This window comes from Centropristis striata, chromosome 5, assembly GCF_030273125.1.
Source record: "Centropristis striata isolate RG_2023a ecotype Rhode Island chromosome 5, C.striata_1.0, whole genome shotgun sequence".
Lineage (NCBI taxonomy): Eukaryota > Metazoa > Chordata > Actinopteri > Perciformes > Serranidae > Centropristis > Centropristis striata.
Window position 1 is genome coordinate 17,156,042 of NC_081521.1, and position 243,992 is coordinate 17,400,033.

At 40.2% G+C, this 243,992-nt stretch overlaps 2 protein-coding genes and 4 non-coding genes across 8 annotated transcripts; 1 reads left to right on the top strand and 5 right to left on the bottom strand.

The window, feature by feature from the left end:
• Window positions 1-40,678: 40,678 nt before the first annotated feature.
• Window positions 40,679-160,283, bottom strand: LOC131971234 (nucleolar protein 4-like). The gene is made up of 6 exons (XM_059332561.1): window positions 159,840-160,283; window positions 112,082-112,234; window positions 106,692-106,803; window positions 96,485-96,591; window positions 45,075-45,228; window positions 40,679-40,883 (listed from the first exon to the last, which is right to left on the bottom strand). The coding sequence occupies exons 1-6, from the start codon at window positions 160,281-160,283 to the stop codon at window positions 40,798-40,800; spliced, it is 1,056 nt and encodes a 351-aa protein (XP_059188544.1). The 3' UTR covers window positions 40,679-40,797.
• trnaf-gaa (transfer RNA phenylalanine (anticodon GAA)) lies at window positions 156,270-156,342 on the top strand. The gene has a single exon. It is a non-coding gene; the product is annotated as a tRNA-Phe (tRNA).
• Window positions 160,284-174,385: 14,102 nt separating the features above from the next.
• trnaf-gaa (transfer RNA phenylalanine (anticodon GAA)) lies at window positions 174,386-174,458 on the bottom strand. The gene has a single exon. It is a non-coding gene; the product is annotated as a tRNA-Phe (tRNA).
• A 9,018-nt stretch (window positions 174,459-183,476) lies between these two features.
• trnaf-gaa (transfer RNA phenylalanine (anticodon GAA)) lies at window positions 183,477-183,549 on the bottom strand. The gene has a single exon. It is a non-coding gene; the product is annotated as a tRNA-Phe (tRNA).
• A 5,382-nt stretch (window positions 183,550-188,931) lies between these two features.
• trnaf-gaa (transfer RNA phenylalanine (anticodon GAA)) lies at window positions 188,932-189,004 on the bottom strand. Its single transcript has one exon. It is a non-coding gene; the product is annotated as a tRNA-Phe (tRNA).
• Window positions 189,005-191,207: 2,203 nt separating this feature from the next.
• Window positions 191,208-197,972, bottom strand: LOC131972165 (uncharacterized). Of its 3 annotated transcripts, none has more exons than XR_009394440.1 (2): window positions 191,657-197,972; window positions 191,208-191,348 (listed from the first exon to the last, which is right to left on the bottom strand). XR_009394440.1 is itself a non-coding variant. In XM_059333945.1 (2 exons), exon 2 carries the CDS (start codon window positions 197,002-197,004, stop codon window positions 191,857-191,859), a length of 5,148 nt encoding a protein of 1,715 aa, XP_059189928.1. In that variant the 5' UTR covers window positions 197,005-197,544; window positions 197,853-197,909; the 3' UTR covers window positions 191,208-191,856. The 3 variants fall into 3 exon arrangements, 2 of the variants coding, with proteins under 2 accessions (XP_059189928.1, XP_059189929.1); XM_059333945.1 differs by having other exon boundaries at window positions 191,208-197,544; window positions 197,853-197,909; XM_059333946.1 differs by lacking the exon at window positions 191,208-191,348 and having other exon boundaries at window positions 193,351-193,488; window positions 195,351-197,972.
• Between the last annotated feature and the right edge of the window lie 46,020 nt (window positions 197,973-243,992).

Genomic DNA, 243,992 nt, shown 5'->3' on the forward strand with positions numbered 1-243,992 from the left:
AAATGGAAGTTTCATAGATTATACCTCACTATCGTGCCGGCAGGATTGAAACTTGTGTTTTCTTTAAAAGATCGGCAAAAATATCCTGTTTATCTTAGAAAGAAATAGGCTTTATCGTCAAAATTTGAACTTTCTGACAGTCCTTAAATGGATCATAGCTCACTGAAGTTCCTGTTAGAAAAAGTAACCAAAAAGAAGCTTAAATTAACTTTTGCTCAGCTGCTGGTCCACGGAAACTTTTTCTTGAGGAACTGCAGTGTTAATTCATGAGCAAATAAATTTTGAAGATACTCATGAGAAAAGCTTGATGAAAACACCAAAATTCGATAAAACTTTCAGGCAATGTGCATAAAAGTTTTTATGCTCTCTTGAGGTGTTTTGTCTTTTTATAAAAATAGTTAATGCTCTAAACAGGAGATGGAATAAGTTTCTGAATACATTCTGAAACATTTAATCACATGACTGATCAGCTGTTTCTCCTGACATAAAAGAACTATTAGAAGTTTAATCTAATTCTCTGATCAGCAACCTCTTTTTGTTGTTGTTTTCTCTCTTCTCCTCCTCCTGTTAACTGAAGGATTGATTAGCCTACAGCAACACATTGCACTGCCACCAGCTGACCAAAGTGTGATTATGCAGCTTTGTTTATTCGCTGAACCAGCTGATGGAAACTCACTAATTTACATTTTCTTTATTGCCACATTTCAAAATATCGCTTTGACTTTAATGGAAAAGCTGCTACTGACTGCACACAAAGATGGAACTGATGGAAACAGTAAGGTTTGCTGTCCAGACACAGGGTAAGATGTGGATGTTATCTGCCCTCAGCCTTATAAAACCACCAGTAGAACAAACATAACTCTCTGCAGGTTCACCACTTTAGTGCCCACAACAGGTTTCTCCTCATTCACACTAGAATCAGCCAGTGTAGCTGCAGTTAAAAGATGTCGAGGCACTTGAAGTTGTTTGACAGATGATCAGAAATGACTGACCGAGAAAACTTTCCTGGATATTTCTTATCTGACCCAGCCTGTTACTGACTCACCCTTTTAATGCAAAAACTTTCACGCAACACATCTTTAAATCTGTCTAAAAGCAGTTTGATCTATAGGTGAAGGGGAAAAAAAAATTCACACTTTCCCTTTCAGTCTGTCAGCAGACGGTGAGTCAACACGCTGACTGAAATTTACTGAAACAGTTAAAGAGAAATTCTCCTGTTGGAAAAATAAAAGTATCACAAAAAGCCTCACAGACAGACTGTGTGAGTCGATAGGCTGTCAGACACTTTTGGCGACTAACCTGCCTTTGTGCTTATGTGTGTGTATGTGTGTGTGTGTGTGTGTGTGTGTGTGTGTGTGTGTGTGTGTGTGGGAGGCAGACAGGCTCCTCAGTATTAAGGCAGAGCAGAAGGTCCACAGAGCAGAATAGGAGGATGGTACAGTCAGCAGAGCAGCAACAAAGACACTGCTGTCACAGCCTGGTACTGCTTACACACCAGCAGTAACATGGGCCACATTGTAACACACTCAATAACTAAAATCACACACACACACACACACACACACACACCAGTGTTCAACCAGTTTCCTTTTTGATTTTACAGATTAAAGCCCAAAATTATTCATCGCCTCAGGATTGCATATAGAGGAAACACAGCATCAATACATTAGATTCTTTGTTTCTGATCAGCACATTGCTTTATTTAGGGGACATCTGTCTCTACATACTACTATTGTGATTTAGCACCAGTATTATGAACCATAAATCAGCACATTTAGCTGAATTAGATTTCCATAATTTTTTTTCATTTATTGGTACATTGCTTTCAAGCCTTTTTGGGGACCTATGTCTATACATACTACTATTGTGTTTTAGCACTTGTTCTACTCATCCATGACTCAGTACTTATAGACAGCTGACTCAATTCCCATAATTTTTTCTCTGTTTCTGAATGGTGCATTGCTCTTAAGCTGCTTTTGGCACCATGACTCAGCACTTTCTGTTTCTGATTTCCGGTAATTTGCTCTCAAATGTTCATGGGACCTCTGTCTCTACATACCACTTTTGTGTTTTGGCATCTGTTCTGCTCAACCATGACTCAGCACTTTTAAACCTCTGATTTATTTAACATATATATATTTTTTTTCTCTGTTTCTGACTGATGTTTTGCTCTTGATCTGTTTTTGGGACCTCTGACTCTACTCAGACTCTGACTCATACTACAATTGTGCTTTATCACCAGTTCTACTCAGCACTTGTTCTACCACTTCATTTTTATCTTACCCTTTTAAACTACCATTACAGTGTAGCATTAGCTCTTTAACTTACTTTAAATTATTCCACATTTTTCATGCACCATTGGTATTATTCAACTTTTCGTTACATTCATATTAATTCTGCAGAATCTCACTTTTCATTTATTGCATTCTGTTATCATTATTAAATGTGGATACAAAACAGATATCCACTTGAGGTGACAAACGTTTTCTCAGCAGGTGATAAAATGATATCTACTGTATTTAAACGTGTGCTGGCAGCTTTCCAGACTAATGCTGAACATGTGGATGTGTATCAATACGGTGACTCAATTACACAAACCCAATGAGCCACATGTTCTGCTACACATCAGGGCGAAAGGGAAGCCCACGCCAGTTTTTTAGGCGATGATGAAATTCATCATCTCAGGTGAAGGAGGATAATGACGTGAGATAACAGCTGTCAGGCTGTAATCCAGAGTCAGCGCTCTGTGCAGCAGCAGATTCGGGCAGTCAGTCAACGAGCTAATAGGATGGGATGAGCACAACGCTAGCCCACCGCCATGCCAACACAACACAATGCAGCGCACACCCACACACACACACACACACACACTGCCCGCAGGACACACACACACACACTACACTGCTTGTTTTCTCCTCTGTCATCTCTCTCTCTCTCTCACACACACACACAAACCACTCTCCATCCCTCCGTGCCCTTTCACCCACTTCTCTCTCTAATTCACTGCTGTCCATCATCCTCGTGGCTCGGGGCGAGCGGGCTGACGTGGCTCCAGAGGCTGATGGACGACACTGCGCCTCGGATGGCAAGCGGGTCCGGATCACTCGCTCCCAGGACAGTGTTTCCCTCTAATCTAAAATATCTTCAGCTGGGTGTTTTTCTGACTATAATGGACAGTGAAAATCATTTGCAGGCCGGGAAACTACCAGCAGCCACGTGCTCCAACACTCGCACTGATCTGACAGCTTTACTTAACACTCTGGCGGGTACAAAAAAAGGCAAAAGGCATGGAAGGAAGAATATCAAAAACTTTTTTTTCAAATACTGCAAGATTTTATAGAAAACTACATTTGTTTACTTATAATGTTCTTCATACATCCCTGCAGTTCTCTATGTTTATAGTGAGTAACTAATAATTGAAAAATTAGAAAAAAACAAAAACATAAAGTAGATAATAATAATAATAATAATAATAATAATAATAATAATAATAATGTTGGAAAAGAGAGAAAACATGGGAAAGAATGTAAGAGTAGATTAGAATATTTAGAATAAATATATTTTTGGTGTTATTTAACACATAGATGGTGTAAAAAAAGCGAACAAAGCCTCTGAAAGAGTCTGAAAAGTGAAGCCAAACCTGTAGTCTTTCTAATGGCCAGCAGGGGGCGAATCCACTGGTTGCTTAATGAAGTCTGGTTGCATATAAGTCTATGAGAAAGTGAACCTACTTTTCACTAGATTTCTGACCTCGGTGAACATTCTCATAATGTCTCTAATGTTTTTTTGTTTTTTTTAAAGATGATTTTTTTTGGCATTTTAATGCTTTATTAGACAGAGACAGATAGAAAGGGGGAGACAGAGGGGAAGACATGCAGCAAAGGGACCTCAGGCCGGATTCGAACCTGGGTCCACTGCAGCAAGCACACGGCCTTCATGGTAAGCGCTCTACCAGTGTGAGCCACCGGGACGCCACTCAATCATTAGTTTCAAGTCTTCGTCAATACAGCATGATGTTTATTTCGTAAATTATTGACCCATTTAGAGTCAAATAGCTGATAAAGCAGGGGATAATGTTAGGGTTAGGCTTAGTAATGTTGTTTTTTCTCTTAAATTGTCACCTATCTTCACATAAGGCATGAAAGATTTCGGTTTCTGCTGTTATAGATTGTAACTGTGCAGTGAGGTCTCATAATTACCATATTTAAAATCACTTTAAGCACTTTTAACATCACACTTTGGCATTCCTTACATGCCAAAAGTCAGTGAATTAGAGGGTAAAATTACTGTGCAAATAAACAGTTCAAAATTCCTTCATTTTTGATATGATGGAAGAGCAGAAAAGAAAAGAGAAGGGGGCGGACAAGGAGAGACAATCGAGGAGAAAAGAGCTTCAGACGTCTGAATAGATGTTAATGTTTAAAGATTTAAAAAAAGGTTTTTAACGGCCTGATGAGAAGAATAATGATAGAAAGACGAGACAGATATATATTAATGGAGAGGAGGAACAGTACACAAGAGAAATGGAGGAGGAGGGAGAGAGAGGAGAGGAGAGGGGGAGGAGGGGGAGGAGGGAGAGAGGAGGGAGAGGAGAGGAGAGGAGAGGAGAGGAGAGGAGAGGAGAGGAGAGGAGGAGGAGGAAGAGAGATAAGGAGGAGTGAGTAGAGGACGAGGAGGGAGAGAGGAGGAAGAGAGGAGAGGAGAGGAGGAGGGAGAGAGGAGGTGGGAGAGAAAGAGATGAGGACAAGGAGGAGAAGGAGGAGGAGGAGGAAGAGGAGAAATGAGAGGAGGGACAGAATGAGTTGGCCTGTTTACTCTCATTTGCTCTAAAATTATTGCGCTGATTTCAGCCTCGTCAACAGAACACATATGTAAATGTGTAAAGAGCAAAGCCTGTAATTATCCACATTAACAGCATCCATTTTCAGCAATTATGATAATGATTATGGTGCATGTTCACAGCTCCATTTGTTATTTAAATGTTTCCCCGCGGTTCTGAATACTGTCCTGTTTCCTCACAGTCATTCAGAGCAGAGGAGTCAGGAAACTGGAAGATCACATCACATCACACACACACACACACACACACACACCATGCAGATTATTTATTTACATATTATGTAATTATTATTCTCCCTCCCTTATTAACACCACCTATTTGTTTGTACATTTTACTCCTTGACAAAAAATGTATATAAAAAATGTAATATATATATATTACTGTGATAACTTGAAATAAATTATTATTTTATTTCTTAATAATTGTCATGTTATATATTTTGTCCTGATATTTAATTACACTAACCAAAGTCACAGAATTTTTGGGGTATAATTATTAATATAATTATTTTTCTTCTTCTTTTGCCACACTGTTTGTACCTGTACGTAACTACTAGTGTTTTGTTGCTGCACACACAAAAAAAAAAAATTAACTTATACATTTTTTGAGTACAATTTGCCTTTAAACAACTTTAAGCAACTCACAGTTTACTAAAAAAAAATAAAAAAATAAAAAAAATGTAAAGGTATTTAATGCACATTAGATTAAACGTATGTTTGGCTTTCTTACATGCATTACTTCTCATGTGCAATTTTATAAGGGCCACGGGACAATCGCACCGAGCACTGGTATACAGCAATAGCTGTAGGGACCACTATTGTTATACTGTGGACTGTGGTTTGATCGGGATCGGTGTGCTATTACTTTTCTCTACAGAATATACAAATTTTTTGCCCAAACTGCCCAAAATTTTGCATTGAAATGAATGGGATGGCCGGAAAAAAATTAGCGAAAAAGAACAATAATTGGAGAAATTTAAAGGTCTACTTCTCCGGCATAATTTCACCTAGGGACTCCATTTAAACTTGAAACAGTAGACACAAGTACAAGTATAGTTGTGTATCGGTGTATTAATCCACGTTTCGATAGGTCATATAGTTTTTTATCAATCCCTGTTCAATGACTATGATCATTTTTGGAGAAATTCTGAGATTATAATGGGTGTGTATTGCACGGAATGTTCGTGTCACAGTGTGTGATATCATCGCTCAGAGTGTAGAGGGAGAGAAAAAATTGTCAAAAAATAAATTTGAAAACTGCGCTCCAGGCCGCAAATTCCACTCTACAGAAATAATTTATACATAGAAACGGAGGAATCCTGATAAAACTGTCAGAGTTATAGTTTTGGGCGTAGGACGCACAAATGCACCACCAACACGCACCAACAGCCTCATTGGCTCCCATATTAAAAACGCAGGAAGATTTCTGAAGAAGGGAGATGTAACAGTTTTTTTAGATCGCTCTAACAAAGCTATTTTTTCATTTTTCTTTAAAAAAAACATATGTAGACGTTAAGGAAGAACAAAAAATCTAGAAAATAATCAAGAAAAATCTAGAAAAGCTCTGGATCTCTAAATCTCTAGGGTTTTTTAATATCACTTTCTAGAGTTTTCTAGATCCTTCTCTAAATTTTTCTCAAGCTTTTCTAGATACTTCTAGACATTTTTCAATTTGTTTCCTAGTTTTTCCTAGAGCTTTTCTAGATTTTTCTTGATTATTTTCTAGATTTTTCTTGATCTTTCTCTAGATTTTTAAAACATTTCTTGATATTTCTAGATCTTTTTCTGGATTTTCTAGATTTTTTTCAAGAATCTAGAAATGCTTTAGAAAAATCTAGAGAAAGATTAAGAAAATCTAGAAAATAATCTAGAAATATCTAGAAAGATTTCGAAAAATAAAAAAGGATCTAGAAAAATCCATAAAAAGATCTAGAAATGCTTTCGAAAACTCTAGAAAAGGGTTAAGAAAAATCTAGAATAGATTTAAAAAAATTAAAAGGATCTAGAAAAATCTAGAAAATGATCTAGAAATGCTCTTGTAGAAACTAGGAAAAAAATCCAAAAAAATATTTTTTTTAAATTTAGAATATGATCTAGAAAACAAATATCTAGAAAATCCAGAAAAAGATCTAGAAATATCTAGAAATGCTTTAGAAAAATCTAGAGAAAGATTAAGAAAATCTAGAACATAATCTAGAAATATCTAGAAAGATTTCGAAAAATTAAAAGGATCTAGAAAAATCTAGAAAATGATCTAGAAATGCTCTTGTAAAAACTAGGGGGAAAATCTAGAAAATGATCTAGAAATGCTCTTGTAAAAACTAGGGGGAAAATCCAGAAAAGATTTAAAAAAGAAATCTAGAATATGATCTAGAAAACAAATATCTAGAAAATCCATAAAAAGATCTAGAAATATCTAGAAATGCTTTCGAAAACTCTAGAAAAGGGTTAAGAAAAATTTAGAATAGATTTCAAAAAATTAAAAGGATCTAGAAAAATCTAGAAAATGATCTAGAAATGCTCCTGTAGAAACTAGGAAAAAAATCCAGAAAAATATTTTTTTTAAATCTAGAATATGATCTAGAAAACAAATATCTAGAAAATCCAGAAAAAGATCTAGAAATATCTAGAAATGCTTCAAATCTAGAGTAGTAAAAATCTAGAGAAGGATTAAGAAAAATCTAGAAAATAATCAATTTTCTTGATTTAGAAATCTAGAAAAGCTCTAGATCTCTAGATTTTTTTTCAATATCACCTTCTAGGTTGTTCTAGATCCTTCTCTTAATTTTTCTAAAGCTTTTCTAGATATTTCTAGACTTTTTTCTCAATTTGTTTCCTAGTTTTTCCTAGTATGTTCGTGTCACAGTGTGTGACATCATCGCAAAAGTGTAGAGGGAGAGAAAGAATTGTCCAAAAATTTTTTTGAAAACTGCGCTCAAGGGTGCAAATTCCACTCTACAGAAATAATGTATACATAGAAACGTAGGAAAATTTGTCTTCTCACTCACAATCCTCTTGTCAAGCTGTCAGAGTTATAGTTTGGGCACAGGACGCACAGACGCGCCACCAACACACACAAACAGCCTCATTGGCTCCCATATTAAAAACGCAGGAAGATTTCTGAAAAAGGGAGATGTAACAGTTTTTTTAGATCGCTCTAACAAAGCTATTTTTTCATTTTTCTTTAAAAAAAAACCCATATGTAGACGTTCAGGAAAAACCCAGGACGCTCAAAGTGAAGTCGGATCAATGATAGGTAATGATAGGTCTGTTTGAGGCCAGAAATTGTAGTCTGTCCACCTCTGTCCCGGAACATTCGGCATCTCATCATAGTGGACACACACCTGCAGTAGCCCCCGTGGCCCTTTCAGAATACTACAGTGTAAAATACTACACTATATTACAATATATATTACAACATTTTTGTTATTTCTATTTTTTTTTCACTTTATATTTTACTGTATTTTATTGCACTTTTGGAGCAACCTGGCACAAGAATTTCCTCCTTGATAAATAAAGTTCTGTCTTGTTTTATCTTGTCTCATGTAAAGTTACTGGTGAGCACAGTTCAGAGGACAGTAACAAACTTTATTCTGTGTTGAAGCCAAACACACTGAGCATCACCAGAGTCCAGCTGACACTTTGCCAAAACTTCCCAGCTCCTCTGCGCTGACAGACAGACAGACAGACAGACAGTAAAGATGTCTGAGCTCTATCAGCTGATCAGAAAACGGTCCTGCCCAGAATACACACAGAGAGGAAAAAACGGAAAAGCAGAGAGTTGCATGTGTGTGAACGCCGCAGGGACTGATTCATTATGTCACTCATTATCAGCAGCAGAGTTAATCCTGCTGATGGCAATCTCAAGCTGAACAGATCAATCTCACTGTTTAATGAGATGTAATCCTCTCCGCCAATTCCCTCCTGTCACTCATAGAAACTGAAACCACACACACACACACACACACACATTCATACCCCTTGAATTTGCCCCCCAATATTCTCTTAACAAACCTCTGAGGCCGTTACAGAACAGCTGTATTTGTACTGAGATTAGATTACAGGTTGACTCTATTTAGTCAATAGGTCAACATTCATCATTCAGCAGTCATCAGGCAACTTCTGAGGGCAATTGATTGCACTCAGAGAAAAGGTGGCTGAATACTTTCGCAAATCGCACTTTTGAGTTTCTTATTTTTATGCCACTTTGTGTTGGTCTTTCACATAAAATATATTTATGTTTGTGGTCGTAATGTGACAAAACGTGGACATTTCACGGGGTATTTTATTGCATTTTTGCAGCAACCTGGCGCAAGAATTTCATCCAGTATTATCCAGTTCTGTCTTATTTTATCTTGTCTTATTTAAATTAAGTTCAACGTCACTGGTGAGGACAGATCAGACGACAGTTACAAACTATATTCTGTATTAAAGCGGCCAAATAAAAAATGAACATGATGTGCGACGTGAAAACACACTTCTGAGTCTCCGTCTAAATGTGGGCCTTAGTTTTAGTTTTTGTCGTATCCCTGTGTTAATTGTTTGCTACGCTTCACTCTGTTTTTGTTTTGTTTTTAAGAGTATTTGGCTGCATATCTTCCCAATTTTGTCTTCACTCGTTCTGTGATCACTGTAGTGCACAATAAAAAAAAAATACATTTTAGATGTAAATGCTGGATGCTGCAGAACCTTACTGTCACCTCTCAGGTGGTTTTTATTTATATTAGACAGGACAGGTTAGGTTTAGCAGTTAGCAGCTGATCTTAGTAGATATCCCTGCAAGACATAAACGTCTTTAACATGACATCAGCACGCTCACTTTTTCAAATTCTGTCCATTATGTGAGTTCATTTTTAGAATGTTTCAAACTAAATATCTGGCCAAATCTTACAAAATCCACCTTTAAAGGGAAATGCTCATTCTCAGCTGTGAGTGTGAGGTGTGTGGAGACTAGGGCTGGGCAATATATCGATATAAAAGATATATCGATATATTTTTAAATGTGATATCGAATAAGACCATATTGCATATATCGATATAATTATTATTTGTTTCTCTCTTCATGTATAAATGCTGCCCTTACTAGGGTTTGCCATTTTTAGTAATTTTGTAATGTTCGTCATTCTTTTCTCATATAAATACACTGTAAAAAAATCTGCTAAATTTACAGCAGCTGTGGTTGCCAGAACGTCATTGTAAAAAATACAGTGGGTTTTCTATTGTAAATTTAAATGTAAAAATCATTTGTTTTCTACAGATTAAAAGTTTTGCACTATTCCTTGATTTACGGTAATTACAAGCGTCTACTATGGTGATATCACATTGTTAATTTTACACCCTATTTCTGATGCAATGTGACAGTGTTTTACTGTCACAGAAAAAGATTGGCCTATTTTATTTCATAGGCCATTTTTATTTAAGATATTTTTCATTTAAATGTTCACTTTATAGAGCTTTGATGAATAAAAAAGGTACTCCTGTTGTTATACAGTATTTATGTTCACTTAAATAAACGGTTTCAATAAATCTATTTGTGAAATGTCATATTTGACTTTGACTGAACATTTGCTCTCATTTTGCAAAAAAAATATTGGGATATATATTGTATATTGATATTCAGCCTAAATATATCGGGTTATGACTTTTGGTCCATATCACCCAGCCCTAGTGGAGACACTGATCAGCCCTTTGATACGTATTTAGACATCAACTTGCTGAGTATTGTGTCTCATGACATCTCCAGTCGTGGTTAGAGTTTAAATGTCTTATTTTATTTTCAGACAGCTCCACACTGATTTTACTGTTACAATCTATTGTTATTGTTATTAGAAAGCCGAGGAAACAACAGGAAAGAGATTAAAGACCCCAGAGATTGTGGAACACATGGCGGAACCAGTTTATGAACCGTGTACGGTATAATCTAAATAATGTCATGCCCACGAGATAAAATAAACAAAAGATTCTCATTCTGTAGCAGAATATTCTCTGCTACTGTAGTGAGGCGTCGACTCTTAGCAGAGGAGGAAGATACATAATATAAGATGGACACACACACACACACACACACACAGACACACAGGCACACAGACACACACACACACACACACACACACACACAGAGAGAGAGAGAGAGAGAGAGCCACTTTCCCTGCTCTGATTGGAGTCAATTAATATTGCATCATGTGGCAGCAGAGGGAGAAGACAGTGGGGGAAATACTGGAGCCAACACTGAGACCCAGCAGCTGTCTGTTCACCTTAACACACTGCAGATCTGCACAGACATGTTAACATGAAAACACTCATGTGATGCAGCTTGTAGAGATATGAGACGTTTGGATGCAGAAAAGGAAATAAATCAACTTTCCGAATTTCTAAAATATCCACAAACAACAACAATGTATGAAGCCGTTCAAGCACTAGACTTAGTTCAAGAATTAGACTAGACATAAAACAAACTGCTACAAACACACACACACACACACACACACACACACACACTTGATAATAAACAAAATCATTATCAAGAAAACCATCGAAAATGTCTAGATATTAGCTCTTAAATTAAACTCCTATCAGCTGTTTTTGTTATCATTATATATGTCCAAACAAATGTACCTTTAGTTGTACCAGGCATTAAAATGAACATGAATTGAAAAAAACAAGGGTGTTCTAAAAGTTTTTACATGACTGTAGGTGAGGCTGAAAAAAATACACCAACATGGCATGGTAAACATTTTTAAGTGGTAAATAAAGACAGAATGAAAAGGAGTCAGAAACAGACTAAATATCCAAAGAAAAAGGATCAAATTTGCTGCTACAAAAAAGTAGAAACCTGCTCTGCAGATGAACTGCTGTGTTCAGTTCTCAGGTTTTATGATTGTGGATTCATCAGTTGTTTTTTCAAAAAGGATAAAAAATGTAAACAGATTGTTGCTTTGTAACCCCAGAGAGACTCTGGTGACCTCGGTGCTTCAGAATCTCACAAAGCTCTCAGAAGAAAATCCATCAGAAACACACGAGTTACAACTCTCACATCTCCCAGCAAGGACAGATGAGAACAGTGATTACAAAGGGCTCATTGTTGAGTCAAGACCATATCTGGTCAGTGTGGAAGTAATTATCTTGCATTACAGAAGTTTCATTAAGCATTGATGTAAACTGGCTGTGCAGCCTGACGTATGGAATATCAAGAGGAGAGCATGAAAAGAGCCGCAGGGACAATGTGAGAGGAGGAATATAATTGGAACAGAGTGGGTCTGTGCCTCTCTCCAAAAAAAAACAACCAAGTGAATTATTGAGCTACATGAAAGCCAATTAGAGAAGGAGCAAGAGAAAACAAAGACTCCCAAACCACGTCATAGTCTTCCTCCGTCAGGATCCCGCTGCACATTAAAGCTGCAGCTCGCTCTCTGGCCCACATCCCCCTCACCTCTACATCAATCTTTCAAGGCTAACCCCAAAAATATGGAGCAAAGCTAATTTAGCGTGAGTCAACACACACACACACACACACACACACACACACACACACACACACACACACACACACACACACACACACACACCCTTCCTGGTGCAGGAGAAGAAACAGTGTTTTTCTGTGTTTCTCTCAATGTTTCTACAAAACACAAGCCTGTGGGGTAACAAACTAAACACAAACAGGAAGCAGCCAGTCTCACTGAAGTGCAGCTTTGAGGTTATTTTATTCTGTTTATGTTACTTGATAGTTCTACTACGTTTCTGCAAGAAATATTGTACTTTTTCCTGCACTACGATCAGTGGCGGTTCCACACAGGGGACTACAGGAGGATATATATATATATAAATCATTCTCACTGTCGTGCACTTTCAAAACAAAAAATACGTAATTGTGCACAAAAATGAGAAATGTCATTGTCGTACAAAAATAATTCTGAAGCCCTCCAGCAGGGGGCTGGGTTTATAGAAGATAGACATGAAAAAGAACTTTAAACTAATGATCATAAACTCATTATGGGAATGGGACTGGTTACTGAGATCAGGAATCAAGTCAGAAGTAGACTCATATTTCAATGGACTTAAATACAGACAGACTTCTTTCTGAAGCCGGTGGTGTTGCCACCTGCTGACCATTGCATAGAATGCAGGTTAAAGACACTTCTAGTTTTTTATATTTGGTTGAAGTTTGTGGTCGTTGCAACAGAAAACAGAAACCTCATTAATTGTTGGACGAAGACACAAACTCCAGACTTCTGTACAATCATTTGTCCACATTATGTTATTAAATCATGCTGTGGAAGAACAACTTTGGTTTCCTTCTGCTTTGAGGATGGTCAAAGAAACAAACTACCAGTGCTGCCATTAGTTCCTGTCAGATGCCGTTTCAAACCTCAATATTTACGCCTCTGTGATGTTTCGCCTGCAATCTGAACGTGCCAGAGCAGTGATGGGTGGACCAAGTGATCTCTGTAGGCTCTGTACCGCCTTCAGAGGTAGAAACAGAGGCGTTAAACTGGTGAGACTGTTCAAGGGCGGGATCAAAGTCGCCCAGGTGTAAAATACGTGACATATCATCAGAAACATGCCTCTCACTGACAGTAATCAAATCAGATCAAAATGTTTGTTGTAAACAAACTAATGTCGCTTACTGTACAAAAACTGCAAACACATACTGTACTGTACTGCATTCTCAGGACATCATACAGATGCAGATCCTGAGAGTCAGAATTGAACTGGGAAAAAATGGTTTTAAATTTTCTGCCCTGTCTACCTGGAACGATGTGCAGAAGGACTAGAAATTGACACATCTTGTAACTCTGGAGGAATTCAAGTCAAATTTAAAAGACAGAGAAATAAGCTTTCGTGATTGCACAGTGTAATCATGTAATTCAACTCTTTTTTTTCTTGTAGTGTGTGATTGTATTTTATTTGTGTCTTGTGTGTTTGGCGTAACCATTTTGCTTTTGTGCTGCCGTCCTAGCCAGATCACTCTTTGAAAAGAGGTTTTAAATCTCAATGAGTCTTTTTTACCTGGTTAAATAAAGGATATTGATTTTGCTACTGTGCTGCACTGCTGCTGCTCTGTCACTCCCGTCTCCTACCGCTTCGTTCAGTGATGCCGGCTGTGATGTAAACGAATGGCAACATTACGCCATTGTGGTATCAGTATGAATGTCCTGAGGCGAAATAAAGCGTGACAATTTTGCGGAAACCCAGTCTGAAAGCGGCTAATGTTTCTGTTGAGGACGTCTTTAAAAAGTGTCTCTGAGCGAGACAGCTGCCTCGTCACTGCGTTGCATACAGAGCGAGCTACTCCACACTCAAAAGATGGAGGGTGCATTTATAATTTCACCATTTTCATACTTTATGAATCCTCCTGAACCCAAAACCTGTCGACTAGAAGTGATTTTTAGTTCAGACTTTCACTATTAAGACCAATTCTTCCCTTTCTCTTGACAGCATGCAGTAATTAATAAAAAAAGCTGACTGTAAATATTAATAGTGGAAATAATCTCTGTGATCCCAGCTCCACATCTTCTTACCTCGAAGTCAACAACAACTGCCACTGAACATGTCCCGTACATGTGCAACAGCGACATTTTCTCACATTAAATATTTACGGTTTAATAAGAAAATGACATCCATACTCATGCATGTTTATGTGTGTGTGTGTTCAATGAAAACACATGCAGCCTTTAAAGGAATCAGCATGATGCATAACACACAGTATGCAGAGCAGCATTTCCCCCCCCGGTCATGTTTCCACGCTGTAATATTCTGTTAATGTGTCTGTGTGTGCAAAGTAAACAGTTCCATGTTTGAGGCCTCGGGACGCTTCACATGACATGAGTGCCGTGCGTCACTGTTTCGCACAGATAGAAACAGGGAGTGAGTCTGATATTATGAGATCTCAGGTTGTATCAGGTCCAGAAAACATCTCAATGATCACATTGGGAAGTTTGTATGTTTGAGCTGTGATGGGTTTGAAGCACCATTCAGCTGGTTTTTAGATTAAAGTAACAAGTAAAGTTACCCTCTGCTGCTTCTTCTTTTTTTTCTTCTTTTACCCATTAACAAGTTTTCCTTTTATCTGTATTGATCCTCTGAGGATAGATAGTATCCCATATGGACTGTAAATCTCCTGAGGCTAGTTATCTCATCTATCTCTATCACATCTATCTCTACCTCATCTAGCTCTACCTCTATCTCGTCTACCCCTATTTCATCCCCCTCCATCTAGTCTACCTCATTAACCTCTATCTCGTCTACCTCTATCACGTCTACTTCTACATCAACCTCATCTACCTCTACCTCATCGAGCTCTAGCTCGTCCACCTCTACATCTACCTCATCTACCTCTTTCTCGTCTACCTTTATATCTACCTCATTTACATATACCTCTATCTAATCGACCTCATCTACCTCTATCTCATCTATCTCTACATCTACCTAATCTACCTCTTTCTTGTCTACCTCATCTACCTCTACATCTACCTCTATCTCGTCTACCCCTTACTCATCTACCGCTACATCTACATCTATCTCCAACTCTGTCTCGCCTACCTCTATCTTAATCCAATCTACGTCTTTCTTGTCTACCTCTACCTCATGTATCTGCATCTCATCTACCTCTACATCTACCTCCATCTCATCTATCTGTTTCTCATCTACCTCTACCTCTATATTGTCCACCTCTACTACTTTACTCCCAGAGTAAACTCCCTGGGAAAATAAAAATATACCAATAAAAATGTTTTCATGTGTTGCACAGACATCAGCACAGGTTTTTGATGTAAGCTGTTTTTTAATTTGCCAGAATGTGTCAAAATGCATAAATGCCGACATATATTAAAACTGCTTTAAGCTCGCACACCAGACCAAACCGGAAACCAACCCGACTCTCTGGATATCTCTCTGCTTCCAACACACACACACACACACACACACACACACACACACACACACACACACACACACAGAGTTCCTGGTGTGCAGGGCTGCAGTTTGGCTAAAGTAGGTCATGAGGGCAGGGTTGACCATTACAGCCTCTGACAGTAGCAAGCAGCTTACCTCACTCCCTATTAATAGACACACACACACACACACACACACCAACGTCAAGCCGTCGTCATGGACGACATCACGCTGACACATACCTTTACTGTATGTGTGCGTGAGAAAGAAAATAATATATTCAAAATACGTTTTTCTAAGAAAGTAGATTAAAGTAGCTTGAAATCTTGTGCTTCATATTTTCTTATTTTTGGGCTGACGCTCCACCAACCTTCTGCAACAGCTTTAGGAAATAGGAGAGTAGTAGAGGTCAGAAAGAAGAGGAGGAGGACGACCGAGAGTGCGCATGTTTGGTTCACTTATTGTGAAAGAACATTTCAACACAAAAGCTACATTCAGCGACATCTCTCCCTCCCTCCCTGCCTCCCTTTCCATCTATAATCCATTTTTTTTCAAGGTTGCACAGGAGCAGAAGAAGAAGAAGAAGAAGAAGAAGAAGAGAGAGGACAGAGTGAGAGGAGAGAGAAAACCAGAAACGAGGAGAGAGAGAGAGAGAGAGAGAGAGAGAGCTGAAGGGAAGCGAAAAAAAATGATGAGAGGGATGGAGCGGGAAGAGGAGAGAGGTGGGAAATGAGAATGAAACAGATGGAGGAAACAAGGAGAGGCTGTAAAAAAAATGAAGGAGGAGGGGTAGAAAAAGAAGGAGAACACATGAGGAAGGGCGAGGCAGAGTAAATGAGAAGGGAGAGAGTGGGTGAAAGAGAGGAGGAGGAGGAGGAGTGGAGGCAGAAGATGACGAGGGCAGAGGGAGCCGGAGCAGGAGAAGCAGAAAGAATGCGAGCGCTGCGGGAGGACCGAGTGTTTAACACGCCGGAGAGAAATCATGTGCTCCCTCCTACCCTAAATATGTCAGGAAAACCCCCCGAACTGCTCCGTTACACTCAGTCAGCCTGCATAATGCATCTGTTTCTTACCCAGCACTGAACATCAGTGCAGCACGGCTTTAAAGAAGAGTTAAATCATTGGAATGGGTTGGAACATCTGCTGACAGCTGCACGGACTCTGTTCCTCATCTCTCAACAACACAAACACACAGAGCAAAGAGATTCCACTGAAATTCATTTGGATAGAGATTTAGTTATAGTAGTAGTTAAACATGTTACCAGTTTACTGGTGAAAATATCTGCTGCAGAAATATCCAAAACATGAAGAGAACAGCATAATTTTTTATATTTTAGAGGCTATCAACTACTGCTTTATTTAACCCTCTAAAGCCAAAGTAAATGTTTGTTTTCTTTAAAAGACTGACAAAAATGCACCGTAAAAAAAGGCATCATCATCAGAATTTGAACTTTCCTACAGTGCATGAACAGATCAAAGGTTACGAAAGTTTCTGTTAGAAGAAAAGCGAGAAAAACGAAGCTTAAAATTGGTACACTTAAAAGTGTTGAATTTATGACCATTTTATTTACATTAAAGTCATTATTTCCCTGTTTTAATTAACATTTTCATTTTATCCTCAGCTAAGAAGCTCTATAAATGAATTATTGATCATGTTCCTGCACTGATTTGATGATTGAATTATCCCAGCTGATGGTAGTTTTCAGGTACATGTGATAAATAATGTTACAGCTGCTATAAATAGACACAAACGAGCTCAGACGCTGCCGGAGAACCTCAACGAAATCTGTAGAAACTGCACTTCTTCTTCTCCTCACTGAGGCCTGGAAGTGACAGAGCAGATAAAAGTATTTATTCAAGGCCAACAGGCTCCTTCAGTGATTTATAAAACAGTATAATTGGCTTTATGATTAAAGAATTCTTATGCACATTCCTGGTTTTGTCTTCGTGGTGGATCTAGAGAGTTTTATGCATTAAAAAAGGACATCATCACTGTAAAGCAGCTGAGAGTGGCTGCAAACTGCTGCTGAGGTTTTATCAGATATCTGTGAACATGGAGATGATCCAGCAGGAGAATATTGTCTCAAATATTGACACAAGTCTGCATGACAGTGCCGTGTTTTATTGAAATGTGTGTGCGTACAGTATAAATAGACACACTTTTGTCTGCAAGCAGTGTGCAACTACAGACGGGTGTCACTGTGTGTGTGCAACTATAATACAGGCAGTTGTGTGTGTGCATGACTACAGTAAATGTGTTTGTATGTCTCAGACATAATGGTGTGTGTGTGTGTAGAGAATATAACAACCAGTCAAGGCTTTTAGCTGCAAAAAAAAGGAACTGTAGCTCAAGACACGGCAAGCCCCGCCCCGTCTGCATCACTTCATCCATCGCTCCATCCTCGCCAACCATCCCCACTTTCCCACCTCCTCTCTCTCTCTCTCTGTCTCTCTCTCTCCTCACCCACACACTCATGCTCTCTCTCTTTCTCTTTCTCCCCCTCGTCTCTCACACTTTCTTCTTCTCTTTCTTTCATTCTTCACTTCTGCAGCGAGTGAGGGATTCAGAGCTGGTCTCATTGTTTTCCTCCTCCTCACATCCCAGAGCTCAGCCTCATGTCACAGTGTGTGTGTGTGTGTGTGTGTGTGTGTGTGTGTGTGTGTGTGTGTGTGTACTTCAACATATTACCAAAACAGTTTACTGGTGCAAATATCTGCTGCAGAAGAACCAAAACATGAAGAGCACAGTGTCAATTTTTATGTTTTAGAGGCATCAACTGCTGCTTTATTTAACCCTCTGAACCCCACAAACAGCCAAATAATGATTAGACCACCCTTTAATAACCAAAGTCATTATCACGAAAATCACGGAAAATGTCTAGATATCAGCTCTTAAATGAAACTCTTATCAGCTATTTTTGTTGTTATCATTATATTTGTCCTAACAAATGTACCTTTAGTTGTACCAGGCATTAAAATGAACAGGACATTGAAGAAAACAAGGGATTAATAGCTTTTTCCATGACTGTATATGTTTGTTTTCTTTAGCAGGTCGACAAAAATACACTGTGTAAAAACAGGCATTATCAACAGAATTTGAACTTTCCAATAGTCCTTGAACGGATCGAGGGTTACGAAAGTTTCTATTAGAAAAAGTAACCAAAAGAAAGCTTAAAATTGTGATTTATGTAACAACTAGACCTGTTTTACAATCCACAAAGACATGTAAACATCTACAGAATGCTACTAACCCTCTGAAACCACCGACTCGCTGATGGGATTGAAATGTATGTTTACTTTAAAAGAAAAAAACTAATTTTGACATTATATGGTTGACATTTTCAGACAGTCCTTGAATGGATCAAAGGTTAGGAAAGTTTCTGTTAGAAAAAGCAACAAAGCTCAAAATTGTGATATTTCAAATTATAAAAGAAAAAATATATCAGACATTTTTGAGTTGCTCCCACTCTCAAAGCTGCAGGACTTTTATAATTGATATATTTGATATCTTTCAGTGAACACACAAGGCCACAGTGAGTCTCTTTCTGTAACGTTTCTCAGTTTTCCCCGTGACTCCTGACCCTGCTGAGGACGTCTCAGCGCGCAGGTTGTGAGAGACAGTTTGTGTCTTTAAAGCTCTCAGATGGAGCTGCTCTGGTCCCTGACCTGCAGATAAAAACACTCACACTGCTTTACTGAGCTTTAATTTAATTAACCTGCTGAAATGAAAGTTAACATCCCTGCAAAGGTCCACATTAATCACCACCACCATCATCATCAAATTCACACACATGTGCAACCATGTGAGTACCGCACACGCATGAACTCACAGAAGTCAGACACACTGATGGGTTGGTGGGTCTATATATAAATATATAAATATTATCTTCATATATTCTGAGTGAATCGCCCGGCACGATTATGTGAATCCAACCAAAGCGATCATCGCTCTGCAGCTCAGAGGAAGGAGCTGACATTTGACGAATCGTCTGTGAGATCACTGAGCCATCGAGAGACAGAAACTCTGCTAACAGAAGCTCCAAAAGTTTAACACTTTGTTTAGGTTCAATGTCTCGTAACCTGACAGAAGAATAATAATGTTTTATTAGACGCCAACACCGACCTCCTGGTGCAGAGGGACGTCACAGTTCTCTGTCAGAGAGGTAATGAGCGATAAAAATACAAAGATAGTTAAACGGCTGCAGGATGCACTGAACAGGTTAAGTGGCAGCAGTTTGGCTTCCTTTTTATGCGGAGAGTCACATCTGGCAGAATCACAAGCTTTGTCAAGTATCTGTCACTAACCGAGCACGCCGCAACTACACCCAGTGAGAAAAATAAGTGAGAAGGTTCATTCTATCCTTGTTTTTTGAGTTTTACTTTAACAAAAACAGGAAATGTGCATTGCGTAGATTAGACTGCAGCTCAGAAATAAAAAGGATTATTTCATTTGATGAAGAAAACATAGGAGAAAATATATTTAAGAGATTTTTGTCTGAGAAACTAATAATCAGTGATGATTACAATTGATAATCACTCATAATTTGTCCTCAATCTCATTTTGTTTACAAAATCGTGAGAAAATCATCTCATTAAATTATAAGCATGAGTTCAGTGCGTCGTTACATCCCTCAAAAGACACTCAACTGTCTCTGCAAATGCTTTAAAAGCTGCAAAAGGTGGAATCAGTTTGTGAAGGTCTAAGTTTCATGATGAGTCTCCCACCCGCTGATGTGTCTGTGTGGCCCTAACACAGAGCAACAATCAGCAGGCGGCACGCCCAGATGGAGCTCAGCCAGAGTTATTTTGTTGCAGCTGCATTCAGACGCCGAAAGGGTCAAAATACACATCACAAGCTCAAGGTGACCTCTTCATATTCCTTGTTTTGTCAGATTAAAAGTCCCAAATAAACCCCAAAAGATTCATGATGATCTTAAACTAATAAAGCAGCAAATCCTCATGTTTAAGAAACAGAAAGCAGTAAAATAACTGGTTAGCGCACTAAATCTGTCTGTTTATTCACTATCAATTGTTTGTCGGTTCTTGAATGGATCATAAGTTGATGAAAGTTTCAGTTAGCAGAAGTGACCAAAACTTGTGTTAAAATGTTGATATTTGTGTCGGAATCTCTTTATTCTACATGTGTCATTTAAAATAAAGCAGTTGCACTAACCAGATCCTGTTAAAAACATTAAATTCTGCTCCTCAGAGACACTGTGAAGACATGATTGATTCTGCACGGTCACGTGACAAATATTCACTGAAAATCTGACTCAGATGGTTGACCGTCCAAAAAGATTCAGTTTAATATGATCAAAACAGAGAAAAGCAGGAAATCTGAATATTTGAGAGCCTGAAAATTGAATTTTCTGCCACTTTTTCTTGCAAAAACATGTTAACAATTAATGAACTGTGCCATTTAAAAAATTGTACCATTATAGAGTTTATATAGATTTTATATATTGCAGTGAAAAACAAGGCTGCAGTGGGTAAAATGTGAAAAGAAACGTCTCGTTGGGGTTCAGAGGGTTAATACAGAACTCCAGAGAAAATAAATAAGTGAATGAGGACAGAGAGATACTGGAATAAAGAAAAAACTGAGAATGATGCAGCATGAATCTTCCCCAGCTGGCTGATGCTCTGACATGTGATCTGTCTCTGTACGGCTCAGACTCTCTGCAACACGGAGACCAGAACCTGCTGCTTCTGATTGCACATCAGTATTTAAATCAAAGGTTTATCAGCAGCGGTGGGTGTATTCCTCTGACATCTCCCCCCGTTTCTTCCCCGTTCATCATCATTCTGTTTATGTTTCTGCTGCGTCTCCCTCCCACAATCACGCTCTCTTGCTCTCATCATGCTGCCTGCAGGTTGAGATCTGCGCTTTATGATTCCTTTAAAACACAACTACAGTGGACAGAAGATGAGTGGTGAGGTTAGACACTCTTTACAGCAAATCCTTTATTCAATCTTTTTAAGTTTTCGGTATGGTACCTAAAAAAAACAGTGTCATCACGGCTGTGTGACAGTCGTTTCCCCTCCTGACTCTCTGCTGCAGCAGGAAACTGTCTGCTCATCACTGAGAGGCTGCAAGCACATATCTACTCAACAAATGCCTTGTTCTGCATGTGCAATGCACTGAATGTTACCAGAACTTGTTGTTGCTCTGTTACAGGTGACACAATGCGGTACTAACTTTTACAAGATGTACAGTATTTTCATATTTAAGAAGGGGGTTTGTCGTTCCTCTCTAATGAGAAAACTTAGAACATTAGGACATTTAAGTTTCAACTGCAGTGCTCGTTTAACCCTCTAAACCCCAAAAAGTGTCCAAACTTGTGTTTAAATGTTGATATTTGTGTCAGAATCTCTTTATTCTACATGTGTCATTTAAAATAAAGTGTTTGCACTAACCAGATCCTGTTAAAAGCATTAAATTCTGCTCCTCAGAGACACTGTGAAGACATGATTGATTCTGCTGAGACCAACGGTCACGTGACAAATATTCACTGAAAATCTGTTTACACAGAGCAGAGAGGAGAGGACAGGAGAGGCTGTTTACACAGAGCACAGAGGAGAGGACAGGACAGGAGAGGCTGTTTACACAGAGCAGAGAGGAGAGGACAGGACAGGAGAGGCTGTTTACACAGAGCAGAGAGGAGAGGACAGGAGAGGCTGTTTACACAGAGCAGAGAGGAGAGGACGGGAGAGGCTGGAAACAGGACAATACTTCAATATGTACTGTTGTTGTTGAAGGTGAACCCAATGAATAAAATGATAACTCTATATATAATATAATCTGTTATTTATACATGTACGGACTCACAGACACAGAAGTATCTTTCAACTACGTTCTTTATTCGGTTTTCATTGTTCATATCAGAGAAAAAAAAATCCTATTATCTAAAGAAAACTGGAGAGTTTGTGAAACTGAAGTCATAGTGATGCAGGACTGAGACACAAGGACACACACACAAGGACACACACACACACACACACACACACACTTCAATACTTATGTACTTAAGTACAATATGTGGAGACACAATGTTTTGTTTCTAACTTATCTCTTGTCATTCTGCACAAAGACATGTTTGAATTGTTCTGATTGTGCTGATTGAGCTGCAGGACTTACAGAGTTATAGAGATTTTATATATTGCAGAGAAATACAAGGACACAGAGAGTAAACAGTACAAATAGCAGCAAAAAAAAAAAAGAATTGTGCTTTTCTTTCAAAAATAAGGACATTTCTAAGTGAGCCCAAACTTTTGAATTTATTAGAGCCAAAAAAATCCCCTGAAAGGTCTCGTTTGGGTTCAGAGGTTCACTCTCTCCATCATGTTTCTCTGATCTCTCCATCTCCACCCTTTTATGCTGGTCACATCTCTCCATCTCTTCTTCTCCATCACTCCTCTGCCTGCAGCTCCTCATTTTGAGAATCTGATGGCTCAAATTTCCTCTTTCCATTCGTCTTATCACTTCGTCTCACACCTCCTCCCCCCCCCCCCCCCCGGTCCACCCATCCACTCCATCTCTCCTCCACGTCTCTGACTTATCTCTTTTCAGTCATTTACACACTCACACACCACACACACTTTGTGTGTGTGGTGTGTGAGTGTGTGTGAGAGAGAGAGAGAGAGAGAGAGAGAGTGTGCACATGCTGCAGCTTGCGGCTGTGTCTGTGGCCTTGAGAGGTGAAAGACAATGCTGGGAGCCCTTCCCTCTCTCTCTTCCTCCCCCTCACACACACACACACACACACACACATACACACGAGACACACACAGACCCAGACTACAGAGCTGCTCTCCTCCTCGACCTCGCTCCCTGCACCACTCCCACACACACACACACACACACACACACACACACACACACACACACACACACACACACACCTCCCCCTCAGCACCAGAAACACACACGCACTATATATGTTCAACTTATTGAACTGTCTCTGTATCACTTCCCCCTCCTCCCCTCCCCTCTCCTCCAAGGAGTCCTGTCTCTCCTCCTAACTCCCCCCAGGAGCCCTATTTCTGCTCCCAACACCCTAATTCTTCCCTCGTCTCCCTCTGAAGGTCTGAATCAGCTCTCATGTTTCCTCCACAGTCCAGTCTCCACCTCTAACCACCACCAGGCCCCGCCTCCGCTCACACATCAGCTGATGGGTTTTATCTGTTTGTCCCCAAACTCCACCACAAACTTTTATTCATTCTCCCAATATGTCAGATTTATCCCTGATGTCCTATAAGCTCATCTGCTCTCTCTCTCTTTATATTATAAATGTACACTACAGCTCAAAAGTTTGGGGTCGCCCAGAAAAAGTTTATATTGTTTCCCATGAAAACAAACTGTTTAATTCATGAAATTAATGACAGAATGAATCAAAACTATGGTAAAGACATTGACAAGGGCAGAAATAATAGTTTTAACCTGTACAAATCTCCAACTTTAGATCCTCAGCCAGTCTGAGGAAGGATCAGTAGAAGGATTTTGTACTTTTATTCCTTTTTTTCCAAAATATCTTATCTGAGTAAAATAAAAAATATATATATTACCATTTTATTATTAATAATAATAATAATAATAATAATAATAATAATAATAATAATAATGATGATAATAATAATGCATTCAATTTATATGGTATTTAATGATCAATCAGCCTTTCAACACTATAAACGTGGATTAAAACAATGTGCGATTGGAACACAGGACAATATATATAAGTTTTTCATAAGAAAATCAGCCTTTTTTTTTCATTTTAAAGAATCATGCTTTTCTTTCAAAAATAAGGACATTTCTAAGTGACCCCAAACTTTTGAGTGGTAGTGTATATTTATATATATATATATATATATCCATAGTGTATCTCTATACGAAAGAGTCTCACATCTCATCTGTTTCAGAAACTCCATATTTTTACTATTTTTGACATCAATATCTTTCAAATATGTGTTTTTGTTCATAAGATCCATGTAGATAAAAAGAATATTGCATTCTTACTCAACTTGTCAATCTGCTGATCTTATGTCGTCATATTACTTTCTGTATGTTAGTTTTGTACATTTTAACATTATTCATTAAAGCCTGACAGATATATCAGTTGACTGATATTATTGGCAGATATTGTCCTAATTTTATCTGTGTAAATTCTGTCTGATATGTGACGTTATGAAAACGTTTTTTACACAATACATAATGCAGAAAATGTTGCTTGGTGTGATTCAGAAATTATGTTAGCTATTCATTTTTTCTTATTATTATTTATAATTAGTCAGCAATTGACTGAAACCAAACAGTAATGGTTTTTAATTAGCTATTTATTTTATTTGTATTTATTCTTTATTTTCTCAGTTATCATTTATAGAATTTGCTGAGAGTGTAACATTGTTTGTATAATAATATTAAATATTATTTAATCCATTTATATTTGAGAAAGTAGCTCTCCCTGCCTCTCCCTGCACTGTACATTAAGTTATTTTTGTTATATTTGTCTTTTTAAATTGTGCATAATAATACTACAGTAAAACAATCCCACAGGTGATAAAAGTATCAATAATAATAAAATGTTTGCATGAATTCAAACCCTGCAGCAGATTATCAGCAGCTTCACAGAGCCGGATGTGAATACCTGCACATGGTCACGCCGCTCTCACCGCGGAGTGAAGGAGATGTTTCCTTGACAACCGTGCAGAGGTGATGGAGTACATTGTACAGAATAATATAAGACTTTATATACTGTATGTTTTCTATCCTTGTAGCCACAGGACATTAACTCTGCTGCTGCTGGATCGATACGGTCAATGCTGCAGGAAACACACACACACACACACACACAAAAGTAAAAGTGCTCATTATGTAGAATGAACCCACTCAGATTGTTTTACCTATCAAAGATATATTTTTGAATTATTATTATTATTATTGTTATTTTTATTGATGCACATAAGTAAGCAGCGTTTCCTGCTAATAATAATGATAGTAATTAAAATAATAATACATTCAATTTATATATCGCTTTTCTAGACGCTTGACATTAAAAAATATGTAAAAGTAATGGAGAAATTCCATAATGTCACAAGGACACAATTACCCTAAAATAATGATTCATTATTCAGTCTAAATTATGTTTTTTGCTGATATTTACATTTAAATTTAAACCCACTCACTGTATGTTCACAGTGTGGTTCTGGCAACCACAGCTGCCTGTATTTTACCTTAAATTAAACTTTTTTCCCCCTTTTTTTTAACATTATACTTAACTGACAAATTTAAACTGATCATGTTTTTCATGTTAAATCTCAACCTGAAAAGTAACTAAAGCTTTCAGCTAAATGTAGTGGAGTAAAAAGTATAAAGCTAAATAAAATGGAAATACTCAAGTAAAGACCTTAAAATTCTACTTAAGTACAGTACAGTACTTGAGTAAATGTATTTAGTAAAATTCCACTTCTGCCTTTACTCCAGTAAAAGTACTACTTATTTGGTGTAAAATTACTCCACTACAGTAAAAGCACTGAATTCAAAACATATACAAGTAAAGAAGTATCAGCATCAAAATGTACTTAAAGTATCAAAAGTACTAGTTAAGTAGATTGTTTAATATATTCCAAATATATTACTGGATTATTTGTATGGATTAATTTATGTAAGCAGCGTTTTTTCTCAAGGTAGGGCTCATTTTAACCACTTAATATACTGTTAGGAGGTTAAATTAAAAAAAGAAGGTAAAATCACTATAAATTAAAAATGTTGTAATTTTAAATCATGACCTGAAGAGTAAAGCTGTCAGCTAAATGTAGTGGAGTAAAAGGTATAAAATTACTAAGATGGAAATACTCAAGTAAGTACCTCAAAATTGTACTTAAGTACAGTACTTTGTTAGATTCCACCACTGGTTTTATATAAAAGGTAAATCGAGGAATAAACAAATAAAAAACAGGAACTTTCCTTTACTTGGTGTAAGAAATCTTAAATGAAGAACCTAAACGATGTGAGGAAGGTTAAAGGTAGACTCAGAAGCTCTTCAGATACAAAGTGTTGGACTGGAGCCATAAAAACGTCAGTTTTCAGAGACGAGACGGAGGAGGGTGGAGTGTTTTTATTTTTTCTAACATCGGAGGCGAGCGAGCGAGCTGCCTTTAGCGAGTTTTAAAGCAGCAGACTGTGTCAGTTCAACAGTCTGAGAGCTCAATGGAGGATTTGGAGACACAGCGCTGCATTTACATCCACCCACACACACACGCACGCACACACACACACACACACACACACACACACACACTTCTCCATCTGCCGTCTAGAAGCATATTTTGTGAAACTTTCTGACCTCGCGGTGGAGCTTGACTGGTGGTCGGCTCACCTCGGGTCTCTACCGACCAGCTAGTCTCACTGTCTGTTTTTCTTTTCACAGTCGCGAGACGAACACATAAAATATTCAGAAAAGATCATCGTGATGGATCTAAAGCTCCTCCAAATAATCAAAAATACATAATTAGGCATTCATGGAATTCATGTATTACTTTTAGTCTGAATAATAAAACAGCTTCTTGACACGTTAACAGCTTTAATGCCTCAGAGACAAGATAATTTACACACACACACGCACACACACACACACACACACACACACACACACAGGTCCAAGGTCTCGGGGTGCTGGTACCTCCTTCCTATCTGCTGACAGACGAGGCTGTTCATAAAACTGTGTGTGTGTGTGTGTTGAGGTTAAATAGCAACTACTGGTCCAGTCTTGTTTTCAACTCAAACACAGACAGTCAGAACAGGTTGTTTCCTGTTCATCCTGCCGTGTGGACTTTATTTACTCATTGTTCCATCATGGGTCCAGTTTTACCTTCACCCCATTTTGAGAAAAATATGTCAAAGCTGCAAAACTATTACGAGCATGTGCTGAGGAATGCCATGAGATGCTGCTGAAAGCTGTACGAAAATTAGGAAGCAGACTTTTGAAGTGAACTGAAATTCATGTTTCCATAAAAAAGTCGCCAAAAAACACTGTTTATGGTTGAAATAAACTGTAAAAAACAGATATTATCATTGAAAATTTGAACTTTACAGCAGTCCTTGAGCTGATCATCAGTCAAGAAAGTGATCAAAACTTGTGTTAAATGTTGATATTTCTGTCAGAATATCTGTGTCATTTAAAATAAAGCGTTTGAACTAACCAGATCCTGTTCAAAGCATTAAATTCTGCTCCTCAGAGACACTGTGAAGACATGATTGATTCTGCTGAGACCAACGGTCACTTGACAAATATTCACTGAAAATCTGTTTACGCAGTGCCGAGAGGAGAGGACAGGAGAGGCTGTTTACACAGAGCAGAGAGGAGAGGACAGGAGAGGACAGGAGAGTCTGTTTACACAGAGCAGAGAGGAGAGGACAGGAGAGGCTGGAAACATGAAAAAACTTCAATATGTACAATATGTGGAGCAAACTGTTTTTTTTTTTTACAACATTCATCATTGATTAACCGATTCATCAATAATAATAAAAAATGTGATTGTTGCTTTCACATTTGGGATAAAATATTGCACCATAATTCAGACAGTAGGCAGCCTAAAGTACAGTGGAGAATAAACTTGAGAATAAAAGTCAGCTGTGTGGACTTTAAGTGCAGACGAAGATCCAGTTTAATGAATATCTTACAATAATAAAAAATAAAAAGCTACTGGAGCTTTAGAACAATGAGATCCTCTCTGACTTCTTGTTCTGAGCCTTTAAATGTTTACATTTCTAAGCAGATGATATTTTTTTAATGAGTCTCCTGTTGTGGGTCTTCACCCTGATTAAATCACAGCTGTGGGGAGTTTCGCTTTCTCTTATTAGTCTATTTGTTTATTCGCTCTGTGCTCCCAGCGTGTTCTCCTCCTTCACAGCACTTTGTTTCCATCTTTCTCTTCTGTTCTGCTTTTTGCTCCTCTGTTCTAAATCTGGTTCATTGTCACTGATGAATCATAAAAAGTCTGATCTTTCTTGTTTCCATCTCTCAGATATCCTTCTCCTTCTCTCTGTTCTTTCCATTTAAACTTTAGTTTGATAAGAGAGAGACTAAAGGACGTCCTGCACAAAGCTGCAGCATCAAGACAAGAAAACACACAATTTATTATCTTCACCTCCTTTATCTGCAACTCTGAAGTCTCAATTTGTTTGTTGTTGTTGTTTGGAAGCAGGAGGTTCAGTGTTTATGTCTCACAGAGCAGAGTTCACAACTGGAAGAGATCGAGGCAATCTGTTTCAGGGTTTTTTTTCTCTTTCTACATTCTCCTCTCTGTGTCCTTGTATTTCACTGCAATATATAAAATCCCTATAAATCTGTTAGTCCTGCAGCTCTATGGAATCAGCACAATCAGAACAACTCAAACATGTCTTTGTGCAGAATAACAAGAGTCATGAAAGTTAGAAACAAAACATTGTGTCTCCACATATTGTACATTGTCTTTGTGCAGAATAACAGTTAAAATGACAGAAATCAGAAAAATGAATTATGTTCTGAAAATTGAATAAAAAAACTGAATTTTTATATAATCATTTCGAAGTGTCACTAATGTAAAAAAAAGAAAAAAAAACAGTTTTCTTCAGATATTGTACATATTGAAGTATTGTCATGTTTCCAGCCTCTCCTGTCCTCTCCTCTCTGCTCTGTGTTAACAGATTTTCAGCGAATATTTCTGATGTGACCGTTGGTCTCAGCAGTGTCACAGTGTCTCTGAGGAGCAGAATTGAATGTTTTTAACAGGATGTGGTTCGTGCAAACGCTTTATTTTAAATGACACATGTGGAATAAAGAGATTCTGACACAAATATCAACATTTTAACATTAGTTTCCGTCACTTCTTCTAACTGACACTTTCATTAAACCTATGAACCGTTCAAGGACTGTCGGAAAGTTCAAATTCCACCGATAATGCCTGTTTTTACAGTTTCTTTCTAGGGCTACACGGTGGTGTAGTGGTTAGCGCTCTCGCCTCACAGCTAGAGGGTCGCCGGTTCGCCTCCCGCCTGCGGCTCTTCTGTGTGGAGTTTGCATGTTCTCCCCGTGTCAGCGTGGGTTCTCACCGGGTACTCCGGCTTCCTCCCACAGTCCAAAAACATGCACTTAGTTTCAATTGGGGACTCTAAATTGCCCATAGGTTTGAATGAGAGTGTGATTGTCTGTCTCTATGTGTCAGCCCTGCGATAGTCTGGCGTCCTGTCCAGGGTGTACCCCACCTCTCGCCCAATGACAGCTGGGATAGGCTCCAGCCCCCCGCGACCCGATTGCGGTTAATGGTAATGAATGAATGAATGAATGAATGGTTCGTGCAAACGCTTTATTTTAAATGACACATGTGGAATAAAGAGATTCTGACACAAATATCAACATTTTAACATTAGTTTCCGTCACTTCTTCTAACTGACACTTTCATTAAACCTATGAACCGTTCAAGGACTGTCGGAAAGTTCAAATTCCACCGATAATGCCTGTTTTTACAGTTTCTTTCTACAATAAACGGTGTAATTAAGTTGGAGTTCAGAGGGTTAAAGTTCACTTTAGAGAAGCTTTGATTTGCTTTTTTCTCTCATAGTGTGTAACAAAAGGGAGCACAGGACAATAGTGTTTTTTTGCTCATGAAAGTATAAAAAGTGACATTTGCCCCGGCCGTTTGATCTCACATTCATGTGAGTTAAGTGGAAAAAGTATGTAAAGACATCAGTCCAAAGTAGGCTGGAGATGATCATGCAGTGAATCAGTCAGAGATGTGATGGGACGCGGCGTGTTCCTGAAAGCAGATCGCCGTCGCTGGTTCGCAGAGACGGAAGGAGAAACAGCAGCAAACAAAAGACCAAACAGAGAGAGAGAGAGAGAAGAGGGCAGGGTGGAGGAGGAGGAGGGACGCCCGGAGGAGGACGAGATGAGACAGATGTTAGAGAGATGAGAGGGGTGGAGGCTCTAACCCTCCCGTCCAAACTGTCCAGATGTTTAAGCTTCCAGCCTCCATCACTCCATCCATCCATCTCCACCCAACACATCCCTCCATCCCAAACACCTCCTCCCTCCTTTTTCTCACTCTTCCATATGAGACAGAAGGTTAAAACTCACACACACATTGTATATATATACACACAAACACAGACACAAGCTAAAGCCACGAGCCCTGAAATAATCATCTTCACTGCTGTTAACCCCCCCTCACACACACACACACACACACAGGATAAACTCCTGCACTCCATCCTGTCAACATGTCGACGTACATCAAACACACAAACGTTCACACACACACACACACACACACACACACACACACACACACACACACACACACACGCAGATTTATGAAGGATTAACATCCACTTATGCCACAGTTTACATACTGTAGCTACCCCTCAGACACACACACACACACACACACACACACACACACACACACCACTTATTTACACACACAAATACACACATTCATACACACACACACACACACACACACAGTAGTCATCTGTTGGTTCTAGGAGCATCAGTAGATAAATCCTCCTCCAACAATATTAGCTGTATACATCTAGTAACACAGTGTGATGCTTTTAATGTGGCGGTACACGTCCAGCAGGAGGTTCTCATCTCTCAAAAGCTTAACTCTGCTCAAATCTGAAAAATAAATAAATAAGGCTATGAGAATCAATTTTTCTTAACGTGAAAGGTCAGTTTTGACCTTTTGTAAAGCCTGGCCGCAGGTTATGAATCACACAGAATGTCAGCTGTCAATCACACAGAGGAAAATCAGTAAAACCTCAGAGGAAGAAACGGATCAGATGTGATCAGAGTCACCTCAGAGGGAAACTGTTGGAGAAACTCACACATTTTCATTTCTGTGGTGGGAATCTGGTTTAAAGAGTTCTGCTGCTAGATGCATTTTCTTTTAAAAAAAAGATAAAATATAACTTTTACACATTAACCCTCTGAACCCCAATCTGCCGGTGGGTTTAAAGGTATGTTTTCTGCGCTGTTAATCATGGAAAGAAACTGTAAAACAGGCAATGTTGGAGTTTGACCTTCCTGACAATCACGTCTGACAAAAAGTTTCCGTTAGAAAATATAATCAAAACCAAGCTTAAAATAGTGATATTTCACTATTGTGACATATCAAACGTGCCAAATAAAGCGTTTGCACTAACCAGATCCTGTTAAAAACATTATATTCTGCTCCTCAGAGACACTGTGAAGACATGATTGATTCTGACGTGACGAATATTGACTGAAAATCAGACTCAGATGTTGTTGATGGTCCAAAGAAATTCAGTTTAAAATGATATAAAACAGAGAAAAGCAGGAAATCTGCATATCTGAGAGCCTGAAAACTGAACTTTCTACCACTTTTTCTTGCAAAAAGACTTTAAAAATTAGTGAACCATCAAAACAATCAATCAACTACAAACTTGATTTTCCATTGAGCCAATTTAGAACCAAAACCTGCCCATTTATCCTACAGGGTGGAGCCTGGATTAATGGCTGAATATCGCCATAAATACGATTCTGAAACTCTGACATGTCTGTTGAGAATCAGGTAAACATGGATCCTCACATCAGCCTAAGTCTGTCAATGAACGTTATAAAACCTGTTAATTTAATGGATATTTTATTATCAATATTCTGTCTTGATTTGTTCAGAGTGAATGAGAATATTTTCCATCCCTGTCATTCCTCACACACACACGCATGCACGCACACACACACACTCGCTGCACAAGCTCAGGGTTTATTCTCTTTATTTATAATCAATATGACTTAATTGCATCCTAATGGAAGCTCAGAGCTTCTTTGTGTGCAGTGAACAGGCTGCGTGTGTGTGTGTGTGTGTGTGTGTGTGTGTGTGTGTGTGTGTGTGTGTTAGAGCCCTGCAAACACACACAACACTGATCCTTCTGTGTTCCCAGTGTTATCAGAGTGAGGTGGTCCCTCAGGTGTGTCTCTTTATTTTACTGCACTAACTTGAAAAGACACTAAACGTGTGTGTGTGTGTGTGTGTGTGTGTGTGTGTGTGTGTGTGTGTGTGTGTGTGTGTGTGTGTGAGAGAGTGAGTGCCCGCGCGCGAGCACGGTATTTTATGTCCGTGAGTAGGGGGCCGGCTGATAACGACGGGTACAAATTTCAGATTGGGACATATTTTATTGAGGCAACCTTTGGCCATCCCCAACCCTCCGAACCATAAAACAATAAGAGAGGGAACAGTGACACTCCCAAGGTCTGAAAACCCCCGACCACACACACACACACACACACACCAACAGACACCTTGAACCTCTCAGGGTTTGTTGGACTGGGTGGGGTGGGTGGGTGGGGAGAGAGGGTGAAGGATGTCGTGACATTCTGAAAATGAAAAACAAGAACTAGAGTCTTCACAGTAACCTTTAACCTTTTGTTTTGATTGTTTCAAACACATTAAGAAAGCAACAAATTCCACGGATTAACTCTTGACACGGTGCACCTGTTAACTGAAAACCATCCAGGTGAGCAGCTCAGGAAGCTGCTGAGAGAATCTAAAATATAAAACATATTCTGGTTTGTTTCACACTATATATCTACAGTCATGGAAAAATGATTAGACCACCTTTGGTCCATTTTCCATGGTTTTCTTGATAATAACCAAAATCATTATCAAGAAAACCATGGAAATGTCTAGATAGCTCTTAAATTAAACTCTTATTAGCTATTTTTGTTATTATCATTATATTTGTCCAAACAAATGTACCTTTAGTTGTACCAGCCATTAAAATGAACAAGAAATTGAAGAAAACTAGGGTGGTCTAATCATTTTTCCATGACTGTATCTATCCATTCATCCATCCATCCATCCATCCAACCAACCAACCAACCAACCAACCAACCAACCAGTCTATCTATCTATCTATCTATCTATCTATCTATCTATACATACATACTATTTCTGTTCACTACATAATTCCATATGTGATCTTTCATAGTTTTGATATCTTCAGTATTGATCTAAAATGTAGAAAATATTGAATGGGAAGGCGTGTCCGAACTTTAAACTGGTGCTGTGTAACAACCTGCTCCGTCAACTGTGATCAAAACTACTTTTCCCAGAATGAACAGAGAAAGAGAACCTGAACTTGTTGTCTTCAGGCTCAGAGAGTAAAAGTGATCGGAGGTTGTTGAGGAAACTTCAAGTGCTGCCACAAAACACGCAGTGACACAACAGACCGGTTGGTTCAGTGATTCAGTGTCGGTGGAGTTTAACTAACGCTGCGTGCTGATCGGAGAACTCCTCCACTTTACTCAGTTCAGTCACACACTCCTGTAAAAGACTCACAGCTCCAGACCTCATTACAGCCAGGCAGGAGGCTGCTGCACTCTGCTCACAGTCAACCGGCTAATTGCACATACACACACACACACACTTACAAACACACACACACACACACACACACACACACACACACACACACACACACAAACAACTTGCAGAATCTGAAAGATACACAACAAACACACACACAGGAGCACACACACAAACACACACCAACACACACAGACAATCCAACATAAATATGTCAACAGGTTGTGTTCAGTCACAGCAGGTGTTCACTCCTGTCAGCAAAACTAATTGTTTGGCTAGTTATCAGGCTGTGTGTGTGTGTGTGTGTGTGTGTGTGTGTGTGTGTGTTGAGGAGCACTATAGTGTGTTTGTAATATTAATTGCAAAGCTTCTTATTTGAGTTTGAGTCTTGGAGGGGGGCTGTAAATAATTAAGCAGCTACTGTACCCCGCTCAGTGGAGAGCATCTCACACACTCTCTCACACATTCTCACACTCACACACACACACACACACACACACACACACACACACACACACACACGTGCTGAGGGATCATATATAAACAGACAATGGTCATTTATATGCAGCTAGATGAGATGCAGCCTCATGTTAAAACATGTTACACATGCAGGCACACACAACATAATGAATGTGCATATGTTAAAACACACACACACACACACACGTATAACTAACACGATGCACAGAGCATACAAATAAAGCCACAACCAGAAAAAATTAAATCAAAGAGAAATGTCACATGTTAATACTGCAGTGCATTTTTAATGCTGTTTCCATTAAGTTACCTGCTGGTAGACACCACAACGACCTCAAACTGTGTGTGTGTGTGTGTGTGTGTGTGTGTGTGTGTGTGTGCATGTGCCTGTTAGAGAAACAATGCTTCAGGTGTTAACATGAGAAGTATTAATAATAAGACACACTGACACACTGTAATGTAAAGTTCAGTATCATGCAAACACTTTTATTCAAACAGTTTTCTTCACTCTTGTGTCTTTCAGGGGTCACTGTTCTACAAATCCATAATTTGGTGCCATTGTAAGACTATAAACTCTTAATTTGTGAATCTTTCTTCTTGTTTAATTGAATTTCCCCTCAGGGGTAAATAAAGTAATTTTTTTTTCAAAATTTGATTTGATTCAAACCACAAGCATTTCACACTGTGTCCTTGTATTTCTCTGCAATATATACAATCTATATAAATCCATAAGTCCTACAGCTCTATGGAATCAGCACAATCATGGCTAGAAGTGGGAAGAGGCAGGTAGAATCAACTTCTCTGAGAGAATCAACCCCTCTCAGAGGCGGGATGGGTGACAAGCGTTAACGGTGACAACAATTTCAAATTGTATATGGGTCATCTTATTGGTTGTACTCAAAGCAATACGATTTACGCAAAATCACAGTAATGATATTAACAAGTACATCCACAAATGCACAGTTGTGGTCTTGACCGGTTCTTGAAATAAAATCCTGAGTTCGCTTTGTCTCAGACCGAGACAAGGCCGAATAAAAATGCAGTCGATTCCGAGACGAGACCTTCTAAAAGTGGTGTTGAGACTGGTCTCGAGACCAAGACCAATCTTGAGTACTACAACACTGATATACACAACAGGAACATGGTTCTGACTCATCAACTGGCCACTTCAGCAGAATCGTTTCATGCGGATTTCATGCAGATACTAAATGCAGACATGGCTCCCCTGCCCCCCTGATTTAAAGGTAGGTGTATTTTTTAATTAAAAGGAAACCAAAGAATAGTTGTGCTCTGGTTTGAGCATCAGACTGAGCTTATCCTGGTCTCAGTCTGCTGGCCTCCATTCAGTTTCCCCGTGATGGAGCGAGAGGATGATTTAATCCAACGCTCCCTCCTCTCCTCTCTTTCTAATTCACCCTGACCTCCATTCCTCCATCCATCCTGCAGTTCAGACCTCCTCGCTGGCTGCTGCCCCTCGTCCCCTCATCCCATCCCCTCCTCAACACATACACACACACATACGGCGCTCTGCTTTGGGAGGCAGGGGTGAGGGGTGGGGGTGGGGGGGTGAGCTGGGTGAGGATGATGAAGGGTGGAGGAGGGGGATCAAAGTCATCCTGTCGTTTGTTTCCCATTGCCCTACTTTCCTCTGCTGCACTGCTTCAACACATTAGACCATGTGGGCCACTGGCCTACAGCACCGACGTACATATACAGTATACACACATGCATGCACGTGTGTGTGTGTGTGTGTGTGTGTGTGTGTGTGTGTATGACCGATAAATATTTCTAGATGTGCAGCTTCCTCGTCTGGGCATGTGTGTGTGCACCACCATGATGAGGTGCATGCATGGATGTATGGATGTGTGTGTGTGGTGGTGGCTGTGTCCCTGAGGGGGGAATGCTGCATGCAGGGTGTTAAACTCTATCTCTCTCTCTGTTTTGCTGCCTGTTCATCTATCGGCCTCTCCGCCCATCTGCACTCCTGTTTTTTTCGAATGTTTAGCCTTTAATACAACACTTTTGTCTCTCTGCTTCTAAAATTGAAAAATAAATATTACAAATAAAGATATTAATGGTTAAAACAGCTCCTAATTTGCAAGTGAAGTTAATCCAAAAAGGGCTGTGAATTGATTATTACTTGTACCTTAACCTCGTTTGCACAAATATCCAAAAACAGGAGGCGGAAATAACACATTGTAATGCTTGAGAAAAACTGTGTTTTTTTTTCTTAAACTGCATGTTAGTAAGAGGTCACATGACCGCTCAATCACCATGAAACATAAAAAAAATAGCCTGTCACTTATTTCAAAGGTGGTCAGGGGGATATTTAAAATAAAAATTAAAGACCCTGGGGTTTTCGTCCTAGGCCTTCCCTCTAGGGACTTGCATCTCACTTTGTCACATTATAAGCTCCTTGATAAACTCCCTCTAGTTGCTCCAAAGTGTATATTAAAAAACTGGATCAAAACCCTTCCACCTAGTATCACCCTTTCTGTTTATGTGTTTTGTATTGTTAATGTGTTTAAAAACAATAAAGTGTGTTGCAAATGAATTGCCCCCTTGGAGAAGCATGTTGTTGGTAATTCGAAGTTTCAGGGCTCAAAGAGTTGATCTCGAGCAAATAGTGTTTAAACCCTCTAAACCCCACAAAATGGCCGCCAAAAATACACCATTTATCGTAGAAAGAATCTGTAAAAACAGGCATTATTGTCAGAATTTGAACTTTCCAGCAGTCCTTGAACGAATCATCGGTTAAGAAGGTTTCAGGTACACAATGTCACCAAAAATAAGCTTAAAATTGGGAAATTTCTAAACTTACGTCTTACATTTGTTATTTAAAGTTCCCTTTTCTGGACGGGCATTGGAAGTTAGCAGTAGCTATAAATGCTGTGATACATTGCATTTGGCAATTGTTGTGCGATTTTCTATATATACAATATCTGTCCCTATCAAACAAACATGAAACTAAATGAAAATCTATATTGTTTATAAAAGATACTGGTTTGAGGATGTGTAGACAGAATCAGAGGACCCAGTAAAGAGCCCTGAGGAACGCCTCATAATGATAAACTTTCTGAAACTGAGATGTATTCCTGATTATTCTGCTCTCAGTAGAATATTTAATCAGATCATGATGAAGGATATGGATAAAATGAAACAGTAGGTGTTGATGTTCTTTTCTTCTGCCGAGTTAATTCATTGATTCACACTGACTGTGTACATCTGTGATCCCCGTTTTATTTGGGATTAGCTGTGTGCAAGTCTCAGTATTCCAGATAATACCAGCAGATCCCACATATTTTATTCATTTTCTCTGTAATAGAGATGATCCGGCTTATTGTAAATGGGACGCAATTTATACAATCTGCCGGCTGCTAAATAAAGATAATGATATGCATCTTAAGAGGAGGGAAAATTAAGTGCCGACATGGATGAAAGGATGAAAAATTTACCTAAAGCTTCAGAAAAGTACATTTCTGTATAAGCTTGCACAAAGAGGGATTTTAGAGAGCTGCATGTGATCCGCACACACACCCTGAGAATACAGACAGCGGTGCTTTTTAAATGATAGATGGATGGAGACAGAGGGGGGGCAGGCAGGATGGATGTCAGGAAGAGAGTCCACTAATCTGTTTGACCCACTGTCTGTTTCACTCTCCCTCCATCTCGCCTTGTCACTCCTTCATCAGGAAGAAGGAGGGAAACAAGTTTTTCCTGGAACATCTGTAATATCAGCGGTCGCAGACGCTGTCAAGCTCAGTGTGTTGGCAGATCAATATATCGGCCTGTCTATCACCCGCCATTTTGTCCTCCTCGTCTGTCTCCTTCCTCGTTGACGTCATCCTCGTCCTACCTCTCGTCCTTTCTCCACCCCCCACCCCCCCATCCTCTCAACTCCCTCTCTTCAGTTTATCCCCTGTGGAGAGGACCTGTAATGTCAGCTCCGTCTCCTGACAAGCCCTCTCCATCACTACTCCCGTTTCCCTGCAGAACGAGAGGCTCCAGGAGAAGAAGGACCGCTCTGCAGTGCAGCAGACAGGGGGGTCAGAGCACAGAGGGGATCTGGTGTGGATGTGGAGCCTCAGGGAGAGGAGGGGGGGGGGGGTTGAGAGCCAGTAGACGGGCCACTTCTATAGAGCGTGAGCCGGAGTGATGTGGAGAGGCGTGGAGTGCACACTCACACACACTCTCTCACACATGCACATGCGGCCCTCTCAGACAGCTAAAGAATATAAGTGTCATGAAACGAGTCTATTGCAAGTGCAAGCAGATCCTGTGACCCAGCTCGCCTGCCGGCCACTCCGACTTCTCTCCAAGGTTGCATCCTGTAGCGTTCGCTGGGTAAATTCACAGTGACAGCTCGAGTCAAGGTTAGCCCGGCCGCACTGGTTCAACACCAGCACTTCATCCTGCACCTGTCCCATGAAAACCACTTATCTTCCAGAGGAAGGGCGTGCAGGAGTCAAGACGACAACAGTCCTTTTACCAAAGATGCTACAAAGGTGGTTTCTTACTTGGGCTACAAAATCCGGGAATTCAAATTCAAAGTTGGAACCATTCCATGACAATAAACAGGGAACTTAAATATAGTTTATAGTCATAATATATATTGAAGGATAATTTTGACTAAATCAACCAGATTTCAAGCAAGTACACTTGAATATCTGACATTCCTCGGTCACATGCGCACAGCACACTGCTGACTGCAGGTTCTACTTACAAATAAATCTGTTGAACTGTTTTAATTGTATTATTTTAGCATGGATGTCTGCTTACAACAAAACAAAATGTTCATATTTATGTTTGTATACTAAACAGTTTGTTTAAATCACCCCCAATTTCCTGTTAATTCCCATAAATTCCCATACATTTTCATAACTTCCATGAAAAGTTTTCGATTTGGAATAATTTTTTAAAATACGGCAGCTTAACTACCCATGGAAAGTTTCTTTGCAATTTCTTACTGATGAGCCAATAACAAAATTCTGCTTATTAACTGCAGTAAATTATATTCTCTAATTCAACATTTTTTTCTGTGAAAGGATGATTAACAAGCATCTTCAGTTTTACCAACTCAAGCCAAGGAGGTCACGAGAAATTATATTTTGGTATCAAGTCGATGCCTAGTACGTGGAGTTCACGGTTGAATTTCAACCTGCATGCACGGTTTTGCAGCCTGACCTTTTATAAAACAGCACAGCTAATTTAGGTTACGAGAGCAACAAGATATCGGAAAAAGGAGAGCAACTGCCAGCGAAATGAGGGTTATGTATGTAACTAAAATTCTATGAATTCTAGATGGGATCTCTGGTGGTCAGAAGGAATAAAATGGGATGTGTTGGTTGGTTTTTGTGTTATTTACCATCAAATTAGGTATCAAGAATGATGAATGTCACGTTTATTGGTTAACTACTACTTTTCTGGTATTGTGAAATTCCAAACGCACATTCATCCAGCTTCAAGTTGTGTACAGAGGCTGGTATAAAACAGAAACAGAACAGACATATTTTTCCATTAAACATTTCATTTCACATCTCATTTCACGTACAGATTCAGATGTGTTAATTGGTAGCATGCGGACACATTAATTTCATCATGCAAGAGCGATACTTTTCCAGTCATTTAAAAGTAAAAGTGTCAGATAATTTAGTTTTCTTCCAGTCTGCAGGTGGATGTCTGGCTCTCAGTGGGTGACAGGTTTCTGATGTAGTTTTCTTTCCCCAGACAGCCAGTAATCTGCTGCTCATCACACTGTGAGGCCACTTCTCAGGCTCTTTTATGCAACTCTGAACACCAATATTCTCCCCGGACTCTTCAGCTGGCCGTGAGCCACAAAGTTTTCAAACTGCCAGTCTGAACGTCACACGGTAAGAGCTTTTCACTTCAGCCGTCACTGTTAAGTTGAGTGGAGCGGAGAAGAAAAGCGAGGTGGCGGTCAGAAGCTCTTAAAAGTGATTTAGTAGCCGCTCTCCGAGCTGGACATGGGCGTGTGTGCCGACCATCTGCTCTGCTGAAATTAGCTGCCTACTTCAGTTAAATGCCCTGACAGCTTGCTGGTTAGGAAAACACCCACCTGATATTAACTCTGGGTCTTTCAACCGCAAGCTCTTTGGCTGCGTGTTCAAACGGGAGGCTGCTGCTGCTGTGAGCGCCCCACAGCGCTGAGAGTTTAGTGGCTTCCAGCGCTGCGAGAACACAGCAAGAGAAGTTAAATATATTTAATTTCTACTTTAAAGAGCGCAGCACTACAGACAGCTTTTTGAAAAGTCTCTTAGCAACAGCAGGAGCCGTGAGCAGAACCGCTCTGCTCTCTGAGAGAAAGGAGAGAAATAAACACACAAACATTATAAATGAATGGAACAAAGCCAGTTATCACAATCATTTGTTTCTGGACATTAACCCTCTGAACCACAACGAGCTGTTTCAGGGCGTTTTTTCCTCTTTTTACACTGTGTCCTTGAATTTCACTGCAATATCTAAAATCTATAGAAATATTTAAGTCCTGCACAGAACACAGAAATCAGAAAAATAAAGAAAAAAAGTTGAATATCTGATCATTTTTTTAAAAAAATGGAATAAAATGGAATTTATATGAATGTTGTAAAACCATTTTCCTCTCCTCTCTGCTCTGTGTAAATAGTCTCTCCTGTCCTCTCCTCTCTGCTCTGTGTAAACAGTCTCTCCTGTCCTCTCCCCTCTGCTCTGTGTAAACAGTCTCTCCTGTCCTCCCCTCTCTGCTCTGTGTAACAGCCTCTCCTGTCCTCTCCTCTCTGCTCTGTGTAAACACTCTCTCCTGTCCTCTCCTCTCTGCTCTGTGTAAACAGCCTCTTCTGTCCTCTCCTCTCTGCTCTGTGTAAACAGATTTTCAGTGAATATTTGTCACATGTTTTCACAGTTTCTCTGAGGAGCAGAATTTAATTTTAACAGGATCTGGTTAGTGTGCAAATGCTTTATTTTAAATGACACATGGGGAATAAAGAGATTCTGACACAGAAATCAACATTTTAACACAAGTTTTGGTCACTTCTTCTGACTGAAACTTGTTTGAAAGTTCAAATTTTGACAATAATGTCTGTTTTTACAGTTTTTTTCTACGGCAAATGGTAAATTTTTGCCATCATTTAAAGAAAACACATGCTTTAGGTTCAGAGGAATAGCCTTGTATGATTTCTTTTGCACAATCCCACAAACACATTTCAGGAGAATGTTCTCCCCTCCTGTCTCACAGATTGATCTCTCTCTCTTCTCTCTGGTTGTTTCATATATTACTAGCCCTGGTGTACATTAGAGGAATCAGAGAATGAGCTGCTGCTGCTGTTTCTTTGGATCGGAGTCTAATTGAGCAGTGAAGGCTCTTCCCCTCTGCCTCTCAGCTCCTCTGAGTGTTGTGGCATTTTGACGCCTACGACCCTCTTCTGGTTCCATATGAGGTGCAGAGAGCTCAGTGACCTTTTACTGACAAGGCCTCATACCTCTGCACCTCCTGTCGCCACACACACACACACACACACACACACACACACACACACACACACACACACACACACACACACACACACACACACAGAACTCCCTCCCTCCACCTTCCCATGATGCCACCTTCGTCTCCAAACATCTCATATCCTGCCAGTTTCTCTATTTCAACCTCCTTTATAGCTTTTCTCCTCATCACTCTGTTCCTGATTTTCCATTTAGCTTCTCTGAAAGCAGCAAACATAAGTTATTTTTAAATGTAATTATATATTAAATGTATTTATTTATCATGGGTTGTTTATTGGTTATTGTATGTTTATCATAACTGTATCATCAATTGGTTTTTTTTGATGACAAAAAGAAAGTGTCACATAAAAAACGCCACAGAATTTAATTTGGAGCACTAAATAATGGTGACAAAATAAAATAATGAAAATAAGGAGTTGAGCTCCTGATTTCCCTTCTTCCTCCTCCTCCTCCTCCTCCTCCTCCTTCCTTCACTCATCCCTTCTTCTTCTCTTTATTTTGTCATCCGGCAGAGAAACAGCGTCAACCCCACTTACATCAAGACATGAACACACACTGTCTTGTTTCTCTACATTATTGTGTTTGCACAGTCGCAGCTTAAAGGAGCTACAGAACAACAAGCACACAGTCAGTGTTCAGTACAGTAGATTGAGATATGCACAATCAAGGTCACACACACACACACACACAGCCCACTTGTTACAGTAGCAGGTAATTGCTGTATCCTTGTAGCATTATGAAACAATACGGCTGTCTACAAAGTGAGCGCTTCTCGCCACAGGAAGCCTTTCAGAGAGAGAGAGAGAGGAGAAATAATGTGTGTGTGTGTGTGTGTGTGTGTGTGTGTGCGTGTGCGCGCGTGTGTGTGTGTGTGTGTGTGTGTGCGTGTGTGTCGGGAGAAGGCAGAGATGAGAGGAACTGGCAGGTGAGAAACAAAGAAATGTGGGAGGATAGAGACAGAAACAGATGAAGGTAGAGGAGGCGACATATCGGTCTGTCATCATTTGTTTCATGATGTTTTTGGCACAGAAGTTATTGCGATATTATTATAATTAAACTTGATGCATCACTTATTGAGCTTTAGTATGTTTGTAAGGATGTATAAGACTTTAAAAATGTCCCTTTTGTCCAGTTTTCGGGTTGATCTGGTTGTCTGTCAGCTGAACACATTTGTTTAGTTATTTGTGACACGTTAGTTGAACTTTTCACCTCGTTCCGAACACATAAGCAAGTAAACACATCAATGCACATGCAGCGTTGACCGTAACATCAATATTCAAATGTCAATAATGCAACAAAAATATTAAAAGTTTATTTATTTTGAGGTGCATGTTTTGCTGTTTGCTGTCCCTGTTTGTTATTTGTTAAAAAAGTTGCTGCAGCAGGCAAAGGCCAAGAAATGCTCTGCAACCATTAGTGTCATCTTTTTTTAAGATAATTTTTGGCATTTTTACTTCATTGACAGTGACAGAGAGAATGCAACGGGGAGACATGCAGCAAAGGGACCATGGGCTGGATTTGAACCCAGGTTCGCTGCAGCAAGGACTCAGCATTAGTGGTTTGTGCTCTACCAGTACTCCACCGGGACGCCCAGTGTTGAGCAGCTAAAAAAATTGCACCTGATTGAATGTGCATAAAAAACTCAACAATCTGCTGCTTGCACTGTATGTCTGTGAGGAAGCCCCATATAGACTTCCCTCCAAACTGTATAAAATATAACGGTGAGTTTTAAAAATAGTACAAACATACGGTCCGCAGTTGTAAAAAAAGGCTGCCGTTTCAGTGGATTTATGTTGTAAAACCACTGACCTAGGTTTAGGGCAAAAAACTCCTGGTTATTCATTATAAAAGACAGTTTAAACAGTAAATAAATGTACGTAAATGCCGGAAATAATGTAGTTACAAAGATCGCGTGACTACCGCAATTTACATAAAAAACGTAAGTTACGTTCAAAAATGTGATTCACGTAAGTTAAAAATGGTTTACTTTTGTTTTCACACAGGACGTGAACCCCGCTCTCCTGGGTGAAAGTCTGCTGCTTGTTCGAGCACTACTACGTCAGCAAGTTGGCGGCGAGCGTATTACAGCAAACGGTGAAATTTGTAAACATAGCTTGTTTTTCGCTGCCTGTACACACGACCTATACTGACGTTTTGACAGGAGGACAGGGTGCTCAAAATGTTGCAATTTTCAAAGAATGTTGTATTAAGTCGCAGTGAAACTGAGAGAATAAAAGCACAACAGAAAGCAATCGGAGACAGACAGTTTACAGACCACAGATCTAATGAAAGCGTATACTGTCCGTCATCAAAGCAGTTCTTGCAAAGACACAACACAGCTGCTGCAAAATGTCTTTAAAAAATGCAACATGCACCACCAATCACAGTAGTTACATATAATTATTGTTCATCACTTAGATTATAACTGTGACATTCATGCACACACATGATGACTTTCTCATATGTTGGAGCTGTGGCGGCCACACAGACACCATGTGGACACAACGAGAGATGTGATTGGTTAAACCTAGCTTCTTGTGTTCTCAGGGTCAGTAATCTGCTGCTTTTCACTAACAAACACCTCACACAGACACACACAGCTACACTGCAGCTCCGCACAATCACAGCCAATAATAAAAGAACAGAAACTCTGCAGCTGCACAAGTTTGAACTCTGTATCACACAGGAAATGACAAAAACAGAGAATGTAATTAAAGTGTGACTTCACTTCACACTGAACTCTAAATCAGAACTCTCTCCTTCTGTGTGTCTCATGTTTTCTTACATCATCTCATCTGAACTTCCAAAAAGCTCCAAAATGGGCTGATTCCAGCTTCAGATCCGACCCACAGAAAAGTCAGTGACCAGAACTAAAGCCGCTGATGTTCAGATATTCACTCCATTATGAGTTTAAAGGATCTCCAAAAACAGAAGCAGATTTCCCCTCTTTGCTCCTGAAGAACAGTGTTTTCTGTCAGAAGCAGTAGCGTGTGAGATCTTACCGTCGTCCTCCTTGCCGTGTGCGTTCTGCGGGCTGTGTCGCATCCTCTCGGCTCGGCTCGGCGGGCTCAGGTCAGACGCTGCTCCCAGATCAGCTGCTAGCCATGTGGGCTCGCTCATCTCGGCCTCCTCCTCGCTGCTCAATGAACTGTCATCCTGTCAGAGAGGAGAGGAGACAGCAGCGTCACTAATATGGTAAAATAATGACACAAGCTACATTTGTACAGATCCAGAGAACAGACTCAACGAAGCCATCGTGACATCACCTATCAGACATTTGTTTCAAAACTTTGGCGTCAGAGGTGTCCAAATCTGGACAAGAGAGCACGGAATGGTCACTGATAACAAGATCTGTCACGATAATTACTATATTGACTTATCGTTCGATATATAAAAATAGACACGATTTTTTTTCTGGACTCTATATATTGTTTTTTACATGCCTGACTTTTTGTGTTTTTTATCTTGTGTTTAAAATAATGCTGCAAATGTACAGTCAGTACGAATTGCCAATAATAAAACTAAAAACTATAAACTATATTTATATGTTATTTTAATAATAAAATAATATAATACATAATTATCTCATTGCAATGTTTTGTTAACAGAGCCTGAAGGTATATTTTACTAGCTTTGGTTGTAGTTTATTTATGTTTTATTTATATAGGATATTTTAATATTTCTTTTCCACATCTCAATTCCAAAGTTTAATATTCTCAAGGTTTAACAATGAATTGCTGTGGAAAAGGATGTACTTATCATGCTCTAATATCGTAATAAAACTAAAACAACATCGATACAACGATACTATCGTTTATCGTGATAGTTTTTGGGAAAATATATCGTCCTACAAAATGTGTTATCGTGACAGGCCTACTGATTTTTGAGACCGATTTTAGACAAAAACATTTAACCGATTATTAATAAATTTTTGAGCTAGAACGAAAACAGACCTTTTTTATGTGGATTTTGCACCGAAATTACCCTGCAAAGCTACTAAGAAGGCTTCGTTTTTCCAACAAATAACTTTATTATAACACAATTATGCATGATACAATGTATGGAATAGTCAACCAATTCTAGAAATGACAACTGAGAAAATATAGAATAAATAGGAATAAAATAATTAGTTCTATGTGTATTAGTGTATTTTCAGTGTTGGCAAATTACTGAAAGTTTAAAAAAATATAACAAAGAAAGAATTGTGCTAAGACTATATCACTCCAAGCATTGTTCTCTGTAATATTTATTGTGAATAAAAACGTTTTCGTACCAGCAATCTCGGACAATATGCACAAATATAATTATAACAAAAATAGCTGATAAGAGTTTAATTTAAGAGCTGATATCTAGACATTTTCCATGGTTTTCTTCTTTCAGAATCAGTCAGTTATTTAGGTTAAGAGCACAAGTTGTGAGAGGAAGAAGACTAAAGAAAGCCAACAGGTTACGTTATCACCATTCACACACTGCAGAGTCTGTTTCTGTGTTTTTTTTCCATTCACAAATATTTCTTTGAATTCTGAGTTCTTTCTTATACAACATGTAGAGTTTGAAAGCAGCGAGCAAGGACACACCAGACAACAAGTCTTCAAGGTTTCCTGCAAGAAAGAGTCCCTTCCTCTCCTCTGAGCAGAGCTTCTGTCTACAGGATCGATGCAGAAACAAGTCAACAACACAGAAACTAACAATCACCTGGAACATTCTGCTGCTCGAGACACACACACAGAGCAGCGAGAATGTTTCCACGTATCAACACGAGGGAAGAGGAAATAAAGGCGCTGTGTGAGAGGAATTCCTAGAGAAGGAGGGGAAACTGAACCAACACAACTCTTTTTCATGAATGAAGCCGTTTGGAGCCGTTTTTAATCTCTCTCTTCTCCACTTTGTCGGAGTCGGAGCATCTGTGGGAGCAGCCGTGACAGCTGCTCCGCCGGTTTAACCCAAACATCAGAGGAAACACGAAGCACAGACAAATCAAACACAACACGCTGCTCCGCGAGCAGCACCTGCAGCCTCGCTGCAGCAGCATCACACACTCTCACATACACATTCACACGCACACACACACACACACACACACACACACAGACTCCTCTGTTCACAACGTACAGCTCCCCCGACGAGAAACAAGATTTTGTGTCAGAGACTCGCTACCAAAAGCGGAGCATCAAAGTGTCGTTAAGTAGATTTAAGTGCTGTTAGATCGGCTGACTGACGGAAGGTTTACTGCTCTACAGTTCACACTGAGCATGAATTTTAGATGAGATTTGATGTTTCCGCTGCACAGTGCTGCTCAAATAAACTCACTTCAGGTACTTTTCACTACTGTTTTTTTTTTTTTTGTGGATATTAGTTGCAGCTTTCTCAGCACAACATCATCTTCACCAAGCCGCTCTGTGGATCCTTCCATCAGCACCCAAACAGAGGAACGTCTGCACTTCACACTGTGTATAGCATGCAGGATTGTTTTAAACAATGCGATTTTTGCGCATTCGTGATTCATTTGCAGACTGGACTCTGAGGGGTTAACATCTCCTGCTCTGACTGCAGCTGGGAGAGACTGCTTCGGGAGGACTGGGCCGCTTGTGAGTGGTTTGGGACGGCGCTACTCGTGAAGAAGAGTAGGAACAAGTCTCCAAAATTCTCCAATAATACCAGAAAAGGTCGCTAGATTTGTTGCTAGTCGCTTTAAAAAATGTTTTTTAAAGTTGCTAAGTTGGTAGCATTGCTTGCTGCATCTGTTGTCACATTAACTCCGTTGGTTAGCCGCAACTAAAGTACCTGTATGGAAACAGAGGCCAAGGGGAACTAACTAGTGGGCGGAGCCAAAACACTCTACACTTTACAAAAAGTACCCAGAAAGTACTCAGTCGAAACACGCCTAATGCTTCAAAAGTTACTCTGACAAGACAGAAGTTCTGATCAAATACCTCAAAACAAACACACACACTCACTGCTGACACACACATGACTCGGAGCTATGACACACTAAACTGCTCACTGTTGCTCTAAAAACTCTCAAATAAAAAGACACACTGTTTACAGAAGGGTGAAGAGCTGCAGTTTCTGCTGTGATGGAGCAGAGTTTCTCATCTTGAAGGAGCAGAGTTTGAGACTAGGGGAGGTCGTCAGGTTCATGAGAGGTTGAGGTGTGGAGGTGGTGGAGGGTAGATAAAGCCTAATCTTTTCTCCTCAACGTCCAGCTTTAACATAAGAAGCTTTTTCTAGGTATGCAGAGTAACAACAGTGAGTTGGGTTATTTAACCACAGAAACTGTTATATTTTTAACATGCAGATAATTTAAATTTAAAGGTAGAAATCTCTTAAATGCTCCTTTATTTTGTGTCACATTCGTTGATGTGCAGTTTATGTGTTTTACCAACACAGTGTAACAGGAGACATCCATAAACATATATATTAAATTTTCTAATGTATCTCTTCTCGTCAAGCACCATAACCGGCCAGAATACTTGGATGTTTCTCTTTAAATCAACAAACACACTTTCCTCGGTACCCTATCTCTGTCACTGCACAGTTAATTAAAACAAGAACTGCTGCTGGGGATTCCTCGACCTTCCTTTAAAGAAAAAAAGGAGTGGATTGTGTACACAGAGCTGCAGCAGTGAGTCTGTGTGGCAGCACTGACCCATATCTGTCCGTTAGAGGCTTCTCAGAGGAGGAGTCTCCCCGGGCTCGTCACTCTGAATTAGCCTCCTCACTGCAGCATCAGTGGAGCTGCACACAGAGCCGTGTCACTGACGACCTGCTCCGGCATCAGCACGTCCAAAGTGCTTCATTTGTTCTTTATAGCACACATCAAACACCAGAATGAGCTGAGAAGAGACGTGCATGAACTGCTTTGATGCCATCGTCCACTGAGCCCAACATCGTCATTTTAGGATTATGATTTAAATGTATGTTTTCCTTAAGTAATCGCCAAAAATACACCGTTTATCGTAGAAAGAAACTGTAAAAACAGGCACAATCGTCAGAATCTGAACTTTCCCACAGTCCATGAATGGATCTTCAGTTAAGAAAGTTTCCATTATAAAAAGTGACCAAAACTTGTGTTAAAATGTTGATATTTCTTTCATTAAATTCTGCTCCTCAGAGACACTGTGAAGACATGATTGATTCTGCTGAGACCAACGTGACTTATATTTACTGGAAATTTGTTTACACAGAGCTAAAAGGAGAGGACAGAAGAGGCAGTTTACACAGAGCAGAGAGGAGAGGACAGGAGAGGCAGTTTACACAGAGCAGAGAGGAGAGGACAGAAGAGGCAGTTTTTTTCACATAGCAGAGAGGAGAGGCCAGTAAAGGCTGGAGACATGACAATACTTCAATATGTAGGATATGTGGAGAAAACTGGTTTTGGTGATATTAATTTTGCTTGGTAACTTTTTGTCTTTTTTTATATTTTTAGATCTTTTTTGTTATTTTGAGTCTTTTTTATCTTTTCTTTTTTGGTAATTTTGTGTTTTTGTGTTTTTTGTTGTTGTTGTTTTTTACATTTGTGTTTATAAAAGTGAAAATGTGTTTATATATAAATTCCATTTTTTAGAAAATAATTTATCAGAGAAATTCAACTTGCATTTTTCTTTTTTTCTGATTTCTGTCAATCTAACTGTGTTATTCTGCACAGAGACATGTTTGGGTTGTTCTGATTGTGCCAATTCCATAGAGCTGCAGGACTTATAGAGTTATAGAGATTTTATATATGTTGCGGTGAAACACAAGGACACAGAGAGGAGAATGTAAAAAGAGCAGAAAACGCCCTGAAACAGCTCGTTGGGGTTCTTGTCAGCTGATTTGTCGAGGAACTGAAGCTGCTGGAGGCAGAGCGACTGACTCATTGCTTCAAGAAACTCTAGGAGGGGAAAAAAAGGGAACGACTGGAGATTTCCAGGCTCACATTCCAGGCGTGATACAGATATGCAAGATTGTGAGCGATCCTGTGAACTTGAGCTCGGCATCTTAATCAGCTCCGAGACTATTCTGAGCCGTTAATTCACCGCAGCCGAGCACAAGAATCAACTCTGACAAATGATCAAATGAGACCTTATTTTAATCTACTCTTAATTCATTTTCAATTACTATCACCACCAGCTCACATTAGCTCGTTTTCAATTACTGCATGATCTCAACGCGGTAATCACGGGTCGTCTGCGTCTCTTTGTGGCCACGCTGCTGCAGGACTGAAGAACAGAGGGACGTATCTGAGGCTCAATCTGTCTGATTTCACTCTGCAGAAAGACTGGTAGAGGATGAGCGCAGATGAAGTCATGAAGAGGTTGTTCCTCTTCAACACCACTTTTCTTTTCTCACATAATTCACTGCCACCACAATCCATCAGGTCTTTTTCTTTTTACCATCGACTCTCTGCATTATGAAGTGCTTCTTCTGTCACATTGTAGTGAAGTAATTTCTGATTTAAATGGAAAAAAAAGTACAAAAAAACCCCGTCACAACTTGAACCTCATAGAAAAATTATGACAATAGCTGCCAACTAAATGTATTCATTTCAAAATTAATCATTATTTTTGTGATTTAGAGTGACAACATTTGGAAAAAATGTCTAGTTTCAATTATTTTGACTGATAATGCGATATGAATCAGGAGTTCTCATAAATGTGTGAGTTGTTGTGCCTTGAAATGTGAGTTTTTTTCCATAAATTTGTGAAAAAAGAAATTATTAATTTATGAAGAAAAATTGTGTAACTTTTTAAAATCATAAATGTCAGTATTTCTGCTGGTAAATGTCAGCAAAAAAGGGGGGAAAAAGTGTCAGCTCTTTCCCTCACAGATTCTGTCCAATAGACAAAATCTGCAGAGGTGGAAGAGACCAAAGACTTTGTGTTTTTAAAGATTTACGTCTTCAGAAGGAGCTTGGAGCAGAAAGCCACAGAAGGATTGAACATGTACGGTTTGATGTCTTACAATAACTAATGTTATCCTACAAAATATGAAACACAGGACGGTTGGTTTATAAACCCCTTGCAAACGTGATTATTGCAACACAATAATAAGGGACCTGTGTTGTTTTAAACACGTTATTAATATTGTCAAATGGTTTTGACCACTTAGGCAAAAAAAACAGAGTCAGGCTTGAAAACCACCAACAACAGGAAACAAACAGCTGTTAGTGGACCTACGTGGCTTTTTTTATCAGCAGACAAAACTTCATTAGATACCTACAAATGTTCCTTATGAATCACGGCAAAACTGTTCAAGAGAACAGCCTTCTGTAGTTTGTTTTGACTCCATCCCACATAGCTTTAATTATATTTGTGTTTTTAAAGATTCACATCTTCAGTAGGAACCAGTGGGTTGGAGGTAAAAGTCACAGACGGACCGGGGAAGTTATCTGTTAGTTTAAGTGTTTTCATTGAATATATTGACAATAGAAAACATATAGAATAGAAAGTGTAGTATAATACTACTGGCCAGATATCAGATTTCCTCCTCAAACCCAAAAACAAACAACAAAAGAGTATTAAACTAAAATATTTTGCATTCTGAAACATCTTATTGTCTGTAAAACTGCTCTGAGGCAGACAGACGTCCCTCCACTGTCCCTCCTCCTCTGATACATTCTCCCACAGTCAGCTAAAATCTTCTCAGTGTGTGTGTGTGTGTGTGTGTTGTTTATTAATGGCCTCAGTAATGAGCTGTTCTAATCTGCATACAGATGAACAGCAGCGTTCCTGCCTGATAAATTAACACATAAACAGGGTTTGGAGTGATCACACAAACTGAATAACACACACACACACACACACACACACACACACACACACACACACACACACACACACTCCCTCTCTCTTTCTCTCTCTTTCTCTCTGTCTATATACACAGTTTATATTTATACATGTTTGTCTGTATCATAAGAGAATCAATTAGACGACAGACAGTGAACCGTTTTACCAAGTTTTAAGTTGATAAAACCACCAAATTTCAACATCCAGCAGTTACAGAGCCGAATAAGTCCAACATCCTCTCTCTTTCAGCTCTGTTTTTGATCACCAGCAGCTCCTGAGGGAAGTATCTGTCTTTTTCTCTGCTAAATGCTCCTCTACGTCCACCAGCTGATCTCTAACTGTATGATGCGGAGCAGGGAGTACTTCGGCTTTGTACAGCTTTTTCTCTGGAAACAACTCAATAAGATCTAAAATATAAAATATATTCTGGTTTGTTTAACACTTTTTTGTTTACTATATGATTACATATGTGTTCTTTCATTGTTTTGATGTCTTTAATATTAATCTAAAGTGTAGAAAATATAATAAAAATAAAGAAAAAACATTGAATGAAAAGGTGCAGAACCACTGTGTGTAGGTTGTTCATTTAAAAAAAGAGACAAAAAAATATCATCTTATAACATCTTTTTTTACACTCAAAATTATGTGACATGCATCAAAAACTAGTAATTAAACTGTTTTAATTGACAACGTTGTAAAAACAATGAAACATTAATTAAGAAATAAACTATAAGAAGGATTTCTTGTCGTTAGAGCTGGTTTCTGATACGTATTACTTTCTAAAGATGTCTTAATATTTCAGTGAATCAGGCCCTCTTAATGAAACTCCAGAGAAACTGTTTCTGTTTCTCCTCCAGGAGGAGTGTGTTGCGCTCACCACAAAGACTGACAGTGATGATGATGATGATGAAGACTGTGGTGAAGATTATGAGAGGTGCAAAGCAGTAAAGTGCTCCCAAGATGAATAATTAACAGCCTCTTTTCTCTATTTTTACCATAGTGAAGGTGAGAGAAAGGAGCAGCTAGTGTTTCAACTTTCATCAGAGGAACAATGAGGAGGAGGAGGAGGAGGAGCAGCAGGAGGAGGACGACCAGGAGGACCAGGAGGCGGAGGAGGTGGACATTGAGCAGGAGGAGGAGGAGGAAGGAGGTGAGAGAGGGGAGCAGCTAATATTTCAACTCATCAGGAGAACAAACGAGGTGGAGAGGTGGAGGAGGAGCAAGAGGAAGATCTGGAGGAGGAGGAGGAGGAGGAGGGTGAGGAGGAGGAGGGGGGGAGGAGAACGAGGAGGAGGACAAGGAAGAGGAGGAGGAGGAGGAGAATGAGGAGGAGCAGGAGGACAAGGAAGAGGAGGAGGAGGAGGAAGATCAGGAGGAGTAGGAGGAGGAGGACGAGGCAGGAGTTTAGATAGAGGAACAGTTAGTGTTTCAACTGTCACCAGAATTACAAAGAAGGATGTCTGGAGATCAGACACTGAGGAGGAGGAGGAGGAGGAGGAGGAGGAGGAGGAGGAGGAGGAGGAGGAGGAGGAGGAGGAGGTGATGATGATTTTGGGATAAACCCCTTCATCTCTGGTTTTTCCTCTCAGGCTGGGAGAGAAGATGATGAATGGGAACAAGGGAGGAGCTGTGAGCAGGGTGGAGGAGGATAATGAAGAGGAGGAGGAGGAGGAGCAGGAGGTGAGAGACTGGACGGAGCAGATGGAGAAGGAAGCGGAACGAGGAGACAAAGACGGGACTAGAAGTTGCAGCAACTATTTATCCATTGATCTTTGAGCAGCTCTTGTGCTTGCCTGGTCACTGGGTTTCATGCTCTTTAATGACTCAGATTGTTGTCTTATTGTAGTTTTATTGGCTGTTGTGATAATAAATGCACAACAGTGTATGTTCATTTTCCCCCTGAACACAAATATGTGCATGGTTTTTTGTTTTTGATGTACAAAATCATTACAATTTAATATTTTCTGTCCACAAACATGCTGCAGACGTTCACAGAAGCTCAGTTAGAAACATTACATGCAGGCTGTTCTTCAATCTCTCAGAAGAGCAGAACAGGATCTGGTTGTGATGCTGCTCAACTAATCAGGTTAGCCACCGGACAGACGGAAGGAAATCTCTCTCTCTCTCTCTGTCCATTCACACCTTTTCTCCTCCATCACCTCCTCTTCAACCACTTCCTTCCTCCCACTTCTTCTTCTTCTTCTTCTTCTTCTTCTTCTTCTCTCTGTAAACTCCCATGCTCCCTTTGTTCCCCTCCTCCTCCTCCTTCCTCTCCTCCCCCATCACCTCCTCTGTTTGCTAATTCATCCTGTGATGTTGAAGACAATGGGAGGGAGGAGAGAGCTGCACACACAAAACCTCATTTAAAAAAGAGAAGAACCCAGATCCAACAAGAATATTACACCAAAAAAAATAGCAACATTTCCTTCCAGAAAACTAAAAACTGTCTTCAGGTCTTTCTGTCCGTCTATCGGACTAAATATCGGAACATTTCTCCATAAGTAAGAACGGTTCCTTGCTGACTTATAAAAAGAGTCTCATCCACCTGCACCGAGTCAGAGCTTCAAACTTAGCTGAAATGCTTCTTCTGTAAAAAGTAATAATCCTCCAGCCAGGAGCCAGCGGAGGCTGCAAGCCTCTCTGCTGACACAGATTATATTCTGAGATATGATGTTTCACTAGAAGCTCAAAGTAACAACCAGCCGAGCGTGATTATGAGGAGGAGAAACGCAGTAAAGGAAGCTGATGTTTAAACACAGTGCAGGTTCAACTTAGATTAACTTTACTCAACTCTCAGGAGTCAGATAGAGGTGTGTTTAGTAATTTATTTTTATTCTTTTTACATTGATTGTTCAATAAAATGTGCAACAGAAGTGAAAAATCAGCTTCTGATGGTTCAAGGTGATGACTTGTGTTGTTTTGTCCAACCAACAGTAAAAAAATAATCATATTTACCTATCTGCCCATTATTTTCTTGATGAATTGATTAATAGTTTTGTCAATAAATGGCAGAAAAGTGAGCCCAGAGTGTCATCATCACACCATTTTCAGTTTATTATTATGGATGAAAATGTAAGTTAACATTCTGTTTTTTCAAAATAAAACTTTGTTTTAAAAAAGCATAACGTTTCCAAATACTTACCATCATAATAAATACATTTTTAAATTTACTTAATAATAATAAATAAATAAAAACTTTATTATTGTTGTACATATAATAATAATAATAATAATAATAAATATATATAATTAAACAATTTTTTAAAAACAGATATTAACTGTATATTATCTGCCAGACTTTTTACTATTTTTTATTTTGTTTTGTTTTGTTGTACAGTGAACCTTAAAGCCCTTTGTGAGTTGTGATTCTGGGTTATATGAATAAAGATAAATTGAACTGAGTGTTGTTATACTGACCTTTCATCTCTCTACTCTCTCATGAGGTTTTCTATTAGTTTTTGGAGACTTTAAACACATGCATTAAACAAAATAAAACGACACTGTGATGACGATGAAGATGATCTGTTGCTTTGGTATGAACACAGTTTGTTGTGTTTATGTTTTGGGATGTAAATCTGCTCTCCGTCTGTTTCAGCGTCACATGAATATCATTAATAAAATCAATTAAGGTGATCGTTGAGCACCAGTCGTCGGGGGGTTGCCGTTCTTTGTTCTCTTTGTTTTACAGCCGGTGGAGGTGCAGAGCAGAGCCGGACCCTGAAGCCTCGCTGGAGCTGGAGCTGTCAAATTGGCATCCTTCCACCTCCTCCGTCCCCCCTCCCCCACCCGTCACTCTCCCTCACCACCACACCTCCTCATTTATCTCCCTTTATTCCTGCCCCCCTCCCCCCTCCATCCCTCCACCCTGCCAACTCCATCCCTGTCTTCTTCTTCTTCATCTGCTGCCCTCTGTCTCTCCTCCATCAGCCTCCCCTCCTCCTCCCAGCTCCTCCCCCACGCTGCCTGCTCCCAGCAGCTCCACCCTCCAGCTCTCTGCAGCACTCACAGGGTTTAATTCTGCACTCATCACCAGTCTCTCTCTCTCTCTCTCTCTCTCTCTCTCTCTCTCTCTCTCTCTCTCTCTCTCTCTCTCTACCTCTCTTTCTCTTTCTTTGACATGCCCGGTCTCTCAATCATGTTTGTGGGTTTCCATGGAAATCCTCCAGGTTGGATGTCCATAATAATGATGATTTGGTGGATTTCTGACTCCTTAAATAGATGGAGACGGGTGGAGACGGGATTTCTGGTCACCATCATCATCACCATCAAACTCTCCCTCTGTGATGGGCCGTAATTGGGCCAGCTGCACTGCTCCAATACTTAAAAGTTTTTATTTTAAACTTTAAAACATGCCTGGAATCTTATATCCAACTGCTGACTCTGTCTACATTGTATATAATGTTCCTAGTTTTTTAAATTTTATTTATAACAACATAAATAGCTGATAAGAGTGTAATTTAAGAGCTGATATCTAGACATTTTCCATGGTTTTCTTGATAATGATTTTGGTTATTATCAAGAAAACCATGGAAAATGTCTAGATATCAGCTCTTAAATTAAGCTCTTATCAGCTGTTTTTGTTGTTATCATTATATTTGTCCAAACAAATGTACCTTTAGTTGTACCGGGCATTAAAATGAACAAGAAATTAGAGAAGACAAGGGTGGTCTAATAATATTTTCCACAACTGTATGTCAAACATCCTGGGTGATTCGCTTCGCCTGGAAAACATCAAGGAATAGAACAAGTGAGTCAAATAAAATTAAAATAGTTCATTGATGATGCATTCTTGATTCTCCCTCAACTACTGTTTTTTGACTGATGGAAGAAGACAGAAGCTGAGAGCAGACGAGCAGCTCTCTAAGCTATCTTAATGCTGAACAGAGCCAGGAAGGCAAAAAAAAGCCCAAATATCGTAATGTTGCTTTAAGAGAACCTTAACACGGTTACAGCCTCATTACAGCTGATAAAAGAAAAGCAGGAAACTGGTGAAGCTGCTCCTAAACTCACCATCTCTTGTGTGTTATTTATAGGATTCATGGACAGATAGAGTCGATGAAAAGCCTCTTCTGTCTGATGTTCACTCAAACTGTTTATTCATGTTATTCATCTCTCTGTTTATTAGGCCATTGTGGGCAATATTGCAAATCAATGAGCAGAGCTGCTTTATTGCTACATGGGATCTGTATGATTTTTTTTATGTGGTAGGCATTTTTATTTTATCCATCAACAGTTTCTCCATCGGTTTCCCTCAAACTTTACAATAGCACAATAAAAAAGCGGCATAATATGTGACAGAGGATTTCTCCTTTTTATCGCCCACTCCGAACAAACAAACAAATCATTTATATTCACACCTTCAAGGCGTCCAATTAACCACGCCTACATGTCTATAGATAGTGGGAGGAAACAATGAGAACACGCACGAAGCACCTCGGTGGATTTGAGTCATCTGCACACGTCACGGTGAAATCAGTTTGGGACATGCAAATGACTGCCACAACATATAAAGGCTTCAACAAACATTCTTTTCTTGATGAATTGATTAATATTTTTGTCAAAAAATGGCAGCAAAGTGAGCCAAAGGTGCATCTTCACATGGTGTGTCAGCCCAAAAATCCGAAGTTCTTCAGTTGAAAGAAGTATGAAAATTTAAAATGTTTTTTATTAATTTTAAAATTTTTGTCAACTTTCTTTTTTCTAAATAAAATTTTGAATTGAAAATAATGAAATTGTTTAAAAAGCAGCATAATGTTTCCAAATAAATCATAATAAAGTAAAAAACAAAAACAACTTTATTATTAATAATAAATAAATAGAAACTTTAATATTGTTCTACATACATATATATATATATATATATATATATATATATATTAAGATATTAACTATAAACATTTTTTTTTTTTTTACCGTTTTTTAACTTTTTATTTATTTATTTTTTACAGTGCACCTTAAAGCCTGTGCATTCACACCTGTGAGGTGTCCAATTAACCACACCTACATGTCTATAGATAGTGGGAGGAAACAATGAGAACACGCACGAAGCACCTCACTGGATTTGAGTCATCTGCACACGTCACGGTGAAATCAGTTTATGTGACGTTGCCGACAATTATCTCGGGTCAGCAGCGTCGCTGCCCGCTGAGAGCAGCAGGGGACATGCAAATGACTGCCACAACATATAAAGGCTGCAACAAACAAGCCAATGACATGATTAAAAACACACATCAAGCATCAATCTGACCTGCACTTGATATCACTGCGGGAAAAATTTCAGGCACTGACTGACAGTCCAACAACAACAACAACGTCTTATTTCTGATTGCATCCATCTCTCACAGAGATCGATGAGGGCTGGAGGGGAGAGGAGAGGATCATTTCTGAACCCAGAGAGAGAGAGAGAGAGAGAGAGAGAGAGAGAGAGAGGTGAAGATATTGATAAGAGGCCAGCATGCTGGACACACACACACACACACACACACAGGCTGCAAGGATTAACAGGCCGAGGAGCTCCACTGCAGAATATTGATCGCTGAGAGAACCAGCCATGAGGAGGAGGTGTGTGTGTCTGATAGAGGGTGGGGGGTATCACCACTAAAACACACACATGTACACTGATAATACGAGATGCTGCACCAGTGGCAGCGTGCAGACAAAAGGCTCGGAGACAGACGGAGAACTGAAAGAAAGACTAAAAGAAATGCAGACAGACAGCTATAAAGACTGGTTGTCTGTGTGTCTGTAGGCTTGTCACGGTAATTACTATATCGACTTATTGTATATGAAAATGGAAAAAAAAAATTCTGGACTCAATATATTGTCGTTTACATGCGTGACTTTTTGTGCTTTTTTGTGTTTAAAGTAAAGCTGCAAATGTTTGCAATGACAGGCAGTACAAATTGCCAAAAAACATTTCCCAAGAAGCCATTCCAGCTGTTTATATGTTATTTATAATATAAAATAATATAATACATAATGATAATCTCATTGCAATGTTTTGTTAACAGAGCCTGAAAGTCTAATTTATTTGTTTTGGTTGTAGTTTATTTATTTATGTTTTATTTATCTCTGATATTTTATTATTTATTTTCCACATTTCATTTCCAATGTTTAATATTCTCGAGATTCAAAAATGCATTGCTGTGGAAAAGGATGAACTAATTATTACACTACATGTCATTTAGCAGCTTACAATAAGTGCATTCAACCTGACGGTAGACTTAGACCACAGGAATGAAGTAAGTACATAACTTTAAGAGCCAACTGTAATCGCTACAGAGTACGGAGTGCTATATGTTAAAGAAGAAAAGAAGAGAAGAAGAGAAAAGAAGAAGAGCATTTTATATATATATATATATATATATATATATATATATATATATGCTCTAATATGGTTATGAAACTAAAACGACATTGATACACGATATCATGATACATCGTGATAGTTTCTGGGAAAATATATCGTCCTAAAAAGTGTCTGTCTGTCTGTCTGTCTGTCTGTCTGGCCTACAGGTTATAAAAAGCCTGGTACAGCATATGCAGTGCAGAGGAGACGGCCGGCCACAATCGATAGGCTGCCACTGACCTTCAGTGAGAGGAGAGGAGAGGAGAGGAGAGGAGAGGAGAGGAGAGGAGAGGAGAGGAGACACGGATGTTTCCTGTCTCGCTGCTCCGCTTCCTGTTTCGACCCATCTTTATCCCTTGTGTCTCTGTGTTTCCACCACGGATGTATAAAGAGATACTGATACAGTGTTGGAGGCGGGGCTCTGTTCACTCCCTGAGAGCTGCTCAGTGGTATTCAAAGGCAGTTAGGTTAAAGAAATCCCTGTTTCTGATTAAAAGAAAACATCTGAAAAGGGTTCATATTCGGTTAAGTTTCAGCAAAGATGGAACCACTGATGGTGAAACGTGTCCAGCCTTCCAACATTGATGTATAAAACCAGAACTGGATACAGTGTTGGCTCTGTTCATTCCTATGAAAGCTGCTCAGTGTCATTTTGAGACAGTAAGATGAAAGAAATCCCTGTTTCTATTATAATACCATTTAAAAATTGGGTTGAATTAGACCCCATAAACAGGAAGGTTAAGCAAAGATCGAACCACTAATGGCACTCTGTTCATTCCTATGAAAGTTGCTCAGTGGTGCACAAAGCCAAAAAAGATCGGCTTCTGTGCATAGAAATTACAGATCTTCTGCTGCTTTTCTGCATCTATTATTCCAGTAGAGCAGCACACTAAAGACTTCCAGTTAAGCTATTCTTAATGTGGATAAAATTATTTTTATCTTGCAGCTCTTCTAGACTTTCTAAATGTTATCTGCCTGATGTGAAAGGTTTAGTTGGTAGTAATGAATCTTCAGAGAAATTATCACCTGAATCTGCAGATTCTGTCCACTTCGTGGAGCTTTATAGTGAGTTAAAATCCACTGTAAACTCCCTGCTCAGCATCAAACTGCACACAGACACAATTAGAGACAAGCTGGTGAAGACAGAGGAGCATTTAGCAGCTAAAGAGACAGATATTTCCCTCAGGAGCTGGTGGAGACCAAACATAGAGCTAAAAGAGAACGAATACTCGACAAATTAAGCTTACGGCTATGACAGTGAGACGAGTCATTTCTCAGGTTGCAACGTTCTGATTTACAGACATTTCTTCACAGATGGAAGAAGAACTTTTTGACTTTTTTTGTCAAATCAGCATCAACAGCTGTACATTTACCATGTCGAATAAAAGAGAAACAGAAGTGATGTCATGTCAGTTATTCAACCTGCTGCTGACACACACACACACACACACACACATACACACACACACACACACACACACACACACACACACACACACACACACACACACACACACACACACACACACACACACACACACACACACACACACACACACACACACACACTGAGACAAAGTGTTATTGAGCTTGATTGCTTCATCTCACCAAACAAAGGGCCGGGTGCAATCTCTCTGAATTCAGAGGCACTTTATAGCAATTCAGCTCTTCAAAGTGTGATCCATACAATCTGAGTCCTGCTTCGATCCTGTCTGCATTGCTGCTGTTAAGAGCTCATAGCTGAGCAGTTTTATATCTCTGCATCTCCCACAGATCGCTCAACAACCGTCACAGGAGACGGATGCTGCAAACAATATCAACCAAAGACAAACTACAGGCTAAACTCAGATTGTTTCTTTGGGTGTTCAATCAGGAGAGGGGTTTGTGATTAATCTCCGTTTGTAATAAAGCAGCAACTTCTCCAAGACTTCAGTTAGTGTTTGAACAAACCACAACTAAATCACTCACTCCAGATCAGATTAAACCAGGCGGCAACCTCTTGGGCTGAGCAGGGAGGCAAACCAGGAAGTGCCTTAAGGTGCATTGTACCGAAATTTACAGCAGGGGGGCGCTGACGGCGGCTGCAGAAGCATTTTGGTCCATTCATTTTCAACTTTTTTTTTTCTCCTATTTTTAGGCTTTTATTTTGTATAGAATAAACAATGTTTACACCTTTTCTTTTATTATTGAACAATTGAAAATACAAACTCTCCATTAGGATAATAAGAGTAATGATACAAATAAAAAATTGTGTACAATACAAGTGCAAAAAAAGGGGTTACTAGATTCAAGAAACAAAAAGACACATTATCAGGCATTTAGTACAAAAAAACAGAGCAGCAAAACAATAAAATAAAAATAAGTTATAATTCAGAACATCAGGAGACGACCAAAGTCCAGACTTAATTTAATGGCATATTTGCTTTTTATCTTTTTAAGGGATAAGAAAAATAATTTAAATGAATTAATAAAACCAGAGAAGGAAGGTTTACAATTTCTTCACTTTGCACAATGAATACGATATTTACCAAAAAATATGATTATGTTCATGGGGTCTGAAATTTTGGTCCATTCATTTCTATACACAATGAGAAAACTTCCCACTTAATTATTACCTCAGAAATGTTTTTTAGGACAACACTACGGTCTCAATCGCTAGTAAAAAATCTTCTTCAAGACAATTTGATGTTAATAGTGTAAATCTCCATTTGGAAGAAAATAGAAGATAACGTGTCAATAAAGTTATATATAACGTTATATATATATATATATATATATATATATATATATATATATATATATATATATATATATAAAGGATGTTTAGCAGTTTGGTCTCATAACTTTGACCCTTTCACTGTATTTTCACTTAATGACAGTTTATTTGAACATTTTGTTCAGTAAAAATGTCTTGTTCAGCATTTGGTTGGACTAACAGACACTCCAAGGAGCTGCTGGTCAGTTTTCTGAGGTAAGTAACATACATTTTGTTTTTGTTTATTGCCAAAACTAACATCCCAGTTAATGCTAACATGAATCAGGTTGAGGTGTAGAGAGGCGTGTAGTCAGTGATCAGATCCCTCTCGCTCCTCCACAGTCCAAATATGGTCTGCTTCCCGTATCGGAAACAAGACGGCCACACAAGATGGTGACAGTGAAACGCTGAACTCAATGCCTCATACGGGCCACAAACCAACGGGTGACATCACGGTGACTACGTCCATTATTTATACAGTCTATGGATTAAACTCAAAACGCTCAGATGATCCAGGACTTCTTCAACATTGAGAAGGACGCAAAACAGCTCCAGCAATTTTCGATCAATAAATAATGAATGTCTCATCGTAAATTAAATCTTAACTCCAAAAGCCACAGAACATCTTATCTGTCCGGACTACAAGGAAGTGCAGGCCAGGAATACAACCACAGACAGCTGGGCACCGCTGCTGCTGCACACATAAACAGCCCTGCTCTTCTTCTGTGGTTTACAATAATCTGAATACAACCCACCGAGTGTGTGTGTGTGTGTGTGTGTGTGTGTGTGTGTGTGTGTGTGTGTGTGTGTGTGTGTGTGGTCAGTGCAGAGGAGCCAGGAACAAAATGACCCGGAGGAAAGAAAGCGGATCCATAAATGTCATGGCCCTGAGTCTAATCCTGAAACTGAGACAGGGAGAGAGGATAGAGATGTAACAGGCAGAAACACAGAGCGAGAGAGGCAGAGAGAGATAGAGAGAGAGAGAGAGAGAGAGAGAGAGAGAGAGAGAGGATTCAGAACCATGACAGCAGACGTATGTTACTTCCATGATTGTATAAAGTAGGGATGGGCGTTTGGAAGGAACCTACCAACTCAATTATCTATAACGTTAACGATCAATTAATCCATAAATCGTCATGTTTTTCTACATACTCCAGTATGCATAAAAACATGCACACATGGGCAAAATAAAAGATTTATAAACAGTACTATACAAAAGCCTGGTTTCATAATGGATGCTTTTATTTTTGAAAGGATGAAAAGAGACTTCCTGTCGATCTTAAAACTAAATCAACTGAGATTAAACTGTAAAGAAAACTTTAAGGAGTTCAGTGTTTTATGTTTTAGTCCCCTAAGAGGCATGAGGTTAGTTTTCACAGTAATCTTCATATTTAAATGTGTTTTGTGTTTAGCCCTCTGGGACCATTCGGGACATTTTCAGCCAAATTTATCTTTTTTTCACTTTTGTTTTGGCAATCATTTTGGCTGTGATACTGAAAATGGCTTGCTTTTTGGAAGTAGGTTTTTTTCTTGATATATTTTGGATTTCAAATTTCCTTTTTTCTAATAGCTCTATAATACCCTGGTACAAAATTACGACCCTTAAGGCCCTTAAGGCTGAAAATGTCCACAAAAATTTCATAGATTAATATTTTTTTCTACTTTTTTTCCTGCATAAACATCTTGGCATTTTAATCATTTAAATGTCAGTTTAATTACATGATGTCACTGTTTTTCAAATAACAATCAAAAAATTGAGTTATTTTCCATGTTTTTTTTTGTCTTGGGCATTTGTTTTATAAAAAAACATCAGTGACACCAAGCAATGAAATTGGCATTTAAAGGGTTATTTAGGAGGTTTATGCAGGAAAAAAGTAGAAAAAAATATGAATCTGTAAAGTTTTATGGCATTTTTTTGGAAGTGGACATTTTCAGTCCTAAGGGCCTGAAAGGGTAGTAAATTAAAGTGATCCCAGAGATTTAAATAAGTTTTGCATCAAATTGAACTCAGTAATTCATGCTAGCAAGATTTGATACAGTAAGCTAGTTTTGCTCAAATAAATCCTCTTGCATTTCTGTGTGTTTTATAATTGTTATTGCAGCTTTCAGTTTGCAAACTGTAGCTTTTATGGGCTTATATTTGTCTCATTAATATCTGTAAACGCACAGAGGGTGAACAAACAGTCCTTGATTTGCACACGTGTTTTGCGATCCACAAATACAAATTTCTAATTTGTAAATTATATATTTGCATATTCCCCCACTTTATCAAATCGGCGCTCTTCCTGGAGGCTAGGTTATTTCCCTGTAGCCTCCTTTTGAATAGCAATAAAATAATAATAAATAACAATTTTAAACTGTTTTCACCATCAGTCTAACACCAGTTCTGGCTCAGACCTCAGAATCTGTATTTACCACGTCTTTGCCCTTTTTTTGGGGGGCAAAAAAGGGGCGGGGCAAGACAAAAGGAGAAAGCACCAGGATGTGCTGCTATCATCTGTGCAAAGGTAGAGACTGAGCGAGCGAGCGAGGCAGAGAGAGAGAGAGAGAGAGAGGATTGCTGCTCTATTCATCTCCAAACAGACTGAAACTGACCTTGTCTTGATATTAGATAAGCATTGTGTGTGTGTGTGTATGTGTGTGTGTGTGTGTGTGTGTGTGTGTGTGTGTGTGGCATCCTATCCATGTGCGAGTGCATACACAGACAGTGTGTGAGCCTGTTGTGATATCTGCTGTTCTGCTGTATGAATCAATAATAACTGAAGGTTGAGGATGATTTCCTGTTCAAGTAGCAAGACAGAAAACGTCTCTCACATGTTCTCAGTTCAGCTGACGAGACTCACAACAAACAGATGAAAATAGTTCACAAAAAAAGTATCTCATTTTTTTTCTTCACCAATTTCGAATGTTTTCAGCCCATTTATCAGCTGTTATCGGTTATTATCAGCCTCATACAAACAGGTAAGTAGGTCACATATAGACTGCGCCACCTACTATACAGTATGTGCACGACATTAAATGGCTGGTCACAGTTTTGTTCGGTTTAGGCACCACAACTACGTGGAAAAAGAAGGCTTGTGGGAGCGAGGTGGATACCTGGTTAGATTTATGACAATAGAAACTACATGGTTACACTGCAAAAAAGGTGTGTCTACAAGATAAAAACACTAAATCTGAGGGAAATTATCTTGCTGCATGGACAGATAATTTCACTTGACAATATTACTTAAATTAAGATTGTTAAATCTAGACATAAGCACGTTGAACGCTTAAAATAGGAAATTAACTCTTAAAACAAGATAAATTATCTAACACTTCTAAACCTAAGGGTTAGGGTTAGAAACAAATAATTTGCAGTGTACGACACGTTTAGTTAAATGAATAAAAGTGACTTCCCTTCACTTCCGCCTTCGCTCCTGTAATAATTATTACAGCCACTAGAGGTCAGAGCGGCCTTCTGAAACTACTAGAAGGTTTCTAACTCCTATTCAATCACATTATAGCATGCAAACTGTTTTTTTTAAACAGCTAATTTTGCACAAATACTCATTTACAACAGAGGTCAAGTGCAAAACCACATTAATATGTCAGGTTGAAATAGCAAAATATTATATTTACAGTGCATAACAAATTTATTAGACCACCTGTCATAAAAACAAGAAAATAAATATATTTTAGAAATATTTCAAAAGCTTGTTTAAAAAATAAAATGTTCTTGTTATTTATTTGGTAAATAACAAAGTGAATTCACCTTTTTATATCCAGATCTGAGCCGGAAATTAATCGGAAATTAATCAATATAACATTGATAATAACAACTAAAACTAATTTTTCTGTTCAGGAATGCAAGTAAATAACTATAATTTGACATCTTAATTTAGAAATAATAATGTGCTTTACTATTTTTACAGTGTTCCGTATATAAAACTTCTAACACAGTTTTAATACAAAAATAACAGAGAATGCCCAGCAATGTGATTTCCCGTTGATGGCAGTTCACTGATCATCAGAAACCAGATTTAAAAAAACTTTGTATATATGATTTGATATATGGAGATAAAAAGGCCCAGACCCGGGGACATGGAGTTATAAATACACATCTCTGTCCTTCTCTTCCTCTTTCTGCTTATTAGAGTGAAATCAAATATCCACTTCAAGTCACCAAAATCTAATTTTACAGGTCAAAGAGCTCATGAGTATGTCAGAGAGCTCTTCTGCTCGACGTGTACCAGGTTCCACTGTCACACTGAGATCATGTTCTCTGAAAAAAAACATCCATCCATTTACTATTGAAACATCAAGGATCACACACTGCTGAAAGGCTCAGACGCAGCAGGCGAGAGTTCAAAGAGTCAAAGGTTGCAATGTTTCCTGATTCTATCTGCTGTTTCTGGATGAATATTCCTGCTGCATTTATGTGTTGCATTTTACTGCTGTGGATGTTTGAACTCCTTTATATCCTGTTGGATAGTTTAACCTGCAGTGATGCATCAGATTCTATAAGGTCATCATATCTTTGTCGCATGGCTGTCCTGTGAGAACCAAAAAAAGTTATTCAGAGATTACTTTTACAGCTGATCTAACAGGGTTTTTAGGAGTTTATTTATCTTAAGAAGAACACTGGACACACTCACAGTGGACAAATCATCTCTAGTTCAAAACTTACAACCAAACCAAGCAGCAGCAGCTAATGAAGTGCTGGGGGTAATGCTTTTAATGTGTGTTAGTGCTTGTGATTTCCAGATTTCATGTGCGATTCCAGTGCTTTACAAACTATTGGCCCAAGTCTGACTGTTTTTCAGCAAAGTATGAATGGCTGGATGATTTCAGCTCCTCCATCCTCTTCTTGCTGATTTTGAGTTCACACATGGCTGAGCCTGAGCTGCTCGTCTTTCCCCGCCAAAATCTACAAATCAGAAGCATAAACATCCTTTTTCTTGCTGAAAAACCGGGTCACTTCTACACAAGATCACCAACTACCAAGCAGTGTGCAACATTACGCTGCATATCGAACATACAACAACAAATACTGGATGTTGTAGAGATTGTCTTTTATATCCATAGATATCAAAAATACCGGTCAAATAAAACATAAATACTGGACAAACTCGTTAATTCTGCCCTCGATCAAATTTAATGCATGCTCTTCTGCAACTTCACACATTTGTAGACATTTTTAGACCTTAAATAATATAATAAAAACAAACTTTTTGTGACTTCCCTTTCACTTCCGCCTTTGCCCCTGTAATAATTATTACAGCCACTAGAGGTCACACTGGCAAAAACTAAATGCAATACGTTTTAAGAATTAAAAAGGGATCCTGGGTAATTTGAAAAGTAACTAAAGCTGTTAGATAAATGTAGTGCAGTAAAAGGTAATATATTTACCTCTGAAATGCAGTGAACTTCAGGAAGAAATATGCATAAATTGTATATATAGTGTGCAGTTTAATACTTGAATAAATGTACTTTGTTACATCACATTACTGGAGCATTGATACTTAGTGTTGATATTTTGGCTTTAATGTTGCATCACATCGCAGAGAATCAAAACCTGAGAACTCATTCATCTCATAGCCTGTGGCTGTGTGTGTGTGTGTGTGTGTATGTGTGTCTGTGTGTGTGTGTGTGTGTAGCTGCAGGCTATGAACATGGCATCTCTCCACGGAGCTCATTTGGTCAGATCCAAGCTGCTCTGAGAGTGAACTCTGGTTTTTACACATCTGATATTTTCACAGGTGGAACTCCCCCAATGTCCAGCACCCCTAACACACCCTAACACACCCTAACACACACACACACACACAGGTTGTTTGTGGTGTGCTGGTGGATGCCGCCCAAATCCAGCATCGTGAGCCAAGTCTGTGTGTGTGTGCAGGTTAGTTTGCTTCACGGCATCAACAACAAGATGAAAAGCTGCAGAGAGAAAACACCGAACCTCAAGATGCTGCTGATCACTTCCAGGCAACAGTTGTGTGTTGGAGAGCTGGTGAGGAGAAGCACAAAAGATCTGGCTGCTGAGAGCGCAGTTGCTGCCGCAGCTGAAGCCAAATGTGGCAGCGGCTCTTTTTGTTCGCAAACAATGAGCCAAAAACTGAGAAAATCTGGAGAAGAGCCAACAGGAGACAAAGCCAACACACTGGAACAAAAGGCTTCTTTAAATACTTGGTGTGTTTATACTCTGAATTAATCATCTCTGACTGCAGAAATGATAGGTTACATTTATCCTATTAGCAGGGAAAATGTATTGAGCACAAATATCTCCGGTTCCAACTTCTCAAAAATACAGATTTGCTGCTTTTTGCATTATTGTAAACGATATATATGAGCCACTGATATCTGCACTTTTCACTATTTTCAGGCCCCATATAGAGAAAAATGATGAATTGCCAGACTAGAGTTAGAAGAACAATGGTGGTGTTCAGCTGACTGGCTGCTCGTCTGACTCTGCGGCTGCTCGGCTGCCTGTTTTTCCATCTGGTTGACAGGATGACACATGCTCAAGTGTTATGTTGCACACACAAAAAAAGAGTGAAAACCAAGAATGAGTGACAATGAACACAGCACTGCCTGGAGTTTATGCAGACTGGAGACACGGAAATCAGACACTGCTTTCCATATAACACAGCTCCAATATTTATACATGCAGGGATTTTTTTTCCTTATGCAGTGAAGCACCAACATCGCTCTATAACCAAGATATCAACATGACATCACTGCAGCAGAGAGGAAATCAAACGATGTATTTCTGTAGTCCAACCCAGAAGCTGTGCTGCAGAATCAGACTCTGCAGGACTTTCTTTGCACAAACTGTGTAATCAATTATAAGCGCGATCATCTGTAATTCCCCACCTGCCAGATTAATGCAGATTTTAAAAAGATTTTCTACAACAGTAAAGTCTTTGAACTGTGATCTAAACATCAACTAGACAGTATGTGTGTAGTTAAGTCAGTGCTGAGTGATATTAAGACTGATATGAAGAGTTAATTTGCAAAAACAGATAAAAGTCGCTCTTGAATTTGAATTTTTAAAAATGAAATTAGCTTTAGATATAAAACAGAATTATTATATATATTTACAAAAGCAAAAGCTTTCCAGTTTGAGCGTGGGATATCTCGTCTCTAGGGAGTTTGATGTTTTTCAAAGCGTCCCAACTTTTGTGGAATCAGGGTATTTACATGCCGCTTCCGCAACTAAAAGAACTAAAATAAACTAAGAAGACAGTCTGTGTGTGTGTGTGTGTGTGTGTGTGTGTGTGTGTGTGTGTGTGTGTGTGTGTAAAGGGGTCAGGGTTCCAATGACCTTTATCGCCCATCTGTTAAATCCACCTCCAACCTGGTGAGTGTCTGTCTGTCTCTGTGTGCGTGTGTGTGTGTGTGTGTGTGCACCTGGGTCGACAACATATTCTGAATTATCACCATGGAAACTGAACTTTCACAGTACAGTAGTACAGTATAATCCACACAGCGCTGAGGTCACTTCTTGTGTTTCTCCTCAGAGTTACAGTGGCTGAACTGAACCAAACACAAACCACACACACATTTTTCATCAGATGAGGTATCAAAAAACGACTTGAAATGGTGAAATTGTCAGCAGCAAATATTTCACATCCAAACTATTCATACCAGTGAAGTGGATTTGCAACAGTTGTGAAGTTTATTCAATAAAATGTTTGAAGATTTTACGACTGTACGAGTGTCTGCAGTCTGACAAACTGCTTAGTTTGCACTCAGGAAATCTGTCTGGGGCTTTTATTGTGAAAGGTCAGAATAGAAGGAGTGGATCTGGTGGAAGTTTACTGTAAACACACAACACGATTGCTGTTGTTGTTATTCCCTGTGCGAAAGCAGTATAAAAGGACGGATAAATAAGTAAATAAATAAAATATGTTGCATTTCCACCAGGTTATATTCACGTTCTGTGTAAAAAATATGTTAACCTGTGAATTAATTGCAGTTCATAACCTACAATGACCCTCACAGAAATAAAACACTTAAATGTAACTGAAACTTAAAACCATTTGTTTAATGTAAGAACATGTAAAAAGTCTCCCTTTTAACAAATAAAATGATTGTTTAATACTGTAGATATATCGTTATATCGCTGCAACAAAAAATAAAATAATCCAACATGTAAACAAGAAGCGTTTCACTGTTTTTGCCAAAGCTTTAATATTACTGAATCGAGTGCTGGTTTCTGTAAATGCATATACTCCATATATATGCATTTCCTTCTAAATTCAGTTTGTGTCTGAGCTGGACGGCTAATGTTAATGTGGTGCTTATTAAAATTAAAAATAAATTGCAAACTGTGTAGTACGAAGATAATTATGCTCCACTGAGTTATATTTTCCTCATCACATGACTCCATATGAAGAAAAAAGCTTCTGATACCGTCGACAGCACTGAGAGTGAACACTGCGCAGCTCTGATTCAACACTGCAGAACAGTGAGGAGATTTAAACTCTCAGAACTTTAAACTGGACGACAACTATAACTAAGAACAGCAGAAACTGAGGAGCTGCACCGTCAGACGAACTGAGTTCATTCCAACACTGCTGAGCTTCTCAGGTAATCATTGACTCACAAAGTGGGACAAGGGAGTGGGAGCTGCTGTAAAGTGTTAAATCAACACTGACACTCCAAATATAACAAAGGTTCCTGCAGGTTTATTCATATAAATGCCAGCGTGGGGTTCAGAGTACACAGAGACAACTCTTTCTCCGCTCCATCATCAGTCAGTCAGTCGTTCACTCAGGAATCCGTCAGTCAGCCAGAGAACGAATCAGTCGATCCGTCCCAGCAACCAGCAGGGCCATGGATACCACAGATTAGTGGAGTGTCCAACACTCTGAGCCACATTTAATCCAGTCAGTCACAAATCTGCCCCAAGCATGACGATTAACCCCTTTCCCCCACAGGAAGCAATCGGAGGGAAACACTGCGTGGATTAGAGGAGCAGAGGTCGCTGCCGGAGCAGCTTCACCCTACAAACAGATCAGCTGCTGGGCCGCTGCCAGCCGGCTGCACCTGACCACTACTGAGACCAGGACACACAGGCCGACCAGAGACAGGCTGAGAGTTATTCTGAAACATTCAGTAATCAACAGACTCACTGCTGCTACTTAGTTACTGGAGTTTCTTTACCCTCTGAAACCCAATGAGCTGTGTCAGGGCATTTCTCTCCTGTCACATAATACTGACCGTGATTTAGTTTTTCACTGATATATATATGAAAAATGCACAAAAAATATAAAAGTCCTGCATCTCTATGGAATCAGCACAATCATGGGTAGAAGTGAGAACAACTCAAACATATCTTTGTGCAGAATAACACAGTTAGAATGACAGAAATCAGAAAAAAAGAAAAATAAGTATTTTAATTTTTTTTTTAATAAAATGGAATTTATATATAAATTGTGGGCACTTTCCAAGTGCCCACAAGTGTCATGAATCTTTTTTAAAAGTTGTTTTCTCCACATATTGAAGTATTGTCATGTTTCCAGCCTCTCCCGTCCTCTCCTCTCTGCTCTGTGTAAACAGCCTCTCCTGTCCTCTCTTCTCTGCTCTGTGTAAACAGCCTCTCCTGTCCTCTCCTCTCTGCTCTGTGTAAACAGATTTTCAGTGAATATTTGTCACGTGACCGTTGGTCTCAGCAGAATCAATCATGTCTTCACAGTGTCTCTGAGGAGCAGAATTTAATGTTTTTAACAGGATCTGGTTAGTGCAAACGCTTTATTTTAAATGACACATGGAGAATAAAGAGATTCTGAAACAAATTTCAACATTTTGACAAGTTTTGGTCACTTTTTATACAGCAGCTTTCATAGCTGATGATCCGTTCAAGGACCGTCAGAAAGTTCAAACTCCAATGGCGGTTTTTACAGTTTCTCTATGTGATTAACTGTGTATTTTTGAGATTAAACTGATCTAAATGCAGAATTAAGATGTCCCGATCTCTGAACCTATTGGTTCTCAGTCTGATTTATTTTCCAGATTCTATGCCTGGCAGCGATCAGTCCTCCTCTGATTGAGTTGTCCGTCTCTACAGCCAGACTCTCTGATGACCGGGACCAGCGATTAGTTTACACTGCTAGGAGTCTGAGAGGAGAGAGGAGCTTGTCTACAGGAGAGGACCTGGAGGGGCCGAAGGCTTCAGGGAGCAGAGGAGCAGCCGAGCTCAGCTGCAGCTGTATTACAGAGCTGATCTCTGCAGGGACGCTCTGGTTCCAGTGGCTGAGCACTGAGCACACACAGCAGCATGGCCGCCGGCAGCACGAGTCCGCCCGCCGCAGACAGCCGAGGTAATTACATGGAAACGCTTCCTGCGTAATCCACTATAGAATAACACACATAATGCTTTATGATTGACACTTTCATCCTAAGAATGTTATAATATGACGACTTTAGCTCGGGTTATCTGGGGAGGTCAACTCTGAACGGTTTTAAAGGCTTTGGAAACCTTTTCTCTCTGAACAAGGGCTGGGGGATATGGACCAAATGTCATATCCCCATATAATCAGGCTGAATATTGACATACGATATATATCCTGATATTTTTAACACAAATTGAGAGCAAATGTTCAAAGTCAAAGCCAAATATGACATGTCACATGTAGTTTTATTGAAACCGTTTATTTAAGTGAACATCAATACTGTATGACAACAGGATTACCTTTTTTCAAATCAAAGCTCCATAAAGTGCACATTTAAATAAAAAACATCTTAAATAATGAAATAAAATAGCCAGTTTCTGTCTGTCTGTCAGCAGCATTACAAGTCCACTTTAATAAGAACCCTTTAAATGTAGTAGCCTATCTGAATCAAAGAGTGAATAAATGCACTTTGGTTAAACTCTTGCCATTCAAAGTCCTTTTGGGGGCTATGGGCAGTGGATGTTTAGGGGGAGATAGCAGGACAACAATAAATGCCACATAGAAGTGGTGAAATCATCTGAAAGCTGATATGCAGCTTGTTGTTCTGGTCGAGAATATCTAATAAAAATGACATAAGTTATTATTTTTGGGGTGTATTAGGGTTCATTGCCTCAACGTTAAACTATGTCCCATAAGTTGTTGTAGCAATTTTGAGGTTGATACCATTTGTTACAAACATTTGGTGCTGAATTTTATTCATATCAAGAATAAAAAAAAATTTTTTAAAACAGCTGGCGGGCCATCTGAATGGCAAGTATTTAACATGGCAGGATGAGGTTTGTGCTCTTCCAACTGTTTACAGACGTCTGTGCACAGAGAAGGATTTTAAAACATTTAAATCAGAATATGATGGAAGCCTTGGGGCTCTTTCATCTAGTTTCCAGGTAAATAAAATCCAATCAAACCCCACAAACAAAAAATTTTTTAGGGTTTGAAACCAAGTTTTAAGAGGATTTAAAGCCTCTTTCTACCCACCAAAATACTAGAGCAGAGGCCCTGTGATACGTTTTTATCCTGATACTTGAGTCACGATTCGATAATTTTGCAATTTTAAGCATTGTGCGATATGGTGAGTATTGATACAATATATTGAGATTTAACTGTTTAACTGCTTTTTGTGTCGACAAAATTAAATTCAATCAAGAATTGTTTTGTCCAGTCAGATAAAATTCTCAGTGTATTCATCTCACTTCAGCCTTTTTTATTCAACCACAATGAAGCCTGATTTCCACCGGGCGCGTTACTGCAGCGTAACGTCAGCGTCGCGTATGACGTTGCAAATAGGTAACACTCTAATCAATGAGAGCATTTCCACCGGGCGCGTAGCGTAACGTTACTGCAGCGTCGCGTCAGAGTCTCTACGCGAGCATTAGGTAGGACTTCTATTTCTCCGCGAGACGCTGCCAAATCGCGTGAATCTCAACAGAGCAGATCACACCAGACAGGAAGTCCGACTCAGAATCAGCGTAAAACACTTCCGCCCCTTTCAAAATAAAACACAATACGCAGTTCATGCAGCCTAAAACTACTTCACATCAACATTATGTTATGACCGGGGCACCAGATCGGCAATCAATCAATCAAAGGGTCTCAGAGGATCGGCGACACGGAAGACAAGAGACTGATTGTTGAAGTGGAACATCATACAATCATTTATGACATATTATATTGTTTTTATAAGGATAGATGGTCAGATCAACATATCTTTCACCTCAGAGAAGCAAAGTAAGTTGGTTTGTGTTTGTTGTTGTTTACTTTATACACACAGTTTATCCATAGACTGTATAAATAGAGTTTAAAGTTTATCACGGGATCTTGCGGTCTCCCGTATGGTCAGGATTATCGCGTGATCTCGTTATCTCGCGTGTATACGGCCGGCTCGCTAAACTGACGTGCTGCTGCTGTAACGCGCCCGGTGTGAATTGACAGACGCAGCAAAAACGCTGTGGAGACGTGCTGCTGCTGTAACGCGTCCGGTGGAAATCCCCAGTGAGAGTCAAACCCACAGACTGACCAACAAAGTATTCAGTCAAACTGAACTGAACTGATATCAAACATGTATGGACGACAACAACTGCAGCATTTTATCAAACTTTCACAAACAGCACTGCTAACTGCTAAAAATGTTTCGGAATCAAACAGAGGAAAAGACAAATTTTATTCTATTTCAACAACTTCCATGATATGATGACATGATATCCTGACGCAAAATTTAATTTTGACTTTTTTTTCTAATAATTCTACCTTTTTTCTGGTAATCTATATCTTTTTTTCTCGTAATTTATTTTTAAAAAATCTGGTAATTTATACTTTTTTCTTTGGATTTTTACTTTTTTTCTGGTAATTCTATTTTTTTTCTGGTAATAACATTTTTTCTGGTAATTTATACTTTTTTCTTTGGATTTTGAGTTTTTTGTCTTGTCTTGGTTAAAAAAAAGCCCAAAACTTTAGCCGAACTTTGCAGTGTTATTTCCATAACTTCCCGACACGATATCCGTACGTACGTAATATGATACCAGGATCTCCAGTATATTCTTAACAGTGAGCCCTCTACGGCCTAAAAAATACTTTAAAAAATGACGTCTGCCAGCTGTCAGAACGCTAAATATTGTTACTTGGTGGCCATGAATCGATATATCACCACACAAAATATCGCGATACGGGGCGTTCCCGGTGGCAAACCTGGTCGAGCGCATACCACAGAGGCCCAGTCCTCGTAAGCGGGCAGCCCGGGTTCGAATCCGGCTCGGAGCCCTTTCCCGCATGTCTTCCCCTCTGTCTCCCCCTTTCACTCTCAATATCTCTCTCTCTCAATAAAGCTACAAAATGCCCAAAAAAATATCTTTAAAATTTTTTTTTTTTAAATATCGCGATACGATGCTGTATCGATTTTTTCACACATTTTCACAGCACAGATTATACTCCAAACCAAACCAAACAACTGAACTGTCCTCCTGCACCTTCAGGTACCGTTCAGCTTTTCTGCTAAATAATTCCATCTAAAGTCTTGTTGCTTTCTCTTTTTAGGGAATTATTTCCAAATTTAGCCAGAGATTTTATTACTTTGTGACGTAGCTACAACCCTAATCACCTTAAGTACAGAATGAGATGTTGTCTTGTCTGATTTAGAATCACAGTGTCATCTGAAGACCCTTCAGAGAACTTAAACATGTTCCTGCTAAAAACTGAAGTGAATCTCTCTCACGTCCTTGACAGAGAGCTGCTGAATGAGTTTATCCTCAGAGAGTTTTGCTGCGAACTGTGAAAAGACTTTAACCCTACGAACGCTGAAACAAAACCCTTTCAACTCCATCACCCACGTCTACCTGAAGGTTCAGGTTTTTTGTTGAGCTTCTAATAAACAAATAAGATGAAAACTGCAGGAGAAGAAAAGAAGACAAACTGTGCAGGCGAAATAAAGAAACAGCAGGGAGCTTTGAAGACATGCTTAACTAAGGGGGAGAGAAAATATTAAATACACATACCAACAACAGAGAGAAACAAATAGAGGGCTTTGATCCTTTAGATTTTATTCACAATGCATCAGTGTGAGGAGGTGACCTGAGTGAGGCTCTGCAGGCTGATGTGGGAGAAATTAGATCTGAAACTGGAGAAATATTTTACATTTCTGAGAGCTGCCCGGCTCATATCAACCTAAAAACGTGTTAACACTCACAGTGTTGAGCTCGACCTCTCCTTGCTTTATGGCGAGGGGTTGTAAAGGTTCAGCGAGTTCAGGGAGTCACTCACTGCCTCAGGCCAAACCAATCAAACACTGAGTTTGCACACAGCAGGCTGAGCTCATCAAGCACGGAGCACGAGTGAGCCGCCTGCAGTCAGACAACACCAAGACACCGAACACTCCGCCATCACAACCACAACCTGCCACACACAAGAGTAACTGCAGAGAGCACATTTGTGTCATTAAAAACCAAAACTTTAAAGCAAGACACTCCAACATTAAGATAATGTCATCCAATCAACAGTCACATCCTACAGGTGGAAATTTATGATCTACTCTACTTAATATGCTTTCTTTCCTGCCAAAATGGCACCAAAACAGCCCAAATTCCCAACACTGCAACCATGTAGTGGTTGGGAAAACTTTGGGAAACTTTACATGGAAAAAATTATTAGACCACCCTTTTTCTTCTCGTCGCAACTAAAACTGCTCTCCATAAGGCTTAGATACCTTAAAGGGTACTGACCGAATTGTGACCAGGTACAGATTCATGTTAAATCCATTTGTGCCTAATTTCGGTTCCTGAGAGCGTTTGGTTGAGAGAGTAATTGTTTTTTTTACAGCACATTAATTGGATGGTCGGGGGGAAGATGCTGAAAATTCTCCACTATGTTTGTTGTCATTTATGGTCACTCCAATGTCTGTCCTGTCCTCTTCCACAATCATGCACAAGCCAGACTACATTGCTTAATCTCCGTTCAAATGTGAACAATAACCAACCCTCCACCTGGTCCAATGGCCCTTCCTGCATGTTGTATATGGGGGGCAACGCACCCTATTACAGCAGTAACTTTCTGTTGATTGCAAAGATCTACGACAAACAGTTCTTGAGTTTGTTCACTGCATGTGACTCTGTTTATGCTTCTTTTTGTTTTGCATGTTTGCATGAACAGAAAATCAGCTTATCTTTGGCTCACTACCAACACTTCCACTAAAACCCTGTGCAAGTATTTGAATCCTTTTGGAAGTGATGCAGATTTCAGTAATAGGCCACTCCCACTGCCACGCCTTATTTCAGCCAATTAGCCAAACACACACAACTTCATAACACATTTTAGCATCAAAACTGTGCAAAAACTGTGGCTGCTAGAGTGTCAGGGAAATGTTTGTGGATGGACGGAGCAGACAACCCACAAAGCATCTATCAGCACTGCAGCTTTGGCTTGTAACAGTGGAAGCTGCAGCCTGCAGCGACACATGCACGCTGCACCGGCTGGCTGGGAGGATCTTAAGGAGCCAGTACAATGTGACATCTAGAGAATAAGAACTAGAGAAAAGAAACAATCCGTCAGAGCAGAACATAGGACAATTATATTGTCCTTTAGTCCCACTTTAACCCTTTACACTGATGTTACACTTCAAATGTGGCCAATAAATCACTTTCCAGGCTCAGATGTTTAACCTGATCATCAGTCAAAGCTCCACCTCAGAAGGTTTTGAACCAAAGCAGACTATGGAGACTATTCTGTATTTTTTGGTTACATAAAAACAAAAATCAAGCTCCATTCAACACTGTGCTGCTCAGCTCTAGTATAATCACCAGCTAAAGGAGCTCAGGTGAATCAGTGAGTCATCTGCAGGGGAGTAAAATATAAACTTCTGATCCTGAGTCTCTATCGGCCCTCACACTGGAGGTTTAGCTTCTACTGTGTTAACTTCTTTTCCATGGAAACCAATGGTAAAAAAAAAAAAGGGTAAACAGAGATATATGATCTGGTGTCACACGTCTGTTTGATGTTTTTGGGATCTTCCAAAACCCATAAACAGTATTTTTTTAACAACACAAAGCCATATGAAGAAGGAGAAATGTGTTTTTCTGTGTGAGAGCAGATGAAAGGTGGTGGAACATGACATCCATACATTCAGAGATAAGTATAGTCGAGTCTGACAGAACGTCTCATTTATCCCTCTGCGATGTGCGTCAGCGTGGACTAATGTCATCACATTAGTCATGACTGTCCCTCCGACAAGAATTCCTGCACATTTAATGGTCCTCGCACGTCCACTGATTCTGCTTGTGACCATCATATACTTCACACCGTCACATGGAGACGTCGACATGTGGATTTAAAATGGATATCACACAAATCACGTAGTTAAAATGCAACAATGCACGGCTGCAGGGCGAGCTCGACGGGCTCATTGTTGGAGGCAGATTGAAGTGCTCTCCGTGCTCGAGCTGAGGCAGGCGAGAGACAGGCAGCATGAATGGTGATCACTTTATGAGAAATACAGATGACTGGTGGAGAAGAATGTACGGAGCGTGTGATGACAAAAGTGACAGAAACTGACAGGAGGAAATAAAAATGTAAAGATCCATCCAAAGAGAGAGAGAGAGAGAGAGAGAGAGTTCAGAGGGCAGAGAGACACAGAGAGAGTGTTGAAAGTAGAGGTGTAAATCCCTAGAGGCCCCACAATATGATTTTATCCCGATACTTCAGTCACGATGCAATATTATTATGATTTTAAGCATTTTGCGATATGGTGAGTATTGATACAATATATTGTGATTTGTTTTTCAAATGTTTTGTCCAATCAGAGAAAATTCTCATTATTTCTCCACAGTGAGAGTCAAACCCACAGACTGACCAACAAAGTATTCAGTCAAACTGAACTGATATCAAACATGTATGGACGACAACAACTGCAGCATTTTATCAAACTTTCACAAACAACAAGCTTCACTGCTAAAATGTTTCAGAACGATAAATATCAAAACTTGGGGGTAATGAATTGATATAATATTGCCACGCAAAATATCACGATACTGTGCTGTATCGATTTTTTCCCACCTCTACTGACTTTCCTGAATGTATTTAGTGATTCTGACATTATTAAAGCACTCAGCATCAAGTGTCAAACATCATTTTATTCAGGAGAACCTTACATTTTACTCTAATTTACTCAAACAGAACCTAAGGAATGATGTTATTTCTTTTAAGAAAATTGTAGTTAGCTGTTTTAGACTTCCTAACCTTTCCTTAGCAAGTTATTCTCACAGTATAATTAATTACAGTATTTTCAGGCGTTTCTCCAATGAAGAACAGGTGCTGCAGGTATCAGCGTGACTCCGCTGCTCCCTCGGCTAACGACTCCTTCTAAAGAATCAGCTCTAACGTTTCCTCGCCTCTCTGCAGACTTTTACACGATTTCTATTGTGCTATATTGTGCAAAACTGTGATGTTCATGTCTCATGTTTTCCGCAAGCAAGAACTCCTTTTCTTGTGTCCAGTATATTCAAATTACCCAAAAAAATAATGTATACATCCAGGCATCTATTCCACCAACAGAGACACAGGGAGTGGGACTAAACCTCCACAATCATTGCCAATAGAAACTGCATTGGTTTTCCTAACAGATCAATGCTGCAGAACCAAGTTAACCCCTGAATCGCCAAACGAGACGAAGTCAAAAGCTGAAAATGAGTGCTTCAACCTCTCTGAGGTCCGGCAGTCTGAGACTCCAGAAATAGAGGGACCCGAGCCATCAGGAGGAGAGGAAGAGGATGAAGGGGAAAGGGGATTAGTCCGGTCTCCTGCAGAGCACATGGCCAGGTCAGAGAAAACTGGAGTTATTTTGGAGCCGAGCAGAGAGGAGCTAAGCAGGCCCTCACACAGGGATTTATCCAGGAGAGGCTCTTCTCGTCCTCCTGTTCTCTGGCAGCAGGCGGAGAGGAGGGAGGGGAACTTAACCCCTCGCAACCCAGACCAGAGCAGAAAACCTTCCTCAAGAAGAGGCTGAAGATGCACACTGCTATGGCACCAAAACAATACAACATCAATTGATTTGCAATCTATTTTCTCAAAACAATAAACATTTTTTTTCCTCAATGTGCAAAGTGATATATTTGAAACTCCACCCCTAAACCAAAAGACTTGTCATTTATAATATTATAAATATTATAAAACTACAGTCACAACAGAAATAAAGCTCCAGACTGTCATACAAAGGTTTGAACGAGCTGATTGTTGCAAGTTTTACTTAAAAAAATGACTTAAAAAACAATTAACTAAAAGCAAACTCAACCTACCACTTTGATCTGGCTTTAAATTCAGATTTATCTATTTAAGTGTTAAGCATGTTTTTGTTTTGTTTCTTTTCTTTTTTTTATTGTTTTATTACATTTTTAGTCTGGCCTTGACTTGAGCTTTATTTCTTTATATTCTTTTTCTTATTTTTTTACATGTTTATCTGGATTTAACTTGAGCTTAATGTATTTATTTATCCGTCTTTTTATTGATGTATTTTAGTCTGTTTCACTTCTTGATATATGTTGCTGCTTTGGGTGTTTCCTCATTGTAAATTGATGAGATTTTCTGATCGTTTGATGTTTTCTCTGATTTTATTGTATTATTTAATGTGTTGTCATTGAGTTGTTGTTGTTTTTTTCAAAAGGCATACATTGCATTGTGTGTGAATGGTGTGCAGGGGCTGTTGTAAAATTATAGTGTCCAAAAATAAGAAACGCTTTAGAATAGCACATTGATCATGGTTATAGTATTGTGCAAATTCATTTTTCTCACATTTTATTGGTGGGAAAGTTCTGCATAAATAAATCCTAACTGGTTGTTTTCTATTATTTTAGTTATATCAGTCAATCAAAGACAAGAGTTTCACTAAAATGACCAAAATCTGACAGAAATCATATCCTGGACACTGACGTAAAAACTAAAAATGTGACTTCTGCAGCATAACTGAAAGGACGCGAAGTGTCAAGGGAAACTGAAAAGGTGTTTTGGTGAAAATTTAACAAGAATTTGACCAAATCTAAACCTGAGCAAACATCAAAACTGCACAGTACCACAGTAAAGACATGCAATGTGCCTTGATTTGACCTTGAAAACAGAGTATTATATCTGTCTCTGGTGCAGGAGGTGGAGCTCTCTGCTTCATCTCAGGAGCTGAACAGCTTCTGGTGCTGGTGTGAAAATTAATTTGGATATTAAAATCAGATTTTCTGCACCTTAAACTGATTCATAACTTTAAAAAAATCCTGTCACCAGAAAGCTAGATTCTTCTTCTGACAGTGATGAAGTATAAACTGAGTTTATTAAAACAACTTTGTTCAGACTGACAGTTTCCTGGGAGACACTGAGATGCCATGGAAACGTGTGCTGTGTCCACAGAGCTCAGAGAGTTGTCCTTCAGCTGGAGGAGCTCGGCTCAAAAGCCTCTCCGACAGAAAGCCCCTGCCCCGGCTGAAGGGCCCTCGTGCAATGCACTGGATTCTTCTCAGCTGCCAGACTCCAGCCCTGACCTCTGACCTGCAGCAAGCCATCACACACCTTCAGCCTTGTGAGAAAAAGACTCTTCAACAGCTTCTCTTGCAGCAGGACGAGTCCAACTGTGCTGCTGCTGCTGCTGCTGCTGCTGCAGCCTCATCAGCTTCTGTTCTGATGCTTTCAGCACAGCTGGGACCCATAAAAACTGCAGCATCAAACCAGCAACAATACAGACAAAGATGCATGTTTAGCAGCAGGGAGTCAGGGCTGTGATCAATGAATAATACCACAAATATCATCTTTACACTGGTTCTACTGTGTAATCACATTAACATGCTGACATATTCCTGTTTTCTGCAACTTTAAGTTAATTATTCGAGTATTCAGGAGGCTCATTTTTTATTCTAGAGATGTTTAGGTCATTATTGGACAAAAATATTCACACATATGCTTCTTTAACATCAACACTACAGCGGGCATCACCTAATGGGGGACCAGGTCCTGGACCCGTGACCACAGATCACTAAACAATGTTCTTCGCGTGCAGCCGATCCAGCTAATACTGCAACACGTCACTCCACTGAACCAATCGTTTAGTTGGTGAGAGACAACACTGTAACAGAGAGGACAGCATGAATCACTGACCTGTGATCAGATCCACTCACAGCTGTACCAACTTCATTAAAAACAAATCAAACTGTTCCAGCTTCACCAGCGAGCACCAACACAAACTGCATTCAAGCCAAGAATCAATCTAAGAAAATCTCTGTTCACACTTTTCTAAAAAAGAGGCACTTTTTATTTATTTTACTCTGAAAATGGTTTTGTTTCCTTTTTTGAGTAGCACTGTCCTAAAGAACAACTAAAGAACTTCTTTGTCAACAAAAACTTAGATTAAGATTTTGTCGACTAATTGATTCGTTGATTTAACGTCAGAGCTGTAGAGTTTGTTTAGCTTCGCCACAAAGAATTGTGCAAAATCACCATTTTAACTCAAGTTTACCAGAGATGTGTTCATACTTTTCTTAGAATCAAGTCATCTTTAAGCTTTACAAAATGAATTAAAAAATGACTCATAGACTGAAGCTGATCTGGTTTTGGTCTTAGTTGACTAAAGGACTAAAAGGTGGCAGGCCCAGCTTCAGCTTCAACTCTGTTTATCGTCTCTGCAGATGATCCAGAACGCGGAGAGACGTCTGGTTTTCAACCCAGGAGAGCACGTGTCACTCCGTCCCTCATCTCTCTGGACTGGCTCCCGGTCACAGCAGCATCAAATTCAAAGCCTTGTCTCTTGCCTACAAAATAGCAACGGGCACAGCCCCTTCTTATCTTTGTTCAGGTCCACAAACCCTCCCATCCACTACGCTCTTCTAGTGAAAGACGCCTGGCTCCTCCACCACTGAAGGCCTCTGTGTCTCAAACCAGACTCTTCTCCTCTGTAGTGCCCCGGTGGTGGAACGAACTTCCAAACTCCATCCGTTCTTGAGTCCTTATCAGTCTTTAAGAAGAGACTGAAGACCAACTCTTTACTGAACACCTTCACTCTTGATCTACACTGATGACAACGACAAGTATCGCACTAACCGCTCAGCGACCTAAAAGCACTTGTGTCCTGATGGACTCAAACTTAACCCACGGCACTTACTCTTGCTATGTTTCTTGACTTCATCCTTGCTTGTGTTGTATTAACTCTCATTTGTGCGTTGCTTTGGATAAAAGTGTCTGCTAAATGACATTGTAGAATTGTGGAAAAATGTACAGATTATTGAAACCTTTAAAATCCCCAAAACCACGAAAGCAAACATACAGTTTGTACACAGCGACGGGATCGTCTCCTTTCAAATTTTAAAAGATTTAATGTTTTTAAACAAGTGATTGTGTCAAGGAAACACCAGATAATGTTGGAAATCGCAGAGTAGTATATTAGAATCCAAGCAAGCATTCCTAAACTTGAACAGATAAACGGCTAAAAATCAACATTTTCCAAACTTTGCATGAACCATGTTGACAATAAATGTCAGAATGCGTGTTGATCATTTTATTTGATGGACGTATGAGCAGGCTGCAGGATGCATTCAGACATCTTGAGCTTCAGACTTTTGCTGGGAAGAGATTTCAGTAACTGATCTCTTTTTTTTTAAATCAAATCCCCCTGCACTGGATGTGAGGAGAGCATGGGCCAGAATCATTCATTGCAAAGTTATAAATCAAATTTTAAACAATTAATGCAATGCAAAAAAAACCAAATCTGTTAAATAATGTGTGTGTTGGTGCGGGGCTGTGCTGCCCTCCACCTCCACGCGCCATAATGCTCCATTCTCATGAGAGGCCACTGTATCCATGCTTGGCACGCGCCACCGATTGTTCCTCGCTGTGTGCGGGTGCTTGGTCATTCCGCATCACCCACCCACTCTCTCTCTCTCACACACACACACAAATACACACACTCACACACACTGGAGAATACGTAAACACACGCACAAGCTCATCACTCACTCATGCACAGACATCCACAAGACGCGCGCGCGCACGCACGCACGCACGGGCAGCACCAGAACAATGTGCGCCTGTCAGGGGGCACGCGGGCCTCCTGCACCGTGCATTACAGCAGGAACACGGCCATGAATGATAATGATAATCATAGTTGTCGCAGGACGGAGCGGCGGCCTGCAGGAGCCGCACAATGACCGACCCGAGTGTGCGGGGCTCGAACGCGCTGCGGGGCGGCGTGCCCGAGCAGAGCAGAGGAGGAGAGAGCGATGACAACAACACAACACAAGTTGGTGCCGCGCTCCAGCCGGAGACTCACACATTACAAAGTGCCTCTAAAGCACAAACCTGCTCTATTGCTCGCTGAGTGACCGGAGCCAGTCAGCGGCGGCGCGGCGTGATGAGCCCGCAGAGAGCAGAGCAGCTCTGCGGCTCAGCAGCCTGCACGGAAACACTACCGGATACTATCAAATAATAAAAACACGCAATAAATTAATAAAATATATATATTTTTAAAAACGCCTTCTTACCTTCACTTCTGCAAGATTACAAACATGAAGCCGCGCTGTCCCACAGTCTGCTGCTGTCTGCTGGAAGTGCTTATTCATTCGCCTCCGGATTTTAATTATTTTTTTATTTATCTTTTCCTTTAGTGTTTATTAGAAACGGACAATATAAGCTGCTGGATGTACGGAGGGAGGGAGTGAGAGCACACAACAGGACCCTCAAGACTCTCTGTGGCGACCGGAGGGGGCGGGGCCACCGCTGCTGACATCACAGAGAGAGAGAGAGAGAGAGAGAGAGAGAGAGAGAGAGAGAGAGAGAGAGAGAGAGAGAGAGAGAGAGAGAGAGTGTACTACACACCCAGATGCCAGTTTATTAGGTACACCTCGTTAAAACCAATGCAGTCAATAAGTCCTGTGTTATATTGTAACATTAATAGACACTAATAACACTAAAAGGGCCACTCTGATTGTAGGCGACAACTTGTATTATAATTTTCAGTGTTATTATTGTTTTATAGGTTCTTATTCTTATTTTTACATCTTTGTGCTTATTCCTTGTGCTAATTAAGCTGCAAAAGTGCCTGAAACCTGCATTCTATCCAACATCCAGCAGGGGGAGACTCCACTGGCTGTTAAAAGAGGTCAGATTGCATAGAAATCTATGAGAAAATGAGTCTATAAAGACTGCCCTGCACACTGAGAGGTCCGTTTATTAGACACACCTTGTTAAAACTGATTCAATTTCTGAATTCAATAAGTCCTGTGCTATATTGTAGCATTAATAGACACTAATAAAACTGATTAAAGTGGTTAAAGTGCCACTTTGATTGTAGGCAACAACTTGCCTTGTCATTTTCAGTGTTATTGTTGTTTAATAGGTTCTTATTCTTATTTTACATCTTTATGTATCTGCTAATTAAGCTGCAACTCAGGGTCTGAGAAGTAAAGAAGCGCCTTAAACCTGAATTTATTTATTTATTTATTTGATCTAACGTCCAGCAGGGGGGGACTCCACTGGCTGAAAGTCTATGAGAAAATATTAGTAGGTTCAATATATTTATAGCCTTTCCACCTTCTAGCTTAGTGTTTTAATATTTATACTAATAAAACTTTAATAATTTAATTTAATAATAAACATAGAGCTCAAAGTCCAAAATTGTGACTTAAGGTGTAAATTTACTATCCAGGTCTTAAAAGTGAAGCATGTTAACTTCCTTAAATCTGCATTATTTCTAATGTCTAGCAGGGGGTGAAACAATAAGTAAGATTGCATAGAAGTCTATGAGAAAATGACCCTACTTCTCACTTGATTTGTGACCTCAGTACATTCTCATAATGAGTTTATGGTCTCAAGTGTTAGTTTCAAGTTTTCCTCATTATTGAGGAAAACTCAATATAACTCAATATAACTCAGCATGACGTTTGTTAAGTAAATTATGGTTCATTTAGAGTGAACCACATGCACTAATGCTTCAGGGCGTGGCTAACATGTGACTGACATCATATCCACACTTTTGTCCACTTCTGGCTCCAAAAAAACAAGATTGTGACGGATAAAACATCCAACAAGGGCAGGCTGGAGGACAGTTCAACACTTTACTAACTGAACATTATAATCTGCATAAATGGAGGACTTATTGTACTGTTTTATTACACTGCACTAGTAGCTACTGCCATATAAATCAGTAATATAATTTAATGATCTTTTATCGGCCCATTTTAGTCTAAGTGATGGTCTTACATTGAAAAAATGTTTTAAAATATGGAAACAAAACATTTTCTAAGCCACCTTTTGGAATTTCTATTCAACATTTTCCTCATGTACTTCAATAATTTCATGTTTTTGAGTTGGAATATCTTAATTTGAGGGCTTTCCAAGCAGATATTATATATATTGATGTATGTGATTGTTGATTTCTGCCAGTGAACCTGTGAATATTTGTCTAATAAACTGGCGACTGTGCTGTGTAATTTATCTAAAACAATAGAAGTTGAAATGGATGGATCCATCTTCTCTCCTCTCTTCTGTTTTCTTTCATCAGAGCAGATTTCATTATAACCCACAACACAAGTCAGTCAAGCTGGATGGTTTCAATTCACAAACTTAATTGTTAATTAAATACCAGCAGTCCTCAATTAGACCCATCAGTTTGGATCATTTCTAATTCTTCTCTTTCAAATTTTCAGTGGCCTTGCAAAGAAAAATCAAACATATTTCATATATGTAACTACTTGAGGAAAAATGAATCAAAAGTTACAGATATTAATGACACAGATACTTCAGATACTGTACAGTATGAACTCTTGAATTTGACAGTTTGCTGTAAAACCATTGAACTATTCTCAGTTCGACTGGACGATTACAAAAAACTGAAAAATGTTTTTTAAAAAAAGTTTTTTTGACCACCAATCGGCACATAAAATGGCAAAATCAGCATCTCATTCCCTACATACTGCTTTTAACAAGACAAGAAGCATTTTTTAAAGGGATAATGCAATAAGTCTATTGTGAGGGAAATCTTGAAAACAAACTACAGGGTGTTTTTGAGTTCTGACAGATGTTGTTGTGTTTCTAAATGTTACATTTGAAGATTGCAAAGAGGATTCATTGGTGCCACAAAAATTTGTGGCACCAATGAAATTTAAATATAAAAAATCACTGACAAGAAACTAAGTCCCAAACACCCAGCTGTGACTTCCAATGAGAAAATAATCATCTTATATATACATTCAATATATTAAAAACACGTCCTGGTGCTGCTTCAATATATTTCTTGGACAAACACAGATGGGATGTTTCATTTCTTTTGCACACTGACCTTTACTCTGGATCTCCTTTATACAAAACACACAGCAGCCACTACCCATACTGCTGAAGCTGTGTGTGTGTGTGTGTGTGTGTGGGGGTGTGTGTGTGTGTGGTTGTGTGTGTGTGTGTGTGTGTGTGTGCGTGTGTGTGTGTGTGTGCGTGTGTGTGTGTGTGTGTGCAGCATGTGCCTACTCATATATATCCATGACAAACCTGCCCTCTATAGGCAGAGGGAGTTACTGCGGGGTGATTACCCATGCATGCCCATGCACCCAGCAGAGAGCTGAGGGAGCTGATAAGGATCCTTATCGCTTCCTGTAACACAGAAAACTCTGAATAGACCGCGCGGCCCGAGAGGAAAAGCTGAAAAATGTCTTAAAGAGCCGTATAACAACCGGGTTCAACTTTCAGGGGAAAGTTTGAGCTGTCATACTGCAGAAAGTGCAAATGAGTGAGTTTATTTGTATTCCTGAAAGTCTATTTGAGTCAGTTAAATAGATTTCCATCTTCTCTAAATAAGCCTTCTTTCAAATATTGTAGTGTAATTTTACATGTTTTAAGATTCATAACAATAAAATGTATTTATATGGAATATATAATACTAAAAACAATCTACTTTCCAGGCCTGAAATGTGAAGCCGATGTGGAAGTGTTTTAAATCTGCAGTCTTTCTAACAGCCAGCAGGGGGCGACTCCATTGAAAGTCTTATTGTATAGAAGTCTATGAAGAAATTATCCTACTTCTCATTTGATTTCTGACCTCAGTAATCATTCTCATAATGAGTTTTTGGTCTCAATCGTTAGTTTAGAGTCTTCTTCAAAACAGCATGATGTTTTATTAAGTAAATTATGGTCCATTTAGAGTCAAATAGATGATAAAACATGGGAGGACTTCAGGCAGGGCTAACGTATAATTGTCAAGTTGCTGTCAAAGAGCAGCGTATGGGTCACTCTCTCTCTCTCTAGACCAGGATCATGGGGGTCATAACACACAATATGTTTTCAGATCATAAAAGTTAACTAACAATTTGGTCAGACACAGATCACACTTATACGCATCACTAAGGACCAACATGGCATGGTAAACATTTCTTTAAAATGGTATATACAGGCAGAATGAAAGGACAAAATTTGCATCCCAATTAATATCACAATTAAGGTGAAATATTCCCCTTTTCCACCAAGGCAGTTAGCTGGTCAGCTGGTGCCTGATTTCAAACCAGTTTTTGGTGTTTGGACTGCCAAGAACTAGCTCTCTGCAGGAAAACTGGTTTGTTTTGTGCCTTGCACCCCAGCCAGTCCACCTGTAGTCCTTGTCTTGCCTTTTGCTCTTCTTAAGTTCTTATTTTCTGCCTTGATACAAGTGATTTTTTGTTTGTAACATTTTCATAGATTTGTTAAGTTTCATAGCCCTAGTTAGCCTCCATTGAAGTGAATTTTGTTTCTAGGATAAATTTTCAAAGATTCTAGCTGAGCCTCCAGTTTTATTTTGTTCATTGTTCGTTTTTCTTCCCTTTGGAGTGTTTTTATTTTTCAGGTCATAGCCTTTTGTTTTCCTCCTTGTGGAGCAATGTTTGTTGATTTATTTTTTCCTGGTTTTAGCTTTTTCTTCCCTCCCTTTTCGGAGTGGTTCTTTGTTTTTTAGTAGTTTTTCTTCCGTTTTGGTTTTTGCCTTTCCCCTTAGTTTTCTAAGACAACTTCCAAAGCCAGTTTGGTTTCACTCTGTCGGAGGCTAAAGAAATCAATAAAGTCTGCCTGAACTGTGATTCCCCTGCGTCTGAGTCCTGTTTGAGTCCAGGTCTGACAAAAAATGTGTATCATTCATTTGATTTGATTTATTTAACTGCAGTGTGGCTCACAACAAAGTCTTACATTATCATCTAACATCAAATGAACGTAATCTCTGTCCACATCGATCAAGACGAGCAGCACAGATGTCTTTAGATGCCAGCGTAGGCTCACAAAGCCAGGAGCAACATCTGTAGAGCCAAGATGTAGTCCAACATTGTTATTATACTTGTGGAGAGAGCAGAGACGTACACAGTGACGTAATGACGTGGCTCTCTAGACTGTGGAAAAGCAAACAGGTAGGTCAGGAGAAGGTTTGTAAGTTGATCCAACTGAGAACCAGAACCAAAACCAGAACTAGGTTTGCATTGGTGAAAAAGAGGAAATACAGATGCACTTGCAGACCAAGCTCACAATAGCTGGTAACTTAGCATATTCCTCCACAGCTCCAGGATGGAGACAGCAAAAAAAAAAGCCAAACTTAAGGCTTCAAAACTTGTTCGTTGCTGTTTTGTCTATTAGCAGTCTTTTTAAGTCTCTTTGTAGTTTTATGTCTCTTAGTAAAAGTATCTTAATAGTTGTTATGTGTCTCTGTATATTATTATTTTTTATTTTTTTGGTTGTTTTGTGTCTATTTTGGCTGTTTTGTATCACTTTATAGTTGTTTTGTGTCTATTTTTTGTATTTTTTGTTGCTTTATATCTCTTTGTAGTTGTGTGTCTCTTAGTTATCATCTCTTCATAGCTGTTTTGTGCCTCTTTGTAGTCTTTTTGTTGTTTTGTGTCTTTTTTTTGTCATTTTATGTCCTTTTTGTGTCTCTTCATAGTACTTTGGGTTATTGGGGGTTGTTTTATGTCTATTTTGGCTGTTTTGTATCTCTTTGTAGTTGTTTTGTGTGTTTAAGGCTTCAAAACTGTAATCAACAAAGCGATGGGTGGCATCAGGTTGATAACATCCACTTCTTTAACAGCCTCTCAGTTTAACTCCTATATAAAAGCAATTTTAGCGAAAGATTTGAGTCCTGTTTCCTCAGAGGGACGTGGAGAAAAGCTGAGAGCGACTCGAGCCTCTCTGTGCTTCACATATGCTGTGCCATGCACTTAGACAGCATCAGGGGGATTTTTCTTTCAGGGCTGTTTCCATGGAGTCTCTACTTTCCTGGACAGTATTCACAGGAGAGAGCGGGGCAGATGGTGAGAGGATGAGATGTGATAAAGGTCATGCCCCTGGTGCAAACCAACACTGAGGGCTTCCAGAGCCAGCGCCACTTTATGTGTGAGCTCTGAGTCGACTAAAAGCTCCACAGCAGATGTGTTCAGTGTTTCCAGAATAACGTGATCGCACCTTATCAGTATTGTCAGAGGATTATCAGCAGGGAGGGAGACTAACGAGATCATTTAGCAGGGTATTGTTCAGGATCTAAAAGTTTAATTTGCTCTAAAATCAGCTACTTTCAGGAACTTCTGACCAGTGGCCATAAGGTATTTTAAGTGACGTGAGAAATTTACACACATTTAACATAATCATTTTCCAATTACCATTATTACCTCCGCCAAGAAAGATTAAAAACTCGACCCTACATGTCCACTATTTCCTGTTTTGCCACTACAATATTGTACGTATGTTCTGCAAAAAAGTTTTTTCCATACATAATTCCTTGAAAACTGCCCTGAATATATCAACATTTTCCTCTTTCCAGTACATCACAAGTCTCTTTATGGTTATTTTGTATCATCTATATCTCAGTCTTTTAAGTCTCTTTTGTTGTTGTTTTGTATCTCTTTGTAGTTGTGTGTCTCTTAGTAATTGTCTCTTCATAGCTGTGTTGTGCCTCTTTGTATTTTTTTAAATGTCTTTCCGTGTCTGTAATTTGTTTCTGTCTATTTTTGGCTGTTTTGTATCTCTTTATAGTTATTTTATGTCTCTTTTTAGTATTTTTTGTTGTTTTGTATCTCTTTGTAGTTGTGTGTCTCTTAGTTATCATCTTTTCATAGCTGTTTTGTGTCTCTTTGTGGTCTTTTTTGTTTCTTTTCTTAGTTGTTTTGTGTCTCTTTTAAGTCATTTTATGTTTTTTGTGCCTCTTTGTTGTTTTGCATCTCTTTTGTGTCTCTGAATGGTCTTTTCATGGTCATTCATTGGTCATTCTGCACCTCTTCTTGGTCAATACTTGTGTCTTTGAAAGACAAGGTTCAAGGGTTCTTTATTAGTCCCTGAAGGTAAATTTGTTTTGCAGACATGCAGAAATGCAGCAATCCAAACCATACATTGTCTGTAAGCATCAGAACAATCACTCCCCAGCAGCATCAAAACAACACGACAAACAGCAGACTCAAAGGGAAAGTAGAGCCAGAAGAAATAGCTAAAAGAGGCCAAAGTGCCTAAAATCTAGCAGATGATTCTCATCATCTGATGGAATGTTTGTTAAATTGTGTTATTACTGCAGGTACGAAACTATTTCTGTAGAAACAAACACTCTGTTTGGTTAGAAAAGATGATTAAAAGCTGAAACACTCAGTTAAAGGCTGTGCGTTAGCTGCCCACATGTGTTCATGTGTTTCTATGGAAACTACCTGCCAGGTGGAGCTGTTAGTGTGTGAGGCCTCGAGGTCGTTTCAGCGGTAACCTTTTCTCTCTAACGCCCCCGACATCCTGACACCTCGGAAAAGTCTGAATTATTACACAAATGTTTAATAAAGTTTAGATAAACAGAGAGTCTGCAGATCAGACTGAATCCTGTTCTGTTTCACTTGATTTTTACCTGATAAAAGTCTGAGTTGTGGGACCTTGTAGAGGTTTGAACAAGAAAAACACCATTCAGTCTCTTGCATTCTGTTAGCCTGCAAACAAAAGCTTTTGGTCACTTCTTCCCCCGAAGAGCCTTTTCTCTCAAAATATATGATTTCTTTTTTCTTTCTGCTGCAGCACTCTTTTAGTAATTATAATAGACCAACCCCCAACCTATCTCCCCTCTACACACACACACACACACACACACGCACACACACACACACACACACACACACACACACACCCCTCCTCCAAAAAAATAATGAAATGTCTTTCCTCCGGAGGTAGCTGAAATAATGGGCAGAGAGCGGGAGAGGGGGAGACCATAAACGATAATGAACCACCTCATTCTCCTTTTTTAATTCCTTCTCTGATTCCTCCCCCCTCCCCTCCCCTTCCTCCTCCCCCTCGCATCCCGCTTCACCTACAAATTTTCTCATTTTTATTTTCACCCTGGCCGAGCACACCACCACCACCTCCACCTCCTCCTCTTCCTCCTCTCCATCTTCCTCCTTCCCTCAGTAGCCAGACAGAGCCACCGCCCTGCAATCGCTCTCTCTTTCCCTCCCCCCCCCCTCTCGTCTCCTCTCACTCCTCACCCGTTTCTACATTGTCTGCAGCACACTCCCCTACCACCCCCCACCCCTGCCAGGAAGCATCCTGGGTAATTTCCTCCTCTTATTGAATTGGGACGGGGGGTGGATGGAGGGAAAGATAAAGGGATGGGCAGATGAACGGAGGCTTGGGATGTGCGCTAATGGAGCCGGTGGAGGATTCACACATCACAAATATGCAGCACATCCTCCTCTCCTCTCCTCTTCTTCTTCTGTGCTTCCTCTGGCTCATGTTCTCTCTTCAGTGAAAGTACAGATGCCTTTCTCTCTTTTCTCTCCCTCCTCTCCTCATTCACTCACTCGCTCTCATAACAACAAGCAGACAAAAGACTCAGACCTTCTTTTCACACAATGCCGTGCTATTGAACTATCCTGCTCTCTGTCTGCCTCACACACACACACTGAACCTAATGCTCCCTCATGTCCTATGTTATTTCTATAGGTGAGTGAGTCATTGTTCCTCTATTCCTGTCTGTACTTTTGCTCCTCTGGGCCGAACACTGTAATCTTTCTGCAGCGGTCTCATCTTCTTCATCTCACACACACACACACACACACACACACACACACACACACACACACACTCTATACTGTTTGCTGAAACTTCACGTTATAGGACTGACGACACAGTCTGGTCTGACAAACACACATCACTTCTGAGTGGAGATGCTTTTTCCTCTACATCACAACTAGGGCTGTGCCATATCGTATCATTCAAGATAATAACGGTTCATTTTTTATATGATAAAAAAAATGCATATCATGATAATGCCAACATTCCGATTTGATGTAGTGACGTTAAATAAAATTATAAAAATGTTTAATCACGTTTTTTTTACATTAAATCTTGATGTGAAATGTAACTAAAAGCTGGCAGCAAAATGTAGTGAATATTTGCCTTTAAAATGTTGTGTGGTAGAACTATAAAGTTACATAAATGGTTAAGTAGATGTACCTCAAAATTGTACTTAAGTTCAATACTTTGAATAACAGTCCACCACTGACATTTACAGTATTATTTTTTTTATTATTTTCTAATACTTCCATTCTGCAGAGTCAAGAGTACTTTTTTTGTATTTGGCAACTTTTGAGAATTGCACACAACAATTTAAATTTATGATGTAATTTTCTTTTGTTGTGCAATTTCTATTTATTGGTTCTCGAACATAATTTCTAAAATAATCACATTTTATATATATATTTCAGTATTTTATCATATCGTCAAGAATATTGTTATTAGAAAAAATACCCTAAAATATCGTGATATTGTTTTCGGGGCATATTGCCCACCCCTAATCACAACACACACAGACCTTGTGGTGTGGGTTTTATTTTTTTATTTTGCTTCTTTTTTGCCCTTTGCAGACTGTGTTTCTGCAAAAGTCTGGCTAGAGTGCTGTGTGAGGAGACTGTAGTGTACAGAGTAGTGCGTGTACAATAAGCAGTGAGAAAAAGTAACCAAAACGAAGCCTAAAATTATGATATTTCTGTCAGAATCACCTTTCACACACTATTCCACACATCTCATTTAAAACATGTCCAAAAAGAAAGTGTTTGGAATCACCACATCCAGTCATCATGTCAGTGTGAACCAATTAGAACGGCTCTGACATCGTGTCACCAAACACACCACTACAACTGTTAGAAAATAACACACAGTCACTGAGGGGGCTGCAGGTGTGACAACGTGTGTTGTGTGTGTGCGTCTGTGTGTGTGTGTGTGTGTGTGTGCGTGTGTGTGCATGAGTGTGTGTTAGACAGACAGACAGACAGACAGACAGACAGACAGACAGGCAGATATATTGGCATTCCAGTGTAAATTGGCACTTCAGTGTCTCTCTCTCTCCTCAGCTAATTAACTCGACGCTCAGGGCCCCGGCTTAATTGGAACGAGCTCAACCCTCTGTTCGCCCACCCGTTATCTACACACACACACACACACACACACACACACACACACACACAGGGAATATGACTGACAGCAAGTGTGTGGTACTGATAGTCACAGTGGTACAGGGTGGAATGGTGGTAACGGGAATATACCAATCACCGAACACACACACACACACACACACAAACATTCATTCAGAATTTTTTATTCCAGTTCTTCCCAGTTATCTCTTCTGTTTACATATAATTTAGTTAGTGCTGCAAAATTGGCAACTATTTTGATAATTGATCAATCGGTCTAAGTATCTGTGATTCGAGCTTCTAAAACATTTTTGTTCTGGTTTATTTACTATGACAGTAAAATAGAGAGTATTAGGACATTTGAGGATTTGGCTTTGAGTGATATTTTTCGCCATTTAATGACTTTTTATAGATCAAACAATGAACCGATTACTGTAGAAGATGATCGACAGATTAATGGACAATGACAGTAATTGCTACTTGCAGCACTGACTGTTTATATTTAGCTAATTAAGTCATTGTTTAGGTTATTAATCAAACAACATTCAAAGCACATTGAATATTTTGGGGTCTTGGGCTCTAAGATTTTCACATTTATGGAATTTTATAGGCTAAATGTTTAATTTATTCATCTATAAAACAACTGAAAATAAACTGATAATAAATGGTGAGTGTCTGACTCAGAAACCTTTATTTTGTACCCATCAGGAACCTTTTTGATTAAAAGAAATGAAAAAAATGTTGAATTCTATGTAAAAATACAGATAATACATGTAATTTAGTTAGAGCTGCAAACATGAATCGAAATGAATTGGCAACTATTTTGATAATCGATCAATCGGTCTGAGTATCTCTGATTCCAGCTTCTAAAACATTTTTGTTCTGGTTTATTTACAATGAGAGCATTAGGACATTTGAGTGTTTGGCTTTGAGTGATATTTTTCACCATTTTATGAGATTTTTTAAGATCAAACTACGGACCGATTACTGTAGAAGATTTATGGACAATGACAATGACAGATTAATGGACAATGACAGCAATCGTTACTTGCAGCACTGACTGTATATTTTGCTAATTAAGTCATTGTTTAGGTCATTTATCAAACAACGATCTTTGTACTAGAGGTGTGAATCAGTGTATCGACCGCACGATAAGACTTTATCCTGATACTTGAGTCACAATACAATATTATTGCAATTTTAACTGCATTTTGTGTCAACAAAATTAAATTCAATCAAGAATTGTTTTGTCCAATCAGAGAAAATTCTCAGTGTATTCATCTCACTTGAGAGTCAAACCCACAGACTGATCAACAAAGTATTCAGTCGAACTGAACTGAACTGATATTAAACATGTATGGATGACAACAACTGCAGCATTTTATCAAACTTTCACCATGAAACGTAAAAAAAGTCAAACTTTGCAGTGTTATTTCGACAACTTCCTGACACGATATTGTGCCTATAGATTCCTTACATCTTGTAGTTTCATATGGTACCAGGATCTCCAGTATATTCCAAATAGTGAGCCTGCTACGACCTCCAAAAAAAAAAAAACTGATAAAAAAGTGATACTATGCTTCATCGATTTTTTTCTCCACCTCTACATTGCACATTTGGGCTCTGAGATTTTCACATTTCTGGAATTTTACTGGCTAAATACTCCATTTTATCATCCACTAAAACAAATGGAAATAAACTGATAATGAACAGGTGCTAAGTGACTTAGAAACCTTTATTCTGTATCCATCAGAAACCTTTTTGATTATGAGAAATGAAAAAAATGTTTTTCCTCCAGATCTCCCTCCTTTTCTAAAGATTTGTTCCCATTATTTGTTCACATCTTTGCAAACCAGCATGAAAGAGATAAATATATATCCAGAGCAGAGAATAATGCACAAACAACAGGCTTAATAAGGAGAAATGGTTTTGGTCCATTGACCTCTGCAACTGTCAGACTCAAACACTCACATTTTTTCTCATTACAGTGTTTTAATTGCAAGACGGTGTGTGGGAGTTTTCCTTCCAGCGAGGCATTAGTGGGCCTCCTCCTACTCAACACTCCTGTACAGAGAACCTGCTGCTCTGTCAACATTTACTGTACCGTCCACACACACACACACACACACACACACACACACACACACACACACACACACACACACACACACACACACACCGTCTGACAGCGTAGACAGAAACAGCACCACATCAGATTGGCTCGTTAGTTAACGTACCTTGTTGTTGCCCATACACTGCAGCTTCATGTGCTTCATGTAGGTGGTGGTCAGAGGCATGTTGTAGTCAATCACCTCCAACACCAGAGAGCTCGGTCTGTCGTTCTCTGGAGGAGGAGAGGAGAGGAGAGGAGAGGAGAGGAGAGGAAACAAAAGAAGAGGAAACAAAAGGAGAGAAAAAAAGAGGAGAGGAAACAAGAGGAAACAGGAGAGGAAACGAGAGGAAACAAGAGGAGAGGAAACAAAAAAGGGAGGAGAGGAAACAAAAAGGGAGGAGAGGAAACAAAAAAGGAGGAGAGGAAACAAGAGGAGAGGAAACAAAAAAGGAGGAGAGGACAGGAAACAAAAGGAGAGGAAATGAGAGGAGAGGAAACAAAAAGGGAGAAGAGGAAACAAGAGGGGAGGAAACAAGAGGAGAGGAGAGGACACAAAGATTAGAAGAACCATTGAGAAATGAGAAGAGGAGTTGAGGGGCAAGGCGGAAAGGAGGAAAGGAAATAGGGAAACCTCAGAGGAGATGAGAAAACAAGAGGAGGATAGGAGGAGATGAGGAGGAAGACAGGAGAAAAACACAGTAAAACCATGAGGAGGAAAGGGGTTAGGAAAGGAAAGGAGAGGCATGTAGGAAACAAGGAAAGGAAAAGAGGAAACCAGAGAAGAAGTAGATGGGAGGAGAGAAGAGGAGAAAGTATTAGCAGATGACACGGTGTGTTTCTTGCTTGTTTGATCATGAATGCATCATTAACTGGCTGACCCTGGATATTTACTGGTATCTGACTTGTTGACTTCCATCGGCCTTTCGATAAAATTGACAAAATAACATTTACTGACGCCAGCAGCCGATGTTGATCTGTTGTGTTGCATTGGTTTTGCTCTGAATAAAATGTTGTTGCTTATTTGTGGTCAGACAAAGTGATAAACACAGAAAACGCATTTTGGAATTTTTTATTCAAGCTTAAAAATTCACTATTATCTGTGTATATATATTTCCCATCTAAAACCTGGTTTCCAAAATCCCAAATCAGTCAGGCCTTCAGTCAGTCCAATAAAACTCTCTTAAAATGTTTATTTATAAGCAGTGACAAAAAGTGCTGATTGCAACTGTGACATCACATCTGCCAACAACAAAACGTCCCTGAAATTGTATTATTTTTTGCTTTGCTTTTAATTCCACCAGGACACAAAGGACATAATAATGTGATGTAGTCTGTAACTAACAACAGGCTGTTCCTCATGGTGTCCTGACACATATCGAACACTAGAGGACACTGCACACACACACACACACACACACACACACACACAGGTAATTCTTGTTTTTTCTACATCAAGTTCAAATGTCATAAAAGGGTATATTATTTTTATGACAAATATTAACTATTAAATAGAAGTTGAAATCTATAAATTTATATAAGATCAGATCAGACTTTATTTATCCCTCCTAGGGGAAATTTAGTCGTCACAGCAGCTCCAGATACAGACAGGACTAAGATATAAAAACAGAATAAAGAATACAAATTAGACATATACATACATAATAAACAAACATTATATACACCTTATATACATACAATACTTACAAGGCAGGGTTTTGTTGGGAGTATTTTGTAAACCAGATATTGCACATTAGAACTTTATCCCACTGTTAAATAGGTTGTTGAAAAGAATCAATAGGACTTAATTGCTTATTGGTTTTTAATCTTAAATTACAATACATTTTATGTAAAAAAAAAAATACAGATAATACACATCATATTGCTGAATGTAAAATAAAGACATCTCTCTGTTTTTTACAGTAAAACTTTAAATGTGATTTAAAAAACAATCGGCAGCTCAGATTTGTATTCACTGTGCACAAAAATAAGACAGAACTATTTGGAAAAAATATGTAATTGTGATTATTTTGACTGATATTGCAAATGTGATATGACTCATTTATGCGTCAAACTCATTTAACTGACTGTCTGCTCAGATTTATCGCACACCTCTCTTGTTTCTTCACTTAATTACAAGAACTTAGGGTTGCAGCCACTGTGTGAAAGGTAATTTATAAATAAATATTATCATAAATAAAAGCACAGAACAAACCCCAGTATCTCTACTGCTTCTACCTCAAGATATCTGAATGAAAATTGTTCTACATTTACACAAGTACAAGTCTCCTATTTACAGACCCACTGCTGCAATAAAATGTGTTATTATGTCCTACTGTGTGTGGATATTTGTGCATCCTAGGGTCCCTAAACAGTCTGTGAGCTGCAGAAATCGGGTCTGACTGGAAAGCAGAGACTCTTATGGATTCAATGAGCAACAATGGTCATTTTTAAAGAGCTCCATTGACCTCAAGGTATCTAAATTAAAATAGGTTATTTGGGTTCCCACAACTCCCATCTTTACAGACATGCCCAATTTATGCTGATTTCATGCAGATATATTCTAAAAATGTGAATATTTGTGCGTCCTGAGGTGCCAGAACAGTCTGTGAGTTGCATAAATTGGGAGAGACAACAAGACTAAACTATGTGTGTGAACCCTGGATGCTTGTCTCTGTTTCATATGATACTTTATTTAAATATCTGGGCTGTTTCTAGACATGCAGAGAACCCATGCAGTGTTTCTGCTACAGAAAAATGTGATATTGTGTCCTCTTGAATATGAATATTCCTGTATCCTGGGGTCCCTAAACAGTCTGTCAGCTGCATAAATGGGGTCTGACTGGAAAGCTGAGACTCTTGTGGATTCAATGAGCCCAATGTTCTTCATGTGTGATGATGTTAGTTAGTGAAACTTGAGCTCAGTGTATAAAATGAGCTGCTGTGACAATCTACGATAATCACAGCCTTGTGAAACTTTACAACCACAAACTAGAGACCTAGAGCATTCAGAGGATGGATTCACAATAAGGGGCTTTCTCAGCAGCAACACAACCCAAGTGCAGGTTAATAAAGGAAGACTGAGACTCTGATTTAGCTGCAATTTTGTTGCAAAAGGTTTTTTTTCTACATAAAAAAAAGAAAGAAAACTCTTCAGTTAACCAACAACCCAACTCCCACATGCATGCGCACACACACACACACACACACACACACAGTGGGCCTGCTGCCTGTGTCAATTAAACATGGCTCTGGTCCACGCTGATTAATTGCATTTAATAATTCACAGCTGAACTTTAGTGGGAGTCACTTCAGCGTAGCGATAAAGGGCTGAGGTTGTGTGTGTGTGTGTGTGTGTGTGTCTGTGTGTGTTGGGGAGAGAGGCCGAACCCCCGCAGGGAGGGAAGGCAATTAGCTGATCTCTCTCTGTGAGTGGCATCCAGTGAAGGCACAACACACACACACACACACACACACACACACTGAGCTGAGGTGTGTGCATGTGCATGCAGGCGTGTGTGTGTGTGTGTCTCTGTGCTCAGCTTATTTCATCCTCTAATTACATAACTTGTATTCTGTCCGGTGGAATCGTTGTATCTACATCTTTCTTTTTGTAATTTGACTTTTTTTAATCATCGCTCTGATTCACATTCAATTTCACACCAACAACAAAATTCAAAAGCTCTTCTTCTCTTTATTTTAATCAACAGCTTTTACATTTTCCACGCAGGAACTCGTCTCCATGTGATGAGCAGTGTCGAGCTGTTTTTCTGGATTTTAAATAAAGGTAAATGTTACGATTTTAATTCCTGACATTGAAAGCAACCTTTCCCCCTCATCTCCTCCATCCCCCCTTTCCCTCTCACTCTCATTTCATATTTCTGTCTATATTTTTACCCTGATATTCAGATTTCCTCCCCTCCTCCCAGCAGCGCCGGCTCTTTCCCCCGACTCTGTGGAAAATGAGCTCGTTTCCTGGGCCATTTTCTTTGTTTAAAGCCATTAATTAGGCTAATTGAGGAGAGAGACAGGACACTCCAGTGACTCCTCGGTTTAATGAGCGACGAGGAGGAAAAAAAGGAAAGGAAGGGGTTGGGGGAGGAAGTGGAGTGAGTGTGGGAAGGATGGAGGGGAAAGGGAGGACGGGGACGGGACAGGAAGCTTGGAGCGGCGCAGAGGGGGACAACCAGAGAAGAAAAGCTGGGAGCAGGAGGGAGGGTGGGAAGCTCAGTGGGACGGATAGACGAGGAGAGAGATGGACGAGCTGGAGGGGGATGGAAGGATGGGCAGCAGAAGAGGAAGAGGAGGGTGGAGGCCTTCAGGGTGCCAGGAGTTATAGAATATATAAAATCATGGAAAAAATGATAGCAGCATCTCGTCTGTGAGTTCTCCAAACTTTCACATATTTTCTGTTGAATAACTGAATAGTAGAGGTGGGAATCAGCATGATACGATTTTTTATCCCGATACTTTAGTCATGATATCATATTATTGTGATTTTAAGCATTTTGTGAAAGGGTGGGTATTGATAAAATATATTGAGATTTAAATGTTTAACCTTCTGAAGACTAGGGTTATTTTCTCAATTCGATACTTTCAGAAATTCACCTTTTAAGTGTACTTGCATATAACATAATACTCAAGATTTTGATATTGAAATGTGCAGAACAATAACTCAGTTTTCTGTTAAGTGAAGCCAAATGTGTCCTAGAGCAATGTGTAAAGACATTTGGCCCAAATGCTATCTATTGGTTAGTTTCTCAGAAAATGGCGACAGACACCACGGTCCACCAATGATGCACGTGATCTCGGGATAAAAGGGATGCGGAGATTCTGGCGATTCCGGCAATATTTAAATGACATTTCTACACTGCGTTATCGCCGAGATATTGATAGAGACAGTGACAAGGCATTGTTTTGACATGTCCGCGCGGCCGTCGACTTCAGCGGGTTAACTGCTTTTTGTGTCCACAAAATGTATTTCAATCAAGAATTGTTTTGTCCAATAACATAAAATTCTCAGTGTATTCATCTCACTTCAGTCTTTTTATTTCCCCACAATGAGAGTCAAACCCACAGACTGACCAACAAAGTATTCAGTCACACTGAACTGAACTGATATCAAACATGTAGGGACAACAACATTGCTACTTTGTGGCCATGAATCAATATAATATTGCGACTATGCTGTCTCAGTTTTTTCCCCCACCTCTACTGAACAGCATCGTTAAATTTCACGTTTCTTTCTACACATAAGATAAATGTGTCAGTATATTCTCTACAAGTCTGGTAGTTCTTTAAAACCTGATCGGAAAGTTATCACAATATTAAACAAGTGTTTATGATCCTATTAGTATGTGTGAGCAGGTTGTTATCAGTAGATTCAAGTGGCCGATCGCTGTTTTGTCACATTTCACTTTAAGGTTTGTTCTATTTCGGGATCGACAAGGCTGAATATTTGTTCGGTTTATGCTACAAAACTACTTCTCTAAGGTTAGGGCCAACAGCGTCCTGGTTAGGCTTAATATAACATATTTTAAAAAGTCAAATAAATGCACGGAAATCCCAGAAATTAAGCATTTACCATCTTACAACATTCACTCAAACTCAACACAATTATAACTATGGGCCAGTTTAAAACTATGATAACCAATAACTCTGCCTTTCACTGCAACTGATTTTAATGTTTTTCAAGTGTTTTGTCTCTTGTTTGTTCTTTCATTATGTCTTCTCTGTGCTCTCGACATCACGGGAAGGGTTGCCCTCAATCATTCCTCAAGAAATAAACAAAGGATAAATTAAAAGTTTTTGTGAGTAGAGGCCTTCTCTACCTTCCTGGTCGCTCGCTGTTTTGTTACATTTCACTCTCAGGTTCGTTCTGTTTCTGCACCAACAAGGTTGAAGTTTTGTTCGGTTTACGCTACAAAACTATCGATTGAGTCTTGATTTTGATTCAGTTAACATAAAGCGTGTGAGCTGAACTGAAAAAAGCAGGGGTGTCAAATTTATGTTGAATTTGCTTATGAGAAGGAGGCCCTTTTTGATCACTGGTGTATGTCTAGCAAGGTGAAGGATTTTGAGCAACTTAAGCTGTTGGTCCGAATGGGGGACTTTAAAAATTGTCTTCCTGAGAAAGTGTCAAATTGTTTGAGTGAACATAAGGTTTGTGATGTCTCTAAAGCTGCTGTTCTTGTTGATGAGTATGTGCTCACTCACAGGGCTGTTATGTGGATCATACATGTCAGTAAAAACACTTTTGGGAGCCTTTGGTGGGGGTCAAAACATAATTTGGTGCCAAAAGTTAAAAAGTTATTCAGGAAGAAAAGTGACGCTCTGAAGTTAAGGGATTCCAGCTGCCCTAACAGCAGTTCATTTGTTTTACGTTCCCATACTTCATTGTTCATAATAACTACGATCACAAGAGGGCGCTGCCAAACAACACACGTTGATATAGCAGCTGATAATGACCTGCTCTGCCTGCTAGGAGGTTAGTAAACTGTAATTGAGATGAGGAAGAAAAACAAACAGAGCCTCCTGTTCATGCCATCTTTCTTTCCTCACTTTCCTTTTTCTTCTCCTACAAACAATCAGTGACCAGAGCCGACTGTGGCCAAGAGCGCAGGACACAACACAACATTTAGGAGAGTCATCTGGTGGAGTCAGGACCTCAGTGTTTCCTCTGATGGAAGGAAAAACCTACCAGCTCCGATACTACTCACACATTTGACAGTGACACAAGCAGAGCGTTTTCTCCACATTCTTTAGTTCACATCTCCCCGTTTACATTGATGAAACTTAACATCTAAAACCAGCGATCACTAGTTCTATCTTAAATTGTCTCCTTGGTCAGATCCTGTGAAGACACAGAGGCTGCTCATCAACATGATTGACATGTGAGGTGACCAATTGAGCATGAGGGAGGCGGGGCTTATAATCTGCCTTACATTTTACGGAGAAACGACGCAGATCTCAGCTTTATAAACAGAAACAGAACATCCTTCATCCAGAACTGCCTTTTCGTGTGAGAAAACTTCCACATAAATTACAGAATTATTAATATTAAAACTGACAAGATGATGATCGTGCAAATCAGTGTAATTCAAATTCAAATTTTCTGTTCAAATGATCTGAATGAAATCTTCTCTCTACTTTTATTTGTGTTTCTTTTTCTTTAAATGTTGATTATTTTCCAGCAAGGAGGGGGAGGAGGAGGAGGTGCAGAGAGAGGAGAGTCAGGGGAGGGATGAAAGAAGGGGAGACCGACTCTAATTGAAAGAAACTGCAGAGAAAGATGGCAAACAGGAGCGAGTGATGACAAAAAGAATGGGCTGAAAGCAGAAGAAGAGTGAGAGACGGCGGATTCTTTGAGCTTTCATGTTTTAATAGAGATGCAGAGAAAGAAAAACAGGCGGTTTATGTTCTTCTTCGCCACCATCCGACTTAAATTTCATGCCGGTTCAGAGCTTCCAATTCAGATGAATTGAGATGGATATAAGTGAATGAAGAAACAAGAACCAGCAGTAAAAATACTGACTTACAGTGATTTAATTCTTTGTTTATGTGTGTGAAAGAGATACATCTAATTATACATCTATTTTTCCTTTTAAACAAACCCAGTGGTGAAGGACTACAATTGTAAAGATACAATAATTACAGCATATATGGTAAAGATAGTCAAATAATCTAAAATAATGAGTCAATGCTTTTATCTGCTCTCTGCCTCTGATGGAGAAAAGTTGTTCATAGGTGCGTTTTGACTGTAGTCGAATACCCAGAATGAGGCGGGTGTCACTCGCCGAAACGCCCCTAATTTGAATATGGGCCGTCCCTAGTGGCTGTTTGACTGGACTTTTTTTGGCCCTGTCAAAGAGCAGGGACATTTTTCTCCCCTGGAAATAGCCTGGTTGTTGATTGGATAGAATGCTAAGCAGGATAAGACGTCGTACTCGACACCACAATAACACGCGTCCTTTGTAAAAGCCGGCAAAGTAGCAATTCGTCGCAAGCAACAAGGAGCCTGTTAGCACTGTGCTACTGTGCACCTCGTTCCAGACGCCGGACTGCATTATGAAAGGGCAGAAAATAACTTTGCCTTCACAGGATCACTAATAACGCCCTAAGATGAAAAGCCGGCACAGATCTTTCCAGCAATATAGTGGGACATTTGTGGGACCGAACTATGAATGGGGCTCAACAGTGAGCTCTGTAGCAGTACAGTGTGTATGTGCTGCAGCAGCATGTGTTCACTTAGCGACCTCCGTTTGTTTACAACAAGCAGCGGACACTCTGTGGACAGTTAGCATGCTGGTTTGTTTACAATAAACGGTGGACACTTTGTGTACAGTTAGCATGCCGGTTTGTTTACAATAAGCGGCAGAGGCTGTGCACAGTTAGCAGCGGCCACAGCTGTTGTGCTGCTGTTACATTAGCTTTGCTCCTTCCATCTCGTCTCCTGCCTTATTGTTTACATTTGGCGTGTCTCCCGCATAGACATATATATATGTATATATGTCTGTGGTCTACTGTGTAAAATCAGTCACATATGTGACCTCACGGTCGAAACTGTTGCTAAGCGATTTTGCGACGATCGAAATCCATACGTCACCTTCAGAGTCTCGTAAATCCCTCTGGGGCCTTTATTTGTAATGGAGACATGCCGAGTGAGCAGAGTGGCCATTTGAGAGGGCGTGGCCTGAAACTTTCCCAGCGGCCACTTTTTACCCTAATGGAAACGTGCCTATTGTGGTTAGAATTCCTTCTGGCTGCTTAATAAAGATTCAAATGTTGATGTTTGATGGTAACAGTTTATCACTGCCAGACTCTCACTGACAGTCCTGCACATACTTTACAATAAATATTTTGTTTTTGGCCATTAAGAAGAATTAAACACAGCAGAAACTGAAACATACACAGAGTCTTCTTCCATGTGGAGCCTACGTTACCCACAATGAAACTCTCTCTGGGATTGACCAGGTCACTTTACTTTATTTGGTTTATTTGCGCTATCTCTGTTTAAATCCGACCACATTAGGCCTTCTGTATTTTTTTGATATTATATATGTCATATACCACTTATATATTTAAATATATTTATTAATTGGTGTTCATACTAATACATGCAACAACCTATTTAACCTAAAAATCGATTTTAAGATTCTTTTACTGGTTTATAAATCTCTTAGTGGGCTTAGTCCAGCCTATTTATCTGATTTACTTTTATCCTATGAACCCTCGAGGACCCTCAAGTCTTCTGGGAGTGGCCTTTTAATAATACCAAAAGTTAGAATGAAAACCCACTGTGAGGCGTCGTTTCCTCACTGTGGTCCATGTTTGTGGAACAGCCTCCCTGAACACTGAGGGCATCAGAGACGCTTCAGATTTTTAAGAGCAAACTTAAGACTTTGAACCATTTTTAAATATTTTTCTGCTCATGCATCTAAGTGTTACAACATCTTATCTTTTATTTATTTATTTGATATTATTTATTTGTCTATTTCTATTTTCTATTTTCATTGTTTTTATCTAGCTTTATTACTTTTTATTGCTATTATTATTATTATTATTATTATTTACTTTTGTTCTTATTTTATTTTATTCTACCTGACTTTATTTTTATTTATTTTATCTAGTTAATTTCTAAGCTGCCTCCAGTGTTTCCTCACTGCTCCACGTTGAGATGGCACTTCCTCAGTTTGCGCTTTGCTTATAATGGGATGGAGGGTGTTTGCTTGTTTCTATGTTTTATTTCATTTTATTTTTCCTTTTTTTATTTTTTATGTGAAGCACTTTGTGTTAAGTTTCTTTTGTATGCAAAGTGCTATACAAATTAAGTTTGATTGATAACCTATTTAACCTGCTAAAATCTATTTTCTCCAATGTGCAATATCTGTACTTTCAGGAAACAAACAAACACAAAAAATTTATATTACAAATAAATGCCAAACAGCATAAATGTATGTACATAATGTATATAGGATGTATGTATACGTCTTATTTTTATATTCTTTATTCTTTTCTTATATCTATGTGTCTGTATCTTGAGCTGCTGTGACGACTAAATTTCACCCCTGCAGTATAAATAAAGTCTGATCTTATCTTATCTTATTTAAAAGATATATTGTCAATTAAATACACGTTGTTCTTGTTTTTGTCATTATATCTAAAATATGGAGCTAATGAAAGAGCTCCGGCTTGTTGCATATCTCACTAAATAACGAATGCATTTCACACTTAAACAAATAAAATGTCAGAGAGTAAATCAGGTGCATCTTGTAGTAAATGCCTCTGTGAAGAATAAACCTCATGGCTGGGTGTTTGCTGCAGAGTGCTGGTACCTTTGTAGTCTTGGCCCGCAGTGCTGATGTGCATCCTCTTCTGACACTCTCCGCAGCTCATCAGGAAGCGTGTCACCGCCTCTCTGGGCAGGAAGGCGTACGTCTCCGCTATCTGAGACACACGAGAGAAACTGGTTCAGACTTTCTGAAAGCTCTGAACACACAGAGAGTTCTGAACAGAAGCTCAAAGCTGACAGAGCTGCAAACTTTATCATCTATTCTCACCTTTCAGTCTCCACCAGTCTTAATCATTAAATCTGCATTCATTACTGAATCATTACCAGCAACTCAAAGTCACATTTTAAATACAAAGTAATGAAAGCACGAGTTTATTTCTGAACAGCTTGTACCAAAACTACTGAATTATTATCTGCAGAGACAGACTTATTATTTTCTCTCTCCGGTTCTGGTTCTTTGTAGAGTACGTGTTATTGAGGAGTTTGCTAATGTTTGTTATATTTCTTACATTTGAATTTATGACAGAAAGTTTTCACTCGAGAGTCAAAGTCAAAGTATTATGAACAAAACAACTTGCTGTTATAATCTAATGTTTAAAGTATGTCTGGGTGAATACTTGATTCTGATTGGCTGCAGGAAGTCCAATAATTCCTGATAACGGACACCAACTGAGTGCTGCAGTTCCTATTCAGGATTATTATGTTTAAATTAAACAGAAGAGGATTTAAGCAAAAGTTTCCACAATGCAATCATAATGTAGATCTGAGAGGGATTAAAATTTTAACATCTGCAAGTAAAATAACTTTCCAAAAGGAAAAGTTTGAGGTTTGCAAATTTTCACGTGTAAACAGAACACAATAATGCACTGAAAGCAACAAAACAGCAACATAGGGGAGCTTAATCACACAGACAAGAATTAAAAAGAAATGGAAAAAAAAAATACATATATATATACATATATATATATATAAATAAATATATATACATATAATATATATAAATATATATACATAATATATATATATATATATATATATATATATATATATATATATAAATATATATACATATAATATATATATATATATATATATATATATATATGTGGCTGAATAAAAGAAAACAAAAGAGAAATAACACATCTATTGATACATTTTCTTATAGGTCAACCGAATCAGATGATATAATCCCTGTTACATCTCTGAGAAATGTCTGAAAATCATTATATTGATGTAAGGACTGTGGCGGGGCTGGACAGAGAGCTCGTCTTGTTAAACAAACTATCAAAGTAAATTTTATGTTTTTTTACTGACTTGAATGTTGCGAGAGGAGCTGAGTGGACATGAAACGAGGTTTGGTGTCGAACAAATTGTCACAAGACAACATAAAGGTTCTAAAATTTTAAACTTGCTTTCCAGGAAGCCAATAATCACCATTAGTGGCCCAGTGCTGATGTGGAGGGAGGGGAGGGCTCATGGTCAATCACTGTCAGAACTAGAAGTGTCGTCATATATATATATATATATATATATATATATATATATATATATATTATATACAGTTGAAACCAGAAGTTTACATACACTATATAACACATATGCTTTTTTTCTCACTGTCTGACATGAAATCAGACAATCACTTTTCCTGTTTTAGGTCCGTTAGGATTACCAAAATTATTTCTATTTGCTAAATTCCAGAATAATGAGAGAAGGATTTTTTTAGACAATTTTTTATTACTTTCTTCAAAGTCAGAAGTTTACATACACTAACATTATTATGCCTTGAAACAATTTGGGAAAGCCCAGATGATGCTGTCATGTCTTTGGGAGCTTCTGATAGGTTCATTGACAACATTAGAATTAATTCGAGACACACCTGTGGATGTATTTTATGGCACACCTGAAACACACTGCTTCTTTGTGTGACATCATGGGAAAGTCAAAAGAAATCAACAAAAATATCAGAAAGATAATTGTGGACTTGCACAAGTCTGGTTCATCCTTGGGTGCAATTTCCAGATGCCTGAAGGTGCCACATTCATCTGTTCAAATAATTATACCCAAGTATAAACACCATGGGAATGTCCAGCCATCATACCGCTCAGGAAGGAGACGGGTTCTTTGTCTCAGAGATGAACGTGCTTTGGTCCAAAATGTGCATATCAACCCAAGAACAAAAGCAAAAGACCTTGTGAAGATGCTGGCTGAAGCTGGTAAGAGTGTGTCATTATCCACAGTGAAACGAGTACTGTACCAACATGGGCTGAATGGCCACTCTGCCAGGAAGAAGCCATTACTCCAAAAGAAACATAAAAATTACAGATTACAGTTTGCAAATGCACACAGGGACAAAGACCTTAATTTTTGGTCTGACAAAACTGTAATCTGTCTTTTTTATGTTTCTTTTGGAGTAATGGCTTCTTCCTGGCAGAGTGGCCTTTCAGCCCATGTTGGTACAGTACTCGTTTCACTCTGGATAATAACAGCTTACCAGCTTCAGCCAGCATCTTCACAAGGTCTTTTGCTTTTGTTCTTGGGTTGATATGCACATTTTGGACCAAAGCACGTTCATCTCTGGGACACAGAGCCCGTCTCCTTCCTGAGCGCTATGATGGCTGGACATTCCCATGGTGTTCATACTTGGGTATAATTATTTGAACAGATGAATGTGGAACCTTCAGGCATCTGGAAATTGCACCCAAGGATGAACCAGACTTGTGCAAGTCCACAATTCTCTTCCTGGTATCTTGATTGATTTCTTTTGACTTTCCCATGATGTTACACAAAGAAGCAGTGTGTTTCAGGTGTGCCATAAAATACATCCACAGGTGTGTCTCGAATTAACTCAAATGTTGTCAATAAACCAGAATCAAGAATCAGGAGCTTCCAAAGACATGACAGCATCATCTGGGCTTTCCCAAATTGTTTCAAGGCATAATAATGTTAGTGTATGTAAACTTCTGACTTTGAAGAAAGTAATAAAAAATTGTCTAAAAAAATCCTTCTCTCATTATTTTGGCATTTAGCAAATAGAAATAATTTTGGTAATCCTAACTGACCTAAAACAGGAAAAGTGATTGTCTGATTTCATGTCAGACAGTGAGAAAAAAAGCATATGTGTCTTTTTATATAGTGTATGTAAACTTCTGGTTTCAACTGTAATATATATATATATATATATATATATATATATATATATATAGGTTTTCATGCTCCTCCAGGTGTCCAACTCTTCATTCAAGTCACGTTTTCTACATTTGACCAAATACACAGGCTGCCATTACCTTTTAGTCTAAAAGTGTTTAACGATGTTTGTTTTGTTTTTTTAAACAGTCGGTGCACTCAGAGAGGAGATGAGCTCGATAAACTAGTGTTTTAATGTTTGTTTGCATAAATCAAACATTTATTCTGGAGGAGAGAGAGAGGCACAAAGACACAAAAGAGGAGAGGAGGAAGGGTGGAAAAGAGCCGGCGTGGGTGGATGGGGGGTTGCTCTGCAGCGTGTGTGTGTGTGTGTGTGCGTGTGTGTGTGTGTAGAAAGGAGGGGGTAAAGCAAAGGCAAATGTCACTCACAGCCTTTGGTGGCACTCAGACCTGAAGCTATGTGGCGTTAGTAAACTGCTGCTGGCTTAACTGGATGTGACGTCTTTCATCGTTATATATATATATATACACATGTACATATATATATACATACATACATACATACATACATACATATATATATAAAACTGACTCAGTGTTTATAAAGAAGGCAGATAAACAGAAGATAAAGAGGAAGGACAGTTAAGGTAAGAGAGGTAAAGACGAACAAAAACAGACAGACAGACAGACAGACAGACAGACAGACAGACAGAATGTTAGACTGTGATTAAAAGACGTTGTGGAGAAAGAAGGCGAATAAGAGTGAGTGTTGACAAAGAGAAGCACGAGAACAGTCGGAGCCTTCATGTTTTAATGCAGCTGCAGGAGAAGAAAAACAGCCAGAGACAGAGAGGAGAATTTATATTTTTCCTTTTGTGAGAATAACACCAGGAAAGTACTGACTAAATGTAGCTGTTTCTACACAGCTTGAATCATTAGTTCTTTCATCTCATCTATATCTATGTGTCTGTATCTTCAGCTGCTGTGACTGAACTAAATTCCCCCACTGTGGGATAAATAAACTCATATCTCATCTTTTTTAACGGTGAGACCTTCATTTGTTCAACTATAACTCTAAAACAAGCAATTAATGACCTTTAATATTAATAATTCTGCCAAAGTTTGCAGTGAGTTAAGATGCTCATCTGTGTCTTATTTACCTTCAAACAATGAAAAACAGTCTGCACTTACAGCAAAAATCTAAAATAATCTAATAACTGTCTCAGCTGTCAATCTGTGGAGGCTGCACTTCCTCCATCTCACCAGAAGAGAGCAGTGTTTCCAGCTGAGAGAGCAGAGAGACTCACCAGCTCAGATCTTACAATACAGAAATACAGAAATAAATAAAATCTGTGTCTCCACAGGATAAATAAATAGGCTATGTGAAACCTGGTTTTATGTTAAATATTATATGATGTTTAGGATAAAATCAGCATTACTGGCTGGTAAATTAATGTAGTCCTAATTTAGGAAAGTAAGATGGCATTGGAGGAAATAAATTGACAAAAAAACTAAAGAAAATAGTCAGATGCATTCAAATTGCATCTTATAAATTAAAAATCAATAATAAATGAATTAACTTATCATCTCTCTGCTATTATTATATCAAATTAAACTTCTACATTTTTATTTTTCAATATATATATATTTTTAAATAATATTGAGGATTTTCTTTTTAAATAAAGCAGCGAACATTTTTATCTCAACGGATTAATCTGCTGATAATTTTCTCAAATAATGAATTATTTTTATTTCATTTGAAAACCAAGTTCGTCAAAAGTTTATTGTAACGTTAAACAAATACTCATAAAAGAGAAGTCAGTTATTAACATATATTTAATATAATTACATTTCATATTTTTCCTTTTTCTAGAGCATTTAGAATGAATTTATGAATAAAATGACAAAGTGACTTAATGATCCAAACAGACGATGTAAAAGTAGAAACTGACTGGATGTTTCTGAAAGTTTCAGTGTGAAACTGAAACCGTCCATCTGTTTCTTTTCTCTTTTTTCCGACAGACGGTAAAAGGGGAATGAAGCCCAAAAGAAGAGGAAGAATAAAAACAGAGAGAGAGAGAGAGAGAGAGAGATAAAAAGAGAGAGGACAGTTTGTTGAGCAACAGACAACACAATTAATGAAAGAGAACAGAGTGTGCCGGGGAGAGGTTGCACACAGAGAATAAAGACGAGGAAGAACCGTTTCATATTTAGATTCAAAACAAAGTAGAAAGTTTCTGACACAAACTATAACCTCCCGATTATTATAAAATTTGTCGGGGTTCTTACAGCTTTGTAGGTCTTCTTCTGGCCGGCGTGTTTGGGGGCTTTGCCGGGGTCGCTGCTGATCTCCACGTGCATGGCGTAGATGATGTCGAAGAAATCCTCGACCACCGCCACGCGCTTCAGAGACGGGTCCACGCCGGAGACCCCGTCCACACACTGAACACACAGAGAGAGAGAGAGAGAGAGAGAGAGAGAAAGATCCCACTTAATTCACAGCTACATGTTGGAGACATAAACCAAAATATGGAGAGTTTGGATGACAGTTCATCTTGAAGAACTTCCAAACCTCTTGAACTACTATCCAACCCTCTGACCCCCACCATCCCGCCGGGATTGAAACAAAGATTTTCATTTGGTAATCACCAAAAACACACCATTTATCGCAGAAAGAAACTGTAAAAACAGCTGTTATTGTCAAAATTTTAACTTTCTGACAGTCCTTGAGTGGACCATGTGTGATGAACGATTCTGTGAGAAAAAGTGACCAAAACGTGTAATAAAATGTTGATATTTGTGTCAGAATCTCTTTATTCAGATCGTGTTAAAAACATTAAATTCTGCTCCTCAGAGACACTGTGAAGACATGATTGATTCTGCTGAGACCAACGGTCACGTGACAAATATTCACTGAAAATCTGTTTACACAGAGCTGAGAGGAGAGGACAGCAGTGGCTGTGTACAAAGAGCAAAGAGGAGAGGACAGGAGAGGCTGTTTACAAAGAGCAGAGAGGAGAGGACAGAAGAGGCTGTTTACACAGAGCAGAGAGGAGAGGACAGGTGTTGTTTCAGATCAGCTCTAAATGTTTTGGGACCAGACTCACTCATTCACTCAATGCTGCTGACAAACATGATGTCCTTGGAGAAGGGAACAAAATTTGGCTAAAAGCTACAAACAAAAAAAAAAACAAATAAAAAAGTATCAGCTCCTCACATCCTGATCCGTCTCTTCGTGGTGATTGATGCTCTTCAGACTCTTTACTTCACCACGAGCAGGAAATGAAAACAAGGACGTTCGGTATAAATGCAATCTCTGTGACTGACTCACAGCTCCTCTCTACTACCAACAGCACTGAAGAGTTCTGTTTAACTTATGAGTCATGATTATGAAGTGGCTGTGACAGAGAAATTTCCTGGATTAATATATGAAGATGGTTTTAACAGCTGCATGATTACAGATATAGATATATTCACTTACTGTCATTATCATTACTATCATTATTCCCATCGATTACAGGAATTAAAACATTATGCTGCTTTTATTTAAATCTGAAGCCTTTTGTCACATATTTAGGCTGCATCCTTTCTGACCATTAACTCTTTACCTCGTGTATGTATTTTTCATTCGACAGCAAGACAAATGTTCTCACAGGCTCGTTAATGACAGATTTGAGAAGTTTTTTGAGTTTCCTTATGATTATTAATCAGGACTGAACTCATGGGAGGCTCGTTCACATTAATAGGCATCCTGAATTGTCTGCAGCCAATAATATAACTAGATTATTACTTTTACAGGTATATAACAACCAATAATTAGAATTAAATTAGTAATTAGAGAAATTATGGGCCGATACCAATACTGATGTTTAAAATAACTATTTGTCTGACAGCCAATGTTGTTACTGTTTTTTTTGTTTTTTGTTTTTGTTCATTTGTTTTCCTGTGCAGGGGAACCAAAGACCTTTTTATTATCATTATAAAAACACTATACTATTACACTAGGTTTGCATGAGCCATACAAATGTATGAAATAACCTTTTTTAAGACCTTTAACCTTTCTTATCATGAAAAATATTGTTTTTTTATTTTTGAAAAATAACTACCTTTACCGACTGAACCGCAACAAGATGTTTCAGGGTTGTTGTTTTTGCCCTTTTTACATTTTACTTACTGTTGTATTTCACTGCAATATATCTATAAAATATAAATAATCTATAATCTATATAAAATCAAGATTTTAATGAAAGTTGGTGGAATGAGTGAGCATGGCCCAAGGAAGAACACAACAAATTTTGGAGCTGATCTGAAAACCGGGCAGATTTGTCTTTATATTTATTAAAATGGAAAGAAAGGGGCATTTGTGCTGCCTTCATGTGTTGTTGGTATAATTAGAAAAATGAGTTACTGAGTGGGAAAATACACAGAACAACCTGTAAGTTGGAACAAACTTGGAAAATCTGTAAAAAAAAAAAAAAAAGTTTAACTCTTTGAACCCCAACAAGCTGTTTTTTTGCTTGTTTTTAAATTCTCCTCTCTGTGTCCTCGTGTTTCTCTGCAATATATAAAATCTCTATAAATCTAGAAGTCCTGCATCTCTATGGAATCAGCACAATCATGGCTAGAAGTGAAAGTCTTTGTGCAGAATAACACAATAAACAAACAGCATAATACAAATATTTTGGGGGAGGATGGTGCTGTGTAACAAACCGGTGTGCAGCCTGTGACATTACATCATTAATGGAGTGAAATTCACGTCGGAGTGGTCTTTACAAACAAGCCTGTTATTTATCAGCTGAAAATACTCACAACATAATGAAATGTTTCCAACATGCCAATTTCCTCTGATGTTTAATGGGCTGAAATAAATCCACAGTGTATAATTAGACTGAAATGACTGAGAGGCCTGAGTTAGACAAAGACTTCTTCACCTCAGGAGGGTTAACCAAACTTTTCTCATACACACACACACACACACACACACACACACAGGACAAACCAACCAACCGGCTTCACAGGGACCGGAGAAATGTGTGTGTGTGTGTGTGTGTGTGTGTGTGTGCGTGTAAAATAGAGAGGAGAGAAGATGAAGGAGGGAGAAGAGAGAAGAAGACTAGAAGGGATGGATGGAGGGGAGGCTCGTTACCTGCTGGATAACAACAGGTGATGCATCACACACGCACACGCACACACACACACACACACACACCTGCCCTGTGAGGTCAGCTCTTATTGGTTACCATGGTAGTAGCAGGATCTAACATGTGATGGAAGTGTGTGTGAGTGTGCGTGTGTGTGTGTGTGTGTGTGTGCGTGTGTGTGTGGGTCTTTATATGCTTCTGTATGTGTGATAGACAGTATTTTGTGTGTCTGTCTGTGTGTGTTGAGAGCATATTCTCTGCAACAGGTTGTGCGTGTGTGTATAGAGTTCACGGTCACTCACAAGAAAAGAATTTGTCATGCAATTAGGTGGTAAAATCTGTCTCTGTGGTTACAGGCGGAGAAGAAGAAAAGGACAAGGACGTTATGTTGGTCTGTTGGTCTGCAGCGTTATGAATAAAACCTAACGGCCTGATGATCATGAAACTTGGTTAATGAGTGTGTGTGATCCAAGGAGGAACACAATGTTTTTTGCAGCCGATTTGGATATTTTTTTTCCCACTTATTAATATTGCAAGACAAGGCATTGTGCTGCGTTCATGTGTTGTTGGAATAGTCAGAAAAATTACTGCAGTTTTTCTAAAAAATATATTTCTTAGGCCGGTGATTTTCTTCAACCGATAACTGATGTTACAGAACGAAATTCACAAATATTCTGATTAAATTACATTTTTTTACACATTTATTTTGCTTGAACATGGAAGCACATTTCAGATCAGAATCATATTTTATTGACCCCTGAGGGGAAATTGCTTTTGTGACAGTTACAAACAACTAAGTATATTAATTAGTTGTTGTTTTTAATGCGCGTTATACTAAAAATACAACACAAAAATGTGTATTTTATGTTGTTGTTGTATGTTTAGTATATCAATTCAACAAGTCTTAAGTACAAATTATTATGTAGAGTAGAAATAAAATAGAAAACTGGAAATAATTATGAGTGAGGGTCCAAGGAACAACACAATATATTTTGGAGCTGATCTGAAACACGGTTGGATATTTTTTCCCCCATTTATTAATATTGCAAGATAGGGTCATGTGTTGTTGGAAAATTCAGAAAAATTTGTTCATGACTGGAAAAAAAGGACTATTGTTGGTGAGAATTCCCTATAGTGGGGCGGATTAGCTGAACAATCGTTCACTTTGTGATAAAAGCATGAAATTTGGTAGATGTGTTGGTGAATATGTTTCAAACAAATCTGTATATTAGGCCATCGCAAATTCGCCCCCTAGTGGCCATAGCAGTCATTTTCTTCGTTAAAATTACAAAAAATATTTAAATTATTTCTTAAAATATTTTAAAAATGTAAACTAAATATACAAATGTAATTTAAAAAATGTAAATACACATATTAAATTAACAAAAATCCAGTTAGACACTCTTTCAGTTATTTTTCCTGCCCCACCACATTCGGGCTAGCCATCGAGCTAGCTAGCAAATGAGCTAGCTAGCATTTGCTTCCTGGGACAAGCAGTGCAGTGGACTGTCCATCAAGGTATGTCTAAATATTTTATTTCACCTGTTATAATTATGAATAAAATATGCTATGAACATCATAAAGGCTAAAGAGAAAAACAATCATCATGGGCCTTGGCGGAAAAGTAAATTAGCAAGATAGCAAAAATAGGTACTTAAGCTAGCTAGTTAGCTTGGAACATGTATCAGTGGCTGTTGGGTGTGAAAGCTTAATGAGACACTGTTAAATTATGTCCTGTGGAATGTGGACATCCCTCTCTGCACACACACACACACACACACACACACACACACTATATGTAATATGTCTCCTTTGCCCATGTGGTTCTTTTTTTCTTTTTTTTAAAATGTATTTTATAACTCCATCACAGTTAGTCAGGCGGCTTAGGACCAGATTTGAGAAGAAAGGGGACACGCCGGACAAAAGCACCAACATTTTTCCACATGCTCTCTATCACCAAAGGTTTCAACTTTTGGTAGGAGCCACTTCATCAAGATTGCAGATAGGAGACGGTAGCCATATAAGCCATAAGTCTATGAGAACCAATATATCTTCCAAGCCACTTAGAAGGTCAATCTTGGTGTCAAAATATACATTTTCTGGGTCAAAGAATCATTTAAAGCTATTGAGAATATCACTGGATGACTCACTGTAAATAATTTGTTGATCAAGATCTGACATGAGATGAAAGCGTACCCTTGATTTTTTTTGAGCAGTGTACATGGCAGCTAATCCGCACTCTCCCGTGAACATTGATTCCAAACAGTTTCAACTCAGGATTCCCTGCTGCAGCACTTGACGCGAGTTGCCCAGTCTGAGTGAAAATGAATATATCTGTTTGATCAAATAATCATCTAGTGATATTCTCAATAGCTTTAAATGATTCCTGGACCCAGAAAATGTATATTTTGACACCAAGATTGACCTTCTAAGTGGCTTGGAAGATATAGCATTTCTCATAGACTTCATATGGCTGCCATCACCGCAATCTTGATGAAGTGGCTCCTACTAAAAATTGAAACCTATAATGATAGAGAGTATGTGGAAAAAAATGTGGTGCTCTTGTCCGGCGTGTCCCCTTTATTTGGCTAAGTCGCCTGACTAAGTCACACACCTCAGTACAAGGATTTTGCCAGAAAGAGTAACCTGCTACAAGTAACCCTAGTAGAATTTTTAAAATGTAGGATTTTTTTCTCTGTCTAAATGTGTTTTGTTTTTATTGTTGCAGGTCATACAATATTGAAAATTATTTTTTCTTTTTAAGGAGCAACAGAAGAATACAAGCCAAAGAGGAGGCCGTAGCCTGTGAATGGGAATATCAAGACCTAATAAAATGTTATACAAAGTTAATGTTCTTTTCTATTAGACTGTAATAAAGCTTTTGTCACTTTAACATGTCTCTAAATTATATTTGTGGTGCTGAAAACATGAAACAGCAGCTGTAGGGTAGGCAAAGCATTCCTCGCCAGTAACCACCGGCGGCCATTTTTAAAAATGGCCGCTTTTAAATGGCCATTTTTAAAAATGTCCGCCACAGCCATCAGAATTTTTTTTTGCGATGGCCCAATATCCAGATTCATTACACATGTATTCAGCAATGAGTGTACCAAATTTGATGCTTTTATCACAAAATGAACGATTGTTCAGCTAATCCGCCCCACTACACAAGGGATGCACATTTTTGGGGGGTGCTACCCACACGTTTAGCCCCGTTGCTCATTCCATGAATGCACGATCCTTACAAGCTGTACCTCGTTGTAAAGGTGACTAACCAGGCTTTCCAACAATATACAATTCATCACCAATTGGTATTATTAAAAGGGCAGTTTTTATTCATCATTGATTTATTCGTATAACAAATGCCTGCCACGGCCACTAGGGGGCGCTTTTGAGGTGGCCCAATATCCAGATTTGTTTGAAACATATTCACCAACACATCTACCAAATTTCATGCTTTTATCACAAAGTGAACGATTGTTGTAAAATATTGAGCTAATCCGCCCCACTACTAAAGGTTTTTTAATAAATGATCTCCTGTTGATATAGAACTATTGATTGTTGTCATACATGTGCAGACACACAGCTGCTGCAGGAGTGTGTGTGTGTGTGTGTGTGTGTGTGTGTGTGTCCATGGCTGCCTGCAACAATATTTCAGCTCCATGTCACATGACACAACCTGTTATATCTGTGGAGTGTGTTAAACATCCAGCCGACAGCAAGCAGGACACCTGTCTGCCTGAGAATGGGTGTGTGTGTGTGTGTGTGTGTGTGTGTGTGTGTGTGTGTGTGTTCGTTCTAGCGTGCGTGCGTGTGTACGTGCGTGCGTGCGTGTGTGCCCTCTTATTATACTGAAGCAGTGTTCCCAGTGCGGCCTTTACCAGATGTAGAGCATCTAATGAAGAGCCAATGAACTACAGCCACACACAGACACACACACACACACACACACACACACAAACACACAGAGACAGACAGACACACACACACACACACACATGCACAGACACTCTTGCACATCCATACATACACACAATCAGGACACTATTTCTTGACCCACCACCTCTCTCTCCCTCCCCCTCCTCTGTCTCGGGGTGCAGGTACTGTAATAGGCGTTGCTATGGTTACCAGCTGCAGCTTACCACAGAGGGGATGTTTCTAATGTGTCCCCCTCCCTCACCACCACCACCACCACCCACCCCCCACCATCCCCAATGCCATTACAACTGCCAGGCAGAGGAGGAGGAGGAGGAGGAGGAGGAGGAAGAAGAAGAGGAGGAGGAGGGTGTGAAAGAGGAAAGACAAAGAGAGAGTTGGACTGTAATCAGCTGGGAGAATGAGGGAGAGGAAAGGATGGCGAAGGAGAGGTGGAGGAGGAGAGGTGGAGGAGAAGATGAAGGAGGAGAGGATGAGAAGGAGAGGTGGAACAGGAGAGGTGGAGGAAGATAGGATGGAGGAGGAAAGGTGGAGGAGGAGAGGATGGAGGAGGAGAAGACGAGAGGATGGAGGAGGAGAGGTGGAAGTGGAGAGGATGGAGGAGGAGGAGAAGAGAAGATGAAGGAGCAGAGGTGGAGGAGGAGAAGTGGAGGAGGAGAAGTCAAGGAGGAGAGGTGGAGAAGGAGAGGATGGAGGAGGAGAGGTGGAGAAGGAGAGGTGGGAGAAGGAGAGGTAGAGGAGGAGGAGGAGGAGAGGATGGAGGAGGAGAGGTGGAGGAGGAGAGGTGGAGGAGAGGTAGACGAGGAGAGGTGGAGGAGGAGAGGGTGGAGGAGGAAAGGAGGATGTAGGAGGAGAGGTGGATGAGGAGAAGAAGAGAGGATGGAGGAGAGGAGGAGAGGTGGAGGAAGATAGCATGGAGGAGGAAGGTGGAGGAGGAGAGGATGGAGGAGGAGAGGATGAAGGAGGAGAGGATGAAGGAGGAGAGGTGGAGAAGGAGAGGTGGGAGAAGAAGAGGTGGGAGAAGGAGAGGTGGAGGAGGAGAGGGGAGAAGGACAGGTGGAGGAGGAGAGATGGAGGAGGAGAGGTGGAGGAGAGGTAGAGGAGGAGAGGTGGAGGAGGAGAGGATGGAGGAGGAGAGGTGGAGGAGGAGAGGATGTAGGAGGAGAGGTGGAGGAGGAGAAGAAGAGAGGATGGAGGAGGAGAGGTGGAGGAGGAGAAGTGGAGGAGGAGAGGTGGAGGAGGAGAAGTGGAGGATGAGAGGTGGAGAAGGAGAAGTGGAGGATGAGAAGTCGAGGAGGAGAGGTGGAGGAAGATAGCATGGAGGAGGAAGGTGGAGGAGGAGAGGATGGAGGAGGAGAGATGGAGGAGGAGAGGATGAAGGAGGAGAGGTGAAGGAGGAGAGGTGGAGAAGGAGAGGTGGGAGAAGAAGAGGTGGGAGAAGGAGAGGTGGAGGAGGAGAGGGGAGAAGGACAGGTGGAGGAGGAAAGATGGAGGAGGAGAGGTGGAGGAGAGGTAGAGGAGGAGAGGTGGAGGAGGAGAGGATGGAGGAGGAGAGGTGGAGGAGGAGAGGATGTAGGAGGAGAGGTGGAGGAGGAGAAGAAGAGAGGATGGAGGAGGAGAGGTGGAGGAGGAGAAGTGGAGGAGGAGAGGTCGAGGAGGAGAAGTGGAGGATGAGAAGTGGAGGTGGAGAGGATGGAGGAGGAGAGGTCAAGGAGGAGAAGTCGAGGAGGAGAGGTGGAGGAAGATAGGATGGAGGAGGAAAGGTGGAGGAGGAGAGGTGGAGGAGAGGATGGAGGAGGAGAGATGGAGGAGGAGAGGTGGAGGAGAGGTAGAGGAGGAGAGGTGGAGGAGGAGAGGATGTAGGAGGAGAGATGGAGGAGGAGAGGTGGAGGAGAGGTAGAGGAGGAGAGGTGGAGGAGGAGAGGATGGAGGAGTAGAAGAAGAGAGGATGGAGGAGGAGAGGTGGAGGAGGAGAAGTGGAGGAGGAGAGGTCGAGGAGGAGAAGTGGAGGATGAGAAGTGGAGGTGGAGAGGATGGAGGAGGAGAGGTTGAGGAGGAGAAGTCAAGGAGGAGAGGTGGAGGAAGATAGGATGGAGGAGGAAAGGTGGAGGAGAGGATGGAGGAGGAGAGATGGAGGAGGAGAGGTGAAGGAGGAGAGGTGGAGAGGGAGAGGTGGGAGAAGGAGAGGTGGAGGAGGAGAGGTGGAGGAGGAGAGGATGGAGGAGGAGAAGATGGAGGAGGAGAGGATGGAGGAGGAGAGGTGGAGGAGAAGATGGAGGAGGAGAGGTGGAGGAGGAGAAGTCGAGGAGGAGAGGTGGAAGAGGAGAGGATGTAGGAGGAGAGGTGGAGGAGGAGAGGATGGAATAGAAGAGGTGGAGGTGGTGAGGATGGAGGAGGGGAGGTGGAGGAGAGGTAGAGGAGGAGAGGTGGAAGAGGAGAGGATGTAGGAGGAGAGGTGGAGGAGGAGAGGATGGAATAGAAGAGGTGGAGGTGGTGAGGATGGAGGAGGGGAGGTGGAGGATACTCTCCCCTCAGAGGAGACAAAGGAGAACCCAGGAGGAGCTGATGGAGGCAGGTGAAGCTCCTCTCATCATAAAAATGTCAGTATGATTATTAAAACTGTGGTTCAGAATAACTTACAAGTGTATTAATGTTATTAATTAATAGACATTTTCCATGGTTTTCTTGATAATAACCAAGATCATGATCAAGAAAACCATGGAAAATGTCTAGATATCAGCTCTCAAATTAAACTATTATCAGCTATTTTTGTTGATATCATTATATTTGTCCAAAGAAATGTACCTTTATTTGTACCAGGTATTAAAACGAACAAGAAATTGAAGAAAAAAACGGTGGTTTAATCACTATTTCCATGACTGTACATTCAAACCACAAAAACAATATAAAGCATGTATGTTTCCAGTAAACCAACAATTTATTAACTTTATGCAAAAGGCAATTTTTTCACAAGATAACTCAGTGTTTCTGTGCATGCACGCACATATGTAAGTCGCCTTCAAAATAAAAGCACTGTGGTTTTTTTTATTTCTCATTTCCTGGTAACCTCGCGCAGGCCAGACAGGGACTGCCAACAGGGATGTGGCTGCCTAATGCCCATGTCTGCTCTAAAACGTAGATATGAGGCATATTTTGCTGCCTGTACAAACTCCCTGTATTGTCGTTTTTTGAGGGGAGACCAGTCTCTGCAAAACAAGCCCACAAAGTGCTCTAACAGCTCACAGCTCATAGTGAAATTTAACAGCTTCTTGTTCAGTCACACAGACTAGTTTCAGAGAGTTCCGTGACAGAATCACTAACTTTCAATAATAAAAACAGGAACAAAGAGTAAGGACACATCTATCATTAATAACTGCCTCTGAGTTCAAACACAGAGTTAATAAGAAGTGAACCCAGAAGCAGACATCCGTCCATCTCCACAAAAATTATGGATTTTCAGCAGAGAAAAGAGTTGAGCGGCGCCACAGGTGATGTCAAGGCCTGTCGTACGCTGTTTGGTTTGGTTGCCACGGTAACAGGTGATTCACTCGCTGGACACAAAACTTTTTTTTTTTTTAGACATGTTTCTATTTCTCCTGCATGAATGAAACAGCAGTGAATAACAGGGTGAAAGTGTCATTCAGCCGTCTCATGTCTCTGTCCTTCTGCTTTCTCATTAATGCAGAATAAAGTCAGATCCTCACTGGACACATGTTCTGGAAGTGTTTTTACATCTCACAGATCAAACAGATTCTGTTCTGTTGAATGTGTCGATACACACTGAGGCCATGAGACATCACATAATGATTTCAGCGCGTATCTGATCCACCAACCAGCATTTGTTTTACTGAAAAATCTTACTTTTTTTCACATAGCGCCTCCTGCTCCCTCCGACTGCCATCAGACAGGCTGCGAGCGAGTTCAGCAACAAAACACAAAATAAAGTTCATTTTTATGGATTAAATTGATGTTGAATTTGTCCTGTTTTGGGTTGAGTCTAAGAGCCTATTGTCTTTACTTCTGACGATAATTATACAAAAACATAACTGTAAACAACAAGCATATCTGTCTGAATCATTTCCTGTCTCTAAACACATGCTGCTTTCAAAATAAGAGCGCATTGAAGCATTAACAGAATTTACAAGAAGAAGAACCTGATGCCTAGTTCTGTGTTTTTTTGGAAACGTATCTAATGTGTCATGTCTCTTAAAGGGAATTTGGTGTTATAATTTGAACTCACTGTGTAGGTTGTTTCCTTTCAGGTTTCCAGTCTAATGTGTGTTTGTATTAATTATTGAAGGTGGCTGATCAGGCTGATTATAAAGACCTGAACATCGGTAGGCTTGTCACAATAACACATTTTTTAGGACGATATATTTTCCCAGAAACTATCACGATGATATTGTGGAGTACATCCTTTTCCACAGCAATTCATTTTTAAATCTCAAGATTATTAAACATTGGAATTGAAATGTGGAAAATATATATAAAAAAATCCTCTATGAATAAAACATGAATAAATTAACTACAATCAAAACAAATACAATTCTCTCGGCTCTGTTAATAGAGATAAATATTATGAATTATATATAAATAAAAAATAAATAAATGAATAAAATGTCCCAATTCTTACTGCCTGTCAAACATTTACAGTATTACTTAAATAGTACAAAAAGTCAGCGTTATAATGCGTCAACTATAAGAGAGGCGTGGCTCCTTAAAGAGGCAGGACAGTCAGTGCTGCACAGTAGCACAGTCAGTGCTAACAGGCTTACAGTTAGCACTGTAGCAGTACAGTGTGTATGTGCTGCAGCAGCATGTGTTCACTTAGCGACGTCCGTTTGATTACGACAAGCAGCGGACACTCTGCACATTTAGCATGCTGGTTAATTTACTATCAGCAGCGGACAATTTGTGTACAGTTGGCATGCCGGTTCGTTTACAATAAGCGGCTGTGCTCAGTTATCGACGGCGGCTTCGGCTGCTTAGCTGAACAGTGAAATCTGAAATTCCCACTCTGGCTTCGGCACCAATTCCATATACTCCACCAAACTTTCTGGAGTTGTGCAGCTGTCGGGAAACTTAACTTTGAGTAACACACTCACTATCGTTCAGCTGGCTGCCGTCCACACTGTATGTGTGTGTGTGTGTGTGTGTGTGTGTGTGTGAGCCGTGCGTCCCACAGAGAGCAGGCTGAGGAGAGGCAGCTTAGGCAGCAACAGGAGAGGGACAGAAGCAGCGCGACTGGTGAAAATGTTGATGGCTTATGCAAACAACAATTATCGAGTCCACAAAAACTATTGCGTCCATTTTTATATATCGAACGATAAGTCGATATAGTAATTATTGTGACAGGCCTAAACATCAGTCCCTTTCTTCATTCGCAGTCTACACCACTGCACATCATACATTTAATTGATTTATGAGGCAGAACAACACATAGACAACAACATGTTCAGCGTTTCTTATGGACATTAGTATCATTGTTTTCTTAAAGCTATATATATATATATATATATATATATATATCCTCCCGCTGTGACCCAGGACCTCAGACATTATACTGCTGCTTCCTCTCTGTGATGTGTGTTTCCAGTGTGCCAGGCCAGCAGTGCCCTTTCCCTCTCCCTGGCACATCACACTGGGCCACCGTACCGCACAGCTCCAGGACACACACACACACACACACACAGACACACAAAGACCTGAGAGGACATGTTCGTCCTCCACTGTCTGCTCCATGCTCGTTGTCCCTGATACCGGGACCCAATGTGACGTACACGCACAATATATCCAGCAATAAAAACCTCCACATGCGAAAAAAAAAAGTGTGCACAAATATACACAGATTCAATTACACACATGCACACTGATACAGAGCATCTCACACACACACACACACACACAAACACATACACACAAACACACACACACACACACACACACACACACAGTGGAGCTGAGGTTGTAGGGCACATCACTGGCCCGGGACCGGAGCTTATGTGACAGCATGCGCACACACACACATCTATGTGGGCCACGGGCGGGGGGGCAGTGTGTGTGTGTGTGTTGAGGGGACACCTTAAGGCACAGCAGACAGGACAGCACAACATGCGACCAACACACACACACACACACACACACACACACACACAGCAACCCCCCACTTCCTACTGGCCGAGCAGAAGGGTCAAAGTCAGAGAGAGAGAGGTGCGAGGGCAGAGCTGCCCGTCTGCAGGACACACTCGAGTGAACACACAAATAAACACAGTAAACACACACACACACACACACACAGAGGCCTGTATGTGCATGTGATGAGGCTGCAGGCTCTGCACACACACACATGTCCGTCCTGTGCAGCAGCCATGAAAAAGACTTGTACACTCAAACACTGCAAACGTGGCCATTGTTAGGCGTTTTTCCCGACTGGAGCCCCACTGAGACTCGTTTTGTTTTATTTGTATTTTTATCTGTTGTTATCGTTGCCCTTGTTTCTTACTTCCTTATTTATTTTTTTATTGCTATGTAAAGCACTTCGTATACAATGTATTATTATTATTTAATATTATTATTATTATTTTATTTGGCCTTTCATTCATAAAATTATATTTTTATCCTCTCTCTCTCTATCTCTCTCAGTCTGAAGGTGTTTCCCACACGTTTTATTTCCTTTTGTCCAGTCCGCTGGATGTGAAGAGGAGTGTATGTAAAAACTGATATTATAGATAAATACTCAGATGTCTTTGTGGTAGCCAGCACGTTGAACTTTGTGAAAATTAGAGGATAATGTTGTCAATATTATCTTAACTTTTACAAGTAATCTTCCATCTCCTGCAATAACTGTCCTAAACAGCACAAAATAGGTTGCACTGTATCTGTTGTTGTGTCTCTTTTCAGAACATAATCATGATCAGTGAAGAATTTTAATGTTGTAAATGTGAACACAGCTTACAAATATAACATATAAGAGATAATGTTACATCGCTATAAGCTATTTAACACTGCAGATTTTTTTGGCAGTGGAATTGCTTCTACCCGTGCACTGAAAAAAATCACAAATATTCTGATTAAGCTACATTTTTACACCTTTATTTAGATTGAACATGGAAGTATGTTTTGATCAGAATCAGATCAGAAATACATTATTGATCCCTGCGAGGAAATTGGTTATAGAGATATTCCTGAGGAAAATTAAAGGAAAGTTAGCAAACTCAGCGCAAAACCTGCTTTTACAGGAAGGTTTCCTTGTAGTTTCTCTCTGATCTCACCACATCTTTAGCCCGTATGCTTTTAACAGAGTCTATATTCACGTTTTAAACAATATCTGTGTGGTTTTATCATGACTGTATCCTGTAAACAGCTCTGTATGTGCTAAATTTGTATTTCTACCTATTGTCATCATTGCCCTTCTTACTTCTTTTATTTTTATTGCTATGTAAAGCTCTTTGAGTAGTTAATTATTATTATTATTATTATTATTATTATTTAACATTTATTTGGCAATTTTTTATATATATTTTATTTGTATTTGGCATAACAAAGACTTGTACACATTTTCTTGTTTCTTTCTCTCATTGAGGAGGTTTTGTATCTGACCCTCCATCTCTCACTGACCTGTTGCCTCCACCTCTCTCTCTCTCTCTCATTTCCTCTGTGTGGGTTTTTTTTGTGGGCTCTCTCCCTCTGTTCATCTCTCCATCCCATTTCCAAACCAGCCTGTTGCTAGGATACACACAGGGTCCATTCAGTGGAAGTGAACTGCCCCCTCCACCATCATCATCCACACACACACACACACACACACACACACACACACACACAGACAGAGCTCCGGCTGAGCCCAGAGCGAGCAGCAGCAGCCAACCTGCATCACGACACACATGCACACACACGCCCTAACACATTACAGTACAGACATGTTCACACACACGTCATACAGAAACATATGCATGCACAGCAAATATGCGCACACACACACACACACACTGTGACCGCACATAAGTGCTGACTAACACAAACACACAAAAAGGAGTCCAGAAAAACACACCACGCCACTTCAGCCCCAAGGTCCCATAATGCAATGCAGCAGAAAAAGCTCCAGTTCTCACTTAAACAGCACTAGAAGAGCAACAATCAGTCCGGACAGCATTAATATTTCACCAGAGTGTCGTACCAGCAGCATTTTAGCCAATAACACATGATAAACGCTGGGAAATGAGAATGAAACAAGTCTGAAATGTCACCAGTTTTCCCTGGTTGGACTTTATAGAAACACTGAATAATGCACTGCTAGAAAATCACAACACAACCAGGACAAAAACATCCACAGCAGCAGCCAAGAGAAGCTGTCTGCAGACTCAGACAGTCACTATTAATGCCAACTGGAAATAATAATAGTAATAATTATAGTAATACATTGTATTTGTGTTTGCAACTAAGGACAGTAAAAGCAGTTACATTAAGAACAATCCCTGTAACGATATGTGTTTAGCACTGACTAACGGATTACAGATTAAAAGCAGATTTAAAGGTTTTGTGCCTCATCAGAACACGTCACTTTAGCGTCACACGCAACTGTGCAGCATGTTGGGAAGGAATCAGAAGTCGTCTTAAATACACGAAAAAAACTTCACAGAAGAGTTTTATCTGTTTAGAACATGTCTTGTTGTGCACTGGGCTGCCAATTTATACAGTCTATGGCCAAAACCAAAAAGTTTCTAATAAAGTCTTGATTTTTATACATTTACATTTTTTAAACTTAGCTATTCCTGAGTGACACGTTGGTATAATATGGAGCATTTAAACAGTGAAATAAAGAAAAAAACCCGTGAGAAAGTAATCTTTTTTGCTCGCTAGTTCTCTTCACGATCACAGTGTTCTTATTGGTGGTCAGTTATATTAATTTGCAACCGGCATGCATGCACATTGTTAATGTTTGTATACCAATAATTGGTCTTAAACATGGACCTCATCTTGATAAACGAGCTGAATTGTCGCCATTCAAATCTACTTACAACCACCTGTAGGAAACACTGTTCACATGATTTTTTTCCAGCAAGTATGCTCGCAATCAAACTTATTACAGTCATTACAAAAACAAATGAGACCACAGACTGTTGATGCTGAAAAAATGATGCTGCCTCAGCCTCCTATGTTTTGTTGGTGTTTTTTTTAGGTTCAAAATGTTGATCCAGTGAGTCAAGTAGAAAAAACAATAATCAGGTCATGTAGGTGAGATTGTGCTGAGAAGAATGAACCACCTGTAGGAAACACTGTTCACATGATTCTTCTTAGCAAGCGTGCTCACCTGCAAGAATATAAAAACATCATTTTTTGTACGCTGACTGACAAAACAAAAGAGACGCCCTCGTTAAGTTCTTAGGGTTAAGCAATTAAAACTTCACATTTACGGTTACGAGTCAAACTCAGACACGAAAAGTTTTGTGACATCATAGCGTCTCCCTCCTCCCCCTCAGGAAGGTTTGAACATATCGTTATATTTAGCATTTGTCTTCTTTTCCTGTAAAGGCAGATTCTGTACCAGTAAATGTCAAAGTCTCCGTTAAGCACATCTGTCAGGCTGCTCTGTGAACAGAAATAACTCACCAAGGTTTAAGAGTTAATTAACCTGCAGCAGGAAACATAGTCACCTGTTGCTAAGCACGGTGAAGCTGGAGGAATAAGTTTCAAATTAAACTTTGTCTCATCTGGCCATCAGACTCTCTCATCTGCTCCTTTTTCTGTAGCCAAGCTGCTTTGTTATCAGCGAGGAGAAACACACAGCAGGTGTGAAGCTCGCAAACTTGAAAATAGAGCTGAAGACAAAACAACACTGTATTAATTACTGGTACTAGCTCTAAAAAGGGACACTTAATTGGTTCCATAAGAACTGATTCTACACAGAAATAGCAGCGTTAAAGCACGAGAACAAAACAGAAACGTTTCAGAAACAAACCAATGCAAAAAGAAAGAGCTCAGAGACTCAAGGAGCTTCATCAACACGTTAGCAAACACAAACCAACTGTTAGTGTGAGAGAAAATAGAAGAAATGCAGCCAAGGAAGTCTGCTGAAAATTATCCATCCATCAGTTTTAAGGTTAGCAGTTCAACTTAATTTAACTTTTGTCTCAACAATGGATACTTTCTACCTTAAAATTGTTGTTTCTGTCATACATTTCCAAAGTTGTGAGCCTAAAATGTCAGTAAATATTTTACAAGGATGTGTTCTTGCACATATTAAGTTCATTGGCTGATGGTGGCGTTGGGACTCCAAAGCTTTAGTTACTTTTCAGGTTGAGATTCAATTGAAAAAATGATCAATTTAAAGTGATTATGCATTTTTATGAATTTAATCACATAAAAGTATATTAAGTAGTTAAAACAGCTCTACCTTAATCAATAATAATAATAAATCAATAATATATTTTGAAAATATAAAACTGATTGGGTTCATTCTGCATTACGAGTTCTTTTACTTTTGATACTTTAAGTACATTTTGATGCTGATACATTTGTACTTATTCTTCAGTAAGTTTAAAACGCAGGACTTTTACTATAGTGGTGTAATTTCACAGTGGGGTATTAGTACTCTTACTGAAGTAAATAATCTGAATGCAGCACAAGCTGCTAATTGTTAGTTTCCATAATTGGAGGTAAACCAAAAACATGCTCATCTAAATGTGCCCTGTGCCATAGATATGCACACTTCTGCACAATAACAAGCATATCCTGCTTTTTAGGCTATTCGACTCTAAACTGAACAATAATTTACTAAATGAACATCCTGCTGTACTGAAGAAGACTTGAAACTAACGACTGAGACTTAAACTCATGAGGAGGTAATAAATAAAGTAAGAAGTAGGGTCGTTTTCTTATATACTTCTATTCAATCTGACTGCTTTCTACAGTCAATGGAGTCGCCCCCTGCTGGACTAAAATGAAAATACAAGGTCCACTTCTGTTACACAATCCATGGAGGGACAACTGCTGCATCAAAACATTTCTCCCAATAGTCATGTTTCCATTAATGAATTTCTCTGCACATTTTGAAGATTCTCATGAGAAAAGCTTGATGGAAACACAAAATTAGATAAAACTTTTGAAAAAATGCACATACAAGTTTTTATGCTGGCTTGAAGTGTTTTTGTCTTTTTTCTAAAGAGTTAATGCTCTAAACAGGAGCTTTTTCTGAATAATTTCTGAAACATTTAAGTCATATAACTGATCAGCTGTTTCCTCTGACATGAAAGAACATGAGGGGTTGGCTGTATCCCAAAGTCAAGGATCCTTCCTTCAGAGTCGGGTCCTCCAAAGGTGAGGCCAGAATCCTTCCTATCACTGTAATAGCGCACTAATGGAACAGCCTTTTGAGTGTGCAGGTCATTGCATAATTTGAGGTCCTGCTTAAATTCAGCGCTGCAATTTCAAAACCAGTTCACCCCGTTGATGTGGCTTTGGCATCAGCACTCATCCACATATTTGTGGAAATGGAAGATGCTTTAAGGTTGAATAGCAAGTAAAAGCCACAGGACAATAACAGTTATTTATAAATAACAATAACGGATAATCGGGACACAATAAACATGTATAACTTTCTAAATGGCATAGCTACGTATACTTTACACATTGTACATCATCAGATGCATATATATGAATTAACAATTAATAACTTTAACTTCAATTAACTTAACTGGTAATGTATCAAAATGGTGTTTATTATCTTTTAGCTTAATATTCTGGCATTTGTTTATGCATATGTTTTGCTTGACTTTGAACACAAGTTTTGTAAGTTATGTGATAACATTCAGTGTAAACTGAAAATACTTTAATATTTAAATTTATGTTGCGCTGCTGGCATCTGGGTGTCTTCGCTTGCAGCTTTTAAATCTCCCGGTAGACCAGTGTGCGCAAGGCTTTATGGGTACGCGGGGCGCACGGAGGATACACACATGCATCGTTGGAATTTGGGCAAAAGAAGGACTCTGTCCTTTTGAGGATGTTGTTGTTGGTTTCTCTCTTCTTCTCATGTTTACTGTCGGATTAGCCTACAGCAACACATTACACTGCCACCTGCTGACCAAAGCACATTACTGCAGCTTTGTTTATTCGCTCTGAACCAGCAGATGGAAAATCACTCATTCACATTTTCTTTGATTCAATTTTTTGGGAAACACAGATATTGAGAATGAATGAGGTGGTTGCAGTCTGTCAGCTGAAGCTGTGTGAGCAGGCAGTGACTCAAGTCACAGACTTCAGGCTGCTTCTACCAGCTGGGGGAAAAAAAGAAAGTATGAGCTGTCTGACAGTGGGTGATAATCCTGCTCCATCTTCTCATTCAGCAGCAGCAGAGGCTGCAGATAAATGGGCCATGACACAAACCAACACACTTCCCCTCCATCCACCCTTCAACCTCTCCTCTCCTCCATCCATCCATCCATCCTGCTTATTGTGACCCGCTTCTATCCCTCTCTATATACAGCACTCTGCCTCACTCCACCCATTCATCCATCATCTCCAGCTCTTTACGGAGGATTTGATCCACGATCCAAACAGGCTGCACATCTTCTCCACTCTCAATCCATCTCTCATCCTCACTTCAGTCCACAGGTCCTCTGGAGTCACTGCTCACACCAACGTGATCAGATCACATGACTTGTTGCTGACGTCACGCTGTCAAACCTTCAGCAGTGTGTTTCCTGCCGTCAGCTTCCCTCATTCTGCCTTCAAGCTCCATGACAGTTTGTGATGATGATGATGATGATAGAACAGAGATAAGGTAAAATATATTCAGCATAAAATATGTTCTCCTCATTTTACCTCTTATGTGTTAGATTTGTAACCAACATTTGCAATTCTTCACTGAGCAGGATTGTGTCTTTGTAAGTAAAAAAAACACAAATTTCAAAGTTTGTTTGTTTTTTGTGTTCAAAATGTTGAACCACTAAGTCAAAACATAAAGATCAGATCAACATGGCATGGTAGATATTTTTTTAAGTTCATATACAGCTAGAAAAAAAAACATAAATCTGAATGTTTAACTAAAATGTTGAATCAGTGTTATGTCACGCAAAGTTTGTTAATTCTGTTGAGCACTTTCATGTCAAGTTAAATCACTCATGTCTAGTCTTGTCGTTCACTTCCTGTTTTATTTTGTACTCACCTGTTCCCATCTTGTTTGAGGTACTTCACTTCCTCCCTTTGTGTGAGTTTTCCCTCCACTGTGATCGTCTCCTCGTTACCTGATTCGTCTCACCTGGGCTCCCCTCCCTCATGTATAAATAGACCCTGTCTCCCTTTGTCTCGTGTCAGTTCGTCGTGTCTACCATGCATGTTCCACGTCCAGGAAAACCAGGTTTTGGGTCTCGTTTCTGTTTTCCGTATTAGTGAGCCTTTTGTGGTAACCTCCTGTGTGAGCGCTTTATGTTGTATTTTTGCAGCCTCCTTGAGAGCGTTTTTTGTTTAGCCTTTCATTCAAGTAAAGACTTTTTGTTATACTTCCTGCTTCTGAGTTTTTGCTTTTGAGTCTTCCGTTGAAGTCAAAGTCCTCGGCAATCAGTTCTTCTCTATGCTATCCCACCAAAGCAATCATCAATAAATTTCATATGGTGGCTAGAAAAAATAACAAATATAGACCTGTTAAAATTTCAAGATTATTATTTACTGACTTTTAGCGAAGCATACCATCATATAGGCCTGTCAGGATAGTTACCAAATGGACTTAATAAACTGATAAATGGACATGACCACGATCATTTTGAGGGTTTGTTTACTTAATAATATCAGCAACACTTTTTCCAACATGAAGTTTTACAAACAGCAGGTTTTACTTAATTAACTTGGGATATTTTCATATGTTTTTACATTCATGAGCTTATTGAAAAGGGTGTATTTGCATAATAATCCTATTATATTATCATTACATCAGCAGCATAAATTGGTCTTAAAATTGCAATAATATTGTTTATTGCAATAATACATCGTCTAACAGAAACCGTTACCGTGGCAGGCCTAGGGTTATATAATCACATCATGTCATGGTGTGGTACGAATATTATCTTGTAACAAAATAAGATATTTTCACTTGAATGAAGAGTTTGAATTAAAATTAATGTAAATGGATTTGTATAGTGCTTTAATAGATGTAGAGACCACTCAAAGTCACTATTCACACACACATTCACACACTGGGGGCCAAGGCCACTGAGATAACCCGCGCTCATTGTAAATTAAACTATTCACACTCATCCAATCACCGATGGGAGCAATCTGGGGCTCAGTATCTGCCTGCGGACGCTTCGACATGCAGAGGACGCTTCCGCCACGGCCTGAGATCGAACCACCAACCGTCCGATTAGACATAAAAGTTCAGTAAAATAAAATAAAAAACAAAAAGCAAATCTGAAATATAACAGTGATGATGATACTAATGATTATTATTATTATGATAATAATGATAGTAAGAATGATGATTGCAACATGATGGTTTTAAAGAAGGCTGCAGACAGACAGACACACACACACACACACACACACAAATCTAAGGAGCACCGAGCTAATTATCCAGCCGTGTTGGCAGCAGGGCTGAGAAAGGGGCATTGTGGGAAAAGAGGAAGGATTGTGGGGGGATGAGGGGGAAGGGAGGGAGCTGAGGAGAGAGGAGGGATGTTGGGGAGACGAGGAAGAAAGGAGGAAGGGGGGGGGGGGGGGGGGGGGCGTGATAATGAGAAGCTTATTGTCCCACTAGAACAGCTCCGTGTGCCTCCTCCTCCTCCAGAGACCAGCCTGGTCGACACCAACCAGCAGGAGAACGACTCTCTCTCCCCCATAAAACTGAACAGGTGAATCCTGCTGAACCTCCAGGAGAGATTAAAGAAGCCATGAAATCATCCGTCCTTTAGTTATATAGGAGGGACGATATTCGGCTTAGATACAAGGCCCAACAGACATACCTGTATCTATAAGTACCGAAATATACAGGGTGTCCAAAATGTCTCTTTACAATTAAAAAAATATATTACAAAGGCAACTGATGAGATGGTTATCAAAGTGTTTAATCACATTGCATTTGTGTATTTCAGGTACCCTGTTGATGAGGTAAATGAACCTTAGGGCTGGGCGATACGGACCAAAAGTCATATCCCGATATATTTAGACTGAATATCAATATACATTATATATCCCGATATTTTTAACCACAACGTGAGAGCAAATGTTCAGTCAAAGTCAAAGCCAAATATGACCTGTCACATGTAGTAGTTTTATTAAAAACCGTTATACAAGTGAACATAAATACTGTATAACAGGAGTACCTTTTTTTTTTTTTTTTTTTAAATCAAAGCTCCATAAAGTGCACATTTAAATAAAAAATATATCTTAAATAAAAATAGCCTATGAAATAAAATATGTCAATCTTTTTCTGAAATAAATATATTTATATGAGAAAAGAATAACGAACATTACAAAATGACTAAATATGACAAACCCTAGCAAGGGCAGCATTGACTATATCGATATATATATATGGTCTAATTCCATATCACATTTAAAAATATATCGATATATTTTTTATAACGATATATCGCCCAGCCCTAATGAACCTCTATAAAAATCAAGAGTCTCTAGGTGAAATTATGCCAGAGAAGTAGACGTTTAAAAATCTCCAATTATTGTTCTTTTTCGCTCTTTTTTTCCCAGCCGCCCCATTCACTTCAATGCAAAATTTTGGGCAGTTTTTCGCGACTTACGTTGCGAAAAATTCCGTAGAGAAAAGTAATAGCACACCGTTCTCGATCAAACCGCACGTTTTGATATATAATTTGTCCTGCAACTCTTCAAGTTGTAGGACTAGTAGCGGGACGAAATTGCCTCCGGAAGAGGAAGAAGAATAAATCCACAGTATCACAGTAGTTATACTGGCCCCTACAGCAATAGCTGTAGGGGCCAGTATAACTACTAGTCAAGTTATTTGACTGATTTACTCTGAGTACCTTTGCATCAATGTATCACGGAGAAATCAGCACAAAATCCACTTGGAAAGGTCTTCTTTCATTTCAGTTCTAAATTTCGTTAAATCGACTGCTGTTAAACTTGGGCGGTATCCATCATACTTACAAGGTTTCATGTGCAAACACCACCCAACCTTCTTCAGAGGCAGTCCTTTAAACTTTCAAAATAAAATTACTAAAATCGATCAAAAGCAGCCTGGTCCGTGTTGCCTGGCAGTCCTTCATCGTCAGGATTAAACCCAAACAGTCATTGTGCGTTGCGTCACCTCCTCACTCACAGAACGGAAGTGAACAGGAGGTAAATATTAGACAATGTTAAATTTGCACGTGTTAACTCTGTAACTAAAGATTATCTGAATGGTCAAAAGTTGAAAGCTGTGAACAAATCCACTGAACTACCAACATTCAGCTGATTTTATCAGAACATATTGGCAGTGAAAGCAAATATAACCCGACTGACATGAGCACAGGAACGTCTGCTGCAGGACAGGAAGTTAAAATATGTCAACACCAACAGAAACTCACACCTTCCTCAACACTCATCCTACACACACTAACAGGTGGTGCTCAGCTCTCATTTACTCAGGCAGCAAAAAGTAAAACCAGACTGGCAGCAGACTGAATACATGAGAACAACAATGAGACGTACTGCTGCGGACTGTAGGTCTAAATGACCTGTAGCCACAGAACAAAGTGAAACAGCAGGTTATTCAGACATAACAATGTGCCAAACATTAAACCCAGAGCTTCTAGGAAACCTTGGAGTGTCCACAGCGCTTTTACAGGCTTCTGTTCACAGGGTCGATGTGTATCTGTTGTTACTGCCTCAGTTAATCAGACGAGACTCTGCTCCGGCTGCTGCTGCTGTTAGTTCAGGTTTCTCTCATTCTCCTGTCACTACGTGTGACAAAACATACAAAGACACTGGGAGAAGGATGGGAAACAACATGAAAATTTGAGTGGTCACAGGAAACACGGAGAGAATGACCTGGACTTCACTACCTCAGGTTTTTTATTTTTGGTTTCCACCACTTTTAATTGCCGTCTACATGCTTTCCACTAAGACATGGAGCAGCCAGCCAGTGTGGAAAAATAGCTGGCTAGGGGGGTCTGGGGTCATCCCACCCCTGTGAGAATTTTTTTTCCATTAAAGCCCAGATTTGGTGCCTCTCACACATTCTAATGCCACTATTCCATCTTATCCACTGATCTTAATGATTGCATAATTTAAGAATTATTTTAAAGGAGAATCTTTAATCTAAAGAATCTGAAGGCATCTTGTTTTGAAAGCTGGTGACAGACACTCTGCTGAGGCAACAGCAACACAATGCAAAATAACTTTATATTTTTAATAGTGTCAAAATACTTTCAGTAGCTTGAAATGTGACGTTAGCGCAGCACATGAGACTCTGGCGGGACAGATTAGACTCGGATAAACAAGCATAAATACTTCAACATAAACTACTTTTATGACAGAATGTCACTTGAGTGAGTAGACACACATCTTTCAAATGACAGCAAAACACAAACCATGTTCATTATTTCTTTATTTTCTATGAGACTGTTACCCAACATGAACCAAACACAGTTTTGATGCTCAGGTCGAAAAGGCAACGTGTATTTATTCACATGAAAAATTGCAAACACACAAACTAAAGCGTCTTTAAATATTATTTGTCTACGAATGAGACGATGTTTGGGAGTTGCAGTTTAAACAAATGCTGCATTCCAGTCAGAGAGTAGAGAGTAGAAATTTCAGTTTGCATGTCAGAAGACAGCAAGTTCATCATGCAGCAGATTTCTACTTTCATTGAGTCTCACAAAGCTTACACCTGTCCCACAACAGAAGGGGATTCCGTGTCTTCCACCAACGGTGAAGCTGGGTCAGCCGAGTGCGAGGCTGCACGGGCTGAGTCCGTTTTCTGAGAATTTTTCGACATTCTTGGTCAAAGTGTAGAAAAAGGCAACTATTGGACGGTACAGGAAAAACAAACGGACAGAACAGTGGAAGTATTAGGATCTGATCAGAGCTGATCAAGTTTAAGATATAAAAGCAAGTGTAGCAATAAAATCTATTGAGATTTCCACTAAAGTTTGGGCTCTAGAGATGATTTTAAGTGTCAGTTGGTAGATTTTGTAAGCAGTGAGGCTTCAAATGTTGGTTGCATTGTGTGATCGTTTTAAGGACTTTTACAATAGTCAAACAATAAACTTTTAAACAGTTCTATGTATTTTTGTGAGTCACATACTAGTTGTGTTTTGTCCTCAACACATTTCTCTCCACATTTTGAACATTCTCCTGAGAAAAGCTCGATGGAAACACCAAAATTTGATAAAAGTTTAAGAAAATGGGAATACAAGTTTCATTTCAGTTTCGTTTGCTTGAGGTGCTTTTGTCTTTTTCTGAAAATAGTTAATGCTCTAAATAGGAGATGGAAACTCAACATTTAACTCACATGACTGATTAGCTGTTTCCTCTGTCATGAAAGACAATTAGAAGTTTTATAATTTAATCTAATTCCTGAAGACTTCTCTCCATTTTCTCTCCGATAAAGGAACCAGTTGATGGAAGCTCACTAATTCACATTTTCTTTAATGCAAAATTACAAAATATCACTTCAAAATGTGATTCGACTAAAACACGGCTACTGTGCGTGATGTGTGATGCTGTTCTGCATGCCAGGGCCAAAGACAAGTTTCCACTTTATGCTAATTTAATTGACAATGAAGTAATCTAGTGTCAGTGGATGTGTGGAGCCTGAAAGCAGTTCAACTGATGAAAGAAACTGAAAGTATGTGTTTGTACACTGTAAATAGCCAAACTGTTAGTTAACAATTGGTAAAAGTCATCAATGCCCATTTCAATCAGTTGAAATGGGCATTGATGGTGTTATATTAGATACATGAATCTTTAATGTGTAATCTGAGTCTGATATGAAAGCTAAAGTTCTCAAAGAGAACCTCTAAAATGACTGAATCCATCAAACTCTCAGACAGCTCTCTGATTTTTACATAATGTTTTACACAGCAAGGACAGAGTGTATCATTCTGCGAGTTGGAACAGTTGATAATCTCAGAGGGCCGGCGGTGACTGACTGGGCTCATTAATTATGCCTGGTGGCTGCTGTTAATATGCCAGGCAGCCTTTCAGGTGGGAGAGGGGAGTGATGAGAGGGAGAAGGTCAGGACAGGAGGAGGAGGAGGCAGGAGGGACCAAGGTGGAAATTGAAGCCTTGCCGTCTAATTAAGACTGGTGTTAATTTCTTTTCACCATCGCCATGGCCAAAAGGAGCTGTTCGTCATGGCAACGGGAAAGGGAGAGGGGGAAGTGAGCCAGTGTGTGTGTGTGTGTGTGTGTGTGTGTGTGTGTGTGTGTGTGTTTCAAAAAATACCAGCGCTGTTACAAACTCAGTATCCATTTGTTTTTCTGTTTCAGCAGCATGTAGAGCTTTACATCTTGGTTTCTGTCTTTGACCCAAATAAAATCTACCAGCAGCCAAATATGTCACAGCAGATGAAACATCAGCCAATTAGCAGCAATACCAATAAGAAGAAAGGATTACATGAGCTTCTACGGGACAAACAGTTTTTAAAAACCTCTTTAGATGTCCAGGATTCATTTGAAATTAATCTAGAATAAAAAAAATAGCAGGATGTGCCAGCAACTACTATAATTAAAACTCAACAACATATGGGATTTTTTAAACAAAAAATCACAGATTACCTACTTATTTATATTTATTTTTACACTAAATATTGCAGAATTTGTTTGGTTTATGCATGTTTGTTCATTGATTTTGCTCCGCCATGATTCAGCAAAGGTGTTCTGAAGGATGACTTTGTTTATTATTTTACATTATACATCACTCATACTTAAGAATTGTCTGAAAAATTGCCAGTTAGCAGCTAAAAACCTCTCACTTCTACTCTGTTTTACCGCCAATAACAAAAGGATTACATGAGCTTCTAAAGGGCACATATTTTTTTTAAATACTCTTTAGATGTCCAGGATTCATTTAAAATTAATCAAGAAGAAAAAGTAGCAGAATATGTCGCTAACTACCATAATTTAAACTCAACAACATATGGGATTTTTGCAACTGACACTGATTTTAGAAGAAAACAAATTACAGATGACCTACTTATTTATATTTATTTTTGCACTAAATGTTGCACTGTATGTTTTTACTTTGCCTGGGGTATGAAAAATGTTATTTACAAAGGAAAATATAAAGGAAATCCGAATCTGGAGGCTGACTAAATGATTTTTTTACCTTTTCAAGGTGGATTGTGTATCAATTTTGCTCTGCTTTGACTCCACAAAGGTATACTGAAGGATGTTTTCTCAAATAATAGTTTTACTAAAGACTATATTAAACTAACGACTAAATTGTATTTATTTTTTATTTTTAGGGTTAGGGTTAGGGTTTTAATCTTTAATCTTTCTGGTAAAATTTATATTATATACTATACTATAATATACTATATTATTATATCAATCTGAAATTTTCCTCATATATAATTTCTTGCACCTGCAAAAATATATATCTGCTGGGGTGATTAAAATTTTGTTTCACTTCACAACAAGTTGTAGAGAGTGGTCTTTTTATTTTTTCACTTCTAACACGAAACTAAGAACTCACCTTTTTGAAAGCTGATTTAAATATGTGGTAGTTAAAATACTCTCTAAAATACTCTGCTGGGATTTTATACTTAATGATTTATTCCCTTTGTGTTTTTGTCATAAAATACTCCTAATATATTGTTTCAGCTGATAATTTACTGTTAAACTTCACCACACATGCATTATATTTTAATCCATGCCTGGTGAGAATATGTATTCATATAGAAATGTCACAGTTTATTACTTTTAATTAGTTGAGGGTACACACAGAGTGACTGTGTTCATCATTTGGAGTGCAGACTGTATTTACAGTGAGTGTTTATCATTGCTGAATCTGTGACACCATGGCAACTGTCTAAATTCAGCCTCACCAATTAAGACTTTGAGCACGATCTGAAGAAGTCATCAACTTCTGTTTTTCTCTTCTCATCCAACCAATTAAGGAGCAAACTTTTTCTTTTGAGACAGACTTTGTTAGCCGGAGTTTGAAAAACACGGAGAGGTGTGTGTGCAGGTATCACAGTACGATGGACGTGTGTGTGACGTGTTATTCAACTTTTACTGTGTTTGATTGAAAGCAAAGGAAGAGGAACAAGACAGCTGCCTCTCATTATCAGATATCAGCCTGATTTTAGTGTATGCCTCTCCTGTCCTCTCCTCTCTGCTCTGTGTAAACAGTCTCTCCTGTCCTCTCCTCTCTGCTCTGTGCAAACAGATTTTCAGTGAATATTTGTGACCGTTGGTCTCAGCAGAATCAATCATGTCTTCAGTGTCTCTGAAGAGCAGAATTTAATGTTTTTAACAGGATCTGGTTAGTGGAAACACTTTATTTTAAATGACACATGGAGAATAAAGAGATTCTGACACAAATATCAACATTTTAACACTTTTGGTTTTGGTCACTTTTTCTAGCGGAAACTTCTGTAAGTTATGATCCATTAAAGGACTGTCACAAAGTTAAAACTTTAATGATAATGCCTGTTTTTACAGTTTCTTTCTACGATAAACAGTATATTTTTGGTGACCTTTAAAAAACAACAACATGCCTTTAAATCTGGTGGGATGGTGGGTTCAGAGGGTTAATTAGGTTTTATTAAGACGTGTGGTCAAATTTACACAGTGATAAACACTTTATAACATGAGCTTTAACTACGGCACGGCTGTGGGGAGAAGGACTCGCCTTCCAGTTTGTTTTTGTCTCTAATCAACATGTTCAGGTGCAGATTAGTGGAGGTAAATTAAACGTTATACAGTGTCAGCTACAGTATAAATAGACTCGCTACATGGGTCTGAGGGCGGATCCGACAGGTGCTGTGGTGAGGCAGGTGAAGAGATATAAAAACACAGGATCCAGGTGCTAAATGTACAGACAAGCATGGGAGAAAACCATCAGGCTCCCTATCATCAGGTGAAGTTATATTACATGTTTATTTGTTGAGCATTTGGCAATCATCTGACCGACTCTTGCCAAGTCTCCATCAGGGTCTGAGAGTCCAGATCTACAGTGGAGACACGTTAGTCGAACACTTACCAAATGCAACTGGAAGACAGATTGTTTTTAGATTTACTGGGATGAACGGGTCGCTGGCTGAATACCTCTTTAACTGTTTATTATTTCCACACACAGAATGCACCTGTGACATTTGCATCACTTTTCATTCACAGAGTAAATATCAGATTATTTAGTGGTATGACCCTTTAATTGAGTCTGCAGCTTCATCTTGTCTAACAACCCACACACACACACACACACACACATACACACACACACACACACACACACACTCAGTAACATAATTACACCAGCAGTCAACAACACACAGCTGCTCAACAAGAGGTTTAGCCGTGCACACACACACACACACACACACACACACACACACTCCATCGTCCCGTCTGTCTCTCAGACAGCGGGGGTTTGTCTCCATTGTGCTCCAAGACATCTGACACTTGCACTGATACACCAAACAAAGACAACAGCTAGGTGTGTGTGTGTGTGTGTGTGTGTGTGTGTGTGTGCGCGCGTGCGTGCGTGCGTGCGTGTGTGTGTGTGTGTGTCACACAATCAAAAGTGTAAACAAATCAACAGCAGTCTCTTTGCAGGAGCTCCCTGCTGCTGACACAAACAGGATCATCACCTGAATGTCACGAGGAAAACTAACTAACTAACGAGTTTCTATCTACTGTAGTTAATTATACAAATGTCCCGATATCAAACACTTAGTATTGGTGCTGATCAAGTCATTTCTTAAACTGATTTGTATCAGCAACTGAAGCTATATTGAGAAAAATCATCCATCTACAGGAAGAAGGTAGAGAGAAGTTATTTTGTTTACATTTAAAGCATGTATTGAGGTTTTCAAATTAAGCTCTGAATGTCATGTATGAAACTGCATTCGGTATGACCCTGCACAAGCTGGAAACATGTTGAGCGTTAACAGATTTTTGTGTGTTTGAATGGACAAAAGCAAAATTACAGGTTAGTTTAGAAACAGACGGACACACTTTTGGTCTGTTTTCTGACGGATCAGTGTACCCTGATAAAGATAACGTTAAAATGCGGGGGTAATTTCACTGATTCATCACATAACTGAGGGAAAACAGATAGAATTATTTTGTTTGAGCATTTTAATGTTGATACAGTGTTTGAATGTCAGCATTATAAATTAACTATTTGATTCAATTTGAGTAAAATCTGACCCGTCTTCAACAACACTTATTATCAGCTCTAAGAACGTTTATTGTGATCATATGGAGACATGTAGAATATGTTCTGTGTTGGATAATAAAACTATCAAAGAGAAGAAACTTCAACAGAGCAGCTTTTGTGGGGTTTTTACGGCCCGGGTTGAGAGACTCGGGTGCAGGTCACAGGAAGGTTGAAACACACATTACCCAGTCGGTGGGGCAGCTCTGAGACTTCACAGAGTTGATTTTTGTGTCTATTGTTGTCAAGCAGTGTGCCCGCTGCTTCACCCACAGCCTCACCCTCACATAACCTCAGTGGCTTACTCACACATACACATGCTTATGATAGGGCAGGGTCAGAGGGAGGGTAGGGGACACACACACACACACACACACTCACACGGGAGACACACACGCCAGAGTCCGACCAATTCCTGTCAATTTAGGGTTTTTATAATGACAGAATAAGGGGCTCTTTGAGATAGCAGAGATCACGGAGGCCTGATAGAGGGGGCCACCCCAATTAAGCCTCCTTCAGCAGACACACACACACACACACACACACACACACAGTCAGAGCCCCAGATGCACCGGACAGTCCCTCCTCCTCCTCTCGGGGCTCTACATTGGGACAAATTGTCTCTGTTGCTGCTAATAGAGGACAGAGGAGACACACACACACACAAACACAGAGGTTTCATTCTTCCATCTGTTTACCTAAACATACCATTTCCATTCCCACTGCGGTGCTGATAAGAGTGCAGACGAGCTTGCTTTATTGGAGTCATTTCCAAGTCAAGACAGCTCCATGTATCTGATGGTCCCTGAATGAGACAGCAGGCCTCGTCTGAGGAAATCACAGTTTACATTCTGGCCGTTTGGGTATTGTTCTCCTGCGGCGGGGCTAATCACGGAGGCAGCAGGGGAATACATTATGCATCAATTTGTGGGTTCTTAAAAATTACAAGCAAGTAACAGAAAGGAGGGACTGAGTCACAGCGAAACAAACAGCTAGCGACTGTACGGAGAGGAGCTCAACACTGTGAGGTCACAGATCCGCTAATTAACACAGATACAAAGACATGATGAGACAGAACAAGAGATATTAAAGAGCAAAACACAGGAAGGGAAATGTGCCGAGGCAACAGGGAGGTTCAGCTTGTATTCCTATAGACGTCCAGAGAACTAAACTTCAGCAACAAGTCAATGCCTTAAATCTGAAAATCTGTACACTGTAAAAAAAAAAATCTGTTTAATTTAAGGTAAAATACTGGCAGCTCTGGTTTACCGTAAAAATGAAAATCAGTGGGTTTTCTACTGTAAATTTAAATGTAAATATCAGCAAAAACTGTAATTTAGATTGAAAAGTCCCTTTATTTTTAGGGTTATTGTGTCCATGTGACGATATGGTATTTCTCTGTTTATTTTACCTGAAAATGTTTAATATTTTTACAATAAAAGTGTGTGTTTTCTACAGTTTTTCAAAAGGTTCGTAATATTCCTTGTTTTACGCTAATTAAAAGTGTCTACTACGGTGATGTTACATTTTATATGTTTTGATGTTACATTTTATATTATAATTTACGCCCTATTTCTCGTGCAATTTGACAGTGTTTTACTGTAATTTCTACAAACATTTTTTTACAGTGTAATAATCTGACGGTTCTCGATTTCAGGGCTGCAACTAACGACTGGTTTCATAATCGATTAATCTGTTGAATGTTACTTCGATTATCGGATAAAAAGAAAAAAGCTAAATGTTATTATTTCTTGCATTTTATTATAAAATTAAAACATATTCTTCCACTTTTTGTACAATGCTCTTTTAAGCATTTACAGTTACATGTAACTCAATGCATGCTGTGTTGTTAATAATTGCTGATGAAATTAAATAGGGGGGAAAGCTGCCATGCGAGAACAGAAGGGAAACAACAGCTAATATTATATTTAATTAGACATTACTTCAGTTTCTGTTGTGAAGAATCAAAGGATTCACTTTAGATTGTCTCAGATTAAAGAGATGAAATATTCTGGCAGAACATTTCATTTTCTCCTTTTGCAGTTTACATGATTTTTTTTGGCATTTCCATGCTGTATTAGACAGTAACAGAGAGAATGAAAGGGGAAGACATGCAGCAAGCGGACCTTGAGCCGGATTCGAACCCGGGTCTACTGCAACAAGGACTCAGCCTAAGTGGTCTGCACTCTACCAGTGTTCCACCGGGACACCTCAATAGGAGGTAAACGATATCGATATTTAGCGTTGCGATGCTGAAATATACTGAAGATACTGGTGCCAAATGAAACTAGAAGATCTAAGGAATCCATCATGTCAGGAAGCTGCGGAAATAACGCTGCAAAGTTAATTCAGAAACATTGAGAGCAGTGAAGCTTGTTGGATGTGAAAGTTTGATAAAATGCTGCAGTTGTTGTCATCCATACATGTTTGATATCAGTTCAGTTCAGTTTGACTGAATACTTTGTTGGTCATTTTGTGGGTTTGACTCTCATTGTGGACAAATAAAAAGACTGAAGTGAGATGAATACACTGAGAATTTTTTCTGATTGGACAAAACAATTCTTGATTGAATTAAATTTTGTCGACACAAAATGCAGTTAAACAGTTAAATCTCAATATATTGTATCAATACTCACCATATCACGCAATGCTTAAAATCACAATAATGTCGTATCGTGACTCAAGTATCGGGATAAAATTGTATTGTGGGGCGGAGATGCTACTACATTGACACTATGAGTGTAAATTTAATCTGCCGTCTCGGACAGATTTGTGTCTGTTTTGATGGACAAAAATTAAAGGTAACAGACAGACACACCTTTGGTCCGTTTTGTGATGGATCAGTACAATCAGATACCCCGGATAAAGAGGACATTAAAATAATGTCCTCTTTATCCGGAGTCTGACTCCATTACACTGATACATCTCATAGCTGAGGGAAAACCGTACTCGGGTCACGGGGGGCTGGAGTCTATCCCAGCTGACATTGGCCGAGAGGTGGGGTACACCCTGGACAGGTCTCCAGACTATCACAGGGCTGACACATAGAGACAGAAAATCACACTCTCATTCACTCCTACGGGCAATTTAGAGTCACCAATTAAACCTAAGCTTCATTTTTTTTGGACTGTGGGAGGAAGCCAGAGTACCCAGAGAGAACCCACACTGACATGGGGAGAACATGGAAACTCCACACAGAAGAGCCTTAGTTGAACACGCAACCCTCCAGCTGTGAGGCTAGAGTGCTAACCACTACACCACATGTACCCCATGTAGCATTTAAATGAAGATTAAGATATTCCCTTATTAGTTCCACAAGGAGGAAACTCAGCCTCACAGAGTTGCATTTTAACACATCATTTTACACACCAGTGAACACACCATGCTAGGAGCAGTGGGTAGCACATTACTGAGCCCCGGGGAGCTGTGGGGGGGAGGGCACCTCATCCTTTGAGCCGTCAGTCGTGGGATTCAAACCAGCGACCCTCCGGTTACAAGCCTGGTTCTCTAACCTCGAGTAAGTCTGACGAGACGGCAGAAATTAACACTGGAGTTAATCTACATGGACGGACATAAACCAGCATTTTACCGAAGAGTGACACTGAACACATTGTGAGTATTGCACTGAAGCTGGATTTTAAGAAAATCGTGAATCAAATGAAATCGCAATATCTGCCAGAAAAATCACAATTAGATCTTTTCTAAAATCTTTCAGACCTATGTGAGAGGCACCAAATTTAGGATTTTTTGGGCAAAAAATTTCTCCTGAGGAGCATGTCCCCGGACCCCCTTACTTTGTTCAGGTCCTGCCATCATAATGGCATGCCTTGTTTCCACTGAGTACTTTTTGGAAAGCAGCTGAGTGTTTTGGCTCCGCCCACTAGTTAGTTCCCCTCTGCCTCTGTTTGCATACAGGTACTTTAGTAGCGGCTAACCAACCAAGTTTAAATGTGACAACGGACTGACGCAGCTAGCAATGTGGCCAACTTAGTGACTTTGTTGCTATATTTAGCGACTATTCAGGCCCCTCTCGAGACTCTTTTTCAAAAATGCAGCTAACGACAAATCTAGCAACTTTTTCTGGTGTTATTGGAGACTTTTGGAGACTCGTTCCTTCTCTTCTTCACGAGTAGCATCGTCCCAAAGCACTTACAGGCGGCCAAGTCCTCCCGGGCAGTCTCTTCTAGCTGCAGTCAGAGCAGGAGATGTTAACCCCTCAGCGTCCAGTCTGCAAATGAATCATATATGCGCGAAATCTCCGCTCAGTAGCGTCTGATGAAATGCCAACCCGTGGCAGGTACTTTCTGAGCCCCTAACCGGTGAAGTTGGGCGGATCCTCTCTCCCAAGCCACACCCATAGCAGCTCACTAGAGGGCAAAGTACCTACTTGAAACACGCCTATAGTCTTAGGTGGGAAACACTGGTTCTAAAGCCTGTTTTCACAGTTGAGTGTCATTTTTTTATACTTTCTAAATTGCTGATTGATATTTACACGCACACACCACCCAGGGGACAAATAACCCTTTACCCCGTTGCTGAAAAAAATCCCAGAGGTATTTACTAGGTATTGAGGTAGCAAATTGGAGGGATACATCTTCCTGAAGATCGACCCCTGCTCCCGTTCGCACATGTAGGAAACGTTCCTGAACATTTCAGGGAGAGAGTGCAGCTAAATGGGGCTTTACTGTTTCTCATTTCTGTGTTGTTTCGAAAAAATGACTCACAAAAACATGGACAGATGTGTTTCTTATCAACACTTGTCACCCATTTTTGTGGCAATTTTTCTGCTGGCATTTTACTGGCACCAATACAGAAATATCTCTATTAACAATTCTGCTAAAAAAGCTCTGACTGGATAAGACACCAGACCTGGTGTGGGCCACAATCCAAAAGTCTGGAACCAAGTTTACCACAAACTGCAGAGTGAACACAGAGGGCGGTAGGTCAAAGACACACACACACACACACACACAGAAAACACAGCCACACTCTCATGATCCATGAAGCAACTGATACAACTCTCTGCACATATGGCCCTCCTTCAAACTGACCAATTGGCTCTGTGTGCAGCTCTGGCTGAAGCCAGTGAGGGGAAGGGGAAGCAGTCATCACATGTACTTGACACCGCTGTCTAGATAGCAACTATTATTAGTGCCAACAAACCACTCAGTGCTTCCTTCTCTAGCTGAAGCTTCAGACTTCTTCTCTCTGCACCAGAGAAACTGATGTCCTCACTTTTCCCTGGATCCTGTAGAGACATTTACATCTTCAGACATTACAAAGTTAACCGTAACAGCTGGGAACAGCACTGTTACGTTGCCTGTGTGCAGTCTGCAGTTCACAGTGTCGCAGATTTGGAAGAAAATGTACCAAATTTCTTCTCATCATTAATCGATACATGTTAAAACAAGACAACATCTTCCAACTAGAAAATTTCCTCTGGGGAAATTTTGAAAGGGCCACGGGGGCTACTGCCGGTGTGTGTACACTATGATGAGATTCTTCAGAGATTTAAAACTATGCCCTTTAACCTCAAAGTGTGTGTGTGTGTGTGTGAGAGAGAGAGAGAGAGAAACATGTATGTGGAGGAGTGTGCGGGCATACGCGCGCATTTGTGTGTGTGTGTGTGTGTGTGTGTGTGTGTGTGTGTAGCGAAAATCGCATAAAGTTACCTGTGTGTGTAATTAAAATCACAAAGTTACCTGTGTGTGCGTGTTTGAAGCAGGTGTATGCATGTGTGAGGAGTGTGTGCACTTACGCGCATGTGTGTGTGTGTGTGTGTGTGTGTGTGTGTGTATCTGTAACTGTAACTGTAATCACATCAAAGATCAAAGGCAATCAAATCAAAGCAATCAACTGAATTAACTGACACCTGTTAAAGTTCCGAAAGAGTGACAGCAGCCAGAGGTGGACTGGAATTTCTGGCCTCGAACAGAAAGCATTTTTGGCAAAACCATAATACCTATCATTGATTCGACTTCACTTTGAGCGTCCTGAGTTCTTCCTGAACGTCTACATATGTTTTTATTTCAGAAAAATGAAAAAATAGCTTTGTTAGAGCGATCTAAAAAAACGTTTCCATATCCCTTTTTCAAATATCTCCCTGCGTTTTTAATATGGGACCCAATGAGGCTGTTGGTGGTGTTGGTGCCGCATCTGTGCGTCGTACGCCCAAACTATAACTCTGACAGCTTTACCAGAGGATTGTGAGTGAGAAGACAAATTTTCCTACGTTTCTACGTATAAATTATTTCTGTAGAGTGAAATTTGCGGCCTGGAGCGCAGTTTTAAAATTAATTTTTTGACAGTTTTACCTCTCCCTCTACACTCTGAGCGATGACATCACACACTCTGACACGAACATTCCGTGCAATACACACCCATTATAATCTCAGAATTTCTCCAAAAATTATCATGGTCATTGAACAGGGATTGATAAAAAACTATATGACCTATCGAAACGTGGATTAATACACCGATACACAAGACTTGTGTCTACTGTTTAAAGTTTAAATGGAGTCTCTAGGTTAAATTATGCCGGAGAAGTAGACGTTTAAAAATCTCCAATGATTGTTCTTTTTCGCTCATTTTTGGTCGGCCGTCCCATTCATTTCAATGCAAAATTTTGAGCAGTTTTTCGCGACTTCGTATTCTGTAGAGAAAAGTAATAGCACACCGATCTCGATCAAACCGCACGTTTTGATATATAATTTGTCCTGCAACTCTTTAAGTTGTAGGACTAGTAGCGGGACGAAATTGCGTCCGCAAGAGGAATAAGAAGAAATCCACAGTATAACTGTACCAGGACCAGTGCTCGGTGCGATTGCCCCGAGGCCCTAATAAAGCAGAGGGGATCATGTGTTACAGTATTTTACATTAACAAGGCTGCACATGTTCCTCATGCAAGTCTTAAACCAAAGACCCCTGCCAGCAAAATGGGCGGTTTCACTACTAATTAAGCTAATTAGGGCCTCGGGGCAATCGCACCGAGCACTGGTCCCATACAGCAATAGCTGTAGGGACCAGTGCTCAGGGCGAAGCCCCGAGCACTACTGTTATACTGTGGATTTCTTCTTATTCCTCTTCCGGACGCAATTTCGTCCCGCTACTAGTCCTGCAACTCAAAACGTGCGGTTTGATCGGGATCGGTGTGCTATTACTTTTCTCTACGGAATATGAATTTTTCGCAACGTAAGTCGCGAAAAACTGCCCAAAATTTTGCATTGAAATGAATGGGATGGCCGAAAGAAAATGAGCAAAAAAGAACATTAATTGAAGATTTTCAGACGTCTACTTCTCCGGCATAATTTCACCTAGAGACTCCATTTAAACTTTAAACAGTAGACACAAGTCTTGTGTATTGGTGTATTACTTTGCGTTTCAATAGGTCATATAGTTTTTTATCAATCCCTGTTCAATGACCATGATCATTTTGGGAGAAATTCTGAGATTATAGTGGGTGTGTATTGCACGGAATGAAATAATTTATACATAGAAATGTAGGAAAATTTCTCTTCTCACTCACAATCCTCTGGTAAAGCTGTCAGAGTTATAGTTTGGGCGTACGACGCAAAGATGCGCCACCAAAACCACCAACAGCCTCATTGGCTCCCATATTAAAAACGCAGGAAGATTTCGGAAAAAGTGAGATTTAACTGTTTTTTTAGATCGCTCTAACAAAGCTATTTTTCCATTTTTCTTAAAAAAAAAACATATGTAGAGGTTCAGGAAGAACTCGGGACGCTCAAAGTGAAGTCGGATCAATGATAGGTATTATGGTTTTGCCAAAAATGCTTTCTGTTCGAGGCCAGAAATTTCACTCTGCCCACCTCTGGCTGCTTTCACTCTGCCAGAAGATTCCACAGCTGTTAATTCCGTTGATTGCTGTGCTCTGATTGGTCGACCCCACGCTTTGATGTTTCAATGTGATTACAGTTACAGATACACGCACGCACACACACACACACTGGTCATTTAATGTAATAACAGTTAAAGATACACGCACGCACACACACACACTGGTCATTTAATGTAATAACAGTTAAAGATACACGCACGCATGCACACACACACACTGGTCATTTAATGTAATAACAGTTAAAGATACACGCACGCACACACACACACTGGTCATTTAATGTAATAACAGTTAAAGATACACGCACGCACACACACAATGGTCATTTAATGTAATATCAGTTAAAGATACACGCACACACACACACACACTGGTCATTTAATGTAATAACAGTTAAAGATACACGCACGCACACACACAATGGTCATTTAATGTAATATCAGTTAAAGATACACGCGCACACACACACACTGGTCATTTAATGTAATAACAGTTAAAGATACACGCACGCACACACACAATGGTCATTTAATGTAATATCAGTTAAAGATACACGCACACACACACACACACTGGTCATTTAATGTAATAACAGTTAAAGATACACGCACGCACACACACACTGGTCATTTAATGTAATAACAGTTAAAGATACACGCATGCACACACACACTGGTCATTTAATGTAATATCAGTTAAAGATACACGCACGCACACACACACACTGGTCTTTTAATGTAATAACAGTTAAAGATACACGCACGCACACACACACTGGTCATTTAATGTAATAACAGCTAAAGATACACGCACGCACACACACACACACACACACACACACACATATGCGCGCGTAAGCGCGCACACTCCTCCAGATACAAATGTTTCACACACACACATTTTGAGGTTAAAGGGCATAGGTTGCTGTATAAATAAATACTTGAAGAGGAATAGTATCATAACATTACTAGTATTAATTGTTTGAAATCTCTGAAGAATCTCATCATAGTGTACACACACCGGCAGTAGCCCCCGTGGCCCTTTCAAAATTTCCCCCAGAGGAAATTTTCTAGTTAAAAAGTGCCCTCTTGAGTTGACTGAAGGATCACTTTCACACTACCACTCAGTTCAGCAGACAAGCATTCATCTCATTAACATTAACTCGTTTTTTATATAACACCACAAAATAGATGCACAGAGTTATGTAGTTATTGCACAAATGTTTGTCTTTTTATGTTGCATTGGGACCACAGACACATTAGGAACAAGCAAGATTTTTTTTTCCTCACCTTAAACAACTAGTTTTGTTTCGTAACATTAAGTAGTTCCATATCAAAACTTTTCCAATGTGTTGAATAGGGATGGGTACCTTTCACATTTGAACCGATACGGTACCGATACCCGGTACCTGGGAATCGGTACCGGTACTCAACGGTACCAATTTTCGGTACTTTTGCGTTTGTTTATGTGGTAATAAATGTTAATTTGTTTAATAATAAAATCAAATTTTTTCAATTCAACATTTATTTCTCAAAATATAAACTTTAAAAAATATATCAAAACAATATAAAATCCAGGATTAGCAGTGCTTTATTGTTGAGTGAACGTGCATTTTGTAACATGAAGGTTGCAGTGTTATCAAAGAATGCAGAGGAGCGCTCTCAGGTGGCAAGTGCACGGAGGAGAAAAAAAAAAAAGTTGCAAGTGCACGTGTGATTTGTTGTGATGACGTCGTAGCTGTGCGGCGCAGCACCGGTCAGACAGTATTGTGGGCATAGCATGGTTGGAATAAACAAAGTTGAGTCGGGCTGCTCTGTGCACATATCGAGGATGACGCAGGAGTCTGAGGGATTTAATTTCAGCGAGGCAGTTTGGAGTAAATTGGCAGGTAATATTCCTGAGTTGAAGAGCAGAGTAATAGTGGAGGACCAGAGATGCAGCAGCTAGTTGCTAGCTGCTAATGACTGGTCTACAGGAGAATGGAGAGAGCAAACGGAGTAAGGAAGGTCCAATGTCGAGGCAGACGAAGGCCAAGCCCGGGTAGAGACATTGGAGAGATAGCAGCTGGCGGCTAGCAGGCCGAGAGCCGGCTGTTCGTCTCTGCGCTGGGTTGGAAGAGGGCAGCAGCTAGTGGCTAGTGGCCACGGTGAGCAGACAGGACCAGACGAGGAGGTAAATAAAAAAATAAAAAAATAGTGCGATCGTCAGCACGCTTGTTAATCAAAGACGTTAAATGAAAACAGGTTGAAATCAATGATCAGTTTAAAGTTAACACCGTTTAGGTACCGAGACATGGTACTGTTTGATATTACATGAATCGGTACTCGGTAGTACCGACGGAATTTGGTCGGTACCTATAAAAGTACCGAATTCGGTACCCATCCCTAGTGTTGAAACCAGGCAGCAGCGTCTGGGTCTGAGCAGTGAGGCAAACCGGGAATACCTTAAACTGCATTCTACCAAAAATCCCAACAGGGGGAGCTTAAGGCGGCTGCAAAAGCATTTGGGTCCTATTTATCTCAATACAAAATGAGAAAACCATTCACTTGATTTATTACCTCAGAAAAAAATTCTCATGACAACACTATGGTCTCAATTGCTAGTAAAAAATCTTGTTCAAGACAATATGATGTTAATGCGTAAATAATGGTCCAATTTAGAAGAAAATAGAAGATAAATAATCGTATGATTTGGGGCGTGGCCACCTTTGATTGACAAGTGGCTAGCAATGCGTACCCACGGCAACGTGTCAATAAAGTTGTTTTTTAAAAGGACATTTAGCGGTTTGGTCTCACAACTTTGACCCTTTCACTGTATTTTCACTTAATGACTGTTTATTTGAACATTTGGGTCATTAAAATGTCTTGTTCAGTGTTTGATTGGACTAACAGACACTACAAGGAGTCGCTGTTCATTATTTCATGTAAGTAATGTACATTTAGTTTTTGTTTGTTGCTTGCCAAAAATATATGGTTGAAAACAGCAATTCTTATGATACGTCTCACACCTGAAGCCAATCAGAAACTAGTATTTTCATTTATTTCCACACTCTGTTCATTCTGCACTGCGGTCCAGATGAGGCAGTTAATCTGCAGATTAGTTTATTCCTTAATTGATAATCAGCTTGTCTATAAAATATCAGCATTAAATCAAAGAACACTTCCCAAAGCTCAGGCTGATTTACATTGCTTGTTTTCTTTGGCATGACTTAAATGATTAATCTACTGTGAAGTTATTTATATACATGATTCAGATATCTGTAACAAATCCAACTGGAAGAGAAAATGGACTGACATTAATTTGGCTTTAGTATCACTGTGTGTGGCCTTTTAAGCTCCATTTCTTTCTTTTACCAGTGATTATATATGTTGTGATTATGTGTCTTCTTCTCCTATGCATCTGTTCAGAAGTCCATCAGGTCCCATTTATAATAAAGGTACAGTGAGAGGAAAAAAATCTTAGACAAGCTGACCAAACCTATTTATTAAAGACAACCAGCACAGAAGGTTTCCTGAGGACCGTGGAGGCCGAACAGCTAAAATTTGCCAGTATGGTTGGAACGAGGTCCAGCCCACTCAACTGATAAACACATTATAAACGGCCATGGCAGCATTATATTATTATTATTAGCAGGGTGTCCCAGTGCTTCTACTGATTAACATCACAAAGATACTTTCTCCTCACGCTTCCATCTCTTAATACAGAAAAAGAAGTCAATTAACCAAACATCTCTGGCGCTCACAGCCCCTCCACGATGCAGACCATTATTCAGGTTAGGGTTGTCACGATACTAAAATTTTCAATTCGATACCGATACTCAGGAAAATATTTGATACTCGATACCATTTTCGATACCACAAGGATAAAAACAAAGACCCCAAAATTTAACAGAAATATTTTTATCAACAAGAAAAATGCAACATGTAAAAATGAACAGAACCACAGGTTAAATATTTATAATAAAAAACAGTTGTGCAAAAAGAAACTGCAACCATGATAACAAGCTTCAGATACTCGATACTTTTGAAAATGAGTATTGTATCCGGATACAACGTTTTAGTATCGATACTTTTTTGACTATCGATACTTTTGACAACCCTATATCCAGATATATTTAGGCTGAATATTGATACACGATATATATCCTAATATTTTTATTGCAAAGTGAGAGCAAATGTTCAGTCAAAGTCAAAGCTAAATATGACATGTCACAAGTAGTTTTATTGAAACAGTTTATTTAAGGGAACATTAATACTGTATAACAACAGGAGTACCTTTTTTAAAAATCGTAGCTCCATAAAGCACTTTTAAATTTAAAAAAAAGTCTTAAATAAAAATAGCCAATGAAATGAAATAGGCCAATCTTTCAATATATTTATATGAGAAAAGAATAATGAACATTACAAAAGAACTAAATATGACAAACCCTAGTAAAGGCAGCATTTATACATGAAGATAGAAAATTAATTGAACTATATCGATATATGCAATATAGTCTAATTCCATATCACATTTAAAACTACATCGGTATATTTTATTTATCAATATATCGCCCAGCCCTAGTACACACTTCACCTCATAAACGGACCCACAGAGAACCCACACTGACACGGGGAGAACATGCAGACTGCACACAGGCCGGATTCTAACCTGCGACCCTCTTACTGTGAGTGGAAAGTGCCAAATCAGTATTCGACCAAATGTCTCCCCTTCCGGTCCTGTCTTATGGTGTTGAATAAAAGGTCCAAAAAGTTTTTGGGCAGAATGTTATGATGTCACAGTGAAGTGGACCATTTGAAAATAGTATGGCATCACTACATCATTTCATTCTACCATTTATACATTGTATATAGAATACATCTTATGTAAAAGTTGTCATGATTACTGTTTTATAAAGCAGAGGAATCATCAAAAGAGGGTCAGTGTTAGACATGGATTAAGAGCTTAGAACGCTGACAAGAAGTAATGAATTCAAACAAAGTGGAGGGAATTAGAGTCAGTGTATTGAGATTTTAATATTTAATATAAGTCTTCTAATATGTCAATTCTGATTACCTGCAAACTGTCACACTATATTCATAGGTGCTGTAAAGTAAACCTCAGAGCCTCAGCAGATTCATAGTTCCTCATCACACACCATCAGAGCAATGTCATCTCTTTGTCTCCCACACACACACGCACACACTATCAGTGCATCAGTCTGATCAGCTGTTACTTCAGTTAGGTCATACCCCTCTCAGCACGCTGCCAACACACAGAAAGCAGGATGCTGATTCGAACCACAAACACGGTGTTAAGACCTCGTGTAGTTCGACACGTCCCGACGCGTGTTTGTCACCTTGCTCAACAGCTCGCAAACGAGACAAAGACAAGACCAAAAGTTCAATCTGCACCAGGGAAACTGAGATTTATATATTTTTAATAACATGCTGACACGTTGTTACTCTTTTTTGCTGCTGCTGCCGTTTACCATCATCTGATGTTTTTCTTCCTGTATTAATAAACACGGAAAACCGTTTTATTTATAAGTTTTGTTTTTGCAGGGAAAGTTCAAGAGCATGACGAGTTGCTCAATGTGTCACTGAGCAGCTACAGGGACTTGTTATTCTCCTAACTGTTTATAAATCAGATGAAGAGATCAAAACCCACAATGAATCCACAGAGCTCCAGTGTTTTTCAAAAACTATTAAAACATCAATGTGACATGTAACTTTATAACAATGAACACACACTGAAGTTTATTCTGATGTGGGTGAACCAACCTGTTAACCCTCTGAACCCCAACAAGCAGTTTCAGTGCGTTTTTTGCTCTTTTTACATACTCCTCTTTACATTTTCCTTGTATTTTACTGCAATATATAAATTCTCTATAAATCTATAAGTCCTGCAGCTCAATGGAATCAGCACAATCAGAACAACTCAAACATGTTTTTGTGCAGAATAAGACAGTAAGAATGACAGAAATCTGAAAAAAGGAAAAGAATGCAACAAGTGTCATGAATGCTGGAAGTTTGCTCCACATATTCTACATATTGAAGTATTTCCATGTTTTCTAGCTGCAACTGCTTTTCACTGGGTAACCTCGTGTTGTATAATGACAGTAAATGAACCCTGATAGTGAAGAGCAGTGAGCTCAAAGAGGACAAAGTCACTGATCTTATCCTGTATACTCACACTCAGGTCTGACTTCATTGAGCAGGTCATTAGGCCGAAATAGCTCAGTTGGGAGAGCGTTAGACTGAAGATCTAAAGGTCCCTGGTTCGATCCCGGGTTTCGGCAGTTGTATTTATTGCAAATTGGCTCCCATGAATGAAAGATCTATCCATCAAAGTTGAAACACGAGCAAGGGTGGACACTGACTAGCCTCTCTGCATGCTGACCTGTGATAAATCCTTTTTTAGTTTAAAACAAGCCATTCAACACAGGTTGAGTCATGGTCATGTCCTCTCCTCTCTGATCTGTGTAAACAGCCTCTCCTGTCCACTCCTCTCTGCTCTGTGTAAACAGATCTTCAGTGAATATTTGTCACGTGACCGTTGGTCTCAGCAGAATCAATCATGTCTTCACAGTGTCTCTGAGGAGCAGAATTTAATGTTTTTAACAGGATCTGGTTAGTGCAAACGCTTTATTTTAAATGACACATGGAGAATAAAGAAATTCTGACACAAATATCAACATTTTAAGTGTTGGTCACTTTCGTTGGACATGATCTGTTTGAAACTGATGATTATACCTGTTTTTACAGTTTCTTTTTCAGATAATTGGTCTATTTTAGGCATTTTTTTTAAAGAAAACATGTTTTGGGGTTCATAGGTTGACACATCTGAGTCAGCAGTGGGCAGGTGGCTATAGAAATAAGAAAATATGTTTTTTGTGATTCAGGTGGACCAGCCTGTTAATACTAATCTAAGGGAGGACCATAGTCATCTTTCTAACATGGTGCAGTGATGTTTAGACAGAGAGAACACAGATACAAACTCAGTTCAAGTTCAAGATGAACCAGAAGGGATTTTCCTTTGTGTCGGCAGTCTAAACAGCCCAAACTGATACTGAACAGACTCAACAGACCTGCTGCTGCCGAGACAGAGAGGCAGACACACAGAGAGAGGGATCCTGATGTTAATCTGAATATGCAATGATGTGGGACAGGGCGAAATTAGCCAAGCAGTAACCATGCCAACCAGCACCCTCAAACCCTCCACATCATCATCTCCACAGTAATCCTGCGTTACATCGAGCTGTCTGTCTGTGGAGCCGTTTCGACAGCAGACACAGAGATGAGCATCCACAACGTGTGTGAGATTACAGACAGGCCATGCTCAATCGTTTCTAAATATAACACATAAATGAGCCCATTTTCTTTCCTTTCATTCATATCTTTTCATCCCACTCCACTGCACTCTACTGTCAACAAGTGCTCTCCAGTTTGAAAATACCTACAACATTTAAGGCCAGGGCTGCTCCCAGCAAATCGCACACACACACATACACAAAGAGAGACAAATAAAGCATGGCTAAGGTTTTAATCCCTCCTGCAACATCTTTTGTTATACACACATTTTACCAGCTCATATCTGGAAAATACAGACCATTTTGCTTAGAAACACAGCAAAAAGTCACAACGTAGGAAGACAGTTATGGGCTTTTTCAGTCAGAAAAAAATGAACAACTGACTGAAAACAGAGGACAACACACTGAGACACTGGTTCACTAAGCACCAACACCTGAACCCTGAATGGACAGCAATCAACGCTTAGTATTGATTACTGATTCATTCATTTATTCATTAACCTTAACCACTTATGAGGCGGGGTTCACCCTGGACATAGAGACAGACAAGCATTCACCCTCTCATTCACTCCTACGGGAAATTTAAGAGTCGGAGAAGGAGTTGTTACTGACATTTCTTCAGTCGTGACACCCCAATCTACAGCTGCAGCCAAGGCTTCATTTTTTTCAGTCCATAAAATGTCAGAATACAGTGAAAAATCAATCTCAAATTGCTTGTTTTCGACAATCAAAAGGTCGAAAACCAAAAAAGATCTTCAACTGTCTGTGTGTGCACATATATCTCGATTCTGAAATTACAGTCACACTCAATAATTGAGGAAATGCATGATTAAGCTTAAACTAGAGTTAAAGTTCTGAATTTGACTTTTAAATTGGGGTTATGAGAAAAAGTTTGAACTGCTGGTTCAGGGTCAGTAGTTATGAGAGCAAGTAAAAGTGGGAACTAGAGAACCGCCTCACTGTTTCACAACCAGTGATGTGTCATTTCACAGAAACGAATTACTGATTCCAGCTGTGATATCCTGCTGTACTTCACTCAAACTGGACCAAAGATACAAAACCTGAGTTTCCTGAGTGATGCCTGGTTGACCTTTTGTTTCTGTTGAAGCTGTCATAGCAGAAGCATTACTTTCAGTCACTGGTGAACATTTATAGAGTTACAGGTCACAACCTAATAATTGCTAATAGTCGTTTCCTTTACTTGGTCATTAAAAATAAAGTGTTGTGTGGGTTTGGAGTCACACAGAATGATCTCAGGATGTCACCAGTGAACGCTGTCATTATTTCTTTTGACTGCAAAATAAATTAATTAACCAAATACAAGAAAGAACACATAACTTTTGTGAGTAGGAGAGACTTTATAACACACACAATTCCACCCAAAAAATGATGTGCTGCCAAATATTTTTGAGATATGGCAATACTAAAGTACTCAGAAAGCTGCTTAGAAATAATATCTGAGAAAACAAATTAATTAATTAATTAAAAATATAATTCAACAGTTCTGTATGTTCAGTCTCAGTCAGTTGCTGAGCAGTTTAATAAATAAATAAAAAATAAGATTAATAGCTTGGCATAATTTCTAAATTACCCCATGCATCATTTTTTTGCATTATACATTGAGTAAAAAAAGTTTTTATACTGGCACAGATACACTGATAACGCATTTGAAAGGCCAATATCAGCCAATATTATTGATCGATCAATAGAAATATCACTCAGGCACTAGTCAGTTTGTCTGTATAATCAATACTTTTAACTCAATTCAAACACTTAAAACTTAGTTCCCACAAGAATAGTTGTCTAATTCTCTACAAAAAAATAGAAACAAACTTTTGGTTTAAATTCATACATTGCCTGACATCTTAAAGAATTTAACCATATAAAAAATAATATTGTGAAGTAACATTATTAGATACTACAGCAGTGATCATGAACGTGATCATACAGGGTCAATATGTCCAAAGAAGAAACTGTAACACTCTGACTTTTGCATTAAAATAAATATTATAGTTTAAGAGAACAAATATATAACTGTATTATCATTTATGCACACATACACGTGTCTTACGTCAAAAACGACGGTGTATTTCAAGTAGCTGCCAAGTTATGAGGGTAAAATGTGTCCCCTGCATCTCTGAGAGCAGCGTTCAGTCTACTGGGACATTATAAAGGCTGCAGGTTTATAAAAACAAAAAAATCACCAGTGCAAAACCACGAACAGGCTCAGCACAGGAACAGGTGTTAGCTGTACTCATGGCTCCGAGCCAGGGAAAGTTAGGTTGTACAGCTTCAGGCTACACACACACACACACACACACACACACACACACACACACCTTTTTTCTTTTAGGCAAATAAGGGGTAGCCCAGTAGTAGCATCAACACACACTTTCTCTCACACGCAGAGACAGACACACACACACACACACACACACACACACACACACACACACACACACAGTGAAAGAGGAAGGTGCACTAACCGTCGCCTTGATGGGGACGTACAGCACCGGTCTGTCCGGGGACCCGGTCTTGGCGTCCTGCAGCGTCCCGACCTGGAAGCCTTTGGACTTGACCCAGAATTTGAATTTGGCGTTGATGTGGTTGTTGGTCTTCTCGTGCAGGAACACCCCGTTGCTGTTCTCCTCGTCCCCCTGGATCAGCGTCTGCAGGATCTTGTTGTATTTGCGCCGGGTCACGGTCTTGGTCTTGCCGGAGTCTCCGTACGTCCGCAGGCACCAGTCCTGAAATTCCCCGAACATCTCCACCGCCCCTCCGCCCGCCGCCGCCGCCGCCTCGGTCCCCGGGACGCCGCCGCTGGGACTCCGGCTCCTCGGCCGGTTCTGGTGCTGCTGGTTGGTGGTGGTGGTGGTGGTGGAGGTAGTCACCGCGTCCGCCGCCACGCTGCTGGCTTTCCTCGTTGTCATGATTTTTTTTTTTTTTTTTTAAACGAGGTTTCACTTTCTTTCAACAAGGCTGAGTCCTTTTTGGTTCGGTTTTGTTTAACGAACCGTCGCCGAAACCACAGCACCAACGGGGGCTTTCTGCCTCTTCACCGGGGGGCGAAATCAGCCCAAACCTTCTCAAATCTGTTGAAAAATATCTTCAAATCTCCTCTTCAGCTCTGAAACGACCGCTTCAACCCTTTAAATTGTCTCCATTCCTCAAGAAAAACACGAACCATGCCATAAAGTCCCATTCGTTTTTGTTTTGTTTTTTAAATTAACGTCTCAAATGGAGCCGTTTGGATCTCCACCTCCTCCTCCTTCCTCCTCTCGGCTGTTACGCACCAACGGAGAGCTGCGAAGAGACCGAAAAAATAAAAGAAAAAAGCGCTTAATGGTGATGCCAAAAGCGGCCGAATTGAACTCCGGAGCAGCCTCTGTCTGGGTGTAATTTCTGCGGGAACAATGAGACACGAGAGGGCACCGGGAAGCAGCGGAGAGGGGGCGCGGACCGGCCGGTGGGGACGGGCGGGCGGTGCAGACTGAGCCCTCCTCAGACACACCTGTTAGCAGCGTGGGTCGCTCGGCCTGTCCCGTGGGGGACGTCAGTCACCGCCCCCCTCCTCTACCACCTCCTCCGAGAGAGAAAGAAAGAGATGCACGGCTCGTTTTCTCTCTTTTAAATTAAAATATTCGCGTGTTTCTCCCGGTTTGGATAAGGGAAGGAGCGCACGGGTTATAAAAAAACAAAAACAAATCAGATTTTTTTTTCCACATTCACAGCGATATTTCTTGCATAAAAATATTCGCAATGCCCTCCAGTTCTTTTCGGCACCTTGTCTCTTCCTCCTCCGGGTCTCAGGCTGATGGGAGACAACCGGACACCTGTTTGAATCCGGTTTACTCTCCTGCACCCTTTACAGCGCAACGCTACGCCTCATTTCCTCCTTCCGATGATAATAGCCTCCAATATCTGCAGCTGTAGTCCTAAATACATGCAAACACACACCAGCAGCAGCAGCCCAGCCTGCTGTGTGCACCCGGCCTCTGTCAACGGGACATGCACGCTGCAGCTCACAAAGCAGGAAGTGTCCAAAAACGACCAAACAGTCCCGGAGCTGTCAGAAGGGGGTGTGACACAGGCTGGAGCCAGGACATGTGAGAGTACAGCCCATAAAATCTGCTTAAATGTGTTTGGAGATGTTCTAAGAAACACGTAAAGTTTAGTAGAGAAGTTAAAGGGACAGTTCAGCCCAGAATCTGTCAGTCAGTCTGGATTGCTCTGATGTGAGTCAAGTTTTATAGATTTAGACTCAGAGATGTCCAAACCAGGCCTGTCAGGATAATGGGGACTTATTGCATGACATATGGACATGACCACGATCATCCTGATATCTCCAGTTATCACCCAGTTAATCATTGCTGGCTTTTCTCAAACTGCACTGCAAAAAAAGAAAAGTTGGGTGAACTCAAAATTTCAAGGCAACAATCTTCGATACAATTTTAAGTTGAACGATTAAACTAAATATTTTAAGTTTTGCTTTTGAGTTTGCTCAACTCTGAATTCAGTTTTTTGTCAACTCAACTATAAGTTGAAACATCATCAGTGTTGCTTACCTGCACAGCACAGCCACAATGAGACTTCAAGTGCAGTGCCAACTCGGAAAGTTGGCTTTCCCACATTTCACAACAAAGAAATAAGAGTTGGCAGAACTACTGTCCCTTGTTTTGAACCCCAATTTAAAGATATAAGTAACAACAACTCACCAGCTTGTTTTTGAGCATACAACTGGCTTCCTTTGTTGTGCTAACTTACATTATTGCCTTAAATGTCAATAATTTATATTTCCAAGTTTTACCAACTTAAATCACTGTTTTAGCCCAAAAAATACAAGTTGGCTTTTTTTGCCGTGTGAGAGCCACTTATATGAAAGCAGAACATGCCAAGATTCAGTTACAATCAGCTGTCAGACACAACATATTCCATCTGCAGCTCAAACTCTTTACTAATAAATACATGCACACAAATCATGTTTTTTCTGATTATACCTGAAAGGGATGAAGAATGATGGATTGAGGATTTTCTGCACAATTAAAAGACTGAAACACATTTTACACTAAAAGAAACACTTTTTTTTACTCTAAAATAACATGGACAGGTTTATTAGGCCTGTCACAATAACATTTTTTGTTAAACAATATATATTGTCCCAGAAATTATTGTGATAAACGATATAATTGTGATTTTAGGACCAATTTATGTCTCTCATAACACAACGGGATTAGGCCTGTCAGGATAATTATAATCTATATTTATCGTATGATATATGGACATGAGCAGGATACACCTCATGTGAGACCACACCTGCCTCTGTCTGGACAGTTTTTTACCAATTATTTTAAAGCAGAACAAGCTGATTTTGAGTTACACTCAGCTGTCAGACAAACAAAATATTCCATCTGCAGCTCAAACTCTGAAATAAATGCAAACAAATCTTCATGTTTAATGATCAAAACTCATTCTGATTATGCCTGAAAGCAAATGTACAGGCATGGGAAGAATTATTAGACCACCTTTTTTTTCCAATTTCTTGTTCATTTTAATGCCTGGTACAACTAAAGGTGAATTTGTTTAGACAAACATAATGATAACAACAACAATAGCTGATAAGAGTTTCATTTAAGAGCTGATATCTAGATATTTTCCATGGTTTTCTTGATAATGATTTTGGTTATTATCAAGAAAACCATGGAAAATGTCTATATATCAGCTCTTAAATGAAACTCTCATCAGCTAGTGTTATATTATATTATATTATATTATATTTGTTGTTATCATTATATTTGTCCAAACCAATGTACCTTTAGTTGTACCAGGCATTAAAATGAAGAAGTTTTTAGAAATCAAGGGTGGTCTAATATTTTTTTCCATGACTGCAGAATGCTGACTATTGACTCATGAGGAGAATTTTCTGCACAATCAAAAGACTGAAACACATGTTACACAAATAGAAATAACATGGACAGTGATAGGCTGATTAAACGAGCTGATTAGGCCTGTCACAGTAACCATTGTCTCAGAAATTATATTATTGTGATTTTAAGATCAATTTCCATGCAGGTTTGTTTCTTTAATAATGTCAGAAACACTTTATCCAACACGATGCTAAAAACAGCAGGTTTTACAGAGTATTATGAGTCCCGTGCAATAAAAGTAAACATCATTTCTGTTCTCTGCTTTTTATCTATTCAGGATATTTTGACATTTTCATAGTAGGCAAACCTTAGGTCTGGTAGAAGCTTAAAACTTCCCTCACATCGATCAGTTTTAGTTGCTTTCTCTTTAATCTTATTTGTGTCTTTAGCTATTTCATGTAAAGCTCTTTGGATGGTCCTGTTCTAAAAAAGGTGTTTTATACAAATAAACCTGCCGAGGCTCCTGTTACATAAAATAAAACCAACCAGCAACAGCAGCAGCCCTCTGTATCTACCCCTGATATCAAATAGAAATGACTTTATTGATTAACACATTAGAAACTCCAGTAATGAACACATTTAATGGGAGGTTTTAACCCAAAGTGCCTTGAAAGCATCATGAGTTTGTGTGTGTGTGTGTGTGTGTGTGTGTGTGTGTGTCTGTGTCTGTGTGTGTGTGTGTGTGTGTGTGTGTGTGTGTGTGTGTGTGTGTGTGTGTGTGTGTGTGTGTGTGTGTGTGTGTGTACTTACAGAGCATGGCAGCATTTTATCACTGTTCTGCTTTTGTAAGTTTGTATTTAGTAACTTAAAGTAAAAAACAACAATCTGAAGGAAAACGTGTTGCGGGGTTATTGGTTTAAGCAGCAAGGAGTTAAAGTATTTATGCAATTCTTTTGCTTTTTTGGAGGTGAAATGTTTTGGTTTGTTATTGTATTTCGTCCCTATCACTCAGGTTTTTAACCAAATACTTTTCTGAAAAAATAACCCAACAACTCGTACATCAGTTGTATAATAGACGTTCAGATTGATTGATTTTTTAGGATGAATCCCGGCTGAGGTGTCCAACCGTCATTGAGCCTCTGACAGTCAGATGAAACCTTAAACTCTCTAGAAAGAGCCGAGATACATGCAGGCCAGTAACTCTGTGCACAAACATCAAAATCAGGAAGCTGGCACGACACCAGGCTGCTGGAAACAACACGGCAGCTCCAGCAGCCTGAAAGAGGAACAACACTCTGTCGAACTGACACTTCACACCGTGTTCCTCTGATTTGTTCAGCCTGAGAACTATTTATGGAAAGAAGTTTTTATCCTCCTATAAATTCACAGTGTGCATCCTGGAAAGCACTGAATGGGAGTTAAACTGGAGCCTTTCTGTCAGTGCCATTCTCAAAATAATGTAGATTATTGTTCCACTTTATAATTAACTCTCCTAGAAGTGCACATATTATTGTTTGCAAGTGTTTACATGTCAATAACAGCTGGTGTTAGTCTTCAGGAGCTCTGTCAGTGATCTGAATGAGACATACAATGTGACAACATGCACTGCACTCTTTTTGTTGTTTTTTTTCTCTTCTTCTCCACCTTATTACTGTCGGATTAGCCTACAGCAACACATTACACTGCCAGCTGCTGACTAAAGGACGTTACTGCAGCTTTGTTTATTCGCTCTGAACCAGCTGATGAAAACTCACTGATTCACATTTTCTTTAAAGACACATTTCAAAACTTCACTTAAAATTCACTTTGACTAATAAGGAAACATGGCTGCTGTCTAACATGTTGGTGCTAGAAGGAACATGAATGTATTTTTGCAAGTTTCAAACTAAAGCCCAGTGCACACAAAAGGATTTTCAACCCTATTTGAGACCATAGACATTACAACAGATTTAAACAATTTTCAATGTTTTAATCTGAAGATCGCTCATAGACAATTCAGTCGAGACACAAGACCACAAACTGTTTACACAAACGATCTCAGATGGTTTTCTGGAGATCTCACAGAAATCTGCGTGCATTTCAGATAAAAATAAACATGGCTGCAGCATGTTGCTGTTAGCTGGCTGCACTTTAGTTCACTCTGCTTTGAACAGAAAAACAACACAAAGAGAAAAAGGAACTGTGGATGAAGTGATAGCTGGGGAGACGTTAACATACATTTTACACACCAGTGAACACACAACATGCTCGGAGCAGTGCTGGTTAGGTGCCTTGCTCGAAGGCACCTCAGCCCTTCAGCAGTCAGTCTGGGTGACCCTCCGGTTACAAGCTTGAATCTCTAACTGCTATGCTACGGACTGTGCAAATGACGTCCCAAACAGGAGTAACGTGACGGTGATGCCTCCCTGTCGTCCAGCATAATAAACACAGGGTGTCCGCTATATTCATTTAGTAGCGGCGGCCTGCTAATAATAAAAGCAAACACATGCAGCTTTCAAAATAAGAGCACATGGATGACAGAGCACAGAATTTACAAGAAGACTGTCAAAATATGATGCCTTAAAAAAACATAGAAGAACCCTTATTCTCCTTTAAAATAATTCATTAAAATATGCAATGATTAAGATGGAATAGTGGCATTAGCCTGTGAGAGAGGCACCAAATTTAGGCTTTTGGGGCAAAAATGTTCTTGCATGCCCCTGGACCCCCGACTTTGTTTGGGTCCCCTCATCATAGTCTCACACAATCCTGTGGGAAACACTGGCTCTAAAGCTTGTTTTGCCATCAAGTGTCATTCTTTATACTTTCTATATTGCTGATTGATATTTACATGTGCACACCATCCAGAGGACAAATAACCCTTTACCCCTGCTGCTGAAAAAAAATCCTGAAGGAAACACTAAAACATGTTTAATATTTCCACGAATCTGGAACAGCCACATGATTGTCAGCAGCAGCACATAGGACCCATAACCGTAACATAAGTCAAATAGAGTAGATATGGAGAAAAAAATAGATTTTAGAGTTATAAACATTTATCTCACAGTATCAGAACTGAGACTGAAAATGAGTTATTCATTTAATTTTGATGTGAATCCTTACTTTTGTTTCCACCTTGTCTCAAAAATAAGTTTCAAAAATAGGTTTTTGTGGCCAGTAAAAGCCATCGGTGTTAAACGGCCTGACGCATTTCCTAATTTTATGCCAGAGAGCCATTTGAAAGACACGAGTCATTTCACAGAGTCCTCTTCGTCCTCTGTGTGGACGGCACTGGTTTTATGTCTCATGCAATTAAGCTATTAAAGTCTCATCATGAGTCAGCTGCTGGTGAGTACTTCACATGTGTGATGGTGTTCAAGTATTGATAATCTGGCTGGATGGACACCAGGTAATGTGTTAAGGAAAAGAGAACAATAAGATGTTCAGTAGAACTATCTCTGTCTGTGGAGATAGTTCAGTATGAATGGAGCTGCATTTCACTCGGTTTGTGCTCTTAAATACATGAGTGTATATCTCTATATATGTCAGTGTGTGTGTGTGTGTGTGTGTGTGTGTGTGTGTGTGTGTGTGTGTGTGTGTGTGTGTGTGTGTGTGTGTGTGTGTGTGATTATGTTCAGTAACCTTGATTCTGTGCAGACGGGGGAGTGATCTTGCAGCGTAAAACAGACACAGGCACTCCTGGAAAAGAAATCAATGAATAATTATTATTTCAGCAGACACATTTCCTGCAGAGAGCTGGAGCTGAACTCTGCTCATCAGTCAGACTCGCTTGTGCGTAAATTTTAAAAATTATTACTTGATTCACCAAAGGTAGCCAGCATAAGCCTGGAAAAAACTGGAAACTTGGTAAAACTTGTGTTTGTTGAAAAAACTTTTTCAATGAGGAAACAATATTCCAAAAAAGACATATATTTAAAACATTTTTTTACCATCTTTTGGTCATGATGAATTGTGTTTATACTGTTTAGATTTTGGGTGATCCTTCAAACGTTTGCTTTGATTAAAATGGTCAAGAACGACGGCGTTTTAAACACTTTTACATCAGTTGGAGAGAGTGAATGTGCCATTAATTGGAACTCCTATGTCAGACAAAATGTCAAACTTTACCCTCCACAAACTATTAAAAGTTCACTGCTCTACTTTCATTACTGTACTGTTATATTATCATTATATCAATGGCCATAAATTGTCTTAAAATGCCAATAATATTGTTTATCGCAATTGTTTCAAAATGTCAAACTTTACCCTCCACAAACTATTAAAAGTTCACTGCTCTACTTTCATTACTGTACTGTTATATTATCATTATATCAATGGCCATAAATTGTCTTAAAATGCCAATAATATTGTTTATCGCAATTGTTTCTGGGACAATATACCATCTAATAAAGCGTGGGTATCATGACAGGCCTAATTAGCCCATTTAATCAGCCCACAACTGCCCATGTTATTTTTATTTATTTCTTTTTGTGTAAAATGTGTTTCAGTCTTTTGATCGAACTGTGAATTTTTAATATGTTAATCTTAAATTCGCACACAGACAGTTCAGTCGAGATACAAAACCAAACATTTGTGGTTCATACAAACGATCTCAGAGAGGTTATTCTCACAGACATTTGCATGCATTTCAGACAAAAACAATGGGGGGTTTTCAGCCTGCTGGTTGCACTTTAGTTTCTTCTGTTCTGAACGGAAAAACAAAACAAAAAGAAAAGGAACTGTGGATGAAGTTATGGTTCAGAAAACTTAAATATACATTTTGCAGCTTGTGCTGGAAAATAAAGTCTCAAACAGGGCTCGTCCAAGCTAACATAACGGTTCCCGGTCCATAAAAATATGTTCAATATTTAAGATTCAAAATTGTGAAGGCTTCGATCCAGTCGGTAACATAGGCTAATGTCATATACAGGAGCATCTCAATAAATGAGAATATCATAGAAAAGTTTATTCATGTCAGTAATTGAATTCAAGAAGTGGAAATAACACATTGTATAGATCCATTACACACAGAATGAAACACTATGACTCAATACTTGGTTGGGGCTATTTGACTTGAACTACTGGAAATGGACTTTTCCACCATCTTCTAATTTATTCATATGCACCTGTACTTTCATTGCTATAATTAAGTTAATGAGTTAATATTGTTAATCGCAATTATTTCTGGGACAATATGTCGTCTAACAAAATGTGGTTCTGGTGACAGAAACTGTGGACTGTGAAGACGATCTGTGAACGACGTCCTGATCACAGCAGGCATATAAAAAGGAGGGTCATTTTTTTATAATCCCCAGAAACAAAAAAGATATGTCACTTATTTGCTTCTTGTGCTTTTGCCCAGTTGGAGGCAAACCAGAGAGACATGAGCTCCCTGTGCTGAGCTGACAGACAGCAGCATAACAACACGCAGTGACAGCCACCTGAAACAGCCCGTTCCGTTTGTCTCCTCTGATCACTGTGAGCGTTTGGCTGCAGAGTGATTCTCAGGAGACACCGCTGTGGTCCTGGAAGGGTTTTAGTTGGACACAAACATGAAACAAACAGTTTTCACTTTAAATGTCCAAATGACGGGTCATCCAAATATATTTACAACTTGCTACAGCAGAAAAAGGGGACATTTGGTTGGAAGGTGACTTTTGGGAGTATAATATAAATTAAAAAAACAAATGCATACATCCAAATATAGAAAAGTTGGAGAGAATTTGACACTAGGTTTTAGAGGAAAAAACTATTTGGATTTTTTTCTGGATTAGTCTGCAAGCAAACCTCTCATGAATTGATGTAAACTGCGATTTGAATTAATTTGAGCATCTTGAACCTTGATTTTTTTTTTTTGTGAGTTGAGGTTACATACAACATATTAAAGAACTATAATCAGAGGCATGCAGCTTTCATAATATGCGAAAATTTGGGATTTATTTGGCAAAAAAACTGAATTTTCCCTGTGCTACCATCAGCTGCTGATACATTTTGGTAACTCATGTGTGCAAATTTGCAAAAATGTTACCTCATATATCAAGACATTTATCATTTTTCTTGTATTAATGCAGAAAAGGGAAGTATCCAATATATATCTTCTCTGAGATCAGAGTCAGAACTTGGAGAATAAAACTCAGAAATCAGAACAAAGTTTATATTTTTCAAAGCTAAATGATAAGAATGTGCGTTTCTGTACTGCTGGGTTGTTTGGATGATTTGGTGCAGACACATGCTGTATACGGGTATATACAGTACACAGTATACATACATACTATATGTGTGTGTGTGTGTGTGTGTGTGTGCGTGCATGTATGCATGCATTTAAGGTGGGCTATGACTCTTTGTTCTCTTTATGGGTGTGTTTATGTGTTCATATTTACGAAGGTGGGCTGCTGTGCATGAGGGCTGCTCCTCAGAGAACATGTGGTGTCAAAACAAAAACCCACACACACACACACACACACACACACACACACACACACACAGCAGCTAAAACACCACAGCCCCTGTTGGTCTCCAGAGGAGAGCTATAGCGAGACAAAGAGAAAGCAGAACTACAGTAAACTGCAGACTTATCATGGTGAAAACATATGCAGGGGGTGGACACAGTAACAGAAACACTGTTATAAAATAATGCATCCAGTAGAACACAAGCTGCCTCAAAAATAACTGTAGAATTTGATCAATATGTCTGTCAAGAAGAGACTGGCAATTTGCTTCTTTCTTTTGGGACAAAAGCTGCACCTTAGCTGCACCTAACCCCCCTGAGAGTCCTGTCTCATCATCGTTAGCTGACCTTCTGTCAGGCTTTTTCCGTTTCTGATAAGCAATACAACTTATAACCAAATCCTTAAAAAAACATGTTTATTTTTACATGAAGGATCTCTTTGGGAAAATGTTAGTGATAATTTGTCTGTGGCATTAAAGACTTTGATGTTTGTACTGTCAGAGGACCCAAAGATGCAGTAAGCAACGTCAGCCTAAATTTTAAAACTATTAGAGAAAAATATATATCTGCAATACAAACTATAGTGAAATAAATCATTAACTTTAATCATGCAAAACAAAAAATGTTCTGAAAATTTCCATCTAAAAACTGAGAGTTCCTTAACTTAATTCCTTAATCCTTTGAATGAACAAGACATCCAGCTGAATTAAAACATAAAACATTATGAATCTGTAATTTTCTAGAAACAGGGCACTTTTCTTTGCTGTTTTTTCCCTAAACAAGTTAAAATCTCTGCTTTTGCAGTATATTTCATAATTAAATCTCATCTGGTGTAATGTGACATGATATTTATTGTTTTAATTGTGAGCTCAGTTATTATGAGATAGATTATTACAATTTCAGAAATCTAATTTCCTCTTTAAATATGTTTTTTGCAATAAGATTATAATTAGGATTTTATTCTGATAGTCTGGATGAATGTCTACAGATTCCCTCAGACTTTATTGATAGAAAAAGCGGAGCTGTGTCTGTTTTTCAAACTGAACTGCGGTTGAGTCCAAACTGGGCCGTTATGTTTGTGTCTGAGTGTCTTATCTGAGAGCCCCCGCTTTTCCCCGTAGGAATAAGACGATGGAGAGGAAAAAAAAGAGAAACTCGACCGAGAGGATGAAAATAACCTTCCACCATGGGAAGTGAAAGTGTGTTTCAAAACACTCTAGTTTCTTCTCCTGCTACCCCCTTTTTTTTTCTCTCTGTGTGCCGTCGTCCGGGAGGCCAACGTTTGCCCGTCGAGGGCAGCTGGTGGGAAACCAACTGACAGGAATCACACTGAATACAGCTAGTTGAGACGTTAATGAAGAGTCAGGAGTTAAAAATTTAAATAAATAAAACTACACAGCTGAGCAGCAACATGTCCTGTAGTGAAAACGCCACCAATTGTATTACTTATATTATTCATACTCATTTTTTAAATCATTTTTATGCAACACATCCATTAATCTTGTGTCCCAAACAGGGAATTTTAAGTAGTTTCCATATTCCAGTATTTATTCTTGAATTTGAAATTTTATCTTGAAAAATTAGTTTTTGATGACGTCCAAAGTAGCTCAGATCTTTTGATTCTTCTGTTTCACATCAGATTCAGGTCTCGCTGGAGGACGGAGAGTTTGTGTGATACTTCTTGTGATTTTTTTGTAGTTTTTATCCTCTCTGGGCGGGTTTTTTTTTTTCTTCTCAGCCGTGTCCGAGGCTGTCCTGGGTTGGGCCTCTTGGATTTCCTTCTCTGTGAAACTGTCCTCTTCTCCTTTTTCTTCCTCTTTCTCCTCCACTGTTTCTCACACACACACACACACACACACACACACACACACACACACACACACACACACACACACACACACACACACACACACACACACACACACACACACACACACACACACACACACACACACACACACACACACACACACACACACACACACACACACACACACACACACACACACACACACACACACACACACACACACACACACACACACACACACACACACACACACACACACACACACACACACACACACACACTACAAGTGTTGAAAAAGTGTGTTGAAACTGAAAAAGTCAGTTTGTGGAGGCCCTGTGCAGGGCAGTGAGCCGTCCCAACCAGGACGAAGCTGAAGACTGGTTTGAAAAGTCTTCAGTCAGGCATCAAGTGAAGAGGAGAGAAAGTCTTTCACCTGGGATTCAAACCAGCCACCTCCTTCAGGTCTCTACTGATCCATATTACTACTACTTCTAAGTTTTTAACCCTTGGACAGAGCCAGTCTCTCTGTTTCCCTTCTTCTGGTTTTCATGCACCGTTTCTGCAGCATTCACAAAGTTATCTACCACAAATAATTTAACAGAATACCTGTTTCACAACCATGCTGGCCTAAAAATGGTGGGAAACAAGTAGGGACTATATGGTTGAGAATTATTCATCATTATATCAAATTGAAAGCTGTATATGAGAGTAATTCCTAATGATATAATTAATTAAACTAATGGGACTTGAATCCAGATAAGCATCAATAAATAGATGGATGGATGGATGGATGGATGGATGAACAAATTAAAAATGATTAACCCTCTGAGAGCAGCAGACTTGCTGGGATGCCTGCTGTATACAAGAGCCTGCAGTGGGCTGCAAGTTTGAAAGCTAGAGTGAAAACAATACCATGAAAGTAGATGACTAATCTTTCGGTATCAACCAGGTCATCACATCTTGTCAGGAAGCAGTCTAAATGAAGCTCCAAAAACTGACACGGTCAGTCACAAAGAGGTCGCTTAACCTCTGAAGATATCTGAATGAAAATGGGTTCTATAGGTACCCACAAGTTTCCTCTTCACAGACATGACAGACAGCATTTATGTTGATAACATGCAGTCTCAGGCAAAAACCATGCAGTTTTTCTCATGCAGTAAAATGTGATATTCTCGCCTAATGCATATAAATCTTTGTGCATACTGGGGTCCATAAACAGTCTGTGAGCTGCATAATTCGGGTCTGACCGGAAAGCTGAGACTCTTGTGGATTCAATGAGTCTAATTTTCTTCATGTTTGATCATGTTAATCCCTGTGGTAGCATTTCATTGTAGTGAGAGCATTTTTTAAACTTGACCTCACTGTATAAACTAAAAAACAGCTCACCAGCTGCCAAAACCTGGGATCGGACCAGGGACCTTTAGATCTTCAGTCTAACGCTCTCTCTCTGAAGAGAGAAAGAGGTCAGAGGTCAGGGTGATTATATAGATATAGAACTATCTATTTCAAATCACTTTATTCTACATGTAATAAAGCGTTTTGCACTAACCAGATCCTGTTAATGGATCTTTGTCAAGGTCATGTGACAAATATTCACTGAAAATCTGTTTACACAGAGCAGAGAGGAGTGGACAGTGGCCCTCATTTATCAAATGAGCGTAGAAACGAGCGCAGATCTGAGTGTATATTTCGTCTTAGACAGGGTTCACATGTGATTTATCAAACGATCGAATCTCTCCAATCACATCGTAAAAATGATCGGCTGTTGATAAATGTGGCGGCTCGAAACAAGCATAATTTAAATACCATGCCCTAATATATACCCGATTCAGATGACTCGCCTTCAGAGTTTACGACACCGAAGGATGCTATACGGCCAAAAAGAGGAGTTTTTCACCCCCTAAAGTCAGCTTTATTAGCAAAGTGCACCATTACAAATGACAATAGGGGCGATATAGACATATTAAAGAAATACGCAGCGACGGAGGTTTATTAAATAAAAGTACTTATAGTTATAAACTCAAACAAGTTCACTGAATATTTTACATGTTCAAGTTTTCAGCTTTTGGGTTGAAGGAGGTAAACAATGTTTTAAAGTAAGTTTTAATTCCAAAAGAAGAGGAATTTCTCAGAGTCAGAAAGTGAAACGCTGACGTCCAATAGTTGCAACAGAACAAACTAGTTTTGTTTGGCAGCATAAAAAGTGAAAAAGAAGGAAATCAGTGGTGCTGTCAGCAAAGTAGCGGACCATTAAACTCCCGGCGAGGTTTAAGTAATTACATTGTGATATATAAAGCCTAATAATCTATATAATATCCAAATATTGCTATTATTATGATGGAGATATATTATTCACCTCTTTACATTTATTAATAATGATGTCCTAGTCAGAGGAACGTGTGGCAGCGCTGATTGGAAATGTTTCTATTCGGGCAGAACCGCTAGTGAAGGAGACGCTAAACAGTAAACAGCAGAAGACAACAACATTTTATATCCTCGGCTGGTATTCTGTTTAAAGAATTTCACGATCGCAGGGTGTATTTATTTTTTGGATTATGTTTTAATGATAAATTATGTAGTCTAAACATGTTTTGCTTTGTCACCATTAAAAATCAAAACACCAAGACAAGACAAGAGTTTTATCAGCTCCAGGCATCGATACTATAAGATCAATTCTCCGACTCAGATGTGTGGACTTCACGCTGACTCAAATGTGCGTACACGAGCTGAGAGCAGACGTGAGATCTGATCGTACCCTCCGCTCACGTCCAAATTGATAAATGCCGAGGCTTGCGTAGAAAATATCTTATGCCCACTTTACGCTGACTTTCTGACGTACGCTCGTTTGATAAATGAATATGTTTCAACTTTGATAGAATGATCTTTCGTTAATTCCTGGGGGCAAATTTGCAATAAACACTGCTCACTAGCTGCCGAAACCCGGGATCGAACCAGGGACCTTTAGATCTTCAGTCTAACGCTCTCCCAACTGAGCTATTTCGGCCTGATGAGCTGTTCAAAGAGGTCAGAAGTCAGTGTGAGTATACAGGCTAAGATCAGTGACTTTGTCCTCACAGAGCTCACTGCTTTTCAATGTCAGTGTTCATTTACTGTCATTATACAACACGAGGTTACCCAGTGAAATGCAGTTGCCGTCCCTTTATGGTACATAAGTAAACAATAAACAGCTCAGTTATGAAAATCAAACAGATAAAGAAGAGAAGGCTCCTCTCCACAGGACAAATTATTTGTGGTTATTAAAAGAGCTGCACTTTAAATTGTTCTTCAGGTTACAGATTTCAGAGGATGTACACCAGTTCTGTGTATCATAAACAGTTGACCTGCTCTCTCCCCCTAAATATGCCCTGCTGCCACCATATGAAAGGCAAAATGTGGTCTCTTATACCCCCTTTCAACTAATACAAACATAGGACTAGTGCTGGGGCTGGTTTGCATTTCACAGAACTGTTTGCTTTTCCACAGACTAGAGGGCCGCGTTATTACTCTACTGTATATGTCTCCGCTCTCCATCATTATAATTAATCTAATAAAGCATTGAAGCATTTCACATCCATAGTGTGTTTTACAAAGATGGCCATCACATTATTTTAGTTGGTCTTGTTGGTCACGATAATCAGGCATGAAAATGGGTCAGGGGTGAAAAAGGTGAGAAGGATGCGCGAGGGGCGACGTGGTCTCTGTGGTGTGGGGACTCTAGGGCCCCTGCTCCTGCGTTGGTTTTTGTGCAAACTGGGTGCACATGGGGTAATAGGGGTTTGGGGGTTTAAGTATTATGCAAGCCATTTCATGCCAGCCTGTCACTGAGTCTAACATTTACAGTATATGTGGTAAGGGCACCAAAATGGCTTAATGCATAACCCCCACAAGAGATAGGGGACATGCTGAAACTTAACTTGTCTACTTTTCCATCATGATTGTATATTGATGTTTGATTTAGAATCAAAGTTTCCCTTTGCCAATTTCACAGTAGCCAAATCAGTTGAGTGGTTATATCTACCTTTAGTTGTATCAGGCATTAAAATGAACAAGAATGTGTTAGCTGTGGTGTTTTAGCAGCCTGTGGGGACAATGTGAGACGAGTTGAAAATATTTAGCATTGTCCCAGGTCCAAGAAATGTTGTGAGGTTTGACAGTGTTTCAAGAGAGAAAGTCTTGAAATTTGAAATGTATTTGGCCTTCGATGCCGCCAGACAGTCGTGTTACCCTTGATAAAGATGCGACAGTAGTTACTCTCAGTCCTGATCTCTTTCCCGCTGCATCCATGAAAAATAAAATAAAAATTAATTCTGACCCAGCAAAGGCCAAACAACGCCCCCATCCACACACACAGACGCCTCCAGACACACACACACACACACACACACACACACAGCGATGCAGCCATACGCCTGCGTGCCTAAATGAACAATCAACATGCACACAAATGCATATGTGCTCACTCTCATTCACATAAACACGTGTTTGTATGCATGAACTAACACATGGACAACAGAGCTGGAAGAGGGTTTCTGCACATGTATGTAAATGCTCCCAGAACACACACACACAAAAAATACACAAATCAGTGAGACACACCTTAACACACAGATATGGACACAAGAGCACACACACACACACACACACACACACACACACACACACACACAGGGCCCAGGCTGCCTCGCCTGCTCGGCTGGCTGGATCTCTCAGTTGCCATGGTGCCAGTCAGCTGGAGGGAGTGTGAGTGGGCGTCGAGGACGAGGTCTGCTGCTGACTCCTGGCTGGGACACACACACACGCAAGCACACACATACAAATATGCAATCACACACACACACACACACAGTGGCACAAAAATGTATGCAGATATATGAATGAACATGGATGTACAACCATGCATGCAAAAACACTGGGGGTGCTACACAGGGAAACACATACACACACAAACACACAAACATTGAGGAAACACACACACACACACAAAAGGAGGCAGAAGACTGTGCGACCAACCTGCACAAAAACACACAGATATGTGCACACAGGCTCGCAAGCCACAAGTGGATGTATGTGCGTGCGCGCACACACACACACACACACACACACACGCACACACACACACGCACACACACACACACACACACACACACACACAGGGATGAATAAGAGAAATAAGGGAAACATTCCTCACAGTGAACAAAGCTGCTGACGTGCTGCTGGTGAGACACCTCACACTGTTGTTCTTACTGTACTTGTGAGGACCTTCACTGGCTGTGCTTCCATTCAATTTATGAAACAAATTTAAAACTGGTTTGGAACATATAAACCAGGATACAAGGTAGTTTTGTCAGAAGATGGCTCTGATCCATTGGTAAAGAGAGCAGACGAAGTAAAGGTTGTAATACTGTAAATCTGTGGCGTCCTCATTAGAAATATGTTTTGTAGCTCCGTTTTTTAACACAGTATAACATAGTTTAAGTAACGTGTGACATGACCTGTTGTTTTTTACTTTTCCACCTCAGTTATTATGAGGTTTTCATTCACTGGGGTCACAGTTTTGGAGAATTGATGGCCGACCAGTGAACGCTGGCGCAACTAGCTGCCGCTGCTCGCCGGTAACTTTTTAACTTTTAACGTTCCAGGCTGATTTAAGGTCCTATGATCTAATCGGACAGTGTAATTGCCCTCATTCTGGAATACTTTTAAGAATTGCTGGCGCTGTCGTTTACGTGAGCTGTCACTATTCGCTCACCTGTCTTGTCCCGGTGTGATCCTCACCTGGCGTTTTCTGGCCGTCAGCGCTGCCTGAGTCCTCGTCCACAATGTGGGCCGGTAGGACATACATCCTGTTCGTCTGTGTCTGGCTCTTTGTACTGCCCGTCCACCTGCCAGTGGCGGGTCTAATCCAGTACTCGGCCACTGACCTGCTCCGGCTGCGCCATCACCTGCCTGGACCAACGCCAGAGGCTCTTCACCTCCACCCGGACATCATCTTCCACCCCCGCCAGAGATACATCCACCGAGGGTCCCGTCGGAACTTTCAACACAACACCTCAACAGCAATAAAGTCCATCTGGTCCAGTTCCCGACGCCGGACTCGTCGCCCTCCACACTCCACCAGCCGGGCTGTCAACCACAGCGTGTTAGCCCGCCTAGCCCGGCCGGCTAGCACCACCACCAGCTGCGACAGCTCTCCACTCAACTTCGCTCTGCTCAACATCCGCTCACTGACAGGCAAGGGACATCTCATCCAAGACATCATCACAGACCGTAAGCTAGACTTTCTATGTTTAACTGACACGTGGCAACAGCCCCAGGACTACTCCCAGCTCAACGAATCCACTCCTCGTGGGTTTGTTTACATCTGTCAACCCAGCGGCTCTGGTCGGGGAGGAGGTCTCTCAATATTTTATCGCGAGAACTGGAAAGTCTCGCCGGTATCTGTGCCCGTCTCCAGTACGTTCGAGTCCTCTGTCTGTAAGCTGTCTGGTCCCACTCCAACCATCATTGCCACTGTCTACCGCCCCCCAAAACCCAATAGTGACTTTTTAAATTGACTTTGCTGCTTTCCTCACCCATCTATCCTCTCACTCACCAAACATTATACTGCTGGGGGATTTCAATATCCACATGGACAATACCAATCTGCCACTTACCAAAGACTTCACATCCTGCCTAGAGAGTTTTGGATTACAACAACACACCACCATTCCCACACACTCCAAAGGACATATTCTGGACCTAATCTGCTGCTCTGGTGTCACCCCTCTGGACATAACCGCTGATGATCTCCCCATAACCGACCACTTTCTCCTCTCATTTACAGTGAAACTCACTCTCTCCATCTCCAAAACACCACGCCTCATTTTTTACCGGAATATAAAGAATATCAACCCCGCCACTCTCACTTCAATTATTCACTCCTCCGGCCTCCTTGACATCCATAATCTGTCCACTCCCGCTGATCTGGTTTGTCATTACAACAATGGACTCCACAACATTCTCGATTCTCTTGCTCCATTAAAAAACAGATCCGTCTCCTTCACCGTCTCCGCCCCCTGGTTCACCCCCGATCTCCGTCTCATGAAAACCAAAGGTCGGCAACTTGAAAGACTCCACAGGAAAACTGGTCTCACCATACACAAAGAAATCTACAATAACCACATATTACACTATAAGGACTCCATTGCCAGCACAAAAACCCATTACTACTCCAGTTTAATCACTGCAAATGAAGGAAACTCCAAGTCACTGTTCTCTCTACTCAACAATACCACCAAACCCCAGGACTCTCTCCCCCCTCACTTATACACAACCTCCTCCTGCAATGCCATCATGTCCTTTTTCACAGATAAAATCAAGAACATCCACCAGAACCTCGCATCACTGCCTCACCTCAGCACCTCAGCTGACCTTCCCCCACCCACACACCCACTCTCCTCCTTCCAGCTCCCCACTCTCTCAGAAATCTCAGAACTCATCCGGACATCCAAGCCATCCACCTGTCAATTGGACCCCCTGCCCACACAACTTGTTAAAGCCTGCCTCCCTTCTCTGGTCCCCCTCATTTCTGCCATCATCCACTCCTCTATCACCACTGGAACCGTCCCTACACCCTTCAAAACTGCTGCCATTACCCCAATCCTGAAAAAACCTGGCGCTGACCCATCCAACTTCAACAACCTCCGCCCTATCTCCAATCTACCCTTCATCTCCAAAATCCTGGAAAAAACTGTTGCCTCACAGCTCCACTCTCACCTATCCCACAATAATCTCTATGAACAGTTCCAGTCTGGTTTCCGCCCACTCCATAGCACTGAAACAGCACTCATCAAAATCACCAATGACCTCCTTATGGCATCTGATTCTGGACTCCTCACCATCCTCATCCTCCTCGACCTGAGTGCAGCTTTCGATACCATCTGTCACACCACCCTCCTCAGCAGGCTTTCTTCCATTGGCATCACCCACACCTCCCTGGACTGGTTCACATCATACTTCTCTGGCCGCACTCAGTTCATTCAACTCAAGTCGCACAAATCCATCCCTTCCTCCGTCACCTCAGGTGTGCCCCAGGGCTCTGTCCTGGGGCCCCTCCTCTTCATCATCTACCTCCTTCCCCTCGGCAATATCTTCCGCAAATTCAACATTCACTTCCACTGCTATGCCGATGACACCCAGCTCTACCTCACCACTAAACCCTCGTCCTCTCTTCCACCTACCTCCCTCACCGATTGCATCTCTGAAATAAGAACCTGGTTCACCTCAAACTTCCTTAAACTAAACAGTAATAAAACAGAGGTTCTCCTCATTGGTACAAAATCCACTCTATCCAAAACTGACAGCTTTTCCCTCAACATTGACAACTCCTCTGTTTCACCATCCCCCCAGGTTAAGAGTCTGGGTGTCATCCTGGACAGTACACTATCCTTTCAATCCCACATCAACAACATTACCCGGTCTGCCTACTTCCATCTACGAAACATCAATCGCCTCCGCCCCTCCCTTACCCCCCACACTGCTGCCATCCTCGTCCACAGCCTCGTCACTTCCCGTCTGGATTATTGCAACTCTCTCCTCTTTGGCCTCCCTCAAAAATCACTCCATAAACTTCAACTGGTCCAGAATTCCGCTGCCCGCATCATCACCAGAACCGCCTCTATCCACCACATCACTCCTGTCCTCCAACAGCTCCACTGGCTCCCGGTTCAGTTCCGCATTCAATACAAAGTCCTCCTGGTAACTTTCAAGGCTGTCCACAACCTCGCCCCCCCATATCTGTCTGACCTCCTCCATGTTCCCACTCCCTCCCGCTCCCTCAGATCCTCTTCCTCAATACACTTGTCTGTCCCCTCCGCCCGTCTCACCACCATGGGGAGCAGAGCATTCAGCCGCTCTGCTCCCCGCCTCTGGAACTCACTACCACCCCAACTCAGGAACATTGACTCACTCCCCCATTTCAAATCACAACTCAAAACACATCTGTTTAAAACTGCTTATTCCGTCTGATGACTTTTACCCTGTCCAATATTGTATTGTATTGTTATTAATTCTGTGTATTTTATTGTATTTTATTGCTGTTTCTTTTTTATCCTTTGTATGGTGTCCTTGAGTGCCAAGAAAGGCGCCTCCAAATAAAATGTATTATTATTATTATTATTAAAATTGTGCTATCAGTCATTTTTTATGAGTTACAGACATTTTCTTCTCACATAAATATTTAATTTGTGAATTAAAGTTTTTGCGTCTAAAGTAAACCTGTGAGCATATGTAATCGTATCTTTCTTCATACTTAGAGGTGAAAATAGAGGCACAAATATTTCCTGTCAAACTGCTAAGCATACAGAGGGGCCGGGCCTTGTGGGCAGATTCTGATAGGTAGGTTTTTCATTCCTCCATATAGGAAATTTGCAAAAAAAAAGCAGCTCTCCAGCTGCCGAAACCTAGGATTGATTCAGGGACCTTTAGATCTTCAGTCTAACACTCTCCCAACTGAGCTATTTCAGCCTGAAGCAAGAAAAAGGTCAAAGGTCAGTCTGATTATAAAGATATAGAACTATCTATTACAAATCTGTTTATTCTACATGTGTCATTTAAAATAAAGCGTATGCACTGACCAGATCCTTTTAACAGAAACATTAAATTCTGAGACGAACAGTCATGGGTTTTCCCTGCCATTATACGGCTTAGGCGCGGCGCCCAAGCATTTTTGCCTGCCGCCTAAGAGGAAAAAATAGAGCAGGTGAGCAAAAATAAATAAGAGTCGCATTGCGCCCCATTGATCTTTTACACGTTGCCGGGTATTTCCAAAAACGGCCATTTCACCTTCTCTGTTTAAAAAAACCCTGTTTACACCTATCTGTTTTCAGAAAAGTTTTCGTTCACCCGCCGTGTGTGTCTGGGTCTGTGTCTGTGTGTGTGTGTGGGTGTGTGTGTGTGACGGTGTGTGAGTGGGCGGGACGGAGTGAGGCGAGTGCGCACGCTAGTGCGAGCCACAACAACACAGAGTGAAAAGCTTTTAATGGAGTACCAGAAAACGTCTGTCATCAGAATATCACCAAGGAAGTCCTGGTGAGTAACATTAGCCAAGCTTACACTTAAGGCTGGGCAAATAACCGAAAATATACCGAAACCATCGGTTATGGTTATCACTTTCCCCTGCTACCTGTGTCTCTGACAGCAGCAGCTCCACCGCTGAGGAGAGGAACAGGCTGCTTACGTCAGCTAGTGCTTGGTCCTTTCGATGGGGCACTACTATAGCTTTATTCCGCTTTACTGTTAGTTATAAAAAATGTAAATGTAATGTGAAATGTTAAAATATGAAAAGGCGTTGCTGCGTTAGTAAGTTTCTATAGTATGCTGTTACTTTAGCCAGCATAGCTGCGGTCGAGTGAGGTAGGGAGCTAATGAAGCAGGGTTCGTACACTTTTTTAGCAATGGTTATCCATAACTTTTCAATGACTTCTCCATAACCTTTCAATTAATTTTCAAGACCAAAAAATTTACGCATTTCAGAAAAAAACTCTGGAAGAGGCCATGAAGTGGCTGATAAGTCCAGATGCCATGGAGCTCTTCCCTCAACTGAGTCTAGCTGCTACTATAGCACTCACTGCCCCAGTTCAGACTGCAGACGTGGAGAGGCTCTTCTCAGCCCTCAAGCGAGTAAGAGATTTTATATGAAAATATCATTATTCAAATAAGGAAATTACACAAATTAAGATGCTGATTTTTAAGGTTAATCTAATTTTTAGGTGATGACACCTCTGCGAAACAGGCTGACAGATTGCCACTTAGATGTCTGCCTCCGGGTGGCAATTGATTAAGTTTGTTCAGCGGTTCTACAGGACCAATTCAGCCAGAAGAATTAAATGTTCAAAAGGGGGCTGTGAATTGTGCAAATAAAGTTTGAATTACAACTTAAGCAAATTGAGTCTGTTTTTTTAGTTACCTATAGTAATGATAGTGGTCAAAATTATGTGAAATTGCACAGTTTTTGGTCAAAAAAAGCTTTTTTTTTTTTTTTTTAAATGTAAGGCCGAGGAAAGCTAACCCCACTGCTTCAGCTGCCCACCCACCTAAGACCTCTAAACCAGTGTATAAGTGTATCACCGGCGCTGCTCAATTACGTGCGCCGCTGCTGAAATTTCACAGGGTCTTTAATATCAATGCGCCACTAGTGATTTATATTCACACTGTGTGAGCAAACACAACACACAAAGTTATTTCTACTTGTTTTGAGTCATCAACGAGCGCATTCAATTCTGTCGGACCCTCTTAGGACATGAATGTAAAAGGTAACGTTCAAGCTCATACATGGTCTATATAGCGAGTAGCGCAGGTAATGTAACGTAACGTCAACGTAATAGCGTAGCTTCTTAGGGTAGTCAATGTCAGTTTACAGTCAGTCTATCTTTTGGGTCACTTGAGCCGGTCCCAAGGCCGGATTACGGAGGAGGGTTGAAATTGTGACAGAAGACAGTGAAGTTCTAAACATATTTAGGGTGTTTTTTACTCACTTTTTGTCTTCCCCACAACGTTATTCCTCTCTCCTACAACGTCCATTACAAGTACATGCACATGGTAAATCATGCAAATTAGGCGATGACATCATTTAGCGACTTTGATCGACTTTTTTGACAGCCAATAGCTACTTTCCTTACTGAGGAGTTGGTAACACTGCTCATGGCCGTGGACACAGCATCATCGCTGCTGAAAAAAATTCTAGGGGAAACACTGTATATAAAATATTCACTGAAAATCTGTTAACACAGAGCAGAGAGGAGAGGACAGGAGAGGACAGGCTTTTTACACAGAGCAGAGAGGAGAGGACAAGACCATGGCCCAACCTGTGTTGACTTGGTTTAAAATGACAAAAGAAGGATTTAACGCAGGTCAAAAATTCCAGTTATGTCAAACTGCTCAGTATGCAGAGAGAGCAAGCTGTGTCCACCCTGGTCTGTGTTTCAAATTTCATAGATATCGGTCATTCCTAGGAGCACATTTGCAATAAACACAGCTCAACAGCTGCCAAAACCCAGGATCGAACCAGGGACCTTTAGATCTTCAGTCTAACGCTCTCACAACTGAGCTATTTCAGCCTGATGAGCTACTCAAAGAGGTCAGACGTCAATGTGAGTATACAGGATAAGATCAGTGACAGAGCTCACTGCTCTTCACTGTAAGAGTTAATCTACTGTCATTATACAACACAAGGTTACCCAGTGAAATGCAGTTGCAGTCCCTTTATGCTACACAATCAAACTAGGCTAGAGTCAGAAGATGGCGCTGCAGACAACGCAAGGTTACCAAATGAAATGCAAGAACATTTTTGGTTATTAGAAAAGTGGACATTTCAAAACTTTAGGTAAATATCAGTTTATAATAACACATCATCAGCAATAACCTTTCATTTCTGTACTTATTTCATTTCAATTTCACCTCATACGTATCTATACTGTTTGTAGTAAATAAGTAAATTACATTATTCCCTGATAGAATAAGGATATCATGATATTCTTTTATTAGAGCTGCGATAATTTGTCAACTCATCGATTGGTGGATTGACAGAACAACAATCACCAACTATTTTGATAAATGATCAATTATTAAAGTCAGTTCTGTGTAAAAACGGCCGAAGATGCTCTTTCAACAATGGAGATTTCATGATTTTCTCTGTTTTACCATATTATTCTGAATATCTGGGCTTTGGGAATAACAAAACAAGACATTTAAGGTGCCAGCTTGGACTTTGAAGAACCAAGGATGTACATTTCTTCACATTTTTCTGACATTTTGTAGTCAATTCCTTGATTAATCAAAAATAAAAATAATCTTTACAACCCTGATTCCAAAAATAGCCTTAAACCTAAATTAAACAGACTTGTTGGGTGTCTACGATTCAAATTTTCCTGTTTTTAATATTTTATAGCTTGATGACGGACACTGAATGCATAAAATCTTTTCAGTGCCAACACCAATTGTGTTGCGAACAAGCTGAAAACAAGTCTCAAGTCGCTCTGTAAAAGGGGGTCACACTGCGTGGTAATATATGAGAGACACTAAATGTAAAAGAGATTAATGAAATTCAATTAATGTGACACACTTCAACTCACAGGCAGAAGATGGGGTGGTGTTAATTATTAAATGAAATAGCACTCGACCGCTCAACTGGAAAAGTGATGGAAAAAAATGTTTTATATGAAAAAGACAATTACTGTACATTGCAAATCACATTAAATCTCAAATATTAATATTATCACACTCTACGTCTGTAGAGGGCAAAACACATCAAAAACAGGACAAGCGGCCTTCTAAAATTAAAAAAAATATTTTTAACAGTTTTAATAGAAAGTGAACATTATCGTTTTCATGAGTTAGTGCGGGGGAAGACTTTTTAATAAGACTGCACACATTTTAGCTGTATGTATTTATTTTATTGTTTTAAAGATCAGCGTTACTGAAATATTAACAGATGCTTTTCCAGCAAGAAATTTGTTGTTTAAAGGAATTTTGGAAAGTGGTCACTAAAGATTGCAAGAGAAGATACCTACAGTGTAGGGCTGAAAAAAATAACATTATTTTCATTATTTCCAACTAATGTATTGATTGTTTAGTCTGACAAAAGTGTGACAATATGTTTACTTTAATTGTACTAAGGCAGAGGTGATGTCTTCAAGTTGTTTGTTTGGTCTGATCGACAGTACAAAACACAAAGATGATCCATTTACAATTAAATTACCAGAACATTTTTCGATTATTTGGCTTTAAATCAGACTGAAGAAATGAATCAATTGTCTAAATTATTGCTATTATTTTTCTGCTAATCCATGAAGGAATTTATCAACATTTCTGCTCTGAAACTGCAAGAAAAACCGACATTGCATCTAAATGTAATCTAGTGCTGATGTGGTGATAAATCAACTGTTTTATGCATTAGTTTAGCATTAAATATGTTACGAGAGTTAACTTATCTATGTAATTTGAAATAATCTAGCATTGACCTTTACACACAGGAAACAAAGTGATCTGGTGAGTGAAAGTCCTGTGCTTGATTGAATAAAAATGTATTTGTGATATGTCGAAAACAAACATAATTCATGAGAAAATATGTTTACTGCAAACTGACGATTCAGTTCGTTGTATAGGAACGCGATTTTTAGGAGACCCGGAAAGTTGCTGACTGAAGTGCTGAAAAAGTGCTCATTATTTCCATCTTAGGCCCTGTTCACACGAGGACGGTCTGAACAGAAGACGCAAAAGTGGCGTCGCGTCTTCACTTTTTATTCCTCGTTTAGACGAGCATTTTCACGAGGAAATCTGCGTGCATACGGTGTCGCAAAAGTGTGTGAAATTCGATTGTATGCATGCCAGGCGGCATCACTTAAAGCGATAAGAGCATCTTTGGGCATGCAGAAGTTTTCACGCCACACATTTTCATCAGCTACTACTTCCACAAAGTTATCCACCATCCACTAGATCTCCCAGGTCTCGTTCACAGCCGTCTGGCTCGCCTCCGACGAATTGCTGCATCCAAAATGTGATGGAGGTAATTACAGATCCTTCTCTGTTCACTAATACTATCTCTACATATCCTGTACATTTGGTGGAAAGACTCCTGTAAGTTTATTAGAGCTGTCAGAGCAGCTTGAAGGTCCGACGCGTGGAAATAATACCACGTTTGTTTATTTTCCTGTACTGGAGCATGTATGTGACGTAAACACATACGTGACGTGAGCAGATCTGAGCAGAGTTTTGCGTCTTGTCAGTGTAGACGGACACGCTACGGCGGAGCGTATTTAACTTTTCCACTTTGGAAGGTGGTTTCAGATTTTTGCGTCTTTAAGCCCCCAAAACGCTGTCACTGTCTAAACGAAAGGCACTTCCGATAAAATATTTTGTTGTTTTTACCCACGAGCGTCCTCGTGTAAACGGGGCCTTAGTCACGCCTCCAACAGGGCCATGTGACTTTCATGACCACTGATAAGAACTGCGTGGGTATAAAGGTACGATTCTCACTCAGTCGCCTATCTCTTTCATGTGTTTCAGCTCTCGGTCTCTTCCCTCTTCATAAAAACCTCCTCTGCTGTGTTTCTCTCCTCAGAGAACAGACAAACCACAGCCATCTGGTTGTGTTCAGATAAGCCCCGTAGATGTGGAGTTGTGTCTTTATGTGGCCACAGCTTAGAATACACACACACACGTTCAGTTTACTCGTGCAGCCTACACATCTTTTCAGAAGATCCAACAGCTCTCAAAGGAAGACTCCCCAGAAAGAGAGTCCGTCTCCGGGGAATTAGGAGGAGAAATGTAGTGTTTATTTTTCACATCATACTTTGGGTTCTTTCACATGAATGCTGGTGTACAGTAAACATGCAATCTGCACAGAAAAAGAGTAGCTTTCAGACACTGAGCCGCATTTCCTCTCATAAGAGAGATGTTTTTCAAATGTATCATGGCTTTAAAAAGCATCTCGTCCCTTTCATCTGCCTCTTTCTTTCATTGCTGAAGTGTAGCAAACAAGAACCAATAAGGGCTGGTGGCTTTTAGCTGATTTCACCTGTCATAAAGGACACATTCTCTCAGTGTACATATGCCATGAACACAAGAAAAGTGGATACATACACAGAAACAAAACCTTGTGTCATCAGCCCTGAAAACATATTAACTTTCTAGTGAACAAACACATCATTTGCCAAAGTGCAAAAACTGTTTTGAATGGTTCGCCAGGTATACTTTTACAGCTGTTTACCCTCTGGAGCCCAAAACCAGCTGACGTGTTTAAAATGTATGTTTTCAATTTTTTTAATATAAGCCAAAAATACACCATTTTATCATTGAAAGAAATTGGCACTATCGTTCAAGTTTGAACTATCTGACGGCCCTTGAATGGATCATATCAACAAATGCTTCCATGGAGAAAGTGACCAAAATGAAGCTTCAAATAGTAATATTTCTGTCAAAAATCACTTCATTCTAGATGTGTCATTTAAAACATGTCCAAAAATAAAGGGTGTGCACTTACCCGATCCTGTTAAAAACATTATATTCAGCTCCTCAGAGATGTTGATTCTGCTGAGACAAACGGTCGTGACAAATGTAGGGGTATCTGCTTCAGATACACATTGCCTCCAGCAGGGGTACCAAAATATTTAGAGGTAAAGCTAATTTAGGTCAATTTTGCTATCAGAAATTGACTAAATTAATATTTAATACTTTAAATGAATTAAAGTTGGTTTTGGGGCACCACCTATTCACTTAGGAATAGGAAAAGATAGCAAATCATAGTTAATCAGTCTCTTGAAGTTAACAAATTATCAATTTGGAACATTGATTATTAATTATGAATATAATTATAATCGAATTACCTTATTAATATTTAGTAACGGTTTAAGGAATTTTGAGTTCTTTCCATAGCAGAGGTTAGCAAATCACTCATTCATGTGCAACATTAAAGGGAGAAGCATATTAATCCAAAAACATATTTATTCTAAATAAGTAAAGCAAACAGAACACACAATAACTAATCTAAAAGACTATTTACAGTGGAAATGTGGGTGAGAAAGAATGTGTAACAAAATGGCTGCCGAAAAGCGGTCATTTAACTAAATCAAAATGGTGGAAGCCCTTTGTTCTTGAAGAACAATAGACCATGCGGTCTTGAAGGTCTATGTGTTGTATGAAGCCAGATTAAAAGTATATTTCATGTGGATTAGTGTGTGAGCAAATCAAATGAGTTATAGTTAGTTTACATGTACAACTTGAGATATGTAGAGCAACATTAATCATACAACTTCAAGTAATCTAACTACACAAAATATCCCAACAAATATACTTAAACACACAACGGATCAACACCATTGATTAAAGCTTAACAAACTTGTTCTTGCTTACTAACTGCCCAGTACTATACCACAGAGTCCAGAGTTGAAAGGGAAAGCAGAAATCCTTTTGGAGAAGAATCTGGTTCCTGGTTGGGTTTTGGTGGTTGTAGCGCTGGTTGCTGTTGGCTCCAGAAGCTTGGTGAGGGTCTCTGTGATTATGTCCAGTATAGATCACAGGCAGGAAACTTAGAAGCGTGGTGGTGGGCCCACTTGGTTTGGGGCCTCACCAGCCTTCCCTTAGAGCTGGAGACAGAGGGAAGATGTCTGATCTTCCTCCTGGAAGATCAGACCAGGACAGCAGGCATGCTGTTCCTCGGGGAGTCGAGAAGAGAAGAGAGAGAAGGGGTGGCTGCAGGACACTTTTGTGTCTCAACCTGGAAGTTGTATTTCCTGTTGGTATCAGCCAATGAGACGCCTTTAGGTATCTCCAGATACCTGTGGGGGTGGGGGTCGTTTGTCTTTGTTTGGAGGGGGACAAAGAACGACCTCCATCTTGAAGTAGTTGAGTTGAGTAGCTGTGACCCCTACACAAATATTCACTGAAAATCTGTTCTTGCTCTGGGAGCAAATTTGAAAACAAAAAAAATACAGCTGCATAATTGCCAAAACCCAGGATCGAACCAGGGACCTTTAGATCTTCAGTCTAACACTCTCCCAACTGAGCTATTTCGGCCTGGAGGATACCAAATGGATCAGTATCAGTAAACGGGATAAGATCAGTGACTTTGTACTCACAGAGCTTACTGCTCTTCACTGTCAAGGTTCATTTACTGTCATTATAAAACACAAGGTTACCCAACAAAATGCAGTGATAGATTCTGTTGAGACGAACAGTCACATGACAAATATTCAATGAAAAACAGAAACAACTGCAGGCTTTTTACACAGAGTAGAGAGGAGAGGACACAGAGTAGAGGCTGTAAAAACTTGTGATTCATATCTTTACGATGTTAACATTTTTGAGTTTTTCCACTTCTAGCCATAACTGTGCTGATACCATACAGCTGCTGGACTTATGCATATATTGCAGTAAAAATAAGGCAGGGGTCAGTAAAATGTCCTGAAATCGTTTGGGGTTTAGAAGGTTAATATATAGCTTGGTGTCCCACCCAAGTACAGTCTATGCGTCTGTATTTTAGGTAGGATTTAGCACCATGATGCCGTCAGCACAGGTTGCTGATGTAGGCTGCTTTTTAATGTGTGATAATGACAAATGCCAGTTCATAAAGCGGGCATATAATCAAACCGCTACAAGCTTGTGCACCGGAACGACAAAACCAGACAGTTACTGAACTCTACAAGTTGCTGCTCCACATCAGTTAAAATCTGCATTACTCTGTACAGCATATTTACCAGCCTGCTGCAGAACACACACACTTTCTACACTGCACACACACTCACATTGACTCCCACTGCTAACATATAGCATACATTAATATGGTTCTCTGGACAGTAATGAGCCGCTGGATGTAAAGCATGTTTATTCATCCTGTGGACTCTGTTTTATGTCCACAAACGCAGCTCGCTGCTGAGGTCTGACCCGCCTGCTGTCAACAAACGAGCAGCACGATGCAGCCACGTACACTGGCGTTTAACCAAGACACACACTTTGACATGTTCGACTTCTAAATCACCTGTTAGAGCAAGTTCTGTTTTGTCAAAACTCTGCTGTCTTTCTGTCACAATTGAGTGCACACACTTCTTCCAAATACCTTCACACAGATCCCCAATGCACATACAGCACGCACGCACACAGAGTAATGAGCCGCTGTATGTAAAGCATGTTTATTCACCCTATGGAGACTGCTTTGCGTTCATGAATGCAGCCCGCTGGTGAAGCGTGACCTGCAGCGATTCCCCGCCTGCTGTCAAGATGCAGAAGGCCCACAAACACACAGGAAACTGAATTAACATATAGATCTACAGTCAAGTTCACTGTCAGACGCGTCTTTGGTAGTTGTCTGTTATTTTACTCTTAACTAACATATATAGGGACATGGCAGCATTAGGGTAAATTATTTCAGTGAGACTACCTGGTTAAATAAAGTCAGAAAACCAGACAGGATTTAAAAGAAATCCAAAGTTTACCCAATTTCTTTGGAAGTGACCATTTAGGAGAATGCAACCAAAATACTGTTGTAGTCATCTGCAGTACAAACAACTGGATTAAATATGACAGGTCCGATCTGCCCATAAAGCAGTATTTACTGCATATTCTTCAGATATCATGACATTGAGAAAACAGACAAGAAACCCCTTTGTAAAAAATACAATACCAGTATGGTATGCAGCACATAACTTTGCTGATGAAACAATAACTTTGTCACAATTTACACCTATCTGGGGCAACAGACTATTCAAACCTGGTAGATTGGATGGGGTAATCAAATTATGGGCAGAGAAAGGAATTGGGACCGTTTCGGAACTTTATTTTGAAGGTACCCTTCTCAGATTTGTTCAACTTTCTCATAAGTACAGAGTTCCTCAAAAACATTTTTTCAAATATTTGCAATTAAGAAGTTTTATAGCATAAAAAAATAAGACATTCATGGCATACATTCACACCCCCACTATCAGTGATTAATAATTTGATTGGTAAAAAACACATATCTAGATTCTATAACCTTTTGGAATCCAGAAGATGCTAAAACTTTTTAGATGGTGTGCCTATTGTAACCTTATGGATTGATTAGACATGCACAGGGGCTTCAATTAAGGAGGCCACAACAGTCAGTGTGGGTCAAACACATGCCATTTATTTTACAATATTTAAAACTCTATAAAACACAGTCAAGAAAAGACAAGAGGACAGACAGTCATATCACGACTGGGAAACCAACCATCCACTGCCTAGGACACTGGGAGTATACTAGATATTCAAAATAAATATAAACCCAACACTTCAAATAAACACACCACACTAATTCAATGTGCAACCACAAACCATATCACCATCTAAAGTGAACTCCCAGCATTTCAGCCACACCGTTGAATGGGGGTTCCCACCAGCCACAATACTAGGAACAGAAGAAGACAGAATGTTAAAATCCTAAAACTACACAACTCAAATCTAAAATAATAAAAACAATAAAATCAATATGACTAAAATATAAAATACTAAACTAAAATAAACGGCAGTCAGTGCTATGCCTAAAAACAAACAAAGCACTGTTAGTGTTTCAGTCCTAAAAACAAATGACAGACCCACAATTAAAATCATTAAAATACAAATACCTCAGGGTGCATGCACCCCTACATTACCCTAACAATTAAAATGCTATCCTAATTCTAAAACAATGTTAAAAACCCCAAAAGTCCACCTTACCACACAGAACAGAGTCACCAGTCACAGCACATGTGTGCCAAACAAAGGATCTCCAGAAAGTGACTCAGGAGCTGGAGGAGAGACTGATTAACAGCAGGTGTGACTAGCTGTCTCCTCTGATTGGTCTGTGCTTCTGCTTCCTGGTGACCTACTGCTACAATCTGCCCCCATGAACTGAATCGACGTCCCGTCGATGGGCATCAAAGCCAAGGCCTGTGAAATCCTTGCCAAGGGGCAATAACTTGATTCACTTGGGTGGTGGTTGATCTTGGGAGATGATGGGGGTTTCGGTGCTGTCCGGCTGTGGTCCTACGAGGACGCCGTGATCCCTCTTGTTCTGCACCGGGCCTCTCCACAACATCTGGCTGTGGTGGGGGTGTGTCATCCTGCTCTCCCACATCAGTTACAGATCTCCAGGAACACTCAACCACAAATGGTGGTTGAGAGGTGTCATCATAATCATTACCCATGAGTAGATCTTCAGGGAGACCTGGGTCATTTATTGATAAATCAAACAGTTTACCTGCAGCTGGACGTAGCTCCGACCGATGTATTTGTTTCAGGGGTCCCTCTGCCTCCGCTGGGCTGATTGTGTACACTGGCCCTCCATTTTGTGGACACCGCACAATCTTGTACGGCACAGAGCTCCAGTGGTCCTGTATCTTGTGCCGTCCTCTGTGGCTGTGGTCCCGGCAGTAGACTAGCTGTCCAGGCTGCAAAGTATCTGCTTTGACCTTGTTGTTGTGTTGTTTGGCTCGTCGGTCAGCGGCTGCTTGGAGCCGCTGCCTCGCTCCCAGGTAAATGCAGGCCAAGTTGTTGTGATGGTCGGTGGTCCACTCATCTGCTGTCAGTGACTCCGGCTGTCCTGTAACACTTAACACACAATCAATAGGCAGCCGTGGTTCCTGTCCAAACATTAACATATGTGGTGAATATCCTGTGGATTGATGTTTTGTGGTATTATAAGCAAATATTACTTGAGGCAGATGCACAGTCCACTGCCTTTTCTTTTCCTGTGGCAGTGTCCGGAGCAGGTCATGGAGGGTTCTGTTAAACCGTTCACATTGGCAATTACCTTGAGGTCTGTATGGTGTCGTCCTAGTTTTTGTGATATTGTAAATACGACACAACTCTTGTACTACTTTACCCTCAAAACATCGTCCTTGGTCAGAGTGTATTTGGCGAGGGACTCCAAAAACATAGAACCAGTGTTTAACCAAAGCCTCAGCTACTGCTACCGCTGTTTGGTTTCTAGTTGGAATGGCCTGTACATATTTTGAAAACACGTCTGTCATGATTAAGATGTTTTCTCGCCCATCAGATGCAGGCTCTAGAACAGTAAAATCTATAGCCAGAATGTCATTAGGCTTAGAGGCTGTCAGGTGGCCCATGAAGCTCCGTGGTGGAGTATGAACATCTTTGGCCAATGTACAGCGTTCACAAGCTCTGCAGTACTCCTCTATTGTTTTATTCATACCTGGCCAGTAGCATCTCCTCCTAATGAGATCTGTTGTCCGTTCCACACCTTGGTGTCCATGGTTGTCATGGAGGCTAAGGAGGACATCCCCCTGCAGTTTTTGTGGCAATAGTAACTGATTCCATGCTGGTCCCCCTTCTGGTGACTCCACCTGTCGAAAAAGAATACCATCTTTTTCAATTACCCGACCCCATTGCTTCAAGAGCTTCAGGAGCATGGGTGACGCCTTCTTCCTCTCATCCTTATTTGGTTGTTGCCGTCTGTCCCAGAAGAAGCGAAAGTCCCGGATCAGTGGGTCTTCTGCCTGCAACACCGCCAGGTTAGCTGCATTCTCCCCAGAAGACGCCATTACAGCCTGTGATACACAATTTGGAGAAGTCAGTACACCATGCTGCTTTTGTGCTGCACGCCTCAGTTCCTCTGAAAGGGCAGATGTGGGAGCAAGGGTTAGTATATGCTCCAGATTTGCATTTTGCCTGGACAAAGCATCTGCATTTGTGTTCGTTCTTCCTGGTTTGTATTTGATGTCTAAGTCGAAGCTTGCCAATTCTGAGGCCCACCTTTGTTCAACTGCTCCCAATTTGGCTGTCTGGAGATGGCTTAGAGGATTGTTGTCAGTGTAAACTGTACATTTTTGGCCCACCAAGTATTCTCTGAATTTTTCTGCAACAGCCCATTTCAGGGCTAAAAATTCCAATTTCATGGAACTATAATTTTGCATATTTCTTTCAGTTCTTCTCAGACTGCGGCTGGCGAAAGCAATGGGTCGAACTCTGCCCTCCCACTCTTGCGACAGGACTGCCCCCAACCCATCATGGCTAGCATCTACGTCCAGGATAAATGGTTTATTAAAATCTGCATAAGCTAGCACTGGGGCTGTGATGAGTTTCTGTTTGAGTGTCTGGAAGGCTGCGTGACATGTCTCGGTCCAGTGAGGTTTGATTGAATTTTTGACTCTCTTATCTTTACTAGTCAGTTTTGCAGCCAAAGAGTTTAATGGGGAGGCAACTTGAGAAAAACCAGGGACAAATCGCCGATAATAGCTGGCAAAGCCAAGGAATGATTTTAGCTCTTTGACATTCTCTGGGCATTTCCACTGGGCTACTGCAGCGACCTTATCTGGATCGGTGGCCACCCCATCCTCAGACACCACATGGCCCAGGTACTTGACTCGTTTTTGGAAGAAGCAACACTTGCTCAACTTGACCTTTAAGTTCTCTTTTCGCAGACGATGTAACACCAGCTCCAATCTCTGCAAATGTTGGTCCACAGAGGTTGAAAAGACTACTACATCATCCAAATACAGAAGCAGAGACTGCAAACTTTGATCTCCAAATATCCTTTCCATTAATCTTTGGAAAGTACTGGGTGCATTACACAACCCAAAAGCCATTCGATTGAATTCAAACAGGCCGAATGGTGTACAAAAAGCTGTTTTATGCTTATCTGCTTCAGCTACAGGGACCTGATTGTATCCACTGGCCAGGTCTAGTGTAGAGAACCATTTAGCACCAGTCAGTGCGTCTAATGATTCTTCGATTCTAGGCAATGGATAGGCATCCCTTCTCGTCTTTGCATTGAGTTGCCTGTAGTCTACACACATCCTCAGGGAGCCGTCCTTTTTCTGAACTAAAACCAAGGGTGCAGCATAGGGACTGCAACTCTCTCTTATGACTTGGGCCTGTAGTAGCTGTTTAATGTGAGCTTTGACTATTTCAAATTGAGATGGAGGGATACGACGGTAACGTTGTTTAGTTGGAATGTCATCTGTGAGTGGAATATTATGTTCAATGAGTGTTGTACAGCCCAGGTCACTATCCCCTGTCGAAAATACATCCCTGTACTTTCCAAGCAAATCTTTTGCTTTCAGTTGCTCCTGGTGGCTCAAATTAGACAAATCAACTGACTGTAGATCTAAACCCTGAGAAGGGCTAACAGAGGCTTGGGAGCACATTACAGTTACTTTGCCTTGAGCATCAGTCTCCTCATTAAACACAATTGTGGGACTATTAGCCTCCACTACATGGACTGAATGCAGCAAACCTAATGGGGTTCGTGGCTGAAGGTAGGCTACTTCACTATTCACGTTCGTAACTGGAACGTAGGCCAGTCCATCTTTTATTGTGGCTAGAGCTGTGGACACCAGTAGGCCTGCAGAAATGTGGGTTGCACTGTTATCCGGTTCCAAAAGGAGTGTGAGTGAGTTGTACTGTTTACCTTTTGGACCTGTGGCTGGAATCATCACTGTGGTACCTGCAGGGATCTGGACAGGATTCTCAGCATGCACTCGTAGTTTACCGAGTCCTTCATCACTCTGCTCAGTCTCCATCACATGACACATTTGTAGTGCTTCTCTCCAACCAGGTGCGGCCTGTGTAACCTGAGGGATAGAGAACATGGCCGAACCATATTCCTCATAAAGGTCAGTATACAGTTGACTTATGATGTTCATTCCCAACAGCCCAGGCACTTTTTCCTTCTGTTTCTGTAATGACGTGAAACTGGGTGGGTCTTCAACAATTAGAACACCACAATCACGAAGCACTTGACCTAAGACAGTGACGTCCACCTCTACATACCCCAAATATGGGATGGCAAACCCATTGGCAGCAGAGAGGTTTAGCCACTTGCAGGTGTTAATTTTAGGCTGGTCTGAATGAAACTGTGACAGGAAAAAACTCTTTGTCAGTGTGGTAACATTTGAACCAGTGTCCAGTAATGAAGGGACATTGATCCCATTCATAGTCAGCTGCACTACAGTGCATGGACCCACCAACTGTTTTAAGAGTTCTGGAGAGACTGGGTTAGAGTCATGCTCAGTTAAATCTGTTACCTGGTGAGAGACAAAAGTTGGCTCCGTCACTGGGTGCTCCACTTGCACTGTCTGGACACTCGGGTTAGGATTCATTCTCAAAGTCGTGGGCATGGGCTGGCGACAATATCGAGCAATGTGACCTGGTTTATTACAACGTAGGCACTTTTGTTCCTTTCTGAATTTGGCTGTGGTCTGCTCAAACATTGACTGCAGGGACTGAAACTGTTGTGTTAAAGAGGAAATTTGAGTCTGTTGATTCTTTATTAGTTCTGCGATGGCCAGAACCTCTGGAGACTGTTTTGGCTCTTGCACTGATGTGGCAGTTATGTCAGCTCGTGTAACATTGCACTGGGAGGAATGGAAATTGCTCCCTTTATCAAAATCCTCACCCCATCTGATAGCTTCTTCTCGGATTTCGATCAGTGACATTCCGGGTTTACCTCTCACCACTTCCCGCAGGTGGTGCCGTAACGTTGCATCCCGGACGCGTTCCACAAACTGGTCTCTCAGGGCCACCTCTGAGTTCGGAACTGCATCTGGATCGTTATCAAGAACAGCATTCATTAATGACATTAATGCATGAGAAAACTGTCTCAGTGACTCCCCCTCCTGCTGTCTACGTTCATAGAACCTTTGCTGCAGTACAACCAAGGGCTTTTTACCACCATACAGTAATTGTAAAATGTCAATGATCTTTTGAGGATCCTCTCTTTCTCTACGTGGTCTGTGCTTGATCTCACTCCGTGGTTCACCTCCCAGATGATCAAGGAGGAAAATAGCTTTTTCTCTGTTAGAGAATTGGCGCCCTTCCAGACAGGCTTCAACTTCCTCCACCCAATCCTCCAAGCCAATGCTATCAGGTTGGTCTTGATCACCATAAAACTTTGGGCACCTCCTTTCACGTGGGACATAAACAGTTCTGTCAATTCTGGGGGCAGAAGCAGGGGCACTAGAGGCGTATGAGTTACTGGCAACTTCTTTTAAAAGTCCATTTTCAACTTGAAGGGCTCTGAGCTGCTCACGCAGGGCTGCTAATTGTTCCTCAGTTTCACTCATTTTAACCACTCTTTACAACCCAAGGAAGAAGTGGGATTACAGCATCTTCTGCGCCTTGGGGTGATGAACCAGCCTTGATGACCCCTTCAGTCTTCTGCACCGACTGCCGTTTAATATTTTATCAAACCAAAAAAAACTAAACTATGACATGTACCACACACTGACTGTTTCTCAATCCTGCCGACAACGCCAAATGTAACCTTATGGATTGATTAGACATGCACAGGGGCTTCAATTAAGGAGGCCACAACAGTCAGTGTGGGTCAAACACATGCCATTTATTTTACAATATTTAAAACTCTATAAAACACAGTCAAGAAAAGACAAGAGGACAGACAGTCATATCACGACTGGGAAACCAACCATCCACTGCCTAGGACACTGGGAGTATACTAGATATTCAAAATAAATATAAACCCAACACTTCAAATAAACACACCACACTAATTCAATGTGCAACCACAAACCATATCACCATCTAAAGTGAACTCCCAGCATTTCAGCCACACCGTTGAATGGGGGTTCCCACCAGCCACAATACTAGGAACAGAAGAAGACAGAATGTTAAAATCCTAAAACTACACAACTCAAATCTAAAATAATAAAAACAATAAAATCAATATGACTAAAATATAAAATACTAAACTAAAATAAACGGCAGTCAGTGCTATGCCTAAAAACAAACAAAGCACTGTTAGTGTTTCAGTCCTAAAAACAAATGACAGACCCACAATTAAAATCATTAAAATACAAATACCTCAGGGTGCATGCACCCCTACATTACCCTAACAATTAAAATGCTATCCTAATTCTAAAACAATGTTAAAAACCCCAAAAGTCCACCTTACCACACAGAACAGAGTCACCAGTCACAGCACATGTGTGCCAAACAAAGGATCTCCAGAAAGTGACTCAGGAGCTGGAGGAGAGACTGATTAACAGCAGGTGTGACTAGCTGTCTCCTCTGATTGGTCTGCGCTTCTGCTTCCTGGTGACCTACTGCTACACTATGATACAGAATTTCTACCCAATAGGGGAGATAAAAGATTCAAATCCTGGGTCGGGAAGGGTCTCACAACCCAACTCTCCTTCACACATAAAGGCACAATACAAAGTTTTCAGTGTTTAAAGACCAAGCATGATCTACAACAAAATGACTTTTTCAGATTTCTCCAAATTCGTGACTATTTCAACCAGAAATGCAGAACTACAGACTTATCAGCAGCAGAATTAGCATTCTACAAAATCTTGAAATCAGCCTTCAGCTCAACTCTGAAAAAAAGCATTTCTAGATTATATGATTCGCTGTTTCATGCTACTAATGAAAATACACTGCATATTAAAGAAAAATGGGAAAAAGAGGCAGGAATGAGGCTGTCTGAGGAGGATTGGGGGGAAATTTGCACTTTTCAGTGGTCTTCAACCAACTCAATGGACTGGCGGGAGCACTGTTGGAAAAATGTTAGAAGATATTTTAAGACCCCATGTCAAGAAAAATACAAGAATACAAACTCAAACTGTTCGAGACAATGTGCCTCTCCAGAGGCAAACCATTTTCATGTATTCTGAGGACGCCCCAAATTGAACCAATACTGGAGCGGATACACATTAAATACAGTGTTCAAGTGTCAAATTCCCCTTAAGTGTCAAATTCCCCTTAATTTTGAAAATCTGTATTTGGGTCGTGTTGTGTGCGTGAAACTAAGGAGGGACATAAAGCTGCTTCAGGCCCTTTTAGCTGCAAGTAAAAAATCCATCACCAGAAAGTGGTTAAATCCAACACCACCTACAATTAATGATTGGCACGGAACAATTCTGGAAATATTCAAGATGGAAAACCTGACCTATTGTTTGAGGACCCAAAAAGTTAAGTTTTACCAAATTTGGGAAAAATTGATTGAATTCATAACCCCAACTCGTGCAGACTTTGTACGATCCCTCCGACGTATTTATTCATTTATTTTTCACCTTCTCATTGATGGAAATTAAAATAAGTAAGCTCCCTCACTTTATTGTATATAGTTGTCATTTAAAGACTGTTAGTCTGATGTTTACTGATAACCGCAGGTATGCAGGTTGTAAACATGTGGGTAGAAGTGTGGGTCGAAAGGGTGGGGAGAAAAGGAAAAAACTGGAAAAGGTCTATGGAAAACATCGATTTTGTATTTTTGTGCTGATGTCTGTTTGTAAATGCCTTTTCCAAACAAAATAAAGAATTACAAAAAAATAAATTACTGTGATGTCATGACAGAACTTGCTGTTAAAATTCTGGATAGAAGATTATGGCCTTAAATTGTCAGTTTCCCAGCATCTTTCTAGCTTCACATTCAGACTGTGCAAAAACTTATATTTAGCCTTTGCAAATGACCTTAAACTTCAGTTAATTAAAATGACTTAAACCTGAGCAGAATGTTTCATATATAGGTCATATTTGTGCTTTCTTTTGTGAGTTATGTGCCATGTTTCAGAAAGTCTTTGTTCCAGTGTCTCTGCCAATGTATTTAAATGTTTTTTATTAATCAACAGCGCCCTCTAGCGGTGGCAAACAGGATATGAGCTGAAAACCTGTTGAGCCTGCACTGAGCTCAGTGTGTGTCATTAATTTTATTTCACTGTGATATTTTTGTGAGCTTTAGTTCAAATCATGCGTGAAGAATTGTCCTTTTGCTTCTCGCTCTTTAAGCTCTTGAAAGGATTCACAGGACTAATGCTTGAATGAATAATGATCGGCTTCTGTTTAATTACATCATTGTGTAATCCCTCCCAGACGAGCGGAGGGAGGGGGGCAGCAGTGAGTGTTTACTTTCAAATGAAAATGAACAGGTCATTTTCTGATTATTCATTCTGAGTTTGTATAAAACAGTATGTGGTGCTGACTGAAAGAGTGTTAGTGTTTATGTTAGCGGGTTGTCTGTGAATACATTAGCACCGCAGCCGACAGTTTGACACACACACACACATACTCTGAGGAATGCATGCAGACATTTAGACACACACACACAATGAATCACAGCGGTGTTTCTACTGATTGCGCTAAGTCACAATTAACTGGCTCTTTTTTCTTTTTTTTTATGAAATAAGAAACAGAATCAGGGAGTGGAAGACAGACGAAGCAGGAAGGGGGGGAGGCAGATTAAGACACACGTCGTGGGTGGGTTAAAAACAGGTTTGATTATTAATGAGGTATTAATCCATCTCTCACACACAAACAAACACACGCACACACACACACACACACACACAAACACACACACAGAGCAGTATTCTCTACAGGTAAGGGAAGGCTTTGTGGTCCAAAAACAACAACCTAGAGCTGCTAACAGGTGTGTTTGTGTGTGTGTGTGTGTGTGTGTGCCTTTGTGCAAAGGCTCAACAACTTCCTCCCCACCAGGAGCTGCTGCTGTGTGCTGAGCGGGGGAGTGTGGGCATTGGAAGGGGGGAGGGAGCTGCCTTGGGATAGCGTTATTCCTGTGTGTGTGTGTGTGTGTGTGTGTGTGTGCATGCGTGCGTGAGTGCGTGCGTGCGTGCGTGTGTAGGACAGGCCCACTGTGGGCTGGAACGCCACACAATGGGATGGGTATGGTTGCCACGGTAACCCCATCAGCCCAAGCAACCGTGGCAACTGGTAGCTAAGTAACAGGAGCCCGGCAATACAATGCAGTGAGTGTGGGGGGGTTTAGATATAGGTACTTCTGAAGGGGTGAAAATTACGGGCTGCCAAGTGTGTGTGTGTGTGTGTGTGTGTGTGTGTGTGTGTGTGTGTGCGTGCGTGCGTGTGTGGCTGCGTCCAGCCAGTCTTACTTGCTGTTTATAACAGTTAATGGTCGGGAACAGATAATGGAGTTGTGGTTAATGGTCATATAATGCAAAATGAGTCTGAGTTGCTCAAAATCCATCAATAAGCTTCATCAATAAGCAGATATCTGGTGGCAGCACCCACAGAAGCGCACATTATAAATGATAACCCTTCAACTAAAAGGCCATGAAGTATGGCATACATCTTTTAAGTGGTTTAGGCAGGCAGAATGAAAAGGAGTCGAAGACGGATATAATAGACCAAAACTCCAAAGGGTTCATTCCGGACAGAGCCTCTTCCTCCAGGAGTGTGTCGGGCCCAGATAACAACTTTTCTGTCTGGCCTGGCCAACAGTTGTGCGCATTGCTCCCCCCCCCCCCACACACACACATACACACACACACACACACACACACACACACACACAACGTCTCGTCACTATGTATGTGTGTGTGATAATGTCCCAAGAGTACCGATTTGTGAATGAGGCAGTTTTTTTAACAGTTTCGGGCAGGAAGACATTAATTACCATCGACTGAGAGAGAAACCACTTTCTGACAAGGCTGCACTTATCAACAAAACACACACATGTACGGACACACACATTCCACACTTCCACAGCCTCAATGAACTTGACAATTCATTCCTGTGACTCTGAAAAGGCAGGTGTAGTTTCTCTTCTGTACAGCAGAGGGCGGTCTGAATCAGGTGATTCCCGGTACACCTGCTTCAAGTTAAAACAATATATGGATGCTCTTCTTCTGCTCTGTTCTGTGGCATTAATCTGTGATTTTTAATGTGTTAATTAACAAATGGTTGGACTGAGTACATTGCAAGTGTATAAATAACTTTTAATCACTAATGTCACTCCATCTCTGCCCTTTTAGACCACAGGCTGCTTCCTATAGTACTGCAGTGGAGGAGGATGTATTCAGATATTTTACTTAAGTAAATGTGTAAAGTTTAAGTGTAAAAATAATTTGTGTAAAACTCCTGCATTCAAAATCGTCCTAAGTAAAAGAACAAAGGAATCAACATCATAAAATACTTCAGGTACCAGAAATGAAAGTGTGAAAAGCTTTGAAATAGATAAAGTAAAAAGTACAAGGGTTAGGTGATGTCACCTGAATTAGAACATGACGACGTCCACAGTGAAAAATCGCAATTTTAATTTTAATATTTTGCACTTCACAGCCCATCCTCACCTACTCACCCACTCTTTACTTGGCCTAGTTTACCTCTCTGTTAGTCAGATGCGACATGGCCAAAGCAGTGATGGAGTTTGTGACGGTCCCCCGTCTAGTGTTGAGGTGCTGATCATGTGACTGACAGTTGTTTCTCCCATGTGTCCCTGAAGGCACCATCAACAGATTGCAGATTGGGAGCACCTGGTTCAGGCGCTCCTTAAAGCATAAAAACCCAGAGTCAAGGCGGCTCTTTCTCTCTGGACTCTCTCTGGGCTGCATCCTGCCAGCAGCATTTTGTCTTTGTTTGGTTTCTGCTTTGTTTCCACTTTACAACATTTACACTTCATATTGCTCACACATCCACATTTACATTACTGACGTTACTGACTTACACGCTTCATATTTGTACTTATTACCTCAGTTGTTTAAGTTAATTTAATAAATTCATTTAATTTCTAGACATCCTTTGTGTCCTGTTCCGTATTTGTCATGGCCTAGGAGCCGGGTTATGACAAGTTAGAGGTGCAAAGTTTACCGTGCATGTCTCAGCGCAGCATGGCAGATGTTGTGGCAGTGGGAAAGAGGCTGTGAACTGAGAACTGAAGCTGGTGCAAATATGTTCAGAATTTTTTATTGTTTGCACATTGCACCTTGTTTATAGCTCATAGAATTGTGCAGTGTAGACTGAGCCCACCTACTTATTTATGTTCTGATTAGGGACTGAAGCTGCTTATATTTTTTGTACTTTTTGTGATTTTGTTTGCACAGTGCAGATTTAGTAGTCACATATTGGGCTCCTGTTTTAAGTTAAATTTGAATTTAAGCAGCAGTCTGTAAGGTACATGTAGCTGACTAATTTAAGCACATTTACTGTCAAAGAGTAAACTTTTTTTATTCAATTTGGGTTTAACTGCTGTACAGTTGCACTTTTCACATGTTCCCAGTGAACAACGGTTATTTTTACTTATTATGTCAATTTTGAAATTTGCCCTGATTGTGGGTATTGTTATGATTATCTCAGGGAGAACATCACCCAAGTTTTAAATAGGATGTATCTTTTAGTATTTTGTTTGAAAGCAATTGTCAAAAATAAATATGCAGTTTTAAGCATCAAGTATTTTTCTTATTTTGCACAAGGAATAAATATTACATAAAAAATGTGATAAGAGTATGCACCATAATACTGTATGCTAATTTCACTACAGAAGAGAGATGAAGATCTCTGCAATTAGTTGTGCGGGAAAAAATATCGGTATCCGTAATCAGCTAAATGAGTTGTATAAAATCCGCATATCGCCAAAAAATCCAGTATCGTGCATCCCTACTTTCCAGAGGTCCCCATGGGACCTAATTACAGAATGAAACATGTACAGTAGTCAACAGGAAGAGACCTTTTTTTTAATCCTGTCTGAATTGTGACTTTGTCATAGTAATATTTAGTTTTGTGTGAAACTGCTCAGTGAACTACATCTCTTGTCTCAGACAATATATACATCATGCTTATATTAATGTTTCTGCTGGCTTCCTGGGTGACTTAGCTTTGTTCCATGCACAAATTCAACATTAACTTACCTGTTGTTTTTAATCAGCTAGGAAGCGAAATAAGGAGCAAGAGTCACTATCACATGACAGCATCAGCAACATGTCACTTGTGCGACTTTGGGATGTGCCGTCTTTCTAATTACGCAGTTCATTTTTCACAGTTTTACACTTCAGCAGTTTTTGTTTGTTGAGCAAAGCAAAGTTACCCAGGAAATTCAGTAAAGACTCTTCCCCATAACGGGAGTCGAACCCAGGCCGCCTGGGTGAAAACGAGGAACCCTAAACACTAGACCATATAGGATCTGAAGATTGCATTGTGTAGTTTCACTGCAACTTTCCTTGACTTGAAAAATTATCTTTCAATTTGACAAACATGGCATGTGTAATTCATGCCAAAATGTAATAGTCTCTTGCCATTACTACCATATGCAATTTTCCAAAGTAAGATCATATGATGGTTCACCGGAAGGGCAGGGACCTCACCTCTCTGTTAAGTGATGCTTGTGCTGTGTTTATACACACCCATTCAACATACTCTGAGAGCCATATGCAAAAATATGCGTTAATCAACCATACTAACTTGAAAGAACAAAACGCCAACTTTATGCATCAGAGTAGCAAAGCTGTCAGGACTGAAACGGGGGCTTTTATAACACAATGTTGGGCTCAATGGTTGATGACAGTCAGCCATCAGCTAATGTGCAATAACTGCCTCTAAAATGTATTGTAGAGGTATAAAGTATGATAAAAAGTACTTTAAAATGTTCTCAAGCATAGTACTAAATGTTCCTATATTCCACCACTGGAGATATTGCATGTCCTATAATAACATGGAAACTGTATAGTCATTTACTCACCTGAAATCCTGCAAGGGAGCTGCTCCAGGGGGCTTACCCTGCTTTTGGCCATTTTCTGTTGAACATTTGTCAGGGTTGGTCTTCTAGATGTCAAAAAGCACACATGCCATCACCTGAAAACAAACAAAACAATGCAATAATGGGTTTAAAATAGTGAACCTAGCGAAACATTACTCAGGTCTAAAACTTTAACTAACAAAAATATCACACCATTACACACTACAGTACACCTGGTACAACATCTGTAACTATGTCACAACAGATAATATACACTCCACAATAATACAAATATCTGCAGAATAGTTGTAAATAGATAGCAGCTATGCTACTTCAGCTAATATTATGTTAACATTTAGCGTTAGCTAGTTAACGCTAGCTCAGCTAAATTTTCCGTATTTTGATGGAAGTTTTACATGTTGATATATTGATTAACTTTAGCGGCTTTTTGTCACCTTAAAGAGTTACCAAACCATCAATGTTGAAGCTAACTGGCAACAATATGAAAATATTGATGGAATACTTATCTTATATTTACAAACGTCAACGTCACTTTCTTCGTTTCTTCGTCTTTCGACCTGTTTTTTCCGCTTTAACGTCATTATCTTGCTGACGTCGTAGCAACCGCTTCATCTGTGATTGGTTCACAGCAGAGACGTTGACTCTTCCAAGCAACGCCATTGGTTGGGGCTTGTCCAATCAAGATCATTATCCTTTCATTTTTAAGGGGTAACGTTCAAGTCCTTTAGTTAAGTAAAAGTAGAAATTCCTGTAACAAATATACTCCATTACAAGTAAAAGTCCTGTATTTAAAATGTATTGAAGTAAAATTGCAAAAGCTTAATAAGCAATATTGACTGAAAAATTTTAAAAATTATGCAGACTAAGGATTATATTATAATGTAAGAACAAAATCTGGTGTGTCAATGTGGAATAAACGTAACCACAACTGTTAAATAATTGTAGTGGAGCAAAAAGTAGATCTTATTTGCCTCTGAAAAGCAGTGAAGTAAAAGTAGAAAGTAAATGGAAATGGAAATACCCAAGTAAAATTAAGTACCTCAAAATTGTACTGAAGTAAGTACATTTACTCAAGTATTGTACTAAATACTTCCATTCTTGGTATATTTCTACTTCCACTTCACTACATTTAAGAGGCAAATTTTGCACTTTTTACTCCACTACATTTAGCTGACTTATTAAGTTACTTTTCAGGTTGAGATTGAGCACATAACAGGTCGTTAAAATGAGCCCTACATTGACAACAGTAAAATGCTGCTTACATAAATGCATTAATGATAATAATCTGATAATATATTTGGAATATATAAAAAAGATACTGATACTGAAATATTGATACTTTTGTACTATAACTTAACTTAAATAAGTTTTGAATAACTCTTCCACCATTGATTAATAATTCAATACACCAGATTTCTAGACATTTAGTTTGCGGCTTTTGTCTTTTTTTGTGTTTCTGTCACTCCATAAACACCCTGTCATTTATTGTTAATAACTCATCCCCAGTGTTTTATCAAAAAACAGATTAGTGACATTACGGTTAAACCAGTTTGATTTAATCTCCAGTTATCAAGCTGAATTCAAACCCTTGTTGTGCATTTTACCTCTACTTCTTACTTCTTACACACTCAGTGAAGCAGCTCCAGGGTTTTGTCTCCTGATGCTGATGCAGATTAGATTCTCGTTCCTCTGGTTTTCCTCGTGGGAAAAAAGAGATGTTCAGGGAGCCTGAAGATACAGAGCAGGTGAGCAAGAAAAACACTAATGGCATCATTATCACAAAGTGGATAGTGTTAATGCTCGGCTCATTATGCAACTATTATACCTTCAATAACAGCGTCACCACTGACTAACACTGACTATCACTGACTTGGAGGGTGAATGGCACCGCTTTTATTTCTACTCTGTGCCCTGAACACCTGATCTTGAACTTTGTAACATTGGTAAGCAGGTAATATCTGCCAGGAGAAATGCATAATGCTTTTACAGCACTAAGTCAAACCCCACTAGAGGCTGTTAGAAGAAGCCAGCTCGAGACTGGACTCCCCTCAAAAATGACCCCATTTATTTACTGTTTAAACCTCGTAGTATAATTTCAACAAAACTTCAGCCCTTGATTACAACCGCGAAACGTACGTTAATGTATAATGACGAGAACATTAGAACGTTTCTGCTCTGTACCACAAACTGGAAACGATCATATGGGTCGTTTTGGGTGGCATTGACAAACAACTTATTCTGTTGTTTAGGTCGAGATCTTGTTGGTATTGTCAGTACGGACATTGTGGCAGAGGCAAAGAGACCTTTGTTGTAAAAATCCAAACCTCACACACTGTTAGAAATATATGAATTATACTATTATTAAACAGAATATCCAACAGCAGAACGTACACAAGAAGTGTAGAAGGAGGAGAAGACACAGGATCAAGTGGCGTCATATTCTTGGCATCCAAACATAGACTGTGTATATAAAGAGGCCAAAACATCTGGAGCACCCCCTGGTGGCTGGCTGCAGTAAACGTTATAAACCCCACCCCCTCCATGTTAGTGAATGGGACATGAACCAAACTAAAAACTCAAACTAGAGGTCAAACAAATGTTTCCTAAAGATGCTTCCTGTCTTTTTAGGTTGTTCTTATCATGCTGATGTTTGTTCTTTATTTTGACTTAAATTAGTTCCCTTGTTTTTGGTCTGCAGGGAGGCAGGTTTCCAACCCTGGCTCAGAGAACCAGGGGGATGTGGTGCATCAGTTGGGGGATTTCCTCAGTCTTCCCCTCCACATTGATAATGCCGGAGGTGGACACAGATGGACACTTTTCCCTGCAGGGTAATATCCATAAACTTTATGATCTGTACTCTTCTTCTCTAATGTGTTGGTGAGATCCAGGTTTCTTCATCCATCCCACTGTGAGGACATGGGAGAAGGTCACCGTCCCACAAAGTTTCATGTGCACAGATTAAAACCCCAAAAAGCTGTTTTTCAGGGATGTTTGTGCCTTTGTGTGGACTTTAGCTCCTCATATTTTTGGGAATGCTGCTGCTGCTTTACTACTTCAGCTTGTAAAACATGTTTAGGCACAGTCCTCTATTTACTATGGGACAAAAATGTTGTCCCTTGACCCCCAAAGCCTCTGATGAACTTGATAAACCCACCTCTGGCTTTTGTCATTCTGCACCTGGACTGAACACACAAACACACCCAGATAAACACACACACACACGCATCATCGTTTCTTAGCCTAAAACCAGGAACAATAGATGCTCGCCACAGCCGCTCTCTCTTTCAGGTGCAAAGAATATTTTCTTGCAATTGTCCTTATCATGGAAACATGACCACGCACACACGCACACACAGTGTAAATTTACAGCTTGCAGGAATTAACATCCTGTGTGTTCACAGCTTGGCTGCACGATAAATACATTGGAAAAATCATAGAAGAAAATATAACATAAGAGAAGTGCTCGCCCGACAGCTGTGAGCTATCGGGGTTAGTTCTCGTAAACTTCCTCTTCCCCCTGTAGGTCCAACGGTAAAACACACACACACACACACACACACACACACACACACACACACACACACACACACACACACACACACAATTCTCAGGACTTTATCTCCAAATATTTTTATTCCCAGACTCTTTCCTTGAAAAGCCCGAGGTAATTCCCCACCGGGAAAACACACACAGACATATGGACATTAAAAAACAGCACTCAGAGTGGGTTGGATGAGACACCAGGACAGGAACTGCAGACTAAGAAATAAGATTAAAGATATTAATGTGGATGAATTTAATTTATAATAATAATAATAATTACATTAAAATATTACTTATACATATCATTGTTGTCATTATTATTATTATTATTATTATTATTTATATATTATTCGCCCATGAAGTTGGAATAACATATATTTCATCTCTTTCCATGAAATGATTGTGACAATGTGATTTATTATTGACATATCACAATGAGGTTTTATCCACTAACTGCACACCTTAAACGAAACTAAAAGCTTGCCCAAAAAAAGCCAACAAATGACCTGAAGAGACTAAAACCAACGATGAATATAATGTAAATCTTACTTACCTAAAGTAAGTTCAGTAGCCCTGACACCTCAAGATATCGGAATGAAAATGTGAAAATTAGCTTGATAGGTACCCACAAATCTCCTCTTCAAAGACCTGCCCACTTTATGCTGATAGCATGCAGTTTGGGGCAGAAACCTGCTGTTTCCATGCAGTAAAATGTGTTATTTTGGCCTTTTGCATGTGAATCTTTGTGCATTCTGGGGTCCCTAAACAGTCTTTGAGCTGCATAAATGGGGTCTGACTGGAAAGCTGAGACTCTTGTGGATTCAATGAGCCCAATGTTCTTAATGTGTGATGATGTTAGTGAGTGAAACTTGAGCTAGAACTAGAACTAGAGACCTAGAGCATTCAGAGGGTGGATGGCTGAGACACTAGATTCACAATAAGGGGCTTTCTCAGCAGCAACACAACACAAGTGCTGCCATACAATCACACAAAATACACACATCTACTAAAAGTTTTTGAAACCAGATCACAGCATGGATTTTTCTCTGGTGCTCCAAAGTTCTTGGTGTCTTAATGTGGGATTTGGGATATTTGACCAACTCTCAAATGGTCAAAAAATGTTTAATTTAGAGGGAAACTATCAGCTCTTTGTATTGTGTATGTATACTGTATTCAAATAAATGTACGTTGAAAAGGGTTTGCAATATATATGAACATTTTTTTATCTACATTTTTCACAGCATCCAAACTTTTTTTGACTTTGGGATTGCAGTAGATTTCTGTAGCATTGATAAAGTGCCAAACAGAGACGGATAGACGGACAGAGTGTAATTCACTGTGTGATAATCGGAAGCTGCAGTTCAAACTTGACAAACAGGCTGAAAACATCAATGTTCTCTCAGATAAGAGGATCACATTCCTGTTGGGTTAAAAGTGAGTTTTGTGCATCAACCATTACGAGATATTCCTCCGGGTAAAGAAAAGTTATTAATAATTGATTAATTAATTGGGTTTTATGCAAATATTTTAATATCTGTAATATTAACCAAAACATGTAAGAACGTGTATAAAAAGGTCATAAGATAGATGCAGATTCATCATGCAGCAAGTGCAACCTCTAGTCCTTTTAGTCACAAATGCAGTGAAAAACAAACACAAAGTTAATTTCATAACAAAAAACATTGAGAGAGGCACAGAAGCACTTTTCCTGTGTGGATGAGAACATGATGAAACATGTTCGGGTCACACGATGAGGAAGGAGAGGCAAGAACAGACAGACAGACAGACAGAGAAAGAGAAGGAGAGGTCAGAGTCAGGGAGAAAGTGAAAGAATGTGAATCAGAGAATAGAGGGGAATCCCTGAGAGAGAAACCAGGAATTTAGTTTCTTCAGAAAGACATTTTTTAGACAGGGGATATTTGTGGACAGTTCAGGTTTGTATAGCTGAAGAACAAACTGACTGAGTCAAAGTTTTACTGGAAAAAATTGCCCTTTCTGGTTAAATTCTGCTCCAATCTGGCCCGAGCAAAGATAAGGAGCAGTAATGAATGGAATAAAATATAAAATATGAGCATAACAGCCTCGTTACCAAAGGCGAGGACTCCACCAGAGTCTCTACTATTACAATATTTATGTTAAAAACAAGCAGACGCAACACAGAGTGATCCCAAACCCCTCGGGGCTGACACATTCTGGGCAGAAAGAAGAGAGAAATTGGGCAAACTTGCAAATCACAAAAGTAAAATCTGCAAAATTATGCTTCATCTGGAGAGCTGACTTTAAACGTGCAATTCTTTGAAACCCCCAAATACAAAGACAGCTGGCATGATTTATAGAATTTAAATAACAACAAAATACATCAAATCAGAATATATAATATATACAGTCATGGAAAAAATGATAAGACTACCCTTGTTTTCTTCAATTTCTTGCTTATTTTAATTTAAGAGCTGATATCAGGCCATTCCCCATGGTTTTCTTGATCATAACCAAAATCATTCTCAAGAAATTGAAGAAAACAAGGTGGTCTGATAGTTTTTTCCATGTGTGTATTTACAAAAACCTTAAGTTTCTCAGTTGGAGGATCAGATTTCTTGGATCAAGCTGTTGTAAACTGTTGTTTTTGTTTTAATTTACCAGTTGTTATTTGTTGTTGGTGTAGGTGAAATGTTCTGTTTCTTTTCCTTGACTAGAAAAAAATAATTATTTAACTTATAAATGCAAATATATGAAATATTCAGTAAAAGTATTGGGTTTTTTTTGTTTTAACTTGTGTGTCTTATTTTAGAAATGTAAGACAAGAGACAAAACTTCAGCTGATCAGAGATAAACGGGCCAGAGGAGCTCTAACATATAGGAATGTTGTGTTTACCATGACTTTACAATAGAGCGAGGCTCTGGGCGTTTCAGGAAGACGACAGAATGCTGTTGGTTTATGGCCGGATGAGGAAATGGGAAACCTGTTGGAGCGACCAGGGACAGAAATAAGCCACACACAGCAGAAGGAAAAGGTTTTCTGGTTTCATTTCTCGTGGGAACCTTTGTAGAAATATTTTAACCCTAATGGAAAAAACTCTCATTGGTGGGAATGCTGCAGGCATTTTTATTTTCATCATTATTATTATTATTATGATTTTTCCATGACACTTTTGATTACTATCTTCTTCCATATTTTCCATCGTAGAAACTCCATTCAAACATCAGAATATTCAGCTCCATTAGGACATGCAAACATATTTTTTAATCATTTGTATCTTTTATAATTTCAGAAATATTCCACAAATTCCTGAAAATGTTCCTTGGTGCTTATCAAGCGTGCTGTCTCCACATTTTATAAGGGCCTTGTAGCACCCGATAATGTAATGATTTACTGATAATGTAATAATGCCTGAAAATGGAATCAAATTTGCACTTAACTCGATCAAAAACCCAATAATGTAATAACTTCACCAATAATGTAATACAATATCCTGACTGATATTGTAATAAAACAAATAGAAAACAAATTTCCTGAAAAGGACAATAAAGTATCTATCTATAACATTTACATTTTCAGGAGGTTTTTTTCTTTCAAAACTGATTTTGTTATACTTGACAGATGTAAGATGTAATATATATGTTCATTTTCAGTCCAGAGTTCTACATCTTGTGTTTTGAGAATCTTTAGAAAGTTTTATACACCGGATTTGAAACAACAGAAAGACAGAAGAATCTGGAATTCTGGACTAAAAATGAACATATATATTACATTATCTGTCAAGTATTACATAATCAGTTTTGAAAGAAAAAAAAAAACCTCCTGAAAATGCAATAAAAATGTTATTACAATATCAGTAAAGATATTTTATTACATTATTGGGTTTTGTTACATTTTTGATTGAGTTTCAGGTGTTATTACATTATCAGTAAATTATTACATTATAGCGTGCTACAGGCCTTATGTAAAAAAAAATAAAAAAACACTACAGGATACATTTTTAAAAAAGGAAAGGAAAGAGAGGGTCATTTCTGAAGACTGGTTAGATGTTTGTAAATTCCAGTAGAAATGCACCAATTCTCATCTATGGGGGGATTTTGGGTGGAAATGTTCTATTCGTTTATTTATGACATTGAAGCAGAAAGCACATTTTGCTGGAGGGAATGCTACATGTTGGAGGCAGTGTGGGTCCCAGGAAGCCAATCACTGGCATATCTGTTGGGATTGCCCAGTAATTAGACCTTTTGGTTCAGAGTCTAATCAAGCACTTAAAGACATACTTAAAATTGATTTTCCTCTGCAATTTGTGTGTCAGGCAAGAGGCCCATTTCTATCTATGTTTGGTATCTGCTTGTAAAAAAGCATTTACAAGGAGCTGATTGATTCCTGAAGCCCAACAATCCAGGAGTGGACTGATATAGTAAATTACATTTATTTTACGGAAAATATTACCTTTTCGCTCCTTTACGGCTTTGTGGAGTTCTCAAATGTACGACCCTGCACTTCAATATTATTTTACTCATGTCTCATTGATTTTTAGCGCAGGTATTTTTAAATCTTCCCCTGAAATATTTTCCATTGCTCTTTCTGTGTACACGTCACCTCTCCCAGAAACTACATAGTTCTTTTCTTATTGAAAAATCTACGGGCAGCTCTGGATGTCAAAACTGGCATTGATGTCCAAAAATAAAGAATTGCAAAAAAAAGTTCCTTATTAAAAATATTTCACATTATGTATGCATCATTGGTATTATTGATGTTTATTAGAGCTCTTTAATGAACTTCAAAATATTCAATTTTGTATACACTATTGGTATAATTAAACTTTTCATTAAATTCATATTATTAAACTTTTCATTAAATTCATATTCTTCTTTTTCTACTTTAACTTCTTCTGACGCATCCAGCATTCCCATCTCAATTTCTTTAGAAATTGCATTCTCAAGTTATTATTATTATTATTATTATTATTATTTTGTGTGCTTGCTTGCACACTAACTACTATTCACCGGGTCTATTTTAATTCTTCCGTTTCATTTTTCGGTCGACTACTCCTCCCAGAGTTTTTGCCACACATACACAAAAAAGGTATAAATTCGACCGGCTCGCCCATGACAAGTGTGCTATGACTTTTCTAAGGGTTTCGACAAACGGTTTTCAAATTATTGGGCAAAAACACGTCAAAACATCCCCCCAATGTAACCCTATGGAGAGTCTAGAGTGGTGATGTCATCAAGCAGAGTGGAGAGGGAGAGCCAAACTGCGCTCCAGGCCGCAGATTTCACTCTACAGAAATAATTTATACATAGAAACGTAGGAAAATTTGTCCTCTCACTCACAATCCTCTGGTAAAGCTGTCAGTGTTATAGTTCGGGCGTAGGACGCACAGATGCGCCAACAACACGCACAAACTGCCTCATTCGCTCCCATATTAAAAACGCAGGAAGATTTCTGAAAAAGGGAGATCTAACAGTTTTTTTTAGATCGCTCTGACAAAGTCATTTTTTTATTTTTCTTAAAAAAAAAACATATGTAGATGTTGAGGAAGAACTCAGGACGCTCAAAGTGAAGTCGGATCAATGATAGGTATTATGGTTTTGCCAAAAAGGCTTTCTGTTCGAGGCCAGAATTTCCACTTTGTCGACCTCTGGCTGCTCAGTGTGGCGGAACTGTCTCCACCGTCAGTTGATTGCTCTGCTCTGATTGGTCGACTCCACCTGGCCACCTGGTTGCTTAACTACCAAAGCCCCCCGCCCTCCTCCAACATAGACATCTTAACTGAAAACAGTTTACTCTAACTCAGCGGTTCCCAAAAAAGCGTTTTTTAGCCGCGCACCCCCTTCTATGTCCCAACCATGTTGACACACCCACAATCCCCCACACCTTAAAAAAAAAATAAAAAAAAATGCAATAAGCTTTTTTATAGCCGTATTAAAGGCGGCATGTTTAATCATGCTTAAATGAGAACACATATAATAAAATAATCACCATCACAACAATGCGGTCTCGCATTTGAATTAACCTGAACACAGTTTCAATATTAAGAGCAAAGAGGATGATGACAGGCTCAGGATCAGAGGCAGAAAGCACATAAGTTGGGGAAAATGTTATAATATTTTGAGCCGCGTTGAACAAAAATTGCAGCAAGTTTAAATGAGCGTGGAGCTGAACAACCAGTCATAATCGTATCATCATCATAATCATCAATCATAACACAGGTTGGAAAAATGGAAGAAGATAACTTCTTCTACGCTTCATTTGAAGATGAAGTGCATTTTGAATAGCCTGCATTTATTAGGGCCTCGGGGCAATCGCACCGAGCACTACTGTTATACTGTGGATTTCTTCTTATTCCTCTTCCGGACGCAATTTCGTCCCGCTACTATATTATATTTATATTAAATTATATATCAAAACGTGCGGTTTGATCGGGATCGGTGTGCTATTACTTTTCTCTACGGAATATGAAAAACTGCCCAAAATTTTGCATTGAAATGAATGGGACGGCCGAAAGAAAATGAGCAAAAAAGAACATTAATTGAAGATTTTCAGACGTCTACTTCTCCGGCATAATTTCACCTAGAGACTCCATTTAAACTTTAAACAGTAGACACAAGTCTTGTGTATTGGTGTATTACTTTGCGTTTCGATAGGTCATATAGTTTTTTATCAATCCCTGTTCAATGACCATGATCATTTTTGGAGAAATTCTGAGATTATAATGGGTGTGTATTGCACGGAATGTTCGTGTCAGAGTGTGTGATGTCATCGCTCAGAGTGTAGAGGGAGAGGTAAAACTGTCAAAAAATAAATTTGAAAACTGCACTCCAGGCCGCAAATTCCACTCTACAGAAATAATTTATACATAGAAATGTAGGAAAATTTGTCTTCTCACTCACATTCCTCTTGTAAAGCTGTCAGAGTTATAATTTGGGCGTACAACGCAAAGATGCGCCACCAAAACCACCAACAGCCTCATTGGGTCCCATATTAAAAACGCAGGAAGATTTTGGAAAAAGTGAGATTTAACTGTTTTTTTAGATCGCTCTAACAAAGCTATTTTTTCATTTTTCTAAAAAAAAAACATATGTAGAGGTTCAGGAAGAACTCAGGACGCTCAAAGTGAAGTCGGCCAGAAATTTCACTCTGCCACCTCTGGCTGCTTTCACTCTGCCAGAAGATTCCACAGCTGTTAATTCCGTTGATTGCTCTGCTCTGATTGGTCGACCCCACGCTTTGATGTTTTGATGTGATTACAGTTACAGATACACGCACGCACGCACACACACACACACACACACACACACACACACACACACTGGTCATTTAATGTAATAACAGTTAAAGATACACGCACGCACACACACACTGGTCATTTAATGTAATATCAGTTAAAGATACACGCACGCACACACACACACTGGTCATTTAATGTAATAACAGTTAATGATACACGCACGCACACACACACTGGTCATTTAATGTAATAACAGTTAAGGATACACGCACGCACACACACACTGGTCATTTAATGTAATAACAGTTAAAGATACACGCACGCACACACACACACTGGTCATTTAATGTAATAACAGTTAAAGATACACGCACGCACACACACTGGTCATTTAATGTAATAACAGTTAAAGATACACGCACGCACACACACACTGGTCATTTAATGTAATAACAGTTAAAGATACACGCACGCACACACACACACACACACACACACATGCGCGCGTAAGCGCGCACACTCCTCCAGATACAAATGTTTCACACACATGTTTTGAGGTTAAAGGGCATAGGTTGCTGTATAAATAAATACTTGAAGAGGAATAGTATCATAACATTACTAGTATTAATTGTTTGAAATCTCTGAAGAATCTCATCATAGTGTACACACACCGGCAGTAGCCCCCGTGGCCCTTTCAAAATTTCCCCCAGAGGAAATTTTCTAGTTTATTAATTAATATTACAGTTTTTGATTTTACATTTTACAAAGGAAATGTTAATTTACACTTCCTTATTGTGTGGGGGTAAAAAATGTAATTGTGTTATTATCAGACCGCCATTACATTTTTCATCTCGCGCACCCCCAGGGGTGCATGCACCACACTTTGGGAATCCCTGCCCTAGACAATAACAGGTTGTCTTACATAGTTTTTGCTGCTTCTTCTAGGGTGGGTAGATAGATATCTTACCTTATTAGGTGAACGGCCATGCATTCATATATTTTTTTTCTCATGATAACGAGTTAATTTCATTTGTTTCTCGAGATAACGAGATCATTTTCTGGAGATCTGTAGTCCAGACACGTAGCCAGCAAAGGGCCCGCCCATTTTACTCACTGGCCCACCCAGCCAAGTATGATAAAAACATATTTTCTTACAAAAAAATATAAACATGTATGCAAGAAAGGAAATAAATGTATAATTGTATTTGTAATCCAGCCCATGTGGGATGAGCCTCTCCACACCCTGGAACTCTGCGTTGTGTTGTTTATGATGATGTAGGGCGGAGGAGGGACCAGTCGGACATGGGTGGTCGTTATATTTGCGGCTCAACTATAGCACATGACACAGAAATGCAGTGCCACCCAACTTCCTACAAGTGCTGATTGCACTTTGATTTTTATGATTTTTGTGCTTTATTTCTTACAGTATTAAACGGTAGATAAGGTGTCAACGCACAGCATAACATAGGCCTGCATCAGACAGAATTCTCACATTAACAGCAAGTGGTTTCAGTACCACGGACAGCCCATGCGTAACAGAAAATGCGCAGATCATTGCCTACGGCAACCAGTTAGTGTGGAAACCAGTAAGGACACAACACCGGCCTTTAGACTTTGTTGTCTCACGCCAGTGTTAACTTGTACTGTTTAAGATTGAGCTGCCAGCCGTTCACAGCCGTGTTCACATTGTTTTATAAATGTGGTTCATATCAGACTGCGTGTGAACTTACAGTCCTGAATTGTGACCATTGTGAAATGCGACATGACTGTTCAGCCTGAGGTCGCATTGGAAAATATCAGATCTATATCCGATTTAGGATCACAAAGAGACCCGGTTCTGATTTGAAAAAAAATTTGATTCCATCTGATCTGTGCTGCATACTGTACAAAACAAAACAAAAACAGATACATATAAGCAAAAAAAACAAAACAGATTTGGGGCACCTTTGCTTGCAGTAGCCCATGTTGTGTGGCAATCTGCCATAAAAATTGTCTGCTTTATTTGAGTCTGTATTTTAATATTCAAAATCCACACCCCAGTCAACTCTCCCTTGTTAAGCCAATGGGAATCTGGCATTCATTGACTTTCTTCTTTAAATACTCAGCAAAAAAAGATAGCTGTGTAGTTTACCATACCCTGGACCAGTAGTTCTCAACCTTTTTGAGTCGCGACCCCAAATTTAACATGCATGTTGTCTGTGACCCCCCCTCACTGAACAGTATCTAACAGTTGAGATCATACAAACTCAGTTGATGCAACAAATTTTGGACAAAAAATGAAGCAGAGAACAACTAAAACATCTCTGTTTGTACATTTATATATTTTTTTTATATTTAATTGTTAGTTTTAATCTAAGTCCTTTGCTATAAGTTTAAAGGTCCATTCTGACCTCCTGACGGTGCGTTCAGACCGGGCGCGTAGCGAATATTTCGCGCGACAAGATTACATACAAAGTCAATGCAAACACGCGAATAGACGCGATTTTTTGCCGGCGGCGCGAATCGCAGGTTTCGCGCGACGCGAATGCCGCGATTGACGCGAATGTCGCGGCGCGAATGAAACAACGCGAATTCGCGTGACTTCAATAAATTCAACTTTGGCGAAATATTCGCGTGACGCTGTGTCGGGACAGCCTATCAGCGTTGAGATTCTGGACGACAGTGTCCGAGATACATACATGAGAGAGAGGAGAAAAGAGGCAGGAAGGAGGAGTGGGTCGGCAGGAGGGACAGGAAAAAGGTGGAAGTACTCGGTGCGGTCCTCTCTCCGTGCTGAGTGCGCCTCCGGATGATGTCACTCACCCAGATACGACGGCGTGTTTTCTGACGTATCTCGGACTTCCAGAGCAGGTACAGGGACGCTATGCTTGTCATGGTTGATGACAGAATGAAATGGAGGGAATTATTTGGCGCTAAATAGTCTCTTGGGCGAAAATTCGCGAGTTATTTACTCGCGCGAGTGACGCGAGTAAATTCAACTACTCGCGCGAATCAATTCGCGCGAGTAACGCGACGCGAAAATTCGCTACGCGTCCGGTCTGAACACACGGTGAGTGTGTAACAGTCAGCTTCAAGCCAGAGACTCCTTGGAAAGTAATAACTTGCTACTTTGGAACTTGTCACAAAATTACCCAAAAAAGAATCAAATTGACCTCAAAATGACCCAAAATTATAAAAAAAAGACATAAAATTTCCAAAAAATTACATAAAATTACAAAATGACCAGAAAAGACACAAAATTACCTAAAAAAGACAAAATTACCCCAAAAAAAAAAAGTCACAAAATGACCAAAAAAGACACAAAATTACCCAAAAAAAAAGACACAAAATGAATAAAAAAAACACAAAATGACCAAAAAGACTAAAACACATGAACACTTTAACACAGTGGAGACAGAGCTGACTTCCAAAATGATTTGGCGACCCACAGAAATCATCTCGCGACCCCAATTGGGGTCGGGACCCCAAGTTTGAGAATAGCTGCCCTGGACAACAGGCTTCCAGTGGTGGTAGCCACAAGAACATATTGAATTCTTCAGACCCCGGGAACGAGAGGTTCGCTCAAACACAATGGCTCTGATTGATATTTATTTATGTGATGGTGACTCTCTAACTGCTCAGTTGTAACCATAGACATATGTCTATGGTTGTAACCTCCTGTCCCTTGGAAGAATTGCAACATTCAGTTCACAAACTAGAAGTAATGGTGTGGGACATGAAAATTGAAAAGGGACATTTACCATAGTTAAATCAACCTCTGATGGAAATCAGACATGACATTAATGAAAGTCAGGAACATGGATACCGAAATACAAAGGAGTTTTTGGTCCAAAATACAGAGTACCTTAGAGATCAGCTCAGAGACACTATGAAATGGCTACAACAGGATCACTCAAAACTCTTAAAGATATACATTGGGTTCTGTCCCTCATGGTTGAGATAATTCGCCGGCTGCAGGAAGAAATAACTTCTTGTAGCCTTAAGCTACACAGTGTCTATGAGGAGGTTACTGCAGTAAGACAACCACTCTACATGATTTTACTTCAATCCAATCCACTTTATTTGTATAGCACATTTAAACAACAAAAACGTCTCCAAAGTGCTGTACATAGAATCAACAATAAAACAAACATTTCCATATAACCATATGTGAACCAGTAACTCTGCCGCTGAGACCATGTGAACCACTAACTCTGCCTCTGAGACCATGCGAACCAGTAACCGCCGACTGCCACTGAGACCATGCAAACCGGCGACTGCCACTGAGACCATGCGAACCTGCGACTGCTACTGAGACCATGCGAACCGGTGACTGCCACCGAGACCATGCGAACTGGAGACTCTGTCGCTGAGAGACCATGTGAACCAGTAACTCTGCCGCTGAGACCATGTGAACCAGTAACTCTGCCGCTGAGACCATGTGAACCAGTAACTTTGTCACTGAGACCCTGTGAACCAGTAACTCTGCCTCTGAGACCATGCGAACCAGTAACTCTGCCGCTGAGACCATGCGAACCGCCGACTGCCACTGAGACCATGCGAACCAGCGACTGCCACTGAGACTATGCGAACCTGCGACTGCCACTGAGACCATGCGAACCGGTGACTGCCACTGAGACCATGCGAACCGGAGACTGCCACCGAGACCATGCGAACCGGCGACTCTGTCGCTGAGAGACCATGTGAACCGGTGACTCTGTCGCTGAGACCATGTGAACCACTAACTCTGCCTCTGAGACCATGCGAACCAGTAACTCTGCCGCTGAGACCATGCGAACCACCGACTGCCACTGAGACCATGCAAACCGGCGACTGCCACTGAGACCATGCGAACCTGCGACTGCTACTGAGACCATGCGAACCGGCGACTGCCACCGAGACCATGCGAACCGGTGACTCTGTTGCTGAGAGACCATGTGAACCGGTGACTCTGTCGCTGAGACCATGTGAACCAGTAACTCTGCCGCTGAGGCCATGTGAACCAGTAACTTTGTCGCTGAGACCCTGTGAACCACGAACTCTGCCTCTGAGACCATGCGAACCAGTAACTCTGCCGCTGAGACCATGCGATCCGCCGACTGCCACTGAGACCATGCAAACCGGCGACTGCCACTGAGACAATGCGAACCTGCGACTGCTACTGAGACCATGCGAACCGGTGACTGCCACCGAGACCATGCAAACCGGCGACTCTGTCGCTGAGAGACCATGTGAACCGGTGACTCTGTCGCTGAGACCATGTGAACAAGTAACTCTGCCGCTGAGACCATGTGAACCAGTAACTTTGTCGCTGAGACCCTGTGAACCACTTACTCTGCCTCTGAGACCATGCGAACCAGTAACTCTGCCGCTGAGACCATGCGAACCGCCGACTGCCACTGAGTCCATGCGAACCTGCGACTGCTACTGAGACCATGCGAACCGGCGACTGCCACCGAGACCATGCGAACCGGCGACTCTGTCGCTGAGAGACCATGTGAACCGGTGACTCTGTCACTGAGACCATGTTAATCAGTAACTCTGCCGCTGAGACCATGTGAACCAGTAACTTTGTCGCTGAGACCCTGTGAACCACGAACTCTGCCTCTGAGACCATGCGAACCAGTAACTCTGCCGCTGAGACCATGCGAACCGCCGACTGCCACTGAGACCATGCGAACCGGCGACTGTCACTGAGACCATGCGAACCTGCGACTGCCACTGAGACCATGCGAACCTGCGACTGTTACTGAGACCATGCGAACCTGCGACGGCTACTGAGACCATGCGAACCGGTGACTGCCACCGAGACCATGCGAACCGGCGACTCTGTCGCTGAGAGACCATGTTAACCGGTGACTCTGCCGCTGAGACCATGTGAACCAGTAACTTTGTCGCTGAGACCCTGTGAACCAGTAACTCTGCCTCTGAGACCATGCGAACCAGTAACTCTGCCGCTGAGACCATGCGAACCGCCGACTGCCACTGAGACCATGCAAACCGGCAATTGCCACTGAGACCATGCGAACCGGTGACTCTGTCGCTGAGAGACCATGTGAACCGGTGACTCTGCCGCGGAGACCATGTGAACCAGTAACTTTGTCGCTGAGACCCTGTGAACCACTAACTCTGCCTCTGAGACCATGCGAACCAGTAACTCTGCCGCTGAGACCATGCGAACCGCCGACTGCCACTGAGACCATGCAAACCGGCAACTGCCACTGAGACCATGCGAACCTGCGACTGCTACTGAGACCATGCGAACCGGCGACTGCCACAGAGACAATGCGAACCGGCGACTCTGTCGCTGAGAGACCATGTGAACCGGTGACTCTGTCGCTGAGACCATGTGAACCAGTAACTCTGCCGCTGAGACCATGTGAACCAGTAACTCTGCCGCTGAGACCATGTGAACCAGTAACTTTGTCGCTGAGACCCTGTGAACCACTAACTCTGCCTCTGAGACCATGCGAACCAGTAACTCTGCCGCTGAGACCATGCGAACCGCCGACTGCCACTGAGACCATGCAAACCGGCGACTGCCACTGAGACCATGCGAACCTGCGACTGCTACTGAGACCATGCGAACCGGCGACTGCCACCGAGACCATGCGAACCGGTGACTGCCACAGAGACCATGCGAACCGGCAACTCTGTCGCTGAGAGACCATGTGAACCGGTGACTCTGTCGCTGAAACAATGTGAACCAGTAACTCTGCCGCTGAGACCATGTGAACCAGTAACTTTGTCGCTGAGACCCTGTGAACCAGTAACTCTGCCTCTGAGACCATGCGAACCTGCGACGGCTACTGAGACCATGCGAACCCGCGACTGCCACAGAGACCATGCGAACCCGCGACTGCCACAGAGACCATGCGAACCGGTGACTCTGTCGCTGAGAGACCATGTGAACCGGTGACTCTGTCGCTGAGACCATGTGAACCAGCAACTTTGTCGCTGAGACTATGTGAACCACGAACTCTGCCTCTGAGACCATGCGAACCAGTAACTCTGCCGCTGAGACCATGCGAACCTGCGACTGCCACTGAGACCATGCAAACCGGCGACTGCCACTGAGACCATGCGAACCTGCGACTGCCACTGAGACCATGCAAACCTGTGACTGTTACTGAGACCATGCGAACCTGCGACGGCTACTGAGACCATGCGAACCGGCGACTCTGTCGCTGAGAGACCATGTGAACCGGTGACTCTGCCGCTGAGACCATGTGAACCAGTAACTTTGTCGCTGAGACCCTGCGAACCACTAACTCTGCCTCTGAGACCATGCGAACCAGTAACTCTGCCGCTGAGACCAAGCGAACCGCCGACTGCCACTGAGACCATGCGAACCTGCGACTGCTACTGAGACCATGCGAACCGGCGACTGCCACCGAGACCATGCGAACTGGCGACTCTGTCGCTGAGAGACCATGTGAACCGGCGACTCTGTCGCTGAGAGACCATGTGAACCGGCGACTCTGTCGCTGAGACCATGTGAACCAGTAACTCTGCCGCTCAGACCATGTGAACCAGTAACTTTGTCGCTGAGACCCTGTGAACCACGAACTCTGCCTCTGAGACCATGCAAACCGGCGACTGCCACTGAGACCATGCGAACCTGCGACTGCTACTGAGACCATGCGAACCGGCGACTGCCACAGAGACAATGCGAACCGGCGACTCTGTCGCTGAGAGACCATGTGAACCGGTGACTCTGTCGCTGAGACCATGTGAACCAGTAACTCTGTCGCTGAGACCATGCGAACCACTAACTCTGCCGATGAGACCATGCGAACGCCGACTGCCACTGAGACCATGCAAACCGGCGACTGCCACCGAGACCATGCGAACCGGCGACTCTGTCACTGAGAGATCATGTGAACCGGTGACTCTGTCGCTGAAACAATGTGAACCAGTAACTCTGCCGCTGAGACCATGTGAACCAGTAACTTTGTCGCTGAGACCCTGTGAACCAGTAACTCTGCCTCTGAGACCATGCAAACCTGCGACGGCTACTGAGACCATGCGAACCCGCGACTGCCACAGAGACCATGCGAACCCGCGACTGCCACAGAGACCATGCGAACCGGTGACTCTGTCGCTGAGAGACCATGTGAACCGGTGACTCTGTCGCTGAGACCATGTGAACCAGCAACTTTGTCGCTGAGACCATGTGAACCACGAACTCTGCCTCTGAGACCATTCGAACCAGTAACTCTGCCGCTGAGACCATGAGAACCTGCGACTGCCACTGAGACCATGCAAACCGGCGACTGCCACTGAGACCATGCGAACCTGCGACTGCCACTGAGACCATGCGAACCTGTGACTGTTACTGAGACCATGCGAACCTGCGACGGCTACTGAGACCATGCGAACCGGCGACTGCCACCGAGACCATGCGAACCGGCGACTCTGTCGCTGAGAGACCATGTGAACCGGTGACTCTGCCGCTGAGACCATGTGAACCAGTAACTTTGTCGCTGAGACCCTGTGAACCACTAACTCTGCCTCTGAGACCATGCGAACCAGTAACTCTGCCGCTGAGACCAAGCGAACCGCCGACTGCCACTGAGACCATGCGAACCTGCGACTGCTACTGAGACCATGCGAACCGGCGACTGCCACCGAGACCATGCGAACCGGCAACTCTGTCGCTGAGAGACCATGTGAACCGGTGACTCTGTCACTGAGACCATGTGAATCAGTAACTCTGCCTCTGAGACCATGCGAACCAGTAACTCTGCCGCTGAGACCAAGCGAACCGCCGACTGCCACTGAGACCATGCGAACCTGCGACTGCTACTGAGACCATGCGAACCGGCGACTGCCACCGAGACCATGCGAACCGGCAACTCTGTCGCTGAGAGACCATGTGAACCGGTGACTCTGTCACTGAGACCCTGTGAACCACGAACTCTGCCTCTGAGACCATGTTAACCGGTGACTCTGCCGCTGAGACCATGTGAACCAGTAACTTTGTCACTGAGACCCTGTGAACCAGTAACTCTGCCACTGAGACCATGCAAACCGGCAACTGCCACTGAGACCATGCGAACCTGCGACTGCTACTGAGACCATGCGAACCGGCGACTGCCACCGAGACCATGCGAACCGGCGACTCTGTCGCTGAGACCATGTGAACCAGTAACTCTGCCGCTGAGACCATGTGAACCAGTAACTTTTTCGCTGAGACCCTGTGAACCACTAACTCTGCCTCTGAGACCATGCGAACCAGTAACTCTGCCGCTGAGACCATGCGATCCACCGACTGCCACTGAGACCATGCAAACCGGCGACTGCCACTGAGACAATGCGAACCTGCGACTGCTACTGAGACCATGCGAACCACGAACTCTGCCTCTGAGACCATGCGAACCAGTAACTCTGCCGCTGAGACCATGCGAACCGCCGACTGCCACTGAGACCATGCAAACCGGCGACTGCCACTGAGACCATGCGAACCTGCGACTGCCACTGAGACCATGCGAACCTGCGACTGCTACTGAGACCATGCGAAACAGCGACTGCCACAGAGACAATGCGAACCGGCGACTCTGTCGCTGAGAGACCATGTGAACCGGTGACTCTGTCGCTGAGACCATGTGAACCAGTAACTCTGTCGCTGAGACCCTGTGAACCACGAACTCTGCCTCTGAGACCATGCGAACCAGTAACTCTGCCGCTGAGACCATGCAAACCGCCGACTGCCATTGAGACCATGCAAACCGGCGACTGCCACTGAGACCATGCAAACCGGCGACTGCCACTGAGACCATGCGAACCTGCGACTGCTACTGAGACCATGCGAACCAGCGACTGCCACAGAGACAATGCGAACCGGCGACTCTGTCGCTGAGAGACCATTTGAACCGGTGACTCTGTCGCTGAGACCATGTGAACCAGTAACTCTGCCGCTGAGACCATGTGAACCAGTAACTTTGTCGCTGAGACCCTGTGAACCAGTAACTCTGCCTCTGAGACCATGCAAACCGCCGACTGCCACTGAGACCATGCGAACCGCCGACTGCCACCGAGACCATGCGAACTGCCGACTGCCACTGAGACCATGCGAACCTGCGACTGCTACTGAGACCATGCGAGACGAGGAGGACCACTTTTTAGTTTTAGACTTATCTTTTCTTTTCTCTTTGTTTTTACATAATAAAAACAATTTCTTTAAATGAGATTTGAATTTAAAGTAAAAAATAAATATTTCACCTGAAATTAATATATTATTAATGTAGGCTTATTAATTTTATCCAATGAGATTTGAAGTTTATTATTGTGTTTGTGGTAATCTACATTTGAATGTCATTATATTTATGTTTTAGAAGATAAAACTAATGTTAATCGCTGAGAGACCATGCGAACCGGTGACTCTGTCGCTGAGAGACCATGTGAACCGGTGACTCTGTCGCTGAGACCATGTGAACAAGTAACTCTGCCGCTGAGACCATGTGAACCAGTAACTTTGTCGCTGAGACCCTGTGAACCACTTACTCTGCCTCTGAGACCATGCGAACCAGTAACTCTGCCGCTGAGACCATGCGAACCGCCGACTGCCACTGAGACCATGCGAACCTGCGACTGCTACTGAGACCATGCGAACCGGCGACTGCCACCGAGACCATGCGACTCGGCGACTCTGTCGCTGAGAGACCATGTGAACCGGTGACTCTGTCACTGAGACCATGTGAATCAGTAACTCTGCCGCTGAGACCATGTGAACCAGTAACTTTGTCGCTGAGACCATGTGAACCGCCGACTGCCACTGAGACCATGCAAACCGGCAACTGCCACTGAGACCATGCGAACCTGCGACTGCCACTGAGACCATGCGAACCTGCGACTGTTACTGAGACCATGCGAACCTGTGACGGCTACTAAGACCATGCGAACCGGCGACTGCCACCGAGACCATGCAAACCGGCGACTCTGTCGCTGAGAGACCATGTGAACCGGTGACTCTGCCGCTGAGACCCTGTGAACCACTAACTCTGCCTCTGAGACCATGCGAACCAGTAACTCTGCCGCTGAGACCATGCGAACCGCCGACTGCCACTGAGACCATGCAAACCGGCAACTGCCACTGAGACCATGCGAACCTGCGAGTGCTACTGAGACCATGCGAACCAGCGACTGCCACCGAGAACATGCGAACCGGCGACTCTGTCGCTGAGAGACCATGTGAACCGGTGACTCTGTCGCTGAGACCATGTGAACCAGTAACTCTGCCGCGGAGACCATGTGAACCAGTAACTTTGTCGCTGAGACCCTGTGAACCACTAACTCTGCCTCTGAGACCATGCAAACCAGTAACTCTGCCGCTGAGACCATGCGAACACCGACTGCCACTGAGACCATGCAAACCGGCGACTGCCACTGAGACCATGTGAACCTGCGACGGCTACTGAGACCATGCGAACCGGCGACTGCCACCAAGACCATGCGAACCGGCGACTCTGTCGCTGAGAGACCATGTGAACCGGTGACTCTGTCGCTGAGTCCATGTGAACCAGTAACTCTGCCGCAGAGACCATGCAAACCAGCGACTGCCACTGAGACCATGCAAACCTGCGACTGCCACTGAGACCATGCGAACCGGTGAGTGCCACCGAGAACATGCGAACCGGCGACTCTGTCGCTGAGAAACCATGTGAACCGGTGACTCTGTCGCTGAGACCATGTGAACCAGTAACTCTGCCGCTGAGACCATGTGAACCAGTAACTTTGTCGCTGAGACCCTGTGAACCACTAACTCTGCCTCTGAGGCCATGCGAACCAGTAACTCTGCCGCTGAGACCATGCGAACCGCCGACTGCCACTGGGACCATGCAAACCGGCGACTGCCACTGAGACCATGCGAACCTGTGACTGCTACTGAGAACATGCAAACCGGCGACTGCCACCGAGACCATGCGAACTGGCGACTCTGTCGCTGAGAGACCATGTGAACCGGCGACTCTGTCGCTGAGACCATGTGAACCAGTAACTCTGCCGCTGAGACCATGTGAACCAGTAACTTTGTCGCTGAGACCCTGTGAACCACGAACTCTGCCTCTGAGACCATGCGAACCAGTAACTCTGCCACTGAGACCATGCAAACCGGCGACTGCCACTGAGACCATGCAAACCGGCGACTGCCACTGAGACCATGCGAACCTGCGACTGCTACTGAGACCATGCGAACCGGCGACTGCCACAGAGACAATGCGAACCGGCGACTCTGTCGCTGAGAGACCATGTGAACCGGTGACTCTGTCGCTGAGACCATGTGAACCAGTAACTCTGTCGCTGAGACCATGCGAACCAGTAACTCTGCCGCTGAGACCATGCGAACGCCGACTGCCACTGAGACCATGCAAACCGGCGACTGCCACCGAGACCATGCGAACCGGCGACTCTGTCACTGAGAGATCATGTGAACCGGTGACTCGGTCGCTGAAACCATGTGAACCAGTAACTCTGCCGCTGAGACCATGTGAACCAGTAACTTTGTCGCTGAGACCCTGTGAACCAGTAACTCTGCCTCTGAGACCATGTGAACCAGTAACTCTGCCGCTGAGACCATGCGAACCGCCGACTGCCACCGAGACCATGCGAACCGCCGACTGCCACTGAGACCATGCGAACCTGCGACTGCTACTGAGACCATGCGAGACGAGGAGGACCACTTTTTAGTTTTAGACTTATCTTTTCTTTTCTCTTTGTTTTTACATAATAAAAACAATTTCTTTAAATGAGATTTGAATTTAAAGTAAAAAATAAATATTTCACCTGAAATTAATATATTATTAATGTAGGCTTATTAATTTTATCCAATGAGATTTGAAGTTTATTATTGTGTTTGTGGTAATCTACATTTGAATGTCATTATAGTTATGTTTTAGAAGATAAAACTAATGTTAACTGCAAAATGAATGTCATTGAAAATAATGTTAATGTCATTGAAAGGCCTTGAAAATCTACCATTGCTTTTTTTGTTTGTTTGATGTGCTTCTCTCTGGGTCAGGAATTGCAAAACTAATTTAAATTTAAATTTTGAAGCAACCAAGTAGATTGATACTTGTGTATACAGATAGCTTTCCCCTGAGACACCGGTGTTGGTCTCTTGCATGCAATGTTTAGACTTACCCTCTCCGCCCCCTCCCCAGAAACAACAATTACAAATCTCACAAAAGTTTTGTTAATCTAAAAAGTTACCATCAAGATGTAACTTCTCCTTGGATGGAAGTGCGTGCAATGGTTGGTTTAAAAAAAAAAGATGATGTTTAGTATGATTGATTTGCATTAAGTTATGTATTTAAATATACATTTCATGTTTGTGTTTGTTGAAATGGAAGACATACAATGTTTTGTGTATCACTTTGTGCAGAATTAACAATTGAAGAATTTTTTAAAAAGCCTATCTTTTCAACTGGTGAACGGGGGCAAGTGGGTCCAAAGGTCATCCAGCTGTTCTTGGACTGTAGGGGTGTCTGTATCAGAACCAGATGACACACAATACCAAATTTATTCATATATTATAAATACTCAATTGTGAATTCATATTTTATTATTCAAAGGAAGTAGTTAAGACAGCAGATTTTATTATCAGGCCATGTCTGTGTCCACTGTGATGGGGAAAAAAACAAACCCATACCTTGTAGACTGGAGAAGGAGTTGTGGGTGCGTTATCCATCATCCACAGCCGGCTGGTTGACGGAGGTCTTTTGAGGTACCCCATGGTCGGAAGTGGTTGGGCTAAGTGGGACAGGATCTGCAAGGTCCAGACTTGTCCAACGCACTTTCCGAGAGCGGCATCTTGGAAGCAGTGGTCTTCCTCGTCTCACTTGGTCCTGCAATATACAATAGCCTGTACAACAATAACTCACAAAATAACACAATTGTAACAATAATATGCAACTGTAAGTGATCTGAACAAAATTAATTTGCTAACTTAACTGTCCCTAGACCAGCATAAAAAGCTAAACTATACAAACTAAATACTCTACTATAAACCTAACCTACTCCTAACCTAACCTAAATATAAATGTGCAAAAAATATGAAAAGTTAGCTTAGTCTGTCTTGAAGATGCTGGACACAGGAAACCTGGAAAAGTCAGAAAATACAGTGACTTCTATACTATATATTGAGGACCACATGCTGAAAAATCTGCATCATGTGAAATACTTATTCTGATGTGAAACAACAACATGGTGATGGCTTCTCAGGTTTTAGCCTACAAAATAAATAAATACATTAATACATTAATGAGACAGCAATACTTAATTAGATGAGAGTTTGACCAAGCATCAATTAATGAATGAACATTATTGTTACCAATTTTTTTTACTAGTTACTAGTTTTTGTACTAATAATTTATTTTCCCCCATTCTCTGATTTAAAAATGAATAAATACATGAATAATACTAATAATATTGATTATCCCAAATACACCTTTCCTTCAGATATATTTGTATACCACTATACATGACATCACAGAACAGTGGTTGAAAGTTCTTTATGAATAATAATTTCAGTGTTTCTCAACATTACAAAAGCATTTTTTTTAAATTGCTTACCTGAAAAGGTGAAGACAAACAACTGAATGCTGAAGGTCAACGAAGAACTGGATACTCAAGTCTCTTAGGTGAAGTAGTGTTTATCTAGAACAGGATGACAACCGTGAGCATTGCAGCAATGTAATAATAATGTGTAATTAATGTTTTAAATAACTGAATTAATGCATCACTTATTCATAAAAATCAGTATGAAGCTGAATATAATCATTAGAATTAAATACACACATAGCACCTCTAGAAACACAGCAAAATTTTCAGCATATGTGCCCCTCTGCATCCTTTATAGATAATATAAATTTTAACTTTCTTCATACATTTTTATAGCACCCATGGTCCTCAGGGGTCAAAAAGGACCTCATGACATTAGACTGGTTTTAGGAAATGTAGAAAAAAATTTTACCAACTTTTTTTTCACCTTTTAAGGTAACTCATGACCAAAAAAATTATATTTCATTTTGATATTTTTTTCATTAATATTGGTCAATTTTATTCAGATATACAAATATCAAAACATAAGTTTCACTAAAAGTTGACATGACCTACTCTGTGCATTCCCATCAAGAATTATTTTTTTCCATTACTATTGAAAAAAGTATTCAGGGTTTTTTACAACTTTTTTCTCTCTTGAAATGAGGCCTAATTTAAGCCATTAATGGCTATGACTCTGGTATTACAAATACACCTTATTACATAATAACCTCTATTATCAAAATAGTACTGCAGTATCAATATCAGAAGAAAACAGGATTAAAGCCTACAATGAAAATGCTTCACAGCACCACTTGAGGACACCCACACACACCCACACCCACACACACGAATTAATCCAAAGCTGTTTAAGCCTACATTTTCAACTTCCAATCAATCAATCTCTCTCTCTCTCTCTCTCTCTCTCTCTCACACACACACACACACACACATACACACAGAGTACATTAATATTAGTCACAGGAGCACATACTTCAGGTACCAGTTGACATGACAAATTGGAAAAAAGAAATGGTAATAGTTTGGGTAATAGTCTGCTAACAGTAGTGAGTAACATTGACATTGACACAATGTAAATCTTAAATGGTGAAGTAAACTACCAGTTCATCATTATAGTAAATTTCTACAGCCCTGACTCCATGGTTAAATGTATATCCCCATGATTATCTTTTCTTTTTAACCTCTCATTACCAAGTGACATGAGTTTCAGTTTAATATTATCCAAATACACAGAATGTTCAAATTTAGCCATTGATGAGTATGACATTGGTATTACTATTACACCTTATTACATAAGAATACCAAAACATCCTCACAAAAAACAGGACTATTATCAAGAAGCTACCATCAAAATCCACATACAATTAGCTACATATCACAGTTTAAAAAAAAATTAGTCAGGCCAACATTGTACACAAACCAAACATTAAAAATGGCATTTAGACAACATTAATCAAGGAAAATAGCATAAGCTGGCAATTTTTTAGCATTATTATATTATTATTAGCATAATGACACCTTCCCAGATAGACACAAGACAAAACACAGCAATCATAAACTGTTGTGGCCTAGATTATCAACTTACAATGCATTATAGGCTGTCTGTCAGTAGCATCAAATCAGTCAAACCATGCAATGCACTCTTAGAATCAATAGTGTTTGCTAACACCAGACACATCTACTGTTATAACAACTGTTAGCATCATGGTAACTGTAACATGGAGTAACTGTAAAGATATTCTGCCTAGCTAGCTCGCTAGAGAGCGCTAGCTCAGACCTAAGACCAGTAGCCGCGAATAAATTAGCAAAATAAAATGACAAACATCGTCCAAATGAAACTCAAATAACTTGCAACTACATTTCACAAAATTTTCGACAGTAGTTTAAAAGTTCAAATATGAAAATGCTAACATTATAAGGCACAAGTGTAACGGTAGTATGCTAGTAGTATGTCTTCTTACCTCAGACGAAAAGCCAGAGAGGCCGAGTCCTGCCAGCTTTGATGTAAATCCGACAAATCCTGTCGGATTTACATCAAAGCCAAAACACAAGAAGCCAATCAGATTCGCCCCATAACTGTGCTCCAATCCTGTGATTCCCAACAGCTGTTCCGCGGCACACAAGTGTGCCGTAAGAAATCATCAGGTGTGCTGTGGAAGATTATCCAACCTCTAAGTGAGCGGCGTGAAGTGAGAGGAAGAACAACTAAATGCTCTTCCAACAGAGTGCAGTGTATCAGTGAATCTCGCGAATTCACGCGTAATCAAGTGATATAACCGGAAGAGAATCAACATCTCATTAATGACTGGAGACAAATCCAGGGACTCTGCTCTATGAAATCTTCCTCCAGAAAATGCTACCTACAGACGCTGGAGTGTTTTTAATTTCACCGCCGTTATAACCGGAGCTGTACTGAGAGCACAACACTCAGTACAGTACAGCGGCATCAATCCACCGCAGTGACAGACAGGCAGTGAGACAGGTCAAGTGAAGTCAGCAGGTATTAAGTCATCAACTATGTCCATACTCCAAAACAAACCGTATACACAAACACAATAATTGAAACGCAGCTGTCCGACTCTGTCCCTCTGTGAGCCTCTTATTAAACACACCTTTCACCTCAAACAGCAGCCCTCATAAATACCCTCACCACTCTGAGCCTAAACATGAACATATCTGCAGCTCAGGATTGGTCTGAAATGACTGTCAAAAATGAAAAAGTAACCACAATAATATTTAAAAAAAACACCTGTCTTAAAACCCAAATAATTCCACATCAACATCATTTAATTCCTTGGCCAGAGGAGCTCATCACAGCTGATGCAAACCTCTAAAGAAATGATTATTTTTACTTATTAGTCAGTCGGGTTATCCTAAATTCCGCGACCTCCCTCACCACATCTTGCAGGCTATATTCTTGTGATGTGTGCAGTTTAGCATGCGCTATTCCTTTACTTGGCCTAACTGCTTCAAATGCGTCTCCATGTGTAGTGGCAGATTTTTAAAATAAAAAAAGCAGCTTCTGCTCAACAGAAGTATTGACAGTACCTAGCTAAAAAAAAATCATGTTGTCACCCAGACTTCTCAGACATGTTTTGCATCACACTCTTTCGTCCACAAGAAAACGTGTTCTTTCAACCTAGCCGGCCATTTGATGTCATTGTTAGCTAACGCTAATGTTAGCTAGTAATTAGCTATTACCGTTAGCATGGAGCGACATAAACTAAAACGTTTTCGTCTGATAACTATTGAAGATGGAAACATTGTTCGCATCTTCTCCATCATATTCCTGTCTCACGTTTAGCGTTTATTTATTATATTTCACGTTAAACCACCGGCGATTACTGACGTTAGTTAGCTTGACCTAGTTACCTGTTGTTGACAGGACGCTCCGGTGTCTCCGCTCGGACATCCTTCAGGGACAGCACGTCCTCTTCCCGGTACAGTACTCCAAATGTGCGAACATTTGTTACACATGCTTCACCACGCATCGTATGGTCCAGGTCACCTCCTGACAGCAGATTCAGACTCAGGACACAACGACACCAGGTGCTGCCGAGCTCCGCCCCCCAGACGAGCTCCGGCTCCACATCCTCCTCTCTCCGGACCACCGCTTCAGTCTCTGATCAGAAAGTCTTTCAATGTTTGTGGGCTGTCTGAGAAGACTGACACACATTAAGACGACCGCCATCCTCTGCTTCAGAGAGACAGCCTGCACCGCTGGACTGCAGGTCTCTGCTCGGTGTCACGGCAAACCCATGGATCTAACACTTTAACTGCTGTATGATCATTTAGAAACAAGAAACAGCATTTTTTTTAACCTTTTCATTATCAGTGATGAAGCGTAGAGTTGTGGTCGTGAACGTCATGAAACAACCGTTGTTGTTGTTTAATTGATGCTGAAAAGGCACCCACGTGGAGGGCTGGAAAATGACCAATCATAAGAGGCCTGGGGTCAGCCTTGGCCCCACCCCCAATGTGTAAAGAGTCCTCGCTCCGCGGGAGCAGAGCTTCACCGCGAGCGAGCACGGGGGAGAGTCTGCTTCACTCAGTTGCTAAATATGTGCGCGAAGATCAAACAATGACTCAAATATGACGCTATAGTCCACCTCTGCTTGCTCACTGTGGCGGAAGTGTCTCCACCAGCAGTTCATTTCAGTTGATTGCTCTGCTGTGATTGGTCAACTCCACCTGGCCACTTGGTTGCTTAGCTATCAAAGCCTCCCCCTACCCCCCCTCCCTCCTCCAAGACAGACATTCTAATTTAAAGGACATGGCGTTTTTTCATAAAGCATGATACCTTATAACTTGACCATTAGGGCCGGTTCTAGCCCATTGGCTGCCCTAGGCGATATTGAGATTTTGCGCCTTTGCGCAATAAAAATAAATATAAAAAATAAAGAAATGTAAAAATGTAAGTACTATAGTATTTCACCATCAATGGTTAAAGTAATATGGTATTTCACCATCAAAGTGTAAAGTAGTATGGTATTTCACCATTTCATTTTGCTAGTTGACCTTCTACGACCGTTAGCGTGATCTAGTTCTAGTGTTTTGTGACTTGCAACTGCATCGTCATGACGAGTGATGACACCCATGCACGTATCATATTTTATATAATATAATATTACATTTTCATTCGAAATAAGGGTTGGGGCATGTTCATTTAATTCAATGAGGGTTTTATTGCCCATGCTTTTTAAAAAATGTTTCGTTAATCAATGTTGTTAAAACAAAGATGTATGCTTAAGGGCGCCACAAGGGGGCGCCCCCTGCCAATTTGGCGCCCTAGGCAGCCGCCTTGGTGGCCTGTAGGAATAACCAGCCCTGTTGACCATACATTGTCCAATCTGCCTCAAACTTGTCATGCATGATGATGGTTCATCACTGACCAGTTCTACATAACAATATTTAATAAATTCCCGCCCTTTTTGATTAGCCACGCCCCCTTTCATAACTAATAAACTGTTTGTCCTAGAAACTTGTATAAGGTGTCAGATTACTCGGCATAGAGTTCCTGTTTAATAGGTGGTTGATTACCCCGCCCCTTTTGATTAGCCACGCCCCCTTTTACTAACTAATGAACCGTTTGTCCTAGAAACTTGTATGAGGTGTCTGTGAACTCAGGACAGAGTCCCTGTTTAACTGCTGATTTAATCAACGAGAATCAAGGGCCAGAGGCAAGCACACAATCAAAATTTCTTTAGAAATGTTCTAGTTATTATTATTATTATTATTATTATTATTATCATGCATTTTTTATTACTTTTTATTACTTTTTTATTACATTTTTTATTACTATTACTATACTATTACTATTACTATTACGATATTTTCAATCGTAGAAACATCAGAATATTCAGCTCCATTAGGAAATAAGCATGTGTATTTTTCTCATTTTTATCTTTTATAATTTCATAAATATTCCACATATTCCGGAAATGTTTCTCCATTCAAATTAATGGGGAACGTGACAAAAATGTACACTTTTTTATTCATACTTTCAGTTGGAACCTGCATTCAAACTTTAAAATGTTCCCCAGCAAGAATACTCCACATTTTGTAGAAAATATTGGTATTATTCCACTTCCACGATTAGTTATGTACGTGTATGTATTTTTCTTATTCTTATCTTTTGTATTTTCTGAAATATTCCACAAATTACGGATTTTTTTCTCAATTCAAATGAATGGAGTATATGGCAAAAAATGACCGTTTTTCATGCATTCATTACTAATTCATACTTTCAGCTAGCCTGGCTAACACCAGACTAATCACAAATGAGATTAGTCTGTAAACCAGCTGTTCATTTCTCTGTAGAGGAGGCATGGTTTACGGTCCTCTGGAGCCGTTTATTGGGCGTTTAGAATGTTTATCAAAAGCGTCTGTAGGTAGCTCTTAGCCAATCGTATCAGTTATACCAGATGACGTACACCGCGTTCCAAATTATTACGCAAATAGTATTTAAGTGTCATAAAGATTACATTTTTTGATTTTCAATTAAACTCATGGATGGTATTGTGTCTCAGTGCTCTTTGGATCACTGAAATCAATTTCAGACACCTGTGATAATTAGTTTGCGAGGTGAGCCCAATTAAGGAAAAACTACTTAAGAAGGGCGTTCCACATTATTAAGCAGATGACCATTTCCAAGCAATATGAGAAAGAATAAGGATCTCTCTGCTGCCGAAAAGCGTGAAATAGTTCAATGCCTTGGACAAGGTATGAAAACTTTAGATATTTCGCGAAAACTTAATCGTGATCATCGTACTGTTAAGAGATTTGTGGCTGATTCAGAGCACACACGGGTTTGTGCAGATAAAGGCACAATGAGGAAGGTTTCTGCCAGACAAAAACATCGGATTAAGAGAACAGCTGCTAAAATGCCATTACAAAGTAGCAAACAGATATTTGAAGCTGCTGGTGCCTCTGGAGTCCCACGAACATCAAGGTGTAGGGTCCTCCAGAGGCTTGCAGTTATGCGTTATTCTATCAGTTATTCTATTCGGCCACCCCTAACCAATGCTCACAAGCAGAAATGGCTGCAGTGGGCCCAGAAATACATGAAGACTAATCGTCAAACAGTCTTGTTCACTGATGAGTGCCGTGCAACCCTGGATGGTCCAGATGGATGGAGTGGTGGATGGTTGGTGGGCGGCCACCATGTCCCAACAAGGCTACGACGTCAGCAAGGAGGTGGCGAGGCATGTTTTGGGCTGGAATCATGGGGAGAGAGCTGGTCGGCCCCGTTAGGGTCCCTGAAGGTGTGAAAATGACCTCTGAAAAGTATGTGGAGTTTCTGACTGACCACTTTCTCCCATGGTACAAAAAGAAGAACCGTGCTTTCAGTAACAAAATCATCTTCATGCATGACAATGCACCATCTCATGCTGCAGGGAATACCTCTGCATCATTGGCTGCTATGGGCATAAAATGAGAGAAACTCATGGTGTGGCCCCCATCCTTCCCTGACCTCAACCCTATTGACAACCTATGGAGCATCCTCAAGCGAAAGATCTATGAGGGTGGGAGGCAGTTCACATCCAAACAGCAGCTCTGGGAGGCTATTCTGACATCCTGCAAAGAAATTCAAGCACAAACTCTCCAAACACTCACAAGGTCAATGGATGCAAGAATTGTGAAGCTGCTATCAAATAAGGGGTCCTATGTTAAAATGTAACTTGACTTGTTAAGATGATTTTGATTGAAATAGCTTTTGATTTCAGTAAATATGACCTCCGAATGCTGGAAAATCCAAAAATGAGCATTTTCAGTTCTTAAAAACCTATAAAATGTTATAAAACTCTGTCGTGCGTAATAATGTGGAACAGTGCATTTTAAGTTTTTTATTTAAAAAAAAATACTGTTATCATTGAGAGGTTTGTCCAATCACATTACAATTCATTAAACTAATGGTTGATGACTTAAATTATGCTGACTGTCATTTGCATCGACTATTTAGGAAAATCGGAGAAAAAACTCAGTTGCATAATAATTTGGAACACAGTGTATGTAGAGTGACAGAGATTGATGTTTGTTGTGTGTGTCTGTGAGAGAGTGTTGCTTGCTGCTTTGCTTCTCCAGTTCTGGCTTCCTGCAAGATTATTTATTTTCACGCTTTATTCCCCCCTCATATCATTCAGCCACACACATCCACTGATTTTATGGGCAATAAACAAGCTGCTGCGGGGGGACAGCGGAGCCGCCGAGAGATCTTTCGCCTTTCAACTTTCGCTCTAAACTATTTAAAACACCATCTACAGCTGAAGAGAGTTTCGCGTCTGCTGCAGCCATGTTGGATCCGTAAGAAAACTACAAAACTACAAGCTTCCGTCTGCCGAGTAGTACGCGTCATCGTCTTGCCGTCCCTCCCCGTTCTGTGACTGGATCCCTAAAACAGGGCTAAAAAAACTCTCTGGTTTCCAGACTGCCTGGAGGTTCGAAATTAAATTTGAGCGGCAGTATGGGTATACCCAGGCTAATTTTCAGCTAGAAACTGCACTTAAACTTTAAAATGTTCCGTATTAGAAATATTCCAAATTTTAAGCATGTGTATTTTTCTCATTTTTATCTTTTATAATTCCTGAAATATTCCACATTTTCCTGAATTTTTTCTCCATTCAAATAAATGGGGAACGTGGAAAAATTGACAGTTTTCATGCATTAATTACTAATTCATGCTTTCAGCTAGACACTAAACATTCCATTCAAACTTTAAAATGTTCCCTATTAAAAATATTCCACATTTTTTTTTCAATATTGCTTTTATACAACTTTCACAAATAGTTGTGTACGTGTATGTATATTTCTTATTCTTATACTTTAACATTTCAGAAATATTCCATATTTTCAGGATTTTTTTCTCATTCAAATGAATGGGGATGTGACGAAAATTTAAAGTTTTTCATGGATTAATTACTAATTCATACTTTCAGCTAGAAACTGCATTCAAACTTTAAAATGTTCCCTATTAGAAATATTTCACATTTGGGTTTGAGGTATGGGTCCAAGAGGCTTTTTGGTGCGTCTCCACATGATTCATGTGTGTACCAAATTTCGTGTCTCTACATGAAGCCTACTGCTAGGGCTAAGTATAAAACATGTGACTACCTGTTGCCAGCGGGGGGCGCTCTGACTGAGTGTCAATATTGATATGTGGGTGTGTTCAGGGCTGGACCCTCATCACGTATGAGAAATTTGGGACAGATTGGACAATGTATGGTCAAGTTATATGGTCTCGTGTGTTGTGGCGAGACTGCATAATTTGCCGCCATGCCACGCCCACATAGTGTGATGGTCAGTAAAGCTTTTGATAACTTTTGATCCCAAAGGCCTTGTGATGGTACTGACCAACTTTGAAGTCAATCAGGTTAAATCTGTAGTAGAAGTTCATTAAAATATGAAATGTGGTCATTAAATGAAAGGGGGCGTGGATATAGCATAAGGGGCGGGGCTTTATGAAATATTATGATTTAGAAGTGTTAAGGGCTGGACTCTGATGAAGCATGAGAATTTGGAGCAGATCGGACAAAGAATGGAGAAGTTATAACGATCTCGTGTTTTATGGCGAGACGCCATATTTTGGCGCCATGCCACGCCCACATAGTGTGACTGTCGGTAAAGATTCGAATAACTTTTGATCCTAAAGGCATTGTGATGGTACTGACCAACTTTGAAGTCAATTAGGTTAAATCTGTAGGAGGAGTTCATTAAAATATGAAATGTGGTCATTTAATGAAAGGGGGCGTGGATATAGCATAAGGGGCGGGGCTTTATGAAATATTATGATTTAGAAGTGCTAAGGGCTGGACTCTGATGAAGCATGACAAGTTTGGAGCAGATCGGACAAAGAATGGAGAAGTTATAACGATCTTGTGTTTTATGGCGATATTTCCATTTTTTGTCCCATCTGCTCCAAACTTCTCATGCTTCATCAGAGTACAGCCCTTAACACTTCTACATAACAATTTTTTCATAAAGCCCTGCCCCTTATGCTTTATCCACGCCCCCTTTCATAAAATGACCACGTTGCATACTTTACATAACTTCTCCAACAGATTTAATCCCATTGACTTCAAACTTGGTCGGTACCATCACAAGGTTTTGGGGAACAAAACTTATCAACACCTTTACTGACCTTCACAATATGTGGGCGTGGCATGGCGGCAAAATATGGCTTCTCGCCATCTAACACCAGACTGGATAACTTCACCATACCAATCTGTCCCAAATTTCTCACACGTGATGAGGGGCCAGCCCTGAACACACCCACGTGTCAATATTGACACACAGTCATAGTGCCCCCCACTGGCAACAGGAAGTCACATGTTTTACGCCTAGCCCGAGCAGTAGGTTTCACGTAGAGACACAAAATTTGGTACACATATGAATCATGTGGAGATGCACCAAAAAGCCTCTTGGAGCCATACCTCAAACCCAACAGGAAGTGTGCCATCTTGGTTTGAATATCACAATTTTCAGCGTTTTCTGCCATTTCTAGCTCGCATACTTTAACAAACTCCTCCAACAGATTTTACCCGATCAACTTCAAACTTCGTCAGTACCATCGCAAGGCCTTTGGGATCAAAAGTTATTGAAAGCTTTACCGGCGGTCACACTATGTCGGCGTGGCATGGCGGCAAAATATGGCGTCTCGCCATAAAACACGAGATCGTTATAACTTTTCCATTCTTTGTCTGATCTGATCCAAACTTGTCATGCTTCATCAGAGTCCAGCCCTTAACACTTGTAAATAACAATATTTCATAAAGCCCCGCCCCTTATGCTTTATCCACGCCCCCTTTCATCAAATGACCACGTTGCATACTTTACATAACTCCTCCAAGAGATTTAATCCCGTTGCCTTCAAACTTGGTCAGTACCATCAAAGGGCCTTGGGGAACAAAATTTATCAACACCTTTACTGACCTTCACAATATGTGGGCGTGGCATGGCGGCAAAATATGGAGTTTGCCATCTAACATCAGACTGGATAACTTCACCATACATTGTCCAATCTGTCCCAAATTTCACACAAGTGATTAGGGTCCAGTCCAGAACACACCCACGTGTCAATAGTGACACACAGTCATAGCGCCCCCTGCTGGCAACAGGAAATAACATGTTTTACACCTACCCCGAGCAGAGTAGTAGGAGACACGCAATTTGTCATGCATAGGGACTGAGCACACAGCGTCGCGCCCGACGTGGCTTCCCCCGACAGCTCCACTCTGCTCGGTCCCATTCAGTCCTGCTTGCAGGCCTAGTTTGGATATATTATTCCATATTTGTTGTGTTAAACCTTCCAGATCTGGTGTGACCGCCACATTTTCCCTACCCGGAAAGGATGGCATCTCTGGATGGCGACAAGGACTGCAGTGGTCCTGATGATGGCATGACACCTGGCCAAGAGCCAGTTATGCAACAGCTGTTGGAGGAAATGCGTAAGACCATTGAATGTATGGCTGCAAATCAGCACCGCCTCATTGATCTACCACGCGACACCCCTCTGGGGGTGCCCCTCCATCCTGATGCTGTGTCTCTCTCTGCCTCAAATAACTTGGATAAGACCACCAGCTCTGACAGGTTCACTTCATTCATAAAACCGTATTTACATACGTAAACCTTCGTTTTTCATGGATTAATTACTTATTTATGCCTCCAGCCAGAAACTCCATTCAAACTTTAAAATGCTCTCTAGTAAAAAATATTTCACATTTTTCATACATTATTGGTTTTATTCAACTTCCACCAATAGTTATGTACGCGTATGTATTTTTCTTATTCTTATCTTTTATTATTTCAGAAATATTCCACATAATCTGGAATTTTGGCAAAAATTGACACTTTTTCATGCATTAATTACTAATTCACGCTTTCAGCCAGAACCTTTTGTATACATTATTAGTATTAATAAAGTTTTCATTATATTTATATTAATTCCACTTTTCCTGCTTGAACTTCTTCTGTCACATTCCAGCATGCAGCGTCAGCATTCCCACAGCAATTACCTCAGAAATTTAATTGTCTAGTTTCTATAAATCAGTCAGCCACAATTCTTCCAAAGATATGTATCTATGAAAGCGAGCAGGTCTGACCTGAGGTGCAGCCTGAATCTGTCTCAGCAGATCAAGGAGAAATAACAACAGGAGATAAGTTGTGACCTAGTCGGCCGACTGCCATAAAGTATGCTGAGCGTTTCCCTGTGAGTCAGACAGACACGCCACTGTTACTACAGTGTCACAGACAAGCAGAGAACAACCCACAGGGGCCATAACTCAGATAAGTGCTGAGCTAATTACCGTATACATCAGCGAAGGATAGAAATGTAGTGGAACTAGCAGACGAGCAGGCACACGTAGATCTGCCTCCAGGTGTTACAAGTATCAGTGTGTGGCTTTTATCAAGGCTTATCTGGAGAGTTGGAATGTAAAATGCAACATTCACATTAATGCGGCAGTAATAATAATACCAAAACACCAAGTTGACTTCAGTTACTTTAAGTACAATTTTCTGATCATCGTTTAACTTCAATAAGGTTTTGATTCCAGGATTTTCAGGCGACTTAAAGTGAAGTATTTTACAGTTTGGTACTAGTAGTTTTACTTAAAGGTATAATATCTAATTTTCTCTCAATCAAAATACTCCAATAGATGGATCTTGTATCTTTGACAATGGGGGCAATCTGTTCAATTAACTTCTTTGTTATTACTACTTCTCTGGATAAAATTATCACTGATAATGTAATGTATCTTCTAAATTATTCACCTCAAGGAACCTGGTCGAAACAAAATAAGTAAATATTAACAGCCTGGAGACTGATTAACCTAGGAGGAAACTGGAAAACTGAATCATGACTTCTGGCTACCAGGGGTGGAAAAAGTATTCAAATCTCTTACTTAAGTAAAAGTACTAATACTAAACTGTGAAATAACTCCACTAGAAGTAAAAGTCCTGAATTCAAAACTTACTCAAGTAAAAGTACAAAAGTATCAGCATCAAAATGTACTTAAAGTATCAAAGTAAAAGTACTCATTATGCAGAATGGTCCCACTCAGATTGTTTTATATTCCAAACATATTGTTGGATTATTATTATTGATGCATTTATGCAAGCAGCATTTTACTGTTGTCCAGATAGGGCTCATTTTAATATACTGTTATGTGGTTTAATTTATAGAAAAGCATAATCATTAAAAATGTATCATGTTTAGTCCAAGATTATTTGTTTTGAGTGATCATTCAGTTTTGACAGGACAGGATAAACATATTATAAGCTTTGTCCAAACTAGTATTATGATAGGCAGACAAATACTTGTCAGGGGATGGAAGACGGAGGGTGTGCCCTCTCTGAGAGAATGGGCTGTTGAGATGTCAAGAGTCGCAGCATTTGAAAAAATGTCATGTAAATAACTGGGTAGACTGGATCTATATGAAGCAAAATGGGGTAAATACTTACACTTTCTAAAAGGGCCCTGAAGGGGGTTCTATAGTGGAGAGATGTTAGTTGTTGTTGTTTTGTTTTTTCAATTTTTTTTCTAATTAATTAATTTATTTATTTTTAGTTATTTGTGGATAAATATATACTGGTGCTTCTTCTTTTTCTTGTATGTATTTATGTTTGTTATTATTATTCTTAATCTCCTTATTTGTTAACAAATTATGTCTTCCATGCAACGATTATTTTATTTACTTTTTGTATGGACTTTCCTTGAGTCAGTCTTTGAGTCTGAGTTTTAGTTTATTTTATGTTCTGTATGTGTGTAATAGATGTACATGAAGGAGCACGGTAAGAGATGCTTGTAACCAGAAAGGGATTAGCACTGATGGTGATGGTGTTTGGTTGTTGTTGTTGTTGGGAGGTGGGGGGTCGTATTTTTTTTATTTACTTTTTTTATTTTATTGTTGTACAATGAAAATGGAAAATAAAAAATGTTAATCACAAAAAAAATGTATCATGTTTTTCAAGCTAAATCTTGGCCCGAAAAGTAACTCAAGCTGTCATCTAAATGCAGTAGAGCAAAAAGTATAAAGTTATATAAAATGGAAATACTCAAGTAAAATACAAGTATGTCAAAATTGTACTTGAGTAAATGTACTTACATTCCACCAGTGCTGCCTACATATAGAAGTTGCTGCCTCTAACTTGGTAGAGGAATATGAGGAGGACCAACAAATATGAAAAGACATGTTGGACATTGTAAAGACTGTATCTATATTTCCAAGAATACAAAGACAGTCAGTGCAAGCTACATAAACAGAAATAATATATATATACTTCCTCTGTGACCACCTGTGTGCCTTTTATTTATATTATAAAAATATACATTTTATATTTTCTTGTTTGTAAGTGTTAAGTTTGTCCATATAACCTTATTGTTTGTTTGTTTTATTGTCATTTATTGGTCTGATGTGTCAAATGTCTAACAAAATGAGAAAAATAAGAAATATAACATATTGTAAGTTGTCTTTGAAGTTCACCTTTAATTTTGAATGGAAGAAAAAAAAGTAATAATTATTTCTTATTTTAATAGTAATTAACCATTCACTACACTTATGTATCCCCGTATTTATTCATGACATTTTGTTTTATAAGGTTAGAAAAAAGCAATGATCTCAGTCACTTATACAGTTAGTTAAAAGGCTTATTATTTAAACACTGATACTGGATCTGCACTCTGTGTTGGCCAATATCCAAAGTTCATATATCAATAAAAACACTGAACAAAGCCGTTTTCTGTTAAAATCTGTGTCACCTAGGAAGGTGCTGTTTGGCATGTTGGCAGAGGAGTGAG

Excerpts from the sequence above, each read along its gene's own strand:
- LOC131972165 (XM_059333945.1), bottom strand. The coding sequence starts at position 197,004 with ATGAGTGAAACTGAGGAACAATTAGCAGCCCTGCGTGAGCAGCTCAGA.
- LOC131971234 (XM_059332561.1), bottom strand. The coding sequence starts at position 160,283 with ATGACAACGAGGAAAGCCAGCAGCGTGGCGGCGGACGCGGTGACTACC. Across the intron at positions 112,235-159,839 it reads ACGTCCCCATCAAGGCGACG|TGTGTGGACGGGGTCTCCGG; the intron begins GTTAGTGCACCT and ends CTGTGTGTTCAG. Across the intron at positions 106,804-112,081 it reads AGAAGAAGACCTACAAAGCT|ATAGCGGAGACGTACGCCTT; the intron begins GTAAGAACCCCG and ends CGTGTGTCTCAG.